At 39.4% G+C, this 288,358-nt stretch overlaps 7 protein-coding genes across 8 annotated transcripts; 3 read left to right on the forward strand and 4 right to left on the reverse strand.

The window, feature by feature from the left end:
- The first annotated feature begins 4,273 nt into the window (after nucleotides 1–4,273).
- Nucleotides 4,274–25,849, forward strand: LOC140236832 (glucosidase 2 subunit beta-like). The gene is made up of 14 exons (XM_072316770.1): nucleotides 4,274–4,428; nucleotides 10,447–10,572; nucleotides 12,059–12,154; nucleotides 12,892–13,073; nucleotides 14,723–14,786; nucleotides 15,431–15,581; nucleotides 16,096–16,174; nucleotides 16,587–16,679; nucleotides 17,544–17,589; nucleotides 18,656–18,922; nucleotides 20,609–20,768; nucleotides 22,636–22,710; nucleotides 24,062–24,161; nucleotides 24,887–25,849. The coding sequence occupies exons 1-14, from the start codon at nucleotides 4,308–4,310 to the stop codon at nucleotides 25,034–25,036; spliced, it is 1,710 nt and encodes a 569-aa protein (XP_072172871.1). The 5' UTR covers nucleotides 4,274–4,307; the 3' UTR covers nucleotides 25,037–25,849.
- Nucleotides 25,850–37,156: 11,307 nt separating this feature from the next.
- Nucleotides 37,157–49,152, reverse strand: LOC140236796 (neuroplastin-like). The gene is made up of 6 exons (XM_072316731.1): nucleotides 49,071–49,152; nucleotides 46,250–46,537; nucleotides 40,179–40,502; nucleotides 39,391–39,693; nucleotides 38,424–38,553; nucleotides 37,157–37,291 (listed from the first exon to the last, which is right to left on the reverse strand). Exons 1-6 carry the CDS (start codon nucleotides 49,150–49,152, stop codon nucleotides 37,231–37,233), a joined length of 1,188 nt encoding a protein of 395 aa, XP_072172832.1. The 3' UTR covers nucleotides 37,157–37,230.
- Nucleotides 49,153–54,378: 5,226 nt separating this feature from the next.
- Nucleotides 54,379–75,197, forward strand: LOC140237176 (DEP domain-containing protein 1A-like). The gene is made up of 10 exons (XM_072317118.1): nucleotides 54,379–54,444; nucleotides 55,810–56,087; nucleotides 56,781–57,059; nucleotides 57,730–57,908; nucleotides 58,336–58,476; nucleotides 60,242–61,405; nucleotides 70,788–70,957; nucleotides 71,836–72,012; nucleotides 72,713–72,892; nucleotides 74,634–75,197. The coding sequence occupies exons 1-10, from the start codon at nucleotides 54,379–54,381 to the stop codon at nucleotides 74,775–74,777; spliced, it is 2,778 nt and encodes a 925-aa protein (XP_072173219.1). The 3' UTR covers nucleotides 74,778–75,197.
- Nucleotides 75,198–87,005: 11,808 nt separating this feature from the next.
- LOC140236888 (zinc finger SWIM domain-containing protein 5-like) lies at nucleotides 87,006–180,819 on the reverse strand. Its single transcript, XM_072316824.1, is given in 14 exon segments — nucleotides 87,006–87,379; nucleotides 87,690–88,479; nucleotides 89,410–89,567; nucleotides 90,407–90,542; nucleotides 91,066–91,377; nucleotides 93,062–93,292; nucleotides 93,923–94,060; nucleotides 103,617–103,799; nucleotides 104,876–105,046; nucleotides 130,319–130,449; nucleotides 130,451–130,467; nucleotides 133,311–133,459; nucleotides 137,114–137,473; nucleotides 180,453–180,819. Coding segments are annotated over 14 exon segments (3,465 nt in total). The 3' UTR covers nucleotides 87,006–87,057.
- An 8,493-nt stretch (nucleotides 180,820–189,312) lies between these two features.
- Nucleotides 189,313–203,308, reverse strand: LOC140237341 (DNA-directed RNA polymerases I, II, and III subunit RPABC1). Of its 2 annotated transcripts, XM_072317276.1 has the most exons (8): nucleotides 203,163–203,308; nucleotides 201,001–201,089; nucleotides 200,426–200,545; nucleotides 199,807–199,888; nucleotides 197,435–197,515; nucleotides 195,474–195,532; nucleotides 194,061–194,139; nucleotides 189,313–191,426 (listed from the first exon to the last, which is right to left on the reverse strand). In XM_072317276.1, the coding sequence occupies exons 1-8, from the start codon at nucleotides 203,217–203,219 to the stop codon at nucleotides 191,361–191,363; spliced, it is 633 nt and encodes a 210-aa protein (XP_072173377.1). In that variant the 5' UTR covers nucleotides 203,220–203,308; the 3' UTR covers nucleotides 189,313–191,360. The 2 variants fall into 2 exon arrangements, with proteins under 2 accessions (XP_072173377.1, XP_072173376.1); XM_072317275.1 differs by lacking the exon at nucleotides 189,313–191,426 and having other exon boundaries at nucleotides 193,971–194,139.
- Nucleotides 203,309–203,541: 233 nt separating this feature from the next.
- Nucleotides 203,542–213,074, forward strand: LOC140237177 (mediator of RNA polymerase II transcription subunit 8-like). The gene is given in 9 exon segments (XM_072317119.1): nucleotides 203,542–203,556; nucleotides 205,103–205,163; nucleotides 205,166–205,220; nucleotides 206,179–206,213; nucleotides 206,859–206,968; nucleotides 207,621–207,761; nucleotides 210,821–210,902; nucleotides 211,353–211,511; nucleotides 212,919–213,074. Coding segments are annotated over 9 exon segments (735 nt in total). The 3' UTR covers nucleotides 212,996–213,074.
- Nucleotides 213,075–231,551: 18,477 nt separating this feature from the next.
- On the reverse strand, nucleotides 231,552–281,299 carry LOC140236710 (histone-arginine methyltransferase CARMER-like). Its single transcript, XM_072316632.1, has 13 exons — nucleotides 281,164–281,299; nucleotides 263,914–264,042; nucleotides 249,752–249,867; nucleotides 247,394–247,498; nucleotides 245,064–245,174; nucleotides 242,466–242,643; nucleotides 240,924–241,014; nucleotides 238,622–238,703; nucleotides 236,598–236,773; nucleotides 235,021–235,075; nucleotides 233,869–233,951; nucleotides 232,353–232,630; nucleotides 231,552–231,853 (listed from the first exon to the last, which is right to left on the reverse strand). Exons 1-13 carry the CDS (start codon nucleotides 281,294–281,296, stop codon nucleotides 231,552–231,554), a joined length of 1,839 nt encoding a protein of 612 aa, XP_072172733.1. The 5' UTR covers nucleotides 281,297–281,299.
- Between the last annotated feature and the right edge of the window lie 7,059 nt (nucleotides 281,300–288,358).

Raw genomic sequence — 288,358 nt, forward strand, 5'->3', positions numbered from 1 at the left:
GATGCCTGCAACTAAGATTGATATCTTGCGTATACAATAGTTTCAGCAAAGTAAAGAAAAGTTTTAATTTTCTGATTCATTTTACTTCACCATAGCACAGAAAATAACAGGAATATGACATTTTATTTCTCTGCTTTAAATTGGTTACTTGCTTTAGTGAATGGCTTGTGAAATATAACTCTTTTCAACGAACAAAACAGATACTGAAAAAAAAAAAGTATGTTACAAAATTATATTTTGTGGAAATAATGTTGCTGGTAAGCAGAGCACTTTTACCATTTGGCCATAGCTTTAGATGTGTAATTGTCTCAGAAAAGTTTACAGCTTTTTGAAATCAGAGTGCAATGATTCATCATACTGCTACAACTTTTTCACACAATAGCCAAAATTGAGTCTGAAATATTTCCTCTTCTGAAGGAGTGACACAGAACAAAACAGACTTCATTTATAATGAAGTCTGTTGGTTATTCTCTTTGATTTAGCAGCTGACAAGACTGTTATTGTAGTTTGTTAGAAGCTTCAGCTAATTTTGTGGACAATCGTGACTTTGTCAGTAGCATACTTTTCCATAAATGTACTTTCTGATTGTAGAAAGGCAAGTACCAGCATTAATCATGAAGCATTTTTGATAGTAGATCAAGCAACCGCAAATGATAATTACTTCATTCAAATGTTTTGATTTGACACAAGACAAAGTTTTGATAGAAATTAAAAGATTTTGTTTTATGATTGTCAGTTTTGTCAACCATGAGTCTTTCAGTCTTACCTGTGTTTATAATCTTACATGTATATGCCGCATGTGATTGTTTAGCTGTTTCCTTTTGGTATGACACTACATGTATTGTGTTAGTAGATTAGAACATTGTCATAGCAGGGATGGCTGTCATGTTGAAAAAAGCTCCTAAAACAAAGGAGTTGGCTTAGTTCCATTAGTAGCCTTTCTTGTTCTATGAGAAGCTAATTTAACTGCCCTACTTTGGCAAAAGGAAGCAAGTGACATACCATCCGAATTTGAGTTATTGATGTTTTCATAATTCACATAATGAGCTCTTCTTCCAGGCCAAATTTCATGCAGAAACACTCATCCTACTAAAGACATCATGATAGTCCATTGTCGCCAGTGTAAATGACAGACACATTTTGCTCTTTTACAAGAAATGTCATTTTTGTCACTTGCTTCCTTTTGCCAAAGTAGGGCAGTAAACTTGCCCAACCTCTCTCTTTTGTTTGTTCACCCCTTTGCCCCCCCCCCCCCTTACCTGTTGTTTGTTTTTCTTTTTACTCCCTGCTTGATACCTTACCTACCCCTTTTTGTTTTTACTCTTATGTCCCCAGCCCCTCCCAGACAGTGTATGTTGTGTAATATCTCTAGTCCATATGTGTCTGCTTAACCTGTACCAGAATGTTTGTCATTTTGCCTCTGACAGAGATTCTGGAAATCTTTTGACTCCACAAAGAAATTTTCAAAAATTTTTAGCTGGTCTGTGAAATATGGCATGATCAGAGCTTATCTGACCAGGACCTTCAGAAAAAAAAAAGAAAGAAAAAAGATAATGTTTTTTGGTCCTCATTATAATAAGATTATCATTCAGATTATTAGTATCATATAATTCTGTGTGTAGTATCTTGGAATGACACTAGCATAGCACATTGAAGTATATCGAAGTGCTTATAGAAATGAATGTTTTGAAAATGGCAATCATTATCCCTGTTTTCATCATCTTTAAAGGACAAGCCCACCTTCATACACATGTGGATTGAGTGAATGCAGCAATATTAGTAGAACACATCAGTGAAAGTTTGGGGAAAATCGGACATTCCATTCAAAAGTTATGAATTTTTGAAGTTTCTGCTCAGCCACTGCTGGATGAGAAGACTACTTTAGCTTGTGATGTCACATGTGTACAACTATATAAAGAAAGAATAAAGAAAATTTGACATATTTCCATTTTTTTTCTCGCATAACAAAAGAACACTCCACTTCTCTCTTTCAGAAGGCAGGGGGAATAATATTACCATTAACATACACCAGTAACAAGTCGAAGAAATATGCACTTTATTCAAAAAGTAAAGTTTTGTGAAATTCTCTTTTTATTTGCATTGTATCGTTGTACGCATGTGACATCATGCACTGTAGTAGTCTTCTCATCCAGCAGCGACTGCGCAGATACTTAAAAAATTCATAACTTTTGAACGGATTGTCCGTTTTTCCTCAAACTTTCGCTGATGTGTCCTACTAATATTGCTGCATTCTCTCAATCTTTATGTATAATGAAGGTGGACTTGTCCTTTAAGATAGCACATGGTTAGTGATTGGTGTTCAGTTTGGTTTTCACCTTTGTTAAAACTGAATGTGATTCAGTTTTAAAATGTGATTTATGTGCTTTTTGTGTATTTTCAGTGAGTATCATCATTAAAAGATTGTTTTATCTGAGAGTCGTGGACATGTCAATATATATATATGTGTACAATGTGATTGTATTCAGTACTTGGTAATTATGATGCTATTTCTAAGCTGACTCAGTGGTGAAATAAAAGACTGAAAAGCAGCTGGTATCTTGTGCGTTGTGATGTATTTCATTTTATACAGGGAAAAAGTGTTATAATTTTCCTTTATATCATGTAGCTGTGTTTTCTTTCTGTGCATTTACAACAAAGTACCAGTTGTAACGAGGTAGAATTGGCTGTCCCAATGACCTTGTTATGACTGTATGCCAGTTGCTATGTCAAATGTAACCATTGGATGTGGCGGTACTATATCAGGGCCCTGTTTCATAAAGCTGTTTGTAAAGTTACGAACGACTTACGAGCGACTGGTGATCAGTTCTGATGTGCTATATTTATTACAATTTCAATAATTCAGCACGAGAACTGATCACCAGTCATTCGTAAGTCGTTTGTTACTTTATGAACAGCTTTATGAAACGCCCCCCCCCCCCCCAGGTCAGTCAAGTCAGATTTGGTGAATTGAAGTGAAAGAAGGCACTGCTCATGTAGATTGTGCTTTAGTGTGTGTGTGTGGGTGCGTGTGTTATCATTAAAAAAAAGTTATATGTTATTCTAAAACAAAAAAAGTGTGCGTGTGTGTGTTATCATAAAGCAAAAAAAAAAAGTTATATGTTATAAAACAAAAAAGTGTGTGTGTGTGTGTGTGTGTGTGTGTGTGTGTGGCTTGTTGTTTGCATTAGAGCTGCTTACAAACTCTTTCATAGTACTTTCTAAAAGCAGGACAAAGACAAAGTGAAATCAATGTGCTACAGCTGCACCTAAAGATTAGTCGCTCTGATCTGATGTTATTCCCACAATCATATGATATCCACTTTAAAATTTGTAATTTCTTTCTTTTTTACTTCTTTTTTTTTTTGCTTTCGATATGATATGACTGATTGACTAATTGATCTATAAACTATTACTAAATTCATGTTTATTCCATATGTAGTCACACTTCTTTTCATCACAGTTACAAAGTACAACATACATGCAACATTATTTTTAACAAAATAATTGTGTTTTCACAAGTGTTTTTTCCAAGTTCAAACCATGATACAACCTTAAACATTGTGCTTTTGTTAGATACACTGTATGTTCTCTCTATTAACTAGATTGTAGAATATTTCACTCTCAAAAAAGTATAGTAGGTATCTGTTCATTTTGAGGTTCTGAATACAAGTGTATTATTTTTTCCCTTTGTTTGTGCATGTATATCATATACAGGGGATTCTCAATGTATCGAAGACCTAAAAAATGTCTGTTACCATGGTATTATTTTTCTGACTCTCAGGATACAAAAACAGAGAAATGTAATGAGTTTAGACCTCTAAATAATCATCTTGTCATAAGAGGGGTTTGTTAAATCCGACATCTTTTTATAACAAGGTTCCGCTCATGGTTCCATTGTATCTCGTTTGGTTGAATCCAAAACGACAAAAGCCTCTGATATGTTATTAAAAATGCCATCACAGACTATTTTTTTTTCTTTACGTGAATACAAGTTTAGATTACAAGTTTAAATCAGAATACACAGTGGTCAAAGAAGAAATTTTTAATAGTAACTGTAATTATACTGACAGTGTGAGCCCGCGGCATGCACCGTACGAGACTGTAAAGTTTTTACCGCAAGATGGCAGTCGTCATATTTCTTGCATCTCTCTACTTGTGTTGGAGAACATCATCAATCACACACATGGCGTGTGTGTGAAGTAAGACGTGTAATAATACGTGTCGAAATTTCGTGTCTCAGAATTCTACGATCGAGCAAACAGGATCAAGGAACGACCTAGCCAGTGAAGTCTCTTTTGGAGGACAAAATGGAACTATCTTCGACTCTTTCTCTGACGCTTTTTGTGTCATTAACCGTCGCATTAGGAATCTTGTGGATGTGTGATGCCACGGTTCAAGTTGAAAGGCCTCGTGGAGTCTCACTGAGTAGTAAGAACTTTGCTTTTTATCTTGGCCTGCGCCTGAGCCGCTACGATTAGCTGCTCACAGCAGCAGCGTGTGGTGCTCGCGTCCTCATTGTCGAGTACTGTATGAGATGCGGTCCCATTCATTCATATCTATGTTTGTTTCTGTGCACGACCTACAATTTGTACCTCTATTCAACACTCAACAACTAAACTAGACAAGTGTTCAACGACAAGGTGCAAGACATTTAAATGTGCATTTATTTACATGCTGGCAAGGGAAAGTCATTAGCTAAGATTCTTACAATATTTACTCACTGTTTCACAAGCTATCAACAAAATGTAGAACTAGCCTAACGACGCTAACGTTAACTGCGACCAGCCCCAACACGCAGTGTTGGGGCTGCGCATTGTAGCAGATATGATCATGACAGGCGAAGTATAGCGCCTAAATATCAATATGAATACGCAAAAATTCTGTAATATGAAGACTTACAGGTGAAGTTATAATGTTGAAGACTGACTGCGTTCAACTTTTGGTCCTGCCAATATTCCATTTCTGCTCGAATTGATGAGTTAAATACGACTCGGTCGAAAGGAACTTGGGAGAACGACATCTTATACAGTCAATGGATTCGAAACTTGTGCGCATGCGCTGGCCGTCAATTCATCTGTACAGCTGTAGCTTTATGGCAAGGCCGTATCATACTGTTGTGGCAAACCCTCTCGCTGTATATTGCGTTGCTTTCTGGGTGGGTACGCGCGCGCAGGCCTTGTCAGAAGGCTAAAAGCATTGCGACTCCGCCCAGCACATGAATATTTACGTGCGCAGTGTACTGCATACTGATTTCGAAAATGGTGAATGGGATGGGGAGCTAGGAGATGGACCTGTAAAAAAAAACGTTTTTTTAAGATCATTGCACCAGTGTGAACAAGAACAAGGTGAACGTATGGTAGGAATTAGATAAGAATCTTATGTATACTATAAAAGTAAGTTTTTTTCTAGTGAAATTTCGAAACTTACGGAGGCGCGAAAATCTGTGACAGACTGTGTATGTTTTTCAAGCTTACCGATATAGCACTCTATTGACTCAGGACGCTCCCACAGTGTGTAACTGTGTACACGGAGCGTCCCGGGGTTAGCCTAACGTTAGACTTAGAATTCCAATCCTGTTCACTGCACTGATTTTATTTTACCTTGCTTAGGGTAAGGGCACCAGTATTCGGTAAGCCCCTGATATTCGGTCACTTATCACTAGTCACCAGACAGTAAGTTCAACTGTCACAACACACGCAAATCACATTAATTCACATACTTGCAAACTCATTCACAACAGGAAACTGCCTTAGTCCCCTCCAAAAATCCATCCAAAATCCCAAATTTTACCGTCAAAAATGCAGAATCGGCGCTACTTTCCAAAAGCGCGCGCGGATAAGGCCCAGTTTTAAGAGTACGGGTCGCCGAAAAAACGCTAAAAGTCGAGAAATACGCTGTTCTCTCGCGGGATATTTCGCTTATCGCAAGCTTGGAGTGTAATGGTATCCTCAAAAACGCAAAAGAAAAACAAAATTTCTGTACGTGCCGATACAGTGTCCCAATGTACAAGGGTCGAATGCAAGTGCCGAGGCCCCAGTATTCGGTCACCAACGGTCGCCGCAACGTCCCCGATGCAATTTTGCGCCAACAAGGTGGCGTACGCGCGCATTTTTCAGCTGCGTTGAACACGCACTGACTTTGAACGCGCACATCGCGTGACCGAATACTGGTGCCGGTGACCGTATACTGGGGAATTTTCAAGGTGAAATATTTCGGGATTTTGTGCAATTCTGTGAGATATTTAACAAAATGAAAGTTGAGATTAAAGAAATTTGATATATTTCACATACATCGCTGTAGATATGATGTATGTATGTATTATTTTAGTTTGAAAAATATTGCAAAAAAGCTTAAGTGACCGAATACTGGGGATGTTACCCTATGTCCTTATTAATTGCACTTTAGTTTTCTAATATCTTTTGATTTGTTCTTTTATTCTGTCCTTTTCTTTCCTACTTGCATCTGAGTTTCCAAAGTAGTTCACACTTTTAGTGTCTACAAGTGTCGGAAAATTGTTGGAAAATCTTGATCGCTGGAATTGCTGCTCTGGACGAGCACAGTACGAATACATGCAGCGCATAATCTAAGGGTCGATTTTGCCAGTTGGTCTGATAAATGTCGCGACACAGCTACATACAGCGGCTTTTTCTATATATGGTGTTGTTGAAAAGCTAAAATTTGTTTTTCCCTTTTCCTCAGCTAAGTCTTGCCTAAAGCGGTTATAGCTACATAGCGGTTGATCGCCTGCGCAAGTGTATGCTGCCACCTATATCTTTCTCTTTGTTTTCTATCTTTCTTCTTTCATTTTCAGGTAGAATCTATTCCTAAATTTCCCCTTCGTTCCTATCTATCATCTCTGTGTGTTTTTCCTCTTGTCTAACTTTCTCGGTTTCCTTCTGCGTAATAGTGTTCTTTGTTTCCTTCATGGGTTGTTTTTCCCTCCAACTGCAAGGGTCTTTCCTCCCTATCCTCATGATATCTTTTTCTTATGTGCTATTCTAATGAATCCTTTTCTTTATTTCCTTTTCACCTGTATAATTATGTCTTTCCTTCCTATTCATCTTTGCTTTCATCCAGTTTTGATTCATCTCTCTTTCTATTATTCTACATGACGTACCTAGTGTTTTTTTAAATCTATATTTTTCTTTATAGTAATTGCTTTCCTCTTTTTTTTTATCAAACATATCCGTCTCTTCCTTGCTTTCCTTTATAATGCAAGTTTCTCTTCTTTCTTTCCATCATCTTTAGTGTAGATCTACTCTCTATATTTTAAACCTTTTGTTTCATTTTTTTCTAGGTTTAACTTTTTAATACAGTGTATCTCTTTTTTTCCTTTCCTTTCCTTTCCCTTTATATTCTTTCACCCTTGTCTTATAACCACATTTTCACAATCTTCTTTCATTCAAACACACACACACACACACATACACACAAACTTTTTTTGTTTTTCCAGTCTTTTAGTTTTCTTTCTTTTTCATATAAACAATAATATACAAATTATTTGATTGTAAAATAATACAAATTTCATTATGACAACATACAATTTTGTAGATTCCACATTGTCAATATTACGAGTGACAAAGAAAAAAAAATGTACAGTGTACACTGTATATAAAACAAAACACACTCACACCCTCACACACACAAACACAACACGAACAACCCCAATCCTCAAATCAATCGGTACCACAACTCGGTACAAATCTTTTTAAAGACACCGTAGAAGAACTTGCCCTGGTCACTATGAGATAGCTACATTCAGATCAATCACGGCGATCACTGCCATGCTGCCGTGAACGTGTTTTGTACACAGTGCTGCGCTGTCTGCTCCTATGCAACACAGTTATTACAGAGGGAGTACAGTATGTAGCTGCGATCGACATTATTCCGAGAGGTAGAAAAGTGTCAAAACAGTGAAAATTCCATTTCTACTGGACTTGAATCTCACTCAAGATGCAAGTATTCGAGGCCGTTGGATATTTACATTGTATAGTGAGTTTGTGCATGTTTGGAGGTCAATTGACAAACAGGTGCGAAAGTACACAAGCACCATGTTTTCTAGGGGTCAGTGATTCACAAGGCTTATAGATTGCTCTTCTCTGTTGACACCCCCCCCCCCCCCTCCATTCACATTAATTTATGGATGCATTGGTTTTGTTCTTCTTGTTGTTTTTGTGTATGTGTGTGTATTTCTCTTTGTATATTGTTATATTTATAGCTCCATTTTAGTTGTTTTCATTGTAAAAATTTTTGTTGTTATGTCGAGTGGAAAATAAACTTGAACTAAAAAAAAAACAACTAAATATCATCCTCGATTAATAAAGTCAATACCTCATTGATCAAGCATGCTCATGCACAGCACAAGCTCTCTTTCCAAAAGAAAAAAAGTGAATCAAGAAATACCTTTCGCTTTATTGAGGTACATTCATACACATGTGAAATATCTTTTAAGGCTAGGTTATGCCATTGATGGTCAGTTTAAAAAAAAAAAAAAGCAAAAAACAAATCAAAACAAAGCAACCCAGATACGTAATGGTTCCATGTTTCCATGCATGCCTCATAATGCATGAGATCTGAGAGCAGGGAATAATTTTCCAACTCAAATTTGATTAGCAATTTCAGCTGATGAACAATATTTCACATGGTATCCTGTACATTTCTAAGGAAGAAAAACACAAAAGATAGTTTGTGTAGCAGTGGTGTAAAAGTGCATAGCAAATTGCGATGCGATACCAGGAAAATTATTCCCTGGCAGAGTGAGAAGTAGAGTGTCTACATGTAACCTAGTGTCATTGCTGATCATGTGTACTGACTGATACTACAGTGTAGATTAAAGTGGTAAGGCAAAGCAAGATGGGTAGCCATGGGGAACTGAGTGATAGTTTGAAGAGTGCAATTTTAATTCCATCCACCCTATGTTTAAATATGCTGTACATTGTACCTATAAATCGAAAAGACTGAAAACAAAAATCAAACAAGCAGAGTAGTAATAGCCTCATCGAAACCAAGCATAAGAAAGTTATGGATCGACTTTTTGCATTCAGTGATTCCACATGTTGTGGAATCAAGCGATGATATGAGTTGCAGACTGTACATAAGTGAGAAGCGGTGATGATGTCATGGTTTGCCTTAATACTGTACAAGTCTCCTGTTGACCAGCACACTAATTTACACAACTTTCATATGGGGACTTCAATTAAGGATCATATATTTGATTAATAGAGTATGCAAAAATGTATCCTTTGCAACTGCATCAACTTATTGTTTCATTGTCATAACCAAAAATTAAGAAGAGAACTTGGACATGGTAAGGGACTCTTGTTGCTACATGTAGATAATATAACAAAACAGTATTTTGATGTTGTATCTTTTTGTACTGCAAACCATATATGGAGAGTTTTTGTATAGTGATGTTTTCTAGAACTAGAACTTTCTGATTTGTGTATTTGTGATTGTAGCCACTACTCTATGAAATATGTTTTACAACTTTGAAAGTGTTTATAAATGAACTACATGTACATACATGTCTGATTTTGAAAAAAACTTCATCCATTCATGGGTTTAATATCTTTTACTTGTTCCTTATGGGAACCAGATATACCAGGTTCCCAAAATGTAGACAAGAGCATCTGCATTTATGGCCTAAATTCATGTTTATTTGTGTTGTGCTGAACGGGAAAATTACTTTGGTCGAAGGATTAGAGTTTCTTCTATCAATATTTGTTCTTTTTCTGTATCCAAACTGCATGTATTTTGTGTGATTAACCTTTTCCAACCTAGTAATGTGCTTATTTTAATAGCTTGTTTTGCTACAAAACATGTATAAAGACATTGTATGCTGCAATCAAGGCTCAGCTCGCAAGATTTTGACTTTCGCGAACTCCATGACGGTGGTCTATAACAAAGAGTTTCTGAACTAAGTGCACAATCTCAAGTCTGATTGGTATTCTGCATTGTTTAATGGCACATGCAGTTGACTACAGAAATAGGATGCACATAGTGCTTGACTGCTTTAGGTGGATTACCAACCTGTCCGTTCTTTGTCTTTCGGCAAAAATATTCATGTTTAGGGCATGGAAGGTTCTTGGAGAATTGCAGGAGGAACAGGTTAACATAAGATAAAGTTGCACTGTAGTGAGGTGAGGCAATAATCACAAACTTACACATTATGTAATGTGTTGTGACGTAAGCATGGGATGCTGAATACTCTACAATACATGAAGGCAGTTTTGATCACATCTTTTGTACAATTCTGATCATTCATATGAATTCACAGCTTGTAGCCTTCTATAACTTAGACTGAGTTGCATGTAAGCAAGAAGTGGAGAATGATCAGATGCTTGAGAGATTTTACCACTTATATTTTCTTGGCATGAAAGAAAGATGCATCTTGCATAACTATCAGGCTGTTACTTTTTAGCGTTGCCCATTATGTTCCTCCCACAGATGAGCCGCTATACAATAAAGATGCTCAGGGGGAGTGGTTTACATGTCTGGATGGTTCCATGAAGATTCCACGTTCCCAACTGAATGATGACTACTGTGACTGCCCAGATTATTCTGATGAGCCAGGTAAATTTTGTTGATGCTGTGGATTTATAATATCGATAATAATAAAGGATATCTTTATTGTGCAGCTACTATGATAATATACTCTACTGTATTTACATGTATAAGACAGGTATGCCAGTTTGGGGGACAAAAGCCTGAATTTAGGCCCTGGGTAGTATCAAAGTCCAGGCCCCTTTATTTAGAATTTTAGAAGCTCTTCATTTACATGTAGATGAATTTCAGGCCCTTTCTTTCATTCTTACTGGCATCTCTGATAAGAAGTCCAATATCTCTTGATGCTATTTTAAAATGAGAAGTCCAATCTTGACACAAGATGTGGGAAATATATTGAATAGGTCAAAGTTATGATTTTTAGAACAATGACTTGTGATCATACTTCCAAAGCTTATCTGAGGTGTTGCGACAAACGCCTCTGATTAACAGAGAGATTACATGTATCTGCATCCTTACAGTGCCGTTTGCACTGTCACTGCCTGCTCTGATTGCCTTTCACAGAGCACTCAAGGACACCAGTCATTTTAATGATTGCATTTAATTATGAACCCTATAGATGGTGTTTCTAGTATAAACAACCTTTCAACTACTCATGTGCCCAGTATTTTGCTAAGTGCAGGTGAATACAGGGTACCAAATTACTTCATTTCAATGTGTATTATTTACCATGCTAACCCTCTGTCAAAACTTGTCCAAAGCCATCCCAACATTAAAAGATGAGTCAGTTGAATTCAAGCAAACATGAGTGGTCATCATGTGAAATGTTGCTTGAATTTTAATCTCAAAAGTAAAGAGGGACAAGCTACTAATGAAATCTGCAATCTTGTACAGCACAATGTAAAAAAATACAGTAGAATTATTTACTGCCACATTTACACTGTTCATCATCAAAACTTGTTACAAGTTGAAGTTACTACAGTAATTACTCATCTGAGAGCTACTATACATCCTATACTTCATGCTGTGCAAAGTAATACATACGAGTCTCAGAGAAAATGGAAAATTTACCAATTAACACATTTCAGCAATAATAATGATAAAATAAGAAATTTTTGCAGGCATTTGAATTTCGCAGATTTCGTGAGAGCTAAGTTTTGCAAAATTAAGATGCACATGAAAGTTCTTGTCTACACCATATGCACTGCATGCCAGTGGCAATTCCCAAAAATGTCCCGCCTCAAAACTGTCTTGCTTTACAGTTTATAAATTCATTGCAAGCAATTCCATGAAGCATCATGACGTTGTATACAGGTACATTATGTGTTCACTTCTTGTTTTACATTCCAGAGTATTGACACTACCTTTATGGGCCTTAGCAGTTGCAAAATATGGAGGGAAAAAAAAATTCTAAAGTGGTTGCACTATCAAATTCATGATCTTCTTCCATACAGCTATATTGTGACATCTGATAGCAAATGAGGTATTTCCATATACAGTAAGTTAATATGAATGTGAGACTGACTGAGTAATTTGAATTTTGTATCATCAACAGGTACTTCTGCTTGCCCAGATGGCAGATTCCATTGTAACAACCGTGGCTACAAACCAATGTACATTCCTTCATCACGGGTCAATGACGGCATTTGTGGTAAAGCAGCAATTACGAGTGTAGTAGATGCAACTTTGGATTGTTCTTGTATAGATTTGATTTGCATTAGGATCAAGGAAAATTATGAATTTGAATTTAAAAAGCATTGTTAAAACGTTTGTATTTTGTACATCATAGTGGCATGAAAATTATTAGTGCCTACACTCCATACTGCATATATTGAAGGTTTATTTATCTAGTGTTTTGCGCACTGATAGAAATTGAAACAGAAAATTCACGTATCTGTCTGTGATGCACTGTAGAAGACCATTTGCAGGATATCAATGAAATTCATAAATGAGGCATTGTTTTCATTGGCTCATTTGAAATAAATTCCAGTCCTTGAACAGTTGAACCTGTATGAAGCAAAATGACAAAATTCTAGTATGCACTGGTTTAGACTTAGTAGTATAGTGCCAATTTTTTTTTCTTTGTATAATATAAGAATAATACATTTTTTTGCATGTCCTCATCAGAAGATAAGTTCTGTCCATACCCAAATATTCGAGAAAATGATAGTTTATGAATTTCTGTGTACAAACCAAATGGAGAGCTGCTACATCACAGAGTTGCCAATTCGTCTCACCCTCCAAACTTTACCAGTTTATAACTTTCGTTTGTGTGAGTGATTTTCTTTGTTTACAAATTTTCACCGAGTTTACTGCTCTGATTCTTCTGTGATCGTACAAAGGAACATAACAATCACGATGGATCTTCCCTTCAAACCATTTCTCTAGATTGCTGCGATGCCTCAGATGAGTACGAAGGGCCCGGAGCTGGGCGGTGCGTCAACAACTGCAAGGAGCTGGGGAAGAAAGATCTTGAAGAGAGAAGGCAACAGATCATCCTCTCCAACCAGGGCTTTGAAATCCGGCAGGAGTACATCAAGGCGGGCCAGGCCAAGAAGGCAGAGAGAGAGGTGCATAACTGGAAGCCCCGGTAGCGTGGGGTAACATGCATGGTCTGATTGAATTCGCAGTCCTCAGGGAGCATTAAAAAACCCACGAATAGTACTGTATAAGCTATAATTTTCGTGAGGGTTTTATTTTCGCGAATTTCGCGAGCTTTGGGCTGATCGCGAAATTAAAGACACACGAAAATATTACCCCGTCATACCTTATGTACACTACTAGTATCAATCGCGAATTTAACAACACGCGAAAATGCCACTGATACCGTGATTCGCGAAAATATTGGCGTATGCAGTCCCTGTCAGCCACATGTCAGTGAATATGTGCACTGAATGCACGCTTGTCAGTGGCGGTTGAATCCAGTCAAGATTCTTTGGGCTACAACTGTATGTGTAGACTTGAATAGAGATCAGTGATAAAGCTGTACACAGTTCGTTACGGGGAATGGGATTCTTGAATGTATTTGAAATGGACCAACCGTCCCACTTCGTGAATCCCCATGGTATGTGGCCTTTAAACTTGCCACCTTGCAGTGAGCCGAAGTTGAACCCTTTGTGTACCCAGCCACTTGCCTTAACTTGCCGAGCTTTTCCATCAGCATTCAGTAATCCTTCCAAACTTGTCGTACTTGTAAGACTAGGAAGCCCGATCAGGTGTAGCAATGTGCCTCAGTCCAACGGGAAGGCCATGGTGGCATGATGGGAATTAGAGTGAATAGTACGGAAGATGTTCATCATCGTGGTAGTAACTGAAAGAACAAAGCTAATCTGTTGTCTCACTCAGCGAGGTAAACATGAAAATGAATACGACACTGTATCGAGCACTGCAGCAGTTCGGTCTACTTTGCCAGACAAAGGCCAGCAGATTTTGCAGCCGAAATGTTGTATTCATTTTCGTGTTACAGTGGACTCCCGTTATAACGAAGTCCTCGGGACCGGCAGTTTTCTTTTGTAATATCGAAATTTCATTATAACCGAACTAATAGAAATATATAGAGCAGATAATGTTGCAGCCTGAATTTTTACTTTGTTGTAACCAGAATTTCTATATAACTGTGTTCGGTATAACGCGAGTGCACTGTACCTCGCTTCGTGAGACAATGGATTAGCTGTATTCTTGTAGGAATTGGGGTGCTCAGGCAATCTCTGATCACTGATGATTAGATTACTCAGTAGTTTCCAAACATCTGTGCCAATTGGCAAAGAAACCACTCCAACATGCTTGCCATAGATGCAAACCATGCATCCAGTACTTCTAGCTGTGCATTACTAAATGCAAAGTAAATTTACTGGATATATGGTTAGCTAGCAAATAGGCATCTCTTTGCGCAAACGCTTGCATTGTGCAGTTTCTTATCCTTATTAGGGTGCTCACATAATCTTTGATCACTGATAATTACCTGGTAGTTTCCAGACATCTGTGCCAATTGGCAAAGAAACCACTCCAACATGCTTGCCAAAGATGCAAACCATGCATCCAGTACTTCTAGCCATGCATTACTGGATGCAAAGTAAATTTACTGGATGCATGGTTACCAAGCAAATAGGTATCTCCTACTGAGTGCGCAAATGCTGGCTTAGTGTGCAGTTTCTTATTGTTGTTTTCCAATTGTTTGTGTCCTCTTCACTGATTTGACTGCTCTTGTATATTTCATTAGGAATCTCTGAAAAAGTTGCAAGCTGAACGTGAGGAAACCCGTGCCGTAGTGGATACCAAGCAACGTAAGTTTTACAAATCAAAATCGGTCCGTGTGAGCTCATGTTACTCTATCCACAACAAATATTTGTGTCTTCAAACTCAAAATTGTCAATACCTAGAATTGAAACATATCAAGAATGTCAAAGCCATGAGAATGCTGTCATATCTCACAAGAAATTCATGATCAATGATAAAGTTTAAGTGGTTGTCACTGCTACTTGCAGGTTTGTTTGTTTGTTTGTTTGTTTGTTTGTTTGTTTGTTTGTTTGTTTGTTTGTTTTACAATGATGTTAATGTATTCAAAAGGGATTGTCAAATCCCCTGATGTCAGCATAAACACACCCCTTTGCTGAAGATTTGTGGCAAACATGCATAAACTGGATATGATAACTTTTGTGGAAAATATGTCACACATGTCAAATGTCTCACTTGCAGTTCAGATATTTAAGATGAATAAAGAGTAAATCTGCTTCATTGTCAAGTATCCTAATATCAGCATGAACACACCCCTTTGCTGAAGATTTGTGGCAAACATGCATAATGATAACTTTTTGGAAAATACATCACACATGTCATATGTCTCACATGCAGTTAAGATATTTAAGATAAATAAAGAATCTACTTCTTCAGTCACCGCTATGGCTTAAATTCCTCAATCCCCATTCAGAATTAAAAGAAGCAGCCGAAGCTCCAGAGACCGAGGCGAAGGATAGGCACCAAAAAGCGTGGGAGGCGGAGGTGGCAGCCAAGAAGGCTGCTGAAGAAAAGGAAAGGGCCATCCAGGCCTTCAAGGAACTGGATGTCAACTCAGATGGACAGTAAGTGAAGAGATATTGCCCTTTCATTACTAGGCATCATCGTGTATTTCCTGAAGGACTGTTCACATTTGAAAGTAGATTAAATTTCAGTTCTGTCTTTTGAGAACCTATATGAGAGCTTGTGAACACTTACTAGCTGTGCATTTGCAGAATATTATTGAGTTGAACACTGAATGCCCTTACAACGGGTGGAGCCTGACCTTAGTATAGCCCAAGGTTACATAAAGTGCGTGGCGGGTGGTAATCTTGTACTTTCATAGACAAAGTCATCCTTGGCAGATAATCTGGATTATCCAAAATGACCCCAATACTGCAAGGGACTGTACATTCGTTATGAGAAGAAACCGTAAAGGTGGAATTAAACATGATTCAAGTGCTGAATATTGTTTATTTGTGTGTGTATGTGTGTTGGTGGTCATTTAAGTCAGTACTTTCTTTCAAGTGTTAAAATTAGGACCTGGTCATTCATTTTTCTTGCTCTACAATGTTTCACTATCATCTTGATATTTGTCAGGATTTCACTCAGCGAGATTCAGAGCCGAAAGGAGTTTGATGAAAACGACAGCGGTGATGTCAATGAAGAAGAAGCGAAGGTGAGAAAATTTGGCAAAATCGGGAGAAAGCGTGTACCGTAAATAAAGTTTTATTCACAACCTACCGAATAACTGTAAAGCATTACTTTTTTTTTTATTTTTAAAAAAGTACAATAAAAAATAGTTTGCTGGCCCCAGCATTTTTTTTTTTTTCAGCCCAGACTATGTATCTCTGAGACAGCTCATTCTTGAATATTCGCATGCCCTCTTGTACATTTTAGGTAGCATCCCTGATCATAGGGTGACATCATCTTATAAAATGCTGCAAATTAAACAGCAGGGCAAATTAAGAATAAATTACATCAATATGTGTCTATGATGTCCACACAAGAGACCACAAAGAATCTTAGGAAGTTGCTTCCTATAATACCTTGCAAGCATTGTACTTAATGTATGTATCCTTATTTTCCAGAATACACTGGGAGGCTCAACTTTTGTGGATGAGGTTGCGTTCACTGAAAATGTTTGGAATAACATCAAAGATAGATTTAAATCTGCCAGTCAGGTAAGGTGGTGTCAAAAGTCCCAGCCCTTTAAACAATTCGCTTTCAATATCATCTAAATATTGTGCTATATTTTCAGGTATATTACAGAGACAACATGTTGGAAGTACTGCTTGTGCATCTGTGAGGTAGAAACGAAATGATTTGAAAAATCTAGAGTTGTGTCAAGACCTTGTCCGATATGAACTTGTGAATGGCATAAGGATTTTAAAAGTATAATATCTATTGATGGCACGCATACGGGATCTTTCAGGGAAAATAGTTGATTCTGGCTGATACTTTTAATCCTCCTTCTACATGATATTATCATCTCTTACACAAAAATGGTGAGATTATAAAACCAAGATTGAACACAGACCGTGTATATATGTATGTACTTACTTTAAAGGGATGGTAGTATTGGTGGAGATAAGGATTGGGCTTCTAACTTTTTGTGAGATACCAAGAAACCACGTAGGAAATATTAATAGTACAGAGCATACCATTCTAAGAGGAATTCAAAGTTTATTTGATGAAAATCAGTTTTGGAATGGCCGAGACATCCAAAAACAAAGTAAAGTAAAGCAACTGTAATTTTGAAAAAAAAAAAAAGATGGGTCATATTTTGGATATCTCAGCCACTTCAAAACCAATTTTAATCAAATAAACATGGAATCCCTCTTGGAATTACATGTTCTTTCACACTTCATATGAGGTTTCTCATTATCTCGCCCAAAAAAAAAAAATGTTAGAAACCTGAAATAAGGTCTCAACCAAAACTCTACAATCCCTTTTATGAAGTACTTTGCCTACTGTTTGCACGATGAACAGGAATGCCAAGGATGATATTTGTCAACAAGGTCGGTTTTTGTGTTTATGCTTTGCAGTTAGCAGCAGAACAAGCCGAGGGAGTTCAGAAGTCAGAGACTAACGGTGAGTAAAACCACCTGCTTCCTGGATATTTATAAATGGATTTTGAAAAAAAAAAAAAACTCATTTGTGTCATGGTATTTAAAGGGGAAGGCTAGTAACTGATCAGTGGGAATCAGTGGAAATGCTGGGAGATGATTGTTCCAATCCTTATGGGATTCATTCAAGAGTTCATTGTTTATCTATTGTTGTGTGAAAATGATTTGCTTCAGAATGGTCTCATATTCAAGTAATGAGCAGTTTAATGCTTCCAGGTTAGCGTCCCTGGTCAGTGACGGAGCATTAATCTGCACATTACTTGAATATGAGACCATTCTGAAGCAAATCATTTTCACACAACAATAGATATACAATGAACTCTTGAATGAATCCCATAAGGATTGGAACAATCATCTCCCAGCATTTCCACTGATTCCCACTGATCAGTTACTAGCCTTCCCCTTTAAAAAGGAACATGTAACAAGTTTTTTTGAGGTGATCCTGTGCATGATCTGGATCCGGGATATTTTCCAAAGGATGCATGCACAGTTCTCGTCTGGAAGTAGTGACCCTATGGACTTGGTGGAGGTTTTTGCTCTTTGAGTGCTTTAAGTTTCCATGTGCAATCATTCAGGAAGGGGGGGGGGTGCAGACTTCAAATGAAGATATATGATTCAGAACGTGAACATCTTCTAATGCTAGATTTGTACCATGATGACATACTTCATTAAAATCCATTTATATCATTTTTCCATCATCTATAACAAGAGGACAGGTCAAGCGAACGCATTGCAGTGTGCTTTTGAAACATAACATGATATAAAACTTGTGTCATGTGAGTGTCATCTCAACTTTGTTTCATTTGGGGTGTAACCCTCAAATTAAAAGTAGGCTCATCACTAATGAAGGCATATGATTCATGACATAAATCATTGTGTAACATAAGATTTCATGAAAAATAATCTGTGTTACTTGCCTATCTGTGAGAAAAAGAACAAATGTCAAACAGACACGATAATGTGTGGTGTTAAAACAGATTATGATGTGAAACTTGTATCATCTGTCCACCCTTGGCTCCTATTTCTCCCAGGTGAACCTGCCGCATTCGACTCATTCGCCGACGAGGATGAAGAAGACGACATCGACGAGTATGATGAGGAGGAAGAGGACGAGTGGGCAGATGAGGAGGAAGACGATCTCTTGGAGCATGATGAGGATGCAGAGGAGGAGATGAGGAGACTGAGCAGGGAGCGACGGTTAGACCGACTCGCCAAAAGACGAGAGGAGAGGGAAAAGAGAAAGGCCGGGGAGGACAAGATGCCCGAGTACGATGAGGAAACCAAGGCTCTGATTGCGAGTGAGTGTGACAAAAGTCTCTCAACCTTCCAGTTCCTGTTGTTAAAGGTCATATTTATCTTTGGGAGCAGTGATTTAAAGAATGTTCAAGATATCACTTTTGGTGCATATGTATACTAGTAGGTCAGTTGTATCACAAAATATCCTACCATATAAGATTTTTGCAATAAAGCCTACAGTGTAAGGAGATATCACTGTTTTTCTCATTAAACCGTAACTGTAGACATTTTCGTTGGGAAACATTTTTATCATAACTATTGTTCACATTTTATTAAACAATACTTAATATCGATTATACTGGTTCAGATTTTTACATTGTTTGTTTCTTTCCCTAGCTTACATTTTAGAACTAATGCACTGATGCTGGGTTTTTGTTTCATCTGCAAATGGTCAATTATGCCTTTAACATTGACGTAACACTGTCAAAGTGGACAGAGCTGACCAAGTTCCATCTCCATTTTTGCTTGCCAGTATTCCACCATCTTCACTCTGTCCTGCTGCGACTACATGTAGTTCTTCTATCAGAAAATACTCGTGTTTCATGACATGGCAGTAGAACATAAGGGGTCAATCCAAACTTGAGATATTTTTTTTTTTTGTGTGTGTGTGTGTCCTGCTACTTTGTCCAATGCTTGATCAACAACCTTTCATAGAGACAAACTCTGCATTCTTTTATTTTTGCCATTTCAAATCATTTGAATTCAGGAAATGCATGAAATACCTGACAGACTAGTGAAATAAAAGTTGATTGGTGGCAATGGTGTGTTACATCAGTATAACTAGTATGTTGGTATACTGTCCCAACATCTTTTGAACAAGTGGCCCTACTTAAAGGGGAAGGCTAGTAACTGATCAGTGGGAATCAGTGGAAATGCTGGGAGATGATTGTTCCAATCCTTATGGGATTCATTCAAGAGTTCATTGTTTATCTATTGTTGTGTGAAAATGATTTGCTTCAGAATGGTCTCATATTCAAGTAATGTGCAGTTTAATGCTTCCAGGTTAGCGTCCCTGGTCAGTGACGGAGCCTTAATCTGCACATTACTTGAATATGAGACCGTTCTGAAGCAAATCATTTTCACACAACAATAGATATACAATGAACTCTTGAATGAATCCCATAAGGATTGGAACAATCATCTCCCAGCATTTCCACTGATTCCCACTGATCAGTTACTAGCCTTCCCCTTTAACACACCTGCAATTTAATGTCAAGTTAAATGCAGAATCAATGTATTTAGAAGAAGTACATGTAGGCCAGACAGGGTCATTTCAATAATGCAATGTTTGAGGAAATCTTGTGTGTATTATTTTGGGATATGAAGCAAACACTGGATACACCATATTGTGCCAAGCATGAACTGTGGAAGTGAGGGAAAAAACTTGAAGATATTTCATGTCTACTACTGCTACGCCACATCTTTCACAAGGTTTTCATTTGTGTGAATTCCACAAGTCGGTTGTTATTGCTATTAGCAACTCAAGAAAATATAAACTCCTATCCTGACACAAATGTAACATGCAAATATGCAAATGTCTACATTCATCTGTTCATTACTTTTACTCTACGATCGCGAGTTTAACCACTCATGAAATTGCTGGGAAGTCCTGATTCATGAACAATTATACTCCCTAAATATATGGCGCATATAGTTATTCCCTTTACACATCATTCTCATCATTGCAGCTGCTGATGAGGCAAGGAAGGAGTATGACAACGCCAACGACAAACTCAAGAATATCGACAGGAGCATCAGCGACATCGAGAAGCAGCTCAAGGTCGACCTCGGACCGGAACAGGAATTCCAGGAGTTGCAGGGAAAATGTTTCGAGTTCACAGATAGAGAGTAAGAGATAGCTGCAACTTAATCCTTTCAGTGACTGTTTCATGTAATGTATACGCAGACTTCTACAGGGTGGTGTATTTTCACAAATTTTGCAAATAGGCTCTCGATCCCCAAAGTGATAATGCACGAAAATTTTGACAACGATGAAAACAGATATTTGCACCTCATATAAGTAACACTGGACATAGCAAGTCTATTCTATTGCATACATGTACATGAATGCGCATACTGGAGCTAAAGATTAGTCACTTTCAGAACCTGTGGAATACTAGTACATTGTACTTTTTTTTCCTGAGAGACTGATCTCATTTCAAGTAATATATTAAGAAAATGGTTCATTCGAGAAGTCACTCTTTCATTTGGACAGTTTTGTTAGCTCACCTGAGCCAAAGGCTCAAGTGAGCTATTGCGATCGCCCTTCGTCCGGCGTCCGTCGTGCGTAAACTTTTTACATTTTTATCTTCTTCTTGAAAACCCCAAGACCGATTTTCATCAAACTTGGCAGGTAGCATCCCTAGGGGGTTAGGAACTCAATTTGTTAAAATGGGCACCATGCCCCACCCAGGGGGCCCCCAGGGGGGCCCAAACCCCCCAAAATTAAGGAATCTGTAAAAATCTTCTTCTCTAGAACCAGAAGTGATAGAGCTAAGTTAATACTGAGAGTTAGTACATTGATGACTGTAGTTTCAAGTTTGTTCATGGCAGAATCAGGGGTGCCCCCCTTGGGACCCAGGGGAGGGGGGTGGGAAGGGGTCCTAATGGGCCTAAATTGTTCATTTTCATCTTCTTCTTGAGAACCCCATGACCCATTTTCACCAAACTTGGCAGGTAGCATCCCTAGGGGGTTAGGATCTCAATTTGTAAAAATGGGCACCATGCCCCACCCAGGGGGCCCCTGGGGGGCCCAAACCCCCCAAAATGAAGGAATCTTTAAAAATCTTCTCTAGAATCAGAAGTTATAGAGCTAAGATAATACTATGAGTGAATACATTAATGACTGTAGTTCCAAGTTTGTTCATAGCAAATCCAGGGGTGCCCCTCTGGGGGGGGGGGGGGGGGGGGGGGGGTGGTGGGAAGGTCTAAATGGGGGCCTGAATTATACATTTTCATCTTCCTGAAAACATCATGATGGATTTTCGTCAAACTTGACAGGTAGCATCCTCAGGGGGTCAGGATCTCAATTTATCAAAATGGGCACCATGCCCCACCCAGAGGGCCCCAGGGGGCCCCATACCCCCAAATTAAGGAATCCTCAAAAATTTGGGCCCTTATTGTACATTTTCATCTTCTACTTGAGAATGCCTGGTCAAATTTTAGTAGAGCTGTGACTAATTTAGATTAGTGACTGCGTGAAAGGTGCACTTCCGATACTCAGGTGAGCGCTAGACCCGCGGGTCTCTTGTTATTTTTTTTTTTTTTTGTTCTGTTATGATGATGAGACCACAAAGCGCATAATGAACAGCTCATTAAAATGTCTGATCAACTGCCAATAGCAAAAATATCTGTACACAAATATATCAGCTTTTACAGTATTTATCCATTCATATGTCTGCCCCCTTTTGCCTGGTGGATATATTTTGCTGACCATTGCTTGTCACCTTGCGTGCACCACGAGATGTGGGACCTTTTACATGTATTAGTTGTTCTTCTGACACACAGGACCTCTGTTTTGTCCTGTTGAAGGGGCATGGTGTTTCACTTCTTACTGTAGGGGGACAAATTGTGACATACCACATTGTTTTATTTTCTTGAGACCAAGCTGTTTGACAGCAGGTCGTGATCACACTACAACAGCCATTCACTCAGTCATTCATGCCTGTAAAGATAATCATTTTATGTGCCCCGTCTCCCTTTGTCTTCAATGCAGGTATGTGTACAAACTTTGTCCATTTGAAAAATCTTCACAGAAGCCAAAGCATGGAGGATCAGAAACATCACTTGGGTGAGTTTATGTGGTCATCATTTTTGTTGCTGTAGTACATATGGGTCATTGGGAATATGGCATAACTGAACATTGTACAGATGTTTATCAACTTCTGCTAGGTTTAGTATGGCAAAATCTAGTACATACTAAATGGATTATGAAAACATCACACTGCAAGAATCAACAAGGTAGTTATATTTTATGCAGTTCAATCAGCCAAGTTTACACCATAGGAGTGAAAATTTGTGGAGGAGTCACGGCGGAGTGGATAAGAGTGCACATTTCTGAATCACCCGAGCGTGGTTTGGGTTTGTGGGTTCGAGCCCCACGAAGCCTGACACATTTGCCCTTCAGCAAGGCACTTTATCCACATTGCTGCTCTCCACCCAGGAGTATAAATGGGAACCTGGTTGGATGAGAATGTTTATGTTGGTTGATCAGCATGTGTGCACCTGTAAAATGGAGACTGGCTGGTATACTCCCCAGGGAATGAAGAATGAGCACTGTCAGTGCTGGTGGAAAATAATGTATCCAGAGATCAGGGTAGGTATGCACTTTGAGCACTCTTACAGAGTGGATTTGGTACAATATAGATTATTATTATTATTATTATTATTATTATTATTATTATTATTATTGCTATTATTATTATTATCATCTGTCAGTTAGTCTTACAGTAGTATTTTTCATGCAATATTGGAAGAAAAGGTGTACACCATTATATCTTTGCAGCCATCATGCTTTTTGTACTAGAAGTAATGCTAGTGTCTGATGGATGTTTGCCTTGAACAACAATCAAGATCACAATTTGAATCAGGCATGGAATCATGTTTGAAATGCGACCAAATTGAAAAATGGTTAACTGTGATGTTCTTGTGTGGCATATAACTCTCCATGGAAAGACCTCACATTATCCTCTTGGAACATAGGTGCATGGAGGCCCCTCTGCATCTCCACCCCACACGCCCAGAGGGGTCTTTTCCATACTGGCCTTGAGATTGACTAGCTCCAATTGGGTTTCAGTGGACTTGTGCCCATCTGCCCTTTTAAGAACAGCAACCCTCTTAGTTTAGATAATGCTTACAGACTCTGAATAGTTTGTTTGTTTGTTTGTTTTTTACATATTGACATGGCTATGGACAACAGAATAACAAGATCACAGTAGAAACTCACCAAAATCATTTTGGATATGTCTAAGAAATAGCTTTTTCAGCCTGAACATGACTGATTCAACTGTTGTACTGAATAACAATTTCCAACAGTGGTGACCGTAAGGGCAAATTCTTTCATGATTAGTATTGCTTGTCAATACACAACTAAATTGTGTACTTTTACTCATTTTTTTAATCATTGGTGAATTTTCTTTCAGTACCTGGAACCAGTGGGAGGGTCCAGCAGACAATAAGTACTCCGTCATGATGTATACCAGAGGACAAAAGTGCTGGAATGGTCCAGACAGGTCAACAAAGGTAATGTTTGCAATGAAAATAGTCCTGTTGTCCTTACTTCCTTTTTTAAGATGAAAAATGAGTAAAGAAAATGGGATTGCAACTGGATTCAAAACCAAGCTCTCCGGATTTCTAGACCAGTGTTCTTATCTAGTGAGCTACGGAAAGCCCTAGTACAGTGCTCATTCCACAAACCCCTTGAATCTCGATGTTTGCATGGTCAGAAGCTTGCATAAACGTGACATAAACCTGAAGAGTAGAAATCAACTTAGGGATAAATGCGAGAGATCAGCTAATCCAAAGTGATGCAGTTTTCGAATATGTAATAATTGCAGACAATGGGAAACTAACCAGAAATATATGTGATATGGATTATAAATGAGTAAAGAAGATGGACAAAGAATATGGGATCTCGCCCCCCCCCCCCCATAATACATAATACATAGGAATACATAGGGTCCAACCACTTGGGGGCCCCCACTTTTTTTAACCTCGGAAGTGGCACCAGGAAAAAAATATATAGTTCAGCTTAGCTTGTTTTGCTTTTTTTTTCTTGTTAGCTGATGAAACTCTGAAGTGGCACCAAAAATATAAACGGCCCCCCCCCCCAACACTTTTAAAAACGTGGCACCATCTGTGACTAGTAGTGGACTCCAGTCTTCATTATTTAGTAGATACAGATCATGAAAGATATCTCTCATCTAAGCTCACAATCATTCATATTTATTTCCCTTCTCTCCCTGTAGGTGCTCTTAAAATGTGGCATTGAAAACAAAATCACGTCAGCCAGTGAACCGGATCGCTGCGTTTACCAGTTTGAATTTATCACGCCGGCGTTGTGCGCGTATAAATACGACATCAACACAGGCGAAACCGATACACATGACGAGCTATGATGACAGGGTGTTTCCATGGTAACTGTAAGTGAGTCTTATCTAGGGTAAATAGTAAATGGCATCCCAACGGTTGAAGTCAGCGTCAGATATTTAGAGTGAAGATAGGAGATGGGAAAATCGTTGATGCTATCATGGCATGAAATTCATTCTTTCGTCCAGTTTCCATTTCATATGATACCGTTTTTCGAGACCTATTGGCTTGCAACGTCTAAGAGCGGTAAACAGTCATAAACTTTAATAACTCTTTGAGAACTGTGATTGCCAATGATTGCACATTGTCACAAAATTTGCTAATTATTTTACTACCTCTATTTTTAAGGGATGCTTACCATAACATTTGTACATGTATTCAGATAAATTCAGGATGCCTAACTTTGCCACACTTCTGGACACCATTTCATGAAAGCTGTTAGCCGTAGGCACAGTTTCATGAAAGTTGTTAGCCCTGACAAGTTTGCCAGTCCTTGAAAATTTCAGTAAAAGCCTTCGTTTTGATTGGCTAAGAAGCTCTGGTCACGGACTGCTACTGTGGCGATTGTCAGAAGCTGACAGCTTGTCAAGGCTAACAACTTTGATGTAAAGGTGCACAGGCTGTGATGTGATGGGAGAGTTTTCAGAGTTTGTGTGAAATCAGACCAGAATGTGAAACAGCAGCCTATTGTGGTATCAACCAAAAGCAATAGAATTCATCAGGGAGTTAGGTATATGCAGAACATACAGTGGAGCAAAAGGATGTTATGTATCATGCAGGGAAATAAACAACAACGACCGGAGGATTGATTGATTATCAATAGGTCTCAAGCAAAAAAAAAGAAAAAAGGATACTTCCCTATAGATTCACTGAAACCATGCTATAGAGTGCCGAAGTAATAGTGCCATCGATGCAGTCTTTAGTGAAATCTTAGTGCTGGTTCCACACAAAATACCCTCACATGAGGCTTCAGGCAGCGGGTTGCAACCAGGTACAATCATGGTGAGCAAATGATGTCCGATGACTACTCAGACCACTGAGTGAAATGGAATGATCAGAAAATGTGGCCTTTGAAGGGAAATGGTCGTTGTATACAGGTGGGATTGTGTTTAAACTGCAGGCAGGGGTAATCAAAGTGAGTAATGCCTGCATATGGGTGATCTTTGTATAAGGGTGATTCGCATAGATAGTCGGGAGTATTTCTATGGAAAATCTGTGTGCAATGATTGGTGCTGCCTCTCAATCAGTAGAACAATGTAGATGGTCTTGGCACACAGGTTCGATTACATTCTAACTGTTGCAGAAGGAATATCAAGTCTAGCGGGTCCTTGTAGCATGTTGCCGATATAGGTTTGACTGCATTTGATGTTTGAAATCAACGTCTGATGATAGTTGAAGCTGTGATGATTGTTGAAGCCGTGATGTGCTGTGTTCATTTCACAGGCCTGTCATTCGTCTCAAGAATTGAAATGACTTCAGCTGTTGGGTTGCCATGGTAACAAAACCACCATTAATGTGTCATACTTCAAGCCCGCATCCCTGTAATTGAATTCAGTGATTGTTATCAAGAGTAAGCATCACTGAGTGGGGAAACTTTGGAGACAGGGATAGAATAGAGAAAAAAAAATTTGATTTGTTTCATAACATTTATAACTTATTGATTTGTAAAACACTTGTCATATGTGTGTTTTGATATACTAAGGCAACTTTGAACAGTGTCAACACTCTTTGAGAAATGTTAATCAATAAAGCAAACATACAATGCATGCACTGCTTTATAAAATGTGTATGTTTTATGATAAGATATCTGTTCTGTAGTGCTGGTATATTTGTTTTGTTTTGTTTGGGTTTTTTTTTGGGGGGGGTTTTGTTGAAATTAGAATCCCTCCAAGAGAATTTTGCTTTCTATCAAACAGAAATACTAGTGTCTGTTTTGAAACTGTGTTTCAGAGACATGCATGTTTTTCATTTTCATCTTTATTTCAATGGAAACATCAAATTCTGATCTACAGTAATTTGTACAGGAAAGCCAATGAACAAGTTTGTTTATTTTTTGAATGTGTGTATCTAGAAATGTTTATAGCGAGCTTTGACATGGATTATGCTTACAATACTTGCAGGTATCTAATCACAGTATACATACAGGTCAGTAAACATGTAAACCTTGACAAGTATTACTTCAGAAATCAGTCATATGTGTGTGCACGATATCACAACTGAGTATTTCTATTCCAAATGTATTGCTCTGCAATTAGTGTACTGTATGCACCACATAATTAGTGAGTCTAGTTTTTCTCTGAATCTCGACTTTCTGACAATTTCGCAAGTGGTTAAATTTGCAATCTTGGAGTACGACTGTATTATCACGCACCTTGTTCATTTACTGTCTACTGCTTACCAGGTACATGTATATGTACGTGTTTTATTGGTGTTGGGATTAGACTTAATAATCTTGCGCGTTGTTCAATTCACAAATAATATCCAACTCATGATATTTTTAAGAACTAAATCCCCCCCCCCCCATATATGGTAAATACCAAAGACGCTTAACTAATAAGACAGGAAAGTGCGTGCTAATCCTGTACAAAACAAATGGACAGTGCGCGGTCCTCAAGCGCATTACGCACATCACCTGAGACGCGCTGTCTTTGAAGTTAATGGACAGCGCGTGGTCCTCAAACGTATTACACACATCACCTGAGACACGCTCTCTTTGAAGTTGTTGTTGCTGTTTATCAAGTGTAGTTGATTGTTGTTAGATCATGTTGCTACCAAATTTTTACCTCCATGAAATAATCCTTATTACTTTAAAATCTCGTTCTTCAAAATAATCCCCTTAATCGAATAAAAGCTACGACTATAATTTTTGAATCTTTTTAAGATAATAAAGATACCACTACCTTTGGAAACGAATGATGTTTCTAGGTGTACTGAGTTTGTACTTAGCTCTCTTTTGTATCGTCATGTAGGGTAGCCATTTTGTGTCCATTTTTATCGCGCGCCTTCCTATCTTGTTATCTACTATCTTTGGTACATATAATAGCTCTTGTTCCCCCAGCATTTTAACTAATGTCTAACATGTACTGATGTAACCCTTTTAGGTGGATAAGTTTTCACCTGTTTCAATGCTATCATGCTGACTCATGTTCATAGTGTAACATGCGACTGAATGATAGACATTTAACCTATTGAAGACTGCTCCCAAGTATACTCAGGCAGACCTGTGTCTGTGGGAACTGCTTGTTATAGCAAAATCATCTCGTCCACAATGGGTTAGTCAATTACATAGCTAATCAAGAGTCATCTGATACTTTGTAGAATGATTAAAGTAGCCATAGGTTCATGTGAGATACAATCTTGATAAAACCAGGGTCTTTTCATACATTCATGATGACAGGAAGAAACATATTGGGACTCTTAATGAGCTGCCTTTGCCTTTATTAGTGTTGTTCATGAATAAAGCGCTCATGCAATGGTTGAGTTGTTTGGGTTTTTTTAGCTGCAAGATGCGCTGCCGTGTTCCAAAATTTAGATAATTCATGCAGACATGGCTGTAATAAGATTTGTTGAGGTATTTGTGAAGCATCGGGGTACCATGGTAGATTTGTACGATTAGTGCTTCATTTGTTTGTGCATCAAATTGTTGTAAACTATGTGCCTTTTTCATGTTCCGAGGAATTATCGTGTATCATCACTTTAAATACACAAATTGACAAAGTCTAGTTGTGCTGTACATGTATGTGGCTGCATTGAGAAGACACTGGGGTAACGTAACAGTGGTTAATTGAAATCACATACTATAGGATTGTATATGAAAAAGGGCTCTGATGTTTGACTTACAAAGTAGGTACAATGTTGAGTATGTGATGGAGCAAGCCGTCATAAACTTCTGAGACATTGTGTACCTGACTTTATAATACAGATTACTTGCATGTACCATGGTATACATCATGTTAAAATAGAGGAAAGTACTGAAATACATGTACCGTTTAGGGTGAGAGTCAGCGATAGGCTGACCCAGAAAAATATGATTTGCCGTCAAATCCATCGGAAGATTTCTGCAGTAAGTATGTAATATTTGTGCATAAACAAACATTATCCAAGTGACGATCACTTTGTCACAAATGTCATACGCTCAGTGTGTCCTTTACATGTATGTTACCACCTGCATTTTCAAGACTGATGACATAGCCACGATCAAGGCGAACAGAAAGAAGAAGTACAGTTGAACCTCTCGTATCCGGACAAGTCGGGACCGGGGCTCATCCAGATAAGGGATTTGGCCGGATACGGGAGACTCAATGCTTTATACATGTACATATACATACACATGTAGGTCCTACTGATGTAGCCCATTGTAGTACCACATGTAGTAATGTGTATACTGCAACCTTTTCATTGTTACACTCAGTAACAGACCCCAAAATAAAGGTGTATGTTAATGTTGGAAGTAATATGTAATTCATGTGTGTTTGTGTAGGAGTTCTCAAGGAGTTGGGAATCCCCCTTTCCTCCCGTAATTATTTTAAAAAAAAAAAAAAAAAAATCACGGCGAGATTGCGTCCGTATAATAGAGAGATCCGGATAAAGGGAGGCCAGATAAGAGAGGTTCAACTGTAGCACCTCCTTACTATGTTGGGGTGTTTTTTTTTTTGTTTTTTTTTTATTAACTTGCAAGAAAATAATGAGAAGTGATCATAAAAGTAGACAAGGAATATTACTCAAATTAATCATTAATGCGTCAAGTATTTTTTTTTTTATATTTGCAACTGATTAACAAATTGCTCTTCATCAATGTAAATACATACAGATGTTTCAGTATGTGTATGCATGTGATTTTGTTATCAGTAACATCACTCAAAACACTGCACTATAATTGGTATGTATTTACGTCGATGGAGGGCAATTTGTCGATCAGCTGCAATAAGAACAAATATGATTCTGATTTTGGACAACTTGGTGGGATCCTATAATTAATCTGCACATGTTTTACCGTCAAATAGTGATTTATGCACTTTTATGGTAGCATGCTGGTGTTCGGGTAAGTCTATCCTGATGCAGAATTTCTGCAAAGTAATTGTTCAGCAGCAGTTTGCAATGTTCATGACTGTGTATTAAACACTGTTTTGCCTCATATGTGGCTACACTGTAGTTTCAGAACCATTGTGTATCAACTCAGCATCAACCACGAATGTTCGGTATTTACATGTCATCACGTCATCATTGATATTAAGGATAGTGTCAGTCACACGCTCACATTTATACTGCTTGAATGAGACATTCTCTAATTTTGTACTAGTTGTCCAATTTTGTACAGCCGATCACTGCGACCTGTGCATCTACATAATATAGACAACATAGGTGATATTTGAATGAATGAGTTTGGGCATTTTGATCTGTCTGAAGGAAAATCATTCTGATTTTGAACTTGCTCAAAGTGATGAAAAATATTGTACTGTATCATGTTAATGAGGTCTTTTTTGTATTTCTGTATAATACACAAAGTGATGAAATGATATATCTGCTTCCTGCAATTATAAAGGCCAGACATGTCCCTTCTTCAACCTATTTATATTCACAAAAGCATTTGTTCCGCATAAGGAAGAATGTACTGTAACTGCACAAGAGTACCTGTACTCTGCCACAGACTATTCTATTCTCATTGTCAGACATCCAGATATTTTTGTGACACGGGGTCGTGATTAGTCTTGGAATCAATAGATTGGCATACTTTTGAGACAAAATTATCTTCTTTTCTTCCATGACTGGCTTTGAAAGTCCATGAAATGGTCCATCCTAACATTTCTGAGAGGCACAAGAAATCTTTTGGACAAATCATGGAAGGGAATGGTAGATTGAGGATAGTGCCAACAGTCCCAAGTTCATGAACGCCATACAGTGTCGTCTGTATCACCATGTTGATTCTTATGCTGCTAGTGCGCACTTCATTTACGCTCAAGCTCCGCACATGTATAGGCGAGCTGTTTTTTTTGTTTGTTTTTTTGTTTTGTTTTGTTTTGTTTGTTTTTTTCCACTCTAGCAACGAGAAATGATGCGTACTGGACTGCAAGAATTTTCACATGTTTAAAACAGTAACACTTCTGCTTAAAGTTTAAACTCTTGCAGATATGACAATTGTCAGACTTTGTTGTGCCTACAGAAAAGGATTCTCCTGTTGCGTTGTATTATGTTACCAGCAATCTTGGTTTAGGCAAATGTGGAAAAAACAAAATGCTTGTAAAGCCTTTTTGAAGAAAGGAGGGTTTCTTTGTTTTCATCAGTTGCAATGTAATTTTTTTTTTCATTCCTTTGTGTGTTGTTTTCTACAACAATTGTGATACTGAGATAGTTTGCTATTCTTGTACCTTAATGAACATACCTTATACTAAATACTAAATGATGTAGACTAATGTGTTGTGTTAGTGGGGAAAATACGTCTTATGTGATTTATGTCAGTGAATCAAATTATGTTGTGCGAGTGTGGTCACTGCAAGTGAACATGTGTAACATGCCGGTCTAACTTGGAAGAGATTATGAGTGTATAAATAGTATTTTTTGATGCCAATCAATTATCTGTGTGTTGTCCTGGTTTCGGTTCATGTGGACATCGAAGTGTGGATCAGCAATAAATGGAATGGTACAAATCATTTCTACAGCCTCTTGGTATGCTAGTAACTGTCTTTTTTATAAGTACAGTGTACTTTTAGGTACCGCAAATGAGTAACACTTGCAACATGAAACTTTTGTGAATTGGAGCTGATGGCGCTATTTTTGGGGGGGCGTGAAACATTTCCAAATCACCACTGGCATTCAACGTATCGTGTAGACAGACTCTTTCGTGTGCATTTTACTTTCATGTATCTTGGCTCCGTATGAAATTCAGCAAAGCTTCATTGCTGCAAAATTTCTGGTTTTACATTATATGCTGACCTGTCTGATGACAAGGAATTTCCTTTAAAAAAGAAAAGAAAAAGTGGCCAGAGCTACGAGTCTTCGTCATCTTTCTTATGACCTGTCCAATGGACAACATTCGCTTCTTTACTGGTATAAACCAGCATAAAACTAATAGCTGTGAAAACAACAAGTAATTAAACCACTGCTGATGTCTGTTGAGGGTATTGCACACATGTTTAATTTATTTGACATCTGTCCATTGATTATAACAGCAGCACATGGTTTGTTCCAGGAGAGGGTGTATGTTTCTGTATTACAGCAAGTTTTCTTGGCATGATGGCTTATTTAAAAAAAAATGACAACAGAAAACACATTTCAACATTAGTTTATTATGATTAATCATACCATACACATATGCACAAAGCTACATGAAGAACTTCCTGGATGAATGCCTAGCAATTAATCATGTGATTCTGAATATGTCACCGAATAATAAACACTTCTCACATTTAAATATCCCCATCCCACTCCACCCCCCCCCCCCAAAAAAAAGAAAGAAAATCCCAACAAACAAGTTAAACATTAACAGGATAGTACCAGTAGTTGCAGAAAGTCCAAACAATTCTGTATCTGCCAAATATGTGCAAGTTAACTCGGTCATACAACAGCTTAGTACATCAGGAATACACGCACTTGTGTATTCCTGTGCATTACCATTGCTGTTTGACAAATGTTCCATCCTGTTCACAATATAATAGTATCATAATATCTACATGGAGATAGATTTTACTCAAAAAAAAAAAAAAGGATGGGAAAATGAGTAAATACTTCACCAAAGCTGCACTTCCATCCCAGCTTTCTCTACATAATCAACGAGTATGAACTTTCCTTGCTGTTATCAAAATGAGACGAATGAAGATTATACATTATTTCACATAATTTTAACATAATAATCTGTCTCTTAAAATAACGATACCACATGTTCAATAATGCTAATCCAGTTTCTGCTTGGGATTCAACTCCAGATGTGTTTATCATTCTTAGTATACTTGACGTCTCTAAGAATCGTTACCACGTCAAATACAAGGGCATTGTTCAAAGTGCATCAGTAGTATGGGGTAATATACCCATATACAATATATCTGCAAGTCAACTGCGCGCACAATCAGAAAGTAAAACTTTGGGCTAAAACTCCACATAAATATACAAGATCAAATTATATATCTTTGCCAATTTTGTATTCAATATGTTACACAGGAGTAAAAAGCAAGCACACTTGCTCGTAACACCACTGCTTGTGGGGAAACGCATGGGAAAAGTAAAATATTGCACAAGACAAGAACGACCCAACTGCAACAAGTGGTATAAAGTTGACACACCCTTCATCATTGATGGTGGATGTGTATTTCAGTGGCTTCATCTAAAACTTTACAACATTCTCACACACAAACACACAAAATATTTGGTACACATGTATACTCAAACACACACATACACTCACTCACACACCAACAAGCACAAAAGGTGTATATAAAATTGGCAACTTCAACTGCTATATAAACTAGTACTGGAATATTATTACTACATGTATTTAAAAACACCTCTGCAAAATTAGATCGTGCTACGGGAGTTACAACAAGACAAATACACACACATGCCCCACCATATGGAATCGGATAGCCTGAATGTGCACTGAAAAAAAGAGAGAAAGAATGGGATCTTGCACAAAAGTGGGGTTATCATACCACACAATAATAAAACGACATCATGAAGCTCACATATGAAATCCTTTTTGTCAGGTAGGCCTAGCACGATGGAAGATACCTTTAACCAAGCATACAGAAAGGAAAGAGTTGAGCGAGGAAAAATCTTCCTTCTCCTCCTCCTCCTCATTCTCATCCTTCCTTCTTTTCCTTTCCTTCCTCCTCTTCTTCTCCTTTAGCTACTTTTTCATTCAGTCAATCCTTTCCATCATTGGTGGATGACTGAGCACTAATGAGAAGATTAGTTCACGTACAAGCAACAACTTACACTATAATTACATACATTAATGCAGCACATGTAATGAGCACACATAACAATATCCTTGCACCACAGAATGGGTGCACAAACCTGCTGTTTCCATGTACAAGAAACAGTTACTATACCACCGATGCCTTTGACTTACAACACTGTACATTTGCTACAGTATAACAACTTGCCATCACTACTGAGGAACCAATGGTGTGCATATCTCTTCTTACAATACAAAAGGAATAAGAAATCACTGGGAGATAAAATACTGGTACAAAGTATCTTAATCCAACCTACTCAATTTACACTCCATACCTACAAATCAAAGATGCTTTATATGAAACTGCAATATTCATACCACTTAAATGCATATCCATGTCAACATTCAGTTCATTTTTTTTAAACAAGAATAATACTTGATGATGAAGTACAGTGCTTTCATTGAACTATCCTAAAGCATCAACTCTATTTAACAGTATTTGCCTTTTATAGTTGATCATCATATCTACTGTATTTTATAATCCCTCAAAATCAGGTGTCCATCAATTCCTTCCCACCAAGGCAATCATGCAACTGAAACACATTTCTTCATCATTTCTTCATTACGTAAAAATAGAACAAATCATGCATGTTGCGTCGACGGGATCTGTTACTGGCAATTCATTGCACATTGACTGTGCCTGTAAATACGTAGTATGTTAAACCATTCCCGTGCCAAATAAGCAATTGCACATGTGAAAACAAATTGCACCCAATCGAGCTGGATTAAAACTGAAAGGAGTCGACACAGTGACTTGCATATGTTATGTCTTGAATTAGTGAGGCTGGCACATGTAGATGCATGGCAATGGATTCTCAGCAATGCATTCTGTGAATGTCTAGGTCATGCATTGTCTGAAATGATCTAGAGAGATCAGTGATTGGCCGAGAGTCCATTGGATTGGTGGAGAGCAAACATAGAGGGCAGGCTTGCTTGAGCACCTTCTCAGCAATTAACAACCAAAAGGGAGACGAATGGACTACATTCATCATCCCCTGTAATTTGTTGGAATACATGGCAGATGGCAAGCAATGTGCAATAGTATGTCTTGCTCTACTTGTCGGCTTCCCTTTTTCAACAAGATTTTTTATTTATTATTATTTTTTTTTTTTGCTACCGGTGTTTGGAAAAACAACAAAAACATCAACAGTCATGTCTTGCTCTTCGTATTGGATGGTACAGTTTAGCTGCTGTCACAAGCAATCCAGCTTAATAAGATAAGCCTCCAGGAAGGAGAGTGGTGTGCAAAGACGCTTAACTAATAAGACACGAAAGTGCGCGCTAATCATGTACAAAACAAATGGACAGCGCGCGGTCTTCAAGCGTATACGCACATCACCTGAGACGCGCTGCCTTGACGCTTGATAAACATCAGCAGCGGCTTCAGGGACAGCGCGTCTCAGGTGATGTGTGTCTTTGCCTGAGACGCGCTGTCTTTGAAGATGTTGTTGTTGTTTATCAAGCGTTTTGATTGTGAGATCATGTTGTTGCCAAATTTTTACCTCCACGAAATAATCCTTATTACTCTAAAATCTCGTTCTTCAAAATAATCCCCTTAATCGAAAAAAAGCTACGACTATAATTTTTAAATCCTTTTAAGATGATAAAAATACCACTGTCTTTGGAAATGAATTATGTTTCTAGGTGTACTGAGTTTGTACTTAGCTCTCTTTTGTATCGTCATGTAGGGTAGCCATTTTGTGTCCATTGTTATCGCGCGCCTTCATATCTTATTATCTCTACTATCTTTGGTGGTGTGCATGGGTTTCCATGCAAGCCTTAAAGGGCCATTCCAGACGATTTTCATAATTTCACATCATGTAGTGCATAAATCGACAACTCCATGTATAGATTTGTGAAATTTATTGTGGTTCTTGAGCAGAGAAACAATACTTTTAAACAAATTACACTGAACAAGGACGATGACATAGAAGGTTCACATATTTTAGAAATGTACATGTAGCAGTGTAATTCCATTACAATACCGCTTGCTCGTGAGTTCACCTGTGTATAATCTATGCATGCCTTCTTCTTTTGTTCTGCTTCCTTGAGCCCCAACTCATGCATTCTTATGGTTACACTGCCATGTCGTCATCCTTGTTCATTACAATTTGTTCTAAATTTTGAAAATATTCTTATTCTTCATCCCAATTATCACAAATTCTGAAACTCTGTCCTCAGTATAACTAATTTATAGTTGTTCAAATGTAAAAATCTGAAAATCATCCGGAGGTCTCCTTTAATGACTGGAGACGCTGCGGAGCAAATTAAATCAATGGTTTTGTCAATTTGGGCATTCAAAGGGCAACTCAATCTAATTGAGTGCCAAAATAGCCTCCTCTAAAGGCTGAGGGATGCCTTTGGTTACTCCGCATCAATGAGAATATTACCTTCTCACATGCAATTCACATAGAATCACATCAGTGGAGATTATCATTAGAGTGTGTGTATTGAGCTACAGGACAGTGCAGAAACTCTTTATGTATTGAATCACAATGGAAGAAACCAGTCAAAAGCCTTGAAATGAACCCCCATATGACATATTTCATGAAGTGTTAAAACGCTTTAAATGTATCACCTGATTTGTGTGTATCTCATACACAAGATGGCAATTCAGATGAAAATGGTGTGAGTTGTGATGACCCCTTGCTTTCAAAATAATGCACTGAAGCAAACAAGCAATGATGACCATATACACAAAGAGAGACATTTTTCCAGGATGGCTGTGGATAAAGATTTTATCAGTCATATGACCTTCAGGCATGTATTCGGAACTATTCTCATATCCTTACAAGAATCATGGTCAGAAAATAAATGTACTTGGGCCATGTGACACATCTACTACACTCCTTGTTTTGTCTTGAAGAATAATTGAATAGTCAATAGTAAAAAAACAAAAAACAAAGACAAGCATTTCTGCAAATCCATCTCGACATTATTTCTCCTTTGTGACACCTTGATACCATTTCTTCAATATCAAGCATAAATTCAAATTCTACGTTTAGCAAACTACCTTTTCTACGAGCTTATTGGTTACAGATCTCACACCAGCTTTCTAGGCCACACTATCTATCTCATATTCCATACCGCTACCACGTGAGGAAGAAACTTGGGCAGAACCTGTGTAGTTACAGAAAAATTACCATACCTTTTTTTTTCTCTCATATATTAACAGAATAGTGGAGAATATATACTTGGTTAGATATGGTGGTAGCCCTGTAGCGTCCGGCATATCAAGCTTCCAGTCATGTGACCCCCTCAAAGAGGCATAAGCTATCACTGTTTGGTGGTTCTCATGCGCAAGTCACTGTCGCCCATGTTCGGCTTCACTTCTTTCCTGGAAAGTGATCGAAAACACAGCAAAGATGTCAGGTATATTCCAAAGTCCTTGCATGTAGTATCCAAGAAAATGACACTCTACTGCCCTTGTTGGAACCTTGTATTGCACTTGACTTTGTCTACTCATTCTATAATGGTCTTTGACAAGATAAACTCTGTTGGTTGATGAGGCATAACTTCAGTTCTTTCTTAGATAAGTGTGGTTCATAAAATGACCAACTTAATCAATGTTTTGATCTCCTGTCATCTATGTGGTGCACAGTATAAAGCAATGAAGCTAAAATTAAAGTCACAGATTAGTCAAACCTTCAGAGAGGGGAAAAAAAAGCTGCTTATATCCATTTTGGCCAGTCAACATAAACAGAGTGGAGGGTGCAATCATAATTATGTTCAACTTCTGCTATCTTTGAAAACCTAAACTGATCATGTCAATATTTATGACCAGAATACATAGACTGGACTCATTTGACACTGTACAAAGATCATCCTATTAAAAAGATTTGTTCTAATTTCTTCATTAACAAAATTAAACATGAATATACTTCGGCACCTGAAATGATTGGAATCTGCAGAGTATAATAACACTTTATGACACCTAACTATACAATTACTACTTTCATAAATCACATAATTATGTCATAATCTTGACTTATATTGACCCATCTCAGTACCATTGACCCTTGACACTGCCACCCTCCCAACCACACACACACTAAAAACGTTCCATGGCCCTTGCATCAGATATAGGTTCATTCTAAATACTGTATAAGCTGTTATTTTCACAAGGGTTTAATTTCGCGAATCTCAGTTGAACCACGAATTCAACAAAACCCGAAAATGTCACCATGCACTAAGGTAGTAGTGTGCTTATGTAGGCCTCTGTGTCAATTCGCGTAAAACAACATCTCGTGAAAATGTCCGTGACCTCCTCATTCGCGAAAATATCTGTACGCGAAAATAACAGTGTATTCAGTACCTGGCAATACCAAATGACTTCAGTTATACTAGATTTTGTTCTCTATCAGGTTAACTTTTTTGTCCATCATCACTTTGTAAGTGACTAAACTGATCCAATACCTACACAGGTAGACTTTTACTTTCATAGACCAAAAGATTTTGCAAGAACTCACTTGAGGTCCTCCTCATCTTCCTCCCCAAAGTCGTTTCCTCCTTTGCACTTCTCGTGGATGACCAGGACGAGGACAATGATGAGGACTTCCAGCAAGATGCCAAGGAACGGCCACAGGGCTGCGAGACGGTCTGCTGGCACAGGATTCAATAATAATCATAATGATAATAAATATAATAAAAATAATAATAATAATAATAATAATAATAATAATAATAATAATAAAATAATAATAATAATAATAATAAAATAATAATAATAATAATAATAATAATGGTAATAATAATAATAATAATAGTAATAATAATACCAATAACAATAATGATTATGATCATCATCAATATTATTATCATTATTATAGGATCTTCTTTATCCAGGGCAGCCTCTTCAGTGCTGACACTGCTCTACCAGAGGGCCTTGCTATTATTATTACCCTAGCATTGCCAGGTACCCATTTATACACCTGGGTCTAGAGGGACATAATGGGTAAAAACATCTTGTCCAAGGACATGAGCACTGGGCGGGAATTGAACTCAGGTCCTCCGATTGGGAGTCGGGAGTCTTATCCACTATGCCACAGCGCCTCCACAGATTAAATAAAGTCATGGGGATGGCTCAATTTCCATCAGTGAAAACCACATAGGTATTACAGGGGAACTATGGGATGGGGGAATATTTTGCAAAACTAACATTTCCACACATATCCCACTCTCCTGACCTGTTGGGAATATAAAAACAAATTATATTCTTTTGAGTTTCAAAATACAAACATCAAAACTCTCATCGGTAAAATCATGAATTGACATTCAATTTCATTGTTTCTGTGTTTATAGTACAATGGTCAATTTTAAGTTGCCCATGCATTTACTATTTACATTTTTCCACTTGCTTCTAAATGAATATAGAGTTAGATACATTAGAAAGATAAAATCAGACTCGATCACCTCCCTCTATAGATTGTAACGAACCTCGGACTCGTAGGAGGATGTCCTCCCGTTCTTTAGAAGCATCGTTGGAGGCGATGCACGAGTAGTTCTTACGATCTTCCTTGGTGATCTCAGCGACTTTCAACCAGCTGGTAACAGCATCGGAAGTGCTTTCTTCCGTTGTGGAGCATCGATTGGCACAGGCGCTCCCAACGTCTTCCCCATCAACCTGCCACTCGATGTGGGGCAGGAAGACAGTGGCAGAGACACGGGCTTCGCACTTGATGCGGGCGTCAGTGCCTTCAGTGAACTTGACTGACTGGGGAGCAGTGAGCTTGATATGGCCTGCACAGTGATCAGAAAAAGACAGGACGATGTTTTCGGGAGGAAATTAAACCTTGGAAACCATCCTTGGCAATGAGTTTGTGCAAGTTCTACAATACTTTTGTAAGCTGTTGTTTTTATTGATCCTCATAGAACATGCCACGTACAGTTAGTAGGCCCTATTTAGTAGGTGTTTTGCATAGCATGATGATCTTCAAAATTCTGTAACTTTCCTTTTCTCCTTCCAATTCAAAAGAAATCTTCACCATCATTGATGTGTCACTTTACTCCTCATTTTGCCATATGTACTCAATCACGGAGTGAAATTTCTCAACATTGGTTTTACATTTTCAACATCTAGAAAGCAAAAAAAAAAATCATAATTATTTCATCCTTTCCTGTCAGATGGTAATTGGTCATTACTTGAGCATGGTTGGAGTATAATGGATGGAAATATTAAGGACGTTTGAGTTAAAGAGTAAAAATGGGAAATTCCATGAGCTCACCTCCAAGATTCACCTCTGCAGTCTGATTGCCTTCGTCACCCAAGTGAGTGCAGGTGTAGATTCCCGCATCATTCTCCGTCATCTTGCGGATGATGAGGGTGCCATTGTCGAGCACCTGGACGTGACTGTCTTCGTCCCCCGCCGGCAGAGATTCCCTCACCTCCCCCTTGTCCACGCTCCACACGAGCGAACCCGCCGTAGCGTTCTCGAACGTGCAGGACAGAACAAGGTCCTCATTCAGTGTGAGCTCTGGCATGCTGGGATCAATTTCTACACTCGCCTGATGATCAGTCCTAGTTGGAAGCTCATTTCTATATGCTGCCACTGTAACGAAGGCATAAAAATGTCACAGAGGCATTCCAATATTCTTGGCCACAACATCCTGGCCTATAAAAGATTTCATGTAACATTCCATGGGTATATACAGAACATGTGATACAGACATAGATGTATGAAATTTTGGAATAACATACATATAAAGCAGTTGGTCTACATTCTATGCCATTGTACATCTATGTCTCTCTTTGTCACTATGGGATATATGCATGTGTCTTGATGGTTCATATTGCTGTGGTATCGAAGTCAGAATGACAACGATGTGATATCTTTGATAGACTTGCAATCAAAGCAAAGCATGTCACAACTTTACCTCAATAATCATCCACTGTTCAAAATGACAAGTATAAAAAAGATATATATATATGTATATATGAAGAGTTTGTTCACAAAAACCGATAAGTCCATATTTGCCAAATGGAGATATTTGCGATTAAAGGTCAAGAAATATAAAGAGAATAATAAGAGAATTGTTGCTTCTTTTGACCATAACTTCAAAAAAGTATGTTTATATGTAGTGACCAATATATCATTTAAAAGGTATCATTTTGTACTTTATGACAGAGACAGTACTTCAAAACCTTCAAAAATGGACTTATCGGTTTTTGCGAACAAACTCTTCATATATATGTATATATATATATATTCTTTGAATAATGAACCTCAGTTGGTATTTGAGTGGATTCGGGCAAATAAATTGTTGCTTAATATAAATAAGACCAATTATATGGTTTTCAGTAACACAATAAAATCTCTTCCAGGTTTAGTATAAGTGAACGGATTACAGTTAAACCAAATAGATTCAACAAAATTTTTAGGTATTTATATTGACAGTAATCTTTCATGGAAGGTACGTGTTGGTTATTTATGTAAATTGTTGTGTAAAAATGTTGGAGTTATTCACAAACTGAAATATCTCTTCCCAAAGCCAATATTGCATTCTCTTTATCCTTGTCCGTTCTGATAGAAAATGCGGACGAGGAGGCGGAGTCGCCCTGTTCCTATCACACATATTATCGTATAAAGAAAGGCCTGATTTGATGTACAATGGAAATGAATTTGATTGCACATGTGTTGAAATTAATATGTATAATAGAAAAAATATAATACTTTGTGTAATGTACAGGCCCCCTCATACAGATAGTAATTCATTTTTGGATAATTTTGATGTCTTATTAGAGCTGATTAATCAAGAAAACAAAGATGTATATATTATGGGTGATTTTAACATTGATCTCTTGAAAGAAGAGCACATTCTTAGAAATAAATTTTGCAATATTCTGCAAGCAAATTTTTGTAATATTACAATTGATAAGCCTTCGAGAATTACTGTCACTTCATCAACGTTGATCGATAATATTTTTACGAATATTGACACAGATTATTCGAAATCTGGTCTTTTGTATAGTGAAATCTCAGACCATTTACCCATATTTTTCATTTGTGGCGACACACAGAATTCTCATGTTAAGCAGAAAGAATGTAAGAAGAAGCGGAAATTCACACTAGAAAATATATCATTACTCAACGATGATTTAATTACGGAAACATGGGATGATGTATTAATTTCTGCAGACCCAAACATTGCTTATGACACCTTCTGGAATATATTCCTTTCTTATTTTAACAAACATATCCCCACAATTGAAAAGAAAAGCAATAAAAAAATCAAAAATCCGTGGATAACAAAGGGAATTTTTCGCTCCATTAAGAAAAGAAATGTTTTATATAAAAATAGTTTACGGCATCCTGATAATGATAATGTTAATCGATATAAATTATACAGAAATAAACTTACACAGATTATCAGGCTTTCCCGCAGAATGTATTATACGGAAGCTTTTGAAAATGCTACTGGAGATATGTCAGCCACTTGGAAGGTTATTAATGACGTCATTGGTAAGCAAAAGAAGGTGTCAACATCTCAAATTACGAATAATGGACAAACGTTTTGTGATCCTAAAGATGTAGCATGCTGTTTTAATGAGTATTTTGTTGATGTAGGTCCTAGTCAAGCTTCTAAGATTGATCATACACAGACAGATTTCTCGCAGTACTTGGGCACGCCAAACGATAATTCATTATTCTTCAAACCAACAGATTTTAAAGAGATCCTTGATATTGTGCATTCTATAAAATTTAGTCATACATGTGGTCATGATGAAATGAGCACGTCTTTTTTGAAACAGATTGTTGGGAGTATATTGACACCTTTAGTACATATTTGTAATTTGTCGTTGTCAACTGGTGTATTTCCGAACGCATGTAAAATTGCAAAAGTTATTCCAATATACAAAAAAGATGACTCTTCTTTTGTTTCGAATTACCGACCTATCTCTATTCTTCCTAGTCTTTCTAAAGTCATAGAAAGACTTGTTTATAACAGACTGTATGATTTTTTGTTACAAAATGATATACTGAACCAAGACCAATATGGTTTCAGGAAATTTCACTCTACTGATATGGCACTAGCCCAGTTGTATGACAGAGTGTCGACTGCCCTAGCTGAACAAAAACATGTCATTGGTGTGTTCATGGACCTAAGCAAGGCATTCGACACTCTTGACCACACTATCCTTTTACGCAAATTACATTGTTATGGAGTTCGTGGCATTCCACTGGAATGGTTTGAAGATTATTTATCAAATAGACAGCAATACGTATACTATGAATCGGTAAACTCTGAAGTTTTACCCATACATTGTGGCGTCCCACAAGGATCCATATTGGGACCACTACTATTTCTAGTGTGCCGATGACACCAACGTATTTTGCTCCAATTCTGATTTTCAGTCGCTTTTAAGAACTGAATTGCCGAAATTATCTACATGGTTTAAGAGCAATAAATTGTCACTCAACTTAAAAAAGACAAATTTTATTTATTTTCATAATAAGAAGAATAAAAATGAAATGCGCCACTTGAATATAATGGTGGATGGTATATCATTGGAGCAAAAAGAAAGTGTCAAATTCCTTGGAATATATATCAGTGAAAATATGAAATGGAATGCTCATGTGCAATACATCTCAGATAAAGTGTCTCGTAACGTTGGTATACTCTGTAAGCTTAAGTATTATGTCCCAAAGAATATTTTATTTATGCTTTATAATTCGTTGATATTGTCGACTATCTCATACTGTAACATTGTTTGGGCAACTGCGAAAAGTCACATTGACAGTATATTGCTTCTACAAAAGAAAGCTATACGTATATGTACCAATTCAGGCCATCGGGACCATTCGGATCCTTTGTTCGTAGAATTAAAAACACTAAAGGTAAATGATATTAATTTTCTGCAAAATTCACTTTTTATGTTTCGTTTGTACAACGGTCAGTTGCCATCTTCTTTCCTCCCATTATTTCAGTTAAACAAGGATATACATTCTTATCCCACAAGGCAATCTGATAAATTTCATCTACAAAATCCTAAAACGGTGATGGCTCTGAAATCTATCAGACACACTGGACCTGATATTTGGAACTCTCTTCCTTCAGAAATTCGAATTTTAAAGTCTATGTATTCTTTCAAGAAAGCTGTAAAGACAACGCTGCTTTCTGGATATCAGTGATCTTATAATGTCATTGCAATTGTATCGTATGTGAAATTCTCTTGTTGAATTATCGCCGTTCAGAAGTTATTGCGTAATGTTATGTAACCGACCATGACCTGTAAGTGTTCACCTGTACCTCGGTGAGAAAATACTTTGCTATGCTTTACTATTCAGTGATCCAGGTGATCTAACTTTGTGTATAGTGAAAGCAGACAGACCTCTCCTCTCTCCTTTCTCCTATCCTATCTCTATGCAAGTCATCTCTCCCCTTATTTTCCTATATGTTATGTATTATGTACGAGGGCTGCATGCAAATCAAGCAATGCTTAAGCTGTAGCCCTTCTGCGTTATTCATTGCATCACTGATATGTTCTGTTGTACATTGTAAAGGCAACGAAGAAACTGTATTGCTGTACATTCTAAAGGTAATGAAGAAACTTACCTTGTTAGCACTTAATGTTTATGTATATCCATTTATGTGTATGGTACCAACAGTGTATATGATATATGTGTATGTAACTGCATAAGCAATGATATAATGCAGGAACCAATAAATCAAATCAAATCAAATCAAATCAAATTTATACAACTCTATTATTTACCTTACTTGAATTATGGAATATTGGCCTGGGGGAATTGCTCAAAGATTAAAATTGATTTGTTATTGTTGATTCAGAAAAAGGCCTTGCGGATTATTAATCGTGCACATTTTTTTGATCACACTAATGAATTGTTTGTTTCAAGTAAATTGTTCAAAATTTCTGATTTGTATTTGTATCATGTTGGAATTTTTTTGTATAAGTTGAATACTGGTGATCTTCCTAGTATATTTTCCTCAATGTTTGTTAAAAACAGTGATATCCATACTTACTCTACAAGACACAGTGAATCCTATCATTTTTCCCCCGTTCGTACAGTTTTAGCCCTTAAGACAATTACTTCAACCGGCCCTTCTTTCTGGAATGAGTTAGATTTTGTTCGGTTGCAATCAAGTTCTCTTAAGTTCCTTTAAGCAAAATCTTAAAGCCAATTTTCTAAAATCCTACGTTTAACCATTTTGCCATGATCATTTGAAAAATTTCTGTATACTCAAAATGATGCCTCACTCAGATGACTTCATTTGTTTGATCAACTTGCTACTTTTTTAGCATTGATACCATAAGTGTAATCATGAACATCATACAATACTTTGTACATTCCGTAAATCTTATAATATTCTCGACATCTTGTATTTTTGCATGTTACGTCATTTTTGACATTGATATACTCTACTAAAAGCCTATATTATACTTTTGGAACCTACATCCTACAAGCTTTGCTTTTTAGTGGGTTCCTCATATTACACGTCAATTATACGTCCTTATACATTTGTGCAATTTTGTTTCAAACTGACCATTGTGTTAAAAAAAAAAACATTTCTTTTCAAAATGAAATGGAATATAAAACTTGTATGAAATGTGGAAAATGGAAAATGAATTTAAAAAAAATTTAAAAAAAAAATATATATATATACACATATGGTGTTTGGGATTTTTTTCCCCACCATTTTTTAGAAATTTCTTAACAGCCAATTGGGGGGCTGCAACTCTCCCCCCCCCCCCCAGTTCCATGGCCCTTGCATAGCATGCCATGGCTTACAGTCAACCGGTCAATAGCAGCCACCACAGAGTGACAAAAAGAATGGCTGATTGTAGACAGGTGGCCACATTAGACAGGTTTCAAGACATGTCATGAGTATCACTCACATATACATGAAAATGTATGAAGTGTGTATTATTATGCACATGTTTCAAGATGTTGTGATTTCATGTTATTGCACCCTAAAATGAATACAGCAACTAAGTGAGCTTTTTAAGAGTGCATGTTTTACTATGCCTGAATGATCATTTTAACAGTTCCTCATGCATGACCAGCACAGCTGCAAAGCTGAAAAAGACATTGAAAAATCTGCAGCTCCATATGAGTCTGTGGCCACTAAAATAATATATAGGTTAAAATCTGCTGTGGGATACAAATTGGTGGCTGCTGGCCACATTAGACAGGTGGCTGCAATGAATAGGTTCTTTAACATGGCTTTTCTTTTCTTTTCTTTCTTTTTTTTTTCTTTTTTTTGGGGGGGAGGGATTTTCAGTGGCCACATAAGGTAGGTGACCACTACAGCAGGTTTAACTGACTGTAATTACCTGTAAACACCCAGAGCTCCACGGAATGCCTTAAACCAGCACCCTTGAGCTTGCAGACGTAGCTGCCGCTCTCCGCCACAGTAGCCTGCCGGACGGTCATCCTGCCCATGTAATGGTGCTGTTCAGGGACGTAGTGGTAGATGATATCAAACCTGTGGTTGTTGTGGATCTCCATCTCCGTGCCATCGGACAGCACCTTATACCAATTGAGCGGCCTCTCGCCGACGCACTCGAAGGTGAAGTCGTTCCCCTCAGGACCACGCTGGATTGCTGGCTCAACTGCCAAGCCTCCAAATGAAAAATGTATTGTGCACATGTGTTTTGTATAGCAATTAAAGGACAAGTTCACCTTAAAGGCATAATTTACCATTTGCAGATGAAACAAAAACCCAGCATTAGTGCTTTAAAATAGTTCTAAAATGCGAGTTAGTGATAGAAACAACAACTGTAAAAATTTGAATCAGTAAAATTGATGCTAAGTAAAATGTGAACAACAGTTATAATAAAAATGCTTCCCAACTAAGCTGTCTACAGTTATGGTTTATTGAGAAAAATACTGATATCTCGTTATATTTTGGCTTTATTGCAAAAATTGTATATGGTAGGATGTTTTGTGATACAATAGACCTATATACTCAAATGCATCACATGTGATATCTTGAACATATTTTTAATCACTGCTGCCAAAGGTAAACAGGACATGTGGATTGAGAGAATGCAGCAATATTCGTAGAAGACATCAGTGAAAGTTTGAGGAAAATTGGACATTCCATTCAAAAGTTATGATATGCATTTTTGAAGTTTCAGTGGTGCCAATGCTGGATGAGAAGACTACTACAGTTTGTGATGTCACATGCATAGAATGATATAAAGAAAATGAAAATGAAATTTGACATACTTTCACTTTCCTAACATAACAAAAGTGCACATGACCTCTCGCATAACAAAAGAGCACATGACTTCCCTCTTTCACAAGGCAGGGGGAGTTTACCCTTAACATGTTCCAGTAACAAGTCAAGGGAATGTGTACTTTTTCAAAAAAAAAATGTCAAATTCTCTTTATATTTCCCTTATATCTTTCTATGCATGGGACATCATAAACTGTAGTGGTCTTCTCATCCAGCAGTGATTGTGCCTTAGGAACTTTGAATGTTCATAACTTTTAAGTGGATTGTCCAATTTTTCTCAAAGATTCACTAATTAATGTGTTCTACTGATATTGCTGTGGCACCTTCACTCAATCCACCATTTAGGTAAACTTGTCCTTTAAACCAAATAACTTGGCTAAGAAGACCAAGCATGGAAAAGCAAATTGCACACAAACAAATACAAAAACAAAGAAAGTATTAATTGGGAAAGTATTTATCAAAGGACAAATATAATCATTGGTAAGTCTACCTAAATATCTGAACAAACTGCCCACTTATATGCCTAAGATGCTATCTCTGGATTGTGCCTATGTAGAGATAGCTTACCTTTGGCAGTCAATTTGGAATTGTCTGCAGTATTAATACAATCTTACTTTTCAATTGTTTGCCTGGAATTTGTTCTTATTTTAGGGCTTATTGAATGGGGGTGTAAAATGTTAAATGAATGCTCTCATTATCACTCAATGAACACATTTTATATATCTATAAATTTATCTCTCTCACATTCTATCTCTCTATATAAAATCATATATATATATATATATATATATATATATATATATATTTATATGTAAGAGAATATTATGTGATACATGTATATGAATATATATGTATATATACATGGTGATACATATGGTTTATACACAGGTATATATAAGATATTGATTGATTAATAGACATACAGTACGTATATTACATGTATGTATGGAGAGAGAGATATGCATTTAATTTGCTATGTTGCAGACAAGAAAGAGAGAGAGAAAGAGAAAAGATTCCAGCTTATATATTCAAGTGTCTTCAGTTCTCAAATGGCTGACATAAAGCTCATAAATTATAATCATGTATCAGAAGAAAGTGGCCATCACCAACAAAAACAAGCTTACATGCTCAACAGGAGAGAAGTTGACAAAATAGATAAAGAACGCTGCATGTTTGCTGGATTATTCAGGTACATTTCTATTGAAGTAAATGCATACATGGTAAACAACATACGTGTACTCAGAATCCTTGTAAGTATGTAAGACAACTATATACAATTCCATTCAAATAGCAAATGCTTGGTGTGTAACACTTTTGGATAAGAAGGAAACATGTATGAGCTAGAAAGCTACATATGGAAAGTACTAAGATAAACTATAGTGCAGATCAAATAATGACAGAATGTGGCATGAAATGTGAGTAGACATAAATAAAAATGTTTGTACCCCTTGCAAACAAGCAAACAAAAAGTCATTGTGCACATTAATCCCATGAACATGATGAATGTCTATTGAAGGCTTAGACGGTTGTATCAAATAGCTGGAAAATGTGGCGCGTACAGGCATCAATGAACAAATATTTTATGGATTCACCTGTCCTGTCTAAGGGCATAATATAAAAATATGATCAAAACGTTTGATTATATACTGGGCCCGGGCATCGGGCACCGCCAACGTCACTGTATGCCTCTGCTTTACGCATAGAACCATTTGGCATTGCAAATGTGAGTACATCTATCATGTGTATACAGACTTGATGAAAGCAGAGCTCCGTAAATGTCAAACGCTGTGCATGTAAAGGTATCCCCATCGCAGCTATGTCATTTACGCCACACGATAAGGTCAGGTGCTCCGCCGGTCAGCTCCAAACTACATGCATCTCTGGGAGAAAGGCGGTGTGTGTATTGTACTCACCGTTAGATGCTGTGCATATCGGAAGTGCGAAATACATCAAAATCACCGCGATGAATCGACCCGCAAATCTTCTGAAATACATTGTGAATCTTGACTTCATTTACACAAGTGATGAAAAAGAGAGAAAAGTGCGTGGAAACCGCGATTTATGCCGGTCGAAGAGTGGATTAGATGGAGACAGAGTCCGAGTGCAAACGAGGATGAGGTAGTGTGTGTGTATTGGATGCTGCTGATGTTCATGTCGCCGCGGAGATCCTCCCACAGCACACAAAAGTAGCCACACACTCTCTGCTAACCGCATGCATACGTGACAGGCGTACAAATAAGAATTTCGCCAACTAGCCCAGTTTCTGGGAGTGTCGCAGGAGCTACGTAGCGATGACAAAACAACTCTCCAGCCAACAAATCTCAAAACAAGCCATTAGCAGCCGTGCTCCCTCAAAAGCAAGTAGAATAAACCTGGATCCACCCCTTTATTATCATCCTTGAATGAACACCCCAGACCCTCTACTGTCTACGCGATAAAGTATCTCTGTATTAATCAAAAGTACATGACCGGTTAATTACGGAGCTGCACTAGCCCCCTGACTTAGATTTTGAAAACGAAGATAACATTGTATTCCTCCTTTATTTGTTATTTGTTTGTCTGTCTGTTTGTCTGTTTTCTTATGCGTTTTTTCTTTGGCGAGTTTTGTTTCGTTTCTTTTTCTTTTCTTTTTTTTTTGCTTTGGTTGGGGATCGAGGTGTGAGTTATCGACATGGGGCACATTTTGATCTATGTTCACAGTTTACGAGTCTGCAAAATGCATGTCATGTACAAACAGGAGACGTAGAGGGGTGTACAACACATTTTACTACAGTTACAAAATTACTTTCCGCGGATGTATATCCCTGCTCAACTTTATACCATGTTAAAAGAATCGGTTTACCGAGGGGTCTTTGACTGGCAACAAAAGCGATAAAGATATTTTGCGAAATTGCGGGGTGGCAAGACCCCTCCCCCTTCCGTTGACCGGAATCAACTGTTTGTCATCAGTGGTGATAATGACCATGATGACGATGATGACGATGATGATGATGATGATGACGATGATAATGATGATGATGGTGGTGGTGGTGGTGGTGGTGGTGGTGGTGGTCATGGTGGTGGTGGTGGCTTCTTGTAAACCGCCGGTGGTCTCTCATGACATTTACTCCTGCGACAATGTTCCCATAAAATATCTGCACGCTTAGCCAAACATAAATTCTACTCACAAGCATAACGTACCTTATCCTCATATCAAACTAAACATCCCTATGACAACCCTAACCAACCCTATAAGTCCTTGGAGACTCTGACAAAGATCAGAGCAAGTGTCGCAGGAGCAAAGTTGTGTCACCATCGCCGGTATCCGCCTTAGAAGGGCGCTCATTATGGCGCTTGATCTTTGTCTCCAACTTCAACTGTTCAGTCAATGATGTTGGGGTATTAATTTCAATTATCCCGAGTCAAGGATTGGCTTAATGTTGGAAAAGCGTATATGACAAGAGTTGAAGGGATGCTATTGTTTTGTAGAAATTGTTATTCAGGTTTTAACTTTTAACGAGATGATAAAAAACCGCTTATATATGAAATATATTAAAGAGCATACTATATTATGATTCTATAAGAGGAATTAGATGTTTATTTGATGAAGATCAGTTTTGAAATAGCTGAGATATCAAAAACAAAGTCATGAAGTAAAACAAAGTATAGCTCTAATAAAATATGGGGCCCCCCTTTTATTAGGACACCATGTTTCTGGATATCTTAGCCATTTCAAAACCGATTTTTGCCAAGTAAACTTTGAATTCCTCTTAGAATTGTATAATATGCTCTTTAATATTTTATATAAGAAGTTTCTAATTATCTTGTAAAAAGTTTAAAACCAGAATCCCCAATTCACCCAGAAACATACCATCCCTTCAAGTCTTCAGGTAAATCATGAAGCATGATAAAGAATCTACATTTCTGATCCATAGCGGGAGGGCATTCCAAAGCTTGGGTCCTGAGATGTATTATAGAAGGCTTTGTCTTCTCATGCTGATCGGCTGATCGAGAGATTCCTCCAACTGTACTTGGTTCGCCGACTTCCACGCTGCGTGTTGGTCAGAGACTCCAACTCTCCCGTTTTCGACGGGAGATCTCCCGCCGAAAACCCATTTTTGCAAAATCTCCCGTTCTCCCGCTTGAGATTTAATTTCTCCCGCCCTGGCTCTGTGTCTCCCGTTGGAAAGGATTTCTTACTTATTGCTAATGTATGTTGAAAAAATAAGCCTTAGATAGCACCAGGGAGCATGTAGAACCCTAGGAACTTCGCGCTTCGCACACATCAACTTGGAGTCTCCCGTTTGCTAGGGGTTTCAGGCGGGAGAATCTCCAGATCAGAAGGTGCTTTGGGTTGGAGTCTCTGGTTGGTTGATGCCTCATCAGGAGCTCTGAGATAAAGGATGGAGATTTGCCATCACGCGCTTAGAAGACAATCCTCTCTCTGATAGGCAGCCAATGAAAATTTCGCAAAATGGGACTAATGATGGTGAACCCTCTTCCTTCCCAGTCACCAACCGCGTATCTGCATAGATACAGTCAAACTTGCCTTACCGGCTACCTGTCTATAGCGGCCACCTGCACTGAAAAATCCCCCACTCCCCCGAGAGAAAAGCCCTGTTTATGACCCTGTGTATAACGGCCACCTGTCTAACACGGCCATCGGCAACAAATGTTTGTCTCCGCGGTAGATTTTAACATGTCATAGCAGCCATAGACCCACATGGAGCCGTATAGCCGAACCAAATTCAACGTGTTTTTTTCTGCTTTGCAGCCGTGCTAGTCATTCATGGGCAACGTTCAGTGATCGCCACTGCTGCATTCTTCACTCATTCAGTCATAATGCACTATTAGTGTAAAGCTTTCTTCACGACTGTACACATGCTACACATGTACTTTATTTTCAACAACTTGATAAACACCGGCATTGTTCACTGTGCATGAAACACACGTGTGCATTCGTATACACAATTACGCATATATGTACAAAGTTAGTCAGGTCCTGCTTACAGATGTAGATCCTATACAACGATGATACATGTACATGTAGGCAATGCTCACAAAAGTCAGTTGACCTGTCTAAAATGGCCACTCTTTTCGTCTCCCTTGGGTTGCCGCTGTGATAGACAGGTTTGACTATAATTCATGATATTTCCATCATGATTTTGTATACCACGCGTTCCAGAATTTTTCGCAAAATACGATGCTCAGAATAGTCAGGTGAAAATCATCTGGAACGTGGGGATGATGTAAAAGAGATCACCGAACACCTTTTATAAATTCTAGAACACTGATCTGACGCGCAAAAGTATAATATAAATGATGTGGTCTCGCAGTATTACTATATAAAGAATGCTTTTATTCGATATGCATGACTGATTGGTTGGTTGATATAGAGTACTCGATTAACAGGATTCCAAACGCATCGAAATAATATTGATCCGATGCTCTGTTTATATGGTACTTATTTTTTATTTCACTGTTCTTACCAGGAATAGAGGTTAACTCATAATGGCGTCATGGTGGTGAGCTTGCGCAATGAGCATAATTTGTGAAAATCGGCCTTATCAGCAATATGCTTTAGACAGGGAAAAGGAAGAGAGATTTTATTTTAATGAAGAAATATTTTATGTACAAAATTCCTTATCTTTTCATTCGTAATATAGACAATGAGGAATTTATTTTGCCAATGAAATTTGTGTTATCTTCTATGTCATGCATTAATTTGTAGGTGCCTATATTGTTTATATGAAAAAGAAAATATTGACAGAAAAAAAATTGTGATGTGTGTGTACGTGTTGAGCTCCCACCAAAGACTCAGAATCTTTACACCAAATGGATGTGTCCACCCTTATAGCTGATCGGCTCACGCGGAAATGTGAACAAACTCGACTATATCTTATACGTGTTTTATGAAAGTATACATGTAAATTCGAGGGAGCCAGTGTTAAAATTGCGGCATCACGCAAGTCCTATATCTCAAAAGTGCCTTCAACAGAAAACTAATGTTTGAAAACAGCTGATATAAAGGCCTAATTTTCATCTTCTCTATGTTTCTTATTTCCATCAAAGGTATCAACGGTTCTGCATGATTTGACAATTATTTTCTTCTTAATCTGTTAGAGATTGCAGTTTGCCTTTGATCATTTTACTTTTGACTGCCCTTTGCCGAAATACCATTAAGAATCGACTCAAATTATTGTGATACCGAAATAATAAAGCATTGTATCAACTTCGTTTTAATATGAACACGGAGAATTTCATTACAATAATATATGAAGCAAGTATAGTTTAGGTCCTATGGGTAGAAATATGGAATACAGCTTGACTACATGACTTGCTTTAGATCTTTTGAGTGAATTTCTGTAAGAAAATCCAATGCCATGCTCGAAGCTACCATCAAAATTTTTTAAGTGCCAATTAACTTTAATGGCAAAAAACGGAAATCTCATATCCGTTGCAATCCTATTTCAAAATTTCCATGACACCGTTCAGTGTGTCTACTAAAATGACTAGAGGATACATATGGCGTTCAAATGAAAGAAAAGAGACATTTCTTTTTTGAATTGCTATCTCAAGGCTTGAATGATCTAAAATTTTACATGACATTTATTGATCAATGTGCACGTCATTAATTTTGATTAATATTCGCAGCACGGTTAAATAGGGGGAGAATTGCGACGACTGGTAGGGAGTCTATTTAATTCCGGCTTCTGCCACACGCAGCCAATCAGTGTGTGGTAAACACTGGCGGAGACTTTGAAAGAGATCGACAATAAATGCGATTCAACCTGCAAACAGGGTGTATCGTGTGGTACTGGTGTTGGTGGTGGTATACCGGTATCGCACGGACTGTGCATGATATGTGCAGTAGATCGGTCGCATTCCTGCCTCTTCCATTCATTGCATGTTGTTGCATGTTGATATGTATTCGTACTAGCTCAGCTCAAAAACCCGGCCAACCAGTTTGTAACTTACCGTACAACTTTATCTTTGACTTTGACACCCGGAATACAGAGTTTCTTTCCTATATTCCGGATTCATCATAGTATCTACATGGGATTAATGTCTTAAATCCGATCAAGAGGTTTCATTTAATCAGCAGTAGTCAGATGCCGTAGAAAGACGCATTTATCATGCATGAACATGGATAAACCGAAAACAACGATCGGTCCATTTCGAGCGACAAAATTGGTGAGTAGAAGATGAGTACAACAGTCGACACCGTTGTGTTGCTGCATGATGCTGCGGGCTGCAGCTGCTGCTGGTCTGGTCCTGGTTGTGTTCAGTGTTGACTGTTGTACAAGTGTAATCGTATGAACGATGAAGAGTAGGCCCTACTCAGTATAGTAACCGTTTTTGACACGCTTGAGTGTTTCAATATTTCTGTGGCCATTTCTGTCAAGTGCTATTGCAGTGTTTACTGAATAAAATGGAAAGTTATTAGAGCATGCTACCAGCACGACCAGTTGATAACGTTATCGTTAGTAGTATTTACTAGTAGCAGAATACTACTGCACTGGCTGAAGAGATAAATTTCCAATGCCGGGTGTGAACTGTCTGTGGACCTAGGCCTTTAAATAATCAGCAGTGATTTGTATTGTAGAGTGTACATAGATTTTACAACAAGTTGTTGAACCTACATTATCACTCTCGGTCTCTAGTCTCTGCAGAATATATCCCTGATGATGAATTATTCATATTAATAATCTTTCAATCAATTGCTGGCTTAACTGCGGCCAGCCGAACGCAAAGCGTTCAGGCTGTGGACTGTAACAGAAGCCCAACTTTGAGTGTAGGACAGGATTTCGGGTCTGGTACGGAGTAGTGGTAGTGTCGCAGCTAAATTTCAACTTGAATACTATAAAATGCGTCAATTTGAATACATTACCAATGACAATGTAGTCCAATTGATATGCTGATGGCCCGATGGTGAACATTTTGTTCGGCTTATGTTGATCGAGGGGGTCTAGTCCATTTCTGTCCTCTTGGATTTTTACAGTACACCCAGATTTCAATCAAGAACTTAATAGAGGTCAGCGATGCCTCACCCCCCACCCCACCAAAAAAAAAAAAGAAAAAAAAATCCCAATTTTTTTGTCTATGTCAGTGTCACCAAAGAATGCTTATAGCTACCATAGACATTAAATATCTGTTGTTGAACATCAAATTTCGAATGCTAATCACTTCCTTTGTGATTGATGAATTTCTACAATGATAAAATAAAACAATTGAATCACAGCAAGAAGTGAATTAAAATTATGTTTTCATTCCTAGCTTGAATTAAATTTCCCAAAATTCTTGTGATCCATATTTATATCAGTACCTAAGGTATCAAAAGTTCTTCATCACAGCGTGTCGGTTTAATCTGAAGTGAAGATTGTTAGCACTCCAGATATGCATGGTACCCAACACTACAGTCACCACTAGATTTTGAGTGATTGACAGTGTGACCATAGGTTATATCAACTTATACGTGTATAAGTAGACTGATTCAATTGTGATGTCGTTGTTATTAATAGATTACATACATGTTCCTGTCGTAACCTTCTGTTACATTTCTCTTGGTGGCTGCATGTAATAGGGTAATGCCTTATGGCCATGTGTTTAAATATGGATAAAAGATTTGATGATTAAATTCAAAATTGACATTGCGTGCCTCCCAATCAACAGTGGAATACCATCATCAGTGACTTCCGATCAGGCATTCCACTGAAGCGCCACCGATGGCGGATGCGCCACTATGACAACTGCTTCACGTCGGCGGAAGCCGTCGACTGGCTGCACAACTACCTCTGCAACAGTGAGAACTTTGGTCCCTGGGTCACGAGGCAACAAGTTGTGCTGCTCTTGGATAAATTCGTGCAGAGCAAAATCATTGAAGGAATACAGACCTCAAAAGTGGCTGCTGCAGAGAAAGCTTCATTCGAAGACAATGGTCATCTATACAAGTGAGTGGGCAGTTGTCCAGAAACTGAAAAAGGGGAAGCGTTAGAGAGAGAGAAATCAGTGGACCGTATACTGACAACCCTTCTAAGCTCTATTTGTTCTTCTGGAAGCTAAGCTAGTCTTTGCTAGAGGTGATAGTAAGCTGCTTGACTAGTGGCCCTCTCACAATGAGTTGTGAGCACTACCAAACTATTGTGTTCTGCTTGTCTTGTTAGACAATATCTCTCCACAGAGAATGCACTCTGATTCTTGAGTTCCCTAAATCTGGGATTTACTGCAGGGACTTCGAGATTTTAAGCTGGTCTTTACTAGACTGATGGCCCTACTGCAGTGGTACTGATGGGCTATTGTCCAAGGTCAGAAAGTGTTCTGTAGGTTTATTACCAGCTGTTTTGTGGGTTTACCCCATTATTCAGTGCAGATGAAAAAAAAAGAAACTGCAAGAGCCCTCCTGGCAAAAAGAATTACATTCACAAAGATGCTAATATGTCTACAAGCAGAGATACTGATTAGGCAAAACATGTACTAGCAGTAAGAGTTATAATGAGTGGTGATCAAAGAAGCCACTGTAATGGAAAGGTTCTTAAATACTGAAAATATTTGCATATCATATAACCTTGGTTCCCACATTTGCAGTGTTTTTGTATTTCATTTGATATAAATTATCTCTCCTCACCACATTTATGGAATGGCAGATTCTTGCCAGTATCACCCATGAAGAAGCTGCGCTCTGCCCTGGCCAGCCGGAGTAGCATCCAGAGCCTCAGCCCCAGCCCAAAGGTCAAGAAGTCTGTTGCCAGGACAACGCAGGGTCGGGTCACCCAACCTCTGGCGCTGAGGGACACAAATGTTGTTGATGCTCGGCCTCCAGAGAGCAGCGGAGTAACCAAGGAGCTGCCCAGATGTAGACTGATACCCAGACCACTCACCACAGAACAGGTGGAGGAGGTTTGGAAGAGTGCCACACTCAAGAGGTAAACTTCCATTGCCACAGAAACAGAGATGCCAGTGATTACAGTATTTAATATCTTTCATAATTGTTCACATTTTTATCTGTTTCCTGAAAACAGACCTAACTGGATTTCAACCAAACTTGGCCGGAATCGGCGATGGGGGAGGGATCACAATTTGTACAAATTACGGTGGTGCCCCAATAGTGGGGCCAAAATACCCAAAATATATCATATCAATGGGGGTGGGGGACTCATAGTTTCTACAAATTATGGTGATGCCCTAAGGTGGGGCCCAAGTACTACAAATAGTTTTTGTAATTTGTTTAATGTTAAATTGTCATCTTCTTGAAAACTGGTGGCTAGATTTTGATCAAACTTGGCAGGAATCATCAATGGGGCAAGGGGATTACAGTTTTGTACAAATAGTTGTGGTTGTGGATAGTTTGCCTCAATTGGAGTACCACGAAGGCAAAATGTACAGCTCAAATGAGAAACAAACATGTATGTGTTTTTGTGAGATGTGAATAGACTGCAGTTTTCTGACACATAAAATATCATATGACTTAGGTGTTCCTTTTTTTGCCACAGACTTTAACACTGACTTTCTGTTTAGCACACCTTCCCTGCCACTTTTTGCCTTGTTCCCCACAGACTAAAGATTACAAATATAAACAATGCTCTCTTATTTCAGACTGGAAAGGTTACTCTGGTTGTCAACACTAGATGGGCTGTTGGATGACTCTGTCATTGTCCCCTCTGACATCATTCACAACTGCACCCACATCAACAGGAATGGAGTGGTCCAGCTCTTGAAGAAGGAAGGGGACTTACCTCATTGGGTGCTATCGGCAATGAGGTGCTTGGCAAATTGTAAGTAGGGGGTTTGAACTCTTTAGAGGGACTTTGATTCTGTATAAATCATTTTTGCACATTTGCCGGTGTGCAGATGTTAAACTCAGGAACGAATAGGGCTTTTGTTGAGTCCTGGCCAATTGACATTGAATTGGCGGCCAAGTTACAGCAAACATGGAACACTCCTATATTGGTCTAAGAAGATGCTCTTGATAGGAATAAACATCAAACATTGTGAACTCTGAGCTACTGGGCAAAGCGATGGCTAATGGATAAAGGTAAAGCTTGTCAGGCAGAACAATGCATTTGTATTCTTAAAGATACTGGTGTAATATTGGTTTTAGATAGATTGTATATAAAAGAAAATGGCTTGACTTCGGTCCCATTTTTGCCTTGGCAGGAGACACAACAAATTATGTTCTTTCCTTCTCTCACAAATTTCAAGGGCCTAGTAAGATTGACTCTGAGCTTCCCAACTATCCAGGCTTTGAGAGGGATGTCTTTAAGACCGTAAGCAACTACTTCCAGAATCTCAGTGAGCCTCTCATCACCTACAGCAGATACAACTTAGTCGTTGATTCATTTGGTGAGTACAGGACTGGCTTGGCTGCACTGCACTGCCAGGGCTAGGTCCCATCCTGATTTTATTTTGTTTTTCATTATCATTGTTTTGGGTTTTTTTAGTTACCATGTTGCGATGTCATCATGTAGAATGTATACTCAGGGTTTTGTTGTTTTTATGTAGATACACGATTACTATGGTGATACTTGATCACCTGATACATGGTCCATAGTTGAAATTATGGCCTTCTGTTGTTTTTATCTTTTGTTGATCATTTCATGTCAAGAAAGAAATAGTTGTAAAATGATGTAGGTATGAATGTCCATCTCTTGGTTTTGTTTTTGTTTTAGTTTTAAACCAGGGATTTAGTTTCTTCAGATGCGAGATGAATCATGAAGTCATTTGTCTTCAATATGTTGTTATGTAATGCCGCCTGCATGTGACCTTTACCCTCCCACGTCATTCCCAGCCCCAGCTTTGTAAAATCCCCTTGCTTTGCTTCTAGCTATTTGCAAATAATCCTCTAGTGCTGAATAGTGTTTGGCTAATTCATTGTTACCTGTCAAGGCAAACGACAAAGATATCTATTAAAATGTGTGGTTTGTTTGTTTTTTTCCAGATCTATAGGGAATTATTCCTGTTTTAGTTAAAGATGACAGATGAAGGATATTAGAATTTGAATTAATAGCATCTGTGCACTTTATCACTATAAGCATAGTATGGCATGGGTAACTGACAACTAAAAGCTCACACATAATAATGACAGATGTTAAATTGTTATCTGTGATAAACTTTTTAGCTGATTAGCTGAACTGCTTTTGACGTACTAAAACTTGAGAAACGACTTGTATGAAGGTGAAGTTAAAAAATAAAGAAAATAGATTCAAAAGATACCATATGAGAGTCTGTCTTACTCAACAAATGGGCATTTGATTGAAAACACACAAGACATAAGAACTAACATATTTGGATTCACATATCACATATTTTATTGCATGTTGCCATCAATATATTTAACTGATTTATTTACAGCAAAATGTCTAACAATTTATATTAAACAAATAATCAGTATTATAATGATTAAAATTATAATCAAAATGTACTTATTTGTACATTGTATCTATTGTATTATTCTACTTTTTGTAGCTTGAGTGATACATAGTTCTGTCTCCTTACCTATATATACCAGTGTATATATTACAGAAATGTAATCAATCAATTAAAAAAAAAAAAAAATCCAAAGCTAAAAGGAAACCTATACAACCTACTGATATCTAACGATGTTTCACATACATTTGTATCATATGCACTGGATACATTATACAAATAGATACTGCATCTATCTAAACATGGTAAATCACAAGCATTGTCTGAATGTATTTGTTATGAATATTCAGATTCTTTATTTGAGCAAAATTATTATCTTGTTATCCTGCAAAAGCGAAATACTTACTCAGTCAATTCTGTTTCTAGCAATGGCGTTCAAACAACACATGTAGCCAGAATCCCTCATTATCTAATAGAAATTATCTAGAATAAAACTAAAAGCATATTACAGTTGTAAACTACATAACCCCCTTTTACTCCCCAGGGAGGTAAACTTTGCATGCTTTCATCCCCATGTATTGCCCAAATTTCATTCCATTTACTACCCTCTCATCACTGCAAATTATGTACTAATTACCATCCATCCATTTTCTTTTCCATCTGTTTTTCTTTCTGTCATCTCTCTTGCTTCTTGTCCGCCTTGTCCCACCTTCCCTGGTATCCACGATCATCCCTCTAACAGTCAGTATGGAATGCAGGGATCGGGGTATTGTTCCTGGGCAGGAGGTTGTGACAGTGTACACAGGAATCAGGGGAGGGCTCACTTCATTTCAGTCCGTGGAGAGCCTCATGCTCAATATGACCATGGGTGGGGGAAACCTGTCCGCCAGAGCCTCGGGCAGGGAGAGGCCGGCCCGGAGGGACGGAGCCGGGAGCGTGGCTGGACAACGGAAGGTGCGACGCAGCACCAGCTGCGGTCCGGCGGACCTTGCGATGCAAGGGGACACCCCTCATCTACCCAACAACGCGACTGGGATTCCTCGTCGAGGACTGAACCAGAGGTTTGGGAGCACGGAGGTCTTGACTCACAGAAACACTATCCTGCACAAGAACTACAATGTGTACAGCGCCAACGCCGCAAGACCCCAAGGTCACAGGATGAGCAACGCTGAAGACGACTACGGGTTCGCGAACATGCCACCGTTGCTACCTCCAAAGAAGTCGTCACTCGCTGAGGTAAGCTCAGTGAGTGATAAATCCACCTATGGGAATACGGGCTCCATTTCGGCTCAAGTCCCCCCACGTAAGTGCAGCTCACTCTCCAACATCACAGAGGCTGGTAAGAAGGAGACTCTACCCAAGCAGAAGTGGGGGAGTGGCCTCTTTGCCTCCAAGAGATTTGGCTCTGCGGCCGAACTCTTCGGCAGACTGGTCAAGAAGAAATCATCATCATACCGCGAACTGTCGGATGATAGTGCAGACCTTGGGGACAAAGAGGCACCTGCAGAGCGGGTGACAAGTTCCAATCAGATTGTCTCGCCAGGTCTGGCTCCGCCTCCTTCATATCCTGTCTACAACCTCTCTCCCATAGAAGGATCCTCCAGGGAACCAAGGGAGGCATCGCTCCACAGTCACACCGACAACTCGACAAAGGTTAGCCCTCCCTACCCAGCCCCGATCCGTGCCACTCTTTCCTACTCCGCAATATCCTCCGGTCAGCAGAGTTTTGCGACCCCCAGTGCCCAGGCCGAGATGACCCCCTCCGGCATGCCCTCGGCAATCGTGGGGTCAGTTCGATGTAGCAGGAGCCTCTCCAATCTCCAGACGTCCACTCCGATGTACGAAAACCTGGCCCAGACGGCCCAGCGACGCCTCAGGCGGCAGGATAGCGTGAACAGCATCTCAAGTAAGTCCTGTGGTCCAACTTCCACTAATCTCACTGGCCCTGTGTTCTGTAAAAGGTATTGTATTCATCATCACATGCAAAGTCATGCTCAATACCACGTCTTTTGGAGAAGTTGTATCGTCAGTTGCACTTAAGAAACCTATGCCTGTATGTAATTGCATTCAAAACAAGAACTACAACATATACTTGCTGGAAAGATGATGTACCACACCTGACCCAGCAACACTGAAATGACATATAATTTTCATCCAGAATTATAAGCAGCACTCTCTAAACTTGATAGTCAGAGGAAGCAGCTTTGCACATTTTATTTATTTTTCGTAACAAGTGAAAGGCAGTGAATCAGTGCTTGGTTCTAAATTGGTGCACTATTAGCTGCTGAATTTGAAACCCAAAGAATGCCATTTCTGTAATTGGTCTAGTATATATTCACCGAAATCATGTCACATGTTTCAGAGGGATGCCAGCAAGGATATTCCGACATGGCAAAATATATGATGCCATATTTTTACAGAAAACATAAATCACCAAGAAGGTGTGTAATCAATCTAGGACAATTTCATGTGTTGTGCAGCATTTGCATAGTATGCCGTGTTGTGTCAGGTTTGGTACAGAAGGGACTGTGCAGCTGTGTGATCACATATTTGTCACTATTCACAGTGTGGCTTGCTGCTCTTGTTGGGATTGGTACTGTAAAAGTGGAAATTTTTGCGCATTTCGCGCAACCAGAAGCTAGCGGGAAAATAAAAGCACGCGAATATTTTTGCGCGCTATATGTTCCAGTAGCTGATGTCTTGATCCCGTGGAATTAAAAACTAGCGAAACTCTTCTTACCCGGCCAAGCACGAAAAATTAGTCGTGCAAAAATATCCACTTTTACAGTATTTGCTGAAAGTTTATCTAGGCATTATCACAAACATTGTGTGCAAATTGGGACATGGTGGGAAATCCTGGTGGGGTACCATAATTACTGCACTTTAAGTCTAAATAGGCCCAAGGTATAAACACAACTGTTGTCTCAAAATACATGTAACTACATGTACTGCTCCATTTTTAAAAAAAGATATTCCTTCATTTTTCATTCTTATTGTGTGATTAAAGAGCGTGGTAACAGATGGCACAGCACTTCCTAACTCCTTGTGACTAGCTTAGGACTCGAAACCCAAACCAATGTGGACAGGGATGATTATCTGTCACTCATTTACATTTCCAGATTCAAATCTATGAAAAGTAATATACCATGGGCACATTTGCACTTTATTTTAGGGTTTGTTTATTGTTGGGTTTTTGTTTTTCTCTGATAGAACTCAAGACGTATTAGTCTCTAGATCTTAATGCATCTTGATAATCAGGTGATTTTAATGTCTCCAATTTGTTGCCTTATTCAGTAGCAAAGAGTTCTGCACCACAAGCAAAAATACAGCATTTATATTCCTCAGCATTCTCTCAATATTGTCTTTTATAGTTAAAAGCAGTTCATCATACTTACTTCATAACTATTATATTTTGACCACGTTTGCCCATCTTTCTATATTCAATGCAGCACTTCTCTAATTAGCTGCTGCTGGTTAGCAGAACAATATTCCAAGTTCATGATGGAATTCTTCCATCGAGTTGTTTTATTGCAACTACAGTTAAACTCGCCTAAGTCGACATCGCATATGTCGAATAATCGCGCAAGTCGATAATTTTAAAAAGTCCCGATTTTTCCCCATTGACTTACGTGTATTAATTCTCTCATAAGTCGAATTTTTTAAGTCGAATACTCGCTTAAGTCGATGAAATTCCAAGAACACTTTCACGGAAAAACCATTGAATTCACTGTGCCTAAGTCGAATAAGATTTTATTGTGTAATAAATCACTGTCAAAATCACGAGACGCCAGTTTTTGTTTACATACAGTATATACCAAAAGAAACTGCGTAAATAAACATTAACGTTTCATTAACGCAAGCGGTTTCACCTGAATCGTTAGTAACGCAAACTAACGATCGGGAAAATTAACGTTTGTAGCAACGATGAGTAACGATCCCTAGCGCAAATTAACGATGTTTCGTTAACATTAACGACAGGTAACGCAAGAACTCACGCGAGATTTTTGTTTTGTAACGAGACCTGGTGAAAGGACGACGTAGCCCCTGCCGAGTGTAGCGATCTATGCCTTATATTTAGCGGAGTCTTTTCGCGAATCGAATCACGATTTCGCGAATGGTTAATTTGTGACCGGGGTCACCAAAAACGCACGCCGGGCCACCAAAAAAGCCGAATGTTTGCCTTCAGTTTTGGAAATGAAGCGGTAACAATCGGTTCCATAAGATGCTGAATAAATGTCAGATGTTTGCTCTTTTAATTTTGGAAATGAATAACGGTAATATTCGATTCCGTATAATACTAAGATAAATGTCGGATGTTTGCTTATACTTTTGGAATGTCAGAGATTTGATTTTGCGTTCGGAAATGAATAAGGATAAAAAAAAGTATCCGGAAGATGCCGAAATAAATGTCGAATGTTTGCTTTGACGTTCGGATATGAAAAATAATGATATTCAACTCCATACGATGATAAAATAAATGCCGGATGTTTACTTTTACGTTCGAAAGTAAATAACAATTACATTCAGCTCCGGAAGATGCTAAAGTAAATGTCGAATTATCCCTTTGACGTTCGGAAATGAATAACAATAATAATCAACTTCGTACGATGATGAAATAAATATCGGGTGTTTGCTTTTACTTTCGAAAGTAAATAGCAATAACATTAGGCTCCAGAAGATGCTAAAATAAATGTCAGATGATTGTTTTTACGTTCGGAAGTGAATAGCAGTAATATTCTTCTCCATACGATGCTAAACAACTGTCGGATGTTTGCTTTTAAATTTCGAAATGAATAACAGTAACATTTAGCTGCGTATGATGTTAAAGTTAATGTTTGATATTTGCTTTAACGTTCGGAAATGAATAACAATAGTATTCAACTCCGTCCGATGATAAAATTAATGTCTTATGTTTGCTTTTATGTTCGAAACGCAAATAGCAATAACATTCAGCTCCGGAAGATGCTAGAATAAATGTTGATTGTTTGCTTTGGCGTTCGGAAATGAATAACTATAGTATTCAACTCAGTACGATGATGAAATAATTGCCGAAAGTTCGCTTTTACGTTCGAGAGTAAATAGCATGTAACATTCGACTCCTGAAGATGCCAAAATAAATGTCAGATGATTCATTTCACTTTCGGAAGTGGACAGCAGTAACATTTGGCTCCTTACGATCATAAAAAAAGTCGGGTGTTTGCTTTTGAATTTGGGGATCGAATAACGGTAATATTCTGCTCCGTACGATGCTAAAATAAGTAACAGATTGTTTCTTTTACATTTGGAAATGATTAACGGTATCAATCGGCTCATTTAGATGATGAAATAAAAAGCGGATGTTTGCTTTCACGTTCGGAAATGAATAAGGATGATATTCAGCTCCGTAAGATCCTAATGAATGTCGGTTGTTTTTACACTTGAAAATGATTAACGGCAACATTCGGCTCCGGGAAGTGTTAAAATACTTGTAAATGGTGGATGATTGCTTTTACAATCAGAAAAAAATAACGGTAACTTTCGGACCGAACGTAGGACCGATTTAGTTTTGCTTGTTTTTTTTTTTTGTTTTTTTTTTGTTCGGGCCACCAAAAAATAAAAATCAATCATTTTGGGGCCACCAAAATAAAAGTTATAGTGTGGAGCCCTGGCCTGCGTCAATGTGGATAAAGTGTCTTGCTGAAGGGCAAATATCGGGCACACCGCACCAGCTCTCGGCTCCAGAGTAGACAACATACATGTACATTATACATATGTACGTGTGGTGTAACTTTAAGTCGATTTTTTTCGACTTACGTACAAGTCGAAACTCGCCTAAGTCGATGTGTTTTGCTCAGTCCCGAGAAGATCGACTTATGCGAGTTTAACTGTAATTAACAAATTGCCCTTTATTGACTATTATAAATAAGCACTGAATTGATCATTATTTTAGTAGTAGCCATGACAAAAGAAATCCTGGGCTGCGGTGGGCATACATGCTCTGGCAGGATTCAAAGAAACATAATACCTCCTGATCTCCAGTGGTCTAGAGGATAAGACACCTGTCCGGAGATCAGGAGGTCGTAGGTTTGAGTCCTGTTCGAGTATGTATGCCCATGATTTCTTTTGTCATGGCTACTACCTATATAAAAATACTGATCGATTCACTGCTTATTTATGAGATGTCGGTTAATTTGTTAATCAATTACAATGAAATATTCCAAGTCACCTCTGGTCCTTTGTTTGACAGTCTGCTGAATACAGGTGTCAAACATGCTGCTATAGTGCTGCTATGAATACGCTAAACATTTCCTCATTTGGTGTTAGTCTGAAGGTGAACATGATGCAGACCTAGTCTTGGCACTTATGGCATTGATATAAAGATGTTAGTGATCTGAATTATTGAGGTTCTACTTTCTAAACATTACAGTTCCAGTGGCATCCATTGTAAATCTCTAGTGTATGACACACTTTCAACAAAGTTTTCTGGTTTGAGGGAAACATCTTGTGGCAGTAATGTTGCAAATGTTTCTTTCCTTTTCGTCTTGTAAAGTGCATACTTGTAGAATTACATTGTATCTTTACAATTATGATTAGATCAATTCCTATTCTAACATTGTCTTTACTGATGGGCAATTCCACGGTAACTAGGACACAGGTGCCAAAAATTCAAAATGATATTTGTTTCAAACACCATACATTTTCAGACAGTACTTGAGTTGAAGTTTTAAGAATCATTATGTTTTTCAATAAAAGCAGCCATTTTGATTTTCAAAATGGCTGCCAAAATATGCCTATAACTCAATGGTGAAAAGAGTGTATTGTCGCATAACTTACTCTCTGTATATCCACTTTATTAGTACTCTAAACAACAATCTTTCATATGTATGCAGTTACCAGAGAAGTCTTTTACCACACGATAGAAAAAAAAGCTGGTAGCTTTAAAGAATTTGATAAAAACTGTTAATTACTTTGATAATGATGGATGTAACGTCAGTTACCAAAAACAAGGAATTTTTAAGTTTATTCATCAAAGGAAGTGAGCTGTATAATGTAACTTGGGATTTCTAATGTATGCCCATATGCCTTTATTTCAATACCAGAAATAAGGATACTTGGCATACTGGAGAGTCAAAATGAACACTACAAAATGTGTAACGTCAGTTACCGAAACGTCATACACAAGTATGTAACGTCAGTTACCATGACAGTAATTATAACTGAGGCAAATTTTTTGACTTTTGGCCATTTCAATACATCTGGGAAGTCTACTTACAACAAAGAGCAGCAATCCCTTTCATAGGAAGTGATGTCTTTACCATGGTATGTCCATGGATATATATATTTTTTTATTTCATATCATTTCTAAATTCATTTGTTCATTCATTTACCATGATTATCTTCTTTTTTTTTTGGGGGGGGGGAGCTTGAGCTTTCGATTTTTGATTCAGCACAAGTTTAAGGTTAAATCATCTGGAAGTTTAGTTTGCCACATGCAGTATATGCACTCAAATTAGTACATTCCCAGTCCTACGGGATGATAAAGCTACCAAAGTTTGTAGGCCTAATCAGTGACATGATTGCATGTTAACCACATTTTCTATTCAAAAAAAAAAAAACCAAAAAAAAAACCAAAAAAAAAACTTCTGCACAGCTGTATACCAACAGTTTAACAATCTTCACCAATGTTTGCTTTCGCTGGCATTTTTCTTTTTTTTTCAGGAAGCTTAGTCAAGTTTCTACATGTACCTCAAGGCAAATGCACAAACAGATATTTCTTCTCTTGCACTTTAAATGTGTGGTGTAGTTAACATGGCTCATCTTGTATTATATGGTACGTAAGGCATGTACTCATTATTGTTTGAAACTTAACACTGATGTTGCTCAAAGTGAGAGAGGATTCTATAGGGTTGAAAAAAAATTGTTCATACAGTGTGTATTTGTTGATTACTTTATTCTATTCATGCAGGGACATTTTGTAATACAACACATGATAATTATGAACAGGAAGAGTTTTTTATATTGATTTTAGTATTCTTTCATTGCAAAGTCCGATTTCTTGGTATCTCGAATGTATTTGCAAGCCGTGATATATCAGTGAAAAGGAAAAGAAAAACAGTTAAAATACTTCAAGCTAGGAATAAAACAATAATGCTCTTTTGACCAAAAAAGCACAGAGAAATATTAAAAGTGCGACACTTTTCATTTAAATCAATTGATGATGGAGATCATCAGGAGTAAAATAAAGAAAAGAAGGAGAAATATATCACAATAGATTTCATACATATTTATGCATATTTATGAGTTGATACATTTTTTTCCCCATGACCTGGGATATTTTTTTCAAGCACAAAAATATCCATGTTTTGTGTAGTACTACAAGGTATTATGGGTGGAGCACTCTATGTAGATAAAAACTTTCCTGTTCATTAAAAAACAAACAAACAAACAAACAAACAAACAAACAAACAAACAAACAAAAAAGCCCTTAGTCATGTCAATATATTTATACTTGCTTAACTGCTTAATCTATTAATGGCTCTGTGTAATCATAGATGTTGAATAAAAATTAAATCTTCAGACAAATGTCAAGAAATATCCTCTTGTGCATTTACAATATTTTTGCCCAACTGTGCTATGGCATGGGGGGGGGGGGGTGCCCCCTAAGGGCCAACCCAATATCATTTGTGTCTTTAGATTTTGTTTTAATTTGTTGCTGTAGTTGCCTGGGATTGTCACTGGTACATTGCAGCAGTATAATAACCTGTAAAATAAATTAGTTCTCTGTAAACCCCACGGCAAAGTATGTGTAACGTCAGTTACGTAACGTCAGTTACTGACATGTTTACCTTTAAGTTTTCATAGAACACAAAGAAAATGGACAACTGTTTCATTTCATTGTGTATTTATGACTGATGAACCAAGGTATGACCCCATATCAACCAAATCATTCTGAATGGTCAGAATTATGAAATACCACATAGCTATTCCCAATCATGATTTTGCATGTGTAAACCCTATGGCAAATGTAAGCGTAACGTCAGTTACGTAACGTCAGTTACCGTCATGCCTTCACTGAAATTGGCATGGTGGTAAAAGGAGACAACTAAAGTGCACATTATTTTGCACACCTGTTCCTAAGAACCTAGGTGTATTGCCATATTAAACACATAAAGGCTAAAAGTCAGGGACATGAGATATTTCCATTTACATCTACACCATAATTTCCCATGTCTTTTTTCCGTAACGTCAGTTACCAACACATTTTCACTTGCTATGTGATAAGAAATGTAGTTTGAGAGAAAAACTTTCCACCAATTTCTTCATTCTCATGAACTTAGTCATCAATGCTAATTGCAAGCCCAAGGTGCTTTCATTCACAAAACTACAAGGTAAACAATTTCATGAAAATCCTTACGTGTAACGTCAGTTACCGTGGAATTGCCCTGATGCAGTTGCTCTATTTAGACTCATTTTAATGCATTTAATTACGTAAATCACATAAATGTAGGTAGTGATTGTCTAGTAGTATAAACAATGTCTTTGATATTCATATGATTTACACTAACGATTTAAAAATTAGATTGTTCCAGTAAGGATCACAATGCCACCAGACTCAACTTTGGCTGGGGCTCAGTGCAATTTTCATTGCCATGATATGGTACAGCTTATTAACTTCACTTTAGTGAATAGAGAAAGTTCAGACAGAGAGAATGGTACAAGTTGTATCAAAATGAGACCAAAAATTAAAGTGTCATATAAAGATATTCTTTAATTGGGTTTATAAATTTAGCAGCCACAAACCCTTACCCAATGAGTCACCATTGCTAGGTTATTACAAAGCTGGAGTCATTTGATACAAGAGGGATACAACTTATTGATTTCATGTTATTGACACAGAGAGAAAATCCAGTGAAGATGTATGCACAATTGAATAGGGACTCATTGGGTGTCATCCAGTTTGGGTGTATGACAAGGACTACAATGTGTACAATAAGTCATTGTTTCATGAACATGTGAAACACAAGATTACATAACTTTCTAATCTAAGGTCAGATTTTAAGACCTTTACTTTTGTGTTTTGTCTAATTTTACTCTGTATTTAGGCCGTCGATCATTCCAGGCATAATGTGGTAGACCACTTTTCGTGCATCATGGACAACTTGCTCTATATTCCATTTTGTGTCAAAAAGGTGTACTTTCCTTGATTCTAGTGGATGTTATTGTCTGCTCTGTTTCCCTTTGACACTTTTAACAAAGATTAAGCAATTAATTTTGATTGCAGCCAGAAATACAGTGAAGATATGATATGATAAACTGGTTTAACATACTAACACTTGTTCCATTGCTAATATTATATTGCATGATTCTCGCACTGAAGTGTGTGGGAGTTTGCAATACAAACTAACCAATCCAACACAACTAGCTGCATGCCTTCATCAATATCTAACTTGGTATGTATAGCATCCATTTTCAATATGGCAGTAGTCTTATCATACACTGTACTTTCATGGCAGCCTAATTTTTACCCCCTTACATATACATCATAATCCAATTAACCATTATATTGAAATATATCTAACATGTATTAACTTTTATTGGAATATATACCTGCTGGTGAAAGATAAACCTGTGTACAGCATATTATAGGAAGTTTATATGAACTGCTTGGTGTTGGGTGTGGTGAAGATATGTAATCTGTCTTTATGCAAACACAATTTATTTCTTGATTTGAAGGAGGTAAGTAAGGTGAGTATTCCATCATCGTTTGTCTCTCTAAGCCCAGTGGGAAGGAATGCAACCTGCCATTTGATGGTTATTACATTACGATATATCAGTGAAAAGTATCTTAGAAGATAGTGACCTTCATTTCTGTACCATACACTTGTAGGTTGCAACTTTCACTGAATTGGTGTAGTTTTGAATAGTCGAGTACCGGTACCTAAATTCATCAGAAGTAAACTTGTTCTTGTCTTAACTTCCCTTTGTGTGCTTCCTAATTAGAAATTCCCAGTGCATCGTATTCTGCACACTACATACTCTTATAGTAGAAAACTTCACTTGGTTACATTTTCTTGCTCATCAAGGAAAATGTAAATTGTGTTTGCAAATTTTACCGACTGTTGACATATGATACCAGAAATGATACAAGTTCAAGTGTATGGAGTATAGTAAAAAGATATATGTATCTATATGAACGTTTTAATTGCCATGCCAGCATCGCGTAGCACAAAGTGCACACTGTGAAATATTCCACATTACAACTGCATTCTCATGACTGGTATTCCCTCATTCCACTCACGACACTCCAGGCCTATACCTCAGTGAGGACAAATCCTACTGCCTGGAGGCACTACGGCTCTGCCTCCTGCTGCTTCCCCCGCCCCAGAGGAGGGCCCTCCACCTCCTGCTACGCCTCATGAGCAAGATGGAGAACAATGTGCAGCTGGTGCTGAGCGCCAACGTTTCGACCAGGCAGTTGGTAAGGGGCTTCAGTTAAATGCTAGTTTTGTTCGTTGAATGATAATCATGGAGAAGCATGACTTCACTGTGGATTTATTCATGGATTTAAACTATAACCCTTCTTGGGTATGTTAGAAAACATCGTGGTAACACATTATTGTAAGTTCTAATAATTGCAGTGGGCAATAGCAATAGTGCAAATGCCAGTAGTCAACTATTGTTGCCAAGCTGTGACTGTGTCAAAGTAAAAGTTCACCCAAAGTTTCATGTTTTCATTAAACTGTGATTGTATATATAGTCAAGTGTGCCATGTAAGATATAAAGTGGAAAGTGATGTCCTTCCATTTACTCACACATTAATCTCCAAACAACTTCTTTGTTCGGGTGCAAGTTTCCTCTCTTTGTCTCCCTCTACAAATTAAATATGTCAAGATCGCAGCTGCTGATCTGTAAATTAACAAACATGTCGGAAAAAAGGAACCAGTGGGACTCGAACCTGTCATCTACTGCTTTCCAGGCAGCGACACTACCACCAGGCTGTCCCTGGTTGCCGGCAGTGACACAATGAACATGGAACAAATACCCAAGCTCCGAGATTCTGACATTGTTATGTTAAGTAGTCCAAGGCGGACAAGGCATATTTGTTAATTTACATGTTTGTTAATTTACATGTTTGTTAATTTACAGATCAGCAGTTGCGAAACTCGCACCTGAACCTTCACCCCTCTGAATAATATCTAATTCTTTCAACTTCCTTGTTTTGAGTGTATTTAAAGAAAAAAAAAAGATAATTCATACTACATTTGTAATAGTGATATTACAAATGATGATTTCTCACTCAGGGAGTTAATGTTGCTAAACCATCAACAACAACAACAAAATCTTATCACATTTCAGCTGCTGAATACTTTCACGCGCTCCATCCTCTGCTGCGAGGCGGAGGCCGACTTGGATGAGTCGCTGGCAATGAGGATAGTAGCCTATCTCCTTGACAACCACACCAGCCTCTTCACCATACCGCAGGAGCTTAGGCAAGACATTGAGGAGAGGATGATGTATCTAAAGAGGAGCCAGGTGAGCCAAATTGTTTTACGCCTCCACACCAGAGGGTTGCTGGTGGCATTACGGTGTTTTGGGGTTGTCCGTCTGTCCCATCCATGTATCTGTGCATCCTACCAAGATCACATTTAATTTCTGTATTTACTTTCATGTTTGCTACTGACAATTGAATGTTTGTTTTAAATAAGGAGTGCAGAGATGCCAATGCTTACTTATTTGAATTATTTAGTATTGCTGATTTTCTTCTTTTAACAAAAATGCTACAGGTTTTATGGAAAATACTGTTTTCTCCAAATTGTACTACCATACATTCCTATTGCAGGAAAGGTAAAAATACTGTTTTACTGTTCCACAAAAGGCATGCCCTTTGGACTTCATAACACTGCAGTGCTGTTTATAAAGTTTGCAAGGTTATCATCCATGGGAGTGTGAGTAAGTTGATAGAGGGAGTGATTGATGGATTGATGGATGGGAAGAGTTGAGGATGAAGCGAGAGAAAGACATGAGATATGCCCTGTAGTTGACCTTTGATACGTGAGAGATATAAAAAAGCAGGTTTGTTGGACGTAAGTTAGTACATGAAAGAACTAAAAATTGTGTACATTATCACTCAAAGCAATGAGAAGGAGGAGGCCAATGTGAATGCAAAGATATCTGACAGATATAAATGATAATGTATGTGTTTATTTCTCGCACTCTGACCTGCTGGCTACAGATAAAGTACGAGATGGACACAGAAAATGTCCAGCCGGCTGCCTTCTGTGCCCAGGTGTCGGTGGAGGAATATGAGAAGCAGAAGACGTCCAGCTCCCAGAAGGCCATTGAGGACCTCTTGGACAACATCATTGCCGACAGAGTGATGCCAGCAAAGGAGAAGAAGAAAAAGCTCAAGCTTGTGAGTTCTGAGAATAGATGAGAACATGTTGGGTGGAGACGAAGATGTAATGGTTATCACTAGCATTTTCCAAGACACTTTAAATTGGAATTGTGACTAAAATGTATGTTTTCTGGATGTAACCCTGGTTGTGCAAGCAAAGCTCATCTCAGTGTAATATGATGTGATGTTTTTGCTGATCCACTATCAAACTGCTGTTCAAATCCATTTTAGACAAATATTTTGACAATGATAGTGAATTGACATTGTTTATTCTGTGCAGTGAATCAAAACGATGTATACATATCATTATGGTAACTCATATTGGTTATCATTGTATTCATATATTTTCTTCTTCTTCTTTTTTGTGCCAGAAGAGATACTAGATACAACATTTTTTTATGCCTCCGCCAACGAAGTGGCCGGAGGTATTATGTTTTCGGGTCGTCCGTCCATCCGTAGGTCCGTCCGTACGCCCGTACATCCGTCCCGTTTTGTTTTTGTCGATATCTCAAGAACCTTGAGGTGGTTTTGCATCAAACTTGGTATGAGGGTATATCCTGGGGGGATGATACTTTGTTTCGATTTTAGGGTCATGGGGTCAAAGGTCAAAGGTCACAGGTTATTTTGTAAAAAAAAAAAGGTTGAAATTTCACGTTTTTCTCCATATCTCGCAAATGGTTCAAGGTATCTTCATGGAACTTAGTATATTTGCATGTACCGATGGGCATTGATTATCTAGGGAAGTTGGGGGTCATGGGTCAAAGGTCAGGGGGTCAAAGGTCAAGGTCAACTCCTCAAAGTATCACTACTTTCCTTATATTTATGCAATGCCTGAAGGATTTTTTTTAACTTGATGTATGCATGTATAACCCAATATATATTCTGTGGGAAGTTTCTTGCCAAAAGGTCAAAGGTCAAGTGAAAGTGCTAAATTGCACTTCTTCCTCCATATCTCAGAAGTAACTCAAGGTATTATCATGAAACTTACATATTTATGCATGTTCAACCTAACAGTGATTCTCTTTGGAACTGTGAGGTCAAAGGTCAAAGGCCAGGTTTAGATAATACTATTTTACCATTTGATACTGAAATTATACTTCTTCTCAATACCTTGAAAATTACTCAATGCATAAACTAATAAAAGGGTCAGAAGTCAAGTAAAAATCATCAGTTCCCCCAAATACCTGCACTCTGATGTTTTAATCATTCATCCAATTGAACCTAGTTCTAGGAAAGTGAAAATTCAGCACATTTGTGGCAAACCTGTCATTTTAATATTTTGCCAATTGTGTGAAACTGTCATCACACATTGTCAAGACATTGTACTATAGACCTATTAGGAGAACAATGCATTATGGCGGAGGCATACACCAGTCGCGATAGCGACATTTCTAGTTTTGCAATGGTTTTGTTTTCATTAATTTCTTGATTCCATTAATACTTGCAAATTCACCATCAAGCCAAATCATTGCCTCTTTTAAAACAAGACAGAATCATCTCAAAGGTGTTTCTTGAAAGCAGATACTTCTAAATATTCTCATTTCATCACTGGTTCTCCTCTCACAGATTTTTAGTCAGTCATGAAATTGTCTTACAAATTCTAATTTGCAAAATTCATGATTGTGAAGTACACATGGCTCATACGTAGCTCCTTCTCTATATATGTTTTTAACTAAAAAGTTGCAGCTCATTAGAGAGTGACATCTCTCTGTATTTTCTTCCCTTTATCTTTTTCACATTGACTGAATACCGTGCACAGTTCCAGAAGGCCTATCCTGACATCTACCACCGGCGCCTCCCCACCAGCTCCAGCGAGGCCGAGCTCTTCCCAGACAAACCCAAGATCAAGCAGCCCATGCTCAACGTCAAGAGATCCCTGTCCAAGCTCAAGCCCATTCGATAGCAGCAAATATATATGTAAGAGTTTGATTGCAGAAGGGGCTAAGTGCCATTTCTAAACATTGTAAAGTAAGTCCTTCATCAGAAAATAGCAAAATAAAACTTTTCCAATGATACTTCACTTGTTTCATTACAGGGAATATTCTTGAAGTTATTTAAAAAATCTCATATTATATTTTAATATTATTTTCTTTGTGTTTTACAAGCTTTAAAGGCAAATATCTGAAATTAACAAGAATGGAGTTAACTCGTTTTGCAATCAAGGTCTTCATATACATGCATTATAAACTACATCTCATCTCTCCTTGCATCTGCGTGGCATTATGGGTTCAGAAGCAAAAGAACGGTATCACTATGATGAAGTCTGTGCTAGAGTCTTGTCAGCGGTTGATGGATGAAGTATTTATCAGGCCAGTGTTTTGTTTCATGTCCTTCTCCAGAGTGACTTGAATGTGAGATATAATGAGAGAGAGAGAGAGATGGTTAGATTGATATTTAGATAAAGTAGTGTACATAGATGGAAAGGTAGGTAGAAAAAAAAAAGAGATTAATGTGCAGATCCAGGTATAGTGAGAGAAGAAATATAATGTATTGCAGTAGAGATACATACAGATATAGACAAACAGAGAGATATATATATATACTAGCAGGCAGTCAGAGACAATCGACAAGTGAAGGACAAAAATGAGTGACAGGTGGAAATATTTGTAGGAAAGTAAGGTACAACTTGCATGTCTACATCGTAGTTTGGACGTACAAGTACAATGTATGTTGTCATGTTTTGGTCTCATTGAGACAACTACAGGGGGACAATTTGTGGGAAGAAAGCTACATCTTGCATGTCTATAGATGTAGTTTGGACATATGTTGTCAAGCTTTGGTCCCACTGAGACAGCTACACTCTTTTGGCAGCTGTAAGAACAAGTTCTTTACGATGTATGAGAGGTGCTGTAGTTGACCGACAGGTGGAATCTTGGTTTGCGTAGCTCGTGTATAATTTACTCTCAGAAATTGTTTGGAGTGAAATCAGTGAAACAAAGAATTGATTAAAGAATTTAAAAAAAAAATAATAAAAGGAATAATTGTCATTGAATGGAATTAATTCTTGTTCCAGGAACATTAAGGGAGTTGAGTTTAACTAAGAATTTTTTTTCCCTCAAGTCATCTCTAAAAGACAATGTCTATTCCTTTTTTCAGTTTATTTCTTATCAGAGGAAAACTTTCTTGCTTTTGTGCTTTCAGTTCTTATGTTCTTTCAGTCATGTTTAATGACCACATACCATGTACCCTGATTCAATTTTTGTGGTCATTTCATACACAATAATCTAGAGCATGCAAATTCTGCCATACAAATCAAACAAGCCCCCCCCCCCCCCCCCCCAGTCATCAGGTTGAGTCATATTGAATCATGTTGAGTTAAAATATAATGAAAGGTGCTGATAATTTAGAGCCCAGTTTTCATCATGAAAAATGCAGTTATTTGTGTGGAAAGTCTTCCAAATTTAATTTCACATGACATAGAGTCACGAGAAGGCACAGAGTTTGTATCATGATTGCTCTAGGTAAAGCTCATACCATGGGAAGTATTTGCATAAACTGAAATAAAAATATGAATCATATTCAATAGATCTAAACTCTTTGACTACTATAGGAAAGATGTGCATGTGTTTGTTTGGAGTTTTGTTTTGTTTTGTTTTGTTTTTTTCTGAACTTATACAAATACTGGGTTTAGACAGAATTCATTCATCTTTTGAGAGAAAAAAAATCATCCCCCTAAAAAAAAAACCCAGTGATAATAGATAAAGAATGAATTCTAAATTAGGTATCATTACCTCGATGACATGCTTTGCAACTCAACCTGTATCTTTTCAGTCTTCTTCAGATATTTTCAGATGGTGCTGATGTACATAGATACCGAAATCAATCAAACAGTAGCGTTGCATATTACCTGATATGCTCCTTTTCCTGATATATATTTTTTTAAACATGAAATGATCAACTCGTAAAACTCATCCAACGGTTCTGTTTTTGTTTTGGCACGAGAGCAGCTGATGCCTGGTCTTTGCTCCATGCATGCTTTGTACACCTGCGAAAACTTGTCATATTTCACTTATGTTAATGGCCATCACAAGTTTACTTAGGCATCATATTTTTTTTTTCCAATCACATTTTTTTGTGTGTGTGTGTGTTATTGGCCTTCAGGTGCTCCTTATTTATTGCATCATTCAACACTTGACCAAAATGTCAAAAGATATACATGTATATGATGACAGACTTGTATATTTTCTGCTATCCATTGTTTACATGTACGTGTAAAACTCTTTTATGCAGCAGTCTAGCATGGGAAAAATGATGCATTTCACAGAGTATAGCATATAAACATATTGGTTTTGCCTAATAAAATGTTGAAAAGAGGACATTGCATTCAGCTGAATCAAATGTACATGTATACACCATATTTAAGTTTGGCAAACACTGGTAACCTCGCTGATAGCAGACAAATTAATTGTTTCCATGCCAACTATAGTTATCAGCTTAGAGCCTGAAATGTTAAAATGTTTTGGGTGTTTTGAGAGGTCAGAGGTGACATGCATCTTTTCTAATAACTTGTTACTTGTAAATTCATGGGGGATTATTCTGTGGTCCCAATGTAGAAATGTCTAGTTCCATTATAAGGTTGAAGAACAATATGTTAATAATATCATATGTGTATAACTTTGTGTCTTCTTTGTGTAAATATCTGTAGAGTTGTACATAGATGCAAGAATCTATATAGATCTGGCATTACTGTCAGAAAACTTCAGTGATATAATTCAGTTTCGTTCACTTTTATTTTTTTTTCTCTCTCTCTATGCGTGTAGTGTAAAAATAATGTCTTTTGTTTGTGTCTCAACTAAATGTAAATCTACCTATAAATAAGAGACAGATTGGAGCTAAAGTGAAGTTGTTGGTTTGAGAGAAACATTGCTGCAGGTGATATATGTTTTTATAAAACTATGGAGATTTACTTATGTATTGCCAAGTTAGAAATGTAAAGTTTTCTTATATCACATTCCTTGTCATCTAAGATGCAAATCAAGAACGCTAAATATTAATGAAATTATCCCGTGGTTTCAGTGTCTGGTGCACAAGTATTTTTAATGATATTCTAAATCAAGCAATTGTTCTGACTGTAAATTAAAAATAATGTGTAATGATTACTGACCTGATTCATAATGAAGCTACATACTTTGAAAAATCTATCTGTTTTAACTAAACCCATATGAGGAAATTAAATCAAATAGAAGCAAGGTAATAAAAGCAAGTTTCCTGTGAGAGTCTTTAAAGCATCCCAGAAGCAACGCAAAAGTGTTGTCTTGCTGACTTCAATTTGACATCATGTGACGTATTATTTTTACTCTCTTTTTTTTTTTTTTTTGGCAGTTATATTTGGAAGACAACTGTACCACCCAGTAACATACACTGTTAGAGATTTACTGACCATCAAATACAAACTGCAATTTCATGCGTCAGCTTTGTAATCATTTGTCACGCCGTTGCATATCGTCGCCCAGACCTCGTATCTACAAAATGTCAAATGTTCAGGAGAGCAAAAAAACATGGCAGCCAAAGCACTGTATCCAATGGGATAGACATTCCTTTGATATGTTGTGGTGGCTTCATTTTTGGGGTAAGACATGTAGGATTTGGACAGGACATCACTTAACTGATTAACTGACCATTAATCCAAAAAAGTCATTTTCACCAAAATTGCAGATACAAGGTCTTGTCACCCCAGCGACGATATATATTACCATAAAATCTTCTTTCTTTCTTTTTTTTTTTTTTCAGGAACCAATTCAATTTATGAACGGCCAAAAATGCATGTGATGTGAGTCAGTATTTGCAATGACGAGGCGGTATAGCCATCCTTGCAAGTATGTATTACAGGGTATTGTTCAAATGAGATATGTACGTCATTTAAGTAGAGCATTAAAAAAAATACCTCCCCTTTTGGCTTGGTTGGGCACTTCAGCAAACATTCTATACAGTGAACAGGAAAATGCACATTTATTTCACTTACCTGACAGTGATTTTTAAATCCCGGAGGGTATGTGGACTTGTAACACCTTGGTCAAGCATATAAATACATGTAGAGGGAAACCCTGTTACGACGATCTTGCTTGCAAGGTCCTGCTTTTAATGAGGTGGATTCGTCAGTTTCGATTTCCCATCCCTATAAAGCTTGTCTCTGTGTATGATGTGTTTGCAACAAGGTACTGGTCATTACAAGGTGGGTCCGGCTACCTCATTGTACAGTACATGTAGCGAATTGGCCATCTATCAATGCCCAATCATGTATTAAACAAAGTTACAATCAATTTCAATTCTTCGATACTGGCACTGTGAGAGTGTTTCATGAATGTAATAAAGTCAGCAAATGACAATAGTTGCCAATGTTAACACCCTTTGGAGTCTATGGATTAGGTACCTGTATTATTTTCATGATTGATAATAAACAGAATATGTTGTTGGTTAGGAAATGGGATATTAATGCTGCATCAAGACTAAACTTCATGCTAAGTGGATGCCAAACCCAAATAATTGTGCCCACATTTGACTAGAACTCTGCAGCTCATGAAATGTTGTCTGTGCATAATTTATTATCTGTGTCTACTTCTGTGTTGTGTGTCATCACAAATCTGTGATTTGTAGAAAACTTCTAACTGATCGTAGGAAAACGTTACATATGTGCAAATTAAGAATCCAAACTTTCTTCTTGATGTCTGTAGTCTTGCTTCCAGGCTCTGTGTTACTTTATTCAAATACCCTATCACGATGCTATCAACTCTTCTCGATTAACCCAGGCACTCTTTGGGATTGCATTCATCTTCCCAATCAACTTCAAAAATCTGTATATGTCAGTTTTTCTGCAATGTTATGTGTATTTGTTGTAAGATAGAATTACATAGTTCAGAATATTTTCTCCTGTCTGCTCTTTGAAATCCAGGAGTGGATATGAATTCTGCTCTTGGGAAGGTTTGCCCTTTAAAAACCTGACAGAAGAGATCTCAAGCTATCTTGAGGAGGATACTCATATGTTCTGCTTTCACGAAAATGTTTCCCTAATTCCCTGGTCCAAATGTTGCCAACTTTGCTCTTAGCCTGTTTCATAGCATTTAGACTAGTTTTGATTAAAGGCTCGACTTGCACATGCATGCTAATCGAGGGGACAATCTTTCCATGGGCTATTGCCAGTGATGCATTGGCGAAGTTTATACTTTCTGAGTGAAAAATAGCCCACAGCCTGGGAGCTAGACTACAATGTCACTTGTTGGGGTATTGTAGCCTTGAAATGCCCCTGTGTAGGTACTGTTTAAGGTATGAATAGAATGTATGTACCTGACTGCATGACTTGGGGACCTATATACAACTGTACATGTACACTATATCCATTAAAACCTTCAAACAAATGACTCGTGTGTCAATGTGAAACTGTTTTTGTGTGATAAAGTGTGTGCCTGCGGTGAAAGTTACAGGTCAGACTCAAAGGCATTGAACCAGCCAAAGTGCAACCATAATCGCCTCATGTTGTGATAAACTCAATTTGGATTTGTGTCATTTTGTTTTCTGTGCCTAATCACTTTGTATTGCACGTGTATGTACATGTACTGAAAGTTACTGCAGTATCTACAAATTTGTACCTTGTTTAGGTACATGTAACTATTAATCCATCACCATACAGGGCCTGCGGAACATTTTTAGGGTGTTATGGTTTTAGTTAGGGTTTGTGTACAGGTCAATGGGAATGTGAAACCCTATTTCACTTGTTATCTCACCAATCTAATTTTATGTAATTTTGCTCTTTACTCTAATTTTTCCTGTGTATCCCGAGGAACTCATCACACACATCTCAAGACAAAACTTCCAAGAAAGCACAACACAAGGAGCCATATTTGTTTTCATGATCAATACAGTCCTTTCCTCATACTTGGTTCAAATAATTTATTATAAAACTGGAAAATTTTTTTCAACTGCATCAATCCTCATATTTTTTTCCAATTTTTTTCATGACATTTCAATCAGACTTTTTTTTTTCAACATCATCCATCAATCATCAATGTAAATCACTAATAGCTATCATCTGTGTTATCTACGTTTTTTCTTTTTCCATGAAGTTCTAGAATTGTGTACTATAGAATAACACGAACAAACAAGGTCCACGAGAAAGATTCCTAGCTACGAAAAAACGAGAGACAGAAGGTACAAGGAGAAGAGAAAGAGATAGTAGGGGGAGAAATATTGGGTGGAAGGAGTGAAAAAAAGGAATCATTTCTATACAGAGACGCATAATAAATTATCACAAAAAACAAACTATATTCACAGAATGTTTTCTTTACCTTCCAAAAAAATCTACATTTGGAAATTGATGTGACATGCCCTGAGCGTTTAAATTTTCATGATCATTTTTTTTTTCATTTTCTTTTTCTTTAAATATATATACTCACCAAAGAAATCGAAAGGAAATATCCATACACTATACCTATTACCTACTGCTGATGAAGCATAATCGATTATACACAAGCTTTGAGAAATTAGAAGCTATGTGATGACGCCCACATAGTCTAAAGGAGCAATAACAAAACAAAACAAACAAAAAAATCCTCACAATTCTACACACCCTCCTCTGGGAATTTTCCTGTGCTTCAGTGCAGACACCCTACACAGATCGTTGTGTCCGCTTTTCTCAACACAGGTCTACCATCTCCACTCACTACACAAATCTCTCTGGAACATGTAACAAAAGCATACAAAATATACAGAAATGGGAACAAAACTGAATAATCTTGTATTACCTTTCTCTTTCTTTCTTCTTTTTTTTTATACATGTGATGGATTATCATAGGAAACTCTACTTCAGAATATAATTACATTCCTGGTGAGTACAATTTGCTGCTGATGTGATGAAACGAGTCAAGATCTCCCTCGTGTCATCTGTTTCTGGTATCAGAAAATCTCCTCAGACTAACAGAGAAGATATTTTTTCTGTACTCCATTCTACTGCTTAAGAGCTCATCGTTTGACTGTCTATCACCACTGGGGGCGCTTCATTCATTTAGTTGTGTTCAAAAGAAAAATAAATGAAATGCTTGGAAAAAAAACAAAAACAAAAGCTTTTAGGATGCCAAATATGGGATGTGAAGTATTAAACATACTCAATTAAGTTGACATGTGCCACATGTTTATCAGCTCAAACCTACACTACACATGTTAGAACGAGTTCACCCATCACATGAACAAAACAAGACAAATAAAAAAAAAAAAAAACAAGGAAAAAATGGCAGAATACAAATAGTGAAGACATATCTAGCAGTAGTAAATGAATGTGAGTGGCAAATTGGAACTCCAACTGAAAAAAAAAAATGTAGAGGTGAAAGTCATAATGTTTGTACAGTTTAACTGACTCTGGCATCACATGATTATGATTATGGCAGCAAGTTGTAATATTTGGAAAAACTTTTCAGTAATTTTTTCCTTTCTTTCATATTTCTTTGCTACAACTGAAAAGATAAACAAACATTGAATTCAAGATCTGTCCGGAACAGCACAACACACAGTTGCACATGGCAACACAACGAGGAGAAGAAAGAAAATAACAATAGAACAAACAAAATGTAACAAACTCTTAAAATACACATGACATTAGAAACTTCTCTATTATCTTACAGCTGGCTAGTCTGTACATGATTTTACACATCACGAGAAACAAAAAAAAAAACAAAACAAAAAAACGAGAAACAACTCTGAAATGTTGATTAGATTTTTGTTTTGTACAGAAATATTCCTTGCACGTGACTCCCTATAAGTTTACATAAAAATAGCACCTGTTTTTTCTTTTCTTGTCTTTTAACAAACAAAAGAAACAACCAAATAATAATAGAAATAACTGACAAACAGTCACAAAATATTGGCACTTCCACTAGTATCCAATCGTGGTGGCAGAAACATAACACAACACTGATGTCCATATCTTAACATGATACAAAACGTTGGTTCACACAAAAAAAACAAATGAATTGAGCAATCTATGCATTATCGACAAACACACTTTAACCACTTGTCATCTTGAGTTTTTTTTTTCCCTCGATAAAGCACTTTTCAATCACAATCACGGTCACATAAAACTTATTTTGATGAGATCACCTTTGAATTTCGGCAGATTTGATCTCTAGATTGAAGAGATTCACTTCTCACAGAGTGTTGGGACTTTACCAGCACTGTGCACACATACACAACACAGTAACAACAACAACAAAAAGAAGAGTGAAAAAAAATGAATAAAAGATAACACAGAAAACTTTTCCAACATCAGCTAAATAAACAGTCACCTAACTTGTAGAAGATTAGATGCTCCTTGGGGGGGAAAAAAAAGAAAAAAAAAACTGAAATATTTTCCTTCTGGAAAAAAAAAGTCTCAGAACATTTACATACACAATTTCAGGTAACACTACAATTTCAGGTACTGGGTGAAAAGAAAAAAGTGGTAACACACTGAACTAACATTAAAGGGAACACGACATCAACTGAACTCAAAACATGATTTGCGCACTTCATAATCCAATGTGCAATGGTGTGACAATGACTGCTTCGTGCAACATAGACACAAAAAAAAAGTACTCCAGACTTAAGCAAAGACTACAGCTCCAGAGTTTCACTAACCATGATAAATAAATATATTACAGCTCAGAAATGTGACATTTTAACACCCGTGTTTTCTCTCACTCTCTCTTTCCTTGAAATTTCTACTCGCTTGTTACTTCGCAAGATAACGCAGCGTCATTTCGGCATCTTGCAATGCAGCATGTAGATAAGGGATTTGGGGGTTCCTACTTTGTATATCAACACATTCATAAATATTACCAGACATATTTCACATTTTTGTGGTCCTAAAGTTGTATGCAGCAAGAGATAAACAAAGGAATATAAGAGAAAGACAGGTACAAGAACGAAAGAAAGAAAGAAAGAAAGAAAGAAAGAAAGAAAGAAAGAAAGAAAGATTTGGTAGACAGATAAGAAGATAGAGAGGGAACAGAATAGATCCTGGGTGAGTGTAGAGAGATAGAGACTAAAAATGAAAAGAAATATGAGTGAGATCAAAGGAATAGAAAGCAAATCTCTTGCATACAAGCTAACATACACTTAGATATTTTACTTTAATGGCTGCAACAAATTTTGCTTGCGAATATTTCTGCGATGGGCAACCTCCAAAGAAGAATCATTCCTGAAAAAAAAAAAAATACTCACTCCGTACCTTTCATGAGAATTTCTGTTTTTGGACAACAATGATGGTACTGTTCACCTCTTTCCTGTCACATGCACATTTTAGAAGAAAATCTAAAAAAATCTTCAAATTTTCCCTGATTTGGCCTTTCATTCTCTGCAACACAAAATTATACCCTTTCTCCAGTAAACCTATGCAGATCAGTACCTATTCTTTAAAAAAAAAAAAAAAAAAATCACTCAATCAAAAAAGAAGAAAAGAAAAGAAGTAGTAATTAAAATCCCTGCAAAGTAATCATGGAGTCTTTTTTCTTTTAAATAATGCAATCACAACTCCTAAGTCAAGCAATGGCTACTGAATTGCTTATGTACATTAAACTCTTGAGGTCATTCTGAGGTAGATATATCATAAAGGTAAGCCATTCTGACTACAATTCATATATGAATGGAAACCGATACACTGGGGATATGGGGGGCTGGGTTGTCGACTTTACATACGTCAAACCTACTCTTTACAGCAGTGCCATGCAATGTGTCTGCAAAAACTGACGGTGAAGCAATACCCCCTGATATTAAGCATATGCATTTTCTTATATCATCTATGAGCTGAGCCATGTATATTGTGGTCTTTATGACTGTGCAGAAAGCATACCCATCATTACATCATCTGTGGCTGGACATGTTTACATCACAATATACATATAATAGTTTCCCTATATCGCAGATTATGAAGTTCTCTACTTGTTCCCCAGGCCCTACGGAACTCGAGTTGCGTCACGAATGCTCTGAGTAAAGTGGATTGAAGCTACCGCCCTTCCTCTCCCCTTCTGACCATGGGTCAAGGGTCATATTACAGCCCTCCCCATCCCCCCCCCCTAAAAAAAAAAAAAAAATCCCGAGAGCACTGGGTATCTTGGCAGAAAATCCTTCACAAAAGCTTCGTATTTACTGTCATAGTCGGAGAACACTTCACATCAGAAACGATGTGTCATGGTAAGGCTCAGATTTGGAGATCACCTCCAGGAACTACTACTTTTCATCATCAGGCATCATACAATTTTTATTCTTGAGAAAAAACAACAACAACAACAAACAGAGCACATGTCTGAGCAAGGCATCGTCCCATGTACATATATGTTTGAATGTTGGTAATCTTTAGTGTACGTGGAATTGAATCAAATTCTCTCATTTTACTTCATAATTTTGTCATTCCTTGTTGAGCCATGGGCTCCTCAAAATTCATCATTCAACCCTTCATTTTGACACATTTTTCCCCCCCAAAAAAGGTATGTGCTATTTGAGATTTTACTGTCATGATCTCTGAAGAGATAACCTGTAAGAAGATACACTGTGACAGAACTGAGAACGCCACCAGGGGGAGCTATACAAAGATATATCATTTATTCAGTGGTTAGGTAATCCAGGTCAGCTTAGCTCTGTTTTGATACCAAGAGACAATTTCATACTTACTCCCTACAGTGTAACTCCTCAATACTGTCACCCATTCCCACATATCAAAACACATAGTTGCTGCTTTTACGGATATATGGGGATGTCCAAGATGGCGTCACTGTACGATTGATACAGGCATGATACATGCATTGCTTGCTGAGATGATGCACACGTAACACATGCATCGCTTGCTTTGCCTTTTACCTATGGTGCCTACGAAATATTGGACGCTCATATTCAAAAATTTTCTTCTAACATCGGCAGAGGTTGGGCAAAGTTGCATTGGTTTTTGAGTGGCATCCGCACAGCCACACTATCTTTCTCACTCGCTTCTTGATCCACACACACAAAGAGGCAATAATCTACTCCATTTGGCAACCTTGAATAAATACGCAGGATTGTTTTCTTGTTTGTTTGTTTTTTATCCACGGACGTACAACTCACAATTATAACACACCTTTGGCAATGTAGCATGAGATGAGATAAAGACTTTTTTTTTCTTTGACCTGTCCATTGGCAAATAACATTTCTTGGTTTGGATTCAGTAGACTTCCGATCACATAGCTTATGTTAATACAGCTAATAAATTGGTGTCTAGAGCTACTTATCAATCATTCCTTCACATTTAAATCATCCACAGTGATACATTTAGATCTATATTGCAATTTTTCTCTTGTCTTCGTAAATTACTGAATCATTGGCAATAAATAATCTATGGCGAGTGTCTATGGGGAGTCTACCCATGGCTTTGTTCACCCAAGAGCGTTTCGCGGCCACGACGTCATCATTCATAGATGCCTGGATTGGTTCCACCACACAAGATTCTCTCTCGGGACAGGCTAACCCAAGCACACTCACACACCAATTTCTACATTGGACCAGCCAGATATTCTTACCCTCAATCCATTCACTGTCTATTAATAATCTATCTGTCTGTGGAATTCACGCATGCAGCAGACACATCCAGGGCTTTGTTCATGATGACATCGCCATTTCTTGGTGATATCGGTACGTCTACCTTATCTTGTAGAGCAGTCGCATCGAGACATGCATATGTTTGTCCTTCATTCTTATTTGTCAAGCTATGCCAGATAGCTTGCTTTAGTGGTTTGAGACCACCTATGCTCAACTCGAGTGTAGCATACAGCGCCAGCATAGAGACTCATCCAATGTAGAATACTGCAGTTCGGAGCACATGGCACGATAAGAGGGAGTTATCAACATGGACATGCAGAGAGTCCACACATTGCCCACTGGTCATCCATCAACATGAGCAAGAAAAAAGACACTGGGGCTACTTACAACAAAACAAATCATTAGGATGATGCTGCACAACTCCTTTCATTTTCTGGGGTTTTTTTTGACAAGATGCTCTGCTAAAACACCCATTTGCATGTTTTCTTTTCATTCATTCATATATTCTGTTTTGTTTGGAGGGAAGGGGTATGTTCACTACTCCAGTTGTGGTAAGATTAAACCCACCAAGCACACACAGGCGAGACAAATGCCCCACAGTCCCTTTGCAGTACAGCTTGTCTAGGGGCTTGGTAGGGCTCAAAGTGGGCCCAGCGTCATCCGAACCTCTCGCGGACCAGGTGCATAAGTTTCTTCTTGCCGCGGTACATGATTTTGAGATCGTCTATGAGCTTGGTGAAGCGCATGTGTCCATCGGGCGCCAGGTAGAATGTCTCACGCGCCTTGCCCAGGAATTCGATGAAGTCGCCGTAGTGGCGTGGCGAGATGTGGGTGAGCCGCGAGTGGGCGGTGTTGATGTACGCCGCGATGGCAGCGTCCAGCAGCTGCCGCATGGGATCTTTGTCGTATGGCAAGAGTTTGATGCAGCGGCGCTTGGCGTCTGGTGGGCAGCCCACGCCGGGTGCAGTGAGGGTACATCTGCAGGAAAGATAAGCAACACAGTAATGACATAAGTGACCAAAAGTAACAAAGTGGTAGTCATTGATGTCCCTTTGTTTTGAAATTCATGCTCCAGTGTTGTCATGTCAATGCTAAAATTTGTGATTTACACAGCTGTGTTCAAAATGCATCAAGATTTAGAAAAATATTGAATAGGTAAGACAGGTAATGCATGAGAGAGTCCTGTATTATACACAGAGATGTTATCAGCTCTTCTGGACATCAGCAAACTGGCAAAAATACCCTGCAACAATATCACTGCTGACTAATGAGATTCTTGATGGCTCACCTGTGAAGCACATCTGCCAGAACCGAGGCACACTGGACACTCTTGACCACAAGAGGGATGATGTTACTCAGCTGCTCCTTGCCCAAGGAGTGGCTGAGGGCGCAAGCCCAGTACACGTCATTTATCGCCGGGTGAGTGTCTTGGTTGTATCCTAGGGACAGGTTGCGCATCGCCAACACGGCCAGGTCATAAGCCAGAGTGGCGTATCCACGGTGCTCCATGTACCGTGCTATCGTGAAGAGCTGCTGGGAATTCATGGCTCCGGCCGCCGCATCCACGACTATCTGGTAGGCAGCCTTGAACGCGACATTGTCCTTCTCGCAGAGGGTCAGCGCACACAGCGCACAGGACGGCGGGTCCTTGGCGGCACACTGGAGCGCCACGCTCCGTGCGCACCTCGCCAGCTCCTCCTGCTGCCGGAAGTTCAGGTTGAGCCGCACCGCCGTGTTCGGCGACATGACGGTCGTGGCCACCATCGTCGTGGCTTCCGTTGGCGAGAAGAGGGTGTACCAGGACTGCATGACAGTGATTAGGGCACTAATGCCGATCTCGGTTGCGCACCGCACCATCCAGTGCACCATGTCCCTCCGCCGCCAGTTGTTGTTGGCCAAAGTCATTCGCATGATGTGCAGACCCAGGTCAAAGGTCGCCTTCAGCAGCGTGCAGTGCGTTGGCCCATCCACAGGTGTCGCCACCTTGAACGCATCCTGTGCCAGCTTGAAGAGTTGCGATGCGCTGTGGATGTGGCGCTGGGCAGCCTCCAAAACTGTTCGCAACCGCCGGGGGTCATCTAAATGCAAAGACATTTCAGTCATTATCGTGCATCAATAAAATCTGTCCGACATTTCACACTTGCAGCAGTATAGAAGCAATGCAGCAATTTGAACTGTAAATTTTTGTCATAATTTGTATTTTAATTTGATTCACAGTGTATTATATATTTTTTTCTTTGATTGAAATTAAACAATGTGATTGCTTTTCGCATGGTTATCAGGGGCGGATCCAGGAATTCCGTAAAGAGGGGGCGTGTTTACAAAATTAAAGGGGGGGCGCACGCACCCCTCCCCCCATTTTTTTCTTTTTATTTCTTTTGTTTCAACAAAAAATAAAGGGGGGGGCGTGCGCCGGTTGCGGTCCTCCCTGGATCCGCCCCTGGTTATACTCTGTTTCACTCTCTGCTGGATGAAAAATAAAATCTGAATTGAATTGGAAAAAAGAAATAAATTGAATTGAATTGTGTTCAGTGACAATTGTAGCTATAAAGTCACGAAATCATCGTATCTACACTGAATTACACAGATGTCATTTGCAAACATTTCTGTGATGTCTCTCGGCTGACTTCTAATAAAAGAACTGCTGTCAAAAAGATTCAGAGCGGGGAGTTGGAAGGAATGCTGTAAAGAAACCAGCACATCTGTTAATAGTACTGCATATGCCAAAAGATTAGGAAGTCTAAATTTTCACAAATCGGGACTTCCCGACGATTTCGCGAGAGGTTACATTCGTGATCGTGGAGAACTGTGCTGAACGGAGAAATGTATAAATGTGCGTCACATTCATATCGGTATCACAGTTATTATTTTCGCGTGTCTTTAATTTCGCGAATAGCACCCAACTCGTGAAATTCACGATAGTGAAAACCTTGCGAAGTTTTCTGCGTATACAGTATCACACCCATGGTGGCACAATAATGGTGTATGCCCTGACTCTCGAGACCAACCTTTGGCGGCCGTGATCATGCAGCTGGCGAGCTCGCACTGCTGCGACTCGATGTGGCCCAGCACGAACCAGCGAGGGTAGCGTCCCATCAGGACAGCGTTCATGCTGCTGGCGGTCAGGCCTCCGGCCACCGATGCCCCTTCCTCTAGGATGGGCAGCCTAAGTGTTACAGACAGAGTAGAAACAGCGGATCTTGTGGAACTGATTGACAAATTGCCCTTTACATCAACAAGAATGAGTTCATTATTTACATCAATAACAACAATTTTGTTGTGACAAAAACAACTTTATAAAGCAAGAATTATTTATTTGAAACAATTCATCCTTTTCTTTTCATTTTGTATGAATTAATTTCTACCACAATTGCAGAACACACACTGTTAACCAGTATGCACATTTCCTCTGTTGGGACACTGCTAGCGTATACTTGCTACAAAATACAACAGGAAAAAAGTGTGCTATTTCTGTAACTTTACACAATGTTATGTCACACACAAAGCAAACCACATATCGTCGCTGGGATGACAAAACCTCGTATCTCAAAATTGTCAAATGTTCAGGAGAGCGAAAAAACATGGCGGCCAAAACACTATAGTGAATGGGAAAGCCTTCTCTTTGACATGTCATGGTGGCTTCATTTTTGGAGTAAGACAGTTAGGATTTGGCCAAGACATCACTTGACCCATTATTTGACCATTAAGCTAAAAAAAAAAATTTTGACATTTTTGAGATACGAGGTCTTGTCACCCCAGCGACGATATGTCATTCCATTAACCCCTATCATTTTCTGCCCAAATCTGCAGTGACCATTTCAAATTACCACACATACTTGATTATGAGCTAAAAAAAAGAAGAAGATAGAAATAGGTGAAGCTCTTTTGAAATTTGAGATCATTCTGTCAATCCATTCTTAGTGGACCTAACTCAGATAGTGACAAACTGCACATGAAACCGTTCATGCGCATGACTCTCTGGATGTCAGATCATTCCATTCTCACCTCATTGCGCGTAGGCCGACCTTGTACGCGAGGTCCTCATTGTATGGAAGCAGCGTCTGAAAGAGGTATCTGCCAAATGTGTGCATGGGGAAACTCTCGGGTCGGACCATGCTCCCAAGACCGCTAGCCATCCCACCTGTAGGGGGGGGGGGGGAAGGAAGAAAAAGATTTGTTTTTGCATGGAATGATGACCAAAATCGTTTCATATATCACATGAGAATGCACGTGACTTGAACTGGATTTACAATCTTTGGAGTGTTATTGCAATGATTAGCACCCATGTTAGGTATTGCATGCCTAGCAAAATATTTGTTCAATATATTTACTTTTTACTAAAGGGATAGAATTCCATCTATAAAATGACAAGTCAAATTGACTGTGTACCAATGTTTAACTTTGTGGCCTACATCAACAGAGGTAGCTTCAATCTAATGCATGGTTCAGGTGTCATGGGAGGGCTTGAATCCTAAACAAAGTTCCCATTTACACGTTTAGAATACAAAAAAAAAAGAAGGATCATGGTGAAAAAATATAAAAGTCAAGGTCATAAACAATATATGTTATGGAGAGGTTTGAATCTGAGACCGTTTGATCTAGAATACAGAGTAAAAAACCACTAGGCCACTGCCACATCTCCTGTGCATGGTTGGCACACCTACCTTCCATAAGGGTATTGGCCTGCTGCTGGAGAACCTCCACCAAGTTGTGGTCCATCAGGATCTCGCTGTGTCTGGTGATGAGCTCCTCCTCCGCCCGACACGCCTTGTCCTGGGCGTAGAGCCCCATGGGCATCACCCGCTGCTGGCCCAGTCCGATCACCGCCACCTCGTACGCCAGCGTCAGGTAGGACTCGAGCGGGTCGTGCGAGCCCGTCACCCGCACATGGCGGTACTTGTTGTTGGCGTGGCTCGTCGACGACGAAGACGACTGGTTGGATGACGAGCTGCTCGTGGATGGACCGCTTGACATCCCTGTGAGTGACATGAAAAGAATGACTTTCATGAAAAACGTTCTTACACAGTGAAACAATTTACAATCTGCTCCCTGGTATGATCACTGAACTGAAACAGCATGCATCCTCAACCCCTCTTATCACCTTCTTGTAAACAATGGCCTCTATAACTGAGTTAGCCTCTGGAAGGAAGAACTTATTTTGGGAGTAGCGGAAGGGCACAACTCTGAGTGGTCACTGGAAATTGCTAAAAACATGCCGAGCAGAATGCGCTAAGTACTTCAGCGTGTGCCTCACACCCTAGTGGGGATGGCTGCACAAGACAGGTAGTGATCCTAATTCACACGACCTCTCTGTCCTACGCAGAGCCGAACACCCCCCTTTTGTTTCCTCCGTGGAGCCGTGTGCAGTTCCTGGAAACCCATAAACGTCCATTTGGATGATTTCCAGTAGCAGATACGCTGGGTGCAGGCTCTGCCGTGTGAAGCCCTATCTCCGTTTGCAATCTGCATATATATCTCACATCCAGAAAGATATAGAGCATCCTCTTTTAACAAGAAAGAAAAACGGTTTGATCTGTGCTTTATCGGGGGTAGGATTATGGAGTGAAAGAGGTTTCATCCCCATGGTGTGCTGGGCAACATCTGCCGGTGAATTGGCACAATTTGTGTGCCTTTTTTTAAACTGCACGAGCCCGAACCCCAAACCATCAACTTGTGGTTGACGTCTTTCCACTCATCCCCACCAGGACACGGCTCCCTGCGGGGGGCCACGCCACTGATCAATATGTGCTCGCGTCGATTTCCTTCAAATGTTCTGAATTCTTGCAAAGATTCCTCGCAACAGCTGGGGCTCCTAAACCTAGCTTCCTCTCTGGAAATTGGACAAGACCCTTTTATTCTCACTCTAAAAAAAAAAAAAGAGCAGGAGAAAGAGAGATAAAAAGGGGAGAAAAGAGACAAAAATGTTCCTCAAATCAGTGCTGAGATGAGACAGCAGTAGTGGGTGGATTCTGTTTCAGCGCTGCATGGCACACACCTACTCATTCTAAGCAGCTGCACTGTTGGCATGAAGCATCGCCAGCTTTCAGTTATTCTTTGAGGCACCGTGACTTTCATCATTTCAAGGGGGACAGTTCTGCTTTAAAACAACGAGTAACACATAATCAACAGACTTAGGAAATACATACAGCACACTGCAGATGCTCCATGTGTAACAAATGAAACAACGACATTCAATATCTTGAAGGAATGGCTGTAATACCATGCTACAAAGGCTTGTACAAGAGTCAGCTATATAGGTTTTGTCAACATTAATTAATCGTCTGTGCAGAGATGTGATATACTTTTTGATGTCTCCATAGGAGTTGTATTTTCTGTAAGAGATTGCACTGAGGGAAACTATTATCTCGAGGGGAAAATATAACTCCCAAAAGACTGTCGGATGTTATATTACAATGAATGACAAGGCATGTCATACTAGAGGATCTACATAAAATGATACATACATTATTTAAATCTTGCCCTGTCAGCAACCAGTCAAAATTTTTTATTACTTTTGGTGTATATTTCCTGACATAATGACACTGCTCACAATAAAATGATTTCGATCTTCACTGTAATAGTCACATGACTGTGTTATGACCAATCACCAACCAGTATGCATGCCGACCATATGACATAGTAAAGAGAATGTCGACTTACCACTCCCATCTCCGCCATCGCCCCCCTGAGGGTTGGCAGAGGAAGCCTCGAGTAACGTGTCGAGAAGGCAGCCGATGGGGTCCAGGGGGTGTCCGATCCACGCCTCGCTGGCATCCCGGCACAGACCGCCGCCGCTGCTGCCGGTGCCGCTCCCACCGGTGCTGGTGTAGAACATCTCGCTGGCTGTCATACTGGGCGGAGAGCACTTCCTGTGTTTGGACTTCCGGGCACCTGGCAAGAGACGTGGCACAAAAAAATAAACATTATAATTACCTTCACCTCATACCACAAGATGTGTCGGGCATGAATTTGGGTATATTTGTTTCATCACCATCTATTATGCCAGACATCAGCTAAGAAGTTGAGTACAAATGTACAAGTACATACAAATGACAAATAAAAACATCAACAGACACATGTATGAAAAAACAACAACAACAAATACGAACATAAAGACAAGGACTATAATATTACAAAATGACAGGCACGCACAAATATCTGTTTTCACTTTTATTATAAAGTTTTAAATGATTATGAAAAGACATGTTGTGTACAATCAATGTAACTTCTTGGCCCATCTGCACAGAGAATTTCAATGAGAGAAAGTTCCTACAATTGATAATACCAGCAATTCTTCAACAAGAAATGTTTCTACATCTGCCTCCTGCCAAAATGAAATCGAACTATGCTGGAAAGCACTTCTTGAGTTGTAATGGCACAGTTTATAGGATGTGTGTACTTCTGTGACAAGCTGAGAGAACTTATACAACCCTTTCACATATAACTACTACATGTAACTCACACTATAAACTTGAGGTCTGGATGACACATAAGAAAAGAGAAAAGAGGGGGGATACCTACCATGTTTGGCCTGCTTGAGGTGGTCCTGCTGTACTTTTTTGAGGTATCTTACGATGGAGACAGCCAGACGGAGGGCTTCTTTGGGGTAGCCATGGGAGCGCAGGGCATCCACCCGGGCGCAGGCTGTGGGTAGATGCTCTGGAAGAGAAATTAGGTTTGTATTCATGAATTCTCGCTTTCACCCACTCTGGCAAAACTATTATATCGTGTCTATTACACCACATCGCCCCCTGCTGGTAATCGTATCAAGTCACCACAGTCGAACATCCGTATGTTTTTCGAATGATTTCGGGGTGTTGACAATACTTGATGCCATATTACAGAGACAAGAACATTTTTGAGCACAGGAATATCACAGCGAGCTGTCAGAAAAGCATGAATCCCACAGCATATTTGGTCAATCAATATGCACACAAAGCAATGACACTGTTTCACACTGTGCCAAAGAGTACAACACTGTGGGCAGAAAGACACACTGTGTGCACTCCAGCTAGTAACAAACAACTCTATCATTTCTTTTGTGTACACACATTATCAGTGTTGACAGTGTCAGACTATGTATTAAAGAGTTGCACACTACGGTTGCAAAGACAATCATACTCCTCTCTGTAATCACTGTGTCAATTTGTAGTGTGGTGAAATGACCACACTGTTTGAAGTTGTTTTACTGTCGTCACAAAAACTGATCTTAATTGCTGACAATAATGTACATGCCTAACATACGCAGAACGCTGTGTATCACTGTCTTTACTGTACCATAATTATTAGGCATGTGGATAGATAGAACACAGAACACAATGCAGGTAGAGCATGGTGTACACTCAAGGGGGTGGGGTCTTGAACACCTTACATCACAGTGTACATGAGTATACTTGGAGTAGCGAGAATGTGCGAGAAGGGGACAGCTGAGGAAAGACACTAAAGTAACAATAAGAGATCAGCATGGATGGAAAGGCAGACATCCACAGGGGGGAAAAAATAACTTTAAAAGCTCTATTATGAAGCGGTGGAAAAAGAGGGGCAGGAACAAACAGGAGCTAGCAGACAACAAACAGTGAGACTAGGGACTAAAAGCATCTGAGAGGTCTCAGAATACAGCAAAGAGTCATGGCATGCTGAGGTAAATACCAAGCTATTTTCCTCACATCTCGCTTTTCCCCGTCGCCTCCGAGAGAAGGCATTGTGCTAACACACCCAACCATTCCACGGAACGAGGCTTCAATGCATCGAAATGATACCAGCGGTCCACCTTTTTTTTTTTGGTTGTCCCATCACTCTTTCCCTCCCACTCATCCGAAATTCCCTCCTTGTATCGAGTAACACAGGTGAATAAACATTTGCTGGTCTTCCGATGCGACCGAGTGTCCTCCCCCACCATCGGCTCCCGGTGTGCGGCATTTCAATACCCTCTCCTCAATCCTCGCCCTCTCGCGAACGACCAACCGCAGCATCCCTCTCTAGCCCTCCCCCACCCACCCCACCCCAACCCCACCCCACCCCAACCCCATCCCATCCCTGTCAATCAAAACAAAGCCATTGTGGCGACTACAAAAGGTGACGCACGCCCGTGGAAGCGGAGTCGTCCCGTAGAGGTCACGGGAGTTCAAAAAGTAACATGGTGACAAACGGGGCGGAGCGGGTCAAGATCAGAAGGGGGGAGACAAATCTCCACAGTCGGGGAATGAGCCATGTTAGTCTGTCTGTCTGTCTGTACAAGAACTCGCACAATGAACAAGCAATGAGTTTACCATTAGCAGTGTACGAGTCACACTCAAAATGATATGAATGCTTGAGGCAATATCCACAGTATCAACTGTGATAGATGGTTCTTCTTCCTCTTATTTTTTTCTTTCTTATCAACATGAAGAAGGTGTACAGGGAAAAAAAAAACTTCACATATGACTATGAACTCTCAGTAAATTCTTGTTACCAAAGAAAATGGACCCTTTGAGGTTCCCCACTAATAATTCATAATAAAAAATGGAGAAAAAAAAACTGATGGGAAGAACACTAGACCAAGAAAGAAAAGTTGCCATGATTATATGCTGATGAAAATTTGAAATGGAATGTTACATGACAGAAGTACTGATGCACAATAAAATGTTGTGCATTATATGATGTGGAAGAAGATGTTTAACTCCTCTGCCAGTTGGCATGTTTGTCTGTCTGTCTGTCTGTCTGTCTGTCTCTCCCTCTCCCTCCCAGGAGCAACTTCAAAGTCGACCAATTCACAGAATACACCTGCCCTACTGCGCAGTGTTTTCATCCTATATCCCCAGCCTGTTGGATAGCCATTTCAGTTGAGCTACATGCCACCTGCAATTTTTGACCACAGTCACTAGAAAGAAAGCCCACTTTGTTATCTTTTTGCCTTCCAGTCTTCCTAACTCCAACCCATTCCTCTCGCCGATTTTCTCGATTTACATTGTAGAAGAAAAAGCATACTTTCTATCTTTTAAAATTTGTGTATCCCTTTTGTATTTTTGTGACCCTGAATTAGATTCCATTCATAAGCTGGTATATTGTAGAGGTAGGTAAATTCAGACCTTTCCTTAAAATGATAAAACTGAAAACTTCTTTATAATTGTAGGGAAAGCAATACTAAAGATTTCCAGTGAATCTATCTTGACCCCTCCACCCCCCCCCCCCCAAAAAAAAAATACAACTGTTGTTCTTGGCATAAAAGGGGAGCATATTTTCAAGTCATATTGGGTTAGTTTTCTTTCTTTTTTTTTCCTTCAAAAACTCAAAGGTGTATTACTACAAGATTTTATACATGATGTCGGGAAACATTATTCTTCAACCTTGCAAAATTCTGTGCAAAAAGGGGTATGTGACGTGTTAGAGATTCAAGTTCATTAACAAAGCTCATACCCAATTCACACTGGCTACAAGCACAGATGTCCAGTCTATCAGCAATTACACTCTTTAAAAAAACAAGAGTTCCAAGTATGAAGTGGGCACTGATGAAAAGTCATGATTGCTAGTAACCTGTGACCTCACATTCAATCCTGCTTAGATCTGTGTCTTACCCTTATGGATGGGACATGGTATTAACAGAAGTTTCTGAAATAGGATGTTGATTGAGACAGCTCTGATTTTTTAGATGCAATAAAGGTCCCCCTTTTTAGGGGGAGGGAAGGGGTAATAATGAATCAACTAACAATTCTAATGCTCTGAAATCTTCAAGGCACAAAGAAATGAAGCCACAAAATGGTGAAAAACTCAAGTCTTTACTTTCAACCTCAATCTCCACGGCTGCTAAAGGTTTCTACAAGCACATACAACATCTCACATTTACCTGCAAACATTATATCATCGCAAATATTTTTCATCATCCTCGTACCGATTCCAAGAATCATAATTCTATTACGTTGAAAAGCCATCTAATGGAGACTAAACCGCCCCTTTCCCCCTTCCAATAACACCCCCATTCCCGGTATTCCCATACCAAACAAAAAAATGGGTGGGGGAATAAAATAAAGGAATGGAAATCCAGATATTAAGTTGCCTCGAGCATTACTTTCGAAAGTGACAGGATGTAGTCACTGAGGCTTGGCCTGTTGTAAAATGGATTATATCACACCACGCATTCACACTGATTTCTCTGTCAGAGTGTGAGTGAGGGAGGGGGAAAAAGCGAGAAAAAGGCAGCTAGCGTACCGACTGTCGTCAGGCCGGACTTGAACACCGTGGAAAAGAGAGATGGGGAAGAAAAAAAAGATTTCAGCCTGACAGCACAAATCATCACAGCCTCAGTTATTCTCTGCATAATATTCAAATTGGTGCACGATATGCCAGCCTTGATTGATAACAATTTTATGCCACAGAGGAGGGCTTGGTATTCCATTTCCTTGCTCCCTCTCTCACAATCTCTCTCTCTCTATCTATATATTTCTCTCTCTATCTAACATATATAATATATATAGTCTCTATTATATATATCTTCCTCATCTCCCTCTCCCTTTCTCTGTCTCTCTGTCTATCTATTTCTCATTATGAATATATTTTCTCCTCTTATGAAATGGCAGATTGGAACCAGTCTCCCGTTGAGTTCCATATCCTGGGGCATGCACTGGCATAAAAAGAGGATATTGACAGGAACAGGTGATTAAGCAGAAATCATATATTGATATATAGATAGATAGATAGATAGATAGACAGAGAGATATACAATATCAACTGAATCACCTGTAAACATTTCCAAGTATGGTATATGTATCTATATATGCATGTTTTCCAAATATATCTATTCATTGATATATTTGATTATGTGCTATGTGCGTTTGTTTTGCATTGGCTTAATCTGTTACATTTCACAAGATTTTTCCTTCACCATCTCTTGTGAGATATTTATGTATGTACAGACCACATTTATGCATCTGTCAAATAGGGCTATAAATAAAAGAAGTATTTTCAAACAGTGCCTTAAACAGGGTTAGAATATAAGGACTACATGAATCACCGCATCAGAGCTATGAAGGGTATGGGGAAGAATATACAGCTAAAGGATCCAATGGTTTTCAACGCTTTCCACAAATAGACTCCAAGGAAAAAAGACACACGAGTGGGAAAGCCATACAGCTTTAATATATATAGCCATAAGAGCACATGATATATGACAGTCGCAGGGGGAAATATGAGAGAGAGAGAGAGAGAGAGAGGAAAAGGAGGAATGAGAAGGAAGGGGAGAGAAGAAAATGTGGAAAGTGACTGCAAAACAAGTGGTTTTGCATTCAGGGGCTTGTCAAATAAATCCCGGCGACTCGGGAGACAATTTTCTCCCTCTTCTCCTGCATAGATCGGCCGTGCGGCCGGCCACAAGTCGGCATTATGCATCAGGCGGTAATGAGGCAGCGCTGGCAGTTCACTTTACGAGATGGCAGCCCACTTCACTTGACCAATCGTGTGACCATGTTACAAAGGGGCGAACGAGGAGAAGGGGGGGGGGAGGGGAGGAGGGTTGCAGAACCTGCCTACGCCCTCTACTGTTAATGGCTTTCATACCTCTTTGACATGGGCATACGTGGGTACAGGATAGAACACACAGACATAGCTATGGTTCATGAAATAATTTCACCGGCCATTTGAAGTAACCATCTGATTTAGCATAAAGGACACTTCATTATAAACTAAAATAGCTATTGTTCATGAGATAATTATACTAGACATTTGAAGTAACAATCTGATGCATCACCAAGTATGCTCTATAACGAAATCAGATAGCTATGGCTCTTGAAATAATTCTACTAGCCCTTTGGAGTAACAATCTGATTGGTCATAAAGGACACTTCATAACGAACTCAGATAGTAACATGTAAAACAGTGTACCTTATACAACACCACTGGTAGGCAGTGCACTGATTTGTAGACAAATTGAACTACCATGGTAATAGACATTCTTCCCTTTTGATAGATAAGAATCTTTGCCTAACTTGTCTCTATTCCAATAGATATTTCAGCATATGTTCGCATAAGCTTGATCAACGCACGCAGCATCCTTGATCTACAAAACCACGGCTAGAGTTGGCTTGCATAAAGTTGAATTTCTTTACTGTTAAGAGTACTAGGAGCACACAAACCAATTATTGTTACGACTAAGGCAATGATAAAAGTTAGCTGCAATTCTCTTTTGCTTCACAAAAGTCTTTTGTCGCGATGCCTGCCAGTAACCTGCAGGCAAACAAAAGAAGTAATTTTCATGTTCGGCAGAGAAAGAGAGTCTCCTTCGTTATGGCAAAAAACTCCCAAAATGTCATCACGTTCATGCATAAGTTCCCATAGACTAACGTGATTGCTCATTCATGTGTTATTTTCATCATGTTGTTTTCACTTATGGAAGCCCTTTATTTTTCCTCCCGTCATCGCTAATCACTGATGCAAATAGAAGTATGCAGCAGGTCACATCTACACGGCACAAAAATTCGTTCTGATGGTAATGACAGACAAAATATGCATTGCTCAGCTTTGCTGTACAGAAGGGGGGAAAAACAGCAAAAGAGAAAAAGAGAGAGAAAAGAAAGAAAGAAAAAAAAAAGCCAAGCGATCCATTATTAAATGTTTTAACATACACAACAATGAGCAGTAATTACTGGGAGAAGTCAGTGTTAGCATGGACCATATTCCAGACGTTTGCGTTCATGCTACAGTTGTGTCTAATCACTCGAGAAGTGAACGGACAAAAGCGTGGCGCACAAAAGCCAAACAATATCGAAGGTTGTGCAATTCATTTCTCTCGTCTGCACTCTCTGTGTAAATTTCCCCTTCTATCTCCTCCCAATCTCCATTACAATCTTTCTTCCATCCACCTCCATCTCGTTCTCTCTGCCACTGTCTTCACTACTGGCATCTATGCAAATGCCTATTCTTCATCCTCCTCATCATCATCATCCTCTCTGTCTTTGCCCTCCTGATTTGGTGTATGGTGTTCGATTATCTGTCACGTATTAACTGCAAAAAGCAACAAGTTCTCCCCATCTCCAATGTGATGCTGAAACATGTTTTGGTTTCCTCTGACATTTTGTTCAGAGGTTCTAAAGGAAATATACCCCCTGGAAAATCACCCCAGACCCTTCCCCTATCCCTAACCCTGATCCTAATCATGAACCTAATCATGAACCTAATCTTAATCCTAACCAAACTCAAACCCTAAACCTAACCCTAACCCAAACTCTAATCCTAAACCTAACCCTAATCTTTACTTGAACCTTATCACTAACCAGCATTTAGCCTGGGGGTAATGGGGGGGGGGGGGGGAGGGTAATTGCCCTGATATGATTTTCAGACTACTCTTCAAGGTCTCTACCAGATGATCCACTACCAGTACTCCGTCATCATCCTCAGAGATTCTTTCAGTCCATGTGTGACTGTACAAAATGGGTTCCTATGCTTTCCACCCTGCACTTACACGCCCAAAAACGAAAATTTTCTCTGTAAATTTTCTGGGCATTGCAGTTTTGTTTCACCACTGATCTCTACCTCTCACTTCTTTATATCTCTCTCCCTCTCCCTCTCTTTCCCTTTCATTCCTCTATTCCCAACTTTATTTGCTTTTATTTCTCTACTTTTATGCCACTCTTCACATTCCTCTGTCTCTCTCACCCTCTCTCCCTCTCTTTCTCTATCTCTCTATGCCTGCTACACTGCCTTCTGCATAATTGCTGACTTCTAATGAATTAACTTTCAAGATGAATGACGATCAAGCCAACAATTACGTCAGCTTTTTCCACTGGCCATGTGATCCGGAACACAATGACTAGTCCTACCCAAGTCCCATGCATACATAACTCAAGAGGATATGTAGGATGCATATAGAGGATATGTAGTAGCAGCCACATCAGCTATACGCTGCAACTTTGTTCAAGTAGAAGTGCATGATATCAGTATAGCCTAACTCCCAGGCTGTGGTCTGTTTTTTCTAGACTGGTTTTCTAGATTTTTTTTTTTAAGATTTTTTTTGTTGTTTTTTAGTAAGAAAGCTAATTTTTAAATGGGTATATTTCTTCATGAGAAGGGGGATAGTTTTCAAAAGAGTGTGACAATATACAATGATTACAGAGACCATTCCAAGGTTCTATCTCATCAAGAGATTTGTGATTATTACATGTCACATCTACCACAGTAGCTATGGCAATGACTTTGATGCTTACAGCTGATATGTATGGCAGTAGCCATGGCAACAGCAATTATGATACCTTGAGATTCCATGCAAGTGCTGAACTATCAGTGGAGCGTTATATCATACAGCTCGTAGCAAAGACTATCGAGATCCGTTTGGAGGGAACTGGACATAACGGATTTATTGACTGGGGAATGAAGGCAGTAAACTTGGTGATCACATGGACATACAGTTATATACGCACATGGGATCAAACATACAGTTAGAGAGGGGAAAACCTTAAGTGATGACATACTGTATATCGCCTGTTCAGAACCACATGGGCACTCATGTCTCACAAAGTATACCACAGTTATTGGGTAAGCAGCAATGCCTTTTTTTATCTTCTTTTTTTTTTTTAAAGGACGATGAATGGTATTTTGCAGGAATGGACAAATTTGCTCTAATTGATGTTTCTCCATTGAGAAGAAATCTGTTTGATTCATGAGGAGTGCGTTTTTTTTTTTCTGTTTGAATGGAGTATGCCACTCCTGTCTACGAGTGTGCGTACCCTACCATTTGGTACACAAGCTTTGCAGCCAAGTCTGCACTTTTTGCCTGAAGCTACAAGTTCACATAAATGATAATGACTGGGAATTCATGGACCAGGTCGCTTGATTCAAATTTAGATGGTTTTCATGTGAAATACCCCATGTCATTACCACAAGTATGCATGGGTCTTTCACAAGGGAAGGACTCTATCCAGGAGTGCAACATTCTTTGGGCAAATGGAATATGCTTTGCACCCCTATTGCACCCCTGGAAGAAAGTGCAGCAACCTCACTGATTGAATGACGACCCCCTCCTAGGGCCAGATTATGCGGAGGGAGGGAGCGCAGGAACATTTTGCTGCCATCTTGTCCACGCTCTGGCATTCAATACAGCCAGGAGTTCTAAGGCGCTAAGGGCATAATTTCGGGCCCATTTACTCCCTGGGGCGTGAATGAAGAGGGTGGATACCAATGGAAGAATAAGAGGGTAGCAACCGCTGGGGGTCTGTGGGGTGGGAGGGGGAGATGGGGGGTGACAGGCAGTGTTAAAAGACAGGAAGGATTGCTTGGATGGTGTCCCCATACCTTGGGAATAAAATAGGTAAAGTACACCAATGCAATAGCAACCCCTGACTGAAACTAGCATCATTGTTGGCCTACTTTGTTGCCAGGCACCAACGAAAGTAACAGCTGGGGGTGGATGTTCTATAGGTGGTGTTTACATTATGCACAGATGTATTGACAATATCATTCATTTAAAGCTCGATGTACATTAGTTAAGGCTGTTGTACTAGTAAAGCCTGCATAGGTAGGATATTGTGAAATGGAAAACATACATTATGGAGCATGATAATTTCACTCTTATGGAAAGGAAATCCAATCATAACTGCAAACGTAGAGTTTAAATACAAGTTGCTTCAATACCATAACAATTATCCAATATGCACCAATTTATTCATTGCATATAAAAGCAACTCAGTGTTCTGAAACTTTTCAGAAAGTGCAATTTCATGTACAAATCTACACTATGCCCAGTGCCTAGGAAAAGATAATTTTGAAACAAGCTATGTAAATTCAGTTCTAATGGGTTGATTATGAACATTCCTTTCCCATTCATTCTTGATTGTGTGGATTTGAGAAGTTATAACAACATTTACCCCCTCCATTTTTCTTTCTTTTTTTTTTTTTTTTTTTTTTTTTGGGGGGGGGAGGGGGAACAATATAAGAAGAAAAAAGTACTCACAAAGCCATGAATACATGAACCAGTACGACTGTTTGTATTTGACAAGACCTTTTTTAAATTATCAGGCTAATACAAAAACTCAGTTATGACAAGAATCACTTGTATCAAATCTTACCTGCTTGAAATAAACAGAGCCTTTAGTAGTCATATGACAAAGAAGAAATCTGCAATGTCAAAATCTCTTTTTTTTTTCTGATGGTCTACTTTAAAGAAGTACATATAGGTTTGTGATCAGAAAAAAACAACAACAAAAACAAAACAAAACAAATCAAAGAAAAAGCATGAAGGACAATGAGTAATTACCTGACCATAGGGGGTAACCAGACTGGTTGAAGAGACCGAAGTCCATGTCTCTATGATGATGCACACACAAGAAGTAGTCTTTGGTCAAGACGTTTTGTAAGTGGTTGTCGGTCCACTGGAGGTCGCAGGCCTCTATCGCCCGTGTGAAGATAGTTCGAGGCCTCTCGCCGTTCCCTGACGGTCCTGGGGTGATGGTGGAGGAGACGGAGGAGGAGGAGAGCAGGAGCAGGAAGAGCAGAAGGATGGGTGAGGGGAAGGAGGGGGAGGAGGGGGAGGACGAGAAGACAAAGATGAGGATGAAGAGGAAGAGGCAGACGATTAGGAGGAGGTTGAGGAGGAGGATGGGGAGGAGGAGGAGGAGGAGGAAGAGGAAGAGGAGGGGGAGAAGGAAGGAGGAGGAGGAGGAAGAGGATGAGCAAGAAAAAATGTTTTCAAACTGCCATGATACCATGATAACATAAACAAGTACATGTTGTATAGTAATGAAATAGTAATCAAAATTGAATAGATGTGTGACATGTGAACCCAATTATTTTAAGAAATAAGGATTTCCAACGCTTCACTTTTGAGAAATATTTGCTGGCATCAAGACGGGTTGCTTTAGTCCATCAAAATCAAGCTTCTATTTTGGAGATTCATCCTGTTTCCTTCAATGAAATAATAACAGATTCGCACTAATGTAATTTACTTTGCCAGTTGAGAGCATAAAAGGCACAGATGCTTCACAAAGTCTGACAGAAACGTCCTTCTGGTTCTGACCGATGCTACCTTGAACTAGGTTAAGCGGAACACACACAAGCTTCCTGCATTCACATAAATTAATTTCATGTCATGTCACTTCCCTAACTACCGACTCCAAATATCTACAAAGAGAATATAATCAATGGCATGATTTTTACTCTACTGACATCTCCTGGCCGCTAAGCCCACCGTGAGTGGATTATGGTCACATGACTTGAAGCAGAGCTCCACACAAACTTTTTCTCTCTGGTAGCCCATTCGAGCGACTACTACCTTTACATTTCATATTTTGGTGACCCTAATTTAAAAAGAACCATATCAATCCATTTCAAATCCTAGTTGCCCGATCAGGCCACCAATAGATATCTTTGTGGGATATTTGGTGGCCAAGCATCGACATTTGGTGGCCTTGGGCCACCAGGCCACCGCGCCACCGGGCCTCCGGGTCACCAGGCCACTGGGCCACCGGGCCACTGGGCCGCCGATAATGTGGAGCCAGCATACCAGCACATACATACCTGCCACATTGTTTATTGCACCTGGTCCTGGGTTTGGAATATTACTGCGGGCGTCGGCGTCTTCCAGTGGACAGAGGTCGTTGGAGCTCCACTGCCGTAACCTCTCCCTCCACTGCTCCTTGTCCCGTACTGAGTACCCTGGGTTCATCACCACCACCATCCACAGTAGACCTGGGGGAGAGACAAAGAGATGACGAGACAATGAATATATACACAAGAAAAATAGAAGAATAAAACATATCTGTAAATTTTTCTCTTCCTTTATATTCTGTATTTTGATTCAACCCATCTGTTCTGTATCAGTGCACTCAGAATTGCATGCATGAAGTGGTATATGAATGTTATTCATCTTTTTTTTTGTTATTTATCACCAGTAGTAGTAGTAGTAGTAGTAGTAGTAGTAGTAGTAGTAGTAGTAGTAGTAGTAGTAGTAGTAGTAGTAGTAGTAGTAGTAGTAGTAGTAGTAGTAGTAGTAGTAGTAGTAGTAGTAGTAGTAGTAGTAGTATCTTCCTATGATATCTGTCTACCTGGATCTTATATTATGGCTATGAAGCAGATGTGGGTTTTTTTTTCAATGTTTTGATTGATGGATTCTTTATTGGTTGGATTGGAAATGATTTGCCAGTTATCAAAATCACCAAAACTGTTGTGCATATAATATATGTACAACAGTGCATGGGGTAGGTGAATATCGACTTCAAGTGATAAAATGTGTGTATAATATATACATATTCACCTACCCCATATTTTCCTCCAAAACATACATTTGAGATGGCAAATGTGAAAAAAAAATGTAAATATGAGGAAACAATAACAATGTCCACAATGACCACCAAAGAAAAAAAATCAAAAGAATCCATCTTGAAAACAAGAGTATCTATAGGCATCCTCTTCTCTGAAGAGATTTGAGAGAAAAAAAAGGAATAACTCTGCATTGAAAACAGCAGTTACATTTTGAACTGTACTTTCAAACTGTACTTTTTATCATTTCATGCAGCCACACAAGACGAAATGAGAAGCACTGTGGTGAATCTCATTTTTCTCCTGTTGTGGCTCAAAAGTACGAACAGATGCGCTACAACAAGTGTTCCACTGCTACGGAAAAGTGACGAAAGACAAAGAAACGCAGACAAGAACGACTGGAGCTCTGGGAATCACTGAAAACCCTCCGCACCTTTCTGATAAGCTCGGCTTTTCTCGAGCCAAATTTTTGATTCTGAGGAGTGAAATGATAAGGCGGACAAATGGATTTGTTTGAGAGAGGTTTCCTTATAGTCATTCTTTGTGCTCTTTCTCTCAAGTTCTGGTTAAATTAGATCACGCCGACACATTAATCCAATCTCCACTTCTTAACATGCACATTCCCACTGGAATGTGCATGGACCCTCTGTTTTACCCCTCTTGACAATAGCTATGGTGTTCCTGATGAGAAGTGTCAAATTCCTTCTCGGGCTGCTTTCGGTTTGATAAGAGTTTGTTTCGTTTTCAAAACATTCTCTGAGCACATGTCACTGGTTTACATGTTTGATTGTATTCCACCAAAGGTGGCTTGAGCATTGAGTGATGTTTCGCAGTAAGTTATATACTCTGTGGATGTGATGTACGAGTTTTGTTACATGCTGCATGAGCTACTGATGATCTGCATTGCAACCACTCACACCTGCTGTAAAATATAACATTACAATTTAGGCTTGCAAATTTCTGCTTGATCCATTTTCCGATTCTGACGGAAAGCATCTCAAGTAGAACACAAAGTCTGTGATGTTTGGGGATATGTGTTCCATCTCCACAGCTGATTTGCTGGGATGTGCATCTATGCAAATTCAGATGACAAGAAAACCTTTGGTGATCTTCCACATAATCTGTGCACAGTCATGGTCATCCAACAAACAGTGCAGCCGGAAAAAAAGAAAAAAAAGAAGGGCAGACTGACTGATCGTCTTTGCAGATTTGTGAGGATGGGGCTGCAGAGATTCCCAATATTTCATGCCAATTTAACACTTAAACGTGGAATTAGGCAACTTTTGAAATGTTGTTGGTCAAACAGGCCCCATGAGCTTTATTAGTCTTTAAAATGAATGAAGAAAATTCTAGAATGTACAAAAAACATAGCCCCTCACAGGTGGACCAGTGTTCTTACTCTCCAATAATAATCTGTTTTCCTAATGTCACTGGCACTGACATCAGCTTGGCAATACATTCAAAAGTATGCATCATGTTGCTGATGAAACGTGAAACGACTGATGTTTTTTGTCAGAAAAAAAGGCAGTGAAAGAAGCGTCGGAACGAGTCATGGGGCTCCATCATCTCTTGATGGGAAACGTCGAAAAAACATGTCGCCTGAATGTATCATTTCACACGTGCGCCTACACGAGGAATACCTTTTCTTTTTCCAATAAGGTGTCTGATAAGCCCTATCTACCTGTGACAGATGGGTGACACAAATACATCCACAAAGACTTGAGAAAATGTTTCCAAAGAAAATGTGATTGTCAATAGTGCCAGGCCGAAGAGATTCGCTGTGAGATTGATTGATGATATTGACAGTGATACCCTTTCCCCAGAACAGCTGGGATAGCACAGTTCTTTCCAAAGATAACCTTAACCCTCACACCTGAAACAAAAAAGTCAGCAAAACAAAGATGTTGCCCATTGGGGGGGGGGGGGGGGGGAGAGACCATCACATCTCTTTTGACGACATTGTCATTTTGAAATACATCACAATTTTGAGTTTATTATTATTATTATTACTATTACTATTATCATCATTATATTTTATTCACTCGCAGGAGATAACAAGCTAATTTCAAAAAAAAAAATGCTCAAGCTTAATGAGGTACATAAAAAATAATGCATTTTGCATTACAGTCCTCTGACGTGACCCCATTTGAAGCTATCATGTATGTTGTTCTATTGAGAAATGAGAAGGAGTCAGGAGGCAGAGGAGAGGGACTTTGTGGGTAAACCGTTGCCCCCCTGCAAGACCCCTGGTATGGCAGAGAACAATGTTTCCTGTGCGAGGAATGACATCTACTCAGCCATGAGAAGAGGGAGGAGCGGCACGAGGTGACAGGGTAGGGTGGACACAGAGGGCGCTGCTCCTCTCAAAAACTTCGGAATGCACGGCAGTAAATTTAAAAAAAAAAATGATAATAATGATAATGTGAATGGAACTCCAAAGACAATATACGCAAGTTCAGCAATGCCTGTCTTTGAGAAGGACTCATCGCAAAGAAATCATTTGTGGAATACATAGAGTAGCACAATAGCAACAGATGAGCGATAGTCTGAATGACATTTGTGACATGAAGGTGGTCATTATGAACTTTTGCAACTACAATGTAAAAAAAGAAAGTGAAAACAGAACCACACAGACACACTGTCATGTTGGCCACTGCAAGAGTATAATATCTGTCCAATTTATTGTATCTTCTGTCGTCAGAACTAAAAATCTTCAAAGGCAACCATTTCGCCATGATTTATGACTTTAAAATTATTCATTTCTCACATGAAATGGGCAAAAATTATGACTCAAGGGAGTCACCACTGAAACACTTTGTCACCCACCCTTCACATTCCTAATGACCAGGAAATGTGATCATTTTTTCATGATATGCCTGTTGACAATTTTCTTTTTTTAGTATCAACATGAATCATTATGCACAGTAATACAAAGTACCATTATCAGCTAATTTTTGCCTTGCATTAAAGAGATGTTTAGATGAAATATGAATGCATTTCAAAAGTGGGATCTACACTAAAGGATGATGCACAATTATGCTCATGTAAATAAATCATCAGGGTATGCATGCAAATGGCCAACATGTGCTTTTGCCACTCAGCATGTGTGTGAACAACGGGGGAAAATAAATCTATGGAAACCTAGTCTTTCACAATCATATGTTAATATTTGGATGTCTGCAAAGGAGCTCAGTAAAGTATTTCCCTTTGTAATACTCTACAGCTACCAGTACTTCTTTACGAGTAAAATGTTTCAGCAAGCAACAGAACTTGTTTCCATTTTCACTGCAAGAGATTGTGGTCTCATCTCCTGCTTGAGTTACTGACACACTGAACAACAAGCAAGCACATGATCTCATTAAAAAGGGGAAAGAATCTATGAACACCCCCTCCCTGATAAACAATTATCAAAACTACAATATTTCAAAGATTATGTGATGAGTTTTGTTAAGTGAAATCACAACTAATGATACTAAGAAGTACCTCTACCCTTTGTCAAGTGTTTGCATTGGTACTTGGTATCACAAATGTTGGTATAAACATTTTTTTCTTGATAACACTAAATTCTCAAAGTTGATGTTGGCAACAAGACGCCCTCTATAAAACAGATGGGAGAGGGAGCTATTATGAACAAACTTTGTCATTAAAAATCATTCTGACCAAGAAATCATACGGCAGAATTGAGAAGCAAATGGCTTCAGTGACGTCTTTGAGTCATGCGTCCACAATCCTTACAAATGCCTGCCTTGAGTATGATTGTTGCCTTTCTGGAGGTTTTGTGAGGGAAGTATTGACGGCCTCGCTGGACATTTTGTTTACCGACACGAGATCAAACACGAACGCTGAGACTACTCATGAGATGCACAAACAAGAAGGGCAGGGAGGGACACACAGCTCAGCTCTCGCCACACCAGCGGTTATTTGAATGACCTTTACATATCCACATCAGGCTGCATGATGGTGGCGTAAATACTGTCGGCTAAATGAGCGGCTAATCAATAAGGAGGCTCTCTGATGACATCAGCCTAATGTGCGGCTTCGCCTCGTCATCTGACGGCCGCGCAGACGTCAGTCGGCCCTTTCGAATGGAACCAATGTAACGTCAACGCCATTGTGGCTATCCTTCAGCGCTTCTCTTTCTGGCCAACACAACTATCTCGAAAAACTTTACACAACACGTCAAAAATTTTTTTTTGATTTTCCTTATCCATCCTCAGAAAATCTGAAGTTAATGCCTTGCCATTTCGTCAATTCCATCACGACAAGTTTCTCCAGACAACAGCATTATTGAGACTCACTTGAACTTTGCGGAGTCTTACCCTTTTAGTTGTTGTCCGACGAAGCCGACATACGTACATCACGTGCGTAAATCAAAACAGCAACAAACAGCTCCAAAATATTGACCACAAAGATAAAAGACAAAACCGCATGGAAAAACATTGTAGAGCTGTAGGTGTTGTTCCAAATGGAGGAAATGAACGCATTTGCTTTCCCTATTTTCTTGTTGTGGTTCTTACTCTTGTTATCGTTGTTGAAAGTTCATGAGCAGTCAGACAATGGTATCATAACAGAAGGTGTAGCCAATATATGATGTACTTGATGATGTACAGAAAGCAATGAAAACAACTTTCGAATATCAACATGTTTGCTTGCTACAGCTGTCATTGCATACCCTGACTAGCGCGACAGTAAAAAAAGAAAAAAGTTGCTTTTTCTGACGTGAGAGCTTAACATTCTGACATTCAAATTAGGCATAATCTCTAGATCAGCCAGAATATGAAACCATAGCATCTTTCTGCGCATGTATTTTTGTAACAGACCTCAACAGCATACATTGCGAGTCATTTTACTTTGTTTACTATGTATATATCACATACATTTGCATTTAATATTCCACTGATATCATCAATATGGATCTTGGATTCTGCAGTGGTACATTTTGTCATCTGAAGAACACACAGTGAGATGTTGTCTGGGAGACCGATACAGACGGAGCTGAATCGTCTCACCTACCTTGGCTGACCTGCCGAACTTTGGCACCAAAAATTAATGGTACATGTACACATTGTTTGCTCCAGTTGTGTAAAGTGTTTGTCAGACTGAACAGGTGGGTGTATAGCTCACCGGTTCTCATGGGCTCCACCATGGAAGATTTCTGAACAGCATCTCCGCCTGAACATAATTTGGAATGCACCAAGTTAAGAGCAATAACCCTTATCCGAGTTTTGCGGCCATATGCACCCATTCCCAAACTGAAATAGGTTAAACGATGGTGTTAGCTAAGAACTTGTTTGGTGAATGCTGTAATACAGTTTGATTTGTGGTGATGCGCTGGAATACCTGCGCCAGACACGACACCCAATTGTCCAGAAAGGTCACTGATCCTCTTCCACAATTTCCACCCTCGATATTGTCTGAAGATGACATTTGATGTCAGACAAGCGTTAAACAAGCTTGAGCTCAAGTGGCAAAGATGTCTGCCAACATGAACATTTACTCACATTTTTTTTCTATTCCCCTTGGTTTTTCTTTTATTGCTCTGAAAACCTTGCTCTCACCGAAAACACAAATGATTTGAAGTGTCATTTGAATATTTCATCATGTTCATAAAACAAAGATAGTGATGTATTTTTCCCCCATAAGATATCTTTTTATATTAAACTACAACTTGTGGTTATGACCATTCTTTTCAACAAGTATTCAGATTTAAAATCTTATGGCTTTGAAGCCTCACCCAAATCAACAGTTCCATTTTAGACTACTTAAAGCCAAAACATAAAGAAGTTAAGTTTGATTTCAACTGACCTCCTTGTTGAAGTGCAGATTGCTGTGTAGCTCATTTGTGTGTGTGTGTGTTCTAAAATATTTTGATGGTATTGAACTAAATATCAATTGTTTATCAAGTACATTAACTCCAATAAATAAACAATAACTACAAGTTATGGAATATTGAATAAATGTTGACAGTGCTTAGACTATCCTTCCCTTGTGTGGTAAAAAGAATCTATTTCTGTTGGATACCTGAGGAATATTGGGCAAGAAATATGCAGTGTTTCCTATATGATGACCAGTATGCAAAGCAGTATAAGGAAAGGGCTATGTACACTGTTAAAGTAGCATTCTATTCATCAATGCTACAAAATCATGGCAGAAAGAGATGATTAATATTCAAAGGGGTGAATATTTGTATGACAGTTGGAATCTTTATTTGTACAGAGGGCTATAATTGCTCCAAAAAAAAACCCAACTTAATAAAATCTGTAGTAGCACATTCTGCAGTGTTGTTTGTAATTTTTACACTTGACTCCTGGCTGCCTACTGCTCTAACTGCCTATAGCCCCGTTGATGTCATTTGAATTTGCTGAGAGAAGAAAGATGCAAATCCCACATTAAGGGTGGAGGAAGCTTGCCTCAAAATCCAGAGCTTGCCTCAACATCAAGAGCTTGTCTCAATGCCCAGAGCTGACAGAGGAAGGTCATCGCCATGGGATACCGGGATGAGGGACAAAGGTTATATAGCCCATCCTCCTCGAAATGTATGGCCGGTCACTCCCATTAGGTAGATGGGCACCTCGCACCGCTAATCAATGGCAATCAACGTTTGGTCACTGATGAGGAATCTGGATTAGTCTTGCACGTACAGCCTTTTCATCAGATTGTACAGTGTCCATCAATTCAGATATATAGAGGCAGCTTTCAGCTTTCAGTGTGTGTCATTAATTACAATATAAGAGACTGGAGTGGAGTCTCTGTTTCCTGCTTTCCCTCCCTTTGTCTTACTCTAAGCACAAATGGAACTCATTTGTATTTGCGTTCAGTCATATAGCAATACTCCCTTCTCTTGTTCTGGTCAGTATTGTGTACACAATTGAGTGGAAGTCTGATACAAATGCATGCCTGACAAATATGGCAGTTGCTTGCTGTGTGCATGCATGACTCGGAGCATGCTATTAACCCGTTGAGGACAAGTCTTGAGTATACTCGGGCAAGTGTCTATGGGAAATGCGTGTTGTAGCAAAATCAGCCTGTCCTCAACGGATTAAAGAGTGGTGGCAGTGAGTTTGCTGGATATCATACCATGAACAAAGGACATGGAACCTCCGGCATCTGCGGCTTTTCAAATTTTAAGGAAAGAGACCTGAAATTAAATTAACACTTCCACACTCCAGTTACAGATTTAAGCAAAACCAATCTGATTAAACAAGTACTGCAGTACCGCAGTGAATATGACCATCACCTCAGCACTATCTAAATGTAGATACGGCCTTCTTGCAGCTCCCTGAGATGTGACCACCAGTCTCCCTTCCTACAAGACACAAGAAAGCACCTTTCCAGAATGACGCAAGTGTGATAAGACGGGACGAATCCATCTGCCTGACACAAGACCGCCCTCATCCTTGAGATAGGAGGGTGGTGCTGCCCTCTGCATCAGACGGTCGGCCCACAACGACAGAGGCGGCATTACTTACGCATGCTGATTGAAGCGGCCAGTAGCTCTCTATCTGCTCGCTGCCATAATGAAGTACCTCGGCTCGGCTTGGCAGGCGCTTTCATCTATTTGTAAATGTGTCGACCGTGGTCGCACAACAGGAGGAGTTTGCACGGCCTGAGCTAACATTTTCCTCGAAGAGTCCTATCGTGGTGGGACGTGTTTCCGCGGCGACAGCAATCACAGCCAGCCCCCATCCCCCCCCCCCCCCCCTCCACCTTGTCTTGGTCTGGAGTGGCGGAGTGGGTAAGAGTAATGCATTTGGTTGCAGCGTAGAGTTTCACCGATGAGGCACACTGGCTGAGCCGCTTTAATGCATGCACAAACATCGCATCCGTTTCACATGTGACTGGTGAATATTTAGAGCTGCATGCTACTTGCTGAAGAATGGAAGATTGGATCCACTGGGTTGTGAATTTCTTCCCCCCTCTTTTTTTTCATAAACTACAGCCAAACTGCCATGAAAAATAGGGAGACTCACTTAAATTCCAGAGCTGTTCAGATTGGCGTGGCAAAATGATTATTCAAATGAGCAAAGGAAGCTGATCCTTCTCGGGAGAGACTTGGCGATCTTGTGTCGTTCTTCTAATCAAAATTACGGTTTATCTCAGCACTCAACTGCTGTCACGGGAATTCATGGAAATCTTTTTTTCCCCCTCACTTTCTACTTGAAATAAATATGACCCCTTAGTGACAAGATGGGACACCTTCTCTGCTAAAAGAGAGAGGCAAGCTATTGCTAACTTCAACATTTGTGAACATTCTGTCGGCTGCATGGAGTGGAAATGTACATAGAGTGGCGACCCTGTCCGCAGAAAGAAACGCTGCTACCACGGAAACGTCCCCGGCTCAATCTCATCACTTGTAAATGAGCTCACAGCCTACACACCATCCATAATTCATGCCGCGTTACATGCGACATAATATTTTTCCCCCCATTCCTCCCCGCAAATCGAATGAGGCTGGTCGGGTGTAAGATGATAAACAGCGACATCTTCAAGTGCCCAGTTGCCGTGGCAGCCCAAAAATTTGCACAGAATTTTGACAGGTCCTTCACATTCTTTGCTCCAAGGATATTTCCTTGTAAATGAATGCAATTTGGACATCAACTTATCTTGAATTTGCATGTTGTGGAAAAGAAGTATTTCTCAATATCTCAACAATGAAAAAAAATACAGGAAAGGATAATGATCTTATTGGAAAGAAGGTAGCCTCCATTTCTGTCACTTATACTCTGTATTTATCATTTAATCTATGCATTAGATAAGAAATAAAATAAAAAGCATTCAGTATCATCGAGCCATTTTTATCAAGAGCTTTCCATTATTATTTCCTTTGATCATAACACACCCCCTTGTAATAAGAAAAATAATAAATGTGGATAGAATTTCCCGTGACTTGTGTGAAAAGGCATCAAGGTATCGGCACATGTCTTTCATCCTCAAATTGGCAACGAGCGGGATCATCAGCTGGGCGTCTCATGCCCGGAGCATGGAGGGCGAAAATATGAATTTATGTATAACACGGACATGAAGCATCCCAAGTGGCCACTACAACACACTCCATCAAACGAAGAGGAAGAGAGAACTCACAAATGGACATACATACTAATTTGCATGCCCGCTGCAAAGGGGGGCAGCCGCTGACGTTACAACACAACGCACGGCGGCTTTCGCATGCAGAGGCAGGTACGGCTGCCATGATAGCGTCTTTCCAGTGGGGATGTCTCGCTCTCGTCGGTAATGGTATCTGGGCCGGCTGCTTGTATCCTCAGCCCTGGCGAAGCGTAATTCTAGCCAGCCGCTGAGAGCCGGGAGCCGGTTGAGGGCCCGCGACTCTAATCAAGCGGCGCGCGGTTGTCGGGTAAGATAAGGGTAGACAAGGCCAAAAGCCGGGATGTACGAGTGTAGTCTTGGTAGGACAGCCTTTTGCTCTTCTTTTCCTTCCATTCCATAGTATACAAATATTAGTATACAAAGTGGGCAGCAGTATTTCATTCCAGGACATGAGTGGATGGGACTATCATCACACTTTTCCAAGCATATATTAGCATGTGCCTGGGTTTTTTCAGCACTGTGTTTGGCAGGTTAAGAAGGAACTGGAGTAGGCTTTATGGTACAGCATTTTGTATTGAAATTCTGTTTTGTATATAAACCTACTATATTCTACGTTATGCTGATATTATATTTTCTAAAGCAATGTAAAGAGTGCTCTTGCCATGAATTTAACATTTTGACTGTCAATGGTAGCCAAATATCCAGCCTGTTTAGTGTGCAAAGTGCAATTATATGAAGCTCAATCCATTCTATTTTTTTTTCTTCAAAACTCTCACATCTTCAAAAAAAAAAAGAAAAAAGAAAAAAAGATCCTACATTAGATTCAAATGAGCACACATGTGTCAAATGAAACATCATATCCCTCTTACCAACTGATAATTGAAATAAAACATTTTCCAATCCTACAGTCATGTTAAGGTCAGTAAAGCACTTTAAAGTCACAGTTTGATACTCCCATGGACATTTTCCTCCTAAATTTCCAGACAGTAACAGAGTCTTTGTCGACAAAATTCCCAGAAAACCACCAATACTTGATAATCATGACAGTATTATTTGTACGTAAAAGAAGAAAAAGAAAGGAGGCATATGACACTCTTGAGTGTCCCACATACACAAATCTGTTGCTATGTTAATCCCACTCCCTTGAACACTCTTTCTGCATTCAACATGCATTCCATCCAGCATGTCTATTTACAAATACAACAGTGTCTTCAATCTACTGAGACAAAGAGCCAGTCTCTTTCAAGAATTGACTTTTATCACAAAGAATACATCACTTTGATTTGATGTGATTCATCTTAGCCACATATGTGCCAACAGATTCCCAATGTCTAGCATGAGTCGGGTGCTGAGAATGTTCAACTATGTACTCGCATCAAGTGGCATTATTAGGTGTACACACTAAATTGATTTAAAATCTACCCTTTATTGCAACTGATTGACAAATTGCCCAATTGAATTTGGATGAATTTGAATCTACCCTTTTCCGGGCTAATCATCCATTGCTGGTTAGAATGGAAGGCATTTTTTTTTTCTTTTTATTTCTGTTGTTGTTGTTTTTGTTTTTGTTTTTGTTTTTTTTTGTTGCGCACGAATGTCTTTGCTCAAACTGCATATCATGAAGGAAGTATCAAATACTTGATTCAAATGCAAAGTGAATCATAATCTTGATTTCACCTCGGCAGACGTTGAACATTCTGTCTCATGATACACTGCGCTATGAGCAACTAGATTTTATTTTCTTTCAAATGATCCCCTGATTATTTATAGGATGTCGTTTATTACAGATGATTTGCCGCTGTATCATGACTTACCACAAGTTTAAAAGAAAATACTGCAGTTCTCTATAATAATCAAAACTACAAAATATCAAGGGAAGGAAACCAAACATCTTTTTACAGACAAGGCTAACAAATTTGATTACATAATCAATTATACTAAATCAATACAATTGACTTTGATCTTCCACTTGTTATGATATAACCCTCCTTCTGACAGGACATTATATTTCTCCCATGTGAGATAACTTAAATGCCATTGAATTATCATAGTCAAAGTTACATGGTGTTGGTCGACTTGTTTGAAATAAATCTATGACTTTTTGCCCCCCCCCCCCCTCACTTGTCTGGATTCTGGAGCCTTATAATATGAGTGTACAGACAGCTTGCTTCTGCACTCAACTATTGAATGCATCACATCCACTGTATCGATACCCAATGTGGTTGTCTATCTGACTCCTAGTGCAGGAACAAGCAGCAGCCTTAGTCCCTGCATATGGAAAAATGTGTCGGTACTCAACGTCAGTTCATTATAATCATCATCACCTTCTTCAGTGAGTGAGTGTCAGAGAGAGAGGGCACAAAAACCAATCCTGGTTAATTGCATAATGGACATAGATGGATGGGGTTACATTATGTAATTAGTGCAGCTAAATAGATTTACACAGGTACAATAAGTGCTGGCTCAATCAAGAAATGACACACAACGGCTCGTTAACCAGCGTAAACTCATAAGTCCAACAGATGAGAAAATAAGAAGGAGCAGGTTGGGGCTTAGCCATGTCAAAAAGGCACACCTGTACGTTCCTAAGATTAAGCTCCACTCTTTCTCAGTGTAATCTATGCAGTCTCATCAAATACACAACGGTGTGACAACAAGGCGCAAGCGTCGCACACTGAAGATGCAAAATCAGCAATCACCTGGCTGCCCAGCAGAGAAGATATGAAATGTTTAAAACCTGGTCATAGTTTTGGCAACTGGCAATTCACTTCCTGTGAGATATCACCTAGATCAACACTATCAAATCGATATTGTAGAAAATAACATTGCTTCAATTCAGCTACTTGGCTTAAAGTACATGGAACTGACACATATTAAAGTACGTAAAATTTTTGGTCAAAATCTCAGCCATAAGGATGAATTTTCTTATCTTATCCTTATTTGAAATCATGATAGTAATATGCGATGTTTCTTTTCAAATCACTTCAGAAAGAGACATATTCCTCACTGAACTTCACAGCAATCACAGGGTGCCAAGCATAATTTCAATTTCCCTTAATTAGTGTGCAACTGATTTATCAGGAAGAAATTCTCCTATATACCTTAAACTTGCAGACAGGCTAGAAATACACAAAAAAAAATGCACCAAATTTCAAGAAAAGGACATCAACCAATATGATATGGGATATCATGGCAAAACGATGCAGGCGTATCACGCAGTGATTCGGAACATGACTGTTTAGTCAGAATAAAAGCAGTGAAGGGCAGTACGTACTAAATTTCACACTTGCCATATGGGCGTTCTGCAAAGGCCCCAAAGTTTTCAAAGGCGGGAGTCCATTCTCATTACTTGCCCCAAGGAGGTACATGCTCGCCCCCTACAGCAAGTTTGAGTTGTACCAGAGAAGTGGGCCAGTAGGTTTGAAGCACCCTGCATTTATCCTGAGGAGCCGCTGGGGCTCAGTGGATAAGACCGTGGCCTCCCAATATTGAGGTCCCTGGTTTGAGTCCCTTGGAAGCAGCTGTCGTGCCCGTAGCAGCCAAGGCAAGTCATCTTCATTCCCTAGTTCTCCGGATTTATCTTAGAGCCATCGGTCCCACGGTTGCGTGATCATAATATGCTCCTATACCCTGTTTACACTAAGCACAAAAGGAGGTTCTGAAGCCTCCAATTGCAACTTCAAGCAACCTTTCAGCTCACTACAATAAGAGAGAATTCAGAAAAGGAGATCTGATCAGGTCTGATCAGGTCATGTCATAAGCAGGGGGTGCTTCAGAGCCTGCTATAGCAGTCTCAAAGAGCCTCAGCTGCAGTATAAATACTAAGGAGTTTGAAAAGCTGCCATTTTGCCGACCCGGAAGTAATCACTGAAGGTCATTGCCAGCTAACATAAAAACCAGTTGTCCTGACCAACTGCCACTGATAAATGCCACTAAACTAGCACACTTTCATGCTCAATCACATTTGTAGTTATGCAAGAAATTCAAAAGCCTGCACTATGTATCAGAGAGCAATTTGGTTACCATGGGAATGGAACCAGTTGGGCCTGCTTGGGCAAAACCAGCCCGAGCAATATAAACAGACAGGAGACCGCTTTTTCGAGCGGACTCTCAAACCTTCTCGAGAAGGATCTGAATCCCGCCTGCAGTATAAATTGGGTAAATGACAGCTTTCTTAGTGTTGAATTTTATAAATGCAAACCAAAAACTTAAAACTGCCAGATTTCCCATTTCAGGATTACATTGCATACAGAATTCACTCACCCTTTCGCTGCTACCCAATCCGACTCCTCCCCAATCCTACCCCTCCCATTCTCTCCTCTCCCCACCCCCCCCCCCCTTCCCCACACACCATTCCCCTATCACACACTCTTCCTGCCGAACTGTACATGACGATCCGACGACATGTGGGTTTGATTCCCGGTGTTGGTGTGGCGCACAGACAAGGTAGATGAAGTCATCAACTGTCAGACAGACAAAGAGCGTGCCACATTCATGTTCTTCCTCCCCAAAACCATCTGGGTTCACTCCGGAGCACCGTCCACTGGGTATAGACCCATGGCACCACTGGCTGCCTGCTGCCATGATGCGGCACAACATTCAACATTCGTTCGCCGCGACTCCCACGTCGATGTCACCAAAGCGTTTTCAATTTAAGAATCACGGTCTATGACACAATTTGCCCCCTCCCCTTCAAAGTGAATAAAATGACATGAAATTCAACAGATCTGTGAAACTTTGCAGAAACTCAGAGGAAAGCAGGCAAACAGAAAGAAATAATAATCCTGTTGAGTGTCGCGGGAAATTATACACCAGGACGTCAATTAGACCGGGCTCAAATTCACTAGCTTGGAAATATATCTCCCCCTCCTTTTGTCATGTCATCTATCCTACGGCATCTGTCATACACCTGTTTTAAATGGTGTGCAAGAAAGTGGTTTTCTTGATTAATCTTAAAGTTTTGCTTTTTTTTTTCACATAAAAAATATTTCCCTGTGTCTATTTCAAAATGCATTTTTGCTCCTGACATGTTCCCTATGGTCTGTAGCCATCTGACGATAATATTCTATAACAACAAAAAGTAATAATAATAATAATGATAACCCAACTGTGGGCTCTATGGACATTAGATTTTCCTAAATTTGATTGTGAGCTTTCTAAATATATACATGCTCACTTTTGAAAGGCCTTGCACTGACATGGATTCGCACAAGTACATATATTTGTATTCATGGATCTCGTTGATGCAGGACACGTCTGTGCATTTATGCACAAATACCATAGATTCGTACACACGCCACTCCGCATGCGAGTGTCAAATCCATTAAGTACACCTGCTGGTACGACTGTATCAATCTGTAGCCTCATTCCCAGTCTTGGGGGCCGAGGATATACACTATGTATTTTTAACCTTTACACAGTCTAATCAAATCAAAATGCACCAGGCTGTGAAGAGACTATCCTTTCCGACTTGCCAAGCACCATGATACACACAAGGAGATTGCCAAACTTACAGAAAGGGGGTTTAATATAGTGACAGAGCATGCATACAGGTATAAGGGGGATGGCAGGTTAAAGCAGGATAGGGGCAAGCAGTCTTGAGGAGCATCTTGTGGCACCTGGCATGGGTCATCAGGACCCTGTTTCCTAAAGCACAGGAGCACCAGTGGGTCAGGTGAAGAAATCCCAGCTTAAAACCAAATCCGGCCAATGACATCATCCTTAAAGGGAAGATAAACCCCAAGAGCAATGTGGATTGAGTGAAAGCAGCAACATTAGTAGAACACATCAGTGAAAGTTTGAAGAAAATCGGACAATTGATGCAAAAGTTATGAATTCTTAAAGTTTTGGTGTTGGAACCGCTGGATGAGGAGACTACTAGAGGTTATGACGTATGAGTGGACAACAATACCAAGAAAATATAAAGAAAATTCTACAAAAATCCATTTTTCATGAAAATTACAAATTCCATCAACTTGATATTGACATATGTTAAGGGTAGCAATTATTCCCCCTGCTTTCTGAAAGAGGTGGGTCCATTGCTCTTTCATGATTCTAGAAAAGTGAATTTTTGTTGAATTTCCTTTATATTTTCTTTGTATTGTTGTCCACTCATACGTCATATCCTCTAGTAGTCTCCTCATCCAGCGGTTCCAACACCAAAACTTTAAAAATTCATAACTTTTGCATCGATTGTCCGATTTTCCTCAAACTTTCACTGATGTGTTCTACTAATGTTGCTACTTTCACTCAATCCACATTGCTCTTGGGGTTTATCTTCCCTTTAAAGTTGTGCATCACTCGATTCTGACCCCCAACTTACAAAGTTCCCCCCTGGCAAACACAAGGGGACTCGATATATTATACACGGCACATGAACTCAGAAACCCTGACAGCTCCCTCGTCAGAGATTGAGTGGGGACAACCAGGAGTCACAGCTGGGCCATATTTGGGCAGCATCATTATAGCCTCAAAATGGGAGGTGAAAATGAGGTGGCGAGAGGATGGGAAGGGGAGGGGCAGGATGTGCAGAGGGGCGAGGGAGAGGGCCGTCTGTGCCTCCTCTTCTCTCTCGCACAATATCCCCCGAAAAACAAGGTGGTTAATTAACTTGATTCCTACAGGATAGAGTAGTTGGCCTTGCAGGGAGTCGGGAGAACGCATGGGAGCATTACGGGGAAGGGGAACAGGGGGGTTAAGGCGGCGAACAAGAGACCGAGGCATGATTAATCAGTCAACTGTGATTGGAGTAGAACAGGACAAAATCATCTTTGAGTGGTGCTGATAACGTGATAAGGAAGCGGGGAAAAGAGAGGAAGGAAGAAGGCTGTGAATGCTAACACGTTCTGTGGATGCTGGGACCGACAATTTATTTCTCTTCCTGGAAACCATTCTAGATTTATGTTCCCTTTCCTGCTTCACAATCACTAATTCCTGTCACTTTCGTTTCCATTTCCATTTGCCCCAGCTCTGTAATTTGTGTCAGCTCAGAGTAATCCCTGAAAGCGCTCGATGAAAGACAACGCGCTGCACCGAATTAAAAGATGTCTCATTTGTGCATGGCGTTGTGGCTTGAAGCGCCACAAAGACACGGAGGAAATGTTCTTTAGCAGCTGCTCATTCTTACCAGGGGGCGTGCCACCTCATCCGAAGCCGGCAGAGGGGGAAATCGGGGGGCGCTGACGACACATGCACACAGTGACGCCTGTGTTCTGCGTCTCCGCCAGTGACAATGCCGCGGAGCCAGCCCCTGTTACCACTTCCACAACAGCTGAGCCCGCTGCCGATCGACAACGTTGCTTGCCACGTTTGTCCGCGACACCCATATTCTCGGAATCAGGCAGCCGCGGACTGACTGGAAGCATCTGTCAGGCGGGAATTACGGCGGGGCTCCCTCTGTGGGTGACACAACCCAGTGCAGAGTTCCCTTTCCTGCGATTTGCCCTCCATCCGTGTATGACTTCGGTCGTATCACTATGTCATCAAACACGGAGTCATTTATGATTCAGCTAACATTACAGCAAACTAGATATGCATCCCACATTTCCTGTTCAATTATGGGGACAAAGAGGCCTCACCTAGTGGTAAGGCAGTGAATGAAAGTGATCTCTGCACGTGGTGTGCTTTTGTGAAGATGACCAAGTCTCCCCCACCCTCTTCTCTCTCACTGCCTTAAATTTACATTTAGAGAATCACAAGTTCTACTTCTCGATAGTCTTAACTTGTATCTGACTGCCCTGTGAACACAGCGAAGACTTCAGTATTCTCTCACTAAGCCACGGAAACTTAAGTTATCGATTCACGGCAGGCCCGTGTGCATAACATGTGTAAATCTACCACTTGCCGACAGTAACCTAATAGCCAACATCCTTGGAAACGCAACAACTCCAGAGCGGTTACGACAGAGTCTCCATGAAAAGTCCTGTAGCAGGAACCTGTGTTTAGTTTCAGCAAATCATACGAAAAGACAGAGAAAATTGACCTTTCCGAAAAGTGTAGGAAAACTTTTGACTTCTTCATACATTTCCATACAAATTGCATAAGAAGTGCTGTATGTATCAGATGTGGGTGAAAACATGACATCTGCTTAAAAAAAAAAAAAAAAAAAAAAAAAAAATAGGGAATGGACAGTGACTAAGCTCAATATTCTTGTTGTTTTTAATGAGCATACACTTGAAATTCTGTGTAGAAATTATTTCAAAAATTGTCAAACACCAATCTGCAGCATAGTTGAAGTATTCTACAAATTATATTTCTTGCATTACATAATAGTAACTTCCATCATGATAAGCATATATGCATGTTATTCTTCTATTTTTTTTTTTTTTTATTGTGTGCCCATTATTAAGCAAATAAATTCTGGAGGTGTGCATTTTTCACTGTATGCCAAAAACAATGAATCCACCATGATCATCTTTGTGTTACAGTCTGTAGGGTTGTTGTTGTTTTTTAATGCTTCTGCCATAAAGTGTCGCCAGGGGCATCATTCTATCCTGTTACTAGTTAAAGCTAGGTTCAGTCTCCCCTAATGTCTTGAATACACATTAGGCTGCCTGCATGTTGAAGTGGAGATGCAGAGGGATTTACAGTAAACTGTGAGTTAGAGTTTAAGGCACTGTCCTGCAGATATTTCTGGAAAAACAGTCCATTTATCCCTTAATTCCATTATGGTGCCCCACGGTCAGTCAGTCCACAGCAAGACAAGACTGTCCACTCTAATTTTTTGACAGGGAAAAGGCGGGCGGTAAAGGTCAGCATAATGGACAAACTCATCTTCAAATCAGACACGACTGTGGATCACATATACATGGGATAGAGCAAAGGGGGAGTGTGTTTGGAAAAAGGGGGGCATCGGAGTCGGAGGAGGGGTGTCTCTGCGTGACACATGCCTGATTTAAAGGTGGCTATCACCGCCACAGAGGCGATGCCATGCCAGGAAACTGCTGCTTGATTGGGTGATCTCCCGCGGTACTCTTCTCCCTCTCCACCCCCCCTCCCCTTCCCCCGTTTCTCCCTTTTCATGTGCCAGTTTTCTGAATCAAAAACCCCAAAGTGAGCCAGGAGAAAATTGCGGGGACAAATTGGCTTACGGTACCGCGATGACTCGTGGGCTCTGTGTCAGATTTCGAGTCAAGATTGTATAGGGCTATGCGGCAGCTTCTGGCCTGGCTTGTGTTTTATAGCCAGCTCGCTTAGAACTCTAGGAGTATAAGGGGGGAAAAGCTGGCCGGCAAAGCTCCTGTCAGACAAAAATACACCCAGCTATCGCGTCACGCAATGACCAACTTCCTTCGCTGAAACCGTGGCTCCGCCAGAGAGAATCTCTACCCTCTCCCAGCCCACGTGTGCATATGTGTCACGGGTTTCACCAGCTATACACCAAAGGCCCTCCCTCCTGTCACGGCTGCTTCAGTACTTCCCGCTGGGGGAAGGTGCCCTGTGCCAAGATGCGTACCGAGGTGTAATGCTTTGCCGCTTCCAACACCACTGAACATTCACCCTCTAACCGCATTCGCAAAACATGAAAAATATAGACACTAGCCAACTTGAGTCTCCACTGATTTTTTTTTAAATCGTCATCCTATTTCACAAAGAGATCATGAATGTGGAAAGGGGGCTCTCAAAAAGTGGAACATATTCTCTCTAATGAATAGAAACATAAAAAGCTTAAACAGCAGCGGTGTTATCGAATTTCCACAGCATGAACTCTATTTGATTATCACGAAAAACATGAAGTATTATCTCTATCTCCAAACTACTATAGTTATGTAGACTTTCTCAGCAATTGCTATGTGTTGCATATGACAGAATGTCTCATATAGGAGAGGGTCCTTTTCAACATAGCTTTATACACAGCTTCCATCACTTTCTCATTTTGCACGTTCATAAAGCAAATAATTTACAAAAATTGCTGCATAAAGTATCAAAAAAAATTTTGTCAATTCCTCTAAGACTCTAAACGCAATTAACAAATACTTCTAGAAATACAAAGTGAAAATTCATCAAAAGCAGTAAAGCATAAATATCCAGCAATGCTATCATTTGTTGAGGTAAAAAATAAACAAATAAAGGACGGAAAATTTGGAGAACAGTAATAACTTTCACTGCCAAACTAGGGGCTAGGTCGATGCAAGATTTGGCATGTGTTTTTCTGATGCCGGATGGTATCTAGGCTGTAACTTGTATGGGGCTCATTAAAAGAAGGATTGCAAAAGAGGACAATCACCCGTGAACATGGTTGCCATGCCATGGTTCACATTTATTCGTCAGGGATTACAAGATACAACGTATCACAGTTGTTTCTGGGTTAGTGTCCAAACAGTAGAAGGGGGCCTCTGCCCTACTAAAAACTTGGCTAAAACGACACGATGCCAGCGAAAATTCATTTCCATCCCTCAGCCCTTTCTGCTTATCATCATGGTTTGCATATGACTTTCTGGTGCCTAATTGACCAGGGGGGGCTGACGAGGCGCAAATGGAAAGCACGCACCCAGTACAAACAAATGCAACAGGCCCTGCGAGCACACATGGGGAGGGGCCCCCCATGCATTGCCTTTTCGGTGCTGGGAGCAGCCTGAACTTATCTCCCGCTGCAAACACAAACCATACTCGGGAAGCCAGACGCTGCCAAGAGAAACACGCGGGGTCCTTGCTGTCACTTCCATCCACCAAGACAATAAGATTGCGATATGCATCACATCTGATCCCTCTCTAGCCTATCTCTCTCTTCCTCTCTCTCCCTATATATCTCTCCCCCTCTCTCTCTCTCTCTCTCTCTCTCTATATATATATATATATATATCTCCCTATACATGTTTATATCTCTCTCTCTCTTTCGCTCGCTCTGTATCTGTTTCGAATAGCCCTAATCCGCTGCAATTTGTCCATCCATGATGAACTCACCGAGAGCCATTTCCACGTTCTCTTCCGCACACAACAGCGGGTAACGTGATTGCTGGCTCTCGCTTTCGCTCCGGGATTCTTGTTCCTCTCTCTCCTCGTTCAAGATGTAATACTCTGAGCATATCAAATCATATACCTCTTTTTATGCCTCTTTTTATATACTACCTGCCATCTAACCACCATCCAATCCTTTATATACAGTATCTATCTACCTATATATCTATATATGAAGAGTTTGTTTGCAAAAACCGATAAGTCCATATTTGTTAAATTGAGATATTTGCGATTAAAGGTCAAGAAAAATAAAGAGAATAATAAGAAAATTTTTGCTTTTTTTGACCATGACTTCTAAAATATACCTTTATATATAGTGACCAATATATCATTTAAAAAGTATTATTTTGTACTTATGACAGAGACCGTACTTCAAAATCTTCAAAAATGGACTTATCGGTTTTTGCAAACAAACTCTTCATATAGATATATAAATATATAATATATATATATATATATATATATATATATATATATATATATATATACACACACACACACACACACATATATATATATATTATATCACTATCTTTCTTGTATCTATGTATACCATTTCCTAATCTACACACAATTAACCCTTAACCATGGACCTACACATGCTCTAACTACACCTACTCTTCACTTCATCTGCTACCTTACCTCATTCAAGCAACTACCTCCTCCCTCCCTCCCCCCCCCCCTCTCCAAAGAACAGGAGAAGTGATTCACAAATTTTCCTTTCCCCTGCATAAGTGATAAAACGGGGAGAAATTCCAATTCAGAGCACTCCCACGGCAAACACGAGACCAAGGAGCTAGCGCCGGAGCACGATGAATCGCTGATTACACCATGGGCCATCAGCTCTCATTAGTCCCCGCTAATTAAGTCTTAATCAACTTTCTTAGAGCCAAACCTGAATCTGAAATCGGGTGAAAGCACTTTGCGCTGTTGTCACTTTTCCTGAATCACGTATCAATTCCTGCGGACGGGATCTGAAGGAGCAACGGGGGGGGGGGGGGGGGGGGGGGGGGGTGGGACGTTGAGGAAATCAGCAGAGATTCAATGATTATTCTCCCTCCCCCCCCCCCCTCCCGAATAATTACAAGACTTTGCTCTGCCTAAACAACAATGGATTAAACAGCAGCACCCAGAAACACCGTGAAGATTACTAGGGCTTGAAATTTGAATCAGGAACAGTACGTGCAACTTTCATTTCTTGATGAGTGTGTATCAATCTTTTCTTGCAAGTGACATACATCAATAACAAACAGTAGCTGGAGTCATACTCCTTTTTTCCCTTAGGACCATCTCAATCAAGGGACTACACTATGTGATTGCCTTGCCATCCTTGCACACTGCTAAAGCCACTACCATTGTTTACTAGGCAGAAATTTCCCAGTTGATGTTTTTAGAGCCAACACAAAAGAGAAAATGATAATGACAGTCTGTTGTTGAACCCTACTGTCTCCAGAATGAAGCCCACCATGTTCAATCCAAGCAAGCAGACAGAGCCAATTTTTCAGCATCCTTCAAAACATATACTGTATAAAGTGGGTATTTTCACGCAAGTAATTTTTCACACTCTGCCCAGTAGGATGAATTCCTTGTGTTTTCAATTCATACAGCAGAATCCATAAAAATATATCGGTACATGACAAGCAAAAATATTCATGTGATTGTATTTTTGCACTAGTTTCTGGTCACATTAAATGTGCAAAAAATTCCATCCCACAAAAATACCCTCTTTCACAGTAGGAGTAATCAAACAGCTTACTTTCAGATTGGCTGGAAATCCAGCAACTCATCTTATTTATTTCTCACTGAGCTCAAAAAGCCACTAACAAATTGGTCATGATTTGATGAATAAAGTGCAATATTTCTAACACAGCAGTTCATGCCTCAGTACAATTTGACATAGGGAAAGACAATTATGAAATTCAAATGTTCACATGATTTTAGAAAAGAGTTGTAGTGGTTGCAAGCCCCACATACAAGTTAGATGAAGTAATTGTGTCATTGTATCACAGTGAGGTCTTCCAATGGTTGGTACATAAGAATGTTATTAAAAGTCAAGTGTTTTGGTCAAAAATTCAGCAACTCTACTATTCCCTTCCCTTTTAAAGTCATCATTACTCAGCTATTACAACTCTATACAACTCATTCCTCTTAATTTCATTTCAAGCAATGGGAATGAATAAAAGTGGTGGATGCAGGCCAGTGGGATATTTGTGAGACAACATCCAACATCACTTTGTCTAATTTGCATAGATGACTTTGCCTGCTTTGCATAGATGGCGCTGACTGATATCACTGTTCTGGGAAAACATTTTCTATCTGGTTTACATGAAAGTTTTAATAATCTGCCTATCTAATCTTCCTCAAATTATCAAGTCCACTAGATAAAATTGTGAATTCTAATTTTCAGCATCCACTGACCCAGATTACCAAAAAAGAACAAGTGTTGGGAAACTTAGGCAATGGTTGTCTTGGTTTAGATCCAGCTTTGTAATGGCAATATTTTTAGCCGATAACAAACAGGAGCTCAACTTTTTGATCCCAGCGACGGGCTCTATGATTCTTGACTGAGGGAGCTCTCATGAAGTAGACATAATTTCCTGTCCTAAGGTGCAAATTTGGAAGTTGATTCGCAGCTCCATACAGCAGCTCCAACAAACTTTCTCACCCAATTTTACTGCCAATTTCATGACTCACAATCTTTTCGACCAGAAGCACACCAGCACGTTGAAAAAACAATCACAACAATTCCTTTGAGTCCCTTTCAAAACATATAAAGCAAAGTTTAGACAGATAATTGCTTTCCTTGAGCAGCAAGATAACATCCAGTATGACTACACTTGTATCCTAGCCTAACCTAAACAAAGCATAGATCTGTCTATAAGTCCTTGAGACACTGTATATAAAGGGAAGGGTTTGCCAGTGTAATGAAAGATAAAACCATCATATAATTGTTATCGAGTTTCTTTGGATAACAAAGAAAAAAAAAACTATGCTTCGTAAAAATAAAAATGGAAATTTGGCACTGACAAACAGAATGTGGATTACTTGAAACTTTCACAACATACTGTAATGAAAACAGGACAGTGACTGTTACTGCCATTAAAACATGGCAGTAACATGAAACTATCTGAACCATTGCTGAAATCCAGTGTGTATTACATTGTGGCAAATTAGACTGGTACACTAGAATTGTCCACAGGGAAGGTGGCCAAAGCAAACATGGATCCCTGTCCAGAAAGCTGTGATTGGTTGCCATCATTGCAGAAAAGTGACTGGTTTGGAGGCTAGCATCCATTTGCTGATGGAAATATCATAATGGTAACAAATTTAGATAGATAGATAAATAAATAAATAAATACATGGATATATAAAAAAAAAATCCAAACATAAATACTCTCACAGAGACAGGAGAGAGAGAGAAAGAGAGAGAGACACACACACATATATATACACACACACACACACACACACACACACACACACACACACACACACACAAATACGCATACACTTAGTCCCATCCATATATATATATCTGTGGGAGACGGGCTATCCCTAATGCACTGCCCACATACAAGTAGCATGCACTATCTAGGCATCAAATCTATTATGAGGTCATCACCCCCCTCCCTTCCTAACTGCAGCCTGCATCGAAGCTTAGATAATCTGCATTTCAAAACTGCAAAGATGGAAATAAAACAAACAGGAAAACCCATTTCAAGAGGGGAAACAGAAAAGGCAAAGCCCTTGTCTGATCGGCGGTAGTAGTCGCGTATCGCGGGAGATAGGAGCACATCTTGATTTAGATCAGGTCAGTGCCTGAATCCGCCGCAAAAAGCTGCACTCTCGGATGCCATCCAGAGATGCATGAAATAGAATGGGGAAGATAGTCCAGAGCGAAAAAAAAATCCTCGCTGGGTGCGATGGGTATCTGCAGGAACTAAAAAGCTGCTAAATAATTCAATTTTTGCCATCTACACAGGAACTCTGTCGAATCAAGATGGCCGACTGAGCACAAGTTCAACCTTCCTGAGTGTCGTAAAATAGCAGGAGGAAAAACGCAGATTGCGCATATTTTGTTCACACTGAAATCGCCAGTCTTTTTAAGGCTTGAAAGCCCAATGTTTTACGGAGGCAACAGCTCATTGTGGAAATGGATCTGAACCAACAAATGCAACTTTCGCATCCAGTTGGCAGATGGAATAGATCAGGCTCAATCACAATGGGGCTGGGTGACTAGAATCCTGAATACAACAAAGAAAACCAATTTAATGCCATGAAACCAATCAAAGGATATCAATGTTCCCTATTTGAATACCTGAATTTGATGTCTTCGGTAATGAAATATGACTTCTTGAGATATTCAACGACTGGTTCCCTTCATCTCAAGAACTGAAAAAATTATTACAAAAAAAACCCCAGATATTTGAAAAATAAAGAATCAGAAAAATGGCTCCTCCAATAATTGCAGTGTATTCCAGACACTGAAGTGGTTTCAGTTTGGAAAGCTTTGCACAAATATTGAACTACATTGTAAAATGTTCCACATAGACTATTGTAAATATAAGTAATTTTTTTGTTTTCGTCTCAATCTAAAATTACCTATTAAATTCTTCTTGGGGAAGGGTGGGAGAGGGAGAGGGGGAGGGGGACTTTCACTGGGGTTCAATGGCTTGAAAGGAAGAAGGGTGTGTTGCTTACCTAGCTGATCCCAGAGTTGTCTGTGTTTGTCTGTCATGGGCGTTCCTTGCTGTCGCCATAGCTGCAGCCGCGGATCCACCATGAACTGCTCCGTGATGAGCGTCAGCATTCGCGCTCCGTTGGAGTCCCTCCCGTAACATTTCTCGTACCTGTGTCGGGCAAGGGTGGAGAAACGCAGATGTAATTTCTAATCCGCTCACTGTTTCCCCCTACATGCAGTACCCTGATTTAACCCTAAAAGGGCCGGGGGGGGGGGGGCGGAATCCGCCCCCCCCTCGACGTTTCGCGCTATAATTCTGTAACGCGAGAAGGCCTCATCGCGAGGCTTCTTGACTTTCTTCGTTCAAGTCTCGCGCAACTTTTGAGACCAAATTTGCAATGTCCGCGCATACTTTTGCGAAGCCACGCCCATTTTTGTAACGGAATGTCGCTCCAAAACGGGCACAATTTTGTGATTTTGTGTACATTTCCTATGGAAAACAGTGCTCTGTCATGAAAGGCATAAAAACCTGATTATTTTTACAATTAATCACTTTCATTGATTAATTTTGTGCTAATTACGGTAGAAAAGTGGTCAGTGACAATTTCCAATGAAAAAACAAAGAAAAAACAAAAGTTGAAAAACAAAGAAATACATAAGAAATTCTGAAAACAATAAAATACATAAGAATTGAAATGAGTTTTGGAAGTTTTTGTGATGTACAATTGTTGAATATGCTAAAACAGATTTACAGATCAAAAATTAGACTCTCAATGCTTTAAATTAAGCTAAAATATCACCTTGAGCTTAATTTGCATAATTAATTAATTAAAATTAGAAATTGATTGTTTCAAAAAATCTTATAACACAATCTTGTAGATTATGACGCGGGTCTCACGCATGCAAAATTTCATCGCGATCGCACCACCGATGGCCGAGATCTCGGGGGGGGGGGGGGGGGGGGGGGGGCGAATCCCCCCCCGGTCTGAGCATAGCCAAAAAAGCCCGGCCCCTTTAGGGTTAAAGACTTAATTTGTATTTCTTTTGTCTTGGTTGTGCATCATATTCATCTTGATGAATCTGTACTCTGTACTGACTTACATTTATATTTACTTGCTGTATCCAGTAATATCATGTCAATTATGTATTGTTTCTATATTACATGTTGTTAACCCTTTGTATGCTTTGGGTGCAGAATGGCAGAGAAAACTTCATAGCATTGTAGCACCGTCAAAAGTCCCTGGCAATAAAAAAAGGTTAACATTCTTTGAACACTGTTCAAAATCAATTACAAGATGAATAGAAATAATTTAAAAGGATGATGACTAAATTTTGACCTATGTGAGAAGCAGAAGTAGCATGATATCAGCCTGAAAGCAAGAGCAAACAAACCCAAACTACCTTTTCATATGAATCGCAAGGGATTCGGTTCATGGGGCATATTTCCATCACAGCACGATAAACATTACAATTTCACTAGACATTGATGCGAATTGAAGCAGCAAACATAACCCGATTCAACTGGAAAGTGACAATGGTTGACAAGTTTTCGTTTCAAAATTCAAGCCATTTCTGGGGTATCATTATAACAGGGTGAGGTTTTAAGTATCAATCCCACTATGAACCACTGCTGAACATATGAATTCCTCCGAGACTTACAAAGATGTAAAACCAGGAGAGTATGAAGTCACAAGCGTATCTAAGGCAAACAAACATTCTTTTCTAGACATGATTACTCCTGACCCTAACCAACAATATATGGACCTTGTCACTTCATTCCCCCGTGGACATCTAGGCTGTTATAAACTGAACAAGACTGGAGTTAATGTCACATAAACACACCTTGTTTCATATACACACACACACACACACACACACTGACATGTAAATATTCACATGCACACATACCATAAGTCCCTGGGGGTGGTGGTAGTGTGGGGGGGGGGGGGGGCTGGAGGAAGATACTTGCAACCTATCCCAATCAGAGATCTCCCTGGAGAACAGCGCCAAAAGACGCACCGCTCCCACAAATTATGTGAGCGACGATGACACGGCAAAACAAAATGTGGAACGACTCGGTGATACCGATTTTTTTTAATGCCACGGCATTGCAAAGAGAGCCTGCGCACAGGTTGTAAATCTCGGAGCAATCCATCACATTTTGTCGTTTTGTCACAATAACATGTCAGAGATAGGAAAACCCTCAATCGTGCAAGAGTGGTACGGTTCAAGAGAAAGATTTGCTTACTCTAGTTTTGCATTCCTCTCTACGATTGCCCAGCATTTCTTCCGGTTTAGTGATAACAACACATTCATCATGCCCTCACACAAAATTAATTTCTTGGCAACAGTTATTATCTTTTCTACATGGGGGGGGGAGGGGTGAGGAGTCAATGGACATCCCTTGAATCATATACCTAAGATAAGCACACCAGATGCAACAGTAAGTTTTGATTCAGTTGCACATGTTTTCAAACATTAACAAAAAAGTTGAATGCAATGTCCTGAAAGGATTTCAAAGCTGTCTCATCCTGTCTTTCTTGTTACCTGAAAATTAGAAAAGCTACTTATATCTGCACACACACATGCTCATCTTCGAGAGCACTGTATACTCAATCTATTGTGCTTTGTTTATGTTATGCAGTACATGCCTGGACTTGCAGAATGGCAGCCACTAGCTGAGCAAGTTCCTTTTATCACCATATTGAAATAAAATTAAAATTAATGAATGAAATGAAACAAGGTCTGGGTAGTGCAGAAACATATCACAGGAAAAAAGATTCCAATCTTCAAGTTTAAAAAAAAGAAAGTTTACTCAAAAGAGAGATTACGCCTCCAAGAAAAAGCCTAAACAGTACCTTCTTCCATCTTTTTCTTCTATTCTTTTATCTATTTATTTTTTTAAATTTCTAGTACACTGTAGTTGCCTTGGGATGGAAGGGCAGCCAGTAACAAAAAATCTCAGTGCCTGGAGCAGAGAATAGTCGGGTACCATCCTATATACATGTATACCTTGGCAAATAGTGAGTTCAGTTGTTTCCCCGAGTCATAGTAGCTCCCCTGCTGAAGGTACAGCTTCACTTGTTCCTGGACCTGTTCCTCGTCCAAGTGCCAGCAGCTGTCGTCGTCGATGCTGGCCCCCGCCGTCGGGTCCGGAGCACCTGCAAGACGGGGAGGAGGAGAAAGAGGAGGAGATATCATACAGGGGGAAAAGATTACGGTTCAGATTCATTTTGGAATGGCAGTGACAACATAATTCTTTCCTGTCACATACATATGAACAGTACTGTCTACATTTTTTGTTGTTCATTGTCTTGCTGCAGTTACTGTTGTTATTCCCACAGAGAAATAAATGCAATTAACAGCACACTTTCTCCCAATCCACTTGAATACCAATGAATGTGAATTTCACTGAGGATGACACGGGTATCACGGGCTGAGAATACTTAAATACATGAATCAAAATACATAGCATCTATAAATAAAGGCACATGTTTGTGTTGTCAACAGGCATTCGTGTCTCTAATTTTCTGAGAATTATCAATAGTTTTCTTTTTCGTATCTTTTCCATATACTGCAGGACAAAGCAGTTTAAATGTCCTCTTTGACTAATATGATTTTGTGTGTGCGTGCCAAGCAGCATAGTTGTACACATCCTCTTCTACCTGTTTCCAGTGTATCAAAATTTGTGGAACATTGCGTTGGGTTATGTTCATAATACCACATTGGAATGACGCTCTAATGATTACATGATGGCAAAGAGTCAGAATCTGTGACAAATTTCTGCACCAACAACTGATGGAATTGTATAATTGGAGGGCATTCATAAGTATCATTTACATGAGAAGTGATTACAGCAAAAAACTGTGGATTTTCTTATTCTAAATCATGACATTTTCAGAGCCTCACATTTCATGATTGCTGAATTAAAGTTCACAGATTAAGATCACGGCTGTCATATGGGGCAAAAAGCTCAAAGCGGCAAGATGATCCCTCTTTCACAGCGGATTCGAAGATCGTTTAGGAAGTGAAATATTTCCTGGTCATTAGCAGATGTTGAAAGATGTTGATAACTAACTTTCTTGCTGCTGATAATGACGCTGAATATTCCTCTCAACTATCATGGATCGGATGCTCAAAAAGGGAAAAAAGAAGAAGGCAACCATCGCACAGGAAATATGAATGAAACTGAAAATATCAAAAGGCACGGAGCTTCACAATTCTTGCACACTCCACAGCGGAGCGCTGCACAATTAACCCTCTTTCAACCCCGCCGAGAGAGGCATCGCAGGAAATTCATTGTCCCCTTCTATTCAATCAATGGCAGAGCGCGATTCAAAGGCTGGCATTTCGCCGAGAATCCAGCGCACCGGCTCTCCCAGTGTCTCTGCCAGCGTCACTGCACCACGGCGACGTCGTCGTGGGCTTTTACCCTTTTGCGGACAACAATGCGCAGATAAGTTGATGTCAGGAATGTAAATTTCCAAAAGAGTCGGAGGGGTTTTTCACAGATTGGCGACGTCGTGGCTACCTGGAAATGCCAAGGCTCTGCCTATTGACAATCTACCACGCACACAGAAACGTGGACATGTCAACGTCCCTCTATGACATGATAGCGTCCACTCCATTGTAGCTCCATGGCTTTTGTGGTCGTTGTTGTTTCTTCTAAAGAAGCGCTTTGATGCTATCCTTGGTCACGCATCTTTTCATCTATTCATGGCGTGCACTTCCCGTTCCAGTTACATTTCTAAATGCAGCCCTGCACTGGATTCTTTTTTGATGCCAACAGGTGAACTCTGTGTGTTGTAGTTGCAAAAGGTCAGTGTGTGTAAAGGGCGGAGGGAAAATGCGGCCATTTTGTCAGTGCCAAAGGGCAAGGTGCTCTAAAGGGGAGCCGACGGAAGGAAGGAAGAGGGATGTAAGACCAGGCAAGCTTGTAGATGCCGGAACACTTTCATTCTTAAATTTATCAGATAAGAAAATTGATGTTCAAACATTTCACTTAAGCACCCCCTATGTTCATGATGTACGTTTACATATCTGTCTTATGGAGTCACATGCTGGATGTCGTTGATAATAAGTACCTCTACAAATACAGTGGGGTTTTGTGTCAGCATTCACTTGCTTTTACAATGGCATTCATTAAGTCCGCTACAACTATTTTTAGACTGCGTGTGAAAGATTGAAATCAGAAGGTTTAGAGAGATCTTTGGTGGTAAGGGACCTGACTACCTCAGCATGTATGGAAGCAGGCATTATCTCTCGTGTCATGTGAATCGAGATCCTGCATGGGTCATGCACTGGGTGCTCTCCTGCACCCCTCTCTTTTCTGCAGGTCTGTAGTCACGCAGAGAGCGAAAAAGGGGGGAGATCTACCGATTGGCAGGGAGCGGACTCTTGGCGCGTGGAGAGCAGAGATTTCTAGCCGGCTCTTCCCTTGCAGTCGTCGGAGAAACTGTCGCTGCTCCTGTCGCACGGCAGCTGATCAGCCCATTTCCAGCAATTTCCTGCCAAAACTGAGGGGATCTTCCCAGACCCATTCCCCTTACCCCATCCCTCCTCCCCCCACCCCATTTCTTCCTCAATAGCTGACACCCAATATGCCTGTGTTCTGCTCATGGTATTTGTTTCTAGGCTTGTGCCCTCATTGGAAAAGGGGATTGAAAAGGGGGTTGGAGGGGGGGGGGAAGGGAAGGGGGAGAGGAGGAGGGGAGAGAAGAAAGAGGGGTGGGGAGAAGAAGATGATAAAACAGGTGGGATCCAGGGGAAGAGGACAGAATGAGGGTAGAGAGAAGGGGAGGATTGTATGAGGGGTGAGGTGTCAGGGGTGAAAGGTGAGGGTTGAAGTGTGAGGTCAGAAGATTCTGACAGGAATACACCACTGCAGTACATCAATGTTATGATCATTGTGTACACATATCAAGTATAGGTCAAAATAAAGAAAATGATAGTACCCACTGAATGAAATCCAACCATTCCCACCCCCCCCCCCCTACACGTAACTGACAAGTTGTCAGTGTTTGATGCTTTACTGACACAAAAGTTTGATATGGTCAGTGAATAAAGAATATATTTCTGCCAATAATGTCCCAAAATATTCACAGTCAAAGAAATATGTACATGTAAATTTTTGTTCTATTCTATGATATATCCATTCTAATATATTTAACCACGTGTCAGTATGCCTGTTGTGATAAGTAACAAGTCAGTATGATCAAGAATATTGGTAATTTGAGAAAGCTGCACTTAGGATAAACTTTGGCAAATTTCTTTCATTAATTCTTTTTTTTTTTTACCAATATCATACATAGCTTTAAAATGGATAAAACGAAGTACTCTATCACACTTTTCAACACACTCACATCACATGATCTAGCTGTGGCTAGATCTGATATTACAATATGTATAAGCCACATCACATTCCAAACTTCCTTTCATGGTAAACCACAGAATTTTAACAGTCAAATCATGATACTGTACAGTAGTCCAGCATCGCTGAGTGCCAATGTGGGGGCACTGTGGTATGGTGGATATGACTCTTGGCTATCAGTCTCAGGACCCGAGTTCAAATACCATCCAGTGCTTTTATGTCCTTAGACAAGACGTTTTTACCCACCATGCCCCTCTCGGCACATGTGTATAAATGGGCACCCGGCAACGCTAGGGTAATAATAATGGTAGGACCATCTGGTAGCGCTGTTGTAACATTGAAGAGACTTCCCTGGATAAAGAAGACTGCAATTCCAGTATACCTGCAAAGTTGATAAGATGTACATATCCCGGAATGGTGTTTAAACTTTTATTTGGCAACCTACCGGCAACCTGATTGATTTCCGACTTTGACTGCAGAATCTCGTCAGCCAGCTTCTGGGCAGTCGGCAAGACGTTGGTGTGGTGGGCAGCGATGAGGTACTGGGCGAACTTCTGGAGTTGCTCACGGTCCATCTGGAGTAGCGTCTCCGAGATGGGGAGGCGGAGCTGGACCTCCCGCGCCCGCCGGATCCTGTGCAGCGACAGCGCCACCACATGCTGGCACCAGAAGATGTCGCGGCTGCCGCAGGTGCAGGTCACCGCGGTGATCTTGCAGCGGTCGAAGCTGATGGACACCCGGTGCCTCTGCTCCGGCTCGTACAGCTGACCGCTGGGCTCGCTGACCGTACCGCTGAGGTGGAAGCCTGGAATGGTGCAGAGAAGAGAAGGTGCACATTAATCATAAAGAATCCATCAGTAGTGACTTTACAATCAATCCATCCAGGTAACTAACATCGTTGGTTTCAACATCTCCTCTGGCCTACAAGGACTGCCTAATTAAAGGCATAGTTTACCATTTACAGATGAAATAGAAACCCAGCATTAGTGCTTAAACTAGTTCTAAAATGCGAGTTAGGGATAGAAACAACCACTATAAAAAACTGAATCCGTATAATCGATGTTAAGTATTGTTAAATACACAAAATGTGAACAATAGTTATAATAAGAATACTTCCAAATTAAACCGTCTACAGTTACGGTTTATTGAGAAAAATACTGATATCTCCTTATATGTTAGGCTTTATTGCACAAATTTTATATGGTAGGTCGTTTTGTGATACAACAGACCTACACATGTGCATCAAATGTGATATCTTGAACATTCTTAAAATCACTGCTCCCAAAGGTAAACTGGACCTTTAATGAAAGGAGAAATATATGATTAAGTGCTTGTTGTTACATGGCACAATACATTTCTCATAGATTTCTCTGAACACTGGGGGTAGAATGTGTAGAAAGTATTTTGTTTCATTTCCATTTAGCATTGGCATATATTTCAGTTTTTATATGCCGTTAGGCATTACAGGAGAATTACAATTCAAGCAGCATCATTATCAGCCCTTCCTCTCATTGATATTATCAGCATGAGACATCATAGTCACTCACTTCAATTCATTTATTTCCAAAAAAAACCCCAACAATAATAACAATGATGATAATAATAATAATAATAATAATAATAATGATAATAATAATAGTAGTAGTAGTAATAATAATAATAATAATAATAATAATAATAATAATAATAATTATTATTATTATTATTATTATAATGATAATAATAATAATAATAGAAATGATAATAACAATAATAATAATAATAATAATGATAATGACTGCACAATGACATCACCATACAAAACAGTAGGGTTTAGAATATGAGTGGATGCATACAAGTATATTAGTATTCAGACAGCATACTATACATTACGTAAATTGTAGATACGGACACCAGAAGCAAAATATGCCTCTCCAATATGTATTCCCCATTTCAGTTTTTCACATCATAATCATCATCATTGTTGTCATCATCAATTCAACACACTAACAATCCACACATTAAATCTTTCACCACAAACTGCCTTGCAGATCAAAGCCAAATGAACAACTCTTTACTGATATAGACAATAATGGACAACATTGTCATGTCACTGGTCAGAGGTCAAAGGTAATAAGTGCTGGTACAAGAAAGAAAAAATACTGACCCACTTCACTGAGTGACACTTCCTAGATGAGAGAGCATATTCTCCCCCCCCCCCCCCTTCTACTCTAATCCCACACAAAGAAGTCATCACATCTCTTCTTGAGGTATCATTATACAATGTGTATGCATACCCTGCCCACACAACACCAGAGCCATGAACTTGATTTCCACCAATAGCCCGATCGCTCACAATATTTTTTTTGTAACACATCACAGGCCATTCCCCTGTGAGCTTCACGCCCTTGTGGACACACATCCAAAATTATACTCTGTCACAGTTGAAGAAGTGCCAGAACTCCAATTAAAGCTATTAGAAACGGGACGACATAAATTGCCAAATTGATGTGTAATCTCTCTTCCGTTCTCATAAAAGGAGAGAAAAAAGCAACTAAAATGTACTTCAATATGTGCATGGATGAAGAGCAACTGCCAACAAGTGGTTGTGTTACACCCAACCTTGCCAAGATTTACTGCAATTGAGATGTTGTAGTCTCCATATAACAGGGTTTCGCATCTTGTGAAAAACCACCAATGCCCGTTACCATGGCTACAATCATTATCAATCTAGAATATAAACATATCCAAATAGGAAAAACATGCAAATGGTACTGATGACATCTTCACATTTTCCTTTGCAAAGGGTAACTAAAGTCATTCTCTGATAATGCCTACAGCTGAAAGGGGAAAAATGAGCAGCATGGTCTTATACAATACCACTGTCTCTATTATTGTCTGAACATTACTAAAGCTAAGAAACTAAAAAATACATTCTTGCAAATCATAGTCTGTCACAGAGTAGATCATCTATCATAAATTTCCCCAATAGTCAGGCACAAACTGCAGTGTCAAAATAAACCAGTTTGAGAATGGTTTACTAGCACTTGTGATGTTTGGTCATAGATATCGTCATAGTGACAGCATTTGAGCATGCTTGAACGTATTCCATCTATTTGAACTTTGTCCATTTGAACATCACCTTTACAGTACATGTCGGAGAAAAGAGTTCAATGATTTTCAAAGTCTGGTCACCACAATGATAAACACTGCCTGTACATACTACAGATATGCAAAATATACTACATCTTTATCTGCCTATTGCTTATTTTAGTCAACCAGTTGTTGATTAGTGCCTACAGTAGATGCATTTCTGTTGACGTTGATGTACTGCAGTATTTTGTGCAGTTTTTTATATTGTGAACACAAATAAACCACATGAAATATGCCGTAAAATACATTGCAAAATACTGTGGCACTTACAGTATTTTTTTCAAACTTCACATGAAATGCACATACTCGTGCGAATTTGAGTATATAAACTGTGTCACAAAATATGACAGATCGCACAGCAGTTTATTTCTAATGTGATATGATACACTTTGCTTCTTTTCCCACTGGAGATATGCGCATACACAATGCTTACCAGAAATACCACAATATGTCATGAATGAAAACAGTTCCAAGTGGATTACTGCTGTGTCCATTACCGTGGTATTTTACCGGTGACAACGATGATAAAAAAAACAACAACAACAACAACAAACATGGTATTTAATGCCACGGCGATTCCACCGTGAATGCACCTAGAAATGAAGTGACATTTTGCACAGAAAATTTTTACCCTCCTCCACAGCACATAAGCTTGCATTATTTACACTCCAGAGAATCAAAATCATTCATAAATCATTCAAGACATTCCACTTCAAGTCAGAAATGCAAACTCCGTGGAGAGACGGGTCCTTCAGGCTTGCATAAATTATGCTATACGGGCTATCATTTTGTTTGCTGGTCACAATAGGTGATTAACAATATTCATTCCAAACCACCCTTCATCAAAAGCAGGTCAGACAGCAGACAGGAAGGCATACAATTTGTACACGTTTTACGACATAACAACCGTCGAGCAAAACTGGTGTAATATACATCCATGTACTACTATATGCTTCATGGCATGACATTCAATTACAAATTCATTGCTAGAAGGAAAGAGTGTTTGATATTACTTTTGAGGGAAAGAGATCAATTTTTGACAACTTCAGTAAATGCACCGATTTTCATATTGAATTTATTACAGAACAGAGTTATGCAGTGAATCCATCAGATCATATCATCCTTATTTTGTTTTATCTGTCAGTATTACATTTCAAGCCTGCATAAACATAAAAATCTTAATGTAATAGCTGCCATGTACAGTGTGTATTTGTGCATATCTTTGTCGGGCAAATCAAGGCTTTCCAGAGTTATCTCCTACTGTATCAATAAAAAAGGGGAATGAAACCCAAATATACATGTGGATTGATTGAATGCAGAAATAAGAGTAGAACACATCAGTGAAAGTTTGAGGAAAATCAGACAATTCACTCAAAAGTCATGAATTTTTGAACGTTTTGGTGCCACCACCGCTGGATGAGAAGACTACTACAGATCATGACATCATACGGAAAACAATATTTAAAAAAATATATTTATAAATTTCAACATATTCTCACTTTTCTAGCACAATAAAAGAGCATGAGACTAGCAGGGCAATAACATTACCCTTGGCATATATGTACAATAAGTAACAAGTCGAAGGAATGTGCACTTTCATGAAAAATCACATTTTGTGGAATTTTCTTTATATTTTCTATATATCGCGTTCAATGTGACATCATAGTCTGTAGTAGTTTTTGCATCCAGCCATGGCAACACCAAAACTTTAGAAATTCATTGTTTTTGAATGGATTGTCTGATTTTCCTCAAACTTTCACTGATGTGTTCCACTGTTATTGCTGAATCCACTCAACCCACATCCATTTTTGGGTTTCATTCCCCTTTTGCTCTTACTCTGAGAGATCTCAACAGGCTATGGGGATTGTTACACAGCTTAGTTTTTTAAGCATAAAATTTCAGTCTGCGAAAGCTCTTGAAGGGAGAAAATATGCAAGGTTCTCCAGTGATGTGTAAACTAAAGCCGAGGCCACATTGTGCACTTTTTCACTGCTTCACGTACACAACTTCAAAACCAAGGTTTCACACGAAGGCAGGATTAAAATCGAGGGGGGAAGAAGAATGAGAAAAAAAAAAGAATTCCCCTAATCCTGCCCCCCAGCACATGATTAGTAATAATATGCAGAAAGGAGCCCCGGCTTTGCAGCAAAGTGTGTGTCGTCAGCCAGTTGAACGTGTTTGAAGATTCCTCTGCCAAAATGAGCTCCTAAGACATGCCCACGGTGAGGGGTGAGTTTGTCAGAATGCCACATGTGCAATGGCCACATCACACGTCTGAAGGGTGGCGTGGAGACAACAAGAGAGAAGGGGGACGCAGCCAGATGGACAGATGCAGTGTGGCAGAGCTTCGACCAACGCAGTTTGAAGAGTTCTTAATTGGAACGGACAGGAAGAAGGAAAGGTCGACGGGAGCAGTGGACATTCGCTAAAGTTTATTCCTGTATTTATCTCAAACCACTAGTGATATGTTGCGGGGGTTTGACCATCGCTTGCATTATCATCATTTATACTGACTGAGGGAACCAGGCAGAGAGTTTGGGTTCTAGCCTACTGGATCCAACAATGATATCCGATGCTGCACATAATATTCCTTTTCAACATGACTAGCATCTATAAAATGGGAGCATGTTGAAAATGGGGGGCAGAAACCTGCCCTCCAGCCGCAAATCAAAAGTGCATCCAAACTGATGCACATTTTCAGAAGGTGACAAACAAGCGGAGCATTGGCGAGGCCCAAATGTACAATGTAAATGCACCCACCCCCGCTTTTTTGTCAAGCACCTCACCCCATTCCCCCCCCCCCCCACTCCCCTCCAAAACGGTCCAGTGCTCTGCTTTTGCTGCCGCTTGGACACAATCAATATGCTACGATGGACCCGTATATTTTCCTACTGGCCACTAGGCCATGCATGACCATGCCGCGCGGTTGGGAACTCCTCCACTCGCGAATCGCCCCCATCACGGTACGCCCTAAAGGTCTCACCGATGATCGAGTTTCGGGCAGCGGTGCGCACATGAGAAAGGGGGAGGGGCTGTTATCCTCACTCAAAAAAAAACAACAACAACAGAAAAACAGAACGTGGCAGAGTAAACCGGGGAAAAACTAAAGCGGGGAACAAGGACTGGACCATCACAGAGACAGAGAAAGAAATAGACAGCGAGAGAGAGAGGGAGTGAGAGATAGTTAGACAGAGAGGGAGAAAGATTGGCGAAAGCTTAAGGGACCCTGAGTCAGTTTCCTAGCTCGAAGATCCCCTCATTACAATCCCTCTCGCTTGTCCAACCAGACATCGGCAAGCAAGCGGCATGGGACAGAGCTTAGTGGACGGACACTGAGTCGTCCAATACAGCGAACGGGACAGAAGAGGATGTGGGCTGAACAGACAGGGCAAACTGCATTAAATAAGCTGCCTATACGTTGACGCAGCCCCTTTAAATTCACATCAGTGCGCTGTCGTTGCATTTATACTACAGCTAACAATAATTACAGTTTTAAATATGCATACGACCCTCCCAGACATCTATATGATTATGAAAATGAACATGTCCGTGTGATTTTCTTTCTCCGCCTTCGAGGGTGGCATTGCAGATACAAGTCACTCACAGAAAATGCCATACTATAAGTGCAGGGCATAGCTGTTACGTGTGTGGCTGTTATCACACAAATGCAAATATCCACACAGAATTCTTCACCAAAAAAGTGCCTCTTTTTCGTAAACAGTACCCCGGTATTCATAATTCCAGTGTATACATAATCATACAAACAGTCTGTGGGGAAAGTGATATTAGAAATGTCTTTGCATCTTCACAAAATTTGTGGATTATCATGTATTTTCCTGCATGGGCATTCAGTCCAACAGATAATGGACTACAGAATAAAAAAAAAACAGAACTTATAAAAATGCATACATTTACACATATTTGTGTTCAGTAGACTACCAGCTTTAGAATGCTGTCCCAGAAGTGATATCCGTCCATCTCTGTGCGACAGACCAATTCTGATACATTTCACGTCATCCTGGAGACTAAACTAATACACTGGATGTGCTCCAATAAACAACTGATGGGGTATAACAAAAAAAAGAGGAAGAATAGAAGGTCTCCACACATGCCGGCATGCATATTTTGACACTTTTTTTTTACAGCACCGTTCCACTCGTAGGACAAAAGAGTGGACAAGCCCTGATGAGCCTCATTACATGTTACAGTGCACAAAGTGAATGCAGCTATGATACAAGGCGCATGACAAGTTGTACAGCGTACAGACGAAAAGACCTTTCCAATACACCAGCCCACGGGAGAGATAAAACATGAATTAAGAGGCCCGGTTTCCCTCATATGGGGGGGGGGGGGGGGGAGAAAAAAACAGAGCGGCATGAAAACCAGCTGCTTCAGAGCAATCAATCTGAAAATTGATATCATAATTTCAATTGTGCTCAGTCCCAGTTGAAATGATGCCGTAACACGGCCAAACGCTCTTCTTTCCACGGCTCGCCCGTAAACTCATGGGCACAATTCGCAATTTGCGGATAGCTCTGCGCTTGCAAACATATCCCCTGGCAAGCGCGGAGAGTCCGTTTCAGCGCAAAGCTGACTTTTTCTTGTGATGAAGTCTCTTTATCCCACCAGATTGAGAAAGTAATTAGAAAATCAAGCCACGATTTGCAAGGGAAAAGAATATAATTTCAGGGACCCAACATACACATGTAGGTAGTGTTGTAATGCTGGTTAGGCGGGATAGTCTGTTTCTTTTTAAGCAATCACTGCTGGCCAGGCATCCTTTCCTCTCTCACAATGTGATGACCATCCATTTACATTTTATTTGCATGCATGAAATCTGAGCTGTAAATGAATATCAAAACAGATGGTGATGATGAATGGAAATCATGAATATTTCAATCTATCAGAGCATTAAAATACAAAGAAGGGGGAACATTGTAAAAATTGTTACAATTCTTATGATCACATCATGAAATTTCAAAATTTACATTTAAATCAGTAGAATTTGAATTTCAGCCAGTTTTCATCTTTTCTGCTAAATGAAAAGATTGAAAGCAGAGCATGAACACACAAGCTCAATCTCACTCATATCCATGGTCCCTGTCTGCATGTTGTCGCAAAGCACGAAATGGGAAATTCGTCCCTTTCATGACTCAGTGCATTTAATTAAGTGCATACTTTTGCGCAAACCACATCACACTAAAATCATTTCCTTCTGGAGCGAATGTCAATTTGCGCCCTGTTTTAATTAGGCCAGAAAATCACGGGATAGACCCACATAATCTCTGTCTGCTGCCCTCATGGTTCTCGTCTGCATGTGTGCGTGTTTGTGTTTGTGTGTGAGTGTGAGCATTGTGCTTGCGTGTGTGTGTGTGTGTGTGTGTGTGAGTGTGTGTGTGTACGTGTGGATTGATATCAAAATGAGAAAACCTCGAAGTTGAAAACCGTGTCTACTGCCCCTCTAAGAGGGAAAACGACACTCTCAAATCACAGCTCGAATCAGACACACCCACGGACCCTTGTCTCTTGTTTTCTTACCAACCTCAGTCTAGCTTATCTCCCGCTCAGTCTAAACACAAAGGGCCCTAGCCGGAGAGTATAGCTTTCGCTTAGTCCCTCGGCATCATGTTACTGCCATTGTATGCACTATCAGTCACGCTCGTGTATTATCCTATATGGGCTGATTAATAAACCATGCACGGAGTAATAAAAGCCATAAGTCGGTAATCGAGAGACGGAGTGTCACTCTCCAATAAACCAAACTAGAATACAATTATCTGTTGACACAATGTTAGCAGTGCTGATGACATCAATTAATCAAGAGTGGACATAACTAATGAAAACCAAACGTTTATGGCACGGAATCTACTTCAAGGGAAGGGAGTATGGACATTATACATTTCCTTAAAGGCAGCATCTGAAGTTTTATTGAGTTTTACATATCATGTACGTAGACACACTGAAAGCAGACCTTTCTTCTTCAGGTAAATCGCACACTTGTCATCGACATTTACTGTTATAACAACATCAAACTGCTGAGGTCACTACTTCTGAGGATTATTACCCCCTGCATATCTTTTTCATCCAGTTCTGTGTTGAGATGCATTTACTACATAATAAAATATATTTATAATCAAAAGTTATATCAATCATTGCCAATTTTAATGACTTGGACAGATTGGCTATCCCAGCATGCATCATCCGTCCATTTGGAATGATTTTCTACTGTTGTTACCTCTTGCAGTAATCTGTATGCCTGCAAAAAAATTCCATATGCACATATTTTGAGTGTAAGCGCGCACACACACACACACACACACACACACAAGCACACATATGGCTTCCTGATTTTATTAATAGGGAAAGGGAGCCGAAGAACAGAATATTTATACAGCCAGCCCCAGAGCCCCAACTACACACATGCCTTTTGGGCCTTGTGGCAAGGGAACAAGTCTTCAAGAGTGAGGGGGGGGGGGGGGAGGGAAAGGAGATAGCGGAAGAGCGAGGTAGCGTGCCCAACTCGAGACCATCGTCCTGCAAGTTTTCCCCCTTAGCCATCCATCGAAGGAGCGTTTCCTCCGAACCACCAGAGCAGCCAACCGAACCGAGCAAACCACACAAGTAGCCGCATTGGTGGCGCTACATCCCTCACTCTCCCTCTCTCCCCCACCCCCTTCTCCTTCTCCTCCTCCTCCTCTCTCTCTCCCACCACTCTACCAGCAATTCTGGCCCGAATGCAAATCCATCACAGGGGCACGGTGCTTTTGCTGCCCGCGTGCGCTAAAAGGCCGAGGCAGTCACGCAAGCTCTCAATCTTTTAAAGGCCCGTGCTCCGCTGGTGCGTGCCAGAGTAAAATGAGAATCACAACAAGCGGAACTGTGCTGAGGAGAGGACGTGAGAGGCGGCTAAGAGGGCGCAAGAGAGAGGGAGAGAGGGAGAGATGAGGGGAGAGAGCAACAGACCGACCGCCAGCGCGAGAAGAAGTGTGTGGGGAGAGGAGCAGACAGCAGGCATACATAATAGTAGCCTCGCCGACATAGCTGGGGTATTTGGTGCACTCGCTCGCTCCTTCGTTAGTCAAATCAGGCGTTGCATAGCTCCCAGCGTGGCATACCAATAAAGAGAGAGGCAGAGGGGCTCTTGTCTCCACTGATCTTATTTGCCTGCCCGCTCGCTGGCTCCAGCTCCGGTGATGGAAAATACTGGGGAATATTGTTATGTCTGCAAATACACCTAATGCCTGACCTCCGTGGATAAGACTCCGTGGGGTGAAAAGGAGCAGCCATACAGAAACCGATAAAAGACAGGGGGAAAGAGGCGAGTGCTGCAAGCAAATAATATTCTTTTCTCCCTTACATTCTCTCGCGGGAAATGACTTTTGATCAGACAGTCGGAACAGCGCACACGCTCCCCGTACTGGCATGTTTGGATCCCCCCACTCTGGTCTTTGTGCGACAGGAACCTGTTATGCATGGCACACGGTAACTGCATTCATCTGGCTCCGCTCCTGCTTTCAACATCTATGAAGCAAGACATTGATTTTTTTTTTCCTCCCTTCCCTCTTCTTCTTCAAAATCCTCCCAAGACATCCGCCAGCCATGTTTGCACACAATGAAGGGACCTGTCCATGAGCTCACAAAATCAGATTCGAAAGACCGCACCCTCATCTGATTTCCTACAGGACATTGCCAGCACTTCCAGAAATACGACAAGACTATAAAACTTAGCACGAGATGTCAACGAGAACAGATGTAATAGCTTGCCTTATTGCATGCAATATCCTACCACCACTTCCCATGCACACCAAGAGAGCGAATGCTAATGACAAGACATTTTGAACCCTAGCGATCACTCCGGTCTAGCAAGTAAATGGTGCTCTAGGCATCTTCAACTACTGGCATCACACACTCTCCTCGAGGCTAAGAATAAGAATGAGATATAAAGAGGGAATGAATGAATGAGGGAGAGACAGAGAGCGAGGGAGAGAAGGGTGGAAAAGGCACCAGAGATGTGAGAAAAGATGAGTCAGAGAAGGACCTGCCAAGGAGTGGGTGATATCTCCTGACAACTTTAAGTACCCAGATTTAGACCACTGGTCCCACACTTACATGACTCACCACTACAGCGTAATTTTGCAACGCCACCAAAGTTTGCCCCCTCCCCCCTCCACCGTGACCCCAGGACGACCTCCCCCCCCCCCCCCCCCAAATTATCATCTTTCAACTTTGATCCCATTTCAGTTTGGGATTTTCTCTTTAATTCCATCAGTTGATCTCTGACTATCAAAACAGTTCATCCTTTGAAGAGGACTGTTTTTGAGAAAAGACATACTGTAATGTAGAGGCTTTGTTTACATTCCTTTTGTAGCAATGGCTCTTCTAACACTCGAAACATTGATGTATTAACCTACTTGTGTGAACATTTTGCATGTCAGGGCTTTAATGCTTCTTATGTCAGACCCTGTTGTGTTTCTTTTTTTATCAGTTTCTGTTTATGCCACATCAATTTTGTCAACTGACAAATTGGGTTTGCATCTCTGTTAAAAGCTTTGTTAAAAGCTTTGGCATCTCAGTTGGCACACAAGTTGATACCTATGCAAGGACATTGGGTCATTGGGCAAGAACTTGGAAGTAGGTTGGAGGTGTTCCTTTTCCAGGAAGAATTGCTAGCCACCTTTGGCAGCATTCAGTGGAGAAAAAGTCCCTTCGGTATTTCTAGAAGAGTTAGTTTCAAATAAAATGCGCACTGAAGGTATACAAGTTCTTTTCACAAAAGTGATATTCCTGATCAATTCTTTCTTTCTTTTTCCAAGCATCAAACAAGATGTCTGGAAGGTTTAAATAGAGCATGGACATAATCTTCATCCTATGTTAAATCCTCCCTGTTGCCGAATTCTGCTACACCAGTTGGAGCTTACCTTTTTTCCTCATCTTCTTTCTTCTTCCTCTTTCCCTCCTTCTTTCCCTACATCCCATCCTATTTTTCCCACATAATCCTCTATACACCCTCCTCCCTACACCCTCCTCCCTACTCCCCTCTTTCCTGTACCTCTCTTCCCTACGACCCTCCTCCCTATACCCATCCTCCATACACCCTTCTTCCATACACCCTTCTTCCATACACCCTTCTACCATATACCCCTCCTCTCTAAATCCACCCCCTATACCCCTCCTCCCTACATCCCTCTTCCCTACACCCCCATCCTCCATACACCCCTCCTCCATACACCCGTCCTCCCTACACCCCTTCTCCCTACATCCCTCCTCCATACACCCATCTTTCCTACATCCTTCCTCCGTACACCCCTCTTCCCTATACCTCTCCTCCCCATACCCCTTCTCCCTACATCCCGTCTCCATACACCCCTCCTCCCTATACAATGTACCCCTCCTCCCTACACCCCTTCTCCCTACACCCCTGTTCCCTACACCCCTTCTCCCCACACCTCTCCACCAGTCCTTGCTAACACCTGCAGGAAGAGCCGGAGCCTATATTTAGCAGGTTCCCCCTGAGCACACCGACCACTCCGCATCCACAAGAGATGATCCTAGCACGAGATACTCCTCTCCTGGGTGTGATAACGCCAAATGAACTCTTGTTTCAAAAGGTTGCCGACTTGTACTAGGAAGAAAAAAAAAACCAAAGGCTGCGTGGAGATCATTGGCTTTGAAAATTGAAGGGGGTTATCTGTCCCATGTACGAGCTAATTTTACACATGTTCCAAGCGGAGAGAGTGGAACACACCTTTCGTGAACTTGCCTTCGAAAGTAGCACAAACTGCACTTGGTTGACTTGAATTTTGTCATCACTTTGTTTTCAAAGCATCACACTCGCTGACAACAAGGTGACATGTACACTCTTCATGTGAATATACATTATGACATGGGATGCATCACATAATCTTATGGCTAGTGACTCTAAATGCCTAAAATGCATTGCACTCAAGTACATGTACATACATTGGTATGCTTGAACATTACATTCATCAAGAAAAAGAACTGCCACAAACATCCTGAAGGTCTTACAATGTGTATGTACAATTTGTACACGTACTGACGCTCAGCAAAGGTACATAAGATACAATAACGTTGCTCCCAACGAGACACAAATTTTATAAGTTCACTGCATACAGAGAATTTCTATTTTTTCCTCCTTTGTGCAAATTTACCATGGGTTGTGAACAGAATGTCAGAAGAGATTTTATCCCCAAGGACTATGACTGCAAGGTACATGTACTCTTGCAAGCAGGTGACATACCAGTCTTTCATACACAATGTTTACATAAATTTTGATCCAGAGTCAGAACAAAATAGTGACAAAGAACCATTTCCTCTGAAATATCCTATTTCTTTTCTTTGTGTGTCTGTTTGTCTGTGTGTGTGTGTGTCTTTGTGTCTGTGCTTGTGTGTATCACAAGCTATCAGTGGGTGGACACACTGTCATGATTTATTTGGTATCATAATTCGATTCGATGTTTTGATTGGATTTGTAAATTTCCCTATTATTATTGGCAATATAAAAAATATAACAATGTGAATATTTGGCTGTTATTACAATGTATCAAACATGGGAAACATAATGCAAGGTGTGAAAAAATAATAAAAAGCCACTGTAATTACTCTGTATAATGGAAGCATTTGTTTAAGTCACTTGACTTATGCCCTTAAAATTGCCGTAATATGGACACTTTCTTTTCTAACCAAATAATGTCAATATGATTCATTGTTAGGTGGAATGATGCTGTCATTCTTTTTTTAATTGTGAGGAAAATTATCAGGATCCTTTTTCCCACATGAAACTTGACGCAGCAAATAATCCTACAATACTAAGCTTATAATTTGTTGCAGTTACACTTACACATTAATCTCACAATAAATCTAAACTACTGTTTATGACAACCTCGTCTTATGAATATCATGGCTCTATTAAGGTACCCATTTAACTGGAATTTTGAAATTTCATTTTCATTTCACAACCTCGCTGGAGCAATTGTGTATAGGAAATTCGATTGTGCAATGTCAGCTAAATGTACTCGTAAAAGAAACCAAGCCAGTTTCTCTTGGGAAAGAAACTTACACAACTGAAAGCACAAAACTCTGTTATACTATGCCACCTCAATTTCAGTAACTCATACAGAATACTGGTTTCCTAGCTTTCACTTCCCATAGATAGGGGAAGAAATACCAAGGGAATATTAAATATGAAGTGGAAGGAAAAAGATTTTTACCATTCTATTGATGTAGAATATCAAATGGGTGGAAAACATGTCATATATCTATAATTTCTCTACAAAAACCATACATCCTGCACATTATTCCTGTATTGTGTGGAGGGAAACCTGAAAGGTTCAGTCACAAGGCTGAAGTCCTTTGTTGCTGTATCCTGGACCAGTGCTCTGCGCAAACCACAAACTTTCAGTCCCGTGAATGGCAATGACAACCGTGCCAAGCATGTGCGTGCGTAGGCATGAGTATGGGAAGGGTCAATTTATATTGACTTTCCGAGACCTGGAAGCGAGACTGCAAAGTTTTTGAAAGTGTCCATTTGCAGCACAAGAAAGTGAAAGAAATATCCGCAACAAGGGCAGGCTGTTGATTATAAGAACAATGGTTGACTGCCAAAATTTGCGTGACTTTCATTCTTGATACAGACAGCTCTTCTCTTCCTTTCTCTTTTTATCTATGACTTTGTCTCGGCAAAAGTGTAACTTGCAGCGCTCTTTGGGACTTCATTCATATGCGATTCTGCAGAGGATATCCCGTCAAGAACCCATCATGGTGCCTGGACCAACTATAAAAGGAAGTAGAATCTACAGTGTAGTCACTGTATTCGCTCTGAACGAGGAGTACTTAAACACAAAGGTTTCCCCACCATAATTTGAAATCAACAAGTGCAAACACAAATTCCCTTCAACGGGATATTCTCATGTATTAGTTTATCACCTTTAGGAAATAAATTCAGTTCTTCATTATTGTAAGTAATGTGCACTCATTGCCAATGTGTCACCCCCTCCCTACCCCCTCAAAAAAAAGAGGAAAAATAAAGGGGACTGAGAAGAAAAAAAAAACACAGCAAATATTGAAAGAAGAGAGATGTGAGAATCTGGGAAAAATCAGACAATTCTTGAAAGAGTGTTTGCCATGGAAATACAGTATGGCATCTACACATACATATACCATGGTGAGGATTTTAATTGTAGGTATTAAAACACATTTTAAACATGGGGAAGTTAACAAACTCAGTCTATGACTGACAAATTCTTACCATTGTTGAAAGTTGACTTGTGTAGGAGTACATGAAGCCCCTTCTGCTTGGCAATAGGTATAAGATTACCCCCCCCCCCCTCAAAAACACACACACACACACACACACACACACACACACACACACACACAGACATATATGTAGTAGGTCAGAGAAAAACCAGAGTAGATCCTAACATTTTTTCAGGTCAAGGTAGTGGCCTATAGTGGTTGCCCTTTCTCAGCAGAAGGGAGTGTCCCATAGACAGATTTGTCATGTCATCAACACAAGGGGAAGGGGGGGGGGGAGCAACAAAGCACCGGACAGGAAAAAAAATAAAAATCTCACCTGGAAAATTGGGGAACTGGGAACTTGCATGCAAGTGAGAATACTAAATGCCATTCTTGTCATTCAGTGCCATTTACTTTAATTTCTTTAACAAATATACTCAGGCTGACACTTTGGTTACAGTTGGCTTTGATATTACAATATTCAACAAGGAGGAACGACATTTTATTCAGACTTAGAATTAGGCCCTAAGTATTCTTCATGTGACCAGTGATAAGACTGCCTTCAATTTACAACATAACACAGACATGTACATGATGTACATTGTATGTGCATGCATGACCGCAGGTGGAAAAGATAACATATTTGAGACAAACAAAAAGATTAGACATTTCATATTACACACTATGACTAAAAGTGGTAAACCAGAGGAGATGCATAACCTGCAAGCTGATACAAAATGAGAAACGTAAAACAGATTGGGAACTATTTCAGAAAAACAGAACGACTAATTGTCAGACACACATCAATACAAACAGTGACCCTCTCACAGTCAGCAATAGGTGGAAATGCATGCAGGGCCTTGCCCTCTACCCTCCCCCCCCCCCCCCTTTTCTCTCTCTCCCCTCGGCCTCACCCTCTCCCTCCCCCATTCTTCCTTTCTCTCTTTCTGTCTGTCTGTCTGTCTGTCTGTCTATCTGTCTGTCCCTCTCTTTCTCTCCCTCTCTTGCCCTCTTTCTCTCACTGGAGCAAATCCCTGTTGCTAAAAATAGCCCAGTCTGTGTAAACATAGCTGACCTCTGGGTGACCCCGCAGGGCATTCCAGGAGAGGCAGCGAATGTAAACAAAGCCGCTCTGGGCCTGACTGCAGGGAAAAGAGAGTGAGCAAGTATACAGGAACATAATCATATTCATGTAGAAGAGCTAACATCATATTCCAGCTCTTTTCTGAAATAATCTGTGTAAACTACCTATGGATGCTAAACAGTAAATTGTAGTGCAGACCTACACTGGCAAGAATTACTAAGAAAACTCCTCAGTACTACACTTGCATTAAGGATGCAACTGTATGACCACATCTTCTTTCTGAATTACAAAACTGGTAAACTTTTCTATCCAATCCTTTGTTTTATTCACTTTTCAGGGCAATGCCACAAACATTGGACTGAATAGTAGATGCGTTGATAGCGACATTGCTGCATATCACAAGTAATGCAGAATTACGACAGTGCCTTGTCACATATATTCTTTATGATGTCCCCGATGATTGGAGGTCTACATGTAAATCATGCTCAAGTGTGCTTTGATTTACAGCACTCAATCACAGAAAATTTCTGTCGAGACATTACCACATTCCTGTTTTTAAAACTCAAAAGCTGATAAATACTGCCTACCCTGGAGAAGTTCCTACTCACTTCACAAAAAATATACTCAAACTGCCCTCACTTAACTTGCACAAAAAAAAAAAAAAAACAGCTCTCTGCAACCTCTCTGTAATAAAGATTCTGGAGCCAGGAGGGAAAGAAAGAAAGGAAAAAAACAGACAAAGCTGGAAGAATGTATGGAATTCCCAAGCAACAAAGGCTCTAGAACAACACCTCTACACTGCCATGTCTTGGCAGAATGAAACATGGCCCAAGGACAATTGACAATTCAATGACTGCCGAAACATAATCGTCCTGGCACTGAGCGTGAAAGCGCTCACAAAACCAAAACCCGGCAGATTATCTGGATTACATTACTCCACGATAACTCCGAGCAAGGTAGTCTAGTCGGGCAATCAAAGAAAAGCTAAAGCCCCCATTCATTCTTTCACTTGTGAAATGAACATATGCTGGTATACCACCAAGCACAATGCTGAGCACTACCCCATCCCCCTTCAAAAAAAAAGGGGGGAGGGTACTAATTAAAGCTCACATGCAGTAGAGTTGATCTAGACATGTGAAAAAAATATATATGTGTATGAAAATTCTCTTTCTCGTGGAAAGGTATCAATTATGGTGGTTAAATGGACCTGAACTATCATACAACGCATTTTTTTTTTTCATAGAAGATATATTCTGCAAGGCTAATGCTGCTCCATCAACTCATATTAAATACTTAACTCTGGGGGAAACATTAGGGTTTCCAAAAATCCCTGATTTCTCTTCCCCCAATTTCTTTTGAACCCGTTTTCTATATGCCTCGGCAGGAAAACATCTATCTCTTTCACGCAAATGATGATGGGCCGGCGATAATCGTGCGAGCTGTAATGGCACCGCTCCGCACCACTCCGCCAGGGGGAGGTCCCCCGCATTGTGCGAAAGCCCGAAGGCAGACAACTGCTTTTGCTGGCGAGCACAAAGGGGCCATTGACAATAACAAACAGTTTTCACGCTCCGGTGGAGCAATTACCCCCTTTGATTGAAATGCCGCCTGTCACTCGAAAGCATCACATTCTACAAGCAACGTTCACTTATTCCCTCATTCATCCCTCCCCAACCCCCCCATCCTTCACTCTTTTTTTTTTTCCTTTTTGTCAGAGGTCCAACAACTAAAGATATGTTGGTATGCGCTTGGGCTGCCAAGGCTCGGTTCGTCGTGTGCAAACTTGGTTCCACTTGGCTTCGTCAAAACTCTGCCAGAACCCGAGGCTACACACGTCACACAACTGGCAATTCTGCTGGCGGCTTGAGCCCGTGAATGACTTCATGCTCTGCTTAAACTCCATTCATGGGCTGAACTCGTTCATTTCATGCCTAAAATTGCTCGTTTTGCCATTCAAGAGGATGGGAGACCCCTCTCTGAAAGAGCGTTTGGAATTTGCCACTCTCTTTTTCTCTGGGAGTGAATTCTCCCCAGATTCAACTGAAAACCCTCACCATTGCAGCCAGTGCTAATCCCGCTTTGCCACAAATGATCCGTGCCCAATTTTTTTGCCAAACTATAGCTCCAGCCTCGTGGGTGGAGATTTCTAATGAATCAGAACGATCTCCTCTCGAGGTACATTAGTGCACCAGTTAACTCACACTTTGTACAGGAACATAATCATACAGTATAAACCAGATACTCTATGCTGCCTCCAGTGATATACAGGCACCGTATATTTTCCACTCTTCATATTGAAACTAAGTATCATCATGTCATTTAACAACTTCAGATCACAGAGAGAAAGAAAATAAATTCAAGTAATCAATCCTGAACTATATTGTGCAATGTCTTCCCAAATGGCAGGGTAAGTGGTCAATGATTTCCTAGGCATGACCACAATGTCCAATGACAACTGACACAAAAAACGTAACAAAAGTAAGCATGGGAATGTGGCATGTTTTCCAATGAGTGCTGCCGAAGGGAGACATTTAAAAGACTGGGAGGCCACAATACCATTTGCATGAAACGCTCCGTGAATTTTCAAGACACGAGCGTGGTAGACTTACACATGATGGACGGCCTGCCTTGAATTAAGGCTACACCTGTAACAGCACACTGACAGGTGGAAGCAGAAGACCCAGCACCGCCCAACCTGAGAGAGATGTGACCTAATTCCACCCCCAGAGACGTCTTCGTCAAATATGCCTTGTCTCCAGTCACTGAAGAGCTAAGGACATTTGTGGTTTTCCCTCTAGTTCGTTCTAGACGCAGAGGATAGTTCGGTTGACTTTTTTGAAGAGGGGGGGGGGGGGCAGGGATAGGTAAGCAGAGGGGCACATGGGTATAAAGGGAGTATCAAAGTCAGTCCTGCACTTACAAACATGAACTCCCTGGAAGCAGCTAAATTTGGCAACTGTGGCAACCACCTTCTGAAATTTGGTCAAAATTTTGTCTTCCAACACTGCAACAGCAGCTTGAGATTTTGATTGAACTGCCTGTCTGGATAAAACTTTCTGTCCTGTACACTGTATGAACTACACTCAACACAAAAGACGACAACACCTCCACCCCCCCCCCCCCCCCCCAAAAAAAAAAAAAAACCTTCGGAGCCTGTAACCAAGACCAGGCAAATCTACAGAGTCAAGACAGAGCGAGGATGGATGGGGGAGTCTATGTTGCTACTGCCTACTATCCATGTATGATGATTTCCTTGTGGATGAAGCTCTACATTTTTACAGTGCATTTCCATGCTGTGATCAAGTAGCAAAAGTGGATAAACAAAATGATGCAACTATCAACACTACAAAAGATTAAGTATTGAAAAAGCAAGAACATTCCATGTGAATTTCACAGCATGGCGATATTGGTTGCATCCACACATGCAAACTGTCTGAGGTAAGATTGTGTGAATAACTCCCTTCTCTCCCACGGTGAATAGGAGTGGATATCACAGTAGTGAATGCAATTATCTTAAATATATAGTCACAATGGATGTGCACAACTGTTCAGCATCAAGCATACAGATAGTTTTTACACAGTCCTTTATCAGCTAAACTATATGAGTATACCCATCTCTTCTTTCTGTATTTGAATGACGACTGCCTAATTCCATCCAACCAGTGAGCCACAAACACAGTTCTTTCGCATCCAAACAATACACCACTCAATTTTCAGTGGGTACAGTTTGTGGGATGTTGAAATGAAATTTACTGCATTCATGTGAGAAGAAAGCAGGTACTGGATAGAAAAGGTTTCGGAAGAAAAGACACCCCCAGCCTCACCTGCCGCTTTACACTACTGCTCCCCCAAGAATCCTTTGTGGACCAGAAAACCACCTCATTTGACTAACTGTAGACACAAGTCATTAATCTGACAATCAATAACCAGTTTCGGTTTAACTCAGTCAATGGCAAACGTGAATACCTCAAAGGGGTGAGTCAATCTGTCATGGCATTATGCCCTTTTGTACCCAAACCCATCTCACACTCACCCTCTTTGGGAGCTGGTGGAGGGGAAGGGGGGCAGTACATTACCCCTGCCCTCTGCAAAGGCTCATTGTTTTCTCTCTTTTTGGGGGGGGGAGGGGTGGGGGTGGAATTGTAAACAGCTAGTTTCTAGCCTGGGGTAAGTGCGTCTTCTACCTTGTCAATGCAAAAGGGGCTGTGGATGTAAGGGAGAAGAGGAACAAATAAATTGATGGGGAACAGTTAGATAAATCCTCTGTTGACCAAGGCAAGTATAAAGTAGAGGGGGAGAGCATGCAGGGGGCTGGGATATTATCTCTCTCACAGTGACTGTCCCAGCTTATTTTCAGAGGCACTTGTCGCCTAGTATGAACCTTTGAGAAGACAATGACCCAACATCCTTCCTCTCTTCTCTCTTTCCCTCTCTCTCTCTCTCTTCCTCCTTCTCTCTCCTTTACGACAACAGTTCTGCATTTATGGTATGGGGGTATAGACTCCCAGTTGGGAGCTCATAGACATTGTGTGTCCAGCACCTTTGCTGTTTTTCTCCCTTTTTTTGAAAGAGCAAAGAGCGGGAACTGTAGAAGTGGGAGGGCTATGAATCATCCAACAGTTATTAACATTCCTCTTTGGATACCGGGAGAGTGGAGCTAAAAGAGAATCACCTCTCCGGGTCGGTCGCAAAGCTGACAAAGCCCCTCTCTGCATGCACAGGTAGAGAGGTCGCATGTGTGTGGCTGCTTGGGGACGCATTACGCTGTGAATTCCTTCTGATTTTAGAGCCATTCATTTAACGAGAATGAAACTGCATGCCATTCTGCTTATTCAAAATAACAGTATCAATGGCTCATTAGTTGGAGAGCCTATCTTTTCTGGGGAACAATATTGTACTGAACTGAGTTTTCAGCATACGCAAATTCAGATGATTTATGGACAAAACAGTCCAAACTAATGAGCAGTTCCTTCACATAGGCAGTTTAAATTCCCTTTATCATTTCCAACAACCAAAAAAAAAAAAGAACAAAAACTGCCTAAATGCAGCTGATCACATGAAGTCACATATACTCAGGTTAATGTGGCCAACTGAGATAAAACCAACATTATAAAGCTTTCTAAAGACCATTTACATGTATGTTAACATTTAATGGCATAATGATGTGTCTTTATTGAATGAAACTAGTCATTTTGCTGGTATAATATGATATATTAGTAAAAAGACTTTCACACTGTTGGTCTTTACCCCGACCTCACATACATTGCACAATGATTTATTGCACATAAGCAAGAAAATGAGGATATTTTTTTTGGCAGGTTCTCAAGACTTTTATTATGACAAGTATTTGTTAAAAGAAAAGAATAAAAAGAAAGAAACTGTTCTTGATAATTCAAGCAAATCATGGCAAATATTCCCACGCAAATTGGGAGCAGCCATAGTGACAAATCATTGTGAGTATTACAAAAGTGAACTATTGCTGGTGTACAGTAGTTTCTCAATGCAAAACCATCCGCGTCTCCATAGGGCGGGTGCTAAGCATAGCGAGTATATTCTTCTTGTCACGCCATGTCTGAACCACATTCATTGAACTGTAATAATGTTCTTCGAGTTCAATAAGGGTGAATGAAAGCTCTGACGAATTAGACAACACCATGCATATCAGCAGCAGGAACATACACACATCTACACACATATTGAACACTAAACATGATCACCAAACATTCATGCACTCCTACCAGATGCCGTGAATGTATACGACAAATGTGGCGCACAATACATGCTTCGAGGAATTTGCGATTTGCATGCATGACATGGTAAGCAAGCATGCAAATACAGTAACAGCCTCCAAAAGCTGCCATCCCCATGGTCTATGACAGAACAGTGAAATTGGAGGTCTCTTAAATGTAAGAGATGTTTTAGTTCATGATAGATAGATAGATAGATAGATAGATAGATAGATAGATAGATAGATAGATAGATAGATAGATAGATACATTCTGACTGATTTTCCCATTCAAATTTCATGCACACTCTCATCCAAAATCTTCTTACTGACAAACTGAAAGCTCATCAAAGACCAGTGGAACATAGCAATTTACCTGTATGCAAACTGAATGGTGTACAATCCAGTGTATTATTTAGATGTATTCATTGGAACAGGTAGATGGAACCGTGCTAGTCAATAGGTCCCCTTATGGGGAACAAGAATTATTCATGTAACATTTGAATGTACTCCAAATCCAATTGGCCTTTTCACTTGGCATACACATCACGCAGTGAGTTCCACATCGCTGTATTGTGGCGACTGCATAGATCGAGCATCTTGGAGATTTCGAAAGCAGATACATTATTTCATGGCGTATCATATATATTCTCTCCCTATCCATCTCTCACTCTTTCTGCTTCATCAAAAAAAAGCGCTCGTGTCTCTGTGAGGGCAGTCTGTCCTTGCCATCCACTATAAGTTGATTATCTTGCCCGTTCTCCGCGGGTCCCCACCGAAACGAACAAACGGCTCTGGTAAGATCAAGGTCAGGAGGTCCATCGATACGAGCTGTTCGGCACTCGGGGGAAACGGGGGAATAATGTGGCAATTCCAGGCTCCATCTCTCGGCCCATTTGTCCACAATGAAAAATCAGGAAGGAGGAGAGCAAGATGAAGAAGAAAGAAGAGGTATATATATGTTTATATAGATACATAATATGTTCGTGTGTGTGAATTTATGTATCAGGAGAAAGCAAAGGATAGATAGATAGACAGATAGATAGATAGATAGATAGATAGATAGATAGATAGAAAAATAAATAAATAAACAGAGAGGTAGGTAGATAGATAGATAGATAGACAGATGGATGGATGGATAGATAGATAAATTTATAGGGGCCTAGATAGAGAGATACGAAGACACACTATATATGTTTATATACAATGTAGATACATGTTAGTGTGTGTTTGTGTGTAAATTAATGTATCAGGAGACAGCAAAGGATAGATAGATAGATAGATAGACAGCAAGATAGATAGATAGATAGATAGAAAGAAGATAAATGAAAGGATAGATAAATAGATAGATAGATAGACAGCAAGATAGATAGATAGATAGATAGAAAGAAGATAAATGAAAGGATAGATAAATAGATAGATAGATAGATAGACAGCAAGATAGATAGATAGATAGAAAGAAGATAGATAAATGGATAGATAAGTAGATAGATAGATAGAGAAAAGGATGGAAGAGGAGGAAGTTGCGTGAGAAAGGCAGACAAGAAGTCTTACAAGGAATGAAGAAATTTGGACATACTAGTAGGAATGAAGTAGGAGAGAGGTACATACGGTGCGTTGGGATGGCACAAAAGCAAGATTGGAATGAAAATCAAATTACAGGAGATGAATTATGAAGGTCATCAGTGCTAATGATTCACAGACTCACACGTCACGGTGAAAAGAGTTGTCCATGCACAATTAATGTAGGACGCCACTAGGGTAGAGCTTTGGGGGGGGAGCTTTCGGGAACAACACAGCCATTGATACTTTCTGGATTTTGAGGGGGCTTCATTTTGAATGGGAAAAAAAAAAAATCACAAAGATCTTTTTTTTTCCCCAACTGTCCTGCTTTGACTTTTGAGCAGTTTTAGAACACATAACAGTGACTCAGTCACTTCAGCATTCACACATTTTGCAATGCCTGCATAATACATTCCGCATATCATATTGAATGCTTCTCCCTTTTCTCTCGCTCTCTGCAGCAAAGATTGCCGTTGACACTCAAAAGCCTGGCCACGGAGTCTACCCACTGTTTGGTGAGAAAATACACACGACATCACAGGGTAGATAAAGACACAGCCACACAGCAGGAGAAGACAAATTACATAGCAGCGAATGAGCAAGCATACCCCGGCTCCTGCTTATTGATTCCCCGGGAACCAATTTTATTACGGCGCATAAACCGCGGAGCAAGAATTGCACACGCTGCTACAAGCTGCGTCTATCGGTACGACAAACACTCATCTGCCAGTTATGAGATTAACCACTATTTTTGTTTCTGCAGGATCTATACAAAAGACGAGATAGGGAGGGGAAAAGAAAGAGGAAAAAGGGAAGAACCAGCTCAAGCATCTTATCATGGACCTGATATGCAAAGCGAGTGGCAAATGCATGCTGAGATATACCTCGAAGGAAGATAAAAAGGCGTATATCACAGAGACGAGAAAGAGAGGGAGAGATAAGACAGTGGGGGGTAGGGGGAAGGAAGTGGGCAAGAGAGAGAGGGGGAGAGCGAGATAGAGAAAGGGTTCACAAGGAGGGGAAACAGCAGCTTTTTATTGAGCGTTTTCGTTCATTTGGGCATCGCTCCTAGCAGGCTCGCTGCCCCACGCACACACACTCTACTGGGCTCGCGTTTATTTGCGGGCAGTGGAAAGAGAGGGGGGACGAGCGAGCGGCACGGTGGGGACCGGTGTTGATAACGAGCGGCGACCAAGAATTGGATACAGGGGGGCCTGGCAGCAGGAGCATGGCGTCTACTTCCCTTGCACCCGCTTCCCCCGATGGTTGCCCGCGGTTGGGCAAACACAACTCATGCGTGTTATCACCATCGATATACGACAGGCCCCCCTGTACGTCCATATGTATGTATGTGTATGTGTATGTACATAGCTTGTACACCATGTATGTATGATATGCATATTGCAATTCGAGTGCGAGAGAATGCAGAGTAGGCATTTGTATGCTATCTGCATTACCACCCCTGATTATCTTTCTGAATGTAAACATGTGTGTGTACCATTATTTGTGCAAGAACTAATTGGACATGCCTTCCTCGCCCTTCCTTTTTCTAATCAGCAATTCAATATTTTCACATGTGCATGGATCACATGGACGCCCAACACTGGGGGCATCTCGCAAATGACTATACAAAGTATTATCGCACATGGTCTCCATTACAGCAATGCAAATGTATATATTATTTCTTTGTCATGCAACCACTTCAATGCATTTGACTGCATGATTTTTGTGATTTGCATCTGACGTAAACACAGTTCCAGTGGTATCAACACCTATTACACAAAATTGCTTCATTGTGCTATGTCCATACATTTACACGTCATCATACAGCTTTTGATACTTTCTTATTTTCAATTTTGCATTACTCACTCCTTGAGTGTAAATGTAAAAAGAAAAAAAAAATAAATCCCTCAATTGTGTACTAGTAACTGAATTTGCAGCAATATTACTAATGATAAGAAACAAGCATGTTAGATGCACAATGTACAGGTGTATAATTCTAAATCAATGTTATCAGCCTGAAGGAAGAACTACATTGTAAATTCTAAATTTGGGGGGGGGGGGGTTGATAGATCTAGGCCCTATATGGAATGAACAAATCACTCATGAAACAAAATGAAGAGAGTTCATTACCAATGCATCAGGCCATTCACCTGTTTACAGTTGCTGTATCAGTCTAATAGATTAAATCCACTGTCATTTTAATACATGATACAACTTTTTGAACACTTCATCAAATCACTGATTGATAGAAGGTTATAGGTATGGATACAAGACTTGGCTCTATATAGTGCAATGATATCAGAGAACCAAGATATCTAATGATACAAAATGATCATCATCAGGTAATTTCTCTAATGACATCCATCAATCAAAAAGCTGCAAAGTGATTAAATCTTTACGATATCCTCACCTCTTCCACAGCAAACATGCATAATGTAGTTGTATATTGACTACTCTTGCCACAACAGATTGCCTACTGACCCATCAAGGCAAAAGCAACCACGAATAGACGGGAGACTTGAAAATTCCTGGGCATGTCACGAAAAGGAGGTCAGCTGAGAATTGGGGTCACCTCTGACACACACAGACAAGGAGAAAGGACTAGTCTCATTCCATGCTACTACATATTGTACAATTGTGACTACTTGGGACTCAACACAGGCATTATGATATTTCTCTCTTTTTTTTTTTAAATTCTTAAAGGCAGTCATGCAAGCTGTTTTGTCATTCACTCATGCAATGGCTCTGAGAAACAAAATCAGCCCTCAATCTCTCCCCCACCCTTAACATCTTTGATTCTCTGAGAATAACAAGAATTGGCTCATATCATTTACTCCTACAAACTGGCTCATAATTAGCATCTACTCCTGCAGGCTTTAGAACATTGAGAATATTCAGTATGTTTCATCTCTTCCTTCTCTTTAATTCTGAAGAATATCTGATGTGATTCAACATATTAAACTTGTAATGTTATTAGCTCTGAATGTTATGTATAGATACTTTTTTCTACATGAGTGTATTATATATTCCATATATAACTCAATTTCATTAACCATGAGCAGACACAAACAGGTGTAGAGATAAAGGTCCTGTAACAGTGTTTGTTATCTGTTTGTTTGGGGGGTTTTTTACCATCAAACTTATATGACACATAACAAGTTTAATTGTACCTCATCAAGTACAAAGTACTTGACAGTAATCTTAATGAATGTTGATACATGTAATTATTAAATCTATATGATATACAATAAGGTATTGTACATAAAGAATAGGGAAATCAACTATTGGTAATTACTTGATTTACATTTTTTTAAATCTTTGAAAAAAAGTTTTAGTTGATCAATTTATGAGATACAAAATCTAAGTATGTCAACATTATGCAGTTAACTCAGGTTTCCTGCAAAACTGTCCTAGACATGCTGGCCATTTTCATCAAAATGCATTCTCCCAGCGCTGTCACTAAATCGACAGCAAGCTTTCGACATGCATGTTTCAAATGGCACATGTCGTCTCCTTTGCATTAAGCCCCGAGATTTAGAGTATCCAGGAAAAGCCAGATTAGCGAGATCCCAAATGAAGTTCATGTTGATCTGCGAAGAACCCATATATTTTGGAAGGAAAAGCCGGGGCAAAGCAGCGGGGCTAATGATCGAACAGCGTGCATGATCAGGAAATAAATGCAGATTGAACTTGGAGAGCGGATAGTTATCAAGTCTATTGCTCTTATTTGTGTTAGAGAGAGAAAAAAAAAACTATCATCTGTGATGCATTCTACGTCTTTTTTTTCCCCTGATCAGTAATTCACGCATCTCATCTAGTTCCCTGTCCATTATATGCTACCCTCAACGTGACTTCAATTTGCCTGGGAATCTGAAAGAAATGTCCTTCACGAGATATAGTTGTTATTTAATAAGACTGTTTTCAGTCGTAGATTTATCAAATTTATATGCTTTGTGTGTATACATTTGTTTGTTTATTTTTAGTGTGAAAGTTCAAACACGAATTGATTTTGCATAGAGTTTGTATTTGTGTGTATGTGGTGGGTGTAGGAAATGTGGTTTGTAGCCTGTACGCTCAACTGTTGATGTTGTTTTGTGTTTTTTATAGTATATTACTTTTTTTCTGTATGATTTGTTTATTATAATATGTTCCTGTATCACGTGATGTAACTGTTTTTAAGACGCACGGACTTGTGGAATAACAGCCTCTGGCTGAAACAAGTGACCGTATGGAAATAAAATGAATGAACGAATGAACGAATGAATGAATTTGGCCCTGAAAGCAAATCTATGATGCAACAGTCACTATGCAATATTACACTCGCCCATGCGCTGATGGTTCAGCTATAGGCTGCTCCCTTTATGAATGACGATATGCATAGCATGAGCAATAAAATGACAGTAATATATAATGAGGACGAGGACACAGCAGGGATATGCATGTATATCTAATTGGGGCCACTGTCCTTCACTCTCTGACTGCAGTTTTACCGAGGAAAGGGCAAGCCCATTTCTATAATCGTACCCCAGGGGTCAGGCAAGGGTCAAAGCCGAAGCCTGGCTAAATAGCGTGCCCTGCAGCTGTCTTCTCACGCGGCGGCGCCCCGATGCTTCATTTCCAACAAAACCCCTGGCCAGACAAGTCTAGCAGCTACACGTATCTCTCCCTCACTCAGTCCCTCTCTCCCAAGATATTGGAGACTTTATTTTGGCTGGACACAATTTTCGATGTTTGATGGGGGAAATATTTAATGAGTGTCAGCTGGCAAAATGGCCAGACGTAACGAGGCAATATACAAACTGTGCAGGGATCATTATGGAATACTATATGAGTGAAAACATGTGCAGATATCCCCGGCTGTTGTGGATGAAAGGAATGGAAGTAGAGAGTTGAGAAACGGACGGAATAGCAGTGACACAACGTCACAGAAAAAAACAAAGAACAGGGAAAAGCAGGAGGTGGAGGAAAAACAAGGGCCAAGGCAGGGTGAGGCAAGGAAACTGGGCAAATTGACATAATACTTACAGACAGATAGACAGACACACATACACACACACACACAAACAGGTCTGCATACATCGTAGCTTATCTTTCGTTCATTCAACTCAAGGGGAGACGCAGCAACCTGGCTACATACGTACACCCTTGCATTCAGGAGTCCATTAAAAATTGAAGTGCGAACCAACGGCTCACACACCGCTTTTTCATTACCACAACCACCATTGTACTACATGTACCATACCAAGCAGCACTCCCATTTAATGACCTATTTTCCTCTTTACCCTCCTGTAAAGATGAAAAAGAGGGTTTTCCACATTCACACTCATGAAGAAAAAAAATAGATTACATGCATCAGCATGCTTCTCTTATTCCAAATGCAAATGCTCCTGGCAACAACTGAAAAATAAATCCTAAGTATTGAGGACACTGAGAAGCAACCCTCAATAAACCCTGTTAATTCCCATTGATTATTGATGTAAAAGAGACGGGGGGGGGGGGGGAGGTGAGAGAGAAGCACAAAAATACAGAAGGAAAGAAGGGTGCTCTTAGCCCTACAGTATTACAGACACATTCTTGAAAACCCATGCAGGATTTATAGATACAATGCTGCTTGACAGTGAGGGCCATTCAAGCTCCGCAGATCGGACCAGACCAGAAAGAGTGGAGGAAGAACGATGGGGTAAGTATGAATGCAGAGCTCCAGAGAGAGAAATGGCCCCAGGTGTGGCGCGGCAGGCCACGGTGCCAGCGAGAAACCACAGGATTTGCCGCCCGCCCCCGACAAAAGTTCCCCTCTCAATACGCTCACCGATGTGTGGTGTATGGCCAGTCAGTAAGGGACCAAGGGGGTTTTTCAACAGAGTGTGGTTTCACCTCAACTATAGATCAGATCCGTACTGAAGGAGTTCGAAGAACTGCAGTAAATCTCCCATCCCCTTTCTTTTTACAGCAAAACTGAGCGGAGCGGCAAACACCCCATTCAACTAAGCATTGATCCCTAGGCACAACCCACCCACTACCAGTTTTCTCGCAGTCTCTTTTTTTACTAAAGCTTCCATGAAATATTCTAAATGAATCTACCAGTGTGGCAACTTCTCCTCTGATCAGCATTCCATAGCTTATTATAACAGGTCTCGCTTCACACACTCGTAACCACAAACCAGTGTTATGAAATATAAGCATTCAGAAAGAACAACACACGGTACAGCATGCGACATCAGATTATCCATCAGATATTCATCCACAAACCCCAGTTTAATTTAATTGTATTCATTTTTCATTTCTTTCGTGTACCAGTAATTGCATCTTCGCGAAATGGTGTAGACCTAAATCTTTTACACAGCACACTGCTGGTTAAAATTCATAAACCACTCATTTGTAAACCACTTATTTGGTGAGTTTGATGAGTATGCTTGAAACTAAAATTACAGATCATGAGGGACTGAAATATGCCTGCAATACTAAAAGAATTTATCAAAATACTGGTCGGTTTGTTTTTTCAGTAACGACAACAAATCAAACTCTTTGTTTTTGTTGTTGTTTGTTTTTGTTTTTGTTTTTGTTTGTTTTTTTTTTGTGTTTTTTTTTTGGGGGGGGGTTGTCTTAGTTAAGATTGACATTGAAGGTAGCTGATTTCCATCCTAGAGAGAGAGAATACATATGGTAGGCACATCATAACATACAATTCATCTTGGAAATGAGGCATCCATCTGCTGGGGAAAGACATCCCCCTTAGAACAGTTGGGGGGAAAATGACTTAAACATTCACAATCACATGAAAATCTCAAAGAATACTCATTATTCATCCCCTAACCCACACGTTAAAGTCTAATAATTCTCAGCGATTTGGGTGGGCTTTACGAAAAGGGACTTCTTTCATCCCAAGCACATGATTCCTCTCAATAGACATGATCCTCAGACCTGGAATGGATATATAGTACCAATCCTCAAACTAAGAATGGATACATGTAGCTCCATATCTATCAATCTCATACTGTACTAAGCTGCTCAAGCTCAGAGACAAAAAACAAAAAACAAACAAACAAACAACAACAACAAAACAAATTTGAAACCATTCTCCATACTCCTTAACTTCTACATGCGCATCTCCTTTATACATACACCAGAGTCATCTCCCCCTATCTTTTTCTGTATTCTCTCTCTTCCTAAGATCTGCTTGCTTCAAACGATAACACTCATATATCTTCATATCAGTAACAGCAGTGCTGAAACACTCAAGTTCAGTTCCATGAATTCCCTCTTTGCCGGTAACGAATTCACTGGTGCATGTAAACATTTTTCCATTATTTCCCCCTCAGTCAGAGTGAAGGACTGCATCTACAATGTACTTGTATGTGCATTAATCTTGACTTACAGGGCATAGGAATTATCTAAAGATATATTCTTTTGTGTTTTGTGGTTTTTTTTTATTGAGAATAAAGTAAGTTGTGTGCAATATCTTATGAATACATTTACCTAGCAATATAATTCTACTTGACTTTCTCATTTAGAATTTGTATATTTTATCTCAGATGTGTTGTCTGCAACATCAGACAAGCGTTCTGGTCATTTGTGTCCATGAATAGTCAATCTTGACATATAAGCAACTTGGCTACACTATGGATGTCTTTAAAAAAAAGAAAAGTGTTTCTGCAAGCATTACACAGGAGCACTGTGTTCACAGCTTCATTATGTACACAGTGCAAACTTTGCAATGATTTATGCACAGGAACTGCTGTTCAAACACAAACAAAAATTTGCACCGACCTATGCAGGAAAACAAAGTGGTATCAGGGTATGTAATCAAAGTGAAAATGCTATAATTTTTTTTTAAATGAAAAAAATGCTTGTGATATGAGAATAAAATATCTAGAATTAGGCAAGTCATTTCCATTCCTGCCTGGAAAGACGCTTGGCACAGCCAGCCAGTCTCCGCATGCACGCATTTCTCCCCTATACCCACCCCCTTCTCATTTTTTAATTTCTCTTTTTTTAAATGTCTATCGCCATGGGAATCTCTCTGGCAAAGGTGGGCAAGAAATCCATGTTTCGTTTCTCCATGCCCACATACACCGCCGGTGTCACTCGCAATTTCCTGCAGCTCGGCCCAATATCTTAATGCTGGCACCCCGCAGCCCCCGGTTTCAGCTAACCTCTGTGTCGCGTCGCGGATCAGGATTTCTCTTGCTCTCTCCAGCCGTCTTCTGGTATTTCTGAAGTGCAGGCAAAACTTTGATCTGGGTGCATAATTTTTCTTGCCTGGCATGGTCCCTCGGGAAGGGAGGCTCTGTAAAATCAACCACGTCTCCGTTCTGTCATCACTAAACATGGCTCCAGTGTATAAGACATGATTTCACTGCTCAGAGAAAATGCAGAATGACATTGGACAACTTCCAGGATGCTCTTTAAAATATATTTTGTACCTTGCCGCTCCATGTTCAAGGGGACTTAAGCATATAAACAGAAAACAATCCAAGAAAAGAATACAATTTTCAGCAGAATTAGAAGTTCTTTCAAAACCTTACACAGTGTACATGACAAGAAGTCATCTTGTACAATAGAAGAACATGTTCTTACAAGTGTTGGTACCTCCCTCACAAATGTTTACATTCATTATACCAAGAGCACAAGTTAAAGGTAAGATATTTTTAGCTTGGGGCAATACAACCAAAAGTAGATCCCCCCCCCACAAAAAAAAACAACAATAACAACAACAACAACAAACAAACAAACACACACACACACACAAAACAAAACAAAAACAAAAAAGAAGTTGGGGCTATTTGACCTTTGACACTATGTTATTAAAAAGTCTCACAAAAGAGCTGTTTTGGTTACATATACCATTACATCACTCGTACACTACCCACTCTTTCATTTCTGCCTAAAAAGCCATACACTGTAGTTTATAAGGTTTATCTCCCTCCAAATAAATCCTTTGGGATAGCTTTCAGAACTTTGTGATTGCAACTTGGACTCAAAGATCGTCTAGCAATAGCATGAAGTCACAATGTAATTCTCACAACATCTCCGTTCACCACCATGTGGACACCTTGTGAGTAAGACCTACAGTACACCAGTATACACATTTGCAGCAGTGCTGGCAAATGGCTCAGAGCCGGGATATATTGTAAATATATGCATGTTTGATCAGTGTGATCTATCTTTCGTGTCGCCTTCTTCTCCTTCCCAATCAAGCAGCCAGCACACCCAGGTCGTCTCAGTGATGTGGGTTCAGTACCATCTGGTGAAACCCAACCTCACTCCAATCCCAACGATCCCGACGATGCTCCTCATCTGATCAGGTGTAGGGGCCCTCATAGCCCCCCCCCCCCCCCCCAAAAAAAAAGATTGTGAAGTCATTAATTAGGCGACGCGAGAGATGAAACGCGACTTCCTTGACACACTGCAGCGTCGAGCAGAACTGACGGTCCGCGAGCGGGAGCCGAAGAATTAGTCCCTAAATGTGCCGTTTCGGAAGCGGGCGCTGTATGCTCATCGAGGAGGGAGGGGTTTTGTAAGGAAAACGAAACGACAAACAGACACTTAACGCCCAACGCCCCCTCTCATTTGGGGATTGCACTCAATTGCAGCTACAGTAGTTTTAGTTGCCATAGCAACAAATGAGATGCAACTGCTCTAACAGCTGATTGGTTGTCACTGAACTCCTGTTATGATACAAACAACAATTGTAAATGTCCACTGTCATACACTGCTTTATATCTTCTTTAAAATGTCTGCGTAAAATTTGTCTTTGCATCACACAAAGGTCCTTTCTACAGTACTACTGCATGCTTGCCCTGTTCCTTCTACCATGACGAACTGTGTTTGATGTCATTATATTATGCTATTGTATTCAAGTGAAAACAACCAAATGGACTAGTGAATCATTAATGAGTCTTGTTTGATTAAATGCTGACTGGTCCATCGTTATTTTCATGCGGGTTCTGCTCTGCTAGCCACTGGTCGACTTGTGGCTGGTTGGTTTTTCTGCTAACTTGGAATACTGATGAACAAACGCGAGCCTCACTATACCACATAGAATAGATTAGTAAATTAAATTCAGCAATTCAATTTAATCATTCAGGTACATACACGTATGTAAGTACACAGCCCTTGAGCGGTTTTAATGCGTCAGTTTTGACCTGCACCATGCAAACACTTTGCCCGGACAAAACGTTGACAACAAATTTCATCTACATCAGCAGGTTTGTAATCTGCTCCGTCCAAGGCACGCTATAGGAAGGAATCGTCTGAGTGAAATCTTCCAAGTAAGTTCTGATTTGGGCCAAATTTGGAATGGATGTGTGTGTTGGGAGAACAGGCACGAGGAAGCTGATGTCTGGTTCGTAAATCTCGTGCTTCTCTGAGACAAAGGCTAACCTGCCTAATGCCCAGACTGAGGTGGAGCCCCCTGGGGTCACACACTTTCTGCAATATCACAGCTTGTGCTATACTAAAGTCGTCTATTTAATCAGTCTATGATATATTGTAATCATAATGTACAGTATACAAGATCATAATGCATAGACCATAAATAAACTAACAATGCACACATAAACACCCACATACATTACATACAACTGCATACAGCTCTGTATATAAGACCTGGGCCCTGTTTTTAATATCAAATGGATATAATCGATAATAAATCCCCTTAACACACAGGCTGCCATAGACTTATATGATAGAAATCAACTTAAAACAGGGCCCTTGTATCTCAAATTTTGGTGAAAATGATTTTTTAATCAATTGTCCACTTATCAATTTGACCAAATCATAGCTCTCTAACCCCAAAAATGAAGCCACCAACGTAGGTCAAAGGAAAGGCAATCCCATTTGTAATAGTTCTTTGGCTGCTATGTTTGTTTGCTGTTGTTTTTTTCACTCTCCTGAACTTTTGACATTTTTTAGATACACGGTTTTGTCGCCCCAACAGTGATATAATACACATTATTATGTGCATAAATTCTTGAGACTATGATGTCAATATCAGTGCTCCTGTGCAGTTAATTCACACAAGTTTTTTTTTTTTCTCCCCCTTCAATCAAAACTATTTTTTCTGAGCGAAAGTAAGAATCAATGTGAAGCACTAGGAGAATCCAGAGCACGTGTACACACTGCATGACTATGAGCACGTACACAATTTGGTATTGATTATGACAACAAAAAGGTGTTTTTATCTGCTTCTACACACCTTATCATTTTGTATGATTGACTTCACAATAATTCTTATTGAACGATGAACTATTTTCAGAAGTAAAAGTGTTTAACAATGCAGTGGACGTCCATCAGTTTGGAGCATGTGATCGCAAAATGCTTTATACCAACAAACTGCTAATATTCTGCAAATTTTCTCTAGTTCACAAAATCAAGGATGATCAATCATCACATTGCTTTGCACTCTTTATACCTTGTATCATGAGTCAAATTTTGCTGTAATGTCAAAAACAGCATTTTACAGCAATGAATTTGCGCTGAGTCGAAGAGATTCGACCCCATGGTATTTAGAGTTTGAATTTGAAATAAAATCAATCAAAAACATTTTTTTTTTATCAATGGTTGAGCTGCATTGCACAACAGCAAATACATTTGAATGATTAACAGACACCTATTTCTGTCAAAACTCAAGATATTAAAAAAAAAAAAAACATCACGTAGCAAAGGCCATTGAAATTCACCACGTCTGCTGATGCGAGCCAGATATGCCACTGTATATATGCAGGCACGTCATTGGCAATCCACTTTGGTGGCCAAATGGACAGTGGGTTACCCATGCAAATTATAGCAGCATACTTACAAATACATCAATACAAGCATATACTGACAGATATAAATCATTACCATCCCTCCATTCTCTTTTTTTTCCCTTTTTCTTTTTTTGTCATGAGGGGATAAACCAATAATGTACATGCACAAAGGATCGCCAAGCTATGTAGAATCCCATTATCTACGCTCCAACCACCCTTTTTGTACCATGCATGCATACAGGCTTGAGTAGATGCACTAGGGCTATACCACCTCTCCTTGGGGCTGTCTGCTGGTTTTAGCAAGAAGGGCTTTTTCACTGCGGGAGGAGAGACGAGAGGCGGTGGTAGTGGCGGTGTTGGAGTATGCGAACAGGCCGATACGACAGTGAGGTAAACATTGATCCTGTGTGTGGTCACGTTTTGTGTGGCCCTGCCTCATTGGGCCCCTCCACGGCACAATTGGATGAGGTCTGTTCTTTCTCATCACGCCAGCACAGAGATAATGCCATTCCTACTCATCAATAATCTCATTCTGCCCATTGAGAGGATAGAGAGAGAAAAGGCTTTCACATTTATCTCTTTTCTCTCAACTCACTCTCCCTCTCCCTCTCCCTCTCTAACACATCTATATCCCTCTCTTTCATCAATGATACATGTAGGCAAATGTATTCAGGAATGAGCTTCTTTTGTCGTGGAAAAACGGGTCAGTTACGACTGACGAGGAAGTCTCCTGTGGAGGTTTAGTCTACCTGAGTGCAGGAGTTCCTTTTACACTCTCCAATAGTCGAACATACAGTGTGATTATTACGGTGACTCCGGGGAGTGTTTTGTTTCACTTTGACTCACTACATTGTAGGTGGACTCAAAGCAAACTCTCACTTCAAGAAACAACAGAGGATTTCCTCCCCTTGAAGACTAGAGTGTCATAAAGTGATCATTATGATAACATTGACATTTTATCCATGCTACAAAATTGATGTAGGTATACATGTAATGCACTGCTTGCTGACTTTATTGTCTGACTCACTCCAAAAATTGGTCATTTCAAGCAACACTTTGTATATTCCTACTATATACATGTAGGCCTAGATGTTGCATATATGCATGACAAATTGACAGGTTATTTTTATCGCAAATGGAAGAATTTCTTCAGTGTTAAAGGGTGTATACAGTTCTGGTCGAGGGTGAGGATTTAACTTTTTAATAACGTTTTGTGAGATATTCAGAAACCACTATATAAGACGTGAAAGAGCATGCAGTTCTAAGGGGTATCAAATGTTTATTTGATGAAAATCGGTTTTGAAATGGCTGAGATATCCAAAAACAAGGTGAAACAAAGAGATCCCAATAAAGTTGTGGCATGTCGCCTTTTATTATTAGCACTCTTTTGGATATCTTAGCAATTTGGAAACCAATTTTCATCAAATAAACGTTGAATCCTTCATAAAATTACATGCTCTTTCATATTTCATAAGAGGCCTTTCATTATCTCACTTAGGAATGTTCAAAACATGAATCCCCACTTCAACCAGTACTGTGCAGTCCCTTTAATGCACTCACAGACAATAGAGTACATACAACTGTAGGTATGTCTCCCTACTCACATTGATTCTTGCATGCAATCACCCCCTACTGGGGGAACCAACCAAAATATTACATGGCTTCGAAGTCAAGTACACAGACACGACAGTCGCTTGCAATATTATCTCTATGACTTCCACAGCATCTATTCACTATGTAGCTGTGGGAGATACAAAGCACATACACGCACTAATGAACTATGCTATAAAAACAAAACAAAAAATTCCTGAATACAAACAGTCTTTGTTAAACTCAACAGAAGACTGTCAGGATGACGCCACTGTCGTAACTGCCGAAACCGAGTCGCGACAGACCAACGTTTGGAGAACGCTAAGAATCATCTGGAGTAGCAAGAGTGTTTTGTTCTCGGCTCACTGTATCAATTTACAACAATACAGTCATTGACAGTACTGATTGTATGATACAGTACATGTAGGCCTACAGTGTGTATGTATGTATGTACAATGTATGTAATTAATGTACACATGTGTTAATATGCCAATAACTCCCAGTACTACATTTATACAGTGTACGTGTACTGTATATGGCACTCTGTGACTGTGAGAATGACGGCATACAGGCACATGTTGTTATGAAATAAAACCATGGAATAGTAGTAAATTTGTTATATTCTGCCAAGAGCCAATACTCTGCGGTTGCTACATTGTATCATACAGGTTTTTTGTAAGTAAATAGGTACAGTAAATATTGATTCTTTTTTTTTTGTCTCGATATTAGTAGTACAATATAACTAGCAAAGACATAATTAAACCTCTATAAACTTGATCTGCAAAACATCTTTTCAGACATACGAATTAGCAGACAATGTCTATTGAAGTACAAAAGACAACACCATGGGAAACAGGTCTAGGGCAATTACCCCCTGGGCAATTACCCCGCACCCTTCCCCTGGCCCTAATCCTAATCCTAATCCTGAACCTAACCCTAACCCTAACCCAAACTCCTAACCCTAAACCTAACCCTAACCCTAATCTTTACTCTTACCTTACCACTAACCAGTATTTGGCCGGGGGGTAATTGCCCTCCGGGGGTAATTGCCCGGATACGATGGGAAAGACACAATCATTTACAAGTCTGGCAAATTTGGAGTACCTAAAAATTGTTTAAAAACTGTCCACGATTGTTGCCATTCAACTTGGGTTTTGTAGAACTTTAGCCCTACGTGTAAATGTATCCCCTAAATCACAGAACCAGTGGTGGATGTGAAATGACGAAGGCACATAAATATATGTACGGTTTATAATATGCCTCATATTCAAAAGATGCCATAATGTTTGATTACACTTGTACTTTGCTAGTAATCAAGACCCAGATAGAGCCATACGACGAGCATTACCTCACAGCACAATGTAAACATAATCAGATATCCCACAAGTAATTCCTAGAAGATGAGAATTACCAGCCACCATAGCACGTCCGCCCTTTTTTTCCTCCTTCCAGAAGCTAAATTAATGAATGAGTATTTCCTCTCCAAATGTGGAAGTATGAAACGAGAGATTGAGGAGGAAAGGAAAATAAAAAAGTAAGAGAGAAATGAGGGGGGGGGGAAGAGAGGAGAATTTTCAGGAAGTGTATTACAGTGCTCCCGTAAGAAAATATAGTACGAGGAACAAGCCGGGAGGCGCTCCCACATTCTAAGTTTTGACTGCCTCTCTCCAGGAAATTATCAATCTGGGAAGCAGGTCGCGGGTCCTAATAACCCCAAGCCTGTGTGTGAGAGCAGAAAGAGAAGAGCCCCCTTCTCGGCTACGATCTGTCAGGTCATCTCTGGTGATGAAGCGCACCATGTGTTGGAAGTGCATCCACACATGTTCACGATTACAATCTCCCAAGCAGGAGAGTGATGTGGGGGGGGGGGGGGAGGCAAAGGAGAAGGGAGGGAAGACAACTTAGGTCATCATGCCTCAGTCTTGAAACCACACACACACAGATACACACACAGAATGTCAAACACGGCAAAATGACATAACACATAAAAAGAAAGTCCTACAAGGCACGAAATACGGCTGGCTGAAACTGGGTATGGAGTTGCTTCATGACATCTAGTACAAATGCTGTGACTTTACCACATGGACTCCTTCTTTTCTATCCTTGATGATACAAAGCTTTATGTCGATTTCTTTTAAAGCCATGCCCAATACCTCAAGAATATTCTTACATTACACAAACAAATGACTCACAACAAAACATGAAACCACTATTAAGAGATTGATGATCAAAGGCGACACAGACAAGTACAGCTGTAGGGGCTTCAAAATACAGAACTGTATCATTAACATATACACTGCAAGCATCCAGTTACATGTACACAATTACATCTCTCAGTCATTAAACGAGCATACAGTGTTCATGTTCCGCTGGAATGGCATGTTGGTGGCAGTACTTGGTTTCCCAAGGGTCACACCATAAACTCAATTCAGAAAGTCTGTTGACATTTCTAATGCTGGTTCCACACCTTCGGAATAAGGGAATTGACTTCTGCAGCAGACCTTTTCAATGCCGGACAAAAACCAGCGCAAAGGAGGACTTAATAAGTTGCATGTACAATGCTTTTAAACATTGCATTTCGGCAACTAATCATTCACCAGACAGAAATCAATGTGCTTAACACCAGAGACTTTCAGGGGATGAACATGTGATGAATGGGGCCATCACGCCTGTCGAATGCATAATGGCCCAGTGCATGAGGGGAGTGCAGAGTGGGAGAAGCACTGGAGAAACATGGCAAGATTAAAGATGTCGCCCAGGCCTTTTGAGGGAGGAGGGGGAAAAAAAGTGCAAGCGCCTCCAAGCACACACAGGGCAAGAAGACTTCCTCCTTCCTCTGAGCTCACCAAACACATCACAGCAGGGGTAGATGGCGGAGCGGGTCACTTTCCCATACTCGAGAGCCTCAATCCACCCCTCCCGGCTTGCATTACCTGCCAACGGGCACAGGCTGATGGCAGCCTTCGGTTTGAAAAGCTGCTGGAAACTTTCAACCCCCACCCACATCCTTACTCATCTAATTCTAAAGAAGAAAAAAAGAATGTCTAGCCGAATTACATTTTCTGGGAACAATCTCTCAGCACTGTTATTCAGAAAGTGGGGATGATGATTGAGTGCGGTTATGCAAATTTTATTTACCATCCATGCTTTACACAAGAGGAACAGAGGCTCAGCTTGGGGGACTTGCAAAAATCTCATCCTGTATCCCATCCTTCAGCCTCCTCCCCCCCCCCCCTCCCCCCCCCCCCCTTTCTTTCTCTTCCTTCTCTCCCCGGGAATCCTCACAAGCACAAGACAAATATCCCAATTTATTTTGTCTCCACTGACCTATCGGCAATGAAACTTCAATTTGCAACATTCGCGCGCTGTGCGTCATACCGGCCAGCATGCATCGGCGCGGAGAGAAAGGTAATCTGTCTTGGTAAAAATCTCCTTAGATCTGAGACTCGCCAGTGAGGTAGAGTTTCTCAAATTACGGGAGAAAGCATGTGCCCACTGGCACACACGCACAGGGCCTGCTCGTAACCTTTCAGAAAGTGCATTCGCTGTCACACCCACAAGCAATTTCCCAAAAGATGCTGCGCTGTGAGAGTTGGGCAGAATCTTTTCTTCCCTTCTCCACTCACATCCCGGAGTTTTTCAACAACTCTTTGTCTGGATGAATTGTCTAATCTTTTCTCTCCGGAATGAAGACAATTCATCTTGACTACCAAATGCGACAGTTGTTGATTCTATGCATATGAAGCTTTCGCTAGTCATTTTTTTCTCTGATGAGGAAATTCCTGATGTTGTGAGTTTATGACAAAATTTCAACCTGTTGATAAAAACTAGATTCAATCTCTTCATTTCCTATTCCAAGGTGACAGAAGCATTAATTGATGTGTGAGTGCATTAATTGATGTGTGAGTGGAACTTAATTTCATGTAAATAACTGCAGAACTCAATTTGTCATGTGGACTTTGCAGATAACAAAGAAAAAAAAAAAGAGTTGGTATGTCTGCAAAACAAAGCGAATAATACACAGCCAAGCCCTCGACCAGAGGACCAATCACCTAACATAAAAAGCTACCAGGACTTCCTGGAGTCAAACGAGACCTGTACCCACCCAGTCCGGAGCGTCTACCTTTACCGTTTATCCTTGCCTTCCTGAGCAGAACTTCCTACCACGAGAAAGATTAGCCTAGAAACCAATACCCGAGCGAGCGCTATACACTCGCATCTCGTCAAGCTAACTAACGGGGACCAGCACTTTGCACAAGCGGGATATCCAATAAAAAAAAAAAAAAACCTGTGGAAGGAATGCTGGCACCACAAGAGGAAGTTTATATAGCTGGTGTCCAAATTGATACACTCAGCACCAGGATAAGCAGCGGCAAGACAAAAGGCAGCGCACAGCAGAGCTCTCCCATCTCTGTATCAAGTGCCCTTTGTTAATCGGCAAGCTGGGAGTTGGCTTACGCTTTCTATGAAGACCATGAAAACACTCAACTTTTCCCCCATAGTTTCAGCATCCCATTTGGTTAAATGCAGGGGACTCCATGATGAAAGTGACAGCATTTACCCGTGTACACAAGTGGAAAGTCTAACTTCGCTTTTAGCATAGTATACCTGCTGAGCGAGGAATAAGAAGTGGATGCATTATTAAAGGACAAATATTCATTTACATAATTTTAAGAATGACATCACCAATGTGGCCTCTGTTTCAGTCATTGCTCTAGCGCTGATGGCAGACACGGGGGCTTAGATCAATTTGGGTTGCGTTCAGGTGCCAAGGTTACTTCTGATCACCCTCTGCCAACAATAACTGACAAACGGTTATTCATCCAGGCAGCTACGCAGGGGGGAGTGCGCTTCATATACAGATGCGCAAAGGCAGACCTGTCATGCGGCGCATTAGGGCATCCATCGATGCTAAGCTAAAAATAAGGAGTTTCCTTTCGGGGCTTTCGTTCCAGCCTTAGCATCGCTGGGAGAGGGTTAAGTCCTGTAGGCTCCTCGTCACTCCGTGACACATGTTCGGTTTGCACACGCAGCCACTTTCGTCAAATATCCTTCCTCGTGTATGAAATCAATCAAAGGTGTGGGGGCAACCACGTCAGATGACTCTACCTCACTCAAGCATTGCTTACAAAGCCCTGCTCCCAAAGCAGAGCTAAGCCGAGCTCAGCTACACCTTCCAAGATTGACTGTGACCTATATCTGAGCCACACAGGGCTTGGTAGGGGGTTGGAGAAGGGGGATGGGGGATGGGGGGGGAGGGGGGATAAGATGAGATCTAAAAGTGAGGAATTGACCCAAAATGCTTCCATCTGGTGAGTGAGAATAGTGATTAACACAAAAGTAATTTGCTTTCTAGGCAAAGCTAGGGTTGTCACAAGATTGCCTGAATTCGGTTCTGGCAGCACAAAAGTCAGGAACGAAGCAAGGTGAACGAAGGGAGTGGTTTGCATCAAATCTAATCCCCATCTACTCCACAGGAACTGGCTGGCAGGAACAGCTGCGAGGTCAAGTCGGATAGTCTGCCCAACTCCACGCACCTCTGAATGTGGAGCAAAACTCAAAGTGGAAAAAAAAAAACACTCGCTGGGCGTTGGCACTGTTTTCCAATCTTCACTGGCATCTCAATGAGTGAGAATGGCTCTCAAGTCAGTCCTGATTTTACCACACACTCGAGATGGACCATAAAGAGGGCTCTATGGGTGTCAGTATCTGAATCCAAACAACAGCACACACATCACACGAGTCTCAAAGGAGATTCACTAATTCGAACCCTCATATATGCATACATCAACACCATATTCCAATGAAATTGAGAGCTTTTATTTTTCCCGGATAGCATCTTATCTCAGCTTGATTTGAAGCCAACGTCAGAGAAAGAGAAACGGCAAAAAAGAAAGAAAGAAAGAAAGCAATCTGGGCCAGTGGGGGATAGACTTTCTCAAGCAGAAGGAAAGCTAGGGTAAAATAACTGCATGCCAGGCAGAGCAGGGTAATCTGAGGCTTGGCTGGGGAGACATGTCGCGCCAGTAATCAAGCAGAGTAACTCAGCACCAGAGTAAATCATGCACGATCACACACAATCATTTGGGGAAACAAAAAATCTCTGAAGGCCTTGTCCAACCACAGAGAAAGACTAATTTACACACCTCTCACAGCGCGCATTCATCGAGCGGAGCTGTCGTGGCGACAGCGGAGCTCGGCTTTCAGACGAACGGGCAGAACAAACAGCAGAGGCCTATGGGGCTCGGCCCCAGTCTATAATGGATGGAAAATGCGGGTCCCTTCACCGCAGAGCTGCGGGTAGGGTACGTGTACACAGTACGGTACAATGGTGCAGAACACACGGGCTTTCTGTATGCGCATTAGCATACATAAAATCTCCCTCTTCCCGCAGTATTCAATGTCTCAATCCCTACCGAGCGTACGCTTTCAGCGAGTGTACCAGAACGCTTGTTTCCAGTGGAACAAGAAATAGTCATCGAAATTCTTCACTTATTAATATACACTCGTAACAAATGTTATTTATCAGCTTTACAGTAAATGCTGCATATGAAATATTTGCTTCTCCGATGGCAATACAATATAACACTACATACACGGGAGAATCGCACGAGATTCTGTCACCATCGCAGAGAAACACACGCACACAAGACACAACGGGATATTTAGAAAAACTACTCACCGACTTGCAGGACATTTTCCACTGCTCCGTTTTCTAATAATCTCACTCCTCTTTGGAAAGGTAATTTCTGATATTCACTTTCACTCACTGTTGAGTGATGAAGGGATGAATACATACAAATATCCTTCTCATTCCGAGGAAATGACCAGTAAACAATCCGTGTTTGAACCGGTTCTGGAATACGAGAAAACCGTTCCTCCACTTGCTGAAAAGGAATATTTAACGCCACAACCTTGGCGCTGATGTCCAACAAAGATTCCGGAAAATATATGGGTCCATTTTCTTTATGTTTAGAACAGTTTGATAGGCCAAATCTGTGGCCATTATGCGGAGAGAACTCGCCGCAGTGTCGCTTGGCTGCCGCCATTGGGAATATTGGACTTCGCGAATATTTCGATCCGTATAGTAAAGCACGTAGCCGGTCGTTCCAGAAGCAATTCGCTAGGCGAGCGCGAGCGCTAGCATAGCGGTCCGCTCGCGAGCTGTCGATCGCATGTACTGTGTTGAGTGTGATCAACGGTGTGTGAGAGACAGCCAAGGCGCATGCGTGCGAGTAAAGTTGCACTTTAAACGACTAACTGCGCAAGCTCAGATCAATTAAGCCTCATTAACATAAGTAAATAACAATAACAGTGCGTACCGCTTCCTGTGAAGTTTGCCGACATACGTCCATCGTATAGTTGTACTTTCAGGCGCTGCGAATAATCTTCACCAGCCGCAGTTCTTTTCGCAACGATTTTGTACCCACCTGACACGAACAAACGCAGCAAACAAATGAAGAGAAATATAAACGCAAACATGCCTGCCGCCAAGTGACGTAGTTTTATTGAAATGTGAGAGAGGCAACCAACACTTGCTGGTAGAACATAAGCTAATGCGCAATGCGGTGTCATGCGAAACGCAAAATAGAAGTAGGGCCTATACGATCTTTTGTTCTACAAAGCCAGAAAGGCTTATTCTGGTATGTTACATACTTGAGAACTCTCCCATCTTCATCTGCTCTTTCCATGCTCTTCTCATTATTAGAATCTGTACTGTCAGCTTTGATTGCAGTTGTGGAGGGAGAACTCGTGGTCATTCATTGAAGCTTGGAAAACGGTATGCTAGATTGGATGTGAGGAAGTACCTTTTGCCAACAGAGTGGTCGATATGTGGAATTCTCGACGAGTATTGGAAGAATTGTGTATTTGACTAGAAGTGACTACTACCCTAGGCCCTTGGTCTCAAGCAGTTTTTCTGTCTTCTCGGCACGTGTATGTCCCATAGATTTTTATAACTGAAGATACATATTTGAATAACATTCATCCCAGGCTATAATTTAAAATTGAAAGGATCAAGAGCAGCCGAGGATACAATCCTGATCGGTGAACAGGCTCTGATCTACACCATCGTCCCGGAAAAGTAAAATAGTACAGTAAGAAAAGTAAATTGCCCCTGGAAAATCTTAAGCACACTCTTGGGTTGCCGTGGATAACTTCATAGTGAAATAACTAAGCTTACTTACATGTCCTTATCTTATGCATACCTGAACATTTTTTAGTTGCTCATAACCATGGAAAGGAATGCTTGATTTTTACCTGACATAACACTGAATGGATCCAACCTGGGTTACAGGTGCATAAATGTAGTAGTGGGAACACGTAAACTAACTGGACCTACTAACTACTTACTATAGGTACGTACTTGAGAGTAATACGATGTGCAAACCCATCTATTGACAAAAACGGATGGAGTGAATAAATCACTTCATGTACTGTGGACTAATATGAATCTGAACACCTAGTATGTTTTCATTGCAGTCACGGGTAGAGATTATTATGATTCATCTTTCCTTATTCATGTTTCTAGTAACCAATGTCCTTGAAAGTACAGCATGTTCCGTTTCTCGTTGACATTGCCAAAGTTAACGAGTAAAGGATATGATAGTCATTCAATGTGTTTTTTAAACGATTAGTTTCATACAGCTGGGTAATAAATGACGTGGATATCTCTAGTTCAACGCATACATAGAGCAAACTAATGGAACATGTGTCGATGTAACGATAATACATGAAAGTGAATGGTTCTTCTCGTCTTAATGTTATAAGCATCCCACGCAGACATTCTACGTATATAGCATAACATCTAGTCACGCTCTATAAACGAAAAAGTAAAGAAGCATAACAACGTGTTATCGCTGATCATATCAATTTCCGTTATGAAGAAAAAAGAAAACATTCATAGTAATTCATTTTGTTTAATTTTTTTCTGTAATGGGAAATGTTTTAATTGCAATGAGTTGATGTTTAATTTAGCTGACAGCTTACTTGAATCGCATTCGCTGTCGGATGATGATCGGTATACAAATGTTTATGATTTTGATATCTAAAGGTATCTAAACATTATCCCTACCGTTGGAAGAAAAAAAAACCCGAATGTGATATATTATGATTAACTTTGTAACTCACAGTTTTGAACTCTCGCGTCAAAACAAATAATTTGTGAATTGTTTACACATTTGCAATGAATTTGCAGCCGGGTCTGCACGTAAGGGTTCTTGAGAAATTGAGCTCAATTAAGATATAATAACAATAAACATGCTTACCAATGTGTATATAAAGATTTCAAGTCACATGAATGTAAAACTGTGTCTGCAAAAAAAAAGGCATCTACATTGCTCTATAATTTAATGAAAACTAAATATTTTGTATGCAAGACTTTACGTGCAATGCTCTCGTTTCATAATAATTTGTGTAGCGATTAAAACAGAGAAGTTTTGTACAGAAGACGAGCAGATTTCCAGCACTGTGATGGCACACTCCTATATTCATATTTGGCTGCGGCGTATTTAGCAACAGCTGCTGCTTTCAATCTAGGTCCACATTTCCCACCCCCATCCAGTCCCTAACCCCCCCCCCCCCCAAAAAAAAAAAAAAAGAGAGAGAAAACAAAAAATACGGACATGTAAATCAAAACAAAACACACACACACACACACAATAACCCGAAAGATAAATGAGGAATTGATTGATCATACAGAGAAAGAACTAGCGGCTGAAAGACACAATATTCGTAATGATGACTGACAAAAAAGAAAAAAAAAAGAAAGGAAAGTGGAGAAAGGCAACCAAAGCTCAATGCACAGTTCCAAGACAAGCTAGAAATGCATCACAAGAGGGCGCTATTCAAAGGCATATGTTTCGTCAATTTCCAAAAAGGTATTATATATCCAATGGCATGTTTCTGAAAAATAAGCAAAGCAGATTACCAGAAAACAAACAAAACAAAAATTTAGGCAAGCAACAACAAGGAAGGTTTTATTGACAGGTAGATTTGCTTTTATATTTGATAAAGTGTCCTGTCGTGTGTATTTCACTTCTTCATTTTTCACATGATTGAAATTCTCAAATTTGGTAACTAGGATTACGAGCCCGTTTTGTGGGGAGTATATAGCATTTATAAATAAATAAGTAAGTAATGACTAAACAATAAATAAATAAATAAATAAGTATATGCATGGATGGATAAATGATCTTTTGAACAAATAAATAAACAAATAAAACTAATGAAAATATTTGTTAGTCTTTTTCACACGATGTTGGATTGACATCTTAAAACCGTCGTCTGGTTCACTGTAATTTGCCTCGCTAGTAAAACTTTCTGCACCAGCAATCGCCAACAGGTATCAAGTGAGATCCATGGCTGAGAGAGAGAGAGTGAGAGGAGGGGGGGGGGGGGGAGTAAAACCTCAGTATCGCCACATTTTCTCGAAAGCAATGCAATTAAGAGGGCTCTATAAGGAAGGCAATCAAGGTTATCGTGTTATTTCACATTCTCCGCGGTAGTTTAATTTCTTCTCACGATAAGGAAACCCGCTAACTTCTTTCCAATTCTGATCCTCCCTCCCCCGAAAAAAACAAATATTCTGAAAAGATTCTTTGTGCCCATATGTGATCAAAAAAGGCTATACTTTAAAATCCCCAGATGAAGCCATGTTCAATGATTTTTAGTATACCCATGTCAGGGTTCGCTGGAATTGTTGGCGAATTTAGCTCGCTTGAACCTCATTCCGCTGATCTATATTGCTTCAATTTTCTCCATAATCATTTCAAACGACGTTTGCTTTGATGAACCACATTTCCTGCAATACGTGCCTCTATCAATCTTGCAATAAGCAACAGAGAAAAGAATTACACAGTTGAATAGAATCATTTTATGTCATCGATCGATAATACTTTTACAAACTGAAATGTCTGACATATAATATTATTTCCTAACTTGTTTGTAGAGATCATAGACCATTGGCCAATGTGTAGAGCAGCCTGCCGGAACGCATGACATGCGTGGAAAGATATTATGTACTTTAGTAACATACACACCATGATAATAGCCATCAAAATATTGCCCTCCTCTTGGGGGGGGGGGGGGGGGAGGCTCCCGTATACTATAGTAACAGATCAAAGTAAATTTAGTTTCATGTACAAAGTAGAAGATCAATTATGATATAATTATTTTTTACTATGTTTGGGGGAATGCACCCTACAAGCATTGCTTCTGCAGCATTCCTCCCCATCTCCTGCATTTTCTAAACTTCACTTTTGTGTGTGTGCGTGCTTTTTCTTTTTCACTCTGACATTATTTGTATGTCTATAAATTTCATTTATCAGATTTTGTAATGTTGACATATGTATTTATAACTTATGTGAAAGAAAAAAAACCCATGTATTTGCAAGTTCTGTTGGGAATGGAAAAATAAATGAACGAACGAAAAAAAAAAAAGTAGAGGTCTTACATTTTAAACCTCCGTAGGCCCGCTGGTACCTTGATTTACACAACCAACCAACCAACCAATCAAACCAAACAAACAAACAAACAAACAAACAAAACTTTACAATCTTGAGACCATCAACCGCCAAGCCGATAGAAGGTGAAGAAAGGACGGGGGGGGGGGGGGAGTTGGGTCACAAAGCCTGCCATGAGGGTGAGGTCTACAAGAATGGACAAACATAACAACTGTTTTGGTGCTTCCTTGTCCTTTTCGCTACTATTTCCGACTTCCGGTCCGGTTGTTCACTCAAAAAACGATCACTAAGGTATCGTTTTAATCCACGAAGCAAAAGCATATCGGTCACCGCAGCCTTCTTGCGTGCTCAAAAATACACTGATAGGGGGCGCATGTGCGCACGCTTCCGCGTTGACCAATTAAAGGGGAGCGTGGGCTTTCTGATAACCTTGGCTATCTTTATGCTCATGCCTGCCGTGTGCGCAAACAAAAGCACAATGGACGGTTATAGGATGAAAGCGTTGATTTTGTTGTTGTTGTTGCTGCAGTCATCTTTCTAATGAAAATTGTGATGTTGTGATGGCGTATCTCGCGGATATCAGAAAAGTACAATTTTCGTATCCCTGCAAGTTGCATTTTGGACACTGTCTCGTATCTTATCGCCTCAGGGGGTTCCTGGGATCTGTAGTTTCTGTGTAGGCCCTAATAATTCTGGACATTCGCCTAATTTGTGCTTGTAAAATCAGAATGTGTTTAGATTTTGTAAATCAGCATCATCTACCAAACTGTTGCATTCAAAGCTTCGCCTAATTTATTTCACGATTAGTATGAGACTGAGATGTTTGTCACTGGATAACTGCTTTTCTCGCCCGCACTCATGTAGCATGATTATAGAATAGTATTCAGAAAGTTTCCTGTCATTTTGCGTCATCATCCCAATATACTGCAAATAGCAGAACTATACACAGCCTCGTATAGACAACAGGCCTATGCGAAATGTAAAATGACAATTTGAGAGACTTGACAATATAATGCTCTTGTATAATCTGGTATTGATGCACATTTTTAAGTCAAGAGCATGTTACAATGCATCATAATCTATCGAAATGAAGATCTTCCGAAAACGGACAGGGACTGTCCCACTCACATTTGTATCAATGGACGGGAAATAACGGATACAGTGGACTGTTTCTTTGAATCAGTCGTTACTCATATGAAGAGGAAAAGATAGGGTAGTAGAGAGGCCGTATAAGACGGTTGCGAGAATTATAAGCACTTATTATTGTACGTATTTGTATTTTTGTAATCATTCTGCCAAGTATATATCGCGTGTGTTTTTATCTACGAACTTCAACATTCGATTGAGAAACAAAATAATTTTCACAGAAATCACCAATGCCACGGCTATTGTGGAAAGAGGCAACGATTCTCTTATAGACGGTGTATTTATAATCAAAACCTCGAGTTATTTCGTCTTCACTGAAAAGACCCAAGAAATGTGCACAATAGTGAATACAGAGTGAAAGAAACGAAGCGGGGTAGAATCAGATCGCACCGGGGAAGATATAATAATAATAATAATGAAATTTTTATAGCGCATATAACAAATGAATGTTCCCTATGCCATGGCTCGACACTAACTTTTTTGTATGGTGGCCCAATGGGCCACCAAAATTCTAAATTTCAAATTTTTGGTGGCCCGAGAGAAAAATTTGGTGTCCCGAAAAAAAAACAATAAAAAACATTAAAAGTCCTTTTTTTTAATGAGTCAAATATTTAAGATTTATGATAGTAAGAATTAGAAGTTGGACATATCTACTCATAAATAAACTTCAACAAACTTGCAACACTCACTCTCAGGCACTCATTCAGTCCTTTTCATCCATCCTTTGAACAAATTTAACTGCTAATTTCCGGCGCAAAAAGTTACGAATTTATTGACATACTTTTCAAAAAATTTTGGTGGCCCGAGGCGGGCCACCAAATTTGCCCTTTTTTGAAATTTGGTGGCCCGACTTTCATTTTTGGTGGCCCCGGGCCACCGGGACACCGTTAGTGTCGAGCCCTGCCTATGCGCTTTACAATCTCATCACAAGACATACTGTAACAATTTACTTTCAATACACACACACACCATACAAAAAATATCATTGGTATATCGGGCAGAAGACTGTCGGTTGGCTACCGAGATTTTTGCTGTAGCAAAAAAAAAAAAAAAAAAAAAAAAAAAAAAAGAAACATGACAAGACAAGACAACCAAAGATGCTAAAAACTGTTTGTCCAATAATGTCCAGACAGAGTGAAATGGAGAACCATTTTCGCTTTAGAATGTGTGTAATAGCTATCAGAAGTAGGCATTTATATGAGGAGAAGAGACAGAAGGAGGAGGAGGATGAAGAAAAGGAGAAAATGACGACGAAGAGAACAAGAACAAAAATGACAAGATGGCAGAAGAGGAGGACAGGGAGAAAATCAATGACAAAAGAAACGAGGGAAGTTTGCAAGATTGAAAAACAAAACAGACGCAGTGGAATGATTACAAGAAAATAGGAGAAAAAGAAGAGAGACATAAAAATACTAAATAAAACTAAAGGCAACAATTACGCACTGCACAATATCCCATAGAAAACGAACAAACTATAGCAAAGTTATTCCAAATACTCTCCATCCACTTAAACTGCGACAAACGCACTTATTCTGATGTAATTATACAACACACATAATATACACCATCATTCATCAACATTTTCAACAGTAAAGCAGTGTCTATTTTCTCTTGCTATACAGTAGTGTATAACCAGTTAACAACGAAAGTAAATCGGACGCATGCACAAGCTGCGAACTTCCTCGGACGCCAACTACCTGTGGTAATCTCGTGATGCGCTACATGTATTACGTACCCACCGGATTCGGGGCAATAGAGCGGAAGAAAACGGGGGTAATGTAACTACCCGGAGGTGGAAATGCCGTTCATTGCTTTTGTTTCTAGAATCAAAGATTTCGGTCAGTCAACCGTGGGTCCTCTTCCACTTTTTGTTTGTGTTTGTGTTTTGTTTTGTTTATAATTCCAAAGTTAGGCTTTACAGGAGGAAACAAAAAAAAAAAAAAAAAAAAACGGGGGGGGGGGGGGGGGTCGGCTTTCCGACATTACAGCTGAACCGGAAGTATGGGTATCATGGGCAAACAGTACACGTGGGCTCAAAGGGAACGTATTACCTTTCAAAGAATTATGGAGTCCCAAGGTGTGACCGGGCTCTTGTACTCTCAGTTTGTTCATAAACGCAGATGAGGGAATAAGATGAGAGGAAAGAAATTAAGTTTTCTAGGAAAGGAGAGACGAAAGAAAAAAGTAACCCACCCGCCATCTCTTTCTGCCTCTCTTCAATTCTCTCTCTCTCTCTCTCTCTCTCTCTCTCTCTCTATATATATATATATATATTATATATATACATATATATATATATATATATATATATATATATATATATATATATATATATATATATATATATATTTATATATATCATGTTTAGCACTTGGATGCTCTTGGAACTGCATAATGTGTGAACACAACAGACAGAACTTGGAGGGAAGGGATTCCTGACATGCTCTACAAAACTCCTCATTTCTCTTTGACCACTGAAGCAAATCAGATGGGGCTTTCTGTAAGATATGGCTAATAAGTTATATTTTCATACCCTGAAATTGTATCTGGATTGATTCACTATCATTACCGAGGGTCCTGTTGTATTTTTTTTTTTTTGCCAGACATACAGTATACTATTGCATGTATATATATATATATATATATATAATATGATGAAAAATGATAAAAATGAATGGAAATAATGAAGTTCAATCATTCTAAGCATGTACTGTTGTAAATTATTTCCTCCAAGTGACCATAAAGCTTGCCCCACCTTCCCTGACATACATCAGCATCAAAGCACTAAAATTGGATGCCCAATATGGTATGTACAACCAAATAAAACTTTCAATTACTACGTCCTCCCTAGGTAAAATGTCCACAATTTGAATATGCACGCATTTCTTTATTCAACCCATTGGCATCTACATACATAGTATCTACCAATAAGAATACAAGAGGTTTCCATGAGAACACAGCTATACAGCGGAGAAAGAAATACAAAAAGACAAAATTTTATTACTGCATGGCATCACTTTATTGACAAAGAAGAACGTACTTGACACAGTAATGACATAAGGACAAGAGGAATCCCCGTTTGGTGTCCTTTCAAAACAAGCACACATATCAAGTACAAAGGATGATGTAAGATGTACGGTTCAAGAATTTGGCTTAAACTTAAAGGGATCGTATAGTTTTGGTTGAGACCTAATTTCAGGTTTCTCACATTTTTTTGGTGAGATAATGAGAAACCTCTTATGAAATATGAAAGAACATGTAATTCTATGAGGGATTCAACGTTTATTTGATGAAAATTGGTTTTATCTGTTTTATCTGTTTATGAGGCCCCATCCATTTCAAGCTTAATCGCTCACAGTGGCGGTCTCCTACATTCAATTATCTCTGTTATTTAGCTGCATTTGTTATTCTTTGTCTTTGTGCATTTGAAATTTGTATTCAATTTGTATTTGATTGAATGTGGAAAGAAACCAAATCAATTCAAAATATCTCAAACTTCATAAGAGCCCTTAAAATGTCCAAAAATCATTTGTGTAACACAAAATCAGATTTGGCATTCCATTTCTGTACCTTTTTATTTTTCACTATGAAGAACATTAGGTATCATATTCAATCTGTTAACTCTGACAGTGCCAGCAAGGAGGATGGACTTTGACTTTTTACTGTTCTGCATGTCACACGCCCCCCCCCCCCCCATCTCAAAGGAGCGGGGGGAGGGAGAGAAAAACCGACACCAATCAAAAAACAATATTATGCGTGGAAACACTTCAGGTTTTGTATATGTGCCTGTTGCTGCTCACAGTAAAACACATCTCTCAGGCTTGAATGGTTGAATGGTGACAGAAGAACACACCTACACTGTATATTGATGTACAGTTCAGGGACATATTCACTGGTAATATTTTGTGAAACAAGAACATTTGTGGAAAAAAAAAGATCACTACCTCTCACAGACAAGTGTATACAACTCATTTTTGTAAAATCTTTTTAAGAATTAGACATACTGACAGAATTCATAATGGTACCTTGGTTACCCAGGTTAATCTGATACACAAAGAGAGAGAGTAAAAGGTCATTCATTATGCCACATTGACAAGAACATTACATATTTTTTTCTCTCTCTCTAGGAATGAACTACACGGTGTATCAAGTGAATTTTAGACCCATTATTGTGACAACTACATTCCTCTGTATTGGAAAGTGGGTGTTTTTTGTCCATCATGTGTCAACACACAAACTGATCATATAAAGATGCTCCTGCAACAATGAATGTCATTATCGCGAAAGTTTGTTACAATAAAATAAGAATTCAGATCCCCAAATCATTATCATAGAAGTTTACAGTAGACAATTCCCTTCAGTTAAGACAAAACTTGATACAGTGAGATAGAAACTGCCAGTCCTGAGGACTCTGTTATAGGGGGAGTCAACTGTATTCCTGAATGCCTGGACAAGCCAAACTGAAACAAATTTATCAAGTTAGCTGACAAAGACCTTACTGTATAAAAGAAACATACACATGTGAGACTTGCAGTATAAGAATTCATACATGAAAAAAAAAAATGCAAATACTGATGATTTCAGTAACCAATGTTGGTCAAATATGTGATTTCCTTGCATTGATTGGTGTTTTCATAGTCTTGAAAATTTGCTGTCTGATGGTTTTCTAAAACTATACATTACTTGGCCTGTGTGCCCATGTGCTATCTAATCTGGAGCAAAACTGTTGATTTTGAAGGCTACATGTACACAAACTGAATCCAGAATACACATGTATATAAAATATATCAGTTTAACATACATCTGGTGGAAGAAAAGGCAATCCTCATATAAACCTGAAACTTACACAGATTCATTAACATTCACTTGTCTATTGATGCCATCATCACTGTTCATTGGGAAAGTAGCTATGTGAGAATGTACATGTACAAAAGAAGAATTATTTACAAGGTGGCAAATGTACAAAGAAAATGAGACTGATGTCATTGTACCAGTCTGTACGAGATGTAGCGACCGGCAGTCTCACTGGGACGGATGATTTTCACCACCTGAAATGAATGAAATTACAGGAAAAAGGATATGAGAACATCACTTCAAACCATCTATTAACCCATCATGAGTCCATGACTCATCTATACCTTATCAAGCTTTCTAATTGGAATTCAACATGTCGTACGACATCATCTGCCATGTTGATAAATTTACATAAACAATGCTTGAAACATTGGGTTATTTCACACTTAGACCATCCATGTCTGACAGGAAATGACTTCATATTATCTGACTCATTACACAACTAATGCAAGCAGATGGTCCAGCATTCAAGTGGACATATGGACGATGTACAAGCTTCTAACCAAATTGTGCAGAGGCATCATCTAACACTAAGTGTTCTCAATTCTCACCTCATACCTGCAAGACAAATTGATCTTTCTCTTGCACATCCTCATAGAAGTGCAATATTTTTACACTACTATTGCTCTTTACCCTAACAAAACTCCTCTTGTAACTGTCTTTTCAATCAAAACTGTTTAGTTAGATGATTTATTCTCTTCATGGAACTAATCTTTAGAAACAAAATATAATACAAATCTATACTGGCCTCACTTCACAATGACTAATATAGATACACAGATAACATGTTTTTCAGGAGTGTTTAAAGGGATCATGTTGATATATTGGTATTAGCAGGGCTCGAGATTAGTGATGGCCCGACATCCCACGGCCACCAAAAGTTGATGCCGGGCCACCAAATTCTAAAAAAGTGTATCTTTTGGTGGCGTGATTGGGAAACTAAGATTGAAAATTGATTGTTATGTTTCTTTTATTTAGCACCACTCCAGTTATTTCTAGGACCACCAACATGTCAAATTGAATGATATTCATTTGCCCAGACTGGCCATTGGAGAAAAATGTTTGTGAGCCCTGGCATGCAAGTATGAAAGCATAACACTGACCAGCATTGAGAGTCCAATAAATCTGGGTCTGAATCCCTGCTGACATGCAGTGGCGTATCTAGGGAAAACGGCGCCCGGGGCAAGCGCGAAAATTGCGCCCCTAATTTCTGAAAAAGTGTTCAACCCCAACTCCATCCCGGTAGGGACTTTTAGAAAAAAAGGTCCACATATGCTTTTTCAAGCACTTAAAAGGGGTCTTTTGAGGGTGATTTAAATGTAATAAATTTAGATAAATATTGGCGAGCGAGCGCAGCGAGAGAGCCGAAAATTTTTGTATATTTCGCGTCATCATCACGTTTGGTTCTTATCTCTTCTTTTTTTTTTTTTTTTTTTTTTGATAAATTGCGGCGAGCGAGCGCAGCGAGCGAGCCGAAAATTTTTGTATTTTAGCTTACAATACATGGAATTCTTGTCATTTTTTGCTTATTAAAATCTTACAATTCTAATCAAGATATTGTGATGGCCTTACAGATAACGATTTATACCAACAAACTTAGGACTTGAAAAAATACTCCAAATTAGTACGCACGAGTGAGCCAAAATTCGTATATTTCCGCGCCATCATCACGTTTGGTTCTTATCTTCTTCTTCCTTTTTTTTTTTTTTTTTGGATAAATTTTGGCGAGCGAGTGCAGCGAGCGAGCAGAAAATTTTTGTATTTCAGCGTACAAAACATGAATTCTTGTCATTTTTTGCTTATTAAATCTTACAATTCTAATCAAGATATATAAGTGACGGCCTTATCAAGATAACGATTTATACCAACAAACTGAGGAGTTGAAAAAATATTCCAAATTAGTACGCACGAGTGAGCAGAAATTCGTATATTTCCCCGCAATCATCACGTTTTGTTCTTATCTTCTTTTTTGATAAATTTTGGCGAGCGAGCGCAGCGAGTGAGCCGAAAATTCTGTATTTCAGCTTACAAAACATGGAATTCTTGCCATTTTTTGATATTAAATCTTACATTTCTAATCAAGATATAGTGACGGCCTTATGGATGACGATTTATACCAACAAACTGAGGACTTGAAAAAAATACTCTAAATCATTACGCGCGAGTGAGCCGAAATTTGTATATTTCCGCGTCATCATTACGTTTTTTCTTATCTTGTCTGATTTTTTTTTGCGCCCCCCCCCCCCATAATGTTCGACACCTTTGGTGCCCTCGTTTGATCCAGTAGGCGATCGCTTCAGAACGAAAGAAATAAAATTGCAGCCGCTGCTCCGTGTAACATTTGCATTCTAACAATGGCATGTGTGAACACAATAAACATTGTTATTTTTGTCCGCGTTATCATCACGTTTTGCTCTTATCTTCTTTTCTATACATTTTGTCGAGCGAGCGCAGCGAGCGAGCCTAAATTTCAGCTTACAAAACATGGAATTCTTGTGTGAACACAATTAACATTGTCATTTTTTGTTTTTATCTTGTTTGATTTGGTTTTCTCCCCCCCCCCCCCCCCCCCCCCCCCCCGGTCCGGGCGAGGTTTTTTTTTTTTTCCTTTCTTTCTTCTTCTTCTTCTTCTTTTCTTTTCTTCTTCCTTTTTTTTTTCGTTTTTGTCGTTTTCGGCGCCCCCAAGGAGTGGCGCCCGGGGCACGTGCCCCCTTGCCCCCCTAGATACGCCACTGCATGCACTTCATAGTATGATGTCAGTCAAAATTGACTGCAAACATATACAAAGCTCTGTCATCATCATCCCCCATTCTGAGTATACCACTCACCTGTCCTCGCTTTAACCCAAAGTATCTTGCTACGGGGTCTCCTGCCTGTATTCTAGGCAGCTGGTGCTCCTTCAGTTTACTGGTGGGAGTGACGGGGGTTAAGGAACATGAGATGTTGTGCAACAAGCCAATCTCCATTATTTCTCCTTCCAATTTTCCCTTACATAAACTCTTACTCACTCTCCTCCTCCTTCAACACATTCCCCTTTGTCTACTCAAACGCATACACTCACTCACTCATCCATTCATTCATTCATACATCCATTCATCCATCCATTCATTCATTCATTCTCCTCACTAATTCATTCATTCATTCATTCACTCATTCATACATCCATTCATACATCGATCCATTCATTCATTCATATCATTCATTCATTCATCCATCCATCCATCCATCTATCCATTTATTTATTCATTCATTCATTCATTCATTCATTCATTCATTCATTCATTCATTCATTCATTCATTCATTCATTCATTCATTCATTCATTCATTCATTCATTCATTCATTCATTCATTCATTCATTCATTCATTCGTTCATTCATTCATTCATTTATTCATTCTTCTTTGGTTTATTACAGAACAGGCATGTTCTGGTCATTAAGAAGCACTGATGTTCTTTGCAAAGCCAGCAAAATAATCTTGGCTGACATTTTTTTCAAAGGTGATGTCATTTGCACTGAACTCATTTTTTCACGTACACAAAATGCCAGGTGTGTCATTTTTCTCCCCTTCCAAATGTTACATATTTTTCATGATTCAGAAAGAATCAAGGTCTCTTTGTTTTTACACAAACCGTATTCCAAAATAGACATGCCCAGAGTGAGTAAGGACATAACCTGTTATTTTCTTGCATTATATATAGATATGGAGCATAATACCATGTCAGCTTTGAGATGCCACACATCAGATGTTGAGTTTGATAATCAACTGATATCTACACGGTTACATTCTGTCCAGCTACTCATCTTACTGCACAAAAATTGACTGTTTTTATTTCACTGATATTGTTTGCATCACCCTTCTCCCTGCAGCTAATTCCCCTTCAAACGACACTTGGACACCTGGGTCTCAGTCCCATAAGAGATGTCAGATGGCAGTTCTTGCTAGAATGGCAACTCCAGGATGTGGGAATCTTGTCACTACATGTATCATGACACTTACCACAGCAGCAAGAGTTACTTTCATAGCAACACTCTGTGGTATACACATCATGCCATGACACATCGATGTCCATTCCAGTATCAAAAGACCCGCCCAACAAAAAAAACAAACACAAAAACAACAACAACAAAAAAACAGAAAAACAAAAACAAACAGAAAACAAAACACCCTCACTGCAACAACCACCAACAACAAAATCGAGATGAAAATACTAATTGTGTTGACACAGGCATCGAAGGATACTATCTGTTGAGTAGCTCTGTCTTCTCATCCGTCGTCATGACGACATGCTCCGGAACGAACTTGATGTGAGAGTGGAAAAGACAAGGCAGGATGAAGTTCAAACATACATTGTACATGCAGTTACAGCACACACAGTTGTTGGGGGTGTTACATTTTCATGGAATGTCTGTCCTAGGAATATTAGGCCTTTGGGTCAAAGGTCAGAGGTCATGGGAAAGACTAAAAGATTTTGAGTGGCACCACACAGACTCGCAACATTGCTGTATTGCTTTCTTCATCATTTTTTTTTTTTATACTACATAGTATCTTTTCTTCCTCTAGAAAAATTAGATATCAAGATAATTTCACCTGTCTTCCTCTTTGAAAAGTCATGATTGACTTTGATTTCTTTTTATGGATAATACTGTATAAGCTGTTATTTTCGCGAGGGTTTAATTTTCGCGAATTTCGCGAATCACAGTTGGATGGCGAATTTAACACGCGAAAATGTATACATGTGCTTTGTTAATAGAGTACTAACATAAAGGTCAGCGTTGATTCACGAAAATGTCTATGACCTCGTCATTTGTGAAAATATCTGTACGCGAAAATAACAGTGTATAGAATTACTTGATGTAAAACTGAGCTTGCAGTTGAATGAAAGATGTACACTAAATTGCATCCATTAACCTCTGCTGCATAATGACTGATTTGGCTGCTTCCAGTGTAGTTGACACTGCTAGGGACTAAGTATGTTATCAGAAGACATGTATGCATGAATATTATCATTTAATTTTCCCCAAGAATGTGAGGTATTTTGTGCTATGGCTAGAAATCTAAAATGTGCTGGGATACAAACAGAGGCATTGTTTTTTTTTTTTTTTTTTCATTTACGACTCCAAACAGAGTTGCCTACCTAATCTGATACAGTGCACTCCCATTACAACAAACACGACAATAACGAAATTCTGGTTACAAATTACAATGAAGTAAGAATTCAGGCCACAACATTATCTGCTCTATGTTTATTATTGCTTATTTGCTCGGTTATAATGAAATTCCGATGTTAAAATAAGCCGCCGGTCCTGAGGACGTCATTATAATGGGAGGCCACTGTAACACGATGTATAACTCTGATAAAGTAAAGGGCAAAATCATCAAAAGACGGAACTTGGTCAAAAAACAAGATGCAGTTCCTGACACAAATGTTCTTTTGTTCCATGCTGTCTCTGGTGGACTAATGAAGAGCTTAACCCATTGAGGACAGGCTGATTTTGCTACAACACGCATTTCCCATAGACACTTGCCCGAGTAAGTGTACTCGGGACTCGTCCTCAACGGGTTAATGCCCACTAGAAAGGAAGTACTGAAATCTGAATGTCAAAATTTTTACATAACTTTTGACGGCTGTTTGTGACTCTGCCCTGTACTCAGGAAATGCCATTGATGTGACATGGGAGATTTAGAGATAAAGGTTTTCATTCAGGGCTTCATCGTTTCCTTGGAGATGCTACCACGGTGATAGCATAATCAAGGGCTGCAGAAACCACTCGAGTGCAAGGGCTTATTGATGATGACGAAAGTGGTCAGAGAATGGGGGGGGGGGGGGGGAGTATAAAGATACATGGAAGGTTAGCATGCCTGTCTAAGTTTAATCCTGAAACATATGAGTCATGTATGTGTGTACTCATAATTAATCAGTTTATTTTTTTTTTTTTTCATTCATCTACATGCATACCTTTACTTACTTAGCTATGTATCTGTTTGGACCTTCCTTCCTTCCTTCCTTCATTCATTCAATCATTCATTTACTCACTTATTCATCTACTTTAATGTAGAACAGGCTGCAAGGCTTCTAAAAAAAGTTCTCATTCCAATTAAACCCTGTATTTTCCCCCATCCCCACCCCCTACTGATTTAGATGGCTTCACCCTTGGATAAGAGGAGAACCAGTAACTGGTTCACTTCCTACCCCCACTCACCTCGTGTTCAGTGATGTTAATCAGCAGCTCAGCTTCCAAAAACTGCTCCAGGATGTACTTTGGTGCCATGTCCCCAAGACTCTGGGAGGCGAGGGGGAAAAAAAAACAGAGAAATAGGTCAGATGTACAATGATAATGGAGATATGTGAAGTGGAAGAAGGCTATAAAGACAATGAAGAAAAAAATACAGATAGAAAAAAAAAAAGAAATATGATAAAAATCAGGAATAAGCAAGAAAGAAAAAGATTTAAAAAAGAAATGAACAAGAATGCAGAGATATGAATATTGATGGAAAAGGAGGAAAATAATCATCATAACATGCCCTTTCTCTGTGAAACATGAACACAGTTTGCACTGTTTTTCAGTTTACCCTTTGAGAAAAATTATATGTTTTCTTCCTCGACATCTTCAACAGACTCCCTACAGTCCTTGAAAAGGGATAAAAGCACGAATGAGGAAGATGGATGGATGATAACAGGAAATGAAAAATGAACATGAAATATGATAAAGAGAAGGAGGAAAAAAGATAAAATGAAATGGCAGAAGGCGGAAGACATAGGATATTTCTTTATTCTGTGTTATATTCTTATCATTTTATGTTTTTCTATAAGTCTAGCATTCAAGCACTTTTCTGGCTGACATTAGATTTCATATGTTTTCTCCTTTGCCTGTTATCTTTCTGAATGTGTCTGATTCCTTGCCTTCTTGTGGCTATGGCTTTAAGTCCTTGATCTAGTGCACACCACAAACCACCCACTCACACTTGCACACACACGCAAATCACGTCACAAGAACTCAACATATCTGACAGCATATAGCAGTGTAGTCAGGTCGCTTAACGTCAAATTTTGAGATTACCGTTACATGGCGGATAAAAGCACCAAATTTGGAGAGATGACCCCTCAGGACCTACTCATTGATATTTGAGTAGGAGCCCTCTGCAAAATTTTGATTTTCATAGTATAAATGCTGAATTTCATTTTGCAGAAAATTTCGCAGGCATGAAACTTTTGCAAATTTTGCGAGGAGCTAATATTTGCGAAAGCAAAATGCGCGCGATTCTAGACAATGCATTTAATACCAGTGGCAATTCACGGAAGTTTCATGCTGCGAAAAAGACCGTCGGCTCCAAGTCACGAAAATTTCATGCCGCAAAAATAACACCTCATTTATGTATCTGTGGGAGTAAAGTAACGAAAAAGAGGTTCACATTTGCTGTACTTTCTTTCATTTTGCATGGAACTGGAAAACATGAACCCAATCTTGAATTCCATGATCAACAAAGTTTTTTGAAACATGGAGGTGGTTGAATTACCGATTTACAATGAGAAAATGCTGTTGAGGTGTCACAGTGTGATGTATACATTTGCCAGTTCAGAGTTATTTACATCTCTTCATAAATCGGTAATTAATTCAACCACCTCCATGTTTCAAACGCTTTACTGAACATCATTGTTTAGATTTGTGCGCATTTTGCTTTCACGAATGTTAGCTCCTCGCGAAATTTGCGAAAGTGTCATGCCTGCGAAATTTTCTGCAAAATGAAATTCAGTATTTATACCATAAAAATCAAAATTTTGCAGAGGGCTCCTACTCAAATATCAATGAGTAGCTCTTGAGGGGTCATCTCTCCAAATCTGGTGCTTTTATCCGCTGTGTAAGGGTAATTTCACTAAGCGACCTGACTAGGGGGGCAGGGGTTGAATCAACCCCCCTCAACATTTTCCATGCCCATTTCACTGCGAGAAATTTTTGACCACGCCACTTGCTGACTTTACTTTCAAGTCTTGCACATCCTATGACACCATTTTTGCAAAAATTGGACATACTGTTACAATGCTGCATGACCTTTTATACATGCTTGTCAGATCAAAAAATGGCTCAAAAGCGTGATGTTGTATACAAAGTCAAAGCGATATTTCTCACCTTATTCAAAAAGATAGGATTATTTTCACTTTCATTGGCTGATATCAATTCATTTTTAGCATAATTATGCTTGAAAAAGGTTCTGTGATATATTTGTAGAAAAATAACAAAAAAGGTCAAAATACAAAGAAATACATAAGAAATTCATGAAACAATAAAATACAAGAGTAATCAATTTTGATACCAGATTTTCTCTTACACACATTTTTAGGAATGCCACAATGAATATCTACACCATAAATTAGGGTTCTAGGAACTTTATTTTCTGATTTAGAGCAAAATATTTGATTTCACAGATACATTAGCATTACTAATCAATATAAAATGTAAAAAATTTCAATTTCAAATCCAGGAATTTCTCCAATTCCTGGATCGTGTTCTGAGATTGTCATGACACATGGTTTAGGGTTGGGGGGGGGGGGGGGGCAACAAAGAGTGAAACTCACAGTCTTTGCTGAGGGTGTCATTCGCTCCTGTACGACAATGATGGCTCTGGTGATGTTCTCCTCCTGCATCCTCTGGCAGTACCTGAAATGATGCAGCGTTTCCATGGCAACAAGAAGTCAGATGACATTTCATATGCTCATTTTTGTTTCGTTCATGATGGTTTGCATAGAAGCACATAATACAGGATGTTCACAAACAAAAGCTGTAAGAAAGAAAATGTAATACCAGAGTATTACTTGTTGATGAAACAGAAACAATCCCCTTACTACGTATGCAGTAGTTTGCGGTGTTTTAATTTATGCAGATTTATTAAGTTATCAAACATTCACAAAATGAACAAGTTCTGCTTCCAATTACAAAAATTTGTTTCATTTTGTACCATATGGAGGGAAAATGCTAGTTTTTCTAGAGTTGGTTACACTTCTTTCTTATTCTATCAATGTGGTTCTGGAACACAAATTCAGTCATGCGCAGCATTGTCTTGCAAATCCAAATTTACAAAATGAATGGCATATGATATACAGTATGTATCAGTTGAAACAGAGCTATGCAATTGACACATCAGAGAATGTCTATGAACATGAGCAATGTTATGGCTTCAGCAAAAGATGTACTTACGCCTTGATTGTCTTCATGCCTACTTTCTTCTCCTCTGGGAAGAAGACAAACATTTGATCCGTTGGGTCGTCATTGTGCGCCACCAATACCGTCAGGTCCTTGCGGTTTGGCCTGTTTTCACTGTTTCAATGTGGTTTGAAAGAATAAGAGTACACCATGAATACTTTAACTTCATTCACTTTAGGACCTATGTGTATAAAAACAACAACAACAACAACAACAATTTTCATTCTTACACATAATTGGTAATTTTCTAATTTCAATACGATTTAAAGTAGAACTTTGTATACAGGAAAGTAAAAAGTCAATGTTTTGTCTGTGACCAACTCAAAAGCAACAAGAACACAATGTTCTGGTGATATGTAGTCCAATGGCATTACGACCAATCGTCAATAGATTATTCATTTGTACTTAAATTTTGACTGGCAGAAAGTTATGAGGTTGATGTCTTGTCGTATTGCATTCATGTTTTGTTTTGTCTTGTTTGCTTTTTTTTTTTTTTTTTTTTTGCAGATGGACTCCCTAAAGGTCTGCACAATCTCAAAGAGTTTTAATGAACAAATTTCCATCATTACCTTGGTTTATCCCCAAATTGTTCCTTGAACTGTTCCAAAGTTTGGTCCAACTCATCTTGCGTCACTAGGTAGCCCCTGTCGTGGCACAGCTGTGGAACATAAAATGATGTTAGACCAGAAGTCAGACCGTAACAAAAATATATTATAAAAACAAGACTTCTAGTTCCAATATCAATAACGAAAGCAAAAAACCAGCACTACCAACCAAAAAGCCCAAGGCAAGGAAAAGAAAGAAAGAAGTTGATATGGTGATACATACCAGGTAAACCTTTATTGAGACAAAATTAAACCATTCTAGCCACTGATTTGTGACTGAGAGTTTGTTTGTTCTGGTGGTACAAACCTGCAGAGTAGAAATGTGATGATGACAAGATGTAGTAGTCAGGGGAAAATAAAGTGCTTGAGTTTAAGATGTTTGTAGACATTTCATGTTCACATAAGTCATTCCATACCACACATGACATGATGGCATGGTGATGGTTTACTTTTGATACATTTTAATACCATAATACAACACTTGTAATTCAGCAATTTACAACAACACAATGCAATGAACATATCTGTTCCCACAGCCATGCACAGCTAGGCAGGGTTTGCAGAATTTTGAAATTGGGTTTTACAACTGAAATTTCACTGATGGGTGAAAAAAAAATAGATCTGGCAAAATTCTAACTGTTGAGCATGTTGAGAGAGTCATTTCTTACATATCTATCTTTGTATAAAGCTAAAGGTAAAGCAAGTGGCCCTTGATTCGACAGGGTTCCATGAATAGACCACTCTTACAAATAAAAATTCATTGAAATTCATGAATAAAAATGGCGCATATCAAGTGCGAAATTCAAACTATGCAACTACCTCCACACGTGTTCCGAAGAGCACAACAGTGGGCCACGTCACCAAACCCCCGAAATCATTGTCGCGACCCTCCCAGGTCAACTCCCATAAGCAGTTCAACGGGTAAGTAAAGTTGCACAGCAACACATATAGACTCGTTTCATTCCAAGTTTCGAAGTTACTAGTCCGTTTATCTGCATTGAATCTGTACAGCGTGTATACCTACAGCCATGATGGCAGCCGTTTCTGAGATAACTTGAGCGTTTATGCGATATTTTATATATTTTGCATTCCATCCATTTGCGGTATCACCATCATGGTTCGTCAACGTGTTGTGTATGCATTGAATCTCTCGCACAGCGTGTGGATCCATGGAGTACCGTGCTCTTGTAGTGCGATACCGTGCGATGTACTATCACAGTTTCGCCCGGCTAATACATTGACATAGGCAGGGCGAGCGCACAGGGCCGTACGTCGTGAATGTTGAACCACGGTCACCCGGTGCTGAACAATGGTCACAGGCGTTCGAACGATGGTTGCAGCGCAAGCATATGGATCATGCACGCTATTTTGATTCCGCAACTTAAGATGTTGAATCAAGGGCCACTTGCTTTAATCCAGGCGTTTAGGGGCAGTAGGCAGTAATATGACCCCACAACAATACTCTTTGATAATTCAAGTGACATAAAAGTATTCTTAAACATGATGTAAATTTAAATATTTTAATACATTGCCCCTAGAAATCCTTTCCATTTGCAGCTCGACAGTACATGTAGGTTTATACAGTTTAGATTTAGTTGTCTAGGTCATGAGGTCTCTAGAATAGTCGCTTAGTAGTAGTAGCACTAGCACTTACCACTTAGCAGTCAAAACTGCAAAAAGGAAGTCAAGGTCTTGTCTAGTCTAGCTAGGTAAATGTTAACTACACGCAGCCGCTGTCGTGTAGCGACAGCACAGCGGTCTGATGACTCTGGTCAGGGCACAGGCTAGCCGCTAGGTACGTGTAGAGTCTAGATCTATTCAAGTTACAGTGGAAGCTTGCTGAAAGTGGGAGGGCATTACAAGACTAAATTGTTGTCTTTCCAGAGGCCCAACAAGACAGGTGAATACAGGTGAATACAGCCTTAGAAGAAGGTTCTAGATCTAAAATTTTATATAGATCTAAATTTACAGGTGAATATTTCGTATCTAAAACTACTGCACTGCAGTGGTAACAATGCAATGCAGACCAAATTTTCTATATGTGGGACTGTTACAAGTTGCACAACGCACTGCTTCTTCATCCTGCGATTAAGTCTTACAACAAGGCGGAACAAGTAATCACCAACCTGCATTATCGTTTTTCGGATTCTCCATAGTTTGTATGTCTCAGCTTCATCATTCATTGTTCCAGGAGAGTCCTTGTGCCGCCTCTACCTTTGTCGAAATATAACGTGTCCAATCTTATCCACCAAATGTCGTCTCACGTTGTCACACACGATGCTCCGACGTATGCTATGCTGCATGATGTCATTGATGATGCTGCTGCATGCTAGATGCGCGCTATACACTGCTACTGGACTTCAGCAATAGCTACACTTGCGTATTGTACAAATGTTGTACGGCTGTCTGCGTGGAGAGCATTGAGGTATCAACAGATAACAACATGCAGGTATTGTAAAACTTTTTATTTGTTCTACAATGTTTCAAAATGTGGATCGATTAGGCATGTTATTTGGCTTGGTAGGTGACAATCTTCTGTCGCTATGTGTGTACTTTTATGTGAGTATTTCGAGGCGAGGCGAGGACCTGTGTGAACGTTAGTCCCACACACCGAAATCTTTGTGTCTGAATTGTTTAGTGTTGTGTTGAATGTTGTAGCGTAGCGTACATTGTATGGTTGGACCTACTACTCATCGACCGCCTAATGTTTATTTGCTTGATAAGAATATTTAACACTGAAATTCACGTAAAAAACTTGACCTACGTGATTGAGAAAATCCAGCACTATCAAATGCCGTTGTTCCCTTTTCGATTCGAAGTTTCAGTGCAGAAATATCGCCGTCGAACGCAATTGCGTGGCCTCGTTTCAGCTCCCCGCGGTAAAGCTCCTCGAGATCGTCCGCTGTTTTTGCATTGACAATGCACAGCAAACCGAGTTGTATTGAACACCGTGTTGTACGAAGCTTTTTAGAAACTTCCATAGACATTACATTACGATTCGGTGAAAATATTCATTCGAAATTTTGTCCTTGATTAAAACCATTAATGAACAGTGAATTTTCGCGTTTTCCCACACCATGACCTCATCAACGATCAAAGCCAATCCATTTTTATGTGCTCTGCGCGCAGTGAAGTGCGTACTAAGCGTTCTGTGCGCCAATGTATACGCGGTCGGTTTAAAAAAGGGCTACCATATATGGTACGGACAGTGCGAGGCAAGCATTTGTAGTGCGGTGTGGAGGAGAATGGTCGCATCACCCGTACAATGTACGCTAATTTTTTTGTGGGCCCCACAAAAAATTAGCGTCCGGTGATGCGATCCACTCTCCTAGTCAGTAGTGTACTAGAACTGTAGATCTATACTACTTACTACTAGTGTTGTCTTTTTGACTTTGTTAGCGCGGTGTGTATTAAATCGCATCATAATCACAAAATACACCATCACACGTACACCCAGACACGATTTACATAGACCCTTATGGCCTTACTAAATAATGCCGATGGAATAGGTCCGGTACTAATCGACATCTTTCACATCTTGTCCATGCACCAGGCACAACGCGAATCACAATTCATGCCCACGATTCACTATAAACTTAACACATTTGTACCAAGCGGACTACAAGGAGAAAATCTGCAATGTCAATGAGGCTCAAATTTTATATTGTAGAGTAAAACAATAAAAAGGTTTAACAATAACATGAACATTTTGAACAATTTACGCGATAAAATCTTGTGATAAATCAACAACATCTTCATTCTTCTAGTTCTAAATCTAGGGTGAAATGTGAATTTCTCTGCATTTCCACATTTTTGTATCACATTTTTACAATTTTGTGCCATCTTCCATACGTGAACAACACTCTATAAGGCAAGTCAACGAAGTCCTGTGCATATGAATTGTTTGAATATCATTGTTACACAGAGATGTGCATTTCCAGAATTACCATGCTGTCCGGTAATACCATCCCTGTATATACACAGTAAAGGGCTAGACTAGGATCTGGTAAAATTCTGTTGGTTAAGGTGGCAATTTTTTATGTTGTTATTATCTTCCCATACGCAGAATCAAGACAAGGTCTTGGATAACACATTGGAGTATGTTTCGAGTCGTGTCAATGACTTGAAGAGGCACTCACTGACCTCCTGATGAAACTGGAACATCAACATGAAACACTGAACTGGTAAAGATGATTTCAATAATTATGGGTATGATATTTAAAACATGAAAAGGAAGACCAGTATACAACATTGTAGGCAGGGCTGTACACTAACCCATTTTTTTTTTTTTTTTTTTTTTTTTCCAGCAGACAGGTCGGACCTATAGTTACCTAGTTTTTACATGTTTTACTGCCATATAGACCGCTACTGGTCCATTCGTGAGAAAGTTACTGGTCCGACAGTAATTTCTACTGGTCAGGGACTGTCAGAGTTACTCAGACCAGTGCCTGCGTGCAGCATTGCAATAGGAAAGATGAACTGTCGTTATCAAAGTCGGCAAGACTTCCAGTTTCCTTATGTTCCCTCCCTCTCCCCCAGATACCCCAGCCACGCACCACCACTTGCTAAACGTGCATGCATCCACATCCCTGCATGAGCTAGCATTTGTAGGGTAGTGTAGAGTGGTGTGGCAAAATTAATGGAGGGACTGTGTGAATTTTACATGCGTATAATACAAGTCTTTCCATTTCATGATATCTGTAACAATGCAAGCCATCAAGACTCAAAATTTTGTGCGCACAGTGTCAGATAAATCAAATCAGTTGAAATCAAATAAAATTCAGAAGAGTGTAGTGAATCAAAGAAACAGTTTATTTCAGACAAACCACTTTTGCTCCAAAGGGTCATAGGTTAGTGTTTGAAGGAACAACAAGGATAATGTGTGTTTAATATCTAATCCAATCTGATCTAATCTAATCTGAAGACCTGCTTCATGATATTTTGCAATTTTATGCATGAATCTGCCCGTTTATTGTCTGGCCTTTTGCTATCATTTCTTCTCTGAAGTACTTATCTGAGTCAACTGTTGTTTTTGTTGGTCATTCTTATGATTTGACATTTTGATGTGAATGATGTCTCTGGCTAAAAGAAAAAAGAGAGAAACACAATCTGAAAAGTTGTTGTTTTTATTTCTTTCCACAGGCCTTCAGTGCTCAACAGTTTTGCATTACTCTCAGGTATGAACACTGATGTACAATGTACCTGTAATTGTTTCACTCATCTTCATGTTTTTTGTTTGTTTGCTTTTTAGTAGAGGAAAAGTGATGCCAAGACAAATTTGTACCCTTATTCTCTCTTATTCAATTCTTCGTGCTATCTCATTTCATCTTCTCAAATGTTTCTAAAATTCTCAAATAGTGGGGATTTTTTTTTTTTAGCCAGAATGCATATATAGGCTGTGCATGCAAAAAAGAAAGAAAGAAAAGAAGACAACTCATGTGTGAAATAGTTAAGGTTTATGACATTTATCTCCCAAATAATCCTAGTTGTCTCGACAACTAGGCAGTGTCGACAGAGAGTTTTTAATTTTCTTCTGTTTTATCATGAGCTTATCAAAATTATTCCTCACCACAGACATCTTGTGTTAATTGCACAAGTAACTCGCAAAATTTGCAAAAAATAAAAAATAAAAACAAAGAACAAAAAACCACCACATGATATATGAAATATATAGAGTACTTGGCACTGCTTGTGACAGTGGTTTCTGTGTGATAAAAGTATACTTTGCATTGAAATGTCCAAACAAATGTTAAGTATTACAAGATATTAAATGGTACTGTCTTTTATTCCTCTTTTTAATTCCTCCCATTTGTCTTGTATAGGCCAGATCAACACATTGAATAAGCATCTCAAGAGTGACAAAACTCCATCTCTGAAGAATCTCATCCTCCTACCCCTCAAACTGTCTCAGGACAGAGATGAAGAACTGGAGGTAAAAAAACAAAAATATCCACAGACAGTAAAATAGGTGTATATTGATTAATTGATTGATTGATTGATTGAGTGAGTGATTGAGTGATTGATTGATTGATTGATTGATTTGATTCATTCATTCATTCTCTCATTGATGACTATATACATGTAGTTGAACACTTGCATAATTGAATGAATGACAATTTTAGATTTACTCTTAAATGAGGACACACAATTTTTTGCATGATCGATGTATGTATCAACTCATTCCAATATTTAGTGTCATTTACAAAGTTCAAAGCTACTTCAATAATCTGTCAGGGAAGTTGTAACCATAACCACTTCAGCCCCATATCACAAGCCACTTGTGAATAGAACAGAAAGTGGAACGAAGCACAAGTAAATTTTCTGATTACATGATAACTGCTTCCAATGTGATATTATGCAATATTACATAAATGTAAATGTATCATTCATGTGAATAGGGTCATATTCTCCAAGAAGTTTCATAGTTTTAGAGATGTACAAGTACAAACAATCAATATAGCATGCTTCTAAATGAATAAATAGTTTATAAAGTCCTTGAAATGAAGTTGTTCTTTCAAACTGTTGATGTCCACCACTTCAAATCTGATTCTTGTCCATTTGTCCATCCACGTAACGTTGAGCAGAAAACCACAGAGGGGCGAGTACCGTCCTTCAACCACGAGGTGGTCCCAAACTACCTTCGCACCAAGGCTGAGCCAGAGATCGAGGAACGGGAGCAAACATTGACCAAGGATGCGGGTCAGATCTCACAGGAATTGGCAAAGGTAGATATTCATTCTTTTTAATGGAATTTTCAAAGCTTGTTCTTTCTTGTGTTCGTTACCAGTGCAAATACATCAAAATATTGATCACCTGACTGTGGAATTCATAAGTCTGAAACGAAATAAAGTAGTCATGAATGCAATACCTAACTTAAATTGATATCAGAGGGTCATGGTGGATGATTTGTGTGACTGGTATAATTGTATGCTTTGTCTTCAAAACCAACTGTCTCGAAGACAATATTTTGTTTTTTGGTTAGGTTACATACAGTGTTTGCCTAGAGAGTCTGATATGGATTGTGTTTCACCTGCCAGATGTCAACTTTAGTTTGACTGAGTGTTTCTTTGGAAATGGATAGTGTTCAAGAGGGAAGACAAATGCGTCAGTCACATTGTAGGCACCAATGTATTGATGGAGTTCCCAGGCTTCAGCTCCCAACTTGATTTTTATGCCTCCGCCACGAAGTGGTGCCGGAGGCATTATGTTTTTGGGTTGTCCGTCCGTCCGTACGTCCGTCCGTCCGTCCGCTTTCGTTTACGCGATAACTTGAGTAATATTTACTGGAATTTTACCAAACGTGGTCCACATATGAAGTATGATGGGGCAATTATTTGATTAGATTTTGGGTGAAATCGGCTAAAGGTCAAAGGTCAAAGGTCAAGGTCAAATCATGAAATTGTATCTGTTTACGCGATAACTCAAGACTGGATAAAGCAAATTTCACCAAACTTTGTTGGAGGATGATTTATAATAGGACAATTACTTGATTAGTTTTTCATTGAAATCGGACAGAGGTCAAAGGTCAAAGATCAAGGTCAAATCCTAAAATTTATCTGTTTATGTGATAACTCAAAACTGGATGAAGCAGCTGTCACCAAACTTGGTCCAAGGATGATGTATGATAGGACAATTAGTTGAGTAGATTTTAGTGACATTGGCAAGAGGTCAAAGGTCAAATGGTCAAGGTCAAATGCTACAAATGTTGCAATTTCCCCCATATCTATGCAATGCCCAAAGGTATTTTCTTGAAACTTGGTGTGGACATGTACTACTGTGTAGAGATTCTCCAGAGAGAGTTTCATGTCATAAGGTCAAAGGTCTAAAGGTCAAAGGTTAGGTGAAAATGTTGCAATATCACTTTTCTCGCAAAGGGTTCAATGTATCTTCGTGGAACTTGGTACATACGCATGTACTGACTGGCAGGGATTATCTAGGGAATTTAGGGGTCATGGGTCAATAGTCAGGGGGTCAAAGGTCAAGGTCATCTCCTCAAAATTTTACTATTTGCCTCATATACTAGTATATGCAATGCTTGCATTATAAGTTTCAAAACTTAATACATGCATTACCTAATGGAGATTCTCTGGGAAATTTCCAACCAGAAGGTCAAAGGTCAAAGGTTAAGGGTTAATGGCCAGGTTTCAATGCCACCCCCCCCCCCCCCCAAAAAAAAAAAAAAAATCCATTTTGTACCGTCATTACACTCTTTCTTCATACCTTGGAAATTACTCAATGCATAAACTTATAAAAAGGTCTGTCAGAATTCAAGTAAAAATTCTCAATTCCCCATATATGTGTACCTGCACTCTTAAAGAATTAAAGCAAACCCAGTTCAAGACATTTCTGACAAACCTGTCATTTCAATATTTTGCCAGTTATGTGAAACTGTCATTGATCACACATTGTGAAGACATTGTACTATACTACTATACGCCTATTGGGAGCATCATGCATTATGGCGGAGGCATCAGTCGCCATAGCAACATTTCTAGTTATGATTACATCATGAAAAAGTGTTTCTGATTGTATGTTTCTACACCGATACATACATACATGTTGATATAAATGTGTGCACACTGAGTTGGGTGCAAAATGTGCATAATACTATGAAGATACAACTCTCTAGTGCAACTGTGGTACATTGATACTCAAATTTGTGCCCAAGCTGCGATATGTTGTGATGGAAATAAAGTTAAAAGAGACAATGCATACACTGTCCTCCAGAGTAATTGTTTGTTTATTTCTTATTCTTTTTTGTCCACAGAATGAATGAAAAAGTGTTTCTGATTGTATGTTTCTACACCGATACATACATACATGTTGATATAAATGTGTGCACACTGAGTTGGGTGCAAAATGTGCATAATACTATGAAGATACAACTCTCTAGTGCAACTGTGGTACATTGATACTCAAATTTGTGCCCAAGCTGCGATATGTTGTGATGGAAATAAAGTTAAAAGAGACAATGCATACACTGTCCTCCAGAGTAATTGTTTGTTTATTTCTTATTCTTTTTTGTCCACAGAATGAATTAAAAGTAAATTCAGATAGAGGATATAATCAAGATGATTGGTTTCAAATCTTAGAACATGTTTGTTGTGAGGATGCAATCTAAAAGCATGGACTAAAGGGGCTTTCACACCGAACCTGCATATAGTAGCATTGTGTTACATACCAACTAATCTGAAATAGGCTGTGTGCTGATGACCAAAATTTTGATGAAAGCAAGTGATCGCAGGAATGAGAAAAAGAAGTGTTTGGGTAAATCCATGGACCCAGCCTCGAAGGATTTTTTTTTTTTTTTTTTTTTTTTGGACTGGTGTAGGTGTAGGGAAGTGTACTATAGCATGGGCACTGGTGTACAGTAGGGTAGTGTTGCATACTGTTGCTCAGGCATGAGACATGCTGTAGCATAGTGTTGCTTAGACTTGCGGATAAATTGCATTTTTGTGTCCTGTGGTCTATGCTGAAAGAACACAAAAAGAATTAAACATGTTTGTTTGTTTTTTATTGCATGCCCCACGTACTCCTTTGCGTCGCTCAGTGTATTGTTACATAGGTTGGTATAGGGTAGCGTGAGCTCGGTGTGGTTGGTACGCAACACTACATACCTCTACTCAAGCCCAGTGTGAAAGCCCCTTTATGCGTGTTTATGATCATCTGTTTCAGTTTAGTTGTAGTTATCACCAATGATTGCATACGAATACTCAAAATAAATAGTTCCTCACACCTTATGCATCTATCTTTTTTTTTCTCACTTTTTTCGGTCATCATGCAGAAACAAATTGACAACCTCAACAGATTGAGTAACCACCTGCTGAACATCCTGAATAGCCAACGAGACAGCTGGGATTCTGATTGTAAGTGGGAGATTTTCAATCCTAACAAAGTGAAGTGCACTCATACACACATACACACACACACAGACAAAAAAAAACAAAAACAAAACAAAACACACACACACACACAGACAAAAAAACAAAAACAAAACAAAACACACACACACGCACACACACAAGCACACTTGATCCAGCATGCGCTTGAAATGCTTAATCCGGTTTTAAACTTGTTTTGCTAAATCATTTTTTACCTCTCCCATACACCTTACCACCTGTATTTTTGCTTAGTTTTCATTTTACAGTAAAATAGTATCTACAGGTATCAGTCACTTCATATTCCTCTCACACAAGATATTTCATCCTCTCAGAGAGCAAACTGCGGCCTTTCAAATTGTTTTTGTCTACATCAGAATCTCGCCCTCTAAATTTCTCCTCTCCCGTCTCTTACTCCTGCTCTTGCTCCTCCGGCAGCATCCCGCCTGAACATGACCACCTCCTCCACCGTGGACACCAACATCCTGGTGGACGCCATCCGGATGGGCAAGGACCTGAAGAAGGGCAAGCAGCAGCCAAGTGCCCAGCCCATCCACACCATGACGGCCCCCATGCAGAGGCACGTGGAGCAGCACGGTGAGTACCATGGGGTATATGGGCGTGGTTCGGTGCCACGCCTAACATAGGGCTCGACATTAGTGGTAGCCCAGTGGCCCAGGGCCATTGAAAAATAGATGTCGGGCCACCAAATTTCCAAAAGGGTTATGTCTTGGTGGCGCGATCAGTGTTTCCTTTGTATTATAATGCAATTTGATAATCTCTGTTTTTGATGGCCTTGATGAAGTCCATGGAGGCCCAAGTACAAACCATAAAGCATAAATGGGAGAGAGTTGACAGGTTTTGCCACAACTGATATTAGATATCAACTTCTATCAGAGTATGAGGGATGCTTACCTTTTAAGACAGCCTTGCAGTATTCTAAGTGGTGAAAAGGTGTATTTTGGTGGAAAAACAGTTCATATATTTTCACCTTTTCTGCAATAAACATGTGGAGTAGTACAATTTTGGAAAAACAATATTTTCCATGAGACTGGCAGTATTATTCAAATTCATGAAATTCTTCCGTCGAGGTGTTTTCATTGAAACTGATTGACATTGTTTATTTGCGTTGATTTAGGGCAATTTGTCAATCAGTTGCAACTGGCAGTATTTTCGGCCCAAAAATCAGCAACAAAACAACGAAATACTGCAAAAAAAAAAAAAAAAAGGAACAGCTGGCATCACTGTAGTAACTAAACCAGTGTGTTTAAGCCAGTGAATGCAATGAGTCCAAATTCATTGAGAGAATATTACCCGTATGCACTTTGTCATATGGCATGCATTGTGTCACACATCACGGTCATAGATGTTTTTGCTACATGACATATATGTGATATAAACATGACACAGAGACTCCAACTTTCGATGGGGATTTCCTGCCGAAAGCCCATGTTTGCAAAATCTCCCATTCTCCCGCTTGAGATTTAATTTCTTCCATCCTGGCTCTGTGTCTTCCATTTGAAACGTTCTTGTACCTAGTGTCATCGTAAGTTGAAAAGTAATCCTGAGATAGCACAAGGGAGCATCTAGACCCCTAGAGCTTCCAGGTCCTGCTTAAGGGCCCTAGACCCCGGCCATAAGGAACTTCACGCTTGGAGTCTCCAGTTTTCTAGGGGTTTGAAGTGGGAGAATCTCCCGATCAGAAGGTGCTTGGGGTTGGTGTCTCTGTATGACATGTACATGATATAAACATTACATGTATGTGATTATTATTATTTTTTTTTTTACCTTGTCTTTGCAATTTGTCCACATCCACACAGCCAATACTGCTAGTAGAGGAGCTTGATTACTTGGATAACATATAGGACAGAGATGATCGTAAATATCAGGATAAAGGGGAACTTTCACTGCTTGTCATTTTTCATTTGTCTTCTATCCATATGATAGATGGTACATTTTTAACAAATGAGTGACCCCAATTCTTTCTGCTGTTACCTCACACAGCTCCCGTGGGCAAGATGTCCAGTTCCATTAGGACCAACATCAAGTCTGGAGGAGGGCACCCATACCACAGACCGTAGGCGTGACCGGAGCAATGGCCCAACTTCACACCGTAGCAGAGGTCATCGCAGAGGCTTTTTAGTTTCTCACATCACAGCATGCAGGCTCCAAACCGGTGAAGTTGGCTCCAAACCGGTGAAGTTGGCTCCAAACCGGTGAAGTTGGCTGGTGAAGTGGGCTGCCCACCCCCCACCCCCCCAAAAAAGAGCAAAATCTGCACTCCCAGAAAATGGACAAATAATGATGACACCTTGTCATTTGCTCCCCCCCCCCCATGTGACTTGCAGTCATCAGCAAATGATCTTAAACAACCTGTCACTTTGGCATTGTGCCATTTGAGAAGGAGGAAACCACAATATCATTTGGACCTTTGATTTGTTGTGAGGGCTGTTTATACTCTAGCACAACAAAGAAGACTGATATTGCTCTGCTCACAGTGCTCAATTCCTACTCTTTTTCTTTCTTAAAACTGAATGCAACGTTGTGGTGCTTTATTACCACAGGTGTTAGGACCATGGTGGCAGCAAGTGTGATTCTCATGGGTATGATACTCTGTAACCAAACCCACAATCCTTCAGACCATTACTGTGAATCCTTTGAGTTGTATTGCAATCGTTCTTTGTCCGGCGTGCGTCGTGTGTAAACTTTTTACATTTTCATCTTCTTCTCAAAATCCCCAAGACCGATTTTCACCAAACTTAGCAGATAGCATCCCTGTGGGGTAGCGTTTCCCATGTTATTGGGTCTGGAATTGCATTTGAAGTGAGCATCTTCCCCACCTTCAGACTACTTGTGGTGGGAGGCCAGTGGACTTCGGACCCATTTTCTCTTGTGAAACTATGGAGCCAGCTTGACAGGATAACCACAACTTCTAGTGGCTCCTTCTCATAAAACTCTGACTTGTGTATGAGGACTGTTCAAGCCTGTTTTCATGCAAATTTCCTTGTCAGCATGACACTTCTTCTTCATGAATGGGCTTCCCAAAACATTCTTCAAAAATATGTACACACAGGGCTCCTTTTAACAATGGATGGCAGCCGGACAGAAATTCCCTGACATCATTTGGCTTTGATTTGCCGTAGAATATACCTATCACAAATGAATCTTTCACCCGCAATGATTTGATCATGCCAAGGATAGGCCATACTTGGGCAGAGGAACTCTTGAAGAGTGGTAACCCATCAATGTTTTCATCAAGCAGTCATTGTGACAAACTTTCAGAATGAATATTATTGGAAGACAGTGTGGACAAAACACACTCTTTCCCACCAAAATGGTAGTATTCACCGCCAGCTAATGACTTTATGTTCTAGTGAACACTGGTGGACATCAAAGTTCTTGGGTCCTTCGGTAAATTCGGAAAGTTGGGTCGCAATGCAGCTAATAGCCCAGCAAGAGCAGCACGCGATACTCGACTCTGAAATTCAATAGCCCACTTGCATAGATGATCCTCCAAAGGCAAAGCCTCTGAGTCTGAACGACTCCCATCTTGTGGACTATCAAAATCAATGATATGCTCAAAATCTATGTGCATTTCAAATTCTTCCTGATTAAAACCAGCAACCCTATCTGCTGCATGCACACTAGCAGGGTCATGAGAAGAGAGAACATCACTGTTGTCAGTCCTATCATCAAGATTACCTTGTCCTGGCCCTGAAACATGAATACTGTCATTCTCACTGGCTTCCTTATAACTACACGTAATGGGTGGACTATCGATGGGTTCTTCCAGTTGTGCTGCCCCGAGTGTCGTGGGAAAAAAAAAAGAGCCTGAGGCATGGCTCGATTTCCTAACAGCCATCTGACACTAGGGGCAACTGATGACTTGTTTTAATCTGTGGTCTGAGGACGTGCCTCTCCATTTTATCTAGAGGCAGGCACGTATTACGGACAAAGGTACAGTGACTGGGCAAATATGTCACGAGAAGTCTTTAGCAAGGCCCTTATGCTGAATATTCGCCAACTCGGTGGCTTCGATGACAATGGGTAGGCAATAATTGTAGAGGTCAATGAAAGCAATTTTTTTTTCAGTGAAAGTATTACCACAGAGAATATGGCAATGGCTGTCGGACCCCGATGCAGATGTGCCTAACAGGGACCGGGTAATGACCCTGGAACCAATCTCATCCAAGATTGGTTGCTGCCCGGCACCCACATCATCACTGATTCCCGACCGACATACCAAAATCTTGACAACTTGCAGAACGGTGTGTATTCATGCACATCGTTGTTGTGCGTGAGCATCATTTTGTGGACACACAAATACAATAGAGGGTGAGTGGATGCATGCAAAAAGAAAGCTGCGGTGGCAGCATGACACATGAAGGACTTTTTTCCCATTTTACTTGGATGAGTGTCTCTTACCGAATAATGTAGGTCCACACAAATTTGGAGAAATCATGAAAAGCATGAGAGAATTCTGTCATGTAGCTTTTGTGTATGTTAAGATGTGCGGACTAACAGGAGAGAGATGATACATTATTTACATGATGCACTTAGAGTTTTCACATTCTCAGTTGTAGTCAGGGGCAGTCCATGTTCATTCATCAACTAGTTCTTGTTTTTATTCCTGGTTGTCATTTATCTGGTCGTCGTGGGCACGACTTTGGAAATCTTCTGCGGCGTACAAAGTCAGTCACTCTCGGGTCACACTGGCCATCATTGAAGTCGCTCTCGCTCGAAGATCTCAGTGGGTCCCACATTGTCAATTCATGTTTCCTCTCCTTGGAATCCAGTGTGATCAGCCTGTCGCGGTTGTCATAGTATCTCATGCGGTCGTCAGTCCAATGTGGTCGTCATTCAATGTATGGTGTACGCTTCTTGTTGTCATCGCTTCGATGCGGTCATCATTCCGATGTGGTTGTCATTCGATGCTGATCGTCATTCTGATGTTTCTCATTGTCAGTCCGTTGTTGTGATTTTCTTGGAAGTCTGGCCATGCTGCATGTATTGGATGCTTGAGCCATTGATGAAAATCTAAGTCCACTCTCATTTTTTTTTTTTTTTTTTGAAGTCACATTACAGTCGATCTGACCATGCTGCACATTTTCTCTCATCAGTGCTCGGGCCGTGGATGGCTGGTCCACTCAGCGATGCTCAATCGCAAATTCTCTTGTCTTACTTTGTCCTGGTCGATGGTCTGGCCATGCTGCATGCTGCTGATGCTCAGCCGTGGACGGCTGGTCCACTCTGCGATGCTCAATCGCGGTTTCTGTCTGGTCAGGTCGTGCTGCATTACTTCCGATGCTCGGGCCGTGAACGGCTGGTCCACAAGGCGATGCTTGATCGCTTAGTTCACAAAGTCTCTAGCATGTCGTGATCGTTCTCTCGTGTGGGCAATTATTGTGGTCCTCTCGTGGTCTCAGGCTTATATTTATCGTGGTCACTTTGTAGTGGTCATTCTCCGTACGTCGGTTTCTTCTCCGGATCAGTTTGTAGGCTCGCCATGTTCATGTGCAGTCATTTCATTCTCACAGCTCAGTCAGTATCGGGTTGTGCATGGGCCAAAGGTGTTTTTTAATAGTTTGTTGGTGGAGTTTAAGGTGCTTGTGAAACCACCTTTGGTGCTCCTCCTGATTAACCTCAGTTTCTCTACGTCAGCCATGGTATGATCCTAGAAATCACAAGTTCTTGATGGTGAAAATGATTATTACAGCACAATAAACGTTGATGGTGTAAGTTGCATCCTGAATCCAGAATATAGCAGTTGTTGAAGTTGTGATGGATTCCTATGCAGTCTTATCAAATAGACACATTGTTGCACTAAAAGAACAACGGCATCCTTGGTTAAACGTAATGTGGATTCTTTATTCTGTTACACAGTATTTATCGACGAACCGTATATTGTGTTTACTGGTACTGCAGACTTCAGCTTGAAGTACAACGTATAATAGTATAGTCTATTCAACAACTGTGTAGGAATGAGTGGTTCCTTGAATTGTTGCAGAGCATTAGATTGTCCAAGAAACCCAACTATAAGCAAGCTGCTGTAGCTAACTGCTGTGGCAAACTTGTTCTTGTGGAACGACTGACCGGAACTTGTTACTGGCGGTCTTAGATTCAGACCCAAACTTTGAAACTTGTACTAGATTTTAACCATTCCATGAGAGTAACACCTCCAACAAAGATTGGTTAATGGCTTGTTCATACTCTCATGCAATCCATTACGCACGCCACGATTTGGCCAATTAGTAGCCGATTGTATCATTTTTGTGTATTTGTATCACAATTTGCACCATGACTCAGATCACGGTCTGAATCGTGGATTACTGGTGGTGATTGTATCAAGACTCATCAGCTCTTGAGGTCAGTCATGGCAATCGTGTTTGATTGTAGACAAGTTTCGACAACTCAAAACTTGTCAACAATCAACCAATTGCCACAAGTGACCTCAAGATCTGATACAATTACCATGATTCAGACCACGATGCCAACAGTAGCGCAGATTGTGAAAGACATAAATGAAAATACCACATAATACTAATGGCCAATGTTCAGAGTTTATGCATATTATGAATTTTTTAAAGGTTGTTCCTAACCCCCTCCCCCCCCCCCCAAAAAAAAAAAGTTTGTCTTAGTCTTGTTGAACATAGCAGAAAGTTATGCATGCAAACTGGTGTCCAAATGCTAAAATAGGTTAGATAAAAGCAGGTGGTTTAGGGTAGAATATCCGCGATATTGAAATACTAGGAAAGCAGCCAATACAGGACTTTCACGATGTACTCCTGCAACAACTACCTGGTATCTGTACCTCCTTTCCTGGATTACCAAGGGTATCACAGTTAGATCTTGAATGCATGTTTGCATTTTTATGCCTCCGCCAACGAAGTGGCCGGAGGCATTATGTTTTCGGGTCGTCCGTCCGTCCGTACGTCCGTACTTCCGTACGTCCGTACGTCCGTCCGTCCCGTTTTGTTTTTGTCGATATCTCAAGAACCGTGTGGTGGTTTTGCATCAAACTTGGTATGAGGGTATATCCTTGGGGGATGATACTTTGTGTGGATTTTAGGGTCACAGGGTCAAAGGTCAAAGGTCACAGGTTATTTTGTGAAAAAAAAATTGAAATTTCATGTTTTTCTCCATATCTCGCAAATGGTTCAAGGTATCTTCATGGAACTTAGTATATATGCTTGTACCGATGGGCAGTGATTATCTAGGGAAGTTGGGGGTCATGGGTCAAAGGTCAGGGGTCAAAGGTCAAGGTCAACTCCTCAAAATATAACTACTTTCCTTATATTTATGCAGTGCCTGAAGGATTTTTTTAAAACTTGATGTATGCATGTATAACCCAATATATATTCTGTGGGAAGTTTCTTGCCAAAAGGTCAAAGGTCAAGTGAAAGTGCTAAATTGCACTTTTTCCTCCATATCTCAAAAATAACTCAAGGTATTGTCATGAAACTTACATATTTATGCATGTTCTACCTAACAGTGATTCTCTTTGGAACTGTGGGGTCAAAGGTCAAAGGCCAGGTTTCGATAATACTATTTTACCATTTGATACTGAAATTATACTTTTTCTCAATACCTTGAAAATTACTCAATGCATAAACTTGTAAAAGGGTCAAAAGTCAAGTGAAAATCATCAGTTCCCCCAAACACCTGCACTCTTGATGTTTTAATCATTCATCCAATTGAACCTAGTTCTAGGAAAGTGAACATTCAGCACATTTGTGGCAAACCTGTCATTTTAATATTTTGCCAATTGTGTGAAACTGTCATCACACATTGTCAAGACATTGTACTATAGACCTATTAGGAGAACCATGTATTATGGCGGAGGCATACACCAGTCGCCATAGCGACATTTCTAGTTTCATTTTAAATTTATTTCTAGTTCAGGCAGCCCACTGGCAAACTATGAACTTGTCATGGTTAACCTCTATCACAGAAATGTGCAGGAGATTTGAAAGAGTTACAAAACTGGAGTATGTACTGATGTTATATTGTATTGAGCTGGACAGTTGCCTACAGAGTTGTACGTAATGCATAAACCTGTATTCTTTTTTTCTTTTTTTATATGCAGCACTGTTGAATGCAGAATGCTTGAACTTACACAATAATGTGCAGGACAGTTACAAGCAAACTTTGAGATGATCATTGTAGAAATGTAAATATTTTGTATTGAAAATGAATAAAAAAAATTGCACATACTGAAATATTCAGGTGTTAGTGTTTTTACTATCAATCTGTGTAATCAGAGAAGGTGTACTTGTAGTATCTGACCAGTGCAGGTTCGTTAGTCTTGAGACCAGGAGGGCCTGGATCAAGATCATAAACAATACATGATCATGAACATGCTATCCTTGTGTATATCCACAATTATACAACACCTTAAAGGTAGGGAATCCCATTTGCATGCCTTAAATGAAGAGTTGTATAAATACAGTGGTATGTTGAAGAGAGTATCATTTTAGAAACTCCCATAAAGTATTGAAAGTGGAAGGTAACATTTAGTACATTTTTACTGACCGTTAGATTTTGAATTGAATTTTTTTCGGGGCTCACCGTAAATGCCAGTACATTACTAGGCTACCTTTGCAGACCCATGCACTGCATGTGTGTCCATCATGTATATTTTGTGAAGAAAGTTCATCAAAACTTACAAACATTTCTATATACATTCTTGCCACACACTCTATATGTTATTACATCAGCTCTTATACTTTTAGATTTGTGTTTATAGATAAAAAAATACAGAAGACTGCAACAAAAAGGCTTAAGTGTGGCTGACACACAGAACTACTGAGTAGTTGAGTTTTGTGCATTATTCAAATCGTAGATAAATGTTGACTTCCAAATTTCTCAGCAGTGGCCTAAACAAGTCCCCTGAGGTTCATATTTAATGTTTTGCTGCATTTTGGGAGGTCTGTAAAAGGTATCTCCTACCTTTCAAAGAATGTAGCTATCCAATTGATCGATTGCCCATCATGTGACATTCCTTAAAAGTACTATCACACACTGTAGCTGTCAGCTGTGCAATTTTGTTTGAGCAAAAATGGTTAGCGCATGGCTGATGTTACCAATTTCCATTGAGTCCCGTGTTAAACTCATGATTGGCTCGAAGTTTTTGTTCCATTGCACGGCTCTGATGTCACAATAAACAAACATTTGCCGCGTAGGTACATTCAACAATAATACAAGCGCGCTTAAAAGCACATACAATTGTACTTTTGTCACTCATTTTTGTAAACAACAACTAATCAGTTTCGGTTACATACGGACATGCGGCTGACTGTAACTGTGAAGCTATTCACCTTTCATGGCAAATGGTTGCCATTTCTGTGCTAAATTCAAGAATCTGTGTGGACCATATCTGTTGACGTTCGAGGTGTTGTATAAAACAAATAGTGTATGGTCTCTACCTGTGCAATGGAACTAAATTTTGCACTCGGTGAAAGATGACGCGCACCATTCAACTCGGCTTTGCCTCGTTGAATAGAGCGCCTCTATCTTTCACCTCGTGCGAAATCTTGTACCATCGCACTTATGACCATTCACTATTTGTATATACTATTAAATGCATTAATATACCAAGTGCTATTTTATTTTATGAAGGCCAAAAACTGATGTAAAAGTAACTTACATGATAGCAAACAGTGTTCTCATTGTTCATACATTCCAGAATAGTGCATGACAACATGCACTATCATGCACTATTTGTCATAGTAAATGGAAAAAAAAAAAGTGTACTCATGACATTTATTCCCCACACAAATTCAGAGTTATGTTGCACGACCACAAACTACATCTGAATAAAATATGATGCCAATTCCACCAGGCACAAATCAAATGACTGTTGTAAATGTGCTTTTTACTACTGTAGTGTATATCATTTCAAATGAAACACTCGCTTTACTTGGTTTCCATACGGGGAACTGATACTAAACTTTGATTGTGGTGATTAAGCGACCTTATGCATTTCTCTATTCTTTGTAGAAGTAGACCAAGAGAGACTACATTGTACTAATACTGTTAAGTCCTTGTGAGGACTATTACCTGCGATGTACCACACACTGTGACTTACCATTCCATCATGCAAGAACCAACCTTCCAACAACAGAACTTCAATCTGTTAACAAAATTTGTCACTTGTACATATATGTGAATATACATTATGTATTTGTGAATATAAAGATATATGTATGTATATTGATATATTTATAAATGTGAATTTTTCGGAAGAGGATGAAAATGATACAGGAGGGAAGAGTTTGACAAGTAATGATCAATGAAAGATACAACATCACCAAATCAAAATTAGCTGACAAAAGATGCTGTGCAGTATCAAATGGGCAAAAACTTGAACGGACCAGGTAATCTTTTTATTGCAGAAGCTTCAATCACATGCAATTGTTAGCTAGATGAAGCTTTACACATGTATACAATATGAAATTCTACTTCTGTTTTACACACCATTCTTCTTCTTCTTTCTGTGATACAGTTATTTTGAACTTTTCCTTCCTTCAGTCATTGGCTAACATCTTTGTTGCTTTGTTATATACAAAGTAACCTGTACTTGAGTTCTCTGTATTTTATTAAATAGATACAGAGAAGTTAAAAAAATGTTGGAGATGACTCAGAACATGAGGACTTCTTGAGGTAACATTTGCTACACCAGAATATGTATATCTCTTGATATCAACTGCAAACAAAATAAGCATGGCATGCAACATATCGAAGGCGTGATTACATGACACCAATAAAGACTTGCATAAAGACTACTTGCCATTAATCTCCATCACACAGTGTAGCCATGGTTATGATTTACAGGTTACAAAATCAATTTTGTGAAAGGTATTTAATTTCACTGTACGTGCAGTGCAGTCAGTAATCTTATACAATAAATCATAATGATAACGATCAGACGGTGCCACATTATATCGGTCACAGAAACATTACATGTACTTCCAAAGTCAAACAGTTCCAGACAAACATGCAAATATTCGGACAAATACTATATGTACACATGATATCTGGATCTTTAACACATTGTATGTCGTTGTTTGTTAAATTGAGGTATCACGTTCATGAACTTGAAGATCATGCAGCAATACAGAAACCAGAAAAATACAGACACTAAATAAAAGCGAGTGATAAAAATGAGCAACGGAGCTATGAGTCAGTTATTAGTACATCATGGTTCCCTTGGTCAGTCCTATGAAGACAGACATGGACAACATTTTCATGGATAATTGGTAAACTCAAAACGAATATCACAGCTACATACAATGTAATATCAGAACTCGGGTGTGAGTTTCCCTTCAATTTGTCTCCCTCTAAAATGAAATTTGTTAAGATCGTAACTGCTGATCTGTAAATTAACAAACATGTTGGAAAAAAGGAACCAGTGGGACTCGAACCTGTCATCTACAAATCTACAGACAAATTGAAGAAACTCACACCTGAACCTTCACCCCTCTGAATAATACCTTCCTTTCATTTAACATCAGAACTCTTTAAAGGCAATCTGATCAATTTCAATTTACTTGATGGATTCAATTTGCTTGATGGATAATTCATCCAGAAGGAAAATCTATATTAAGGACGAAAGAAAGCTCAAAAAGAACTATTTGATGAAGTCTTTTTTAAAATGAAACTACAGTAAGTTATTGGTTTATTTGAGATTAGACAAATTCTCAAGCTATAAACCCTTTGCAAGCTAGGAACTGTGACAACAGAAGGGAGTAAAGGCAGTCTGAATTGCCTTCTCTTTCTCAAGGGCTGTGGTGACATTGTAAAATCCTTGATGGTGAAAGCCTTTGAGAAAATGAGCAGCAACATTGTGCAACATGACAACTGAGGAACACTAACCAATTCATTTGATGTACTTGTGCTGGACAAATTACTTACAATCTTACTGGCTATGGTGCTGTTTATATATGTCTACCTCTTCGCTACTTTTATTTGGCCGTTTTTACGGAAGGTATTTTCCTATTTGCAACAACAACAGACAACATTGCAACAGATTGACAATTTGCCTTACATCGACATACATGTAAATAAGCACTGAATTAATCAGTGTTTCAGTAGTAGCCGTGATAGAAATTCATGGGCATACAAGGTTGGGCTGGATTCATACAAACAACCTCCTGATCACCAGACAGGCATCTTATCCACTGGCCATGACCCCCATGACTATTTCATCATGGTTACTATGACAACACTGATTAATTTGGTGCTTTAATATTTATGTCGATGTAGGCCAATTTGTCAATCAGTTGCATTGAAAAACAACGCAAGAATTTCATTGATTTGAACACTCAACATGCTTTTAGTTTATGGATCAAATAGTCATTTACTTACATCCTGTCTTCAGTTTCTGTTAAAGTTCAACAGTATTGCATCTTTCACATTTATTTCCAAATCTAGACATTTAATTAATATGGCAGCATAGGGCATAATTACATTCAGGGGCAGCTTCTGGCAACACATATTCCTGAGATACCTTCATTGTCAAAATTTAGTAATTCAAGCAAGATGTACTTTTCAGCATCTCCATTAGTTATCCAAAGGGGATGAATTCTATCTACAATATATTCATTTATTTTTTACTCTCACTTCTACAAATTTAATTTCTTTTAAGTCACTGTGGTGGTGATCACACTGGCAAAAGATTGAGAAGTTTAGAACTGCTCTCTTTAAGATCTCAAAGTTTTGCCATTGTGGCCACAAACTTCCTGTGAAACTTCTTGCGAAACTTCTCACTCAAAGTATAGGGATGTTTCCTGGACCCCTGCCAAACTTCTTGATCTTTTGCCAGCTTGAATGCTAGAAACTGAAACTTCGCGATATTTGTCATGTGACCAGTTCACCACCTGTTTTCAGGCGGTGCCTAAGAAGCACACAGCTATTGTAATGTATAGGTATCCATTGTTTCGTCATGATCACCTGTCATCGGACTGTGTACTCTTCCTTCTTCCTTGTGAACATGCGCAATAGTGAGCCAAACCACTCGTTCCAAAGATAGAAAAGTTCGGTTGCCAGTGTGAACAGACGACCAAAGATCGGGAAGACTTTGTGATCTTAAACTTCTTGATCTTTTGCCAGTGTGACCGCGGCTTTTAGGTCGACAGCAAGGATCATGCTTTCTTTGTTGCTATTGTAGTCATGTCTATGAGCATATACTTAACAAAACATATAGGATTAGGATGAGACGAGACAGTAACCCCTTGCTAACAGCCGGTGCATGACTTGGCTTTCTGTCACTTACCCGGTACCTACTCTCCAAATTGCTCTATGGTTCCAGGAGAAAACAAAGGGGCTACTGGTACCCACTCTAACTGTCTTGTAACACCCTATTCACAATGCTGAGAGAAATGAGACAGAAATGAGAAAAAGAAAAAAACAAACACATTATTCACCTGGTGATGTAAACTTACATGAAGTAATGCAGGAAATGAAAAGAAAAGAATTCTTTTCTGTGGACATTCATAAGCATTTCATAAGTGGCAGTTGCCACTTATGAAATGCTTATGAATGTCCAAAGAGAAGAATTATGTGATCCCCTACATACTTGTGATGTTCATATTTTAGGTGCATTGTGTTCGTCATCTTCATTGATATGAAGTTCAAAATTCATATCTTGTACTGATGTCTTTAACAGTTAAACTCCAATCAGATAATCTGTGCTCAGCATACTGTATTATTTGAATGTAATGTGATATAAATATTCGTTCTCTTTAATATATGTATTTCTTATCGATGTGATGGTTTAGTTGGCATAATTCTGCAGTATTGCTAATATTGTGCTACTCTTAATGTTACATGTCCTTTTGAATTTTATCATCACTTTCACCGATTACTATCATAATCAACATCATCAACATCATCATCATCATCATCATCATAGCATCATCATTGTCATCATCGTCTCATCATCATCATCATCGTCATCATCGTCATCATCATTCATCGTCATCATCGTCATCATCATCGTCATCGTCGTCATCATCATTCATCGTCGTCATCATCGTCATCATCAACTTCTCCATAGGACACTCTGGTAAACTATAGTTTGTACACGTATCTTAAAATCCACACACCGGCCCCCTTAGAATGGCTTGGTACCAAAGACAACCTGCATGAATGCAATGACATTGAAATTTGGATCCTCTAGAGTGTCAAACCACATCCATCTATTCACACACACAAACACACTACCTCCATAACACAAATCTCCCCTGCTCTGAACAAGTTGGAGCCTAAAGTCCACCCTCTTCCCCCTCTTTTCTTCAATAAATGTTAAGCTCAGGCAACCTAGAACACTTTCTGAAAAAGTGTATGCCCCAACAACCTACTGAAAATAAGACCTCTGTCACTCTCTAGGGTGGAGACTTCAAAATAGTCATAGAACTTTTTTTAAAATCATTTTGTTTGGTTTGGTTTGGTTTTGTTGGCTTGTTTTTTTGCTGAATAAAGGGAAATGGTTCTTTTTTGCTGAACAAAGGGAATTGGTAGTGAGGTGAATTTAATACAATATACTTGTATTTGGAAAAAAAAAAAGTATTACAACTCCCAGCTTAACTGAAACTTTTTAACATATGAACCTCATTACAAAGAGGTCAGATAAAAAAAAAAAAAAAAAACCCTTCCTAAAACAATGTGATTTTGCATGACCCAACTCTTTATTACTTTGTTTTTGTACCCTGACATAGAAACCTGATAAACAAGATAATTGCCTTGGTTTTTAGATCCTTGTTATAACAAGGTTCACTCGTATTAACATAAAGATTTGTGATGCATGAAAAGTGAAGTGTTCCACGATTAAGTGTGCGAAAACCTCATTATAAAGAGGTTACATAGTTTTTAGGTTAGATAGTTATAGGTCCTTATTGATTTTACAATTGTACAGGGATGGTATAGTACTGGTTGAAGTGAGAATTTCGGCTTTCAACTTTTTTTTTTTCAAGATATTCAAAAACCACTTTGTGAAATGTTAAAAAGCATACAATTCAAAGAGGAATTCAATGTTTATTTGATGGAAATCAGTTTTGAAATGGCCGAGATATCCAAAAACAAAGTATTATTAGGATCGCACTGTTTTGGATATCTCAGTCATTTTAAAACTGACTGGTTTGGTTTTGTTGGCTTATTCTTTTTGCTGAATAAAGGGAATTGGTTCTTTTTTTGCTGAATAAAGGTAATTGGTAGTGAGGTGAATGTAATACAATATACTTGTATTTGGAAAAAAAAAATAATTACAATTCCCAGCTTAACTGAAACTTTACAACAAATGATAGAGTGATATTGTGTTCAAAAGAGGTCAGATACAAATAATATACCTGCTATAACGAGGTGAGTTTGCAGGTCCCAACTCTTATAACATATCTTTGTTTTTGTACCCTGATATAGTGAGTAACCCGATATAACAAGGCGATAGCCATGGTTTTAGGTCCTCGTTATAACAAGGTTCCCCTGTGTTAATATTAAAGATTTGTGATGCATGGAAAATGAAGTGTCCCACGATTAAGTGTGCAAAAGCCTCATAGAGAGGTCAGATAGTTTTTAGGTAAGATAGTTCTAGGTCCTTGTTAAGATTGAAGGGATGGTATTGTATTGGTTGAGGTGAGAATTCAGCTTTCAACTTTTTTCAAGATACTCAAAATCACTTTGTGAAATGTTAAAAAGCATACAATTCTAAGAGGAATTCAATGTTTATTTGATGGAAATCAGTTTTGAAATGGCCGAGATATCCAAAAACAAAGTATTATTAGGATCGCTTTGTCTTGGATATCTCAGCCATTTTAAAACCGATTTTCAGCAAATCAACTTTGAAATCCTCTAAGAATTATACATGTATGCTCTTTTATATTTCATAAGAGGTTTCTCATTATCTTACAAAATCGTTATCAAAAGATGGTAGAAACTTCAAGTCCCATCTCAACCGAAACTGTATCATCCCTTTGAGGTTTCCCTGTATTAACAACATACACTGAAAAGATACATTTTGTGATGCATGAAAAATGAAGTGTTTATTAATCAAGTGTGCAACGACTCAATACAGTAAGTGGACACCTTGTGATATGATGTGCATTGAATAATGGCTTTATTAGTATGAAAACACAAGACAAAGAGTTCTACTTCGCTAGTCGACAAATAGCAGTACAAGTCAACATGGAACACGAGACAGAAAAAATGTGGCAACATCACAGAAATGGTGAGAAATGAAACTAATTCCGACGGCACTTGCACCCATGGCACCAGTTCACGGTGGGGGGCATAAATTATATCAACACCTCTGAGTTATCTACATGAACAAGCGCAGACTCTGTCGACAATGGCAGAATAGAAAGAAAAAAAAAAATCTGCCTGTTCTCTCCTTTATAACTGGGCAGCAGTATCCTCAATGTTTTATGCAAATGTCTTCACAGACAAATTCCTTGGTCCTTGCCCAATATGCAGTGTCTGCTGGCAGCATGCTAACTCCTTCATCTTTTAAACAAAGGTGTTGAAGTTTTTGTGTGTGTGTGTGGCCAGAAAAACATATTTGACAGCATTACCATCTCTACAGCAGATTATCACACACCATGACAACATTAATTGGTGTGTTTGTGACTAGAATGAAACAGCTGGTGACACAAGTCTATTTTGTCAGTCTCTTCTGACCCAAATACACATTATATGACGAGAATAGATTAAGTGTTACTACATTCCATAGTCTTAGCCTTCACTCTGTGACAAAACATTACCAGTATTCTATGTGGGGCTCACTGTAGATTTACTACATGAAGGGCACAGCAGGGTAGCATAATTTTCTGTCTATGAATTTTGCAACTCCCAAAGTAGTTTATTTCATCTATAAAATACCCTGGCATATCTTTGACAGAAATAGGAATTGCCATCTTCATTTCCTGAAATTGGACTGGGCTGGAAGATGGAGGGAGGGAAGGGTTTTCATAGAAACAATAAGTTTGGTGGACTGTAATAGGATTTCTGGAGTCTAAGCGCCATACACATGGAACTCTTCAATTCAAAGTTTTTTGACAATAACATCTCACATGAACATCACTCGCTTCCAGTGTGACAGTGGCTAAACAATGATGCCAACTCTCACAAACTCTGAAAAGGAATATTCAAGGAAAACTTTAACTCGCACCGTCACAAGCAACTGAAGGCCAAATTCAACCAATGCTCCTTATCAACACAAAAACGTGGGGAAATTTTGGAGGAGGAGAATGCTATGTGAAACTTGCATATGACAGTGAGATACATGTATATGGCATTCTCCAAAAACATATAGAACACATCTTATTAAAGGGCAGGGATGGCTATTGACTGAAAAACTTGTTTGATGCGAGTAGGATGTTGTGCATAGCCTGGAGATTAAATCCAGTGGACGTTAGAAATAGTCTCAACAGGGTTACCAAGCCATTATTCAAGAAATCTTCTGTCCTGTTTCTGCTTTCATAATAACATAATTACAGAATTACATAATTACATAATAACATAATTACTGATGATGGCATGACAATTCCCTAATGTGTTTGGGTTTGAAGATGATCTACTGGGCCAGAGACTTGGTCAATGTCACTCTTTTGATGGATAACACACATCTTTAACTGTTTACACAAAGCATTAAAAACTTGACTTTAGTGATTGAATTTCATTTAGCACGTTTTGGAACACTGTTTTATATCTTATTAAAAACAGGGAGAAATCAAAGGGGATGGAAGGCATTTATTCTCAAGAGGCCTCGAAACGGCACACAAATAACAAGATGAAAGAGTTGGACAACATTAAAAATGAAATACCATACACTGACCGCATCCTGAACAAGGTACATTTAAACGGGACTGCCTCATGAATGAACAGCTACAGGGCCCAAGAGCAGGCTTCAACTATATGTACACAACTTCGAAAGAGATCTATATGTATCATAAATGAATACTCGCTACGGTGTTTATAATTCATACGCTACAAAGTTTCATAATTCTACAGCATCTAGGCTGTGCGTGTCAAGTCAACGATTAAAAAGGTGGTCTACATTATGAGTAATACCTGCGTCCTCACACCTCTAAAAAACTTGCCAAAGGTTTGGAAGATAAAAGGAGAAAGAAAGGACAAAATAAAGGAGAGTGACATAGATATGTGCCTACTTAGAGACACAATTAAATGACCATCACAGATGGCAAAATACACTTATGTTTGTTGCAGGGTACACATCCCACAGCACAGAAGTTGAATACATGATATGCGATATATCTCTTCTTTCATTTTCCCAATGTTTTTGCTTGTTTTTTTTTGTTTTTTTGTTTTTCCTAAATGTTCAGGGAATAAATACCAAACTGTTTCAAGTAATCCCCAAGTTTATTTATGACAATAAAAGGCCTGTAACTCTCAAAACTCGTCTCATCTTGTGGTCTGTTGATTTTCCAAAATCAAAACCACCTTCATCATGTGTACATTTCATGAGTGTAAAACATCAAAGATCAATTGGAATCAACATTTGACAAGTTTGTTTGATGCAGTGTCGATGTAGGCCAACGAATGTATTTCTTTAACATATTTCGCGGAGCATTCAAGCATATCAAATCCAAATATTTGGTGTAAGCTCTCAACTTGCATACAACACATAAACCGTGAGCTCAAATAGAAATATTGCGAGAAGTAAAGATTAAGTTAAATTCTGCAAATACGGCAGGAGATCAGTGAATTTGCATTGTGTAACTTTGAGCACATTTGAATATTCATGTAAAAATTCTGTACAGCCATTCAATACCTGTTCATAAGTCTGTGTTCTGGATGTGATTTGTGACCCAATGAGCTACCTAATAACACCATGTGTAACTCGACATCTTAGAAATATAAATAAATGTTACACATTATAGTAATCACTGGGCAAAAAAAATTGGGTTCATATCCAAATAGCAATTACTCAATGATTGCAAATGTTACAAAGAAGAATGCATGCAGTAAACCCTCTTTACATGTGAAGTTGGTGAATAGAATAAAAACATTTAGTAAAGGACAACCCAAAGACACAGAAGGCATAAAAAATAACCCCACCTTCTAGCAACAGTTGGTAGTACACGGTACTCAATTCACTTCGGTGCTGCAAAGTTCTTGTTATAAACACTTTGACAACAACAAAATATGGTGCAGCTATCTTACAAAGGGCCGTTCATGACCAACAAGTGTCACGACAATCTAAGAAGAAAGCGGAGAAAAAATATTTTAAAAAATGAATAAAATTCTGCAAAAGTGGATAATACAGCAACAGGCTGGTTTCTAAGTGGAATATCTGTACATGACCCCGAGATTTGACTGCTCCCGTAGAAAGGTGGCACGACGACCCCCGTGCATCTAGAAATCGTCTCTACAGGAAACGATGCTACTGTAATGATTCTGCCAATGACCTGTGTGAGCAGTGACAAGAAGGTGGTAGTGGCCCTATCCCTGCGACGCAATCCTCCTTCATCCTTCTCTACCTGCCCTGCCCTCCACCCTTTCTCCACCTACTATGGATGTTTCCATGGTAACGCATCATCAATTTCTGATTCCTCAGCGAAGGTCGATCTGCCTACTGACCCGATACAGAAAATCTACTTTCCTCTCATCCCTATACCTTGATTCTGACAGCATCACGTTACTCTGGCAGCCAAATTTCTCCTCCATCAATTATCACTCTATCTCTCACTACGAAGCCCATCTCTTGGGTATTTTAGGGGTGATCCACGCATCATCAGGAAAAGACCTGCATTAAGCCTACATATCCTCAAAGTCTGTTACATTCCATTTATCCGAGCCGTTGCATAGAGAGTCATGTTTGAGACTGCACATGAAAAATCGTGGAAAATATGCCATGCCAATTTCTGTCAGTCAAAATCCAGTTCATACTTCTACAGTTGATTCTGAAGTCATAAGTCATAACTTTTCATGCAACATAACCCTCTGAAATAATCAACGGCGGAGAGCTTTGGGGGTCACTAGGCAGATGCAACTGCACGTTCCTGACAGCAATCATGTTTGGCACATCTCTGCAACACACTAGTTGCATAATCAGAAGAGATTGGTCACAACCACAGGATATCAATGCATTTACTCCATACCCATGATCTTTGCCTGGCTGCTGATGGCTAGAGTCCAGGCCAGATTTTTGCTTCTCATTTCTGCGATGAATTGTGCCCGATAATGCCACTGGGGATCAGCTCATCGACTGGGCCTTTTGTGACAAGCATGGTCATCCTAAACAGCACTCGTTACACACACACACACGCGCACACATACACACACGCAGACATACAATGTACGACAAGACACAGACATGCACACACACTTGCAAACAGACATACACAATCACACACACACACACACACACACACACACAGACCCACACACACAAATGGATGATCAAACTGTCACAACACACTACCATCATACCCCTCCTCCTTCCTAACCCCTCTGCCTGAACTCTTCTCTCATTCTCAAAGGAACTCTCCTAAAGCCAAATTCGCATGTTGTTGTTTTTCTATCATGATATCCGTACACCTATCCAATAATGCCATCCAACCTTCTCCTTTCCTCCATCCAACCTTCCCTTTCCCCCTTCCCTCCCTCCCGTGAGCTCTACATGAATTAGTTCATTTGCGTCCCGTATTTGGTATGCTGCTGCCCCCGCCCCCCACCGTATATCCCCCCGCCCAGCTGATCTACCATCATGTGGCTGCGGCCGGCGCCCGTTTGCTGTTGGTGGTGCTGGGGCTGGCCCGGCTGGTTGCTGCCGGCCTGGTGGTACTGATTGGAGGTGGAGGAGGAGGAGTTGCCGAAGCACAGCGATGTCATGGCCTGGCCCACGGAGGAGGGGATGGGGACGGTGTACTGGCGCTGCGTGAGGCCCCCCGGGAGCACAGTACTGTGGGCGATGGGGTCTGTGTTGGCTGTTAGGGTGGGATAAAATGTAAAATGAATCACTGTAAGTTTTGTTCTTTTCAACACCCGACTCAGATGAATATTCATAAATTGCAGAGTTCATGATAGTGGTCACATCAACAACTTTCACACGAGATATGCCTAGCATGATATTGCAATGATAGCTATCCCGTAGCAACAAAAAAAAAGAAGAAATAAAAAAAACCACTACCATCATTTACGTTGTGAACAACTTCTGCGCAACCTTTTATTTCTCATCAAGGACAAAAGATGGTGCTTTATAAGTAAATTTGAAGATGAAATTGTACAAGGCATGCTCAACTTTTTGCCCTAATGCATAGAACAAAACAATAACTTTTATAATTACAAATATTTATATTGCGTCTAGAGCAAATACCTTCTAGGCTTTAACTTTTATCTTGCTGTTTCTACCTGTCCTAAGTATACACTATTTCCACATTCTTTTTTTTTTTTTAAATGGGCTATCCGCTCTTGACCACTACTCACCAATAGGTACTAGATTGGACTGGACAACCCCCGTGCTGAGTATCTGACCGTTGCTGTAGCCGTTGCCTAGCGTGGAGGTGCCGGCGGTGTCCATGCCGTTGGTGGCCCCGCCCAGCTGGTTCCAGTAGCTCTCGGAGGGCGAGGCAGTGTGGCTGCCAGCCGGTACCATCACCTGCTGGCCGGTGTAGTGGAAGAGGGGGTTCTTGAGGTCCAGCCGGTTGGTGGACTTCACCCCCGAGCTGGGCGACTCCAGCTCCAGGTCTATGTCGTAGCTCTGCCTGCAGGGGTCAAGGAAGGGTCAGGAAATTATGATCGTGTCTGGTCAAGCGCTCAGCTGTAATTTTCTGTACTAGCAACTGTTCCTGTTAATTCTACTCTACAGTAATGGCAAAATGTATATTGCTACATGTACTACTTGCAAATATAATCGCAACTTGCAATTTTCACCGATTGCAGCTACACAATGGTGACACTTTCCTTGTTGCCATGGTAACTGACGATAGATGCAAGGGTCTTTCTACACTGGGATAAGGACCTTTGTTTTCCTGCCACTAACATGTATGTCTCACTGCTGAAGAAAATAGAATAGTACAGGCCACAAAGGTCTGCACTTGCAAAAATGCCCCCATGAAACCCCACATCCAAAAGCCAATAACAACAACAAAAACAGCATAACACTTGCAGCAGCCTGCGTTGTTTTCTAACTCTCATTTTCGGAGTAGCCTTGGATTACTTCATCACTCTTCTGTGCTGGCTACAGGAGTTTTCTCACAGGCAGACTTACAATTACCTTCATAAAAGCAACAACAACAAAAATATTTGCCTCTTCAGAGAGAAGGATGGGTGCCCTCAAACATACAAATACAGTGGCATTGATTGATCCCGGTGGATTATATTGGGTCACACAAGATGCAATGTTTGGTCAGATGATTCGGCTCTCATGGAAGTAATTAAGGGTTACTCACGATACATTGAACGCTTGAATTCTCACACACACACACACACACACACTTACATGTATAAGCACTTCTCATCAATAAAACAGCTGTAAAAGGCGAGATCTATATAAAATCAGACTCATGACACTGGGTACATCTATGACTTTCTGGTGCAAAGAAAGCTATTGCCTTTCAAGACATATCGTTCTACTGTACATACCACATATTTTGCTAGCTTTCCGCGCAAATTAACAAGAAGCAAAATTATCAATAATGATCGCGACAAGAATGAGACGTTCATGTGTGCATTTCTCCATGCATATCTGTACTCTATGATCACAAATTTAACCACCCGTGAAATTGTCAGAAAGGTCTGATATGCGAAAATTAGACTCCCTAAACATATGGCGTATACAGTGTGTAGCCTTTGAAAAAGTTACAGTCTAGGCCAATTTGACTACATTTATGTACTTTGCACTGAAATCTTTGACTAATACGCACTGTCATAAACCTTAACAAAAACAGATAGAAGTACAATGTGGGACTTAGTCAACTTCATCCATGTGGAGATACTCTACCTTGCATTGGCGATGAGTATGACCTTTCCTGTTAACCTCTGACCCTTTGTGACATATATGGGTGATCTCAACAGACATCGTACCTGCAATGGCAGTCACAGAAATCATGGGTTTAGAATTAGGCTACTATCACAAACAAACCGGCAATCTTGCAAATAATGCAAAAATTTATCTATGTCATCCTCAAAACACATACACGGCAGCTATCTATTGATTTATAAATATAATTATATATTATGGAGAGATATATAACGTATTCATTCCCCTTCCCCCCCCCCCCCCCCCCCCCATTTTTCACAGTGGAAATTCTTTAATTACAGAGCTGGCACTATGCTACAACTGACTTAGGAAAGAGGTACTAACTCTCCTTGACATATCATAACATTACACAGCACCTTGTCTTGAAAAAGAAAACCTGGTATAGAATTTTGGAGCAAGCACTCTGACAGTCAATGGAAAGCATACATAATTTCTGGGTTACCACAAAGCATCTTATAGGGGCTTGCACATGACAAATTTATGGTAAAAGGAAATGTACTCGCATTGACATGTTTGGAATGGTTGGGAAGAATCAATTCAATTCCATTCCATACATTTCCATTCAATTTATTTATTCCACATGTTAAAAAATATAAAAGAAACAAAAGACATGGATGTAACATATTGCACATTATGTTTACATTGGATACAAGAAAAAGATACAAAAAAAAAATATACTTATCAGTAAGTATGATGACAGAAATTCCCAATCCCATGATATATTAGTCCATACTAACAGTAGCATATTGTATTGCGAATGTGGTATTCCACAATGCAAGCTGTCCTGCAACCTACATTTCAGACTAATACGCTTCATGTACGTGAGCCCACTGGAGTAGCAGACGAGTGCTTACTCTATATCAGTGTCTGCTAAATTGAAGGTTCTGTGTGTGAGGGAGTCATGACTTACGCACATAGAAGATCCTACTTCATTAAGTCATCACAAAGAGTGCTAACTTGGTGAAGTGGTCCACCTACATACCCACATAAGAAAAATGGGAGAATGATGCTGGGGGGGGGGGGGGGAGGGGGAGGAGGAGGAGGAGGAGGAAAAGGAGGAGGAAGGAGAAGGAGGAGGAGGAGGGGGGGGGGGGGCGAGGAGTGTGTGCTTACCTGATACCAGTGTGTAAGAGGCTCAGTGGGTGCAGTGGAGAGCCATACAGATTGTCTGTAGGAGTGAAGACACAAGGACACACAATGCCATGAATAAATGAAGAGTTTGAATGCTAAAACTGATAAGCAGCATTTCTTCTTTTTTTTTACATCAAGGTCATCATCAAACAGAGAAAAATAAAATCATTTCAGTGATACTGCACACATTTCATAAGAAGACATATTTTTAAAGATATTATTAGAATTATCACATAAATCTTATTTTCTTTTCTCTTTTTAGCAGATTGAATATAAAATATCTCAAATAGCTAAAACCAATATCTCTGTTTTTGCACTCAAACTCTCCAAATGCAAGCATATGTGAACATTTATGTTTTATCTCTGACCTCTCTTATCTCACAAGCAGACATCATCTCAGCAACCAAAATGTAAAGACAACTGGGAACTAAGAGAATGTGGCTTGGAATATTAGCATGCTTGAATATAAAGTTTTTACACGTTCTGAGTATTTGGGTGAGAAAAATTGAAATGAAACCACAAAACTTTGCTCAAGACAACGTACATTAATGGACAAATTCACCATCATTAACATAAGGATTGAGAGAATACAGCAATATTAGTAGAACACATCAGTGAAAGTTTGAGGAAAATTGGACAATCGATGCAAAAGTTATGAATTTTAAAGATTGTTGTGTTGGAACTGCTGGATGAGGAGACTACTAAGGCTCGTGATGTCATATGAGTACAACTGTATAAAGAAAATGTAAAGAAAATTCAACATATTTTCACTTTTTCACCTAATAAAAGAGCACTTGACTTGCCTCTTTCTAAAGGCAATGGGAATAATATTACCCATAACATATGTCAGTAACGAGTCAAGGGAATGTTTACTTTTTTCAAAAGATGAAATTTTGTGAAATTCTCTTTATATTTTCCTTATATTGTTGTACGCATGTGACATCATACACTGCAGTAGTCTTCTCATTCAGCGGTGACTGCACAAAAACTTCAAAAATTCATAACTTTTGAACGGATTGTCTGATTTTCCTCAAACTTTCAATGATGTGTTCTACTAATATTGCTACATTCTCTCAATCCTTATGTTAATGAAGGTGAACTTGTCCTTTAAAAAGGACTCATAAATGTTACAGATATGTACAGGAAATCATCATTAAGACAAAGTGTATTACTTTTGAAAACGTAAAGTCTGGTCTTACAGATATTTATGTAATCCTCATTTGCAAATATATCTTACAGTACAGTCTTGCTTTTATTTTGAAAGAAAAATGAACTTTACACTAAATATTTCATGCTTTTCAAAATCTATATCTGAACTTTCCATACATTGTTTGAGCATGTTTCAGTATGCTGCATTATAAATCCAATTTGAATACAAACATGAAATGATGGCAACTTCTTCACAACAACCTTTTTGCACAAAGTTGAGATTTCAGCCCCACTTATAAGCCAACTGCTTTTAGGGCATTACACATCAAATGTAAAAAGATTTTAAACAAAACAGGAGAGAGAATAAACATGAAATCGTATCGCCTGCCCCCATCCTCCAAGATACTCACAATGACCCGTGGAAGGCAACATCGAACCAGAAGGCCAAACCGTGCACCGCTCCAGACTGATGCGTCTTGAATTGCAGTGGAATCTCGATCCGGTGAAGGTCACTTTCACTGACGGTCAAGAAGTCCACTGTGTACTTGAAGGACCTCGCCAGGCAGATCTTGATATCAAAGGTATCCTACCGAGAGAAAAAGAACAAGATGAATAAAGCATAAAAACATTCACATTCACTTCTTTCAAGACGCGGTCAGACTGGTGAAAGATCAAGAAGTTTAAGATTGCTATCTCTACGATCTCAAAGTTTTACCAGCGTGACCGCAAACTTTCCAGGGAACTTCCTGCGAAACATCTCACAAAACTTCCCACTCCAACTAGGGATATTTTCCCCATCCCCACCAAACTTCTTGATCTTTTGCCAGTGTGACCGCTACAAACTGAAACTTCGTGATCTTTGCCACGTGACCAGTCTACCACCTGTTTTCGGGCCATGCCTCTGAAGTGCACAGCTATTGTGTTGTAAAAGTGTTGTTAGATAACAATCACTAGCCATCAGATGGCGCGCTCTTCATTCTTCCTTTTGCAAGCGCACTAATAACCCAAACTTCTCCATCCAAAGATCGAGAAGTTTGGCTGCCAGTGTGACCGGACGACATAAGATCTTGAAGACTTTGCAACTTCTCAATCTTTTGCCAGCGTGATAGCTCTAATTTCTAATGATAGAAGCTCTAATTTTATCCCACTTCCCAACTTTACAGATTTTAATTTTTGGCATGATGACAGCAAAAAGAGAAAACAGGCTGGATTTCTCTGTGCACTGACATAATTTGGTGCTACCTAGATGGCATGAACAACATACAGTCAAATCTATCCTAGCGGCCATCTGCCTTATGTGGTCACAAGACAACCCCCTTCCCATGGAGAAAAATTGCACATTACAGTCCCTGCTCATGGTAGCCACTTGACGAACGAGTCCAGCATTGCAAAATTTCTAGCATGTCTATGAAGGCCAATTTTCCTCCTTCCCTAGAGTGGCTGCTATAGACAACAAGTTTGACTGCATTTGTTCAAGGCAGGTTGGCAAACAATGACTTTACTACCACACATACCATGCAGACCTTATCAATGACTCTTGTCATGCCTGCCAAATACCCTTTCAAATGCACTGTCTAGCAGTGTGTCCAAATCCCAGTTGCATAGTTCTACATGCTATCAAAGAGAGTCTCTGATATTATGTAAATGAAGCTACAGAGGACTCCCACTATAATGAAGTTCTCGGGACCGGCAGTTATCTTTCGTTATATCGAAATTTCGTTATAACCAAACAAATAAACGATAAAATACATAGAGTGGATAATGTTGTGGCCTGAATTTCTACTTCGTTGTAATCGGAATTTCGTCATTACTGTGTTCATTAGAATGGGAGTGCACTGTACAGAGGTGTATAGAAATCAAGGCTGAAAATCCTCACTAAATGCTTCACAAATGTGAAAATCAGGATGAGACCAAACAAATCAAAGTTGCTATTTCCATAGATAGTAATGATAGACTTTCCATTAGGTAACAGTTTATTAGTATGGTGATATTTGATCATAATTCTCTTGACAGTAACATCAAAACTTTAAAAAACTTTTGTACGCTGGAGTGTTTTTCATGCATTTGAACATCATCGCATATCTCAGTCACCTACATCCAGCAATTTCTTAGCTTCAACCACCACAATGTTAAAGGGTGGTTTTTAATTTTTGTGGTATAAAAAGTTGTGGGAAAAAAAAAAATGACATAATTTTTTAAACATATCCTACGACCTATGACTTCCCACTTTTTCTAGCTGAGGCCCAGCTCGATTGACATGAGGGTGACTAGAAATTGTACACAAAAAAGAGAAAAACATATGTGCCCTTCTTCACATATTGCCATATCTAATATATTAATTCATTTTTAAAGTAGGAACATACAGACTGTTCCCACTTTGCAGAATATTGTGAGGATATCTTGGAGTGAAGCTGAAAAGTGCCACATTTCTCACCACAATTGGTTGCCTGAGGAATTCTTGCAGTGCTGTCTCTCTTAGGCACGTGAGGTCCACACCATGAAATGACTGCTGGTACCTAAAGAGACAAACAGAAATACCACACACATTCAAACTCAATGTTCAACTCATTTGAACAAACAAGGCAAAGGGCTATTGGGGATGTGAACATTCCACTCAAGGAACATGACAATTTTGTGTAGGAATTTCTATACTACATGGCCATCAAAGTAAAAGCAAAATTGCATAACATCCAGTGTTTACAAGTATAATGTTGATATCAACAACAACATACAATACCTGCTAACCCTAGAATTCAGCAAAAAATAAAGTGGGAATAACTGGGAGAAAATAATGCAACAATAGGAATTTTCATCCTAATATAACACTATTAGCAGGTGTTGACAAAATCAGGAACCCAAGGTTGAATGAGTTCTTCTTTCCTATTAAGAACTAGGAATATTCCTATCAAATGGGAACACTTGGCAGGTATGTCCTGCACAATAAAAATACTTCTTTTAGAATGGCAATCAAGCATGATAAAACACACATGTGTCTCGCCTATTGCAACTGTCACATTTTATCACAACCGAGAGTTTAAGGAAGTAAACAGATACAAAATGTATGCAGTGAAAAAGCTTCGGGTAGACTAAGGCAGAGTCATTGAATATCACAATCTATCATGTTGTGAGTGGCAAAACAAACACCAGTGAAATTCTAAATCCATACAAGCATATCCATATCAACTCTGGGTACCCTCATTGATCTGATATTACAGTTTTTCATATCCTCCTTTGGGGAGTTTATTTCAATTTTCATCGGAGTTGGAATAGTCTTTACAATCAAAACATTCATTTCCTTGAAACTGAGAAATGGAAGAAATAACATGATAGCAACCCTCCAATTTGTATTCCTGGAAAGAAAACTTGTTTGGACATATAGTCTGGTTCTTCTATCTGGAACTCATTGCCTGTGAAACTGAGAATGGAGACCATATTCCCTTTTTTCAACAAAGAACTTCAAACCTCTTTGTTCCAGTCACTCTCATGTTTTTCTTTCAACCATGGCTCTTTCCAAAGGAGGAAATGAACAAAAGAGATCTCAGCTTTCTGCACCAGGAGTGTCTTTGAGTGACGGACATGGCACATTAAAAGACTCCATCATTATAATTATCATTATCATTGTTGATGTTGTTGTTATTGTTATTCTTATTCTTCTTCTTCTTCTTCTTCTTCTTATTATTATTATTATTATTGTTATTATTATTATTATCATTATTATTATCATTATTATTATTATTATTATTATTATTATTATTATTATTATTATTATTATTATTATCATTATTATTATTATTATCATTATTACTATCATTATTATTATTATTACTATTATTATTGTTATCATTATTATGTTGTTGTTGTTGTTGTTGTTGTTGTTGTTATTATTATCATTTTCATTTTCATTACATAGATTGTTATAAGTATGGTCATATGTGAGCTGATAATGAGGGAGAAATATTCCTGGCTGAATCACTGATCTCTGCACAACAATACAAAACTAGGCGCACTCAGAGAGCACAAACCTCCACCCAGGCCATAGGGTCGCTAGCACTAGCACCAGAGAACTGAGCATGCATCCTTTATTTAAAATACAGTGTATACACCCGTGATCAGGTTTTATGATTCAGATCACAACCAAAAGCTAATCACCTGATCCTTTTACCGCAGTGGATCTATCCCGGAAATTTCACAGAAATCCAGTCATAACTTTTTGAGTAATATCGAAACAGACAAACACATAGATTAACAAAGAAATTAGAAGTACTAGGTAAAAGCAAACCTCTGCCAAGGCCAGAGTCATTGACCCTATAGAACTGCGAATGCATCCTTTAGTAAAATCCTGGTTCCGTATCATGATTTGGATCACCACCAAAAATTAACCACTTCTTACTTTTATCCCCAGAGATTTATCCTGATATTTTTTCCAAGACCCATTCACAAATTTCCAAGTTAGAGAAACAAAAGAAAAAAAAATATCCTCCTTTGCAGATTCTTAGTGTCTCCTACCTCCTTGACATGGCAGGGACATGCAAAGTCAATATCAAGGTACTCATCAATATCAAAGCATATGTATTATACAACTGACAACTTTTGTTTGTTGAATTTGTTGAAGATGCCCAATTTTGATTAGATGGACATTTCAAGACATTAAGCTGCTCACTAGAATACCAAACTGTCTTACTGTGTGGTGACAGATTTGACAAAAAAAAAAACAAAACAAAAAAACACCTCCTTACCAGAAGTTGGCTTTCGTGAACTGTTCCATGTAGAGAGCATCATCACTGAATGGTGCTATGTGGACATCACCCTGGGTAGGGAACATCTTGCCTACAAGACAAAACAAGAAACAGTCAACATCAAGTCCCCAGTTTGTAGACTTCTTGCTTTAACACTATTAACACATGAGCAATGGTAAGGCCATAGCATGGATGTGATTAAGTCCCATCCTATAAACCATGAGATTAAATGCCATTAGTGAACAGCACTGCTTACTACTGCATATGATAAAATAGTTAAAATGCTTTCACTGCCATGGACAAATTCATCCTTGTTCTGTTAAGCCTGCAGCACACTACTGTAAAACATGATATATTCGCGGCATGAATTTTTCGCGAATTGGAGCCGACGGCCTTTTTTTGCGGCATGAAATTTTCACGAACTGCCACTGGCATTCAATGCTTATAGTGTAGACAAGAATTTTCACGTGCATTTTAATTTCGCGATTCTTGGCGCTCGCGAAATTCGCGAAATTAAAATGCACGCGAACATTCCTCGTTTTACAGTATACGACTCACTACCTTACAACTGACAGGCTGTGGATCTGAAATATATCACAATAGCCTCAATATAAACATGCGTGTTTCTTTCAGACCCAAAGTCTGTCAGTCATATAGTCATGAGTCGTAAAGTGTGCAGTGATCTTTTGGCGCTCTACGCTAATCATACAAGCATATTGCCTGATACCACGAAAGAAACATAGAAATGTGGCAGATGGCATGATGGGATGAAAGGACAGAGTAGAGAAATAGCTTGGACAATTTAAGAAATGAGAAATGCTCATCAAATGACGCATTATGCGATACCCCGGGGTACCACGTTGTGTAGCGCCACCTCACGTCCACTCGAGGACAGCCGCAGAGAAATGCATGCATTGTGTGTGCGTGTACATAGTCATTCCCATGCCACTGCATGTTATACTACGCATTCATGGTCACACCAAAATAATTTCCCACTTTTTGGCAACCCAGGGTACAACCTTACAAAAAAAAAATAATAACAATAATGGCTGATTTCTATTCGGTAACCCATGGTACACTTTATGTCATCATACAGGAAAGGAAAAGTTTGATGACTACTGAGTAGGTGCTGACAGAGAACATCGATCATGACATTCCTCCACTTATGCCATGGATTGTGATATCAATTTTATCATGTTGAATATGATCCAGAAATTTCAGATAGAGATGATTATGACAAATCACAACTGGGATTATTGAATTACATGAATGGAGATGTTGATACCTAGGATCACACCTAGGGATGATAAGGCTGATGCTGCCACAATGATAGCTGTATGACAGTTGTATCAGTATCACACAAACAGATGTATCAGTATCACAATAACAGGTGTATCAGTATCAACAAATGGTGATGATACATCTGCAGATAATGGAAATGAATATTCTCATGATACTCAAATCATCCTCCAGTTCTGGCTTATGAAGGCAAGGGAAGGGGGGGGGGGGTTGGGGAGTGAGGGAAGTGGGGGTTGCACTCACCTCCCGGTTTGAGCCACTTCTTGGCATGGAGGTAGCTCTCCAGCATCCGCTCGTTGAACAGCATGTACCCCATGGGCTCCGAGACTATCAGGTCCACCTGCTCGGGTACCGACACCTCCTCCACCTTCCCCGGGATCACAAAGACACGGTTAGCAAGACTGTTGGCCTTGACGAGTTGCTGTGAGGATTCAAAAAGGGATGAGCGGCATGAGCGAGCGATTAAGGTTTGAACGAAAGAAGGAGCGACACTGTGAACGTGGCACCTCTGTTCACAGTTTATACAGGCTTACAGTTCATTGAGTACAAAGTGCATACTCCACTAAACACAAAGGGCAGAGTAGCATTAGATGAAAATATGCATTGTGGAAGGAAATTTGGAATGCTTTTTCTCGAACATTGGAAGTGCAGTGCATAGATACACTGTTTTGTGGTGTCCACTGTAACTCTATCAAATAGAGAGGAGATTGTTAATGGACGTTCAGCTATGAGGGCACAGTGACGTACACCTCCTTGGTGCAAGTCATGTGACTTTGTCACGTGATCTGCAACTGCACGTTTCAATCTCCAGTCAGTCTGTGAGTTCCCAAATAACTCGACAGCTGGTTGTTGCACGGGGAAGAAAGCATTTCCACTCCTGTGAGAAAGAGAGAGTATTTACTGTGACAAAAACAAAAATATGATGTCATCTTATTTCTTCTTCTTTTTTTTTTTCTTCAAATTTGTGAGAATGTGTTATAAATTCTTGGGGTGTAGGCAAGGGAAGATGACAACATTGCTGGTGTGACCTGCAGAGAGAAGAGATCTGGAATAATGAACAGGTTCAAAACATTTCCATTTTACTGCAACATGGGGATCGTTTAATCTGGCAACTCAGAGGAAAGCAGCCTCGGACATTTGTTTGATGCATACAGCGATATGAAATTAAAAAAAGATAATCAAAAGAATATTGTTAGGCATCAGCTTTGCTGACCTGTTACATGCATGCATTCTAGCATGACTCAAAATGTAGAGTGACCTTTTGTACGGATGCAAGTTCTACATTAATTAAGGGGTAAGGGCGCAGTCAGTGACCAGCAATGCTCGCGCCAGGCCCCTTGCCCACACAGTACTTACTGACCGGCCGCGTTCATCTCAACGCCACCGCTTCGGACGGCGAACGAGCGCTCGTGGCGAGTCGTTTAGTCTAGAGGGGGAAAACACCCAGCGCTGAGGTATTGCAGGGCTAGGTTGAGGTGAATGTTACACAACACATTGATAGAACTCAGTGAGCAGTAGTGTCTCATCGCTTTATCGCCACGGTGACGTGCTGCACTAACCAATCACGGGATGGGTTTCTCACTCTGAGAGAGAAACCAAAGAAAGAACAAAAAACAAAAAACAAAACAAAACAGGGATTTAGTATGGATGAACAGACAATGGGGGGAGAGTGTAAGAGAAAGGAAAAATCATTAGCCCAAAGTAGATGCCACGGTGCGTGTGGGACGAATCTGAAAAGGAGATGACAGATAAAAATATCAGCGTGAAGAAACAGAACAAATCTGGGTTAGATGTAGTCACAGAAACCATTGCAAATAGAATGCGGGTTGCAAAAGCGGTGAAGTAAACATCAGCTGAGCTGTTTTACAACTGGTCACAAGAGAAAGGCATTTTTCTTCCCCCCATATTTAGGGTCCATACTATCTACCTCAGAAATGAAGACTTACAAATGCAGCAGTAGTAGCATTGTGCAGAAATAAGGTAAGAAATAATGAAACCTCTGTATGGCTGCATTATATGTGTGTGGGCTCCTACATGCACTCAACATCTTCATTTTGTTTCTCTGGAAGACACAGTTTGTAATATATACTTGCACAGCAAGCCCACATTCTTGTACATGTCCAAATTAAAACACTTGGCAGAGTCTATATGTTCTATTGCCAAGAATCCCTTAAAGTCAGACTTTTTTGTTCATATAAGTATAATATTCAACAAACTGCAATCTTCTAAAGATATGCATGGGATTAGCATATCTCTCTCTGATAACACTGCACTCATATTCTCTCACCCACTGCAATTGAGATCAGGGTTCCATTTCATTAAAAAAAAAAAAAAATCTGCTTTGAGAGCAACCCTTGCTAGAATGGCAATTGTCATGGCAACGACAGGAATCCAGTTTCCTGATTGGCTGTTGCTACGGGAAGTTGCTATTCTAGCATAAGTTGCCATCCTAACAGCTTTTATGAAATGAACTGAATTGCCTTTTCTTGATAGTAAGATACCTAGTATACTATGTTCAGTGACTGTAATTATATCAATACCTATGATAGCGTGCATCTCTGATAATCTGGTGAGTTATTGCAAAACTCTCTATGCTGGATCACAATGAATGATTAAACCGATTAGTTGCACATTTGTGCACTCATTATTGAAAATCTGTGGGTGAAAGCAACTACCGCATCAACAACATCAACAACAGGACAAGACACTCGAGGTCAACAAGTGAAACAGCACAAACAATTCCTGGACATACCCATGATGAGGTCAGTTGTGTGTAGAGGTTACATGCCTAGTCTTGCATTGAGGCTACATGTCTAGTCTTGCATTCAGACTCAGACTCACCTTGGCTTGCTCTGCTATTGAGCTCGCCTCGATGGCGTAGACCTTGCGCGCCCCTGCTTGGATGGCGAAGAATGACAAGATTCCCGAGCCAGCACCGATGTCTAGTACAACCTGCAACACAGTAAGATGGATGCACATTTTTTAAAACCATCAATATCTTAATACGAGACTACAACACCAGGGATATCGTATTGGTATGACGTATTTCAATACATTGATAATGGCGCTGTATTGGTACGAACAAATATTTCAATACATTGATAATGGCGCTGCTTATGACTTTTGTGCCAGACTTGTAGTGGAATTGCATTTTTACACTATCATTACCACCCCCCCCCCACACACTCACACACACATTCAAACTGCATGTAGTGTGATGAAATCACACACTTAACTGCTTCCCTATCAAGATCAAAACTCATATTAATCTATCAGCTAGACAAAAAAGTGCTCACACAGCATTGCACATGTGGGACTGCATGTAAACCAGACATCTTTTGGATAACCTATGCCAGATGGCATAGGTTATCCGAAATATTTTTTTTTTCACTAACTTCTTAGTATGGGCAAACCTTGCAATAAAACAAATGTTCCATGGACAATATGTAAAAATTGCACAAGGTGTCCCTTTAAAATCTGTGTGTATTGACCCGCACTTTGTACCCCTCCCCCCCCCCCCCCCCAAAAAAAAGAAAGAAATAAAATTAGGATGTATCCTCCCTTGTGCCCTTCAAGCCCATTTCTGCTTTTTACAAGCAGACTTGAAGACTGTCTGCAAACTCAAGGGCCTGTGTCCTACACTTGTACCACTAGCCATAAGGACTTTGGGCCAAAGCCATAGACAAAATGTCTAGGAAAGATGAAAAGTGGAATTCTGCACATTGTCACTAATGGCGAGCTTTAGATCTGCAACGCTAATGTTAAGGATGACGGTAGTTGGCTATATATGGTGTTCCGCACATGCATGAGGCAGTTGTTTCTATTGTTCGACCTGGGAGGCTGCATTGTCTTGCTGTTAGCATTGCAGATCTAAAGTTCACTAATATCATCTCACTGAAGTAAAAACTATTACATGGACTCCTTGAGCCATACAATGTGTATGTGCATTTTTTTAAATCTTACATGTATGTGCATTATCTTTATCATCATCACCACCGTCACCACCATCATTGCAATCATCATTATCATCATCATCATTCTTATCACTGCCATCAATATCATCTTTTTATCAATTCATCAATCTATTCAGTAATTCTATTTAAATAAATATCAAACATAAGTATCAAAATGGAACAATCTTATATCAGTGACAGTTGTATGACATTTGTACCTGCGACAATGAAAAAATCTGCACGCTAGGCCAAACATAAAACCTATTCACAAACATAGCCCTAACCCTAATTCTCACATCAAAGTAAACCTACAAACCCAATCACAACCCTATCCTTAAGTCCTCGGAAAAAATAGACTAGAGCAATTGTCACAGGAGCAAATGTTGCATCACCATCAATGACATGTCATTGATACATTGGGGTGCTTCATCTCATTTGTAAATCAAAACTTGATTTCCTAGACATGGGACGGTAACATCAACTTTTTATTTCTTCCATTCATATACATGTAACAACAACTGTGGGATGCATCAACTTTCCCTGTGATCACACTGTCTGCCAAAAGGAGAAAACTGATTGAAAACGAAGTTCTTTTTTTTTTCTTTTTTCTTTTTTTTTTTAACTGACACAGAAATGCATGTCAGGGTCTGAGGGGGTGGGACATCAGATTATTCACAACATTTGTATGGTGCTACAGCTGTTTAAAAAACATTCAAAGGCGCTACATGTTACACATACACGAGCAAGGCTAGACACTAACTTTTTCTTTTGGTGGCCCGACAATGAAATTTGCTGGCCCAGTTGGCCCAATTGGCATTGTGACGTAGTAATAAAGCATACCAGTAATCATGTACACCTGCAAATCAGCTCCTTGAAAATAATCGTGACATACAAGTTTCAATATTTCATTTATTTATATTTTTAAAGTGAGAATGACAAATCATGACGATGCAACCCTGATTGCAACCCGAATTCAGCAAATTTTCCACAAGAACAGCACCATTGCAGACATTGGGACTGTACAATAAGGAATGCTCGAGTGCATCTTAATTTCACAAATTTCGGGAGAGCCAAGATTCGCGAAATTAAAATGCACAAGAAAGTTCTTGTCTGCACTATGTGCATTGAATGTTACAGGCAACTCGCGAAAATTTCATGCCACAAAAAAGCCCGCCGGCTCCAATTTCGCGAAAATTTCATATCACGAAAATACAGTACCTTGTCCTTGAAGTCTTCATGATTTGTTAACATGGCCTTCTGGTAGGTTGACGTGCGTATGTAATCCTGCATCATGTTCTGCTGCTGAGACAGGTAGCCGTAGAACTGAATTTTGAAGAAAAACAAAATTAGAGTAGGAACAATGAGAACCAAATCATGTAAGAATTCTAAATACTATTGTTCTCTCTCGCTCTCGCTGTGATTCTTCTTGAACATTTGTGTGTCTGAGTGTGTGTGTGTGTGTGTGTGTGTCTGTCTGTCTGTCTCTTCCTCAGTTAAGTCCTCCAAAGATTGAGATCATGACTTGCTGCATTCTTCAGGGATGTGAGATCATGAATACAGCATGAAGGAATAGTTGCAGACGAGCTCTTTAAGTTACCGCGAGTGTTTCTCAGGAATATGCTAGTCAGTGTATCAATCAATGAACATGAAATACTTTAGGTTACCAATCACATACAAGAATTGAAAATTCTTGTAAAGTGCAGAGACACACTAATTCAAATTCAAATTCATTTCACATGCTAAAACAAAAACATCACCTTCATCACGTTCACAATACAAAAAAGAAAAAATATATATATATACATCAAAATCAACACTGTCAAAGTTTTAAGATTCTAGTGGCTTCATTTTATTTGTAAATTTAGTACAGAAGCCCCCACTTAATCTTCAAACTGTCAGTAAAAATCAAATTCAAGATCAGAGTGATACAGCTGGACCCAAGTATACACATTTTCACCTGCCATTCTTGATTGTTGATTTCATTCAAATCATCAAATGGTAATTTACTCATATATATACTGAAATGAACTAACAATGATATAAACCATATATGTCAAGAGATAAGACTGTGATCAAATCACACTATTCTTTGAAAAAAAAAATCATAACGCACTCTTAATTAGTTTTTAGTTTAGTTTTGTTTTTGTGTCATCAAATATAAATATATGAATATACCAATGATGCACAGGATAGAGTGTGTTAGTGTAGGCGTGGTGCACTCGAGGGTATTTACAATTGTGAAACATGCACGAGGCGAAGCCGAGTGCATGTTGCACTACATTGTAAATACCCGAGAGTGAGCTACGCCTCCACTAACGCCACGAAATAATCCTGTGCATCATTTGTTTTATAAAATGGGTCGAAAATTCGAAAACTTACATCATTTTTCAGCGTTTTTCACGTACCTTTGTGGGTCAAGACGTCCGACGATGTTCGTCCCAAACATTTACGCACGTCGCACTCGCGGAAGTCTCGCACATACAGTATAAGTATAATGGGGGGTTGGGTTTCCGGACACTTAAGTTCCCGCATGAAAACTTACTTATTTTACATAGAATATGCACCCTTTACCTTAAAGACTTGATATAGACTCCTCATATAGGCCTACTAGACAACATACTCTGAAAACGGCGTGAGAATTAACCTGCTAAATCATTGGATTTGCTCTTCAAAGTGACTCCATGTACGCGTCCGGTCCCATAACGCTTGGTCTACTGTACTGTACAAAGTACGTATAGTAGAGTATACGTACGTACGCCACACATGTTATGCACAAGGGAAGACAGGCCGGCCGGCCGGCAGCCCAAACTAGAAGTTGTTTACAGGATTGACAGCGCGTATGCATGCAATTCATCAAAGGAGCCGCCGCGCGCACAGACGATCGGCAATCTACCATAGGATTACAGGCAGTGCAATTGTATTGAAGTAAAGGAAGGAGGTGTGTCTCATTTCAGCGCTTCCTATTGGCTACATTCTTGAACCCATTTTATAAATGGAATTAATTAATTTACTTGAATGACTTAAATAAAAACCTCTCTCCACTCTTTGCCTTACATACTGATAACTCATCCCAATGTATGTACATGTACATTGTTCGTACACACTTACACAAACTCACAAATACACATTGTGAACAGAGAAGGGTGGCTAACCACACTTAAAGGGACTGTACAGTACTGGTTTAGGTGAGGATTCATGTTTATAATTGTTTTTTTTGTGTGTGTGAGATAATGAGAAATCTCTTCTGAAATATGAAAGAGCATGTAATTTCAAGAAGGATTCAACATTTACTTGAAGAAAATTGGCCTTGAAATGGCTGAGATATCAAAAAAAGCGATACTAATAAAATTAACAGGCCACAACTTTTATTAGGATCTCTTTTTTTACCTTGTTTTAAGGTATCTCAGACATTTCAAAACCGATTTTCATCAAATAAAAATTCCCCATAGAATTGTATGCTCTTTAACATTTCATAGAGGGGTTTCTAAATATCTCACAAAACGTTACAAGCTGAATCCTCACCTCAACCGGTACTGTACAGACCCTTTTAAAGCAGTGAAAGGTGAAATACCCTACCTGAAAATACTGCACAGCTGATGCATCGTCTGTTCGCTCAGAGAATACTGACTTCTTGCCCGCCTGTTTCTGATTGAACCTTGCTCCTTCCACGATCTTTTCAAATCTCGTTACCTCTGCAGATGGCGAGAAAACAAACCACATTTTCTTTCAAAATGACAAAATATCCCAGCAAATAATTGCTGTACAATGCCCCCTTGCTGTTTACAACATCATTCCTTCAAAGACATTTCCAGCAAAACTTTACACATGATATGCATGGAATATCATAATCCTTTTACACAAGACATATCAAAATATGTAGAATCAATGTTAATCACCAAAAAATTGGATGAAAAAGAAAAGAAAACAAACATGAACAGAGCTGATGATATTAGTGGCTACAATTTTAACAAATTACAGTATATCTCTCAGTGTGCATTTGTATTTCAATGTCACTGTCTAGTGTTTTGTGAGGCCAAGATGGCTGTGTCACAGTTCTCACTGGAGAAAACATACAATTGATGATTTGCTGTCATCCAAATGGTTTCAGTTTTTCAGCCCTCAATCCAACTTGTCTTGCTACAAATGTATTTTGTCAAATCTCTCACGTACCGGTATATAAAATCAAATGATGTATTTAAGTTTTCCATAATTACATGACTACAAATAATTCTTTTTAATATTTGTTAAACTTGTTTTTCTTTTCTATTTCATAGGGTGGGATAGCAATATTAACACGTATAATTATGGAAAGTTTTTCATTCCTCCTACTCTGCCTGTGATCTTGGTAGGATTATACAGACATGCATAATTCATTCCAACGGCAAAAGCCTTTATTAAGTTGTGAGCTTCAAAATGAGCTACCCACGTCAATCCCAAATCATTTAAGAACACTGACGGATGGGAGCAGAGTAAATCGCTCTTTCAAGGACCCATTCATACCACTTTGATCCATCTTCAATTACTGTCAATCATGTGGTATTTGTTTTAAGGCCCTGCTCGGTGCCTCTCCTTGACAAGTCTATACTTGAAAAGTTATGTCCCTTTTAAATCTCTCTACAACAAACCTTTCCTTACAAAATAACCAATTTCAAAGACACCCGTTGATCCTGCTTCACAATCAAAAAAAAAAAAAAAAAAATCACTGTGAAACTTTTAAAAGTCTATCTTTTTATGAGTGTACCACCATCAATGCCCATCAGGGCAGTATGGGCAAAAGCTCCAATTCATAATCCTCCTCAATGTGCAATCAGCCAGTTCGTATGCACTGGTAGTACATGTATACACTTTGCACATGAGGAGAAAAAGGTAGTTTGTGATAACAGGGACTGTTGGTTTTTAAATTCACCAAGAGAAGCATCGGTTACATGTATGTAATGATTATTCAAGTATTCCTTATAAATGGTGCTAGCAAGCACATCCAATGTGTATATACTCGACAGCCATGTGCTCTTTAAAGTTCAGCATTTGGCAAGAAGTTTGTAATGCATTCAAAACAAAACAATGCATGAAATGGGACTTTCCCAAGTATTGACAAGAGCTCTATTCTGGTCACCTGATCTACGCAAGTGCACTCTTTGTTTGAATGTGAATTCCATAAATTGTTACGTTGGGCTAACTTATGCATTACGTTGCTTTGAAAACTGGTGAAGAACCTTTTCTGGCCATGTGGGGGGGGGGGGGATCATTTAGAAAATACACTGTATGCATGAGCTAATAACGAACTGGCTTACACTGCTGTTGTACAATGTAGCATTGAATCAAGAAGAAACGCAGTGACACAAACATGTGATGTACAGTGTACACGTACTGTAAAAATGAATGTTTTTACAGTTGAACCTCTCGTATCCGGACAAGTCGGGATCGGGGCTCATCCGCATAAGGGATTTGGCCGGATACGGGAGACTCAATGCTTTATACATACATACACATGTACTGATGTAGCCCATTGTAGTACCACATGTAGTAATGTGTATACTGCAACCTTTTCATTGTTACACTCAGTTACAGACCCCAAAATAGAGGTGTATGTTAATGTTGGAAGTAATATGTAATTCATGTGTGTTTGTGTAGGAGTTCTCAAGGAGTTGGGAATCCCCCTTTCCTCCCGTAATTATCCAAAAAAAAAAAAAAAAAATCACGGCGAGATTGCGTCCGTATAATAGAGAGATCCGGATAAAGGGAGGCCGGATAAGAGAGGTTCAACTGTACTTTGGATAGTAATTTTTCACATTCTGCTACAGAATCATGACATGACACAGTAGTAAAATTCATACATACGTTGTATGACATTAATTAAGCACAAATATTCACAAGCTTTTATTTTTTACGCTACCTAGCTTCTGGTCACACGAAATGCACAAAAATTTACATATTGACAGTACTTTGCATTCTTTTCAATTCCCTTGTGAACACAATGAAGTACTTAAAATACACTTGAGACTGAGAGTGACACAAAATATCTGTTGTTCTAGTTTAATTTCAACTACAAATGCAACTACATTGTAGATTGTCCTTCAATGAAAGGCTAAATCACTAAGCCATGTTATCTGAACCGCCTACAAATGCACACATTTCTATAGCCACACATATTTCTATGACACACACACACACACACAATGGCAGCACATGAAAGAATGCATCGAAAGGTCAAGGGGTCAATACGACACTCCGTCTGATGATGACACAGTCACATGGAAACCTTCAAGCCAGTTGTCATCCACAGTCAACAAACTGATACTCTACTATCCCGCCCTGGTTATTATGGTTCCATGAAAGAGAAAAGTTCTCCATTTGACGTTGATAAAAAGATTAGAATAATAAACAAAGAAAGAAAAATATATAATACAAGATAAACAAACCACAGTCGGAAATATACAATGCAGTTAGAAAATTATGGGTTTTAATACAAAGTTCTATGGTTTCATCTATAACACTATGATGCTGTCCAAATGACAAACACGCAAATAAATTTTCACTGAATTTTTTGTTACAATGAATACTGTAGATGAAAATCATACACTTCATATAAAATCATTTAGTAGATAAACAAGGTGTTGTCTTTCCACAGTAACTGCTTTTAAGAGATAAGGAATTGTACATGTACATGAGGCTATCGAATCACTGAAAAATGACATGTTTATCATTTATATTGTTTGGTATTTCTACCTTTCCCAGGAGAGTTATGGAGTAATTCAGTTACCGTCCCATCCAATCTGCACAGAATACTTATGACCAATTATATTGTCCTGTGAGAACAAGACAACTTCTCAAGTTTCTAAGTTTTTCTATCTTATATTGAATCTAAATGAAAGTTCTACCACTCTTTGAATTTCATGTTTCCTACTAGAAAATCAAAATGGAGTGACACTTATGTTGAAAGAGTGTCAGGCTGCATTTATTAACATTTCCATGTTTGAAATGCATTTCAATAACCACAATCAAAACATACATGTTTGCAAAGACCTTTCTCGGATCAAGTTTCTCCAGTTGTTTCGTTTGTCAACTCAGTTGTGAGTCAATTGGGAGGCCTTGCCACTTCGCAGCTCCATTGAACAGTTTGACCCAAGGAGCAGGGGGTTGGCAATGGTTTACATGGGCATGTCCAAGCTATTTGAATTTCAAAAGGACTTTGCATAATTCAACACAACAGAAACATATTTCTGGCTGAAATGCATAAATTTGCGATTGCGCTTTTTTTCCGGCATTTCAGAAATGCATTTCTAACCCCATGATAGAAGCAGCTTTGCTTTTTATCAAGTCTCAAACAGCCCAAAACTCCCTGAAAGTTGTTGGGAAATCTTAATTCTGCACCAGAAATACATGTAAGTTGATAAATGCACCCTCAGTCAGCTAGTCAGGTTTTACCTGCTTTTCTTTGGGGATCAATGGGACTGTCAGGGCAGTGTGAGCCAGCAACTCAGGTTTTACTTTACTTTTGCATGTTTTTAATTCTGCGAAATCAAGACATCAACCACTGGAACACCCGGAAAGCAAAAATATTCACATGCTTTTATTTTCGCACCAGTTTCTGTTTGCACAAAATGTGTGAAAACTTCCACTTTTACAGTACACTTACTCTCTTTGAGGCTCTAGACCAAAGGTGATACAGTTCGACCTCGATTATCCGGCCTCCTTTTATCCGCAAATCTCTATTATCCAGACGCCTTCACGCAGTGAGGGACTTTTTTTTTTTCATCCAAAAATTGAGAAAAAACAGTGACTTTCATGCATCTATTTCACTAATTTCATAAGATGTGCATGATAGGTTTCTCAATATCTACAGTAATGAGGTAAAACATTTATGATTGTCACATTGAAAAGATATACTTTAGTTTTGTGAAGAAGGGACTACAATTTTGTGCAGGCTAGCATAGATTACACTGCCGTTGCGGGGTACGCTACACTGTGTACCTGCCTAGCTGCCAGTGCACTGGGACGGCAGCTTGGACGGCAGCTACTGTACATTAACACTGTGTCTCCCATATCCGGCCAATTCGCTTATCCGGATGAGCGCCGGTCCCGACATGGCCGGATAATCGAAGTTGAACTGTACACAGTGGTATTTCATAATGCCAGTGCACCTCCAGAAATGCAATGTACATCGCTAAATACCACATCGTGATATTCAGTGTGATACTTAAAACTTTGCACAAAATATGCATGTGAGCTTGAGTGTGAATCATGTCATAAAATACCGCACACTGGTGTTCTAACATGACCCGACACACTTCTTGTCCTCTCCAAATATACAACATTGTAGGAGATACACTGTATACATCGCTTATGTGCATTGATTACCTTGAAGAGGTATACTTTTCGGCCAGAAATATCACGGTAATTCATTAATGAGAGTGGCACCAACTGAAATACAATACTGCAGTACATAGCTATATCACCATGGTATTTCACCAATGAGAATGGTGGCAATAAATTATCATACTTAATACCACGGTACTGCAATTCTATTGTGAACGTACCTTTAATATGTCTGGTCATATCTGACAGGGTTTATACATCCTACATGCAGAGCAGCATGAAGATAGAAATGTCATGTCTGTGAAAATTCATTGCTGATGATGAAACGTACAATGTATCAGTACATGTAGTTGACAAGGTCCACTGAAAGAGGGGTATTGAATGCACATTCAATCAAGGCGATCCTCTTAAGTTTGTAAGTTGATTAAAGCATCTGGATATAGGATATCTTTAGGCCTCTATAACTTGTGATTGGCAAATTTCATCCAATAAAAAAAAATGATGAACTATTTCCCTGCTAATTACTATCTCGAATCTCACAAAATGGCTACTACACATGTTCACGTGTTAAAGGGGAAGGCTAGTAACTGATCAGTGGGAATCAGTGGAAATGCTGGAAGATGATTGTTCCAATCCTTATGGGATTCATTCAAGAGTTCATTGTATATCTATTGTTGTGTGAAAATGATTTGCTTCAGAATGGTCTCATATTCAAGTAATGTGCAGTTTAATGCTTCCAGGTTAGCGTCCCTGGTCAGTGATGGTGCATTAATCTGCACATTACTTGAATATGAGTCCGTTCTGAAGCAAATCATTTTCACACAACAATAGAACTCTTGAATGAATCCCATAAGGATTGGAACAATCATCTCCCAGCATTTCCATTGATTCCCACTGATCAGTTACTAGCCTTCCCCTTTAAGTATGCCACTTTTGAAAATATCTGTTTGAAAAATGAAACATTTACATAACATATCCGTAATGTATGCCACACAAATGCTTCATGAAGGGCAAATACACTGTATGGATCCCTATAAGCAACAATGATGGCACAATATTCTATGTACAAATGTCTATTGTATGAAAGTACATGTACATGTATAACAGCCCTTGTTGAAAATTGGATTTCTGTCATTACTGTATATTCAGTGAGATTTCAATGTGCATGTAGCTTATTTTTTTATGTCAAGCTAAATATAAATAAAAAAAGAAAAAAATGATTGAAACTGCTTATCCAATAAAAGTAAGCCGGTCCAGTAAAATGCAATAAAAGGGCCTGATCAAAAGCAAATGGCCCTTTTGACTCCAAAACAACCATTACCACTTCATGTCTTCTTGGAGTAGCGTTTGTGCCCCCAAAAATGTATGGTAGACACAGTATCCTCATTACCATACAGCTGTACCAATAACTCAAGGATTCAGTCCATTGCTAGTCTCCACCACATACACAATGTACATCATGTATTTTGTATGCAGATACCAATAGTCTTAAATGAGGTTGTCCTGAAAGTTCACTGCATGAACAAGACAGTTAACACATGTGCACATGTGTGCCTGATGCATAGTGTGAATAGAAACCCTGGGGCACTCCTAAATTGTTTAGGCATACACAAGTGCAGCAAAGCATCACTGTCATTTATTGAGAATGCAGCCAATGAGATTGAAGGTTACATTTATTTCGAGAGAAGGGTAAAGTGGACAGCTTGTCCGTAAAGAATATTTGACCTTCAGCGAGTCAATTGCTTTGATTTTCCCGATTGGGGGTATATCACTTTTGGGCCATGAACTATTGGGGAAAATAACTCAACAAACATGTTCACCTAGCACAGTACTCATGTAGTCCCACATAAGCATATCAGTGTGTGCACTCCATGAAAGTTATTGTCTACTTACTATGAAAATTTTCCTCTAATGAGATACAGTATTCATTGCATCATCGGGCATCTGATAATCGGGAACCTCGCTTAAATGACATACAGTTGAACCTCTCGTATCCGGACAAGTCGGGACCGGGGCTCATCCGGATAAGGGATTTGGCCGGATACGGGAGACTCAATGCTTTATACATGTACATACATACACATGTACTGATGTAGCCCATTGTAGTACCACATGTAGTAATGTGTATACTGCAACCTTTTCTTTGTTACACTCAGTAAGAGACCCCAAAATAGAGGTTTGTGTTTGCAAGAATGAAATCATTTTCTTTTATAAATTCTTGGAATGATTTACCTAAATAATTATTAAGAAATGTATCAAGTAGATCTTGAAAATAAACCGTATTCGGCAAAGTCGACTGTAGGTCGCCATTGTTAGATTGAGTTGGGAATCCCCCTTTCCTCCCGTAATTATTAAAAAAAATCACGGCGAGATTGCGTCCATATAATAGAGAGATCCGGATAAAGGGAGGCTGGATAAGAGAGGTTCAACTGTACATGTACGCTTCCCAAAAACATTTCCAATGCATGTTATTTTCACTGGATAATCAGACGGGGACCTCTGATAAACGGGACAATTTTTCTTCACGCGATCTTTGATTTTGTTGATATTTTACCAAAAAAAATCTACCAAAATACCACAACAATATTTCAAAGATTCCCTATCAGTTGTCGTTTACATCGAACTTACAAAGCAAGCTTCGGACTGGTGTACATATTTTGACCTCCGTCCATCCAGTACACGTACATGCATAGCCACAAAAGCGCCGTGTATAAGTATCCATGCCATTGCGAAACACATGCTTTTGCGAACATTCCTCTCCCCTACATAAGCAAAACCATGTGCTCGCTTGCAATTCCTACTCAGAGAGTTGACAGAAGAAGAACCCTGTTGCGATTACTCTACAGTACATCATTGCGAGAATGCAAGGAGAGCTAGAGGGTCGCGCCGAGGGGTAGCGTAGTTGTGTATTCATGTACATGTACAGTACGTCAGTATGCATGTGTGTGTGTGTGTGTGTGTGTGTGTGTGCACTACATGTACATTGTACATGTCGTATGCTGTTAGTGTATGGTGAGTGCTCATCGCGAAATCGGGCACCCCGCTTAAAGAGGCCGTGTTTGCTACCCCCAACCTGTCCCGATTATGCAATGAATACTGTATTATCCACTTTGACCGAGAGCACTGAAACATAAGCAGTCAGTGACTTCCGAAAGAAACAGATCTAGTTTTATGCAAGTAGTTATCGTTCTGTTTCTCTCTTGAAGTACAAGTGTATGTAGTGGTTTCATACCAAGTGATTTCTTTATGTTGAGAATTTCCTTGACAAATACCAGTCACGCCATACACTCAAACAAAAGATTTCAAAGCTTTTCAAGGTAAAAGATAAATTATATGTACTTTGATATTGCACTATACGTACATGTACATATTTCAACCCTACAAATGTACTTACAGCTTGTTAATGGTGGGAATAAATTTGTTTGGTCAGTTATAATCTCAAACAGCTTTCACGCAGCCTTAAATGACCTCTGTATTATACACAAAATATGCGTTGTAAAGATGGGTCTTATTGGCGATTTCAGCCTATAAGATGCTGGCACCATTTCAAGTAATGGTGTTACCATTGCGATATTTGACAAATCAGGGGTCGCGCTTAACTTTTTTTTTTAACTTGCCAGGCGGACTACTTAGAATCAATTTTGACACTGAAGCAATATTTTGGCTAGCCAGACGGACTAGTAACTTCAGAATTTTATGATTTTTAGCTGTAGTCCGACGTGATTTTGGGTGGCCAATGGCCAGCGGACCATCGCCAATTTCGAACCCTGCAAATGTTTGACAAACTAGAACAATTCTTGAGTGGAATTCTTAAAAAAAAAAACAAACAAACACCAATACTGATAATAATAAAATCTACAAAAACATTATGTACAAAGGTGTACTGTACATGTACCACTACATCATCACAAATGAATACATTAGAACAGTGTGTATTCATCACAGATGCAAATCTAAAAGTGTTGAAAGTCTTCTTTGGAGAAGTGGCATGATATTTTGTATGTCATCCATGCATGGATATCTACCGAGTTGTACACTGTACATGTAGCTAAGATACATGTACAGTGTATATTGCCCCTGGGGATCAACAGCTTGTAAATGCCAAATGGCTTCCCATAAATACAGCAGTCATGACATGAGTTGTCTGCAGTGGCCACCAGCCTGTGTTGAATTGAAAACATTGATATCCCATACAGAGTATGAAGAAACAGATCAGTATAGAGACGGACACTTTCTGATTTACCTTCCCCAAAGAGGTTAAATGCTCTTGCCAGAATTGGTCCGTTTGTTTCTCTATTTGTTCTTTGCAAAATAATAAAATTTAAAGTTATGAATGGATTTTGGATAAATTTCAGGAAAACTTGATAATGACACAAGGAACAGATGATTACAGTAAATTTCAGTAGTGATCTGGATCATTGCCTGGATCTAAGATTTTTTTTTTTTAATTTTTGGAAGGATTCTTTATCATTGGGGAATAGTGCTACTTGGTGGAGGGAAGCTTGTACTTTCTGAGTGTTTTCCTCATGTGATGCTCTGTTGGCTCAGTACTGTATTAGACTCAAAAGCGGCTGCTTTAGCCTTCTTTTTATAGGAACGTGATGAATGGTTCTACTACATGTATGTATCAAAGGCATAATTTACAATTTGCAGATGAAACAAAAACCCAGCATTAGTGCTTTAAAATAGTTCTAAAATGTGAGTTAGGGATACAAACAACCAATGTAAAAATTTGAATCCGTATAATCGATTTGAATCCGTAGAAGTGTTGTGAAATACACAAAATGTGAACAATAGTCATAATAAAAATGTTTCTAGACTAAACCGTATACAGTTACGGTTTATTGAGAAAAACCCTGATATCTCCTTATATTTTAGGTTTTATTGCAAATATTTCATATGGTAGGATGTTTTATGATACAACAGACCTACACAAATGCATCAAATGTGATATCTTGAACATTTTTGAAATCACTGCTCCCAAAGGTAAACTGGACCTTTAAGATGGAATACAGAAAGTGGCATAAACTTGTGGCCAGGTTGGGAATAAACACAATTGTCTATAGTATCATGTATGCTATTATGCAGTCTTGTGCACATCCTTTTCCAATCTTTTTGCAATCAGTAAACCTGGAAATGATGCAGTTTTGATTTACAAAGTGGATCATACAGCTGTAGATGCTGTTATTATTCCAGAAATAAGATCTCTATAATGCTTTATTAGCAGATTCAAACGGATGAAGGACTTTATAAAGTGATTGCAGCATTACCTAATATACAACATAGTCTGCATGACTGACAGTGCTTACTATTTTGTGCGAGGGCGTGAAAATTTCAAAACAAGGATGTGCACGAATTTCTCTTTTTACAATACTATCATACCATTGTATCTCAATTTACACAAACTTCTACCATTTTGGTTACTATGGCTCAATACAGCTGAGGTCAACATAAACATGGAATAGAATTTCAGTTTTTTAAAATAAAAACACATATATTGGAAAGGAAATTTATTATGAAAGCAAAGGTTTTCATAAATAGGTCATTTCCAAGGAACTAATACAGATTTCTTCAGAAGTCTGTTGTACAGTACAATATACAAGTACAGGCAGTGGTAGTGTAATTTGTGTGTTACAAGATTACGAAAGAGAAACCGTTGCTCTTTATTAAACTTTAATGTACATATCACAGAAATTCCCCCTCCAGTTTTAAGTCCATGTAGACTATTAATACACGTATTTAATTGACTGACTATGGACAAACAAGAAAGTGAAGTACAACACAAGAACCAGGATATGTTGACAAATGAGCAGATACCAGACATGTGACTATCAAAGGACACTGGAGACATGTAGAAACAGTCAATATCACAATGTCAACATGTACACAATGTATATCCACTGACAACATTTGCGTAAACCAGGGTACTGTTTGCTGTGGCTGTGACTATAATGCTTGAAAGAAGATGCTTTTGTACTGAATCAATGGCTATGAAAAGTTGACAGCTGTGACACATCTGTAGAACAATTTGTACATGGACAGAAAAGGGTCACTTTTAAGTTAAATTTTATCCTACATCTTTACGTGTTAACAAATATCCACTGATGATATTTTGTGTTATATACAATGTAATCATACCATGTACGTGTAACTGTGTAGTTTGCAGCAACTGTGAGTACCGGTACATGGATGCTTGGAAGAAGCTGCTTTTGTGCTAGATCAAATTCTATGCAGTAGTTGTCACACACTGGTTAATTGCATAATAACTTGTACATGACTAGAAAAGGGTCAATTAAAAAAAAAAACAACTTGTAGTCATGATTCTTTCTTGAACAGCGGAACAAAATATGAAAATTGTTTTGTCCACTTTCAAAGCTAATTCTACAATTATCTGTAAACACAGTGATAGCATTTTGATCTTAATAGCCACTGATTCCTCACTACAGACCCATCAAATTCACAATAATTCCTGTAAAATCGTGGCTGTCATACTAGGAATAGGAATATGATTTTTCCACATATCATTGCAGTTCAAAAGTAAGTTAATGATTATCAAGATCTGCTCCTGACCTTCTGTGTAGTAATACCCTAGATCAAACAAGTACCTTACCTTTTCACAGCTTCTTTCTACCTGATATGTAATGGTATGGCTAATGGCATGTGACTATGTTACTACAATGTAGCACCATGCATTATCTCTACATGCGTACCCAGTTCCGCTTCACAAGTTGCAATTTACTTTGCAAATTTGGACTTGCACAAAAATTTGGCTATGTAGTTTAATCTACGATTGAGAGCTGCAGTGACCGACTGAAAAATAAGTGCTACGTGTGTATGTATACAGATTGCACATTAGATACCTTTTGTGGAAGCAAATTATTGATTTATCACCTCAAAGATGATGTTTGTGCAATAAGGAGCAATATTTTGATGGTGGTTAATTTTGTGAATATCAGTCTCCTTGCAAATTTGTGGAAATTGCACTGCTGTGAAACATATGGTGTTTACAGCATTTTGTATACACTGCACATGTGGATACTCCACATCCCGGATTACAGAACAGTCCCTCGATACATTCTCTAGCTATTGCGATGACAAATGAATAATTCACACATATGATGGATGAATGGAGGAGTTGGCAACAAAATGCTGCCGACTCCACCACCTGACAGAGGGATAAAAACAAATGCACTGATTATAATTTATGTGCTTCATTCTCGAAACAGGCTCACTGTATTACAATGGTTGTACACAGGCACTGCAGACTTTTAATTTGTATAAAATATGCAATGACAAAGTACACAACACAAAAACTACATTGTATACAATAGTAACCACTAAAACTGACAAAGCTCTGAAATATTTGCAAAGCACTTCTTGAACAGTAACTATGGATAATGCAAAGAAGTGAGATGATGATGATGGTAATGATGATGATGATGATGATGATGATGATGATGATGATGATGATGATGATGATGATAAGAGGAAGAAAAAGTTTGTAAGAAGAAGTTCGCTAAGATACTGTTCTACCAAGAGGGTCCTACCATTATTCCCTAGCTTGATGCTGTTATCACTAGTCTTTGTTGCCATCAATGTAATAAACAATGTAGTTTGTACGCAAGATTTTGGAATATCCTGTTTTTATGTCTGAATACAAAATACTTTGTACATGTAGGTGATGCTCCAGTCTATAATCCTCAAATATCTGAATAGCCATGTTTTACATTGTCATGCAATAAAGATGAATTTTCTTCAGTTGGTGTTTTTTTTTGTTTGTTTTTTGTTTGTTTGTTTGTTTGTTTGTTTGTTTTTTTTTTTAGTACATACATCACGGTATATGCAGCTACATGTATTGCATAAAATCCACCTGAAAATGTACTGTACACTATTGTACATGTAATGTGGATGACATTGACTCTATGGTTGCTTGAGAACACAAAGTCTGCCTCATTCTCTATAAATGCACAGTGGGTACAGTGTATCATGCTATTTTAGGTGATTGTGATACATATTTTCCAATCCATTCTATGAACTATGATGTCATAAGAAAGAACACTGCATTCAATACATCCTACAAGTATGTCTGAAGTTAAGTGGAATCTCTATTAGAATTTCTAGAAGCCAACGGTTGGGAGGATAGTACAATGTACATGCTTTAATCACCAGGGCAACTTAAAACAGGATGCAACCTTCAAGTAAAGACCAATCTATGTCTAAGCTGACAGTGGACACTGCTACACTGTATCCTATGGCACATTATTAACCTGAGATAAATGATATGCCATTAAGTCATTCTCTATCACAACTTTGAACAGTGAACTTGTCTGTGTGCATTCAGAATGCTGCTGAAACTAACACAAATTCATCAAGAATCTGTCATGAAATGTTCTTCATTTTAAAAATAACAACAGCAACACCTTATAAGAATCACCAATTCTAAAGACGAACAGATTTTGTTCCCAAGTTTCCTCTCAGCTGACACTGATATCCCAGACGAGTGTACTTAGTTTACTATAACTGCCCTAGACACTTCACTGCTCGGGCAGTAATGGCTTGCTGGAAGGGAACAAGCCTGTATAAAATGTCTTCTAGATTCTCTCTGCTGCAACATACACGTGTCCTCATTACTTGACATTTCACATCTGACAGAGTCTCTGTGAATAACGTGCCACTTTCATGACGCAAGAAACATGTTAACTTTCGCTGCCCGAAGAGCACTCCAACCCCCCCCCCCCCCACCGAAACCCAAGAGCTCACCAGAGGTTTCTTCCACCTATGCATATATCTCCCTGACATTTAGTATTGGCGCTAGACATTAGATGGACCCCATACACTGCCAGCGCCTCACAAATGGCATCCCATTCAAAAGAGGGCTTGTTGATCACAAGTGCAAGCAACAAATGGGCTTGCCACACAAAGGACTTTTATACTGCGACGGTAATGAGCGCTACCTTCAGCCATGAGCAGTCAGCAATGGACTTTCGGGTTTCCTGTATGGTAGTGTCAGTGACATTCCTTTTACAGTAACTGAACTCCTCTAGATACAAAATTCGGAGCCCGATGCATGCAAAGTCAAGCCACAAGTACACACTGAGCCTGAGCCAGCAAATTGCATCATACATGTTTATAGCTTATTAATGACACAAGGGCCCATCATATGCAAATGAATTGTGATGCATGAGTTCGTCTGTGAATTAGGACTACAGTGTAGGCCACACAACCTAGTGGAATTAACCCACGCTTCCACTGATGTTTCAATACACATGTATGTGAGTTTTAAGCTTTACAATGTACATCTCAGTGAAAACAGCACATAATTCAGACTGTTGCGTTAAAGTACAAATTTCACTTCTAGTATTTAAGGATTTTTTTCCCAGTAATCATACACCTCTTGGCCATTGCAGCATACACAAACTCACCAAAGTCTGTTGTGAAGTGCAGCAAGATGCCATTGCCCCTGATGTTGACCAGGTACGCCAGCTTGGTGGCCCTGCATATCGTCTGGGTTTCTTCATTGCCCAGGTCAAAGGTTAAAACCTGCTGGTTACCTGCACATAAAAAAAAAACAACAACAACAACAACAAAATAAATGAACAAAATTGTTGTCTACGAGAAGGCCAGTAGTGAATTTACCATACAGACAAACAATGCACAAAATAATAAATGATTGGGAAGTGTGGTCATGTATGAGAATTGTATGTGTAGTAAATAAATGATACAATGTATGAAGTTCAGAATTGCTGTTGCCAGATAAATTGATGCTGATTTCATAGGCACCAAAGATTCTACATACAGTAGTAGAAATATGGATAGTACAAGTAGTAGTAGTAGTTGTAGTAGAAGTATGTACTTATAATTACTAACTACTACTACTACCACCACCACCACCACCACTACTAATGCACTCTACACCAATTAGTACTATTTCTTATAACGATAAACACTATGGCCCGAATTCACGAAGGTGGTACAAATGAAACCATGGTTTAAACCATGGACAAAAACCATGGAGCGCCAAGTGGCGCACAGAATATTTCGTTACGAAATCGGTCATTTCGTCGACAAAATGACCGTTTCGTTAACGAAATTATTTCGTGGACGAAATGTTCATTTAGTTACAAAATGTTGTCATTTCTTTACAAAATAATCATTTCATCGACGAAATGACTGATTTCGTAGCGAAATATCGCATACGACACTTGGCATTCCATGGTTTTTGTCCATGGTTTAAACCATGGTTTCATTTGTACCACCTTCGTGAATTCGGGCCTATAAGTCACATACTGGTTGTAGTAATAATAACAGCAGGGAGTTCATTTGCATATTCCAACATTTCCTACACTAGTGCGTCTGTTGTACAAGTTACTTTTGGGCTGAATAATTGACTCGTCTACAGACTGATAGATTATAAATACTAGGCATGATTACACAAATGTCTCAGTGGTAGAAACTGGGATGGGAAACTCTGTTGCCACGTCAGTGCAATTTTGTACATTGTTTGGCATACTGAAGCCTCCTATAGTTATGGCTGAAATAAACATTAACATAAAACATAGCGCCCAAACCGAACATGTCTACTTTGTGTATAGTCAAGCTAAGCAGAGTGGGGGCCTTACTTCTTCGTTTGGAATATAATCAATAAAGATCCCATACAGAGGCTGCACTTATCTGATTACAGCATCTGGAAGTAGGCAAAGTGAATGAATACTGGTACTAACGACCATTATTGCGCTCGAAAACAGCGAACATATCAGCAGTTTCGTTGGTTCATTGAGATTGGGGTTTGACCCCGTGGAAAAACAAATTATTAAATATTGCGCCCTACCACCATGGAACTTTGTCCTGCTTTATAACTACATGTATTCATGAATAGATATGCACAATCTCATGCAAACAATACTTCCAGAGTATTCCTGAGTCATCATGCATTACAGTAGAACAGGCCAGGTGTGTGCGTGTTTTCGAAGTTAATATCCCCAAACCAGGGCCCGCTGTCTTGAGAAGCTCAGAATGTAAAGTACCATGTGCATAAGTGTAATGTGTGTGTGTACATGTGTGTGTGAGTGTGGGATTGTGTGTGTGTGTGGGGGGGGGGCTGTGGGTGTCTGTCCTGCTCCTTAAAGAACAAGTTCACCTTCATTAACACAAGGATTGAGAGAATGTAGCAATATTAGAAAAACACATTCATTGAAAGTTTGAGGAAAATCAGACAATCCTTTCAAAAGCTATGAATTTTTGAAGTTTTTGCGCAGTCACCGCTGGATGAGAAGACTACTGCAGTGTATGATGTCACATGCATACAACAATACAAAGAAAATATAAAGAGAATTTCACAAAATTTCATTTTTTGAAAAAGGTACACATTCCCTAGACTCGTTACTGACATATGTTAGGGGTAATATTATTCCCATTGCCTTTAGAAAGAGGCAAGTCAAGTGCTCTTTTATCATGCGAAAAAAGTGAAAATATGTTGAATTTTCTTTACATTTTCTTTATACTGTTGTACTCATATGACATCATGAGCCTTAGTAGTCTCCTCATCCAGCGGTTCCAACACAAAAATTTTAAAAATTCATAACTTTTGCATCGATTGTCCAATTTTCCTCAAACTTTCACTGATGTGTTGTACTAATATTGCTGCATTCTCTCAATCCTTATGTTTATGAAGGTGAACTTGTCATTTAACCTGGTCTCCAGGCGTGTTCTTTACATGTAATTAATACAAGAACCACTGTCAAGTGTAAGCCACTCTTGACCGACTCTCCTCCAAATTGGCAATATCAGAGTATCATATTTACATGTACATGCAGGGGTCGCACTTAACTTTTTTTTTTAACTAGCCAGGCGGACTACTTAGAATCGATTTTGACACTGAAGCAATATTTTGGCTAGCCAGACGGACCAGTTACTACAGAATTTTATGATTTTTAGCTAGTCCGACATGATTTTGGGTGGCCAATGGCCAGCGGACCATCGCCAATTTCGAACCCTGACATGTACAACTTTTAGAAAGAACTACCAGCAGCCGTCCTTGGCAAAGCTTCTCATTTCCCTGAACCAAATGGGGAGTTTTCCCCTTCAATTTGAATGGGTATGGCATAATTGGCTTCAAATTGGAATGTGATGAGCTCAACCAGGGAGGTGGCTCAACCTAACTTCTTCTCAATATACATCTCGTACTACCCCGTTTGTGCTTGAGAGTCTGCTACAATGCGCATTCCTTTTCCACTTCCTAAGTATTCTAAACAAGTGTAGGAAGCAATTAAACAAGAAATTTTCCTTTGCAAGTCTCCTCAGTCTTTATCAAATCAAATTCCTTCAGCAGGTAGCGACTGATATACATGTACATTGTACACTTGTACTGGTACATGTACCACTCTGTGATGTCCATGGTCAAGTTTGATGACTGAAGTGACAAGATTCTTTAAAATCATTTCTAAGTACTAAACTTGAATACTGCATTTCTGAAGTTACATTATTTGGGGGATACATTGACCCCACCCTCCACTGAGGTCTGACGAATTATCTATAAAAGACAGGTAATGTCACCTATGCTCTTTGCGTCCTTGATGACACCTCACTCACTCTGGGAAATGTTATGCTGCAGCTGCGAACTAAACTGAATGAACTGAACCTTGTGATGTGTAATTAACAAGCTGTTATTTTTGGAAAACGACAGGCTCAACTCTGTTCTGGACCATATCCAAGCACTTCTTTACAAAGCAACAATAAAGGTTACTGCATGGCACCATGCAAACGTCTTGGACATGTGGTAATTTTCAGCAGATAATCAACATCTATTGCAACAGAGAACATTTATATACAATGTAGTCTGTCATCAAGAGCGGGGGGGGGGGGGGGGGGGGGGTGGGCAGAGGGAGACAGAAACATTTTGATGTGAAGACTGTGATAAAAGTGTACAGCACATAGCAATACAAACAATGAAAGAGCGGAGACATTGGCAAAATTAGGGCAAAGTATGAAATGTGTTTGCATATTATGCATTCACGGTTATTGAGGAATGTGTTTGCATATAGGCACGCAAGGTTATCATGGAAAGCGCTAGCATTATGTTTTGAGATACTAGGCCCATTTCACAATTTTTCTAAAATCGTGACATCTGGGTGCAAGCAACTACACCCAAACGCCCTCGAAACATTGCCAGAAAAATCGCCAGCCGGAGTGCGATTTTTTGAAACATCGCAATGTTTGAGGCGAAGTTTAGCGAGTGTAAACCCAAGCTGGAGAAATATCGCGATTTTTCATCATGTGACTTTCGGTATCGGATTGCACCGGGAGTTTACGCGCGCTCCCGATCCCTCTTTGGAACATGTAGAGTACGTCGGCCGCTGGTCAGAGTACAGGGTACATGCTGTACACGTAAACAGCCGATCCTTGGCTCGTGGTCTCTCACCTCCCTGATGAAACTATATCGTATTATGAAAACTAGTAACAAACCAGAAGTTCTCCAACCATGTATCATCACCCCATAACAACTTAACAAAATAATGTTCTCCCAGAAATGTGTTGACTTTGGGAGTACCCATACTGCTCTCGGTATACCGTACATTGACTTTGTGGAATACAGGAGTACGTAACAAGTGTGGGTAAAACAATGGTGAGTTCTTGCTGTCGCCTGATGAAATACCAGTCCTAAAAAACCAGCCTACTTCTCACTTTCGTCATATCGCCAAAATTTCATGATCCTCCAGAATGCTACTTTCATCAACTTTCCCATACTAAGCTGAAGTTTTACACACCTGCTACAGTTGTACGTATGTGATCTAATATAGCAAGCTATATAGTTTACACTCTCAAGAAAGTTTACACTCTCGAGAAACACAAATTTATTTGTGCATCGGACTGATAAAAAGCCCTGGCTCAACGTTCCAACCAGCTAGCTACTTGTAGCTGTGAGCAAAATACACTGCACTGCAGTGAATATGAATAGCTCCCGCTTCCACTCATCTACCGTGCTGAAGAGAGGTAAATTACACATACATGCACACTACCGACCAAAAAATCATGATGTTTCGTGAAGCTCAAACTTCCCATGCTTTTGCACAAGTGTAAACGGTGGAACCAAAATATCGCGATTTTAAAAATTGCGCTGTTAGTTGGTGTAAATGCGGCTAATGTAGAGGATTCCCCCCATGCCCCCTCTTTTTTTTTTTTATGGCCTAACCAAAGCTGCAATATCAATTAGGCCTACACATGAGTGTACAAAACATTAGCCTGAAATGATGTCTGGAAAGCAAATGACTGACAATGACAGCATGAAACCCAACTAAGATTGTCAAGCATCTTGCAAAATGACAATAAAACAAGAAAATAAAAAAGGAATTTGTCATGCCAAAATCCTACAAAGCACACATCCACTTGGCTGGTTATTATGCTGTAGTTTATGGATTCAACATGATTGAATAAACAAGTATTCGCATTCACCTTCTAAAGTTGTCGATTCCACATATTTTTCATTCCTAATTCATGAAGTCATTCTACAAGAATACTCTAAAGAAAGAAAACAAAACACACACCACAAACATCAAGAAATGTACACACACATCTCACATAAAAATACCAGTGTAGATGCTCTGAACTATGATGCCAAACAAAGGCTGACTACACTCATAAAAGTGCTTAATTTGTTGTCATATGTCCTGTTCATGTTTCGCTTTTGTGCTATCTGTTTCTCCTCTTACAGAATGTATTTACTATCTAAACTCCTACAGCTACACTATATACATGTCTCAGCATACATTGGATGTAAAGGAAACCGACCCTAATAGTGTGAAGGATGTCCTCATAACAACACCCGAGGTGTCATGTTTTCTTTGGTACACACAGATATCTGCTCCATGTGTGTCCTCCCAAACCTCCTCAACCACAATGTAATTTCTTCAACAGAGATGACTTCATCATTAACAGCTTTGTTTCTGAAAATAAACTTTGAGATATTACATTAAATACAAGGGAAAACCAACTTTGAGTCCACGCCCTCACATGGCAAACAAACAGTGACTTTCCTAGAGGTTTCAAAGTATGATACTATTTTTACAGTGTCAAAAAAACAAACAAACTACAGGGACAGTTCCTGTATTATACAAAGTATGATACTATTTTTACAGTGTCACAAATGTACACACAAGTAGTTATGTACATGTATCAAGGCTGTATGCATGGTTGTTTAATGTGTATGTACACAGGGTGACCAGATTAAGGGAGAACATTCTATATGATATAGATATAGTACATACAGGCTGACCAGATCAGTGGAGAATTTTCTACATGGTATACAATGTAGCTACAGTACATGTATGCATGTGACAGGAAATACATTATAGCTCATTCAATCTAGAATGATTTAACCCATTCCAGAAAATTCTAGGAAGTGCTGGCTGAGTGAGGCACTGCCCTTGTAACCCAATGTGATTGGTAGTTAATTTTGGCAATGATGTTATGCACATATTAGGCAGTGAGTCATCCAGGATTCCTGGAATTTGGACTTGCTAGTATGTTCAGGTATGTGGCCCCAGGTTGGAGAAAGTTACAGAATGTACTAGAAAGGGGTGAATGGATAGTATATAAGCAGGAGAAATTCTGAGGTAGGCAGAGTACCCAACACCTCTGCTCTGAGAGTTACGTCACTTCTGGCTCTGAAACGACTTGTTATAGTCAGTCCTGTGTTACCTGCTGACCTGCTATACAAACTGTGTTTGTGGAGATAAGGCCTGGGAGACATTTTGCCTGCAGAGGATTAATTTGCCTACGTTGGAGACAGACTCCATATTTTAATGTCAACGAACATTGTTACGGCAAAGCTGTGACGGGCTGGATTCCTTGCTGGACATTATAAAGTGAATCATTATTCAACGCATCAACTGGACGTGGTCGTCATAACATTTGGATTCTACACGTTTTGCTGTGGACATCTATCGTGGATCTTTACCCCGGATTTATAAAGTGGATTATTGCAACCAGTGCCTTTGGAATTACGTTGGAGGAATCATTCATCGGTGCGTCAAGGATCACTCATCTGTGCATCGAACATCGTATCTGGACACTGTCAAAGGATTACTTACTTTCAAATTTGGCTGTAAGTTATTTCACTACCGATTTGTAATTGTTTCTATTGATCATTATTGTACTGATGTGAAAGCCGATTACGAGTCTGTACCCACAATATCGCTGTTAATAAACCGCCTGAACATCAGTTGATTGTTTCTGTTGTGCGATCATTCTCAGAGTGATTTTGGTCGTAACAAAATTGGGGGCTTGTGTCCGGGAAGTGAATGTAAAGCCAAAACTTAGAATTTGGAACGTTCCGGAATCCAGAATATTGGTACAGACAAAATACCAGTTGAGTTGATTGTTCAATTGTACATTGTGTGTAATACATGTGACAATGTCAATCAGTACAATGGATGTTCAGGCATTTGTTCAGAGGACAGATTTGTCCCTCAAAGATTTGCAAAGGTTACGCAAATGTGATTTGACTGCTATTGCACAGCATTTAAATGTTGATGTTCCACAAGGTGTGAGAAAGGCAGAGATTCTTGACTTAGTAGCTAGTCACATGGAGCTCAAAGAAGAAATTGACACTCCAGCTCAAGCTCAAATTTCAGATCAAACACGGCTTGAGCTTGCTAGATTGGAAATGGAGAAAGAGAAGATGAGATTAGAAAGAGAGAGGGAGAAAGAACAAATGGAAATGAGAAAATTTGAAATGGAGCAACAAATGAAATTGCGTGAGTTGGAATTGACTCATGCACACACTGTTGGAAATCGTGAAAGGGCTCCCTCTGAATTTGATTTGGCCAAGAACATTCGATTGGTGCCAAAGTTTGAAGAAAACAGAGTCGATGCATATTTTGTGTCATTTGAGAAGGTGGCTAACAGTTTGAACTGGCCACAGGAATTTTGGCCCATGCTCCTTCAAAGTGTGTTTGTCGGCAAAGCAGCCGATGTGTACTCATCTCTCTCTGAAGAGCAATCACGTGACTATGCTACAGTCAAGAAGGCAGTGTTGAATGCTTATGAGTTGGTGCCAGAGGCGTACAGACATAAGTTCAGAAATTCGTACCGCAAACCAGGCCAGACACATGTTGAGTTTGCTCGTGAAAAAGAAATGATGTTCGATAGGTGGTACAGATCCCTGAAAGTGGATCAGGATTTTGATAACCTACGTGAGGTTGTTCTCTTGGAAGAATTCAAAAAGAGTGTTGCTTTCAGTGTGAGGTCGCATTTGGATGATCACAAAGTGACAAGTTTGCATAAAGCAGCCTTGATGGCTGATGAGTATGAGCTGACCCACAGAAATGACAACAGACCACCTTTCAGGAATTTCTCTGGAAATAAGAGAGACAAAAATCAGTCGAGCAATCCAAAGAATGCGGGTTCTGAAAAAGGCACGAGTTCTGAAACTTCATCGCCACCAAAGCCTCAATCTGACAAAGGGTCCAGTACAAGTGCAAATGTCATCAAATGTTTTCACTGTAACAAGACAGGGCATGTAAAGTCACAGTGTTGGAAGTTGCAAAACAAAACAAAGAAGGACATGGGATTTGTCGTGTCAAAAAGTGTCCTACCCGAAAATAGTGTCCCTTTCAGTGAAACACAGGCCATTGAAAGTCGATCTCCCAAATTCAAAGATAGGCTGAAGCAGGTGGATGAGAGCTATCGTAGCTTTTTGTTTGATGGTGAGGTGACCCCATGTACTTCTGGTGAGGCAGGTAAACCAGTAGTCATCCTGCGGGATACGGGGGCCTCTCAGTCGTTGATGGTGGATGGTGGTATGACTTTTCCACCAGATAGTGCAGTGAATGCAAAAGTCTTGATTCAGACTGTTGATGGCAGTTATATGTCAGTACCACTGTATAGAGTGGATTTGAAGTGTGACCTAGTTTCTGGTCCTGTCACTGTTGGAGTTGTTCCTGAGTTGCCCATGGTAGGCATTGACTTCCTGTTGGGGAATGACTTGGCTGGGGACAAGGTGGTTGCGTCTCCAGTTGTTTCGGATAAACCAGTGGTGGTTGCTGAAACTGAGCAGTTGCAGGAGGAATTTCCTGGGATTTTTCCAGATTGTGTTGTGACTAGGTCTCAGGCTCGTAGAGCTGTTCAAGATGATGCGGATTCTGTTGATGTGGAGGAGAATTCCGGTGTTTGGTTGGCAGAAACCTTTTTCAAGGATTTGAATGATGGGGTTGCTGTATTAGGCTCCGAGGCTAACAGTGATGGGCTGTTTAGCAAGTCTTCCTTGGTTGAAGCACAGCAGGCAGACTCTGAGTTGAAAGGCTTGTCTCAGACGGTGTGTTCTGAGGCTGAGGCTGAAAAGGTCCCTGAGTGCTATTATGTCAAAGATGGCATTTTGATGAGGAAGTGGAGACCTCCCCATAGGCCAGCTGATGAGGATTGGACGGTGGTCCGTCAAGTTGTTGTCCCTCCCTGTTACCGCGGTGAGATCTTGAGGATTGCTCACGAGTTACCTGTTGGCGGCCATTTAGGCGTCAGAAAAACAAAGGATCGGATCATGAGGCATTTCTATTGGCCAGGGTTGAATGTGGATGTGGCTGAGTTCTGTAAGACTTGTCACACATGTCAAGTGGCTGGTAAACCACAGCATTCAGTGAAGCCGGCGCCATTGATTCCGATACCTGCGTTTGAAGAACCATTTAGTCGGGTTCTAGTTGACTGTGTTGGACCTTTGCCTAGGACTAGGTCGGGTCATAAGTACCTCTTGACAATCATGGATATGTCTACACGGTTTCCAGAGGCTATCCCATTGCGAAATATCACTGCCAAGACTGTGGTAGATGCTCTAGTGCAGTTTTTCACTAGGTATGGGTTGCCCAAGGAAGTGCAGTCTGACCAAGGGTCAAATTTCATGTCAGGCATATTTCAAGAGGTGATGTATCGTTTGGGTGTGAAGCAGCTGAAGTCGTCAGCTTATCATCCCCAATCCCAAGGTGCGTTGGAGCGCTACCACCAGACCCTAAAGACAATGATTAGGGCATTCTGTGAGGAGTATCCCGAGGATTGGGATAAGGGCATCCCTTTCCTGTTGTTCGCAACGAGGGACTCCCCAAATGAGTCGACGGGTTTCAGCCCATTTGAGCTGGTGTACGGTCATGAAGTTAGGGGCCCACTGAAGCTCATCAAAGAGAAATTCATGACTGAGGATGATGAGGTCCACCTACTTGACTATGTGTCAAAGTTTCGTGAAAGGCTGTCAAAGGCTTGTGAGGTAGCTAGGGAACACTTGAAAGTGTCACAAGACTCTATGAAGAGAAAGGCAGACAAAAATGCCAAAGCCCGAACCTTCAAACCAGGTGACAAAGTTCTTGTACTGCTGCCCATACAAGGTGAACCACTGAAAGCCAAGTTCAGTGGCCCATACTGTGTCAAAAAGAAACTCAATGATGTGAACTATGTGATCAGTACGCCAGACAGACGAAAAGATCAGAGGGTGTGTCATGTAAACATGCTGAAAGAGTACTATGAGAGAAAGGCTAGTCAGCCTGTAGGCGTAGCTCAGGTGGTAGAAGATGAAGTAGATGAAGAGGGAGAAGCTCAAGATGAGAATGGAAGTGAGCCCTCTAGTGCCAGGTTGTCTAACTCAGAGATGTTAGGGAAAGTAGATGAGGCACTGAACTACCTACCTGAAAATCAGAGGAAAGATGTGACTAGTCTGTTACATGAGTACAAAGAATTGTGTAAAGACAAACCAGGCTGCACCCCTCTGGCTGTACATGATGTTGATGTAGGAGATGCTGACCCTATCAAGCAAAACCCTTACAGACTAAACCCGAGCAAACTGCAAAAAGTACGGGAAGAGGTTCAGTACATGTTAGACAATGACATAATAGAACCGAGTAAAAGCAGTTGGAGCTCCCCAATCGTCATGGTGCCCAAACCGGATGGGTCTCAAAGATTCTGTATAGATTACCGAAAGGTAAACGCCGTGACGAAAACAGATTCTTTCCCCATTCCCAGACTTGAAGACTGCATTGACAGGGTCGGAAATTCTGCATATGTCAGTAAAATAGACCTTCTAAAGGGATACTGGCAAGTGCCCTTGACCGACAAAGCCAGGGAGATTTCTGCCTTTGCTACACCAGATGGCTTGTTCCAATGCAAAGTAATGCCATTCGGCATGAAAAATGCTCCGGCCACCTTCCAACGGCTAACAAACCAAATCATTGCCGGACTTGACAACTGTGTAGTATACATTGATGACATCCTAGTGTATAGTGACACGTGGGAAGAGCACATTACACACTTGCGGCAACTTTTTGATCGACTCAAGGAGGCCGGATTGGTGATTAATCTGGCAAAGAGTGAATTTGCAAAGGCCAAAGTGGTGTATCTCGGGCATGTAGTCGGTCAGGGACAGGTATTGCCAAGAGAAGCCAAGGTAGAAGCTATACTAGGCTTTCCCATCCCCCAATCCAAGAAGGAGTTGCTCAGATTCCTGGGCATGGCTGGTTTCTACAGGAAATTTGTGCCAAATTTCAGCACTGTAGTCACCCCCCTAACAAACCTGCTGAAGGGTAAGGCAAAGTACAACTGGACTGATGAGTGTCAAAGAGCCTTCGAGAAACTAAAAGCAGTCCTTGCGAATGAGCCTGTTCTGGCAGCTCCTGACTTCCAAAAGCCATTCAAAGTGGCAATCGATGCTAGTGATGTAGGAGTGGGAGCGGTTTTGCTCCAAGAAGATGAAGAAGGCACTGAACGACCGGTTAGCTACTTTTCCAAAAAGTTGAACGCATACCAAAAGAAATACTCAACTATCGAGAAGGAGGCTCTCAGTCTCATCCTTGCCCTCCAGCAATATGAAGTGTACTTGACAAATAGCAAAGGGGAGATCACGGTCTATACTGACCACAACCCCTTGGTCTTTTTAGACCGGTTCAAAATGAAGAACAATAGACTGTTCAGATGGAGCATGATGACGCAGCCATATGCTCTCAAAATCAAACATGTGGCAGGCAAAAATAATGTAATTGCTGACGCTTTGTCAAGAGTGTAACATGAAGAGAGTATCAAAGGTGAAAAGTTTTCACCGCATATCACTTAGTGTATAGCAGTTTTACATAGCATATCTATTAATGTATGCAAAACAGTTTGACATGATTGTTTAAACTTCGAGAATCCAAGCAAAATCAATGTAATTGGTATCCATGAAAAGAGAACATGGAATTAATGCAGCTATTCAAAAGGCATGTGATAGTACAGCTGTATGTGATTATTGTTGCTTGACTTGGATTATACCTCACATTCGTTGTAAATAACAATGAGAAATTGTGAAGGTAAAAGAAACCCTTGCTACAGCAAGGCTTTCTTTTTCCCATGGGGGATGGTGTCACAAATGTACACACAAGTAGTTATGTACATGTATCAAGGCTGTATGCATGGTTGTTTAATGTGTATGTACACAGGGTGACCAGATTAAGGGAGAACATTCTATATGATATAGATATAGTACATACAGGCTGACCAGATCAGTGGAGAATTTTCTACATGGTATACAATGTAGCTACAGTACATGTATGCATGTGACAGGAAATACATTATAGCTCATTCAATCTAGAATGATTTAACCCATTCCAGAAAATTCTAGGAAGTGCTGGCTGAGTGAGGCACTGCCCTTGTAACCCAATGTGATTGGTAGTTAATTTTGGCAATGATGTTATGCACATATTAGGCAGTGAGTCATCCAGGATTCCTGGAATTTGGACTTGCTAGTATGTTCAGGTATGTGGCCCCAGGTTGGAGAAAGTTACAGAATGTACTAGAAAGGGGTGAATGGATAGTATATAAGCAGGAGAAATTCTGAGGTAGGCAGAGTACCCAACACCTCTGCTCTGAGAGTTACGTCACTTCTGGCTCTGAAACGACTTGTTATAGTCAGTCCTGTGTTACCTGCTGACCTGCTATACAAACTGTGTTTGTGGAGATAAGGCCTGGGAGACATTTTGCCTGCAGAGGATTAATTTGCCTACGTTGGAGACAGACTCCATATTTTAATGTCAACGAACATTGTTACGGCAAAGCTGTGACGGGCTGGATTCCTTGCTGGACATTATAAAGTGAATCATTATTCAACGCATCAACTGGACGTGGTCGTCATAACATTTGGATTCTACACGTTTTGCTGTGGACATCTATCGTGGATCTTTACCCCGGATTTATAAAGTGGATTATTGCAACCAGTGCCTTTGGAATTACGTTGGAGGAATCATTCATCGGTGCGTCAAGGATCACTCATCTGTGCATCGAACATCGTATCTGGACACTGTCAAAGGATTACTTACTTTCAAATTTGGCTGTAAGTTATTTCACTACCGATTTGTAATTGTTTCTATTGATCATTATTGTACTGATGTGAAAGCCGATTACGAGTCTGTACCCACAATATCGCTGTTAATAAACCGCCTGAACATCAGTTGATTGTTTCTGTTGTGCGATCATTCTCAGAGTGATTTTGGTCGTAACAACAGTGTCAAAAAAACAAACGAACTACAGGGACAGTTCCTGTATTATACAAATTAATGACGAGCTGTCTTAAATACAGTGTAGGTTTCCCATGATGGAGACTTTACCATACATGTGCATTATGTACATCCACATGTGCAAAGTAAGCCTGGTTAAGTTTGAATAAGATGCTAGCAAATCACACCTGTCAATACTGTATTTGATGCAGATATTGTACATACATGTACAGTACTGTAAAAGTGGAAATTTTCGCGGTGTTGAAATTTTCGCGCATTTCGCGCAACCAGAAACTAGCGCGAAAATAAAAACACACAAATATTTTTGCTTGCCATACGTTCCTGTGCGTGATGTCCTGATTCCGCGGAATTAAAAACACGCGAAACTCTTCTGACCCGGCCTAGCGCGAAAAATTATTCGCGCGAAAATATCCATTTTTACAGTAGTTGCAAACCCCATTAAGTATGTAAAATACAATGAATAAATAAATAAATATAGATAAATAAATATAAAAGGATAAATAACTGAATTAATCAATTAATCAATCAATTAATAAACTAATTAAATGATAAAAATTGGTCACTGTAGGGCAGTTTTAGACCCTCCCAATCCCTTGTTACTACACTATAATACTTTCATCTTCATTATTGGAAAATACAAAAGCATATACCTCTGTAACTAAAATCCATAAGAGTTTGAATTCTTACACATTTCTAGAGAAAAACAAGGCTGGTTACAAGCTTTCGTCTGGTAAACAAGCATCAAACATAAACCTCCTTGAAGGTTATCCGGCATGGCACCAAATTCTTCAAGACAAAAAGCCATGGAAACATATTCTACAATCAGCAAAAAAATTTGGTCTTTAGTTTTCAATTATGTGCAAGTTATACAAAAAGTGTAGTAGTCAGGCAGTAAAACTACATTGTAGTCCATGATACTTGCTGATGTTGCAGGTTGTGTATCGAGTGTGAGAGAGACGATATTATTGCCTCCGCCAGGGGAGGAGGCTATGTTTTCTTTGGCGTTTGTTTGTTTGTCCGTGTGCAAAATAACTCAAAGAGAAGTGAACGGATTTGGATAAAACTTACAGGAAAGGTTGAGAATGACATAAGGAACAGATGATTAAATTTTGGTAGTGATCCAGTGATTTTTGTGTATTTCATACAGGATTTTCCGTATTTTGGCTGGTAGGGTCAATGAACTCAAGAGTTCAAGCTGCAAATTTTTTAGGTTTGCATACATGCACTACAGTGTGTGCTCTAGTTTCTGCTAGGGTGAGGCGCACAGTGCATCTGGAGGCTGATGACATACCAAAAGGCTTCTACTAACTGGGAAATCAGGCAACTTTCAGCATGCATGTATGGGTGGAACTCACTTACCATGTACAGTGTATCTCTAAGAACAAGATCAGTGGTGGAAAAGAGCTGCTTGGCGGAGGTCTGCGCTCTCAGAGTGCTTCTCTATGATACATGTAATTTCCCTTGTGTTGCCTTTATAGTGGAATGTCAAAATGTTAACGAATGTACACAGTGTTGGCTGTACCAAAAGTGCACTATCTTCTGGTCACTTTACATAAAATAATTTAGAAGTGCACTTCTTACCTACATGTAAATCCCTTCAATCCATGGTCAACAAGAATAATGGCTCCTAAAATTGTTTTGTTTTTTAAAAGAGCGAGCAAGATAGATTGTAAATCTTTTTAATAACAATTCTATTTTTTGGCTGATATAACTATCCATCTGCGAGACCTTCACGGTCCACTGGTTGAAGAGCATCATATACAAGTAATAAGAGCATGAATGAGAAAAAAAAAAAAATCTTTTTTTTTTTCTATGGCATTATGTTGCAAAGACAAAAGGCCACAGGCTATACATAGTATGTACACCCAGTAGGTCATGTGTAGTTATTGTGCATACAGTGTATGTCATTGTGTTTGTGAAGGATTACCAGTACTAAAAATGTCAATATCCTGGTTCTTCTTCTTCTCCTTCCGTTCAAGTGCATCCCTCTTAGTAGAGTGTAGTCATACTGGTTCTTTAAAGGAATAGTGAAGTTTCAGTTGAGAAGATACTATGTAGGGCTTTGAGTTTCCAGTATCTTTTTATGATGATTTTTTTTTTTAAGATTTAATGAGAAGCCTGTTATGAAAAATGAAAGAACATGTAATTGTAAAAGGAATTCAAAGTTTATTTGATGAAAATTGGTCTTGAAATGGATGAGATATCTTAAACAAAGTGATCCTAATACAAGGTGGGACCCACCTTTTATTAGGATTGCTTTGTTTTACTTTGTGTTTTGATATCTCAGCCATTTCAAAACCAATTTTCATCAAATAAAGTTTGAATTCCTCTTAGCATTGTGTGCTCTTTAACATTTCATCAAGTGGTTTCTAAGTATCTCACTAAAAGTTAAAAGCTGAATCTTCACCTCTTGATAACCAAAACTATACCAGCCCTTTAAGACCATGAAAACTTTTGAGCAACAAAGATTATCAGACACAGTTAAAATCATAGAACTTATTCCATTTTCTATGAATGCGACAATATTGAAGTTATATTGTCGAAAATGTAAAAAACAAAGTTTGTTCTTAAAAAAAAAACACTTCTAGAAACAATGCTAAATCCTCTGATTTGGTTTATTCATCAATATATTGATCTACAATTTTATTCAAAACAAGTGTTTCGCTACAAAATGCTGTTATCCTGGTAGATCTATCTGTAGTTGTAACTCGAAGCATCTGCATGTGCTACAATGTAGCAGGAAAGAAATAGAACTAGGAATAGAAATAGGAAGCACAAACACAACTAGAAAAGCACTCAAACGCACCCCCTCCGCTAAACCAGCAACTCACTTCCTTGCACACGTACACGCATGCAGGCATTTCCCAATATAGAAGCCCTTTGTTTATGTCATCAGCAGAGCAGAGCACGCGCTTCAGTACGCGTATCTATGTAAACCTCCAGTACGCGCAGCTTGAACTCCCAAGTTCATTGACCTTACAGTGTACAGTACATGCCAAAACATAAAAAACCATTAAAAATAAATAAAAATTCCAAGATCACTACCAAAATTTAATGGTGTTCCCTGTGTCCACATCTACTTTTTATGCGTTTCACCTTAATCCATACACAACTTTTTGAGTTATTTTGCAAACAGACAAACCAACGCAGATGATCACTTAATCCGAGAATAAACTCAGCATACAAATCTAATGTTACATCGTTGATAAGTGTGATTACGTGATCATGGCCTCCTAGCCTTCATAGTAATTCTTTTTTCATAGGGATGTCAGGTACATTGTATACAAATATTGATACCATATTTCATGGACTGAGCTGAGTTGCATTTGACCGAGGTCATTTACAATTGTACATTTATCACACAATTTGTCACAAGACATGTGACCTAGATACAATGTGCATTGTATGTAATTATACAGTGTAACTTAGCATTTCATTTTATACTGGAGTAGAGCTATATAAGCTCAGAACATACAGAGCTATTGGGATTGCAATTGATTACACTCCGTAGAGCCCAGAGGGTCTATGCAGCTGTGTCATGTGTGTACAATCAACAAATGATGGACAATAAAATTAAAGTCAAGTTAGGCCTAGACAAATTTCACTTTCTAAATGGTACATTATGCAATCCATCTCAACATTAATTAATAATCATAATGGAGACAGCACTGAAGCTTTACCTTTCTTCTTTGTTCTGACTAACGTTAGAGTGTAGAGATTCAGTAGCTTGGATTTTCTAGTTAGAAATGTCATAAGGCCTACTCACCTACTGTAGCATTTGCATGCAGGATAAGTTTTACAAATGGATGAAAAAGTGAATACTTTGTCGTGATCCTGTCCTGCTCTTTACATGTAGGCTCTATACATTATACAGTGAAAGAGTACCCTTAAATTTTGTATTATATAGAAGGGAGATGAGAGTGTTGTGTCGGCTTCTACATTAGCAGTCATTTGTTGAAATCTGTCATATCACAGCTCGATTACCCAGCTAGTGCGTGCACAGCATGAAGCGTACCATGGCTATCGGCCGGCCCGAGCCCGCGGGGCTGGGTCACGACACAATAAACCCAATCTTGCTTGAATAACGCAAGGCATGCACAAAATGTCAAAACAAGCGAATTTAAACAAAGGAATTCTGCTCGAAATACACGTTCTTACCGTTGTAGAGTGAAAATACCGGCTTCGCATCTTGCGTAGTTATCTGTAATTTAAGAATATTCTGCGTTTGCTGCGAAATGTCGCCTTGGTCCGACAATGAACTTAGACGGACATTTTCGATCACTACCGCCATGATGTCGGCTCTCCCTTTGATCATGTAAGGCATGCATGCCATACCCGGACGGTACGGACAGCACGACCACACATACATACATACATAACACACAGATACTATACACACACACACACACACACACACACACACACACACACACACACACACACACACACACACACACACACACACGTATGTATGTGCACAACTACTGCACTCAGGCGACTTTAAATTTGCAAACTGCAGCGCGCCACCTGCGTTGAGACATTTTAATGATCACTACCACTCTTCTCCGTCGTGAGGGCACCTGACAGTAAGAATATCATGCATACTGAGGATTTTTTTTTCCTTCATCGAATGTATATTGTAATTTGTATACCGATATTTTATGTGATATTACTGAAAAGAATCTTGATTTACGTATGAAATCATGTTGGAAGAAAAATAAAACACACAAACATGCACACTTGCCAGCGTGTGATTGCAAACATACACTTTATACGCGAAAAACACACGTCTGTGTGAAGAATTTGTGGTTTGTTTGTTTGTTTTTTTCATTTAATTTTCAAAAAGGATAAATGGTTGTGCCAATACAATATTTCAATTAATATTACTTTGAAGCAACACATCGATCAAATGGCGTGTATGAATAATGCTGTTTTACCATTCGTGGTGTAATACATGACAAGTATCCACATAAATATGTATTACTTGTATTCACAATGTGTTACCAAATGTCCATAATAAAAACAGCGAATATCATGATAAAGTCAAATGAGCTGCAACATCATAATTTCTTACTCTCACATTTGCTTGACTGTTCGTGTCAGTATTTTTGTTTAAATGGATTATTTTATAGTGAAACAATAATTATCATGCAGTGAGTGAACATAATGAAGATATAGATACTCTTCTGCTATTATACATAGCATAAAATCATTTCCAAGAATGATTACGATTAATCCATACAGTAACTAACATTTCACTGTTTGGTTTGTAGCATTTAAAGATTATTCTTTTTATCAACAGCAATTCATTATCATTATTTTTTTAACATAGTCACAAAGACGAGGTGGCATGATGATATACGACCTTATGGTATGACAGCTTCGTTTTTTCCCCAACGAATGAGTGGTTAAGACTTCCTTCAAGAGTGCATCTTTATTAACTCATATTGAATACACTATATTCAATGTGTGTTCAATGGAATAATGAAGAGTTTGTTCGCAAAAAAAAACAAAAAAAAAAACAACGATAAGTCCATTTTTGAAGATTTTGAAGTACGGTCTCTGTCATAAAGTACAAAATAATACCTTTTAAATGATATATCGGTCACTACATAATTAAGGTACATTTTTACAGTTATGGTCAAAAGAAGCAAAATTTTTCTTATTATTCTCTTTATTTTTCTTGACCTTTAATCGCAAATATCTCCATTTGGCAAATATGGACTTATCGGTTTTTGCAAACAAACTCTTCAGATATTACTATATCCAAAGATCTAAACAGAGAGGAGGGAGAGAGAGAGAGAGAGAAAAAAAAAGAAACGTCGGATGACAGACTATATAAAGTGTAGTCATCAGGCTGATCTACTTCGAATTTTCGTGGCAATGAAGTCCCAGATGAATAAATAATTTTATAATTATGATAAAATTATAATGAATGATGAAAGCCATGCACGTGAATGAGAAACAAAACAACAACTAAACCAATACAAGAATGCTGTCACATTCTTCTTCTTCTTTTCTGTAATTACTTTTCAACTTCATAGTGATTTCAGACTTATTCACCCTCAATTACAATAGTCTTATTGGGAGAATTCCATTCAGGACAATGAAATAATAAAGATGGTAATAGTAATGATGCTGGTGAATCTGATAATTGATTTCATTTTTATAATTATCTTTACCTTATTCACATCTACACAATGTAGTTCTTCGGTCTTAGCAATGCTCTTCTCTTGGTCAAACCATTCAAGTGTATCGCTTTAGGTGAAATCAAACAAAATGGTTCAATTCAATCCTTCTTTTTTTTTCAACAGGACACAAATTAATAGAGTCTATGAGAATTAAAATGACGATATCTTACAATCAACTGGCTATCATTATTCTTTTAAAGCAAATTATATGCTCGTCATAAGAATGGAAATATAAGTTTAAGACATGTTCAGCAAAAAAAAAAAATAAATAAATAAATAAAATAAAAAATCGAGGGGCCCATTGAAGCACAGTCCTTGCACACTGTGCCTGTCCCTCAAAGCAAATCCACATCGACAGATGAGGAATAAATACATATAGATGTACATAATAACTCACAATAAACTAATAACTGTTGTTGGTTTGGGTTTTTTTTTTTTTTTTGGACATTACATGGGACAACAAAGTAACATTGTGATATAAACAGTGACATCGCGCAGGACAACTCACAGACATGAGAAAGAAATTGAGCTATACAGATGAAGAAAGTAAGAAAGTTTTGAGAGGGATCAGACAGATAAATGTATGTGATACATGAAGCGGTTTAACTTCTTGCAGTGCATAACAGACATGATTACTATACAGTCAAACCTGTCTATAGCGGCCACCGAAGGGAAACGAAAAAAGTGACCGTTATAGACAGGTGGCCACTATAGACAGGTTATCCAACTATATGTGTGTGAATTGCCTATACATGTACACGTACATGTATCATCGTTGTATATATTTATAGGTACTTAGTGTACATGTACATGCGTACGTTTCATGCATTGAACAATGCCTCGTGTTTATGAAATTGTTGCACAGTATAGCATGTTGTACAGTCTTAAAGAAAGTTTAACACTAGCGCATTTATGACTGAATACGTGATGAATGCAGCGGTGGCCAATGGCACGGCCACACTACAGAATCAGATAAACACGCTGAATTACCAGCTCTGTGGCCGCTATAGACAGGTTAAAATCTACGGCGGGAAACAAAATTTCTGGCCGCTGGCCGCGTTAGACAGGTGGCCGCTATACACAGGGTCTTTAACAGGGCTTTTCTCTCGGGGGGGGGGGGGGGGGGGGATTTTTCAGTGGCCGCTATAGATAGGTGGCCGCTATAGACAGGTGGTCGCTATAGACAGGTGGCCGCTAAGGCAGGTTTGACTGTATGTACAATAAAGGGATGGCGTTTGAGGTTTCCAACGTTTTTTGATAATATTTTTTTAGATAATGAGAAACCTCTTATGAAAATATATGATAGAAAATATGATTCAAAAAGGAATTCAAAGTTTATTTGATGAAAATTGGTTTGAAATGCCTGAGATATCCAAACCAAAGCAATCTTAGTAAAAGATGGGACCAACCTTTTGTAGGACTGCTTTGTTTTACTTTGTTTTTGGACATTTCATCAACCACTTCAAACAGATTGTCATCGAATAAACTTTGAGTTCCTCGTAGAATTTTAGATTAATTAACATTTCATAAAGTGGTTTCTTAATACCTCGAAAAAGATAAACGCTAAATTCTCACCTCAGCCAATACTATACCATCCCTTCAATGGTGATGGTTTCAACACAGTCAAACGTTGTTTTTTTTTTTTTAAAGGAGAAAGTTTGGGAAATTTCACAGTGCTATCACGAAACAGTAATACTGATTACAAGCATGCAGACAAATATTCTTCTTTCTTCGTATATGGCACACTGTATGACGACACAAACTTCTTACATTCTGTTATGTTATCGTATTTTATCTTTCAGCCAACTTAAAACATGGAGTGATAAATGGCAAGGTTATACAGTACCCCATGCAGGAAATGCCATGACCCCCTTTTACCATTGACGCAGATAACGATGGGTCGTGATGATGATGCAGGGGCGGATCCAGGAATTCCGTAAAGGGGGGGGGGGGCGCAGTTTTTAGTTCTGGTGCCACAAATGAATAATAAAAATAAACATAAAAATAGACTAATGTTCATTTTTTTTAATTAAAAAAAAAAAAAAACAATAAAGGGAAGGGGGGGGGGAGGTGCCCTGTGCCCCCAGATCCGCCTCTGGTGAAGGGGATGTGGGAATCTTTTCCGATAAGAATGTACCCCTCCCCATCACAAAAAAAAAAAAAAAAAAAAAAATGAGACCTGGATCTCTTGTTTCTTTCCCTTGTACACCACATAATACAGTGCTATTACTATACCCATATACTTTTATGAAAATTAAACAATTTCCTCTCCAACGGTATTTTTCTCGAACGCATTAATTAGCGTCATTTTGTGACAGAGTCTGTATATAGTACTTTATAATAATTTTAAAAGGATGAGCAATTTTCTTTTCTTTTCTGTGCCACAGACTTTGCACAGTTTGCACAAAGCTGTGAAGTTTTCTGTAGTAATCGATATACTCAAAGCACACACAAAGGGATAATCTCTTCCTTTCGCTTTTCCTTCTGGCACCAATCGAAACATGCATGCTCTGTCTCATGTGTAATGTGCAGTGTATAGTGTATTATTATGTGTGAGTATGTTTGTTTATCATTATTATACTCCATTCTTCTTGAGCCTTGTACAGTATATTGTAGTTTCATCGGTGATTCTAAGTCCATCATATTGATCTTTTTCCCCTTCGTATGACCTTAGAGGTAAGGGAATACGACAAAGTTTTTTTTTTTCTACCTTACCCCTATAGTTAATTTAGATGAATTAAGAATTGACTCGTTACAGGATTAGCTATTGAATTCTACGTAAGCTCAGGGTCGGGACAAACTTCCTTATCGTGGTAAGAATAGCACAATTATTATAGATTATAGTATATCCCATACCTAGTATGAAATGGTGTATTCTCTCTTTCTTTTCTAGAGGGAATTATGATTATTCATTGAACAATTATCCTATATTTTCTGGCAAAGATATCTGACTTGTAGACTGCAGACATGATAAACTAGTTCAAGTTAGCTCATATCTTACAAATTGAGCCATGAGAGATTATATTTCTTAAAGATATATGCATACAAATATTATGTGTGTATGTGTGTGTGTGTGTGTGTGTTAGAAATAAACTTTGCAGAATTGTTATCGTTACTATGTATTTGCAGAGTCATTAAGAGGAGAGTTCTCCCCAGATAAACGTTAGATGCATAATAACTGGCATAATGGTACTATGAGCATTGCCCATCGAAAGACATTATACAGTCATATAACTTATGACCGAAATCTCATGTTATATTGTGCCCACATGGGACATCGTGTACATATTTGTATATCCTATTATATTCCGCTCTCCGTCATAAAATGCATTACGTTTCTTCTCGTGAGAAACACTATGATATCTATAGATCTCATCCTTTGATTTTATAATATTCCACACAATATTAGGTGGACAGTTAAGCCTCACTGCCCGTGATGTTCACATTCAAGAAGATTGGTGTCTTTCTGAGGTCTGGTAGCATTACGAACATTCATAACCTCAAAACTTTTCAGTCACGCCTTAAGTATCATCTGTTTATCAAGGAGTATAGGACATCCTAGTTATCATTTGCATATATGTGGTTTTGTTAGATGTCTCAATTTATTTAACTTATTCATTTGAATTACGTTGTTGAGGTGATGTTTCAATTATTGTAGCGCCTTGACAGCTTAAGGGACATATTGTCAGAAAGTGCGCATCAGAAATATTTATCATTATTGTTATCATTATAACAAAATGGATATACATTTTGTAATCCTTGGACATTCAGTTACTGTGAGCATGTTCCTTTGTTACATGTCTTATACTCACTAACACTTCATTTTCTGAATTTGCGTATGATGTACTCTGTGGTACCCTTTTCGGTATTCTTAACAAGTCCCGGGACAGTCGTACGCATGAAGATTAATTTCGAATCATTTACGTAAGTTCATATCAATGGATAATCCTCTTGTGGATGAAGCTGATCAGTGCAAATTAAGTGATGGATTACATGGGGAATCCTTACAAGGCATCAAACATCTAAAACCTAGTGATTTAGCTTGTATCATTGTCTTCATCTTTCTCATCAACTGGGATTTTGTCATTGACGTCAGATACTTTTCTCTACAGGATATAAGGAACTTCTGGGAGTCCCACAAGCCAAAGCCTATATTTGCTCATCGCTCGAGTTCTTCGTGTTGTACTTTCATTACACATTATCACGTACATCTCTCTTTTTTTAAAATATATTTATCTCCGTACGATAACAGTTCCTAACAATGGACCTTTACTCCTAACAATGGACCTGTCAATGGACCTGTCAATGAAAAAACAAAAACCAAAACCAAAATATACATGCATATATATATATATATATATATATATATATATTGGAATGATGATACATAAATGCTCAATCATCTGCACATATACTATATACTCACATTTTACACAAAAAACACACATACACTCATACACAACTGGTCACGGGAAACGCTATATATACCAGACGATTTCAGCTTAAATTTCAAACTCGTAATTTCATGCAGACACATTTCATTCTGTTCTCTTTTCTCCTCTCACGTTAAAGGGATGGTAAACTATTAGTTTAGATGGGGCTTCAGGTTTCCAACTTTTTCGTATATAATGAGAAACCTCTTATGAAATATAAAAGGGAATACACTTCTAAGAGAAATTTAAAGTTTATTTGTTGAAAACTTTATTTGTTGAAAACGGTTTTGAAATGGCTAAGATATCAAAAAGAGAAGAAAAACAAGCACAAAATGGTCCTAATAAAAGGTTGGATCCAACTTTTATTAAGACCACCTTTTCTTACCTTGTTTTTGGATATCTCAGTAATTTCAAAACCAATTTACATCAAATAGACTTTGAATTCCTCTTATAATTGTATGCTCTTTAATATTTCATAAGTGGTTTCTAATATTATTATCTCTGAGAAAGTTAAAATCTGAATTTCCCGTCTTAACCAAAACTATATACCATCCCTTTGAGGTAAGTAAAGAAAAACGACAATTTATTGTAATTTTGATCAGGATCCTTTAATTTCATACAAGTCATAAGGCTTTGAAATTCTGTATAAACTTACAATGGCTACAATTAAGAAGTAATAACAAAGCACTACGACACGGAAAAATAACAATTTTAGATTTCAATCGCAAA

The sequence above is a fragment of the Diadema setosum genome, chromosome 13, assembly GCF_964275005.1.
Source record: "Diadema setosum chromosome 13, eeDiaSeto1, whole genome shotgun sequence".
Taxonomy (NCBI): Eukaryota; Metazoa; Echinodermata; class Echinoidea; order Diadematoida; family Diadematidae; genus Diadema; species Diadema setosum.

What these genes read in the sequence shown, in the direction of transcription:
- LOC140237176 (XM_072317118.1), top strand. Translation starts at nt 54,379, where the DNA reads ATGCTGCGGGCTGCAGCTGCTGCTGGTCTGGTCCTGGTTGTGTTCAGT. An exon ending in GACAATGGTCATCTATACAA is followed by an intron (nt 56,088 to 56,780) that starts GTGAGTGGGCAG and finishes ATGGAATGGCAG; the next exon opens with ATTCTTGCCAGTATCACCCA. An exon ending in AATGAGGTGCTTGGCAAATT is followed by an intron (nt 57,909 to 58,335) that starts GTAAGTAGGGGG and finishes ACAAATTTCAAG; the next exon opens with GGCCTAGTAAGATTGACTCT.
- LOC140236710 (XM_072316632.1), bottom strand. Translation starts at nt 281,296, where the DNA reads ATGGCGGTAGTGATCGAAAATGTCCGTCTAAGTTCATTGTCGGACCAA. An exon ending in GGTATTTTCACTCTACAACG is followed by an intron (nt 264,043 to 281,163) that starts GTAAGAACGTGT and finishes TTTTATGTGCAG; the next exon opens with GTAACCAGCAGGTTTTAACC. An exon ending in GTCCAATCTAGTACCTATTG is followed by an intron (nt 231,854 to 232,352) that starts GTGAGTAGTGGT and finishes CCACCCTAACAG; the next exon opens with CCAACACAGACCCCATCGCC.
- LOC140237341 (XM_072317275.1), bottom strand. Translation starts at nt 203,219, where the DNA reads ATGAATGATGAAGCTGAGACATACAAACTATGGAGAATCCGAAAAACG. An exon ending in TTAACATCACTGAACACGAG is followed by an intron (nt 195,533 to 197,434) that starts GTGAGTGGGGGT and finishes TCTCACATCAAG; the next exon opens with TTCGTTCCGGAGCATGTCGT. An exon ending in ACAGAGCTACTCAACAGATA is followed by an intron (nt 194,140 to 195,473) that starts GTATCCTTCGAT and finishes CACTCCCACCAG; the next exon opens with TAAACTGAAGGAGCACCAGC.
- LOC140236796 (XM_072316731.1), bottom strand. Translation starts at nt 49,152, where the DNA reads ATGTATTTCAGAAGATTTGCGGGTCGATTCATCGCGGTGATTTTGATG. An exon ending in CATCCTCCTACGAGTCCGAG is followed by an intron (nt 38,554 to 39,390) that starts GTTCGTTACAAT and finishes CTGTGCCAGCAG; the next exon opens with ACCGTCTCGCAGCCCTGTGG. An exon ending in GAAGATGAGGAGGACCTCAA is followed by an intron (nt 37,292 to 38,423) that starts GTGAGTTCTTGC and finishes ATCACTTTCCAG; the next exon opens with GAAAGAAGTGAAGCCGAACA.
- LOC140236832 (XM_072316770.1), top strand. Translation starts at nt 4,308, where the DNA reads ATGGAACTATCTTCGACTCTTTCTCTGACGCTTTTTGTGTCATTAACC. An exon ending in TCAATGAAGAAGAAGCGAAG is followed by an intron (nt 16,175 to 16,586) that starts GTGAGAAAATTT and finishes CTTATTTTCCAG; the next exon opens with AATACACTGGGAGGCTCAAC. An exon ending in TTCGAGTTCACAGATAGAGA is followed by an intron (nt 20,769 to 22,635) that starts GTAAGAGATAGC and finishes TCTTCAATGCAG; the next exon opens with GTATGTGTACAAACTTTGTC.